This window comes from Dromiciops gliroides, chromosome 2, assembly GCF_019393635.1.
Source record: "Dromiciops gliroides isolate mDroGli1 chromosome 2, mDroGli1.pri, whole genome shotgun sequence".
Taxonomy (NCBI): domain Eukaryota; kingdom Metazoa; phylum Chordata; class Mammalia; order Microbiotheria; family Microbiotheriidae; genus Dromiciops; species Dromiciops gliroides.
The window spans coordinates 405,501,511-405,789,868 of NC_057862.1; the positions used below are offsets into that span (position 1 = coordinate 405,501,511).

The 288,358-nt window shown below is 42.6% G+C and overlaps 1 protein-coding gene across 2 annotated transcripts; it reads right to left on the minus strand.

The window, feature by feature from the left end:
• Positions 1-19,439: 19,439 nt before the first annotated feature.
• NKD1 (NKD inhibitor of WNT signaling pathway 1) lies at positions 19,440-138,602 on the minus strand. 2 transcript variants are annotated; one of them, XM_043981412.1, is made up of 10 exons: positions 138,460-138,602; positions 138,180-138,212; positions 137,304-137,437; positions 61,430-61,487; positions 40,235-40,341; positions 35,270-35,365; positions 26,454-26,601; positions 25,454-25,538; positions 23,829-23,956; positions 19,440-22,815 (listed from the first exon to the last, which is right to left on the minus strand). In XM_043981412.1, exons 1-10 carry the CDS (start codon positions 138,482-138,484, stop codon positions 22,247-22,249), a joined length of 1,383 nt encoding a protein of 460 aa, XP_043837347.1. In that variant the 5' UTR covers positions 138,485-138,602; the 3' UTR covers positions 19,440-22,246. The 2 variants fall into 2 exon arrangements, with proteins under 2 accessions (XP_043837347.1, XP_043837348.1); XM_043981413.1 differs by lacking the exon at positions 138,180-138,212 and having other exon boundaries at positions 138,460-138,559.
• Between the last annotated feature and the right edge of the window lie 149,756 nt (positions 138,603-288,358).

Below are 288,358 nucleotides of genomic sequence, written 5' to 3' on the forward strand. Positions count from 1 at the left end.
TGTGTCCCTTTAGGGAAACAGCTCTGGATACACACAACATGATATATTAAATCTGAAGTCAGATAACCTGGACTTGAAGCTGATGTGGAAAGTTTTGGTGCGTCCCACCTGTGTGACCTTGACCGAGTATTTTCATCTCTTTGGACCTTGGCTCTCAGCTTTGCTACTGACTGGGTGGACCTTCCTTCTCCAGACCTCAGTTTGCTCTTTGGTAAAATGAGGAGATGGGTTTGATGTTTCTAAGGTCCCCTCTAGCTCCAATAACCCATCCCTTACTCTGCTCCTTCCCTGGTCCCATTGTTCACAAAAAGGATTATCCTATCTTCTTATAGGAAAATCACAAGGACATTAAAGAAAGGGGAGGGGGAGGTCTACTTGCTTTCCTCTTTTCCCCCTCAACTTTTGCCTAATCTCCTAAAGTTGGGCTGAGCGGAGCAGAGAGGTTTGCAGAGAGAGCAGGCTCCAGCTGAGCGCGTCCCTTAGCAATGCACACCTCCTTGTTGGACATTCATTATCAGGCCTCATGTTTGCCTTTTATCTACAAGTCCTCTTCAGTGTTCAGCCTAAACTACACGGACACCTTGGGGACCGACATTTCCTCATTCATGCCTTACCTTAAACAGCATATGCTCACACATCAAAGGCGAGGAGCTGCCTTTGATGTTACAAAATGAAAAACGCCTCCTGATTTGCCAAGACCCGGGGAACTTCCAGTTTTCTCTATTTCCCTTAAAGGGAAAACACACAGGCACATGCCAGAGCTTGGCCCACAGAGGTGGGAACGTCTCTGCCATGTTTACCAAAGAGAGGGGAGTGTTTTCTTGCAATGGAAAGCTTAAACAGAAAGCCTGTGATGTCCTCGTCCCACCCTCAGGACCACCAACAGTGAAGATGGTTTATCTTTTTTGGCAGAAGCTGGATAGGAGGCCAGACCATGCTCTTCCCATCCTCCAAGGTCCAACTCAAGTGGGTACTCGAATCATGGAATTTAGCACTTGGAAGAATGGCTGAGTCCAACCCTCCTCCATCCCCATCTTACAAAAGAAATAGCTATAGGGAAATGAAATGAGTTGTCCAAGGACTTATAGGTAGCAACTAGCAGTCAAAAAAGCATTTATTAAGCACCTACTCTATGCCAGCCTTATGCTAAGCACTGGGGACACAAAGAAAGGCCAATCTAATTCCTGCTTTCAATAAACTCATGGTCTCCTTGGGAAAATAGCATGCAAACAACTATGTACAAACAAGATATGCACAGAATAACTTGAAGATAACCATCGGAGGGAAGGTTCTAGAATTAAGAAGGACTGAGAAAGGTTTCCTTGAAAAAAATGGAATTTTAACTGAGACCTGGTGGAGGCCAGGGAAGCCAGAAGGTGGGGACGAGGAGGGAGGGTAATCAAGAAATGGGGGACGACCAACAAAATGCCCCAAGTTGAGAAATGGAGTATCTTGTGTGAAGAACGGCAAGGCCGGCATCACTGGGCCTCAGAGAATGTGATGGAGAGTAAAGTATAAGAACACTACACAGGGGGAAGCTAGGTGGCGCAGTGTATAAAGCACCAGCCCTGGATTCAGGACTCCCTGAGTTCAAATCCGGCCTCAGACACTTGACACTTAACTAGCTGTGTGACCCTGGGAAAGTTACTTAACCTTCATTGCCCTGCAAAAAAAAAAAAAAAAAGAAAGAAAGAAAGAAAAAGAAAAAAAGAACACTACACAGGCAGCAGGGGAAGGAGGTGGATGGTTGTGAATGGCAGAGTAGCAGCCTTGATTAGAGCCTCAGTCCACTCCTTTATGAAACTATCACCATTGATTTCCCTGGTCTCTGAGCTCCTACCACTCTCACAGCCCGTGTCCTGAAGTGCTTGCTTAGAATGCAAGTCTTGTTCATTCATGTCATTGTTCCTTATGGTTACATATGCATGTACCAGGTGCCCAACAAAGGTGGGTCAATGATAAGAATAGCTCACACTTCCATAGTCTTTAGTTTATAATAAAGAGCTTTTCACTCAACGACTCTGCAAAGTAAAACATAATGGGGGGCAGGTAGGTGCACAGTGGATAAAGAACCGGCCTTGTATTCAAGAGGACCCGAGTTCAAATCCAGCCTCGGACTCTTAACACTAGCTGTGTGACCCTGGACAAGTCACTTAACCCTCATTGCCCCACAAAAAACCCCCAACCCATAATGGGCCAAATAGTATTACACCTACTTTATAGATCAAGCAATTGAGACCCAGGGGAGCTAACGTGGATTGCCTATATTATACAGTTAGGAAGTGATCAGACCAGAGCTTGAGCTCAGGTCTTCTGGTTCCAAGACCAAAGCTCAAAAGAGCATAACCAGTGTATCATATTGCCCCTTAAATTGCTGACTCTATCTTGTCTCCCTAATAGTTCATAAGCTCATTAGGGACAAAGCCTGAACCACACTTTTTTCCTCCACATCCAGCTATCACTGTGTTATTCATCCAGCAGGGCCCAGGACTGATCGACATCTGCTGTCTCCCTTTCCACCACACACACACACACACACACACACACACACACACACACACACACACACACACACACACACACACACATACACACCCCTTAGGGAGGTCCAATGCCCCTACTCCACACTCTAACCTGTATAGGATGAGCCAAACATACATGGAACCAGAAGAGAACAACATGTGAAAGAGTAAAGGTTGAAACTAAATGTTATCAAGCATTAAGGCTATGCAATACAGGTTATTGTAACAGCCTACTGACAGGTCTGCCTCAAGTCTCTCCCAACTCTACTCCATCCTCCATTTAGCCATTAAAGTGATTTTCCTAAAGCACAGGTCCTATCATGTCACCCCTCTACCAGTGGCTCCCTATCACCTCCAGGAGCAAATACAAAATACTTTGTTTGACACTCGAAGCCCTTCATAAGCTGACCCCTCCTACCTTTCCAGACTTCTTATACCTTACTCCCCAGCATGTAATCTTCCATCCAGTGACAGCAGCCTCCCAGCTGTTCCATGAATGAGAAAACACTCCATCTCTTGGCTCCAGGAATTTTCTCTGGCTGTCCTCTGTGCTTGGAATGTTCCCCTCCTCCACTCTGCTTGCTGTCCTTCCTGGCTTCCTTTAAGTCACAACTAAAATCAAATCTTTTACTAGAAGTCTTTCCCAACCCCCCTATTTCTAGTGCCTTCCCTCTCTTATTTCCCATTTATCCTGTACATAGCTTGCTTTGTCTATATTTGTTTGCATATTGCCCCCCACATTGGATTTTAAGCTCCTTGAGGTCAGGGATTGTTTTTGTGTCTTTTTGTTTCCCCAGTGATTAGTGCAATCCTTAGCCCATAGTATGAACTTAATAAATGTTTTTTGATGTGCTGTAAGAAATGATGAGCTGGTTGATTTTAGAAAACCATGGAAAGACTTGCATGAAATAAGAGTGAAATGAGCAGAACCAAGAGAACGTTGTATACAGTAACAAAACAACTGTGAACAACTAAGTTTTTCTGAATATTATAAATATTCAAATCAATTATACAGTACCTATGAAGGAAGATGCTCTCTGTATCCAGAGAAAGAACTAGTAAATAAAAATATGTATAGTATGGTTTTACACACACACACACACACGTATATGTACACACATATACATATATGTGTGCATGAGAAACAGTGGCCTTCTCTAGTGCAGGGTCAGGAAAGAGGGAAGGAGACAGTTCAGAACTTAAAATGTAACAAAAAATAAATTAAAAATAAATTAATATTGATTGATTGATTGATTAAGCCATTTGGGTGGTCAGGAAGGTGAGAATTCATAAACATAGTCTCTGCTCTCTGGGGACAGAACCAGGCACTGGGAAATAGAAGACTTGGATCATAGTTTATAGGATTTAGAGTTGGAACGAGTCATCGAAATCATCTAGTCTAACCCCTGTCATTTTGCAGACAGGAAAATGAGGTCCAGAGACAAAGAATGATAGGCCAAGGTCACATAATAATAATAATAGAGCCAGCACTCAAATGTAGGTGTCCTGTCTCTAAATCCTGAGGGATTCAAAACTGTAAAAAAAAGTTTATATGCATAAGGGCCCAATTTTTATTTCTTTCTCTTTCTTTTTTTCTCTTTTTCTTCTTCCTCTATCTTTCTTCTCTTCCTTTCTCTTTGTCTCCTGTCTTTCTGTCACTGCGTGTGTCTCTCTGTTTTTGTGTGTTCCTTTATCTGTCTCTCTTCCCCCCCTCCTCCCCCCTCCTTCCCACTTCCTCCCCTCCTCCCTCCCCTGCCCATCTTGCCTCTGCCTCTAACTCATGGGCTGACCTTGGGCTTGCCTTTTCCTTTCTGAACCTCAGTTTCTTTATCTGTCACATAAGGATAATCATATCTGGCCTGCCAACTTCACAGGGCTGTTGTGAGGATCAAATGAGAAAATGCTTAGGGAAGTAAAAAGCTCTTATGCAAATGTCAGGGATTATGATTATTATTATGAGATGGCACCAGCTGGCTCTGGTGTACTGCTGGCAGCCTGGGGCCAACTCCCTTCCCCCCTCAACCTCTTCTTCCTCCACCCCCTGAGGAGAGTTCCAGGGCACCACCTGACTGTCACCGCCACCCAGGGGCCAGCAAACTAGCCTTGGCCCTTGATAATTCCAGTCAGAGGAATAACAGGCCCCCCCTGGGCTGAGGCCTTTGATCTGCCCAGCCTCAGACTGGACTGATTTACCAACAGAGAATGGATGAGAAATTACAGTGCTGTGCCCTCCCTCCACCTCCAGCCAGGACCAGAACATCCACCTAGTAAGGAGCAGCTTCCTGCCTAGCCTTAAAGGGACACTGTGGAGGCCAACCCACAGGAGTGAGGGGAAGACTTTTCAGATGCTTAAGTGCTCCTGGGGCTGCCTGAGCCAACCCAGGGGCTCATGGATAGATACCCTCCTCCCTGCTCTAGAGTGCAGAAATCATGGACATTTTTTAGTTAGAAAAAGAACTTGGAAATCATCTAATCCAATGGTTCTGAAACCATTTTTGTTCATGAGATAGCATTGTTTGCCATGAAAAATCCTACTGGGACTGAATGCTTAAACTGGTAACTCTCAGAGAATTGAGAGACTTGTCTCTACAGCTTCCTTTCAACAGGCGTTGCAGCCATTTTTGTTGAGTTCAAGGTGTGACAGCTTTGGAAGTTAGTGTTCGAGTGTAAAAGGCAAATGTTGTTTGTTTTGCAAATTCCATACTTGTCACATTATGTATACTGGGTAAGCAAGTTTATATTGAGCAAAATTATTTAGGAAATTTCTTTTATCTGCAATAACGTGATACCTAAACTGTCATGACACACCTAGCAAAACTTGTGTAGTATCACACATTTATTGAGTTCCACTGATCTGGTACAATTCCCTCATTTTACAGATAAGTAAACTGTGTCCCAGAAGGGAGGTGACTTGCTCAAGGTCCTACAGTTGGTTAGTGATAGAACCAGGATGAAAATTCAGGTCTCCTGACTCCCAAGCCAGGATTGTTTTCTGTTTCACTAAGGAATTTTCATTGTTCTCTGTCAGCCTGTGGCCCTGCTAAAGGCAGAGGAATGAGCAAGGTGAAGCCTTCTCATTCCCCCAGAGCCTCAGGATTGGAGTTATGGACAGCAGATGTAGTTTTTTCCTGCCATGTGCTGTTTTCTCCACAGAAGAAAGGTACTCTGATATGCTGGAAAGGCTGTTGGGCTGCAAGTAAAGAGACTTGAACGCAAATCCCAGCTCTTCCATGGACTGACTTTGTGACCATGGCCAAGTCATATTCTCCATGAACCTCCTTTCCTTCATCTATAAAATGATCCTGATAATACTCGCACTAATCCCTGGGTAATTGTGAATAAGGAATATTAAACACTGTAAAGGCCTGGACAAGTGTGCCTGTTGAGAAGAGCCCTACAGTGGGGGTCAGAGTCTCTGAGATCTGGTCCCAGCTCCACCACTAAATAACAATGTGACTTTTGTAAGTCACCTCAACTCTGGACCTTGATTTCCTTGGAGGAGGGTTAAAGGAGATAGTATGTGTCAGCATGTTTGGGAAACTGTAAATGGGCTTTACAAAGCAAGAAAGTTTCCTTTACATCCCCTAATGTAAAATAGAAGAAACTCCATGGAGTTTCTGCCTGTCTACACTCCCTTCCTGGTGCAGAGAGGAGAATGAATTAGAGATACCCACATGCAGAAGTATGCTGGTAAGGGGAAGTACATATGATACACTTTTAAGTTTAAACTGAATTATTACCATTTTCTCCATCAGTTTCTTGTCTGGACAATCCACAAAGCAATAAATCAAGGCCTGATTTATTTCTGAATTCTTTTGAGGTGTAAATGCTCACACTGAAAATTTAACAACTGGCTGGTATGAGTTGGCTCTAGCATACATACACCCTACATTCTTTTTACCACCACAGTAACTGGTAAAAAAAAAAATGGGGCATGGGGCAGCTAGGTGGCGCAGTGGATAGAGCACCAGCCCTGGAGTCAGGAGTACCTGAGTTCAAATCCGGCCTCAGACACTTAATAAGTACTAGCTGTGTGACCCTGGGCAAGTCACTTAACCCCAATTGCCTCACTTAAAAAAAAATGGGGCATCTAGGTGGCACTGTGGATAGAGTGCCAGGCCTAGAGTCAGGAAGACTCATCTTCCTGAGTTCCAATCTGGCCTCAGACACTTCCTAACTGTGTGACCCTGGGCAAGTCACTTAACCCTGTTTTCCTCAGTTTCTTCACTTGTAAAAAAAACTGGAGAGGGAAATGGCAAACCACTCCAGTATCTTTGCCAAGAAAACCCCAAATGGTGTCATGAATAGTTGGACACAACTGAAAAAATGACTGAACAACAACAAATACTGATAAAGGCTAAGGGTCCCTGGAAGAGAGGAAAATTTGCTCTGGGTGTCTTATGGGTCAGCTGTCAAGTGACCAAGACCCATTGGAAAGTCAAATGAAGTATCATGATTCATTGTAAAGGGTGATAGATTTGGAGTTAAAGACTTTGGGTTCTAATGTCTGGCTATGCTGTTTCTAACATAGTAAAGTTGGGCAAGTCACTTAATTTTTAGTAAGCCTCAGTTTTCTCATCTGTAAAGTTGAGGGCATTTGACTAGATGGCCTCTAATATCTATGATAATAATATGATAGTAATCTAGGATACATTCTAGAGTTTTCCCACATTTACATCCTTTGCCATAATTATTTTTATTTTTGTGGGTTTGTTGTAATTGACTTTTTTTTAGTGAGGCAATTGGGGTTAAATGACTTGCCCAGGGTCACACAGCTAGTAAATGTTAAATGTCTGAGGCCAGATTTGAACTCAGGTCCTCCTGAATCCAGGGCCGGTGCTTTATCCACTGTGCCACCTAGCTGCCCCTGTAATTGACTTTTTGTTTTGTTTTGTTTTTGCTTTTTAGTGAGGCAATTGGTGTTAAGTGACTTGCCCAGGGTCACACAGCTAGTGAATGTTAAGTGTCTGAGGCTGGATTTGAACTCAGGTACTCCTGACTCCAGGGCTGATGCTCTATCCACTGCGCCATCTAGCTGCCCCCCTGTAATTGACTTTTAATGGTAACAGTGGACATTTTCACAGGATAGATGGCAAGACAGACCCAGACAAATGAGTGTGAAAAAGAGAATAGTCTTCACTTTCGTCCCACTCAGCACAATATGTTCCAGCTCCCTCAAAACCTTCTCTAGGACAACTGTGTTCTCACATGGCTCAGAGAACTCTCCTTCCTTTATCCCCTCATCTACACATTAGTCAACAAAGGCATATCAGGTTACATGTGTGGCCCAGGTGAGGGGATACAGCCTGCCCTCAGTGACTTTGATATTATTGGTCAGCATACATATAGCTGGCTGCATCTTGGCCAGGTCCCCACCAGAAGCCATGGTGAGAGACTGGTAAATGATAGCTTCCTTGAAACCAGCAGACCATCACTACACACACACACACACACACACACACACACACACACACACACACACACACACACACGATCCTATGCTTGGCCTTGTTGTTGACAAAGGCAGGAGAGTGGAAGAGGAAGAGTGTGAAAAGAACCATGTTCATACACCATCATATAATCACCAGATCTTCTCCTTTTCTAAAGGGCATGGGGCAAAAGGACAGCAATTTGAAGTATAAAAGATGCAATAAATCAAGAGATGCAGTTAAAGGGACAGCTAGGGGGCGCAGTGGATAGAGCACCGGCCCTGGATTCAGGAGTACCTGAGTTCAAATCAGACCTCAGACACTTGACACTTACTAGCTGTGTGACCGTAGGCAAGTCACTTAACCCTCATTGCCCTAAAAAAAAAAAAAAAAAAAAAGAGAGATGCAGTTAAACCAAAGGAAGAATGGCCTGCCAGTTGGTGGGGGAGTGGGGTAAATGGCTTGAAGAGTACTCTAAGATACTTGGATATGAGGTAGCAGGCTAATGAGTCAAGACATTGACCCCTCTTTCCTAAGTAATGCATCTTATCTCCCTCTTCACCCCTCCCCTGAGGAGAGGGAACTAAGGGAGGGGATTTTAGAAGGGTTTTCCCCTGATGACAATAGAACTTTTGGTCTGGGCCTTCTTTAATACCCCAGCCTTTTCCCAGAGAGGGGAAGGAACAACATAAGCCAGAGTTCCACTAGACCTTCTGACCAGCAGCCTGGGTTCTAGTCTGGGGGAATACTGGCTAGCATAGGGAACACAAAACAATCTACCTTCCCTGATCTTTTCAGTTCTCTGCTCATGACTTCCTATTACCTGCCACATAAAGTCCACACTCCTCAACTGAAAATACAAAGCCCCTCCCAAAATCTGATTCCATCCTATCTATTCAGCCTTATCACCCTGCATGTACCATTCACTAGAGCCAAACTCATTACTCATTACCCCTTAGTAAAATGACCAGATTTCACAACTAGAAGGTAGTTCAGTGGGCATCTAGTCTAACCTAGTCCTAAAAAAAAGAATTCCCTCTAGAATAGTCACAATTAATGGTCATCCAGCTTTTATCTGGAGAGGGAGTCAATCCATTTCACTTCTGAATAGTTCTAGTTAGATTGTGGACTCCTTGAGGGCAGGGAATGTCTTTTGCCTTTTTTTGGATCCCCAGTCTTTAGAATAGTGCCTGGCATATAGTAGGTACTTAATAAACATTTATCGACTGATTGATATTGATTGATGATTGTTATCTGGAAGCTGGGTAATATAGTAGATTGATTACTAGAGTTAGAGATGGGAAAGCTTGTGTTTAAATCCTGCCTCAGATATCGAACTAGCTATGTGACCCTGGGCAAGTCACCGAACCCCTGTTTGCCTCAGTTTCTTCATCTGAGAAATGGAGATAATAATTGTACCTGCTTCCCAGGGTTGATGTAAGCATTAAATGAGATGACAGATGTAAATAGCTTTGCAAGTTCTCACTTCATAAGTGTATAAATGCTAGCTATTATTATGAAATTGAATATTCTTTGCCTTTCCTCCCCCTGCCCTAAAATGTCATTTCCCATTCCTCTTCTCCCATCTGAATCCTCTCCGTAGTTCAAAAGTTCCACCTCTTCCAGGAAGTCTTCCTTGACCAGTCCATCTTGACCGCTGGCCCATAGTGATGTTTTCCATCTCTAAACTTTTATCATGTTCACTATCTGTATCATTAACCTTAGCATTACTTAGCATAAATAATATTGAGTCGCTCAGGCTCTCATAGGTACACATCCTGACTTAACATTGAAATAGCAAGTTCCTTTGGGGAAAGGAATCATGTATCCCCCACAGTGCCTAGCACAGGCCTAGACCTGGGCACAATAAATGCTGCCTAAGTGTTTGGTGGTCCTCTTCCCTTTCACCTTCTGTTGCCCTAAAGAACCACATCTAAACCAAGGTCCATCTATTTCCAGCCAGGGGACAGGTTTATTCCAGATGCCTGGCATACTCTTCATCAATTTCTTATTTCATAAAAATCAATTTCTGTTGCATTTTTGCACTGTACATAAAAGACTGTGGCATCAATTAGCCTTCATTCTCTCTCTCTCTCCCCCTTTTTTTCCTTCGTTGTCGTCTTTTTTGGAAACCTCTTTGTAGGGAAAAATCTCATATTTCAGCAATTTGCATTATCCACACAATCTGCTTTGAAGTTCTAAGTTATGGTAAGAAAAGGATCCACTTATCTGCCCATAAAAAATGTTCAAAGCTTATAAATTCCCTGAAACAGATGTACATTATCATTGGATTTGCCTTTCTTTTTGCTGGTGCATGGCTAATAGAGTTTCGGCTGCTCCTTCACACCCCCCTGGTTAGCATCTTTTCTCCCCAGAAGCCTGCGCCCCACCGGGCATGTGCACACTTCAAAGATCCCAGCCTGTCTATTAGAAACAAAGCACAAACTGGGAACATAGGGGCCCTTTTAAATTCCCCACATTTAAGTCAATATCGTTTCTCTCTCTTTTTTCTCCTCCTTTGGCTAGGGGACATAAGAAGTTTATTCCCTCCCTGCTTTGAGCTGCCAGCTTCCTTCACTAGCTTGTGCCAATTCAGCAGTGGCCCACTCCACCAGGCAGAGGAAAATAAAATGACCACCCCAAGCCCCCCCCATTTGGTTTGTGTTTCTTTCATATTTTCTTTTTAATTCACCAGCTCAGGAAGACCCAATTTGGGGGTAGCAGAGGGGCAAAGCAACCCTGAATACAGGCAGATAACTGGATTTCCAGGGCCCTGAGGGGAAGGAATAAAGCTCAAATAAATGCTAAAGAAGCTATCCATGTAAATAATAGCACACCTTTTTAGCAGGACTTACGAAAGATTTACAAAGTGCTTTTCTCTCATTAGCTCTTTGAAATAGGAAGTGCAAATGTTATTATGCCCATTTATAGAATAGAAAACTGAGGCTGAGTGGTAAAGTGATTTGTCCACGTTACTAAGTGTTCACAGCTTAGATCAGAACTTGGGGTTCTGAGGGAAAAGGAGACCTAACGGTATATTTATAAATATATTACATGCAATATATTTATAAACATATTTAATACTAATAGTAATACTATTAGTATCTCAAGTACAGTAGAATAGGTTGGGACCTAGAGTTCTGGGCAGTCATCTGAGGTGGGGCTGGGGGTGGGGGATGAGAAGGGACAGGGAACACTGAAGGCAAACTAGGAATATAGGCATAGCTTGGGTAAGTAGGGAGCTCAGCCTTAGACCTTTCACCAGAATCACAGAATATCAGGGTAGGGAGGCAGGATTCCAAAGGATATCTAGATCAATTCTTCTTAAACTGTGGGTTGAGACCCCATATGTGGTTGTGCAATTGAATGTGGGGGTGGCAAAAAATTTGGCTACAGTAAAAAGCTATGTATACCTGTTTTATATACCTATATACCTGGGGTTACATGAAAATTTCTTGGGCAAAAAAAGGGGGTCTTGAGTGGGAAAAGTTTAAGAAGCCCTGATCTAAACTAAGCCCTTCCATAGAGCACGAATCCCATCTGCAGTATTCCTGACAAAGAGACAGCAGCAGCTTGGTACCATGGAAGGAAGAAAAGATTTGGAATTAGGGAGCCCCCAGTTCAAATCCTTCGCTATTTATTTACCCAGTTTCTGTCCTTACTACCTGTGTGACTTTGGGCAAGTTACAACCTCTGTGGGTCCCAAGGGGTTCCCTCACCTGTAAAATGAGGGCATTAGAGCCCTGGAGATCCCTTCCAAGTCTAAATCTGTGAGCTGAATGCTTCCTACCACCCCCATCCTCACCACAGGGCAGTCTATTCCATTTTGGTTCAGCTCCTTTAGGAAACTGGCATATACTATTGTTTCTTTCCTTTGGGGGCACCATATTTTAAGTTGTCAAATGTGAAGGGACCAGATTGAGAAGGAAGCAACCACCTCAAGTGAGATAACAAACTTTCCTTAATGGCCATTGGGTCTCTAATTGGTATACTTCTATGTAGCTTTCTATACAGAAAACCAGTCTGGTGTTGTAGAGAAAGTGCTGACTTTGTGGATAAAGCACAGGCCCTGGATTCAGGAGGACCTGAGTTCAAATATGGCCTCAGACACTTGACACTAGCTGTGTGACCCTGGGCAAGTCACTTAATCCCCTCATTGCCCCACAAAAATAAAATATAAAAAAAAGGAAGTGCTGGCCTTGGATCCAGGAAGACCAGAGTTCAAATCCTACACTAACTAGTTGAAACCCTGGCTAAATGATTTAATTTCAGAGTGTTCTCTGAGACTTATCTATTGGGGGTGAGGGTGGGGAAGGGGTTAGTCTGAGTTGATGAAAAGAGGGACCATGCTGGGAGTAGCCCATGATTACAAAATCACAGATCATTTCTGAATTCACTTTCTACTACTTCACGTCAGAAAGTTCCAAACCAGAGCCCTGTGTCACACAAGCTACAAATTCCACTTGTACCTGAGGGGCATGAACGCGCCTGGGTCTCTAAACCTACCTGCTCCTGCATGGATTTTATGTATGGGGATATAAAAACATCATAATGACCCAGCTATTCTGAGGTGTACCTAGCCCATAGGAAATGCCTAATAATTGGGGCAGCTAAGTGGCACAGTAGATAAAGCACCGGCCCTGGATTCAGGAGGAAATGCCTAATAAATGCTTATTGAATGGAATTGACCAATATATGGCATTTTGCAGTAGAATATAAGATCTTCCAGCTCAGGGACCCTTTTAATTTTTGTCATTGTACCCCTAAACCTGGCATTTTTTTGATTCAGATCTGTGGTTCCATCAAAGCAGTGAGCTCCTTGGTGGGGAAGCTCCTTCACCGGTATATATGAGCAACTGCTCTGACACATATAGTCTTGGAAAGTTGTCTGGTGCACTGAGAGGTCAAGTGATTTACCCAGGGTCACAAAACCAACATGTCAGAGAAGGTGACCCAGGTCATCCCTACTCTGAAGCCATGATGCCATGATGCTTCTCCCAAGTGCCTGGCATAGAGAAGACACAGCAAATGTTTTTGAAAGTCAATCACATTCATGACAGGGCTGTTGGGAGGGCAATCTGCATTTTAGGTATTGCCTCCTGTGGTTGGCCCATGTGCCAGGTGAGAATGAATAGTTTCTCTGAAGACCTACGCCAGTGAGGCATATAAGGAGTTGGTGCCTGCTTTCTGTCATCTTCAGCTAGTTCTCAAGGGCTGAGTCTACATAGCTGGGATATTAGCAGGCTGAAGTCGCTCTGGATTTGTCAATCAGAACATGGCCCTTCCAACAAGGGAACAGTGTTCACTGAACATCATGAGGCACTTGGCTGGCGACCAACACCCTCATGTCCCTTGTCTGGTCCCAGAGACTGGGAAAAAGCCTCTCATAGAGGTCACAGAAATTAGACCTAAGTCACTTCCCCCCATGAAAAGTGGTATTTTATGATGAAAAGCACGCTAGACTCTCTGGAAAGTATGCCAGACTGGGAATCAGGAGATGTGGGTTACAATCCTGGCTCTGCCAGTAATTCACTGAGCAATTCTCGGCAAAGCATCTCCTTAGTGGCCCCCTCAGTAAAATGAGGTGACTGAAGGCGTTGGTGTCTAAGGCCCCTTCCAGCTCCAAATTCCATGATCTTATGGGAATAGAATGTCAGTCCTTAAATGGACTTTTGAGCATCATATGTCAAAACCAGAAGGGCCTTTTTATAGGAAAGATCACAGGGTCTGGGGTCAGAGGGCAGGCTTCAAGGGCCAACTGTGCATCTTTGTGACTGTGGGTAAGTTGTTTCCCTTTTTGGGCCTCAGTTTCCTTATCTATAAAAATGAGAGGGCTCCATTCAATAATTTTCAAGGTCCTTTCTAGCTCTCATGTTCTCTAAGTCTGTGGTTCACCCTGGTTTGGGGTTCACTGTTAGGTTGAGTTTAAGGCCCTGGCTTAAGTTGCTTGAGGCCAGACTAGGGAGAGGGGTTCAGAACTGGGAAGGCTGCTCTTGCTCCTTCCCTGACCGGTAAAGAGCCAGTAGCACTGCGTTTTGTACAAGACATCCTCCCCCGCCCCCCACCTGCAACCCCAGTACTATCAAGGCCTCAGCTACTATGGCCATTACTTGAATGTTGGAACTCTTGTCTTCTAGTGTTCCTCACCTACCCCCTGCCCCAGCATAAGGACTGGTGCATGAGGCATTCATTCGTTGATGGACTGACTGTTTTCTTTTTTTTTTTCTTTTCTTTTTTTTTTAGTAAGGCAATGGGGGTTAAGTGACTTGCCCAGGGTCACACAGCTAGTAAGTGTTAAGTGTCTGAGGCCGGATTTGAACTCAGGTACTCCTGAATCCAAGGCCGGTGCTCTATCCACTGCGCCATCTAGCTGCCCCGGACTGACTGTTTTCTAAGAGGCTTCTCAACTTTTCTTGTGCAGTGGCACCCTTAAATTATTCAGATTCCCATGGCATCCTCAGAAACTGGATGAGAGGAGGCAGAGCTGTCCAGGTGGATAGGAATGGGAAAGGTGGTCTTTGAAAAGAGTGTGATTAGGTGGATGAGGAAAATAAGTGAGCAGTGTGTTTCCACAAATGCCATCCAGAAAGGCTCAGACTAGGAAGCAATGTGATGGTGGCTATATGTTTGTCACAAGATTCACTTCCCCCTCATCTTGTAAAATGACAATATGATTCCTAAGGTTTTCTCATTTCTAAAATAGTCTGTCACTCTGCTTTTCTGGGCCTCAGTTTCCTCTTCTGTAAAATGAAAATAATAATCACCCTACCCACCTCTAAGGACTGTTGAAATTAAAGCATTTGATAAACTGGTAATAATTATAGAAATGGGAGTCATTATTATATATATTTTATTATTATCATATCGGGGTCACAAACTTGAGGCAAGCCCTAACTCTTTCCATTTGACCTGAGAGGACAGAAATTAATAGTACTAGTAATAACAGCATCTATATAGCTCTTTAAGATTTACAAAGTACTTTATATTATCTCATCTTATCAGATCAACCCTGGGAAGTAGGTATTACTATTTTACCCATTTCACAGATGAGGAAATTGAGGCAAGCAGCAGTTAAATGACTCATCCACGGTTCATATAGATAGCAAGTGTTTAAGGGTGGATGTTAGCTCAGGTCTTCCTGATTTCAATTCACTGTGCCACCTCTGCCTCAAAACTAGGAGCAAAAGGTGGAATGTGGCAGAGAGAGAGGAGAGAGAGAGAGAGAGAGAGAGAGAGAGAGAGAGAGAGAGAGAGAGAGAGAGAGAGAGGAAAGAGAGACAGATGGACAGACAGAAAAAGAGACAGAGAGAGGAGAAAGACAGAGAGGAGAAACAAAGACAGAGAGAAAAGACTTAGAGGGAAACAGAGGGAGAGAGACACACAGAGAGAGAAAGACAAAGACAGAGACAGAGACACAGAGACAGAGAGAGACACACAGAGACAGAGAGAAATGGAAAGGGAGAGAGAGAGGAAAGAGAAAGAGATTGGGTCTACAAAAGGAAGAAAGCTCTAGCCATTAGAGCTGTGTCAAAAGTGAAATGTGCTGCCTCAGAAGACTCCCAGTCACTGAGGATCAAGCAGACAGATTGGATGACCCACTCACTGTCAAGGTTGCTCTCAAAGGAACTCTTGTTCAGCTATGGCTTAGACTAGATAGCCTCCGAGTACCCTTCCAAACCCGAGGTTCTGTGACCCCAGTAGGATCCTATCCAGAGCAAATGCCTCTGTGATGCCCCATGGAGCTTTGGATGTGGAGTTCAAATCCCAGCTAGGCTACTCTTAGCACCTATGTAACCTTAGACAAATTACATCTTCAGGCTTCAGCTGCTTCGTCTGTATAATAAGGGGGTTGGACTAAATTATCTATAAGGTCCCTTCCAAGATTAAATTCTTTGATCCCATGAAAATGGCTATAAGTGAAAGTACATTCCCTCCCTTTTCCCCCTTCCCAAATGACTTTCTCTTTTCATGTAGAACTATTATAATGCAAATATGTCTGTACTATCTGGATTGTAGAACCTCTCTGGGGCTACCTACATTGGGCATTTGCAGCTTTTATTCATTTGCAGGGAGATTGGCAAATTGTGAACACACCAAACATGTTCTCCTCCTTTTCATTTACAATTTTCCCTGATAAGGAAGCCTGATGATCAAAGGACCTGGATTTGAATTCTAATTCTGCTCCTGGTATGACTTCAGGCAAACCATTTAACCTTTCTAGGCCTTATTTTCCTCTTCTGTAAAATAAAGAGGTTAAACTAAATATTCTATAGGGCCCCTTCTAGTCCCAAACTGTATGCTATCCAAATATTTCCTTAATTCCATTTTTTTTGTTTTTGTTTTTATTGTTGTTGTTGTTGTTGTTTTGTGAGGCAACTGGGGTTAAGTGACTTGCCCAGGGTCACACAGCTAGTAAGTGTTAAGTGACTGAGCTGGATTTGAACTCAGGTCCTCCTGACTCCAGGGCTGGTACTTTATCCACTGTGCCACCTAGCTGCCCCCTTAATTCTGTTTTTTTTTTTTTTCCGTTATAATTCTGTTTTAAAGCTAGAAGAGACCTCACTAGTGCAGTCTAGATGAGTGTCCGGATAAGAGCAGGTAAGAGATTAAATGGTATCACACAGATAATAAGTAGCAGTGATGGGATTTAAACATGGATCCTGTGACCAGGTACCATGATTTCTCACATGTTATAGCTAAGGAGGAAGAGAATTGCAGACCAATTCTTGTAAGCCTCCTTAAGTCTTCATTCTTTTAGGAAACTTTCCTTTCCAGAGCTGAAGGAGGAGACAGTTGTCTTCCTTCCCCACTACCCAGTTCCTCTTGCCCTTGATCCAGAAGGCCTGTGGCTCTTGTTCCCTGACATGCTCCCTGACATTTCTTGCATCATTTATCAATAGGTGGTGTAAAATAGTCTTTGGGTTTCCATGGTTTTCCCTCCTCTGTCTCTTAACAGCATCCTGTGGTGCACTTCTTCCCAGGGAGGAGGCAAGGAACTAGAGTCAATCCATGCTACAGGCAGTGAGGCCTTTTCGACTATTTTCAGCTCATGATGATCATAGGCAGAGAGATAGCTGCCATCTAGTCCAATCTCAACATTGAGGCCACTGAAGCCCAAAGATGGTCAATGACTTGTCCACAGTCACACAGCTGATATCTAAATTCAGCATCCTTCCATTATATTATGATGTAAATTCCATTTGAATTGACTTAGAGGAAATTGAGATCAAGTTAATCAACACCAAGGACCTTCTAGTCAAGATCCAGCCTCTCCATGTGCAACCCCAAGAGGCTAGGCCTATGGACATTCCTGTTATTTTCCTCCTGGGCAGTTTCTCAATCTCAGTTGCCTGGAAAGAGAAGGAAATGGACCCCCATATCCTTGTTCAAGAAACTTCATTGGCTCTGAATTGCTTCTAGGATAGGCAACAAATTTCTCTGTCATTTAAAGTCCCTTACAATCTGGTTCTAATCTATCATTCCCTTGTATGTACTCTGCATTAGCCTTGTTTGCATGCTGTTCCCACCATTAGATTGTAAGCTTCTTGTGGCCAGGTATTGTCTTTTGCTTCATTTTGTTTCCCTAGCACTTAGCACAGTGCCTGGCACATATGAGGCCATTAATAGATGTTAATTGAATATTTCATTCAAACAGGCCTGCTGGCCTTCCATCCCCCTTCTTCCCTGCCTTCTGGGAAGGGAAGAGGAATGGTCTCAGGGATACAAATGGGCGATCTGAATTCTGACCATACACACACCAGAAAAGACCACTAGGCCACAAGTCAGAAGTCCAGAGTTCTTTTTCCAAAAATGTCATTGTTACAAATCAGGGTTAGGACTTTCCCATTTGGCAGCTGCACCTACAGTAGGGCACATGGGCACTGTGAACCCAGTCTTAGAAGTCAAAGATCAATTTATTATTTAGTCATTCAGTTGTATCTGACTCTTTGTCGTGATCCCTTGGTTGTTGTTGTTTAGTCCTCCAGGTTCTCGAAGAGGACCATGACATCAGGAGGTGAGGTCATGACTTGCAGTGAATTGGATTTAAGTGAGGGAGAGGGCTATGCAAGGTCACCAACCTTACTCTCTCCTCCAGAGCCATCTGGGTCCAGTGACAAAATACATATCAGGACAAATGGAGATGGCCCCAGATGTTTAAGGCAATTGGAATTAAATGACTTGCCCAGGGTCACACAGCTTGTCTTTGGGGTGAGATTTGAACTCAGATCCTTCCAACTTCAGGGTCAGTGCTCTATCCACTGTGCCACCTAGCTGCCCTGACTCCTTGGGAAAGATACTGGGGCCGTTTGCTATTTCCTTCTCCAGTGGATTAAGGCAAACAGAAGTTAATTGACTTGCACAGGATCACATACCTAATTCAGATTTGAACTCAGATCTTTCCTGACTAGATGTCCAGCTCTCTATCCACCAAGTCACCTAGCTGTCTTCTAGGCAAACAGGAGTTAAGTGACTTGCCCAGGGTCACACACCTAGTAAGTGTTTGAGGCTACATTTGAACTCAGGTCTTTCCTGACTCCGGGCCCAGTGCTCTATCCACTGAGTCTTCTAGCTGTTCTCAAGGGGCAGTAGGTGAACCCTTTGTCTTCCCAGGAGGGACTTCTTTATGCTGGAACATTGCCACTAAATAGGAGTGAAGAGGTAAAACTCAACAGTCAGGATTTTTTCATTTTGTTTGTTTCCCCCAGCTGACAGCATCCAGCATATTAGTATGTGATTCATAAATGCTTCTTGATTTAACTGATGAAGCATCCCAAAATTCAAAGAAAAAAGCAGGAAACCAAAGCATTCAGAGGGTCGATTTAACTGGGTGTTTTTAGAAAAGTTTGTGGAGGAGGAATCCCAAAACCCCACCACAACCAAGGAAGGAGCAAGACTTTCTGAACTAGTAAAACTTTAATTAAGGAGAATTCTTCTCAGCACATTTTTTTTTTGCTATTAAATAAATAAAGCATTTAGTCAAAACCATCTCTAGTTACTATACAAAATACTGAAAAGCAAACATCAGGAAACATGGAGAGGGGGCGAACCGGGAGAGGGGATAGAAAGTTCCAAACTAAAGCCCCCTGCCACAGGAGCTAAACCCTGCCGGTGTCTGCGAGCGGGGCTGTGACAGTATTAATATTCATGGGACCTTTCACATGATTGCCCCATGACAGAACTTGTCTTTTGGATCTGGGGGTGGGAGTGGGGGCTGGTGGGAGGTGGGCGGGGGGACGGGGGAGAAGGAGGCGAGGCGAGGCGAGGCAGGAAAATGAATTTCAAAGATTCGATCAAGCGAGAGAGCATATTCCAGGAGTCCACTTTCATTAGCGGGAACGCTGACAAGGGAGTTGGGAGTCAGCGAGGAGATGCAAGCGCGGGTGTGATTGCCACTGTTAGCGTCTCTGACAAGCTGCTCTTTGGGGGGGGGACTTCAAGCGGCGCCGCTGCCGCACCCCCCCGCCCCGCCCCGACTCCCCTCCCCGAAACACATTCAAGGGATGTTCTTGGCATTTTTTAAATTCCCCAATCCCTTTGGCCCTGTAATGATTTGTGATTTAAAAAGGATATTTGAAAAGAAAGAAACAAGGAAGAAAGTAACAGCGGCAGCTCCTGTCTGCTCCCCTTTGCCAAAAACCCTAATTGGCAATCCTCTGTAGCGGGGGGGGGGGGGGGGGGGGGGAGCTTCCCTCCGCCTCTCTGAGAACAATGGCGTGACGCCGCTGACAGCTGGAATGTAGAGTCTGGTGTTTGCATGCTTCACAACACGAGTCACTTGAACACACCAGACTTCATTAACACGAGAATATAAATAAGCTTATTCCTTCTGTTCGACACGGAAATGCCTTTTCTCTTTCCAGTCCGTAATTATATATGTGTGCGTACATATATAATAGGCATATTATGCGTGCATGTGTGTGTATACACACACATCCACACGCGCGGTAAAAAGACACAATATGAGGAGGGGTCTCAGGCTCTTCCTAGAACAATTCTGGGGGCAACAAACGGAACAACCATGTATAGATAATTCTACCTTCTGTATAATTATATGACTGGGGGGGGGTGTTTGTGGTGGGTTGTGAGGGGGCATAGCTGTTAGGAGACTGGAAAATCTAAGCATCTGGAGACGGAGATGAGAAATCCCTAAATAAAATAGAATCTAGAAGTGACAAGTTTGTGGATTCTCTCTCTCTCTCTCTCTCTCTCTCTCTCTCTCTCTCTCTCTCTCTCTCTCTCTCAAGAAACTCCAATTACAGAGGGACAGTGAAGATCTTGACAGACATGCAGATTCAGGACTAGGGACAAGAAAGGAAGGAAGGCTGTATGGTGGTTCGGTTTTGGAGTTCTCCCTGGTTAGTATCCAAAGCTACTATTCTGATCCAGATGAGCATATGGGGCAAAGGCTCAGGTGCCTCCTCTGAGATAGATGGGGGAGAAAGGAAGGGATGCAAGAAGAAGGAAATCCTCTCTAACTGACAAGTCTCTGAAAATGTTCCTTTGGAAAACCATGCCTGTTCTCTGGGGGTCCAGAAGAGCCTCACATCCATATTCCATTCTCATAGATGTAGGATGCTGGGAACCCACTACAAAAAAGAAGAAGGAAAAAAGAAAGAAGGAAGAAGAAGAAGAAGAAGAAGAAGAAGAAGAAGAGCATGCTGAAACTGACCCCAGCATCCTCTGAAATATTCCACAGACCCTCCTCCCCCACTCCAGGACAACCTGAAGCCAAAAGCACTCTCACTGGAGAGAGGAGGAAAAGGTAGCAGGTGAAATTCACACATACACACACACACATGAAAGGTTCAGTGTGTCCCTTTTCTCTTTCTGCCCAGGACCAGTCCTTACAACGCAGCCAGACTGCAATCCTTCCTCTGGATTGGCCACCCAGGCCCAACATACAACTCTGCCCAGTGCTACCAGTGCTCTCAGACCCTATTTCCCCAGCATATCTCTCCTTCAGGTCTGGCCTGATCCTATGCCTCTTAAAAGAGAAACCAGGAGAGGAGAAAAGCTTGGTACTTAGGGAAGGAGGAGGAAGGAGCTTTAAAGAACAAAAACAGAGGCAGACCCCACCAGGGGGTAAAATTAAACCACATACCCCCAGCCACAGCCACTTACATATGAAAACCCATCTCCTGGGACAATAATTATATTTCAGAGAATCAAATCACAGATTTCTACAACACAAGAAAATGTACCTGAGTGTGTATATTTATATAAATATATATAGAGACAAACTAGCATCTGTCTCTATAAATAGCTATATTTATATAATTATGTAGGTATGTACAATATATTTGCCAGCACTATAAGGGGAAAGGGTTTTTAACATTCTCAGTCACAACAATTTCAGAAGGAAAAGCCAACACACAACAGCTGGGAACAGCCCCAATTTTGTTGAAGGCAGGACTAAAAAAAACCAAAACAACAACAACAACCACCACCACCACCCTGCGCTGGTGTTCCCGTGGTCACTCCCTTTTCCAGTGGTTTTCCAAAACAAGTGTGGTTTCAGAGACAGACTTTAGCTACATGTATGTACATGTACTTCCCATAAGAGGGAAGGGAAGAGGAGAGAAAGGTGTTTCCTGATTTTTCCATCATAGAACAGTCAGGACTGCCTTCAGAAAAGAATCTGGCATTCAGATGAGTAGGTCGGTGTTAAGGGTAACTCCACTGACAAACACAGTTAACGTTCCCAAGGATAGGAAAACATGACACCAAATAGGCCACGTAACCAGAGTCCATCAAAATCCCCCCATAGCACATTACAACCAATTAAAGGGACAAATAAAATCTAAGTAATACTAAGAGGTAGCAACAGTTTGTTGTCTCAGCAATTCTAAAGGTCTCTGGAAGCAGGAGAGGGCAGCAATGTTTCCCAGGGAAAGGCTTGAATACAGGAGGGGAGGTAGAAGGCATGGTGATGGCCTTCCACCTGCTCCAGCCCTGTGCTGGTCCCAGAAGCATATTGATGACCATCCGCAGGGAGAGCCCAGTTCTGAAAGCCAGGGACTGCTTCTGCAATCCTCACAAGCCGCTACGAAAATTCACAAGTTGTTAATTAAGTAAGCTATGCAGTTTCCACAATATATAAATTAAGGTAAGTTTCTGTGTTTCCATATAATTTCTAAAATGGAGACTAGTTGAATATTAGTGAAGTAACAACAACAAGAATAATTATGAATAAGAATAATAATGCCGTGGGAGTCAGACATCTTGGGAGAGGGGTTCCTTCATATTGTGATGGGGTTGGGGGGTTCTTTAGTGTGAGGGCTGGGGCGGGATGCTCTATGTCTGATAGAAGTGGTGGTAATGGTGGTGATGTTCATGGTGATGGTGGTGTTCATGTCTCTGGACCATCTGCCCCACCTGGCCCTCATATAATACAACCGAGGGCAGGTCTCGCACATGTTCCTTCTCCACCACTGTGCTCCCAGGGGGCTGGAGGCTCTTGCACATTTGCTGACTCTCCTTGGCTCTCTGCTTGTGTTTCTTGTGCATTGGTGGGGCTGGGCCAAGGAGGTAGGGTGGGATAGGGCGGGTTGTTGGGGAAGCCAAGGGGATGGCAGGTCCCAGGATCGATTTGCTTCTTGCTCCCCTCCCCAGGTGGGTCGACCCCACATTTTTGCTCTGGGCTTTGGGGGACTTTACAAAGTGCTTGCTCAGATCCTGACCACCCCGAAGGCGTTGCTGGACTTCAGCAATCTTGGCATATGGAATGTCCATGAAGTGAAAGGGGCCGGGTTCTGCCCCTTGGGACTTCCTGTGGTGCACATGGATGGTTTCAGGTTCGTGGGAGCGAGATCTAGTCTGGATGGGGACTCTCGTGGGCAGCTCAGGCTTCTGTGAAGGGGAGCCTAGGAAGCAACAAGCAAAGTTAGTTCCTCTGATATCTCTGAGCACAAACTCACAGCCCTGGGTAGGAATAGACTTTATACAAAGAGAATCTTCTCATTTCTTCAATACTCTCAACACCCTGTAACAATACTAGAGCTAGAAGACGTTGACATATAATTGCCTGGAATGCCTTTTCTTTTCCCCCACTTCCCCAGCCCACTTCTTTACCTACTGGATTCCTATCCATCCTTTCAAGTTCAACTCAAATGCCACTTTCTCCTAGAAGCCTTCTTTGATTCCCCTACTCAGTCTTCCCCGGGGACCTCTCTTGGTCCTTTGCTTTATAACTTTTCCAATGTGCTTCTCACGTAATGTTGAATATTATTGTTCTCTATTTCAGTGTTTCATCACTGTACTAAACTCTGTACTCCATGAAGGCAAGGACCTCATCCTATCTAAACTTTGCATTTCTCCTCTTACCTAGTACAATACTCTATACACAGCAGGTACTCAATAACTGCTTGTTGAATCCATTAAGAACTGGCTGGTTTCAGGCAGCTAGGTGGCACAGTGGATAAAGTACCAGCCCTGGATTCAGGGGGACCTGAGTTCAAATCCAGCCTTAGACACTAAACACTTACTAGCTATATGACCCTGGGCAAGTCATTTAACCCCAATTGCCTCACCAAAAAAACAAAACAAGGGGCAGCTAGATGGCGCAGTGGATAGAGCACCGGCCCTGGCGTCAGGAGTACCTGAGTTCAAATCCGGCCTCGGACACTTAACACACACTTACTAGCTGTGTGACTCTGTGCAAGTCACTTAACCCCAATTGCCTCACTAAAAAACAAAACAAAACAAAAACCAAAATCAAAACAAACAAACAAAAAAACCTGGCTGGTTTAAAATGATACCAGAAGCCAACACAAGAGACTCAGAAGACTTGGTTCCCTCAGCTAGCACAGGGATGTTTATTTTGATGAATTCATTAAGCAGCAATCACACTTGCCCTACCCTCAGGTGATTCTTTTACCTGGTCCAAACTTGGATGTGTAGTTTTCTATTCCTGCAAGATCTAAATAGTGGTTTCTTCTTTCGATGTTCTCATCAACACAATGGCGATAGCGCCCAGATTGCTCCAAGTGGGCATCTCCGTGGTACCTGAAAGGGATTAGAGTCCTTTGGGCAACTGTGCAAATAGGTAGAGAGAGAGGGTGGGGGTATAGAGGAAATAGCAGTGTGGGGTGCAATGGAAAGAACCCAGGGCTAAGAGTCAGGATACCCACATTGTAGACCTGGTGTGGTCACTCTTAAGCTGTGTAACATCAGTTTCCTTATCTGTGAAATGGGCTCAATGGCACCTCTTCTGCCTACCTCAAAGGTTATTGTGAGGATCAAATAGTGGCCAGACATGTACCAAATAGGGATTATCATTAAATTCCTTGAAATGCAGCAGCAGCTGGACCAACCTGAGGGCAGGCATCAAGATTATCAAGGCAGTGAGATAGAGGAGTTTTATGTACAGTGTATGCAGCTTCCTCTGTCTGACATTGGAGGTCCTTCACAGTCTGGATCCACTCTGGCCAACCTCATTTTAGAGGAATTAGAATTGTAAGGAGCCCAGAGATTATCTGGGGAATGGCTTTTTACAGATGAGGAAACTGAACCCAAAAGAGATAAAACAATTCATCCAAGATACACAAGTTACTAAGTAACAGAGCCAGAATTTGATCCCAAGCTCTCTGACTCCAAATCATGTACCTTTCCTACTACACTATGCTGTCTCAATTCTCTTCCTCAAACAACCCTCCAATTTAGTCAAGCCAAGCTTCTTGTTATCCCCCCAAAATTCTTTTGTTCATGCTATCTAACTCTCTAATTCCCAGAATTCCCCCTCCCCATTCAAATCTCACTCCATCCATCAAGGTTCTACTTCCTCCCTCATCATGCCAGCCCATGTCTAATCTCTTCCTCCTCCTATAACATGTATAGTCATGACTACCCAACCTGGTATCTGCATATGCAGTCTTCTATTATTCTCAACTCTTTTTCTGATGCATAACAAGAGACCAATAAACAATTGCACAATTGCTGACTTTACTCTCCTGGGCCTCGGCTTCCTTATCCAATAAAGAAATAAAGAAGTGATTGAATAAATGGGTGAATAAATAACCAAATAAATAAATTAATAAACAAATAAATAAATAGACAAATAGATAAATAAATAAGTGAATAAATAAGGAAATGAATGGATGGATGAGTAAGATAAATAAACGAATGGATGGATGAATAAATAAATGAATGAATGAACAAATAAACAAATGGATAGATAAATAAATAAATGCATGAATGGATGAATAAATAGGTAAATAAATGAGTAAAGGAATAAAGGAACTATACTAAATGACCTCAATTTCTAGCTCCAGATGCTATGATCCCATAATTATTTGACATGTTTTGTTTTGTTTCTGTAACTATTCTGTAGGCTCCTCAAGGGCAGAGACCAATTTTCTTCCTTTTCAAGCCTCCTCCCAGAAGTTGGCATTCCCCACATTCTTGCTGATCAGCTGAAGCCTTTGGGGAGGGGCCTCCCCAACGAGGTCCTCTCAAAAGAGCAGCCTCTGTCTTTGCCAGTCCCCAGTGAGGATTTTTTCCTACCTGAGGGGAGCACGTTGCTTCTTCTCCAAGCTCCTCAGCTCTTCATTGGCCTTGCTCTCTGTTCTGCGCCTCAAGCTTGGTAATTCTGTCCCCCATACCCAGGGAAACACAGAAAACATTCTCCAATTAGTGTCTGATTTTCATCCAACTTCATTTGATTTCATAGTATTTTGCCCGTCATTTGTGTCCTCATTGTACTTTATTTTGTGTTGTATTTATTTGTTTGTATATGTCTGATCATTCTCTCCTAGACCTAAGTTCCCAAAGGGCAGGGCGATGTGTCATGCTTAGCTTTGTATTTGTGCTTTGAAGATATTTCTTAAGTGTTTCTGGAATCCAAAGTCAGCCATCTATGCTTTGGGTCAGGCTTTTGCCCCAAGAGGCATTTTTAAAAAATGTATTCATGAATCACAACTGCCCAGAAATAAGGCTATGAAAAACTAATATCATAGTAGCTTTAGGCCCGGGGTAAAGTTGGAGTGGTAAAAAGGATTCTGGGAACCTCTCATCCAACATGATCTAAACACAAAACACTTACGGATACTCTTACTCCCCTCTTATTGAGTCATCTTCCTACTCCTTGAATCTCCAGCCCAATATTCTATAATCTGGTCTCAGAATATATACCCTTCATGAGATAGATCATCTATTTCTTCCAGGACCAAAGTGTCATATCCCTTCCTGCCTTTGCTTTTGTCATTCTGGAAAAAAAAGTCTTCCCTTTTCCTATTCTATCAATCCAAAATCTTCATAGCCCAGCTCAAGCCTCACCTTCCAGGAAGCCTTTGCCGCTGAAACCCGAGAGTCAAGAATTTCTTTCCCTTCTTCATTTGGCAATTGATTTCTGCAGTTCCTCTATGAAGAGATTCACCTGACATCCCCCCATCCAAACCCTCTCTGCAGGGGTGAATCTCTCCCCGCCAAAAAGGTTTCAATTATTGGTGCTCTTTTTCTCTCCCCTGCCACAGCCTGCCATTGATTTGCCCTGAACAATTCTTACCAGCATGATTGAGCAAAATATTTTTCCTCTTCTGACTCCCATCTGGGGCCACTGTGAGTTTCACCCTCAGAGTCTTGCTGGATGTGGGGGAATGGTTGACTGAGGAATCAACTACCTCATAGATGGTGTGGAGCAAGCTAGTGATATCCTGGATGGGAGATTCAAGAAAAATTCCACACTGGCTTTTAACCAAGAAGTCTCATATATACTAAGAAAGACAAAGGTTAAAAAGAGCTAGAGGGAAAATTAATAGCCTGATACTTATTAAGGTAGGTGGTGCAGTGGACAGAGTGCTGGACTTGGAGTCAGGAACTCATCTTCCTGAGTTCAAATCTGGCCTCGGGCACTTTCTAGCTGTGTGACTTTGGGCAAGTCACTTAACCCTGTTTGCCTCAGTTTCCTCATCTGTAGAGTGAGCTGGAGATGGAAATGGCAAACTACTCCAGTATTTTTGTCAAGAAAATCCCAATGGGTCACAAAGAGTCAGGCATGACTGAAAAATGACTAAACAACAACAACTGATTCATAGAAAGATTGCCAGAAGATCTAGGTTCAAATCCTGCCTTTGATGCTTCCTCACTATGTGCTTTGGGCAAGTCATATCTTTTCCCTGGCTTCTTCATATGGAAAATACAGAAGTTGGGATTGAAGGCCTGTGAAGTTCCTTTTCCAGTTACAGATCTATGACTCTGTGACTGATGGTCAGGTTCTTAAAACTATCCCCAAAGTTCCTGCCAAGCACTGTGGGGACATCGAATTAACAAACTATCAAGCTTCTTCTCTTGCCTCTTCTCCCACTCCCATCCTCCCTTCACCTCAGAGTCAGGGTTAGTTCTTTGTTCATTTCTATCACACCTGTTCCTGGGTCACTGAGGCTGGACCAGTGACCCAGCTGCCCTAGAACACTCACATTCTCAGGGATGTTTGTGAAAGAAAGCCTGCACTGGGATGGGCTGTTTCTCTCCCCTAAAATTAGCCCTGTTGGTTAGCTTGTCAAGATGAGATTTGGGAGCCTGACTAGACAACAAATGTTCCCCTTGCAGAAATGAATAGATCTCAGTTCAAGTGAAAAGAAAGAGAACAGGTGATTTAATAATGAACAACATCAACCAATTTCTATAGGCAACTTGCCATTATACCTCACGCCTGGAATAGACTCTCCCTACCCCTATCTTTATACCTCTTCACAGAATCTCAAAGTTGATAAGTACCTTGGGGGCCATTTAGTTCAATCTGCATCTTCTAAAAGGTTGTTCTTGAGTTGTTTTTTCAGTCATGTTCAAGTCTTTGTGACCCCATTTGGGATTTTCTTGGCAAAGATACTGGAGTAGTTTGCCATGTCCTTCTTCAGCTCATTTTACAGATAAAGAAACTGAGGCAGACAGGGTTAAGTGACTTGCCCAGGGTCAGAAAGCTAATAAGTGAAAAGGGTCAAAAAGGACATCCCCTACAATATACGTGACCCCAGCTCATTTTACAGGAAAGGAAACTGAGACAAACAAGGTAAAGTGACTTGCTCTAGGACACACAGCTATTGAGTAAGAAAGGATCCAAAAGGATATTCCCTACAATATACACCACAATTGGTCATCTAGCCTTTGCTTAAAGCCCTCAAGTGAAGGGAAACCCACCACTTCTCAAGGCTGTCTAGTTCACTTTAAGATAGCACTAATGCTTGGGAAGTTTTCCCTTACATGAAGCCTACTTTGTCTCTAACTTTTACCCATTGTGTCTAGTTCTGTCTTCCAGGGCCAGGCAAAATAAACTTACTTCCCCTTCTAAAAGACAGCCCTTCAAATACCTTTAGACAAGTATCATGTCCTACACTTAAATCTTCTCTTCTTCATGACAAACAAGCCCAGTTCCTTTAACCACTCCTCACTTGCATGAATTTATCATCCTTTACCATCCTGGCTACCCTCTTCTGCACACACTCCTGATTATCAAGGTCTTTTGTAAACAGGATGTCCTAAAATGTTGGCTCCCTCTTCCTCTTCCTTCAAAGCCCTGGTGTTACCACTGTTATGAAGCTTTCCTGGCTCCATCTAGATCAAAGGGATTTCTTTCACCTAAAACTTCTCCTTAGTGCTATAGTTGTTTAAATAAATATACTTCTTTCCCTTTAGACTCTAAACAACTTTCTTATGTCAATTATCCCATATTTATTATATTTACAAGTTTCTTGAGATTACAAAATATGTTAATCTAGTACATGCAATTCTTTTCTTACCACCAAATGAAAAAAAGTTGTCCACTTCTTAAATTCAGACCAATTCCTTAATTAAACATAACAATTCAAACAATACTGTATACTTACCCTCACTTTCTCCTTTCCTTTCTCATTCCATTTCCTTAATGTGACTTTACCCTTTTCCTGTCTGTCCTTTTTATATATTTCAACATTTCTCTCTTTCCTTCTTAACCTTTCCTTTTAACAAGTTCCCATAAACTATCCTTTGAAATAAAAGCTTGCTTACTCTCTTTCCCACAATCTTGGGGAAAAACTCAAATACTCCGGTAAAGTAGGTATTATTTGATTTTACAGATGAGGAAAATTAAGTACAATTAAGTAACTTTCCCAAGGTCACACAGCATAGAATGGGAGGGATAAAATAAGAACCTAGATCCCAGACAACTTGTCTTGGACCCTTTTCATGAGAGGAGGCTATTGCTCATGAAAAGATCAGTAAATCTGAAGCCCAAGGCTGGGCTCAAATGTAGGAGCTACCCACTTATTACCTGTGTGATCTTAAGCAAATAACTTTCCCCTTTTCTAAAACCCATTTTCATCATCTATAAAATGAGGTGGTTGGCTCTAGAGTCAGAAGCCCTGGTTTCAAATTCTCCTTCCAATACTACTTGGGTAACCCTGGACAAGTAAATTAATTCCCTGGGCCTTAGTTTCCTCATCTGGACAATTAAGGGACTGGACTAGAAGGCCTCAAAAGTCTCTCTCTCTTTTTTTGGGTTGGGCAATGAGGGTTAAGTGACTTGCCCAAGGTCACACAGCTAGTAGGTGTCAAGTGTCTGAGGCTGGATTTGAACTCAGGTCCTCCTGACTCCAGGACCGGTATTCTATCCACTGTACCACCTAGCTGCTCCCTCAAAAGTCTCTTAAAGATCTAGATTCTGTGTTTGCTACTTTATTGGTGGGGAGAACCATTAAAGTCACATTTTGTACTATTGAACCAAATACTTTATATATTTAACAAATAATAAGCCCATATAAAACTGGGCATGCCCTTTGATCTAGCAGTACCACTACTAGTCTATATCTAAAAGAGATTAAAAAAAAGGGGGGGGGGGGGAAGGACCTATTTGTAAAAAATTTACTTATAGTAGCTCTTTTTATGGTGACAAAGAATTGGAAATTAAGGGGATGCCCATTATTGGGGAATGGCTAAACAGGTTGTGGTATATGATTTTAACGGAATGATGAGCAGGATGATTTCTGAAAAACCTGGAAAGTCTAATATGAACTGATGCAAAGTGAAGTAAGCAGAACCAGGAAAGCACTGTACACAGTAACAGTGGCATTATACAATAATTAACTGTGAATGACTTAGTTATTCTTAGCAACAAAATGATCTAAGACAATTACTAAGGACTCATGATGAACAATATTATCCACCTTCAGAGAAAGAATTGTTGGAGTCTGAATGCAGATAGAAGCATACTACTTTTTCACTTTTTTTGTTTTTTAGTTTGTTTGGGGTGGTTTTTTTGGTCTGTCTTCTTTTACAACATTATTAATATGGAAATATGTTTTGCATGATTGTACCCATATCAAATTGCTTACTATTTCAGGAAGGGAGAATGGAAGGGAGGGAAAGAGAGAATTTGGAACTCAAAAATTTGAAATGAATGTTATAAATTGTTTTATATGTAATTGGGGGAAATAAAATATTATTATAAGAAAAAATAATAAACCCAGTAAAAAATTGGTATTATTTATACCAGGGGTGGGTAAACTATAACCAACAGCTAATGCCTATTTTAGCACAGTCCACAAGCTACCATTACTGGGTTGTCAGATTTGGCCCATAGGCAATATAGTTTGCTGCCACCTAATCTATACTTTTCTATCAGTTGAATGCTTAGAAAGATGTGATCTACTGTGGAATATCATTTGCAAAAGCCTACCCATTCCCTTATGAAATTCATTCAAGATGTTCTTAATGTATGTGTACAGATTAGAAATGTCAAACACAGCCTAATGCCACCTACAGTATGCCCAAACCAAATTAAAATGCAATTGGGGGGACAGCTAGGTGGCGCAGTGGATAGAGCACCGGTCCTGGATTCAGGAGGACCTGAGTTCAAATCCGACCTCAGATGCTTAACACTTACTAGCTGTGTGACCCTGGACAAGTCACTTAACCCCAATTGCCTCACCAAAACCCCCTAAAAAACCAAAAAATGCAATTGGGAAATATTTAACAAAATGAATAAAAATACAATAGGAGAAAGAGAATGTTAATTTGTGGTTTTCTAAGTCAGTATGTGCTCCACAGGTATCTTTATGTGTAGTTTAGTGGCCCCTGTTTCCATTTGAGTTTGAAATCAAGGGTATAAATTATTCTCATTTTTAAAAAATTAAATAGAATTAAAAATTGATTCTTTACTCAAGCATTATTTTATGTTCATTCAGGCATTATTTATCAGAAGGTGAGTGAGAGGTACAAATTCAGTAATCCCAATTAAATAATGAAGTCCACATGACAGACCTAGAAGAACTTGTCTAACCCAAAGAGTCAGCCTTGACCAAAAGAAGCCTTGATCTAAAATCTGACTGAAGCAGAAAAGTGTGAGCCCTTCTCTTCCCGCACAGAGGAATGTATGTGGGGACAGCCAAAAAGGATAGAGGGAAACTGTATATTTATAACCAGATTTGAGGAGTGGATTTAGGGCTAAAAATAGATGAAGGGAAACGCAAGCCCCAATTCTCCCTTGACACTGATCCCCCACCCTCCTCTTCAGTAGGAAAAGGAAACAATCTTTCTCCAAGTCCACTCTGAAGGATGCTCTTTTTTAACCCTTTCTTTTTTCTTATTTTCTAAAATAACTTAGGATATTTTTTAAAGAACTTATAGTTAGAACAGGAAAGCAACATCATTTGGTAGGTTTCCCTAGGGTCTGCTCAGAAAAAGAATAAAAAGAAAAATCTTCCAGTTGCTGAAATTTTAAAAAGTGGGACTCTTCATGCTCTAAACCAGCAACGGGGGGAAAGATGGAGAAGGAAAGAATAGTCTCTGAGACAAAATGGACAGTGAGAAGGACGGAATGCTCTCTAAGAAACAGGGTCACTTTCTAAACCTTTGGCACAAACACTCAAGACGCATGAGCTCAGTTATTTAGAATTTAAAGTCCAATGACAAACCTCCCTGTGAAGATAATTATGGCACAGCTGTCAGTTCTCAAAACAGGCTGTCAGAGAAAGTGGGTCCCTCTTTTCTGTGAAATAATAATCCTTTATATTAGTAGCATTTTATATTTTCAAAGTGTATTTACATCTATCATCCCATTTGATTCTCATGACAACCCTGAAGGTAGGCAGGCAGACCAAGGACTATCATTCCTATTTTAAAGAAGAAGGAAAAAAGTCACTGAGAGGTTAAGTGACTTGTCAAGGTCATTTATAGTAAGACTTACAGGATCTATGACTTCAGTTCCTGACTCAATAGATAGCCTTCATGAGTTACTATGGCTGGAAGGGAAAACCCTGGACTCTTCTTCCTATCTTAGTAGACAGACTTCATGAGTTGCCGTGGGTGAATAAATTCATCATGGTATGGTCAACCCAGTGATGACCTTCTCTGAACCTAGCTATGTGTGTACTTAGATGAATATTCTAATAATCCAATGGATCTAGGATTTCAGCAAGTGCCACTTCCAACAACAAAGATTGCAATTTCATCTGTGTCAGCTCATGGGGACTCACATCACTGGTAAATGGTGGAACTGAGACTAGAAACCAACTCTTCTTGCTTCGTAACTTATTCCCTCTTTCTTTTTTTTTAAATAAAAAGTATTTTATTATTTTCCAGTTACATAGTTTTCAACATTTGTTTTTATAGGATTTCCAATTTCAAATTTTTCTCCCTCCCTCCCCTAGACAGCAGGCAATCTGATATAGGTCATATATATACAATAACATTAAACATATTTCTGCATTAGTCATGTTATAAGAGAAGAATCAGAGCAAAAAGGAAAAACCTCAAAAAAGAAAAACAACAGCACCAAAACCAAAAGAAATAGTATGGTGTTCAATCAGCATCCATATTCCACAGTTCTTTTTCCCCCTGTATTTGGAGAGCCTTTTCCATCATGAGTCCTTTGGAACTGTCTTGTACCATTGTATTGCTGAGAAGAATCAAGTCTATCACAGTTGATCAACACATAATGTTGATGATACTGTGTACAATGTTCTTCTGGTTCTGCTCATCTCACTCATCATCAGTTCATGAAAGTCCTTCCAGGTCTCTCTGAACTCCTCCTGCTCATCATTTCTTACAGCACAATAGTATTCCATTACATTCATATACCACAACTTGTTCAGCCATTCGCCAATTGATGGGCATCCCCTCAATTTCCAATTCCTTGCCACCACAAAAAGAGCAGCTATAAATATTTTTTGTACATGTGGGTCCTTTTCCCTTTTTTATGATCTCTTTGGGAAAAGGACCCAAAAGTGGCATTGCTGGGTCAAAGGGTATGCACAACTTTATAGCCCTTTGGGCGTAATTCCAAATTGCTCTCCAGAATGGTTGGATCAGTTTTATTCCCTCTTTCTAATGAACTACCCTCTCTCCCCCATTAGACTATAAACTCCTTAAGATCAGAGAATTGGCTTTTGTACTTCTCTGTATCCCTAGTGCCTAGCATAGAGACTAGCACATAGTAGGCACTTAAAAATGCTAGTTGATTGGTTGATCTAAGTGAGAACTATTTATTCAAGTGGGTAAGGCTAAGGAAAAGAATGAGAATGTAAAGGTTTCTAGTGGTGATGAGTACTTTGTTTCAGGACAAATTAGCCCCCATCCTCCAAAGTTCCATGGCAAAAGGGTAGCTGTTGAGTGGTGAATGGCCAATCAATAACTCAAAATGGACTCAAAGGGGAACCAAAATTAAAGTTGGATGGCATTCAGCCTGACTTTAAAGATCTCAATTATTCAATCAATGTGAGTTCCCAAGGTTACAAAACAAATTACTGTCTGAGTCTGCACTCAAACCCAAGTCTACTGACTTCTAACCCTGGACTTGCTCATCTCACTAAACTATGGAGTTTTCCTAAGAGGATGTGGCTATTATGCATCTATAAATATAGTCAAATTAAACACTTGGTAACCCACAAAGCCTCAAGTTGTACACATATATCCCTGTCCATTTATAGCTCTGTGAGTGTGTTTGTGCATATATAAATGGATACAGAGACCATATGGTCTTTGTAGTGCTTCAGGGGAAGCTCACAGGATTGAGAAGAAACTGGTTTTGGCCTGTACTCAGAACAGCTCACCAGTCCCTCCTGGAGAAGGGCCTAGGGCTTCCCCTTCAAGGCACTCATTGCCATGAATTGAGTGCTTGGACTTTGACTATCACTCAAACATTGATAAAGCTCAAAGCTGAGAGCATACGTGGAAAAAGCACTGGATTTGGAATCAGAAGGCTAGAGTTCAGATACCAGCTCTGTGATTCACTTTATTACCTATGTTACTTAGGGTAGATCACTTAAGCTCCTTGGACCTCAATTTCCCCCTATGAAAATTGAGAGGATTGGACTAGATGAACTCTAAGGTCCCATCCAACTCCAAACCTTATGATCTCTTAACGAATAGGTTTGAAGCCATGGTATTTCCTCTCTAGCCAAGTACTTTAGGGATGAAAACAGAAAGCCACCCAGAAATTCAGACGTGATTGTCACTACTTGACTCTCACCTATACCATCTATAATAGGGGTATAATGGAAAAGGCTCTGGACTTCAATCAGAAAATTACTATTCTATTGCATGCATTTGTCCTTTATTAAGTATGCAGATGAGTCATAGAACTTCTCTTGCCTTTAGTTTTCCTCAATTTGACAAACAATTATTAAGCACTCACTATGAACAGTACTCATCCAAACATGGTGGGAACTCTTGAGCTCTCCAGAGCAGTGGTGCTGAAGTCAAAAAGAAACGGGGGTAGCATTAATCTGTACATAAGAATTTTTGTGGACTGCATGGTGACCTCACTTTAAAATGAATTTTCTATGCTTTGTTGTATTTTTATTTGTTTTTGAAAATACTTCCCAATTGCATTTTAGTCTATTTCAGACTACAAATAAGTTGTAGACGACATGTAGACTGCAGGCTTTGTTTTTGCTACCTATGCTCAAGAACATCAAGGTTGGGTGCTAACTGTGGTTAAATTTGAGGAGGCTTATCACGAGAAGGCTGGCTGCCAGGTGACATGTTTTTGGCCACAACTGATAAAAACTGTCTACTAAGGTATAGAAAGGGTTGCCATATGCATTAATGCAATATGCACCTGCAGTTTATGTAGATCCCTAAAATATTATATAAGAAGGGCCACTGCTTCCAGGCCTTCCTAAAGTTCCAAGAAAGCCCCTTTCTCTCATACACCCAGCCCTCTTCCCTATCAAGAGAATTGAAAATTCAGAGATTCAGTGGAAGTCTTAGCAGCAGACAGGCTGTGGGAAGTACTAGCTCCGTAGAAAGCATTGCTTTGATTCACAGAGCAGGAGGCAATGCCTGCCTTGCAAGGCAGAGGTGACAGGGAAGATCATGGGGAGGACAGAGCATGACGTCCCCTCTTACCTCTCGAGTGACTTTGCCGTTATTATCAAAGTCATATAGCGTGAAGGTCCATTCTTGCCGGTTGTCTTCCTCTACTGAAACATCACACTGTAACTCCTGAGAGAAAGACAGAAAGTGGTTACACAGCCCTGTACTTTGTGAGGCTCCAAGGATATAAGCTGGGATGCTGGGGACATCATCAATTACCCCTAACTCAGAACTCTGACCATCATTTCTGCTATGCCCAAACCATTGGTTTCAACTTGCAGAAACAATTTTTAAGAGAGGAAAAACAGGAAACTGGGGATATTTAACCAGAAGCTGGGGGCAGTCTGTGTGATGCTCATAATAACAATAATAGTTTACATTGATGCATACTGCTTTAAGGTTTAAAAAGCACTTTACATATCTCAAGGAGAGGGAGCAGGACACAATGAGTACAGGCAACTAGCCTGAGAACCAAGAAAACCTGGGTTTACTCATTACATTTCTGATGCATATTAGCTGGGTCAACCTGGGCACAGTAATCACTCTCTCGGGGCTCTAGGTAATTCATCGAGACAATAAATTACTGGGGCAGCTAGGTGGTGCAGTGGATAAAGCACCGGCCCTGGATTCAGGAGGACCTGAGTTCAAATTTAGCTTCAGACACTTGACACGTACTAGCTGTGTGACTCTGGGCAAGTCACTTAACCCTCACTGCCCCACCAAAAGTAAGAAAAGACTATAAATTACAGAGAATATGCTGACCTGCCTGCATTGGTAAGGAAATATTTCCTCCCTCAGAACTTCTCTCTGGCAATGAAATTATAAGCCCAATCCCTATTCCTACCGTTTAAAATGCCTTATCTCACTTGATCCCCACAACACTATGAGGTAGATGCTGTTATTAGCCCTATTTTACAGAGAGGAAACTGGAGTCAGAGAGGTCCAGTGAGTTGCCAAGGTCACCCAGCTATTATATGTCTAAGGTGGGATTTGAACCCAGATCTCCTCAAAAGCAAGGCCCATGAGATAATAAGAGACTTGGGAGGCGGGGGGAGTTGTAGGGGGTGGGAGGCAGAAGATGATATAGATGGTATTCCAAAGGACTTAGGGCAGTGCAAGACTTTTGAAACACCCCATATTTAGATATCACCCAGTCCAACATCATTTTATAAATGAGGAAACTGTAATCTGTCTTCAAATACTTGAGAAGCAAGCTACCATGTGTAACAGGGATCCAACTTACTCTGTGGCACCAGAGCAGAGATAAGACCAGTGGGATGAAGTTACAGAGAGGAAGTTTTGGGCTCGGTATATAGAATGAAGAGATGTCTAGCAACTGAGGCAGTCTAACAATGGAATGGGCTAGCTTGTCCTACAGTGAGTTCCCCATTACTAGATGTTTTCATGTAGTTGAATCCTGCTAGGGATTTGTAGAAGATCCCTGTGCGAGGTGGGATGGTAGACTAGATGACCACAGTTGTCCTTTCCAATTCATATAATATAAAAATGGGAAAAAACAATCCAGAATAGCCCTTAAGTTTATTGCTATCTTAAAAGCTCTGTGAGGACAAGGACCATGCCTCATTCATGTTTATTTCTTCATAATGCCTAATGCACAGGTTTGTTGAATGAATGAGTGAAAACATGAATGAATGGCCACAGTCTGTGAATGGAAACCACTCTACGTCTATCTCCTTCCCATTGGCTTCCCTCCTCCACCCCAAATGAAACCCCAAACCTTTGTCACCCCAGCTCCCTCCAAGCACAGCAGAGTCAACAGGCAAAACTACCCAACAGAGGGTAAAATAAACAGCTTCAAACAGCTTCTGAGAGAATGCGCAAGAGAAAGCAGACTCTCGAATACCTGGCTTCTCCCGCTGACTTGAAACCAATTCCCTACAGCAGTTAGCGGTCCCCCCCATCCCATGCTGTGTTCAAAGGCAGCTTTCCCTCAGTTGTAACAAGCCCATCTGATAACTGCCAAGTGTCCCAGCTCTGCTCCCAGATGCATCGTTTCATGTTACACAACACGCTATGTGCATACACACAACTCTGAGAGAACCCCGCCCATTCCTCTCCCCCGCCTCCACCGACCCAAACACACACACTTGCCATTTGCTTCTTCTTTTATACCTCATCGTAAAGTGAATCCGTTTACCTGTTTTCCCAGCCCCTCTGAGCCTGTGTGTGGAGGATGCTTTGATGTGAGGGAGCAGAAATAAGGGATATGGGAACAGAATAGCTACTTATCTGTGCTTGATTTCTCACCACATGTTAAGAGCCCCCATGCCCCAGCCAGCTGAACAAGCGTTCCCTCTCCCAGTGACCTCGTGCTGTGCCTGGTGAATAATGTGGTAGTCTGCAGAGGCAGGATGGCTAACTTTGGTGTCGGTTACTGGCTGCTCCTTGACAATAGGCACAGTTCAATAAGCTCCAAGTAGACCGAGCCAAACAGGGCAGAGGGAAAGGAAGATGCTAAGCATTTATATAGCACCTACTATGTGCCAGGCACTGTGCTATGCACTCTACAAATAGCATCTCATTTGATTAACCAGATGAAGCCCCTCCTCCCTATGTCCCAGTTAGCCCCTAAAAGCTTTGTTCAATGGACAAGACTTGACAATTGGATATGGGGGTTGGGGGGGAGATAGTGAGGGAAACAAGGAACCGAGAATGTAGGGGGTATAGGAAGGTTTAAAAGACACCTCTAGCTCCATTACTCTTAGCCCCATAATCTCCTCACACACACACACACACACACACCCCACCCAAACCAGAACTCAGGGTTCAAGGAGCACCATGACACACTATGCTAAATTTAGAGTCAGAGAGCTCAAATCTTGACTCTGTCCCTTACTGCCTGTGAAAGCTTGGGCAAGTCACTTAATTGCTTAGTTTCCTCAGCTGTAAAATGTGAAGGTTGGACCAAATGACCTTGAAGTCTCCTTATACCTCTAAAGCTATGAAGCTGTCACCTGCACAGCCATTAAAAAAACTAAAGTGGGGTCATTTACTTTGGCATCCAGGGGAGATAAAACACCAAGAATCCTACTTCCAGTTGTCTTCCATTAAGTCTCATATCATCCACAAGCTCAAAGGAAATAAGGTAGTGCTTAAATCAGAGGGTCTGTAAGAAGGGGAATTTGAATTAGTATCGAATTAACTGATGGTAGTGGAAAGCAAAAAGTGTTCATTTTACAGGGTGATGATCCATTTTCTTTTTCTTGTTGGAGTCAATCTGCCAAGATGATGAAAACTCATCTCCACTTAAAATTGAATCAATGTAATAATAAATAATTGATTTATGTGAAAAGTCATGGTTTTTCCCAAGAATTGTTTATTTTTATCTTTCATTATCTCATTTCAAAGAATCAAAGAATTTCTGAATGGAGGGAGAATTCAAAAATCACGAAATTCCATCCCCTCCTTTCCCAGACGAGAACAAATTGAGACTTGGAGAGGGGCAGTGATTTGCCCAATGTAACAAAGCAGGACCACCATGATTGGACCTAAGCCCTTGGACTCCAAATTCAGCACTCTTATTAAGTCTGTGATTTGCTATGGGCAAAAAACATGATCACCCTGTGACCACCCGGATGAAGGGTCTATCCCAACTCAGCCAGGCTGCTCCTTAGATAATATAGAGTCTTCCATTAGGCCCAAACAAGAAACCTTCCCAATGAAACAAAGCTTGTCAGAGCTTACTTGGCTGTCAAAGCCCTTGAGAAGCTATGGTTGCTTCTATACCTTGCATATACTATATATGATGAGGCATTGGAAAGTAGCTACAGACACCCCATTTTTGCAGAAGTGGAAACTGAGAACAAGAGATTACTTGCCTATGGTCACACAGTGTGCCAGTAGAACAATCAAGGTTAGAACCCAGACCTCTTGACCACTTACCCTATCTTTTGTTCACTGCATCACACAAATAAGTACCTTTATATTGAGTTGATCCATGAGGAGTTTATATTTTTTCCTAGAGGCATTGGGAAGCTACTGAAGGGGTTGAAAAGGGAAGTGACATCACTAGACCTGTGCTTTAGGAAGATGAATGTTGCAGGAGTGCAGAAGTTGAACTAAAAAGAGGGAGTCTGGGAGCAGGGAGACCAATTAGGAGACTAAAGAAAAAGATGTGCTAAGGGCCTGAATGGAAGTGGTCTTATAAGTGGAAAGAAAGGGACAGTTTAGAGAAATATGGTGGTGAAATGGACAAGACTTGGCAACTGGATATGAGGAATGGGGATAAAGGGAAGGGAGGAGTTAAAGATGGTTTCAAGGTCCAAATCCTGGGTGACTAGAAGAATAGTGGCACCCTCAATAGAAATACAATTTATAGGAGTTAGAAAATAGAATTCTGTCTTCAAAAGGTTGAGTTTGAGATGCCTAAGAGATACTGAGGTGGAGCTGTCCAGCAGGCAGCTGATTATTTAGGACTGGAGTTCAGGAAAGGGATTTGGATTGTACACAGAAACTTAGGACAATAATAGTTAACAGGTCCCCCATCTTAAGCAAAGGATGGGTAACCATTTGTAGATGGGTTGCAGAAAGGGATTCTTATTGGTCCAGATGGATTCTAAGGTCCTTTCCAATGCCTAATAGGGCCCCCTCTAGTATTTCTCTAATCAAGAAACACCTTAGGCAAAAATCAGTGTCTAATGGTGGCTAGAGCCAAGAGTAGGTAGTATAGGAAGTTGGATTTTATTTGGGGGCGGGGGGGGGGGGTGGTTCAACCATGTCAGAAAATAGTCACAAACTAATGAAAGGTCTCTAGAACTTGGCAGAAGAAAGAGCTTTGAAGAACCAATTTAAAAGGGTAACAGCAGAGGTAACAGTCCTGGTTTGTCTAATGGTTTGGATTGGCAAGAGTTCCCCTCTTTCACAAGCACGTCAAAATATGAATAAGGAGGTGGGGGTTTTTTCTGTTGTGTGTGTTTTTTTTTTTCCTGGAGCCAGAGCCTAAGCCTCAGCCCAATCCCCAGGGAAGAGGAAACTTACTTCAAATTTCAGCTGTTTCTTGGAGCTGGGGCAAGATTCACTGTCTTTCTCAGCCTTCTTTTCATCTCCACTCCCTGGCCCATCTGTCTTCTCAGGAGGCAAAGACACTGCAAAGGTATTGGTAAGAGAGAAAAGTTGACAAGGAGACTCTCAGAAGATTTGTGCACACTGCAAAAACCATACAGTGACTGGTGACTAAGAGGAAAGCTGGATTCTGCAAGTTCACAATCTGGACCTAGTTAATGGTGCTAAACATACTGTGCACTGATTCCTTCCCAAGTGCTGGGATCCTCTGAGCTCTAACTGTCATTTTACTGCAAATTCATAAGCTCACAGGATTTTTATGTGCAAAGGGCCAAAAAGAACAACTAGTCTACCACTCTTATTTTACAAAGGAAAAAGCCCAGTCCCAGAAAAATGAAGTAATTCGTCTAAGGCAACATATACTCAGATGCAGTGACGCCAGCCTCCTTGCAATTCTTCAGACAAGACATTCCATATTCCAACTCCGGGCATTTTCTTGGGTTGTCCTTCCTACCTGGAATACTGTCCTTCCTCATCTTTGTCTTCTGACTTCCCGGGCTTCCTTCAAATCCCAGCAAAAATCATACCTTCCACAGGAACCTCTCCCTGTCCCTTAATTTCAATGCTTTCTCTCTATTAAGTATTTCCAGTTTTATCCTATAAATAGCTTGTACACAATTATTTGCATATTCTCTCCCCCATTTGAGTGTAACCTCCTCAAACGTAGATACTGTCTTTTACCTTTCTTTATATCCCAGGGCTTAGCACAGTCTCTTAATAAATGCTTATATACTTACTGACAGCTAGTTAGTTGCAGAGCCAGGTCGAGAGTTTTTTATACTATACCTTGCAGTGATTTCTCTGAGCTCTGAGGAACACCCCTGTACCTTAGTGAAGGTGAACTTGTAAAAATGTCTCTGTCGTTCCCATTTTGCTTAGAAAACTGAGATCTCCCAGCATCCCATCCAAACGAATTGCGCTTTCAATAGCCCTTTTCCCCATGTTGTCCCTAACCACCCTCTGGAGTTTCCTGACAGACTTGATTTGGAGTCACAAGAAAACCTAGAAGAGGAATGGACCTCTTTAGTAAAGTAAGACAGGGGAATCAAGGGAGGGAGTTACAGTAGCCTCAATAGCCCAGAGGCAACAGGAAATAGCCCACTTACAACTGCCTAAGGCCTACAAAAAAGGAAGGGCTTTACAAAATACACAGCTTCTTCATGCATCTATGTATAATTCATGTCCGTGGGAGAGGGCAGGGACTCACAGAGTTCAACAGTGTTAGGAGAAAGTGTGGGCGCATATGAACACAGACACACACAACACACAATGCACATCTTGAGTGAGCTGGAGGACTCCATGCCAGAAAAGCCTTGTCAATGATTCGCCCTTCACCCAGGGCATTTGCTGTCCTTTCTGCTAAAGATTATCCTTTTCCTCTGTGCATAGATAGTTCCTTTTAAGACAGAATGGGAGGAGGGGGTGGGAGGCCAGATGACCTCATATTGATGTCACTGTACATATGACCAGTCCAAATGAGGTCACAGGAGGGCACCAAAGCTTTCTCCCACAATCGCGTGTCTCAGACACCGCAACATTCTTTTATCTTCTCTACTCCAAAATCACAACGGCCGCATCAGGTTTTAGTTTCCCATGTATCTAAAATTGTAGCCATTGTACTACAATGTGCCAAATATTTTGATTGTGCCAAATATCCAGTGGTACAATGTGCCAAATATTTTGATTCCTGCTCTCTGGTGTCCCTTAATCTTTGTGCTTTCCCTCTCAAACTAGTCTCAGAATATTTGTTTTCACATTGCCTCTCCCACTAGACTGAGCTCCTTAAGAGCACAGGCTGTCTTTTGTCTTTCTCTGTATCTTGAGCACTTAGCACAGTGCCTGGAACATAGTAGATAAACCTTTAATAAATGCTTTTTATGATAATATAACATTACATATAATATATAGTAATATGCAATAGTATAATATAATAATATAACTGAGCATCTATCTGTCTCATCGATGAGTGATAATGATACATTGTATTTGAAAAGTGCTTAAAAGTTGTTGTTTTCAGAATGCCACCACATTTTCTCCTCACAATCTCAACAAGACAGGCATCATTATCCCCATTTTACAGATAAGGAAACTGAGTGCAGACAAATAGCAAGTGAATTGTCACATTAAAAGTTAGTAGTGACACCAATATTAAAACCTGTCTTCTTATCCCCAACCCCAGATCCCACTACACCCTTCTGCCTTTCTTGATCAAGCTGACTCCACCCATTGTTCTGGAAAGAGTAACCTGGGTAATGGTGGTAGATAACAACAGCTTTGGGAGTCAACTAACACATGTGAAGATATCTAAGACCTTCAAGAAATGAGACAGCTGGACAAAAGGAAAACAGGCAGCATTACTTTTGCTTTAGTTCCACCTAAGCCCTGCAAACAAAGTTAGAAGCAAAAAGCTTCCAAGCATTGAGCAAACAATGAATCTATCCAAACTTCCCCCAAGTTGGGAGACCAGGGTTTACCATACCCAGGAATGGGCACTGCTCCTGAGCTTACAGATGGAATGACACAAGTGGACATGGCTAAAATCTACAGAATCATGCCCAGAACGGAGAGAGTGGAGGCAGGCTTGCTTACCAAGCCCAGAATCATTAGGAATAGGGAACAGTTTCTTGAGTTAGTTTTAGGGCAAGTCAAATTAATCAGAAAGATGGCAAAGATGTCAAGAGACAAAGAAATTTAAGAAGGGTTTTGGTGAATTTGTGGATCATGAAAACATGAGGTTTAGAGCTGGAAGGGACATTAGAGAGAAACTAATCCAATCCCTTCATGTTTCAGATAATGAAATAAAGGCTTCAAGAGGCTCAGTGTCTAAGTCCCCTTAGTAAGTTGCATGGGATTGATCGTCCCTGTGTGACTTGCCAAGGGTCACATAGGCATGACCAATCTCACATAGGTTACTAAAAGGAAGCTCAGTATGTCCGAGGAACTAGAAAATGGCAGACTGCCTAGGTTAGCCACACATGCACAATTTTGTCATCATGATGATGATGATGATGATGGGTGGTAGTGGTGATGATGACGAGGATCATGATGATACCTATCCAGATAAAGCTTTTAGGTTAAAAACTGCTTTCCTTACAACACTTTGAGAAAGAAAAAAAGACACAGGCTCAGAAAGTAAAGTACTTGTTAAGGTCACAAAGAGAGGAAGAGAAAACAGGATTGTAGGCTTTGAAGGGATTTTCTATATCACCTGATCCTCCTCCCTCATTTTACAGGCTAGGAAATTAAAGCCTATGGAAGAGAAAAGACCTGCCCAAGATCACAACAGGAGTCAAGCTTTCTGACCCTTGTCAGTGCCCTCTTGGAACTGAACTGGTATTCCTTCTATCCTAGTTTCCTGTCTCCAAGTCTAGTACTCTTCATTATATACCTAGAGTGTCCATGAAGACCATGGCCAAACTGGTACCCCACAGGACTGCCTGCAATGACTGGCATGTCCACCTGCTTTTCCATGACAAAATTGAAAAAGTGATGCTATCAACAAGCATTCATAAAAAGTACTGCATACAATTTAGTGTGATGTAACAGGCATTGTGCTAAGGACTTAGGATACAAAGAAAGGCCAGCATGGTCCCTGTCCTCAAGTTGCCCCCATTCTAATGAGAGAGACTATATGCAAATGACTATAGTCATGCAGAACATATAGACAGAGTAAACTGGACCATCTCAGAGGACAGGTGCTGCTGTGCAATGGAAAGAATGATGTAAAGCCCTTTCATGGATTCCCATGCCAAATAGTAACCACCTTCTGCAGTAGGTCTAGAGGTGTCAGAGGCCCTAGATCATGCAGACATTGAGCAAGTTATATCATGTAGATGGTAGAAAAGGCATAGACTACCCCCATTAGAAGACTGGATCCCACAGAGATACCAAAAACTTGGTTAGGGTAGCCAGTCTAGGATGGAAATAGATCCAGATAAACTGATGTTAGAGTTCCATGGATATGAGCCCAGATCTTAATAAGTGATGACGTGCAAATGTAAAATGTGAATGAATATGGAATGTCTGGGGGGGTCTTTAATTTTAGAGGTTGTGGGGATGACAATATTTGCCTTCAGAGCACTGGACCTGCAATCAAATTCTCCCTCAGACACTTACTAGCTGTATGATCCCTTAGGGAAAGTCACTTAACCTCTGCCTGCCTCAGTTTCCTCATCTGTAAAATAAGGATAGTAATAGCATCTACTTCTCAGGGTGTTATGAGGATAAAATGAGATAATATTTGTAAAATGATAGTAGACACTTAATAAATCCTACCTTCCTTTTTGATGGAAAAAATACAATTTTATTATCAGATTTTACTTTAATCATCAGAAATCATTTAGGAAGTTTCTGAACATGGTTGGGGTGGGGATAGTACTATATAGAGAAACTGGCACAGATGCTCTTCCTTCCCTCTTGGAGTTTATAATCGATGACAGACACTAACACAGACAAATAAGTAAAGGGGCAATAAATTAGAAAAATAAGAGCCATAGACCAATATAAGTGCACTAAAAGTATACTAGTATAAGTTACACAAGAGTCACATTTCTAAAAAGTTACATGGAAATCAAATTTTGTAAAAACAAATTACATTTCTAATGTAGCTCACTACTTAGAGCTTTGGTGAAGATTCTACAGCCCTTAACATAATTTAATCTGCTCCAGAAGAGAAGTATGAAGAGATGTCTTCCCTCTGGGCTCCAGCATAGCTTCATATTTTCATAGCAGTAGCTTAAAAGGTCACAAAAAGGGAATGTCCTCCATGGAAGTTTGTTCTTTTTGTCTGTTTCTGTCTATTCATAAGGATGCTATTCCATCTTCTTTCTCCCTTATATATCTGTGAGGAAAGGGTTTATGTGTCCTGTGTTTTCCTTCCAAATACCTATCTGTATGACTTTCTATATCTCTCCCTATCTGTCTCTCAGTGTCTGATTCTATCTCTCCTCTTTTAACATTCAGCATACTCTCTCCATCTCGCTTAACTTACCAAAATTCAAAGTTGAGATATATGTTTTCTGTGTAATAACATGTATTATTTATTGGAAATTTTAAAAGCAGGTGAAAGGAAGTTTGATAAGTTTTCTTCAAAACAAAATTAAATAAAATTACTTAGATGACCTTCAAATTATTTTTTCTGGTTTTCATAGAAAAAAGGAGATTGCTTCTTGTGTTTATAGAATTCCTTAGTAAATCCACATTATTACCTTTTAATTAGTATGAATCTAGAGTCTGAGATAAGATTCATTTAAAGCTGAGTATACCCACAGTAAGGAAAAGGGTGGACAACTGAAAGGGGTCAGAGACGGTAGGCAGACATTAGCCTTTGTCCAAGTTCGAATTGTTTGGGGACAGAATCTGGTCCTCTGGTTCTTGCCTGATTTGGGCAGGTTGCAGGTACACGTGTGAGAATATTTATAGCAGGAATAATGTTGAATTGAATTGAAATGTTCCTGCGCATCCAACAGTAGTCTCATTTATGATGGGTTGGGAGGGTAGGGGAAAGGCAGGGGGAAGGCAGGTGTGACATAAAGCATCCTTCTCTTCTCTTTACCCTGGGGGAAGAGGCAGCAGGGAGTCTTAATTCCTTAGTGTTCAAAAGCAATAAATCCCTAAGACAGACCAAAGCAAGGGCCCAGCTGGAGATCCTAATCCCAACTGCAAACCCCAACTCTTCTTAAAAACTTAATAGAAATTTATTGATTGGATGATGCAAATGACAAGTCTAAAAATGACTGGGGAAAAAACCTGTCACACTCTACCCACTAAATTTGTTCCAGCAGGGCTTCATCATACTGAAGACTTAAGATACTTTGGGATGCAGTGGGCAGGTTACTGAGCTTATATCTCAGTGTTCAACATTCAACCAACACTAATTACCTATCAGTACTTAGGGAGACAGAATAAATGAGATCCAGTCCTGACCTTCAGCAAGATTACATTCTAATAGATGAATATGGTTAACAAATATATATTTATATATTATATATATATATATGTGTGTGTGTGTGTATGTATGTATGTGTATATGTATGTATGTATGTATGCATGTGCTAAAAGCATAGGGAGAGGTAACATGGTATAGTGGACAGAGAGCTGGCTGAGGAGTTAGGAAGACATGGGTTCAAATCCTGACTGGCCCCAAATGATGAGATGACCCTGGGCAAGTCATATGAATTTTTATGGCTCCCCAGCCACTTCCTAAGGAAAAAAGTTGCAGAACAGGTTAAAATACGTTGGTAGAGGGAATTTCTTCATTTGAGATTTCCTTTATCAAAAATAAATTGGGTTGAGAGAAATTCTTTATTGTGAGCTTCCTATTCTGATGAAATCACAAGTCCAGACACCCAAAAGTGCCTAAGAGAAGTGGCAAGCAAAGTCCTATGTGTATTTTAAGGAAGGAAGGGGAGTGAGGAAGAAACTATCACCACTCACTAGGCTGGGAGGGGGGAGGGACAGGATCAGGAATAACTTCATGGAGAAAATGGTGTAAAATGTTAACAATTTCACGAATTGCCCTGTCATCTGAACCCTTCATCCCTGTAAGATGGTTTGTTTCTAGAGGACCTGTCGTCAATTTCTCTGAGCTGCCAAATTATACCTTTCCCAGCCCCTACCCAGTTAGCTTTATCTGCTTCTCTAGTCAACATCCTACTGAAATCCAAATTTGTTCAGCAGTGCGGGACACCTGGGGAGGAGTGGGTGTCACTGGGCAAAGTTTCTAAAGTCCCAGGTTAGAGGAGGACTGAGTAATTCTGTCACGATCTCAAGCCAATCAACACAATCTGCCTGAATAAGGTTGCCTACTCTACATCAGATTTCTTAAACTTTTTCCGTTCACAACCCCTTTTTGCCAAAGAAATTTTTATGTGACCCAAGGTATATAGGTATATAAAATAGATACACATAACCTTTTACTGCTGCCAAATTTTTTGTGATCCCACGTGATCCACAGTTTAAGAAGCTAGGCTCTACACCATCAGGACTCCACCTTCCATGTTGCTAGAACTACATAGACTCAGCCACCAAGAGCTTCTTAGGGATATAAGCTCAGCCCTGACTGACTAATGTCATAGCTACTTCCCTAGGCTTCATTTTCAGTCATGAGCTGAAGCTACCTGATGGCTTCCCAGGCTTCTCCATCTAGCTTTTCTAAACTTGGGGTGAGTCCTGACAAACCTGACCATCTACTAGCTACCCCCTCAAATGTTCAAAAATGCTTCCGTGTGCCCATTCCAGAAGCTGATCTCATAATAAACTATGAGTTTGCTTTCTGAATGAGGTGGAGGGAGGTCCCACATTAAAGAAGAAACACACACACACACACACACACACACACACACACACACACACATACAAAATACCGTTAACTGAATATCACACCAGGATACTGGCTCCATCTTGACAAGCAGCAAGTTTAAATGCAAACAATTTTTTTAAGCTTCAAAGTCCCCTCCCTCAACAATCACCATCCTTTAAAAAAAATGAGGGCTCAATCTTCAAAGCACCCCGCTTAGCTTAACTCAGAAGAGGTCCTGGCTAGAGATGCAAGCCTCCCATGCTTATCTAAACCAAACCCAAAGTTCAAAAGAAAGTTATCAGCAAACTACCTTCAGGTTCAATATCTCCTTTCAACTTGTCTTTGATAAAGCCCAAAGAAAGAAACCCCTATCATTGCTCTTTCCTTACTCCTACTCTCCTCCTACTCCCTAAAAGAGAGTGAGAGAGAGAGAGAGAGAGAGAGAGAGAGAAAGAGAAGAGACAAGATAATCCTGATTCTCTTGGTTTCTTCCTTTTCACTTGGAGATATGAAAAGTCCCTTCTAACTGCTCTGTTTCCATGCTTTAATTGATGACTAACCTGACCTGAACTGAATCCACTGAAGCAGACAGTCTGCCTCCCCTAGGGTACCGCTGCAGTCCTTAGTGGGGTGAGCAGCTTTGAGTTGTTACTAACCAACAGGACATTCTTCATGACCTGGCCACCTTTTATCTCTCTAGTCTTCTTATGGTTTATTCCCCTCCACACACTGATTTACCTACACTGACCTACTTAATTTTCCTTATACACACTGACTGTGCCCAATTCCTGGAATCTTCTTCCTCCTCACCCCCACCTCTCTGAATCCCTGGCTTCTTGTTGTCAAGACAGGTGAAACACTACCTTCTAAAGGAGATCCTTGCTTGATCCTCCCAGTTGCTAGAACCTCCCTCCCTAAGGCTACTTTCCATCTACTCTACATTTAGCTTGCCACATATGTTTGTCTCCCCCACCGGGTGCTAAACTCCTTTTTTGTCTTTCTTTGTATTCCCAACCTTCATTTCAGTGCCCTGAACATGGTAAGTGTTTGATAAATGCATGTTGATTGACTGACAATGAAGGAACTGGTCCAATCCCTCCCAATGACTATAGGCACAAAAGTGGAAATCAAGGTGCTCCCCATCACCCAGGGACCCCAATCCTGTCAGGGTCCAGAAGATACTTCATCCTCTTACCCTGTCCTTTGGCAAGTTACATTGCTTAATTACACCTGACAGAAATGGCACAGAAAACATCCTGAAACCATCCCAGACATTTATTTTGGTCCCTCTCAGGAATTGCTTATTAATTAAGATAACAGTTTGATCTGGTTCAAAGGGTGCAGAGGTTTCAAAAAATATAGGAAGGATATTTTCATGCTGACTCCAGTGCCCCCTTTCCTTCCCCCAACAAACCCCTCCTAAAAAAAGAAATCCTCCACCACCACCACCACCTTCCCCCCCCAAAAAAGTACCTCAACACTCCTGAAACAGAATTAATCTTGCTCCATCAGTCATAAGACAGCAATGCCGAGTGACAAGTCATCCATTAGACTGTTGGAAATTGCTAATTGGAGCTCACTGTGGTGCCAACAAGGTCAAATTATTTCCAAGGAACAATAACATTCAGATCCACAGTTTGGTGCCAGGGGAAGATCCAATTATCTGCCTATTCCTTTCGTCCCCTGCCACATGTTCCCCTTCCCATGTCCCAGCCCCAGGAGGTCACATCTTGATGCAGCCATTTGGGATTTACTATAAACAGTGGATGCCATGGCAGTGTTTATTTATTTAATTCTTTAAAAACCCACATACACCCAGAAAGAAGGGCAGAATAATCAAGTTGGTTTGTTTGTTTAACCAAATTATGGGCATAAAAGGTGTTACAGGAGAAGGTGGCAATTCTTGCTATCTGTAAAGTACACCCCGCCCCCACCCATGCTCCCCTCTCTGAGCCTGCCCTTTGTCATTTTTCACACTCAAGCCATGAAGAAAGCAGTACCATGCGCACTGACCAGATTACGGGCTCTATTTCCCATTAGCTCCCAATCTGGCTCCATTCCACCCACAGCAACTGCCAGATTAAACGCATTACTTGACCATCTTCACCCAGATCACTTTGATGTTCAGTTCTCATGCTTCAAAATACCTTTTGGATGAAGATCAGACGGCATTAAACAGAATTACTAATTAATTAAGCAAAGTTAAATTTTAAACACTGTTTGTTGTGTTAGCCAAAAGCCTGAACAGAACAGACTTTTTTTTTCCTTCAGCAAGATCAAAGACAGTCTCTTCCCTCTCCCCTCCCCCAGTTCTTTCTTTAAAGGAAGAAGGAAGGAAGGAAAGAAAGGGGGGAAGAAAGAAAAGAAGAAGAAAAAGTATAATCTCCAGCTATGGAGAGTTAAAAGCAAATACCTGTAGTGATGGGCTGTGACTCTGATCATCAGACATAACAGAAGGTGCATTATAGGGATGCAATATGCTATCCAAGACATTATCACTTAATTCTGAAGAGAGCACAATTTGAGTGTAAATTGTCACCTTCCCATGGACCATTCACCCTTTCTAATAGCATTATCTGCCCTGGGAGTTTGAGACTGGGATGGCACAAAGCCCACCCAGGCCTCAAGCTGTTGACAGCTGGCGCCACCCAAACAGCACCAGAAGAAAAAGAGGTGAGTTGAAATAAAACAGACTCCTACACCCCCACCTCCTCCCCCCCTGCTCCAGATGGCTACCACCATCAACAGGGAACACTGCTACTCAAACGATCCCAGTGGCCTTCCCTCCAAGAAAGTAAATCCCATGAGGAAAATTATCTCCATGAACACCCCCTATACACATTCTTTGGGCTTCAGGTCTAGCTTGAGCCCTGACTCATTTGTGAAACCTTCCCTGGTGATCCTGAGTGGCACAGATCTCTCCATTCCTTGATGTCCAATGGCAGTTAAAATCTATACCACATATTCTGATTTTATTATAAACTCTCATATAATTCTTGTATGTCATCCCCAGTCAGACTGTATGCTCCTGAAGAAAAGGGCTACATGTTCTGCTTTTCTTGAGTATCTCCCATAGCATGGTGTTGGGTACATCATCGATGTACAATCGATTTATGATTCTCTGAGGTTGAAGAATCTGGTCTTTTTAAAAAATCAACACAAAACACTTCTTCAGTGTAAAGTCCCCAAACTGGCTAACATCAACATTAGCAAGCTAATCTCATTCTTATCCAATGAGGATTGGCTAATTATTATCATCTTAGAAAGAATAGGCTACATTTTGGAAATGGTTATTGCTAAATCAACACCATTTATAAACAACAAGAACCATATTTCAACTGCATCAATCAATAAACATTTATTAAGCACCTACTATATGTCAGGTAAACACTGGGTAAGCAAAAAGAGTTGGAATACAATTCTTGCCCACATGGAACTTAGAATCTATCGGGGGAGACATCATGCAAACAAATATATACAAAACAAATTATATACAGTATCAATAGGATAGAACTGATAAAGGGAAGGCACTGGAATTAAGAGGGGGTGGGTAAGGATTCCTGGAGGATTTTAGTGGGGACTTAAAACAAATCAGGGAGGTCAGTGCACGGGCAACACCTCTTCTCAGCCCAGTTAATTAGCTAGCAAGCCCTTTATAAGACTTAATATGATTTAGGTTTTTCAGTCCAGTGTTTGGATGCTAGCCATCACATGTACAAGGCACGTGGCTTATTAATAGTTAAAAAATTTTCATCCTAGGCTGACATGCTCCTTATATTCAGAACACTTCTGGATAACCACCTCCCATTATCAGCTGGCATAGCAAATAAAGACTAATTTTAACATTTGCCTGAGCCAAACATAATTAGGAAGGTAAGCCTGTTGCCAACAATGACTAAAAGCTTACGACACATGCCAAGCAGAAACAGAATGGACCCCTGGATAATGCATGGCTTTGGACTGTTTCACCCTTGCTTTAACCCACTTTTCTAGATAATAAAGAGTTCACTATACACAGAGTGAATCATAAAAGGTCAGAGCTGGGAGGAACTTTAAGGGTCATATAATCCAGTCCTATTCACTTCTGTTTTGTGTTGTTTTTTCTTTTTCTTTTTTGCAGGGCAATGAGAGTTAAGTGACTTGCCCAGGGTCACACAGCTAGTAAGTGTCGTGTCTGAGGCCGGATTTGAACTCAGTTCCTCCTGAATCCAGGGCCTATGCTGTATCCATTGTGCCACCTAGCTGCCCCTCTATTCATTTTTAAGATAAGGAAACTGAGTCCTAGAGAAAGTTAAATACCAGGCTGGAACCAATGGAATAGAATACCGAACTCCCAAAGTAAGAGATTCTGTTTGGAAGCAGTCAACATTAGCATCCAAAGCTGGGATGGCAAAGATCATAAGGGGCGGCATGATATAGTGTGTATAGCCGTGTTGTGTGATCTGGTGCTAGCCTATTAACAAATGTAACCAAGTTACCTTCAGGATACTCAGAATGGGCAGGGCAGAGAATGGCATCACGCCATACTCACTCAGCTTCAGTTTAGAACACAGTCTCATGTCAGAGTAATTTCCAATGGGCCAACATACTGAGGGGTCAGTTTTCTATTTATTAACAAGGCAGGGCCCCTTTGTTTCAAAAATGTGGTACCCAATAAGCTACATTTTCTGAATGGTAGAACCAGCTTTCTGTTTTTTAATGGGGCATGGCCCTTCCTTCCAAAATTCTTTAAAAACAAAAAAGACGCCCCCTTGATTGACCTTCAGAGATGACAAAGGTTGGCAGGGAGGAGATAAGACACTGCCTCCTGCCTGGAGGCAAAGCTAAGAAGGCCTGGCTCCTAGGAAGAAAAGCCATGACTGTATCACGTGTTTTACTTTAACCCCTCACAAATAAGACTTCAAGACAGAAGATTTCTTGGATCCCTCCCTTGACATGCTCCTTTACCCCCATGGACTTGATTCTCAGTCTCTCTCCTTTTCTCCCTCTCCCTCTTCTCTTCCAAGGGATGCTGGAGAGGTTGCTACTCTACCCTTAAGTGTGAACTTTCAGGCATCAGACATAAACATCACTTTTTGTCTAGGTGACCTTGCCAGCACTAATACCATCCTCCAGATAAAGCCCCACACAAAACCTGAATCCAGAAAACCTCCCAAATCCTAATTGAAAATTAAGGCACTCAGCAGATATGGCGGCACATACCTGTAATCCTTGATCCTGGGGAGGCTAAGGCTGGCGAATGGCTTGAGCTTAATTCTGAGCTGCAGTGGAATTAATTAGATTGCCTTCCACACTAATTCTAGCACTAATATGGTGAGCCTCTACACTTGGTGGGCCACCAAGCTGCTTAAGGATGGGTCAATTGACCCAGGTCAGAAATGGAGCAGGTCAAAGCTTCCCTGCTTTGCAGACCACAAATGATCACTGTTCTCCTAACCTGGGCAAGAGAGAAAAGGGAAGAAAAAGAGGAAAGGAAGGAGGGAGAGGGAGTAGGAGAGAAAGGAAGGAACACTGACAGAGACAGAGACAGAGAGGCAATGGAGGCACTCCTAGGCATCATTCCTCCTATAGAAAAACCAAGCTTTCCTGTCCCTTCTAAAACCAAAATAACCCAAAGTTCTTCCTCTGTTTGGGAGCAAGGTGCCCACTTCTCTAGAAACAGCTTAAATCCAGTGGCTCCCTCTAAATAAAACTGCTTCTCTACTTCTATTTCTCCCATACCCGACTGCAATTTTCTGTCAGCAGCTTTTACACACAGACCAGGTGTATGGAGGCAAAGGAAGGGGGAAAAAATACCCTTCAGACAAATGAATTTCAATCTTTTTTTTTCTTCCTTGAAAGTACAGGGTTGTTGGCCATTCTCTGCTTTGAGGCTTGGATAGGATTGAGATGAAACATCTGTTTGGGGAAGGTGGGGGGAGGAAGCAAAAGAAAAAAAATTGGAAAAAGGACCACAAAAAAGTTTTTTTTTTTTGGCTAAAAATATCGTGTCTCTTTTTCCCCCCAAACTTAAAACATGTGATGAAATTCAACTTTTAAAATATAACCCCCGAGCTACTTGAAACTATAAAAGTCTCCTTAGTATCTGAGACAAGTCAGAATTTCCACTGTTCAAGCTGCGCTTTTATGAACAGCCGACTTTAGAGAAAGGGCACTTGTTCTCTCTCCATTGCGGTAAAACTTTGGGTTTCTGTAGCTACTGTAGCCACGGTGGAGTCAGAGCGGACAAAAGCTCTCTGAATGGAGGACAGCAAGCTGGCCAGAACAATGCCAACATGGCTTGGCCTGCCCACCCCTCTGTGGCACTCATGGGCTCCTTAGATGGCTGGCACAACTCCATCTCCCCTTCCTCTAAGTGCTCTAATGACTCATCTTCCCGCTTTCTGAGGAACCTTATGATACTGACCGGCCTTGTAAATCTAGTCAATGAATAAATACTCAAAAAGTACCTACCAAGTGCTTGATTGAATTACCGAATGCTGGACTGGAAATCAAGAGACTCCAAATCTAGTGCCAGCTCTGAACCGCGTGCCCTTGGGTTTTCTCTTTGGCAAATTATGGGAGACAGACTACATCTTTTTCAGGTCTCCTTCTAGCAGTGTCTACGATCTTAGAGAAATTCAGAGTTGCCAGGAATCATTTCCTTTATGACTAGGAGAGCCTTGAAAATAACCAAGTACCTACTCAGGGAAAGCTAACATCAGCCAGGGAAGAGGGAAGGGGGAGGGGAGGGGAGAAGAAGAAGTGGGTTGACTTTTTTTTTTTTCCAGGTAGGTTCTACTTTAAGAAAGTTGATACATGAAAATCAGAACTTAAAAAAAACCACCTTCTTTTGCAGGGGAAAAATGATATTCACATCATAAAAGGGCTTTGCCTTATTGAAAGCTATACCCCACTGTCCCTTTAAATAGGAAACTCTCTTATCTGCAAATAGGCCACTTGACTGATTAAGGAGAGAGGAAAAGGAATTTAAAGGAAAAGGAAGAAGAGAAGGGGAAACCTACAACTTAAGTATTTGGAGTCCTGGGCCACTGAAGATCAATCTCAATAGAAGATTAAGTATTTCTGAAGTGACCAAGTAACATGGGATTGAATTGACACAGAACTTCTCAGGATCACTTCTCCTGATCTAAGTATGGTCATGCTTTTACTTAGATCCCTAGAGACCGCCACAAGGTAAAGGGGGGAAAGAGAGAAGTGGGAAGTCCATTACATCAGTTGAAGACAAAGACAGACAACAAAAAGCTTGTAAAAATCACCTGGATAATCCTTCTTAGGAATCTACATACCAAATCTAGCTCTTCCTGACCTCTGGGGGCAGAAAGTGTAGAAGACAATAATGAAATAATGATATAAGCCAGGAAGAGTCCATATGGGGCACAGAGTCCCTTGTACAGGAAGCCTTCCTGAAGCCTTCTTTAATTCCAATGTCTCCCCTCTAGGGATGATTTCCTATTTGTCCTGTATATAGCTTGTTTTATTATCTCCTCCATTAGATTGTAAACTCATTGAGGCCAAGGACTGTGTTTTGCCTCTTTTGGTATCCCCAGTGCTTAGCACAGTGCCTAGCACATAGTACAGGTTTAATAAATGCTTATTGATTGATTGATAAATTGAGAAGAAACACTAGGGAAGGACTTGAATTACCTAGGAAATAACCCCTAGCAGTATAAGAGTAGTGTCTGTGCATCTCAGGGAAAGAACCCTGGACTTGAGTTCTAGGATCTGGGTTTGAATCTAGCCTCTGTTACTGCATGAATATTTCAAATGGTGTTGCTTTCTTTCTCTGTGCCTCAGTGTCTTCTTCTGTTAAAAAAAAAAAGAGAGTTGTAGAAGTTCTAAGATCCCTTCTAATACTAAAAACCTGTGATGCTAAGATAGGGATAAAGATGGGATATATGATTTCACTGATGCAGGGAATACCAAGAAGGGCACTACAGAACAGGCTGGCACCTCCCTGGTGACTTTAATCTTAAGAGAGATACCTAGAACACTGAGAAGTGGGTCAGAGAGCCATTAGGTATAGGAGGCAAGACTGGAACCCAGGTCTTCCTGACTCCAAGGCTACTTCTCTATCCAACATGAAAGAAAATTCAATATTATAGAACCATAGATCATGAGCTGGAATGAACCTCCAAGACCACCTAGTCTACATCCCCCTCAGTTTACAGATGAAGAAACTGAGGCTTATGGAGATAAAGTGACTTGCTCCAAGTCACACAGGCAGGCAGCAGCCAGGTCCCCTTACCCTCCAACCAGTGTTTTTTTCCTCTGTACTATGCTGCCTCCCTAACATCTTATGATATCCTTGGCATGAGACACTTTGCTGTTGATACCGATCAAGGTTTCTGATCACTCTAAGTTTTGAAAACTGCCACAAAACAATGGGCAATGTGAACTGTCCTCTGGCCAGCTCCAGCTTCAGGGCCCGAAGCCACTATCCTTATCCTATACTCTTCCCAGCTCCTTTCCAATGGCTCAATTGCATTCATTCATAGTTTAGTGAAAGAAAAGCCCATTGAGTGGGAGAACACCAATGACAGGGACTGGGGGTTCTCTCTCCTTGCAGCTCTCCCAACCACACACATCACAATAGCTTGACAAAGCCAACTCTTCCAACAGCTGTTTTAAGCACAAGGCCAGGACCTTCTACAAACCTGGAGGTGATGCCTAGGGTGGGAGAGAAAGGGAGAGAGAGAACCCAGATGGTCCTTTCGGAGCAGGAGGGTGGAATTAGTCATTTGATCAAAGAGAAATTTGCTTTTAAACTTGACTTCAGTGGACTGATGTGACTGTTAAACTTGAAAAAGGGAGTGTCAGAGACAGTGCTATGTTAGAGACTCCCATACAGAGCTGACTCTGCAACTTTCACCTCCCAAAGTCTCAGATACAGATAGACAGGGAAAGCCGGAAACAGACAGTCAGGGAGAGAAGAGCACATGGGCCCTTGAGACAAGGAAGCAGCCCGAAACAGAGAGAAAGCCTTGTACAGTGTATAGAGTGCTGGCCCAGAGAGTCAGGAAGACCTGAACTTGGCTCCTGCTCCATAAACGTAATAGCTGTGTGGCCCTGGAAAAGTCACTTCATTTCTCTTGGGCCCAATTTCTCCATCTGTAAAATGGGGGGGGGGGAGATTTAATGACCTCTATGGTCCCTTCCAATTCTAAATCTATGACCCTAAGATTTGCAAAGTACAGGGGTTTTTATAAAGCAGTCATGCACCTTTATTCTATCATTTACAAACAGGACATGTACAAGGTTTCTGATCCCTTTCCTTATGGTTCAGGGGAGAAAGGTGGGGAGACTCAAGTGAACTCTTGGCCAGAAGTGGACCACACAGAACACTGGATCTCCTGCCCATGTTGGGGAAGGTGTAATCATGGTAACCAGCCCCTAAGGTTGCTGGGATGAAAAAGCTCTCTAAAAAACAGAAATCGCTATAGAAATACAAGTTATTATTGTTTTGATTGCCATGGCTGGGGCGTATATGCCAATAAAAGCATCTACCTGCCTGTCACAGCTAGCCCCTGACTAGAGGATAAAGAGCTGAAGGGAAGCCAATATCTCTGAGCAGGGGTTCCATACCTCTTCTTCACCCCCTTTTTTTCCATGAACCCCAGGAGACCATCTGAAGAAGCCCGACAGTTGTGGGAGATGCAGGACATTGGTGGCACCTCAAGCAGGTGATGGAGACGGAGAAAAGCTGAGGAAAGGTTCTCTCCTCTCTTCCCTCGTCATCTCCTCTCCTATGGTCAGGCCAGGCCAGGCCAAGATGCTGAGTAAATAAGAGTGGCCACTCTCCAAGCCTAACCTCTAGTGAAGCAGGAACACTAAGTCAACAATCCGGCTCTCACTACTCTAAAGCTTTTGATGTTTACTTTGTTCTTTCTATAGTTCAAAAGGAAGCACTAATGCTCTAGCCCTCTTACCAAATACAATCTTAATCTTAGGATTTTGAGCTTTTGCAGTGGGCTAGTTAAGTCTGTTAAGAGGAGGGGATTTGATCCAGCTTTCCATGACAACACAGGAGTTAAATCCCACTTCTTTATGGATGGCTAGGAGCCTTCTTTTTATCTTCACGCCTCAGATGGCCTTTTTCCCCCCTTTAAACACCCCTCAAGCCGTCTGAAAGGCAATGAACTTGGCCACGAGAAAAACCCCAAATGAAGAGTTAATTATTTCTTCCCCTACCCCTTTTTGGCCAGTTCTGCTGTGGGGCCAGTTCTTGTTTGGTCCTTCCAAGAGAAGCAGCAGCAGCAGCTTCCAAAATGGTCATTACCCACTGCTGTTTGCTGGCCACTCCTAATCTAACTCAGGGCCCTTGTAGGCACTAAAGTTTCATATTCTTGGAAAGGCTAACTACATGGTGGACAATAGCATTCTCAACATTAGCAGCACTGTGACTGTATGTGCAACTTCCTGTACTAGGACCTTAGCAGTCATGGAGATGAATGAATGTCCCCTAAAATGAATGGAATTTATCTTCCCCTCGAATTCAGCCTAGAGTGTGGTCTCCCAATGGCCAAACTTTTGTATAAATGGCCGGTTTCTATTGCAAGTTCAATCAAAATGAAGCCATTATATTTATGACCTGAGGCTCTGTCATATTTCACCTCTTTGTATCTCCAGCTTAGCACTGGTGCTATGGGGTTGGGAATTTGGGACTAAACTGGCCAGCTAAACTAAAGGACATGGGTCTGGCGTAACTCTCCTTGAGAAGCTAAACTGAAGGACAAACATACCTTGAGAAGAAAGAGAGATGAGCCCATTAGGCATGACTACTGCCTGAGTAGTGCCAAGGGGACAGAGATAACTCCAGAAATCAGAAAAAAAAACCCTCACCCGACTTCTCCCAACCCACCCCCAATAAGGGACATTCCACCCTCAGGTGATCACCCCATCTATGATCTATAAAAGCTTTTGCCTTTCTCCTGTTTGAGGAGATAAGTATCTCAGAGAACCATGTCTCTGAAACTATCTCCCCTCGAGAGAAATTGGACTTCTTTCTTGGTCTCCTTTCTCTAGCACCTAAATAGAAGATTATTTTATTCTAATTGGATTTATGTGTAAGAGGGTATAATTCCTTAAAAAGGAATACCTAAGGACCCCCTATTTCCCCTATGACACTGGCATATGGTAGCTGCATAATGTTTGTTGATTGATTGATATAGGTGCTTCATAAATACTTGTTGACTGACTGGCTGACCTTCCTTTTTAATAAGGATGGAATCATGGAAAGTATTAGCTCAGTTATAGATTGTAGCTATACTCTCAGAGGACCAGCAGAGTTAAGTTCAGAGTTCTTCACCAAGTTGGCTTCAGGGTGATGAATTTTTCCACCCTGGTCCCTTCTGTAACATCACCACCAATCTAGTAAATTGTAGAGGGACAATCTATTTAGGGACAATTCTATTGTCATATAAGGTATGCCAACATCAACAAAATCAAAGATTTATGAAGCATAGATTAGGAAAAGCACTAGATTTGGAGACTGAAATACTTGGTATTGAGTCCTGGCACTGACACTTATTATCTGTGACCTTGGGCAAGTCGCCTCCCCATTGTGAGCCTCAGATCCTTCATCTGCAAAATATTCATGACCTGTTCCAATACCTAACTCATAGAATTATTCAAAGGAAACCACTTGAGACATCTTAAAGTGTTCTATAAAAGTGAGTTATTATCATTGTTAATTATTATTATCATCGAGATTTATGAAAAGTTTCCTATGTGAACTTGGATTCTTCACCCATGCCTGGTTTCCCTCTGGTTTTCTGTCTGCAAGACTTCAAAAGCAAAAAATGAAGTGAGAAAGGGGAATTTTGCTGGTTGTGCCCAAAGCACCGCAGACAAAGTGATTCCATTTGGTTTCGGTCCCTGCCCACTCTCCAAAGGCAGGCTCTCCTAATGGAAAAGCCCACTTCATATCCAGAAATGCTGCGGCTAATTGACACTGACAGAAGACGACCTGACAGCCCCAACAGAGTGATTCACAGTATTGGCATTTCTCGGACCAGGCAGTCGGACTCAGCTCATCAGGCTTTCTCTGGGTACACGCTACATTGCCCCCATTCAGAGAGGAAACGGCAGAGAACCAAAAGGGGAAAGGGAGGGGGTCCCAGGAAATAACATGGCCATCGGAGCCCCTGCTCATCCAGGCGCAGCTTCCAATTCTTTGTCTAAATACAGGCTGTAGAGAAGAGGTAAAACCAACTCTCGTCCCTGATGTTCAGTTTTCTATTCTCCAGTTGCCCCAGCTAGTTCAAGATTTGCTCTGGCTAAGTGTCTAAACCATGCCAGTGGCATTGCAGAGGAAGCAGTCCAAAGAGAACACAGCCTCATCCTCCAACTTTGCTACAGGCTCACTGCGTGCCTGAGTGAGTCAATTCACCACTCTGCCTCAGTTTCCTCATTTCACAGATAGTTTTGGGGATTTCCCGAGTGATGGGGTAGAGTGGCCTGCTCATGGTCAAGCTGGGAAGAGAGAATATCTCGGGACTCGGGCCTCTGCTGCTCAAGGGCTTCCTCCCCTCTCACCAACCAGTATAGATCATCATCCTATTCACCTCCCTCTGTCCTCCAGCTCTATCCCCACCTCCTCGTTCTATACCCAGTCCCCATCCTCCCTACTTCCAACAGTTACTTTTTTTTTTCCTGGTAAAATAGAACACTACTGCCCATTCAACAGATTCTAATTTCTAGATTCCAGGCCCCATCTATCCCCAGAACATAAGCTCTGTTCATGTGCCAGAAAACTGTACCTCCTCTCCCAAGTGAAGTCCTGTTCCACACCCCCCCCCCCCAACCTGGCTCCTTTAATCCTGGAGGACTCAGTCTTAACATGACCCTTCAGACCTCTCAACATAAAAGATAATCTAGTACAGTAGAAGGACTCTGAGGCCCTGGGAGGGATCCTAGCTCTGCTACTTAAGGGACGTTGGTCAATTTGCTTTACTTCCCTGGGCCTAAAGTTTCTTCATCTATAAAAGCAAAGGGAGAAGGGGAGGAGGATAGATTGATTAGATGACACCTGGGGTCCCTTCCAGTTCTAAATCCTATGTAGCCTTGGGGGAATCAAAACCAGCTTCAGTCTCCTAAAGGTCTGTCAGAGTCACATCTGAGCTAGAATTTCTGAATGGACTTCAATCTCTTTCCCCTTTCTCCCTAAAATCACCATTCACTCCATGGCCAAGGTTTGCAAAGCACTATATATATATATATATATATATATATATATATATATATATATATATATATATATATATATATGTATATATATATATATATATATATGTATATAAAATCTTACTTGATTCTCACACAAACTCTGGGAGGCAGGTACTATTATTAGCCCCATTTTACAGATGAAGAAACTAGGCAGACAGAGGTTAGTGACTTGTTAAAGGTCACACAACTAGTAGGTCTCTGGGACAGGAATCAAACTGAGGTCTTCCTTACTCCATCCAAGTCTAGTGTTCTATGCCAAGATCCAGTAGAACCCAGTCTACTGAATCTTGATTTCCCCAATCCCTTCCTTAGATAGAACCCTGCCACTTCCCCTTTTTCTCCCTCCCCTCTTCCCTCCCCACCCCCAATCCCCATGCCATCTCAGTGTGAACAGACAAATTCCCAGGTGTGTCACAGACTGAGAAGCCAGTCAGCAAACACCTTTCTAAATCACTACTTGTTAAGACCCTTCTGGGAATCCTGCAGTGTGGGCAGAGCAGAGCTTTCCCTTCCCAGTCTTGGATTAAGGAAGCATTCTTGTCCCCTCCCAGCCTCTGATTAAGGAAGCATTCTTGTACCAGTACCTTCCAGACGAAAATGTTCCTCGCTGATTGTTTCTCGGTAAACTTCACCAGCCGGATCCTGCAGAGAGACAAAGCAAAAACACGTCCACCTTAACCACTGGCCTTGCAGTGATTACAGAACATTGAAATGTTAATGAGACACACATTGAGCTGCCAAAGTTAATTATGAAAAGAGCTTTGGAAGGTTAAAGGTGTCCCAGAAAGTACTTAATCACTTTTGTTCCTAGATCCTCAGTCTGGTTAGTCACTTGAAGAGTAGGAGAGGGAAGGGAAAGCGATCCCAACTCTTTCTGCCTTTAATTCCATGGAGACACGGGCACTTGTAAAGTTAACATGCAAATTCCTTTTGGGGAGGAGGGGGGTGATTAAGATCAGTCCGGACCAAGAGGCCAGTCCACCAAGAAAACCAAGGTCAGAGCAGGCTCATTCCTAAAGAAAGTCAGCTCCCTCCACATCATCTCACTCCTTAGTGCTGGAATTGTAACAATATTGAAAAATTCCTTTCAATGCTACCTTTCCAGCCTTATTTTCTACTACTCCCCTTTACAGAGTAGGACTGTTCTCTGCTCCCTCCTCCTCCTCTTCACCTATTGAGCTCCCCACCCCACCCCACCCCCCCAAAAAATCTTCAAAGCTTAAGAGGAAGTCTGTGTAAAGATGAAGAACAGATCTGGAACCAGGAAGAGTTGGGTTGAAATCCTGCCTCTCATATCCTGACTGTATGACCCTGGGCATGTCACTTACCCTCAAGATGCAGAGAAGGCACCCACCTGCAGTGATTGGTGCCACCTCCACTAAACCTTCCCTGACGCGTCCTAACAAAGATCACTTCCCTCTTGGCTTTCACCTAGCACTGATTGTATCTCTCCAATGTACTTACACATATTATAACATATTTGTGTGTCTCAACTCCCTGCTTCGTGTCATTGGAGTAATGTATCTTAGATTTAGAGATGGAATGTACCACAGAGTAGAGGTTCGATCATGCAGCCCAGGACATTCCCTGATGCTTCCCAAACCAGATTAAAATGGAACTAGGAAATATTTAACAAAATAAATTTTAAATACAATAAAACACAAATAGTTATATTTTAAAACTGAGTCAGGGGGCAGCTAGGTGGCACAGTGGATAAAGCACCGGTCCTGGATTCAGGAGGACCTGAGTTCAAATCCAGCCTCAGTCACTTCACACTTACTAGCTGTGTGACCTTGAGCAAGTCACTTAACCCTCATTGCCCTGCAAAAACAAACAAACAAACAAAAAAAAACTGAGTCAATATGCAGCCTACAGAGCTTATGTTATCTAGGGGACCCCATTTCTATTTCATGTTCTCATTTCATAAATAAAATGAGCCCCAGGGATGCTAAGTGACTTATCCAAGATCACATGGATAGTAAGTATCAGAGAGAGAATTTTAATTCAGGTCGTCTCATTCAAGAAAATATATTCATTCTACTGAATAAATGCCTAGATTTTCCTCAGTGGTCAAAACCAGCCATTTCTTTGGATTTTATCAGGATAACCTCGAACAGTAGAAACTTCAATGCTAATGCCTTATCTAAAGGCATTCTTGGACATGAATACCCTGAACTGGCAATTAACATACAAACATACCACCCCTAACTCCCTCCATTCCCCCACCCCTTTTGCAGTTAGATGGTAAATGGATAGATCTCTGGGCCTGGGGTCAGAGAGATGAGTTTGAATCTATTCTCAGACATTTATTAGCTGTGTGACCATGGACAAGTCACATCACCTCTGTCTGCCTCAGTCTTCTCATTTGTAAAATGGAGATCATAACAGCACCTACCTCGCAGGGTTTTGTTGTAAGGATCAAATGAGATTTGTAAAGAACTGATCATGTTCCTGGCACATAGTAGGTGCTTCACAAATGCTTGCTCCCTTCTTTGCCCTTTCCCTCCAGACCTTTTAAGTTTCTCCTGTGCCTTTGTTCACCCCATTCCCTTTGACTGAGCAGAGAATTATGAACCTAGAGCCAAAGAGGACCTTGGAAATCATCTAGTCCAACCCTCCCAATTTACACAATAAGAAACTGAGGCCCAGAAAAAGAAAGGAACCTTAGAAACCATCCAGTCGAAACCCCCTCGTTTTTACAGATAAGGAATATGAGGCCAGGGGCAGCTAGGTGACACAGTGGATAAAGCACCTGCCCTGGATTCAGAAGAACCCGAGTTCAAATTCGGCCTCAGACACTCGACACTTACTAGCTGTGTGACCCTGGGCAAGTCACTTAACCCTCATTGCCTGGCAAAAAGACAAAAAAAAAAAGAGGATTATGAGGCTCAGAATGAGGAAGTGACTTGCCCTAACTTGGGATCCCTTACAACAAGTTCAGCTTCCTTCCCATTACATCACCTGTCCCTCTTCCCTCCACCTTTTTTTACTTCCATTCAGTCTTCAGGGAGGCCCAGCTTAAGCCCCACCTCCTCCCTAGAGAATCTCCCACCCTCTTTGGAGCTCCTCTACCACAGACTAGCTACCCTATTTCCTTATCTCCTTGTTGACTTATCAGTTTATATATTGCCTGTTTACAACCCTAGAAGATTGGGAGCCCTGTCTCACACATCAGCTCTGCATCCTCCCTGTGGCTTAACAGAGGACCTCTGGTTTATAGAGTAGGCATTCCGCACATGCCTATTGATTATTTCCTGATTAGCATGGATACAAGAGTCCTTTGAGATGTAATCTTGTTAGTGTCTCATCCAAAACTGCCCTTCTCTCTCATCTTAGTGGGATGGATGTAAGTTCATTTGTTTGGTTGAAGCAACAGACATGGATGCTCTTAAGAAATATAAATTTATATAATATAATCCATATAATGTTATCTTCGAAACAGCCACACCAGCCCACCAGAATCCAGTGTACCTGACCTCAGCTCTAGGTGTGGGGATGCTAGGCATGATTTGGGTCAAGGCCTTTCTGGGAAAGTGACCATAGGGTTATAACTACTCACTCTAACCCCAGAACAGATCTACTCTCTGAGTTTCTTAAAGAACAAAATTACCAGGAATGCTGTATTTCAGGTTCAATTCATTAACAGGCAGACTGCCTCAAGTTGAACTCTTTCTCTTGAGGTTTTTCCCTTTTGTTCAGATTCTTCTTTCACAACATGACTAATACATAAATATGTTTAATGTGATTGTACATATATAGCCTATATCAGATTTTTTGTCTGTCTTGGGGAGGGGGGAGGGAAGGAGAAAAATTTGAAACGAAAAATATTATGAAAACAAATGTTGTAAACTATCTTTACATGTAAATGGAAATAATAAAATACTTCTATGATTACAAAAAAAAGAAATCTTTCTCTTGAAAAGAAACAAAAATCACCTCTCCCAACACCCACAACCAAAGACAATCCAGGGCTCACACTGATTTTAAAAAAGAAAAAATTAAACTGCTGCTTTGTACTGTTGATGTTACCAATAGGATGGAAGTGGGAAAGACTTTTTTTTCTTTTTATAGACAAATAGTTAACATTTTATGAATTAATTTCTCATTTTGCCTTGTGATTTTCTTCCTTTCTCTGAATCCCTAAAGCAGTCATTATAAGTGTTTTTTAAAGGTCTTTGCAGAGTTTGATGTTTTCCCCTTTTGTTCCCAATGACTTCAATATGACGGCATCGATTTCTTTTTTGATTTCTTGTCAATAATGATTTCCATTGCTATCAATTATTATAATCCCCAATCACTTTCCAGCAGTATTTGTTGCTGGCTCGAGGGCTGGTTATTTGTATTATTAAGTGATGAATCAGCACCAGATCTGGGAAGCGATGACAGTGAAGTTTCCATGTTCTGGTAACACTGTGAGACAGCTCGAATTCATTAGCTGCCAATTAAGGTCATTCTTTCATGCAGAGTTATTATGACACCTATCTCTGAAAGGCAGACAATTCTGTCTTATAGATATGGGCAACCTGCCTAAATGAGAATAAATGTGCAGTGAAAAGAAAATTAAAATTGGAACCATAGGCCTTAGTTTCAAATCCCAGCTCTCCTACTTTTATGCCACCTTTTGTGACTTTGGTTAAGGTATTTCCCACTCTTTGCCTCAGTTATCTAAGATGTAAAATGGGAGGATCAGACTATGAAAGCTCTATGAAATTATGCCAGAAAAACTACTAAATTGTTCACACCTCGATTCAGACAGCCCATTACTGGCACTCTATCCCAAGGTTAGTGACAGTAAGGAAAGACTCAAGTGTTCAAAGATGTCGTGTTATTTGCAACAGCAGAAAGCTAGAAACAAAATGTGTACCCAACAAATCATAAGAGTGAAACAAAATTATGGCATGAGAATGGAGTGGAATATTGTCATGCTGAAAGAATAACAAATAGGAAGAGTTCAGAGAAGCATGGGAAGACTTGTATGAAATGATGCAGAGTGATGAAAGGAGATCACAAGAACAGAATATGCCATGACAACAACTATGCAAATAAGAGAGCAAGAAGAAGAGGGGAAACCCAACTCTATGGTCAATTGCAAGGCAGTGTTAGTATCCTATTACCAGTTTTCTCCTTTCTATTAACAGTCAATTGATAATTCATTACTTTTGGGGAATGTACTTTAAGATGTGTGTTGGAAGTATCTGAAAAGTATCTGTCATTTCAAAACAAAACGTATCCATTCACTTTTTTTTTTAAGTGAGGCAATTGGGGTTAAGTGACTTGCCCAGGGTCACACAGCTAGTAAGTGTTAATTAAGTGTCTGAGGCCGGATTTGAACTCAGATACTTCTGACTCCAGGGTTGGTGCTCTATCCACTGCGCCACCTAGCTGCCCCTATAATCTATAACATTCCAAAATCTTCCTGGAGAGGTAAAATCAGGGCTGTCCTACTGACTGGCCTCATTGACTTACACATCACTCATATCTGTCCCAGATAGGCTTAAAGTCAGTATTCTTTTTAGTGTACCACGCTGTACTGCCCTTAAAATATCTTCTCCCCTTTAAGACACATGTTCACTATAACTTGGTTTAAATGGGATGAAGATATTGGGGATGAGGGAGCATAGAGAGGGATTCAATGCCCTCCTCTCACCAGAAGGAGAAAGTGACTCGCTCAGTGTCACACAGGTAGGAAGTGTCAGTCTAGATCTGTTGATGAATAAGCTAAATAATTTTTTAAATCCTAAATTTAATCTAAATTGGCTAAAGTGTGATGTACTGGGATCCATCTAGGTGGTGCAGTAGATAGAGCACTGAGCCTAGACCTAGAAATATCTACATTCAAATCTAGTCTCACTTACTAGCTATGTGATCCCAGGTAAGTCATTTAATCGCCATGTGCCTCAGTTTCCTCATTTGTAAAATTGATTTTGGCCCAGCCACTTCATTAGTACTGAAGCTACTTGTAGTTGTCCTCCACTCTTCTCCTACTAGCAATTTGGACACCTTCTGATCTGAGAGGACTCATCTTTGGATGTTATCACATTTTAGTACTCTCCATGAGATTTTCTTGGCAAAGATACTGGAGTGGTTTGCCATTTCCTTCTCCAGTGGATCCCCTTTTGTCAGAACTCTTCACTATGACCTGTCTATCTTGAGTAACCCTGCATGGCATAGGTCATAGTTTCATTGAGTTACACAAGTTCTCCTACCACAAAAAGGCAGTGATGCAGGGGGACATCTGTAAAACAGGGAAAATAATAGCACCAACTTCCTAGGGTTGTTGTGAGGATTAAATGAGATAGTGATTATAAAGCATTTACCATAGTGTCTGATAGATAGATCGATAGATATGTGCTATATAAATGTTATTTAGTAGTATTATTTAGTAGTAGTAGTAATAGTAGTGGTAGTGATAGTAGTAGTGGCATTAGCAGCAGTAGTGGTGGTAGTAGTGGTAGTGGTGGTGGTTGTGGTAGTAGTAGTGGTGGCAGAGGTAGTAGGAGGAGGAGGAGGAGGAGAACGAGGAGGAGGAGAAGGTCACACCACCTTTGGCTGTAGTCAGAGTTCTGTCATTAACTTGCTGTGAGATCCAAGTCTTAACTTATCTGGGTCTGTTTCTTCATCTGCAAAATGAGGGTACTAGAATAGATGACCTCTGAGGTCCACCCACATATCTAAAGTTATGGTCTTATGATCTGAGGTCCTGCCCAGCCCTCAACCCTGTGATCTCAGTCTCACTTTAGGGATAAGGACAACAGAGCCATGAGAAGGTAAAGAGACTGCTGAGATCATGCAGGTATAAGCAGGAGACCTGGAGCTCAAACTCAGGTTCTTTGACTACAAATCCTGTGATTCTAACACTCTACCAGAGCTCCCTGGGGAAGGGAGATTTTAAGATGTTTAAGAGGGAAAGACATAGTAGAGAAGGAAGGAGCAGGGTCGCTTTCCTGGGGAAATCTCCAATCCTAAAAGAAAGCATGGCCCCTGACTGCTCCAGCAGCAAGCAGGGCCAAGGCAAGCTTGGTACCGGCGGGAAAGAGAAGAAAGCTCAAGGATGCTCTGTCTGTGGTCAGTTAGTAAAGCATAAAACAGCGGAAGGAAAACATCTACCCAAGCAAACCACCTTATAAGGTCTTCCAGGCCCACATCAAAGGACAGGAATTTGGTAGAGGGTTTGGAGAAAGGATGGTTGGTTTGGATTTTTTTTTGTTGTTCTGTCTTTGAGGCTTCATCCTCCTAAATTTAATCTCTTTCCCCAGCCCTCCCCACTGGCTCTTTCTTTGTCAGTCGTTCTGTTCTCTAAAAGCTAACAGATGTCAGTGCCACAGGGTTTCAGAGAAAACTTGTGGTGCCCACATAACTCATTATAGTTAATGGATTCTAAGAATGCTCATGGCTTGGGACAGGCCAGGGTGAAAAAACAGAGGGGGGATAGAGAGGAGGGAGCCAGTGGCTGTGCTGTGCGTAACCTTTAGACAGAAACCAAATCCTTCTTTGCAGAGCCGCCTGGGGAAAATTCCTCAGTGAGCTCTTTCTTCCCAGAATACCGGGCAAAGTCAGCTAGGCCAAGCGTTCCCAGAGGAAACAAGACAATTGTTGACAAGATGTGCAGCAGGAGCCCCGTCTCGCTCCAGCCCACGATGTATAGAAAAGAGCTCAGGATGTGGAGTCTGGAGGCCTAGCCTGGGTTCTGCTACTGAGTGTTTTGTTTTGTTTTGTTTTGTTTTAAGGGCAATGAGGGTTAAGTGACTTGCCCAGGGTCACACAGCTAGTTAAGTGTCAAGTGTCTGAAGCTGGATTTGAACTCAGGTCCTCCTGAATCCAAGGCCAGTGCTTTATCCACTGTGCTACCTAGCTGCCCCCTCTGCTACTGAGTGCTGTTAGAGAAACACTCCATGTGGCCTTAGCAAATTTCCTTCCTTTCTCTGGGCTTCAGATTCACCATTTGCAGAATGATGAGATTTGGCTAGACCCCTCTTTCTCAGCCAACATCCCAGGATTCATCACACAATGGATCTCAAGTTTGAAGGACTCCAGAGTCTGAACCCCTGCTATTTAATGCTTGGGTAATCCTGGACAAATCACAGGACTGCTCTGGGTTTCGGTTTCCTCCTCTGTCAAATGAAGATGTTGGAACTGATGGCCTCCTGAGATCTTCTGAGTTCAGAGCTCACACTCTAGAACTAAACTAGAGAAGAAAGAGCCCTGCCTGGATTTGGAATCAGAGGGTCCATCAAAGGCCTTTAAATTTCTTTCAGGGGCAGCTGGTAGATAGCACCTTGAATCTGTAGTTAGGAAGACCTGAGTTCAAATCTGACCTCAGATACTTACTAGCTGGGCGACCTTGGGTAAGTCACTTAGCCTTCTTTACCTCAGTTTCCACTACTATAAAATAGGGATAATAATGGTATCTACTTTGTAAGATTGTTGTATCAAATGAGATAATGGTAAAAAGTGCTTAGCATTAAGCCTGGCACATAGAAGGACTTATATAAATGTTTGTTCCCTTTCCCTCTTCTCTGAGAAAATGAACATCATGAGACTCTCCCCACCTAGCATGACAGGCCTGTACACATCTCCTAGCCTTCCCTTTTAGACAACAATGCCATTCCTCTAGGACCAGGGTCACAGGAAAATGGGGACACTAAGAGCACTATTGTTAGAGTTGCAAACTGATCCTACCATTCTGGAGAGCAATTAAGAACTATGCCTAAAGGGCAACCAACTGGTAGGTTACCTGTATAGACTTAGCATCTAATAGTGGGTGCTTTTTTTCAGTAACTCAAAAGTTCTGGTCTGTGAGCTTGCTTTTCTCTTCAGAAAACTTTGCCCCCCAAATAGCTTATATTTACCATTCCCTGCTCTTTTCTACCCAACTCTTAATGTTCAGCCATCAGACTTCCCATGTGAAACATTTTCCAGATTCAAGACAAGTCGACAAGTTACCTTCTATGTGCTCAGTGCCATGCTGTGGGGGTTATGAGAGAAGACATCATGGCCTCTCCCTGCAAGGCACTTACAAGATGAGCACACATGTGTGCACACACACTCACACTCTCTCCTTTCTCCTCTCTCCCTCTCTCCCACTCTTACTCTCACTCTCCTGTAAAATGAGGAGGGGCTAGACCAGATGGCATTTGAGATCCCTTCCAGGTGCAGAGGTATGACACTATAAAACCTTTCCCTTACAAATAAACAAAAACATTTTGCACTCCTTATAGATTTAGGCAACCAGACCTGAGAGTCTGCCTTCATTTCCAGGGATGAAAGATACAGGTTAGATCATCCATGAGCTTTTTCCCCATCTAAGTCATTAAAGCTATACATTCAAAGATCCCAGATTCCAGGACAAGAACTCATTATTTGACAAAAAATGCTGGGAAAACTTGAAAACAGTATGACAGAAACTAGGTATAAATCAAATCTTACATTGTATACCAGGACATGGTCAAAATAATTTAGACATAATTTAGACATAAAGGGTGATATCAGATCTATGGAGAAGGGAAGAATTTATGATCAAACAAGAGATAGCATTATGGGATATAAAATGGATAATTTTTATTATAGTAAATCAAAAAGGGGTTGCACAAATCAAATCCAATGCAACCAAGATTAGAAGGAAAGCAGAAAGCTGGGAAACAATTTTTACTGCAAGTGTCTCTGATAAAGGCCTCATTTCTCAAATATATAGAGAACTGAGTCAAATATATAAAAATGCAAGTCATTCCCCAATTGATAAATAGTGAAAAAATATAAACAGGCAGTTTTCAGATGAAGAAATCAAAGCTACCTATAGTCATGAAAAAAATACTCTAAGTCACTATTAATTAGAGAAACACAAATTAAAGCAGCTATGAGGAACCACCTCACACCTATCAGATTGGCTAATATGATGGAAAAGGAAAATAATAAATGTTGTAGGGGATGTAGGAAAATTGGGACACTATGAGCACCGATGTTGGAGTTGTGAACTGATCCTACCATTCTGGAGAGCAATTAGGAACTATGCCCAAAGGACAACCAAACTGTACACACCCTTTGATCCAGCAATACAACTACTAGGTTCTGTATTCCAAAGAGATTTAAAAAAAAAAAAAAAGGAAAAGGTATATTTGTACAAAATATTTATTGCAGCTCTTTTTGTGGTGGCAAAGAATTGAAAATTAAGGGGATGGCCATCAGTTGGGAAATGGCTGAACAAGTTGTGGTATGTGAATGTAATGAAGTATTATTGTGCTGTAAGAAATGATGAGCAGGATGATTTCTGAAAAACCTGGAAAATCTTGTATGAACTGATGCAAAGTAAAGTGAGAAGAATCATGAGAACATTGTAAACAGAACAGCAATATTGTACATCAACTATGAATGACTTAGGTCTTCTCAGCCATACAATGATCCAAAACAATTCCAAAGGACTCATGATGGAAAATGTTCTCCACCCCCAGAGAAAGAACTGCTAGAATCTGAATGCAGATTGAAACATACTATTTTTGACTTTCTTTATTTTTTCTTATGGTCCTTTCCTTCTGATCTGCTTCTCCTTTCACAACATGACTAATATAGTAATGTGTTTTGTATGTTTGCACATATATAACCTATATCAAATTGCTTACTATCTTAGAAAGGGGGGAAGGAAGGAAGAAAATTTGGAACTCAAAAAAAATTTTTTAATGAATATTAAAGTTGTCTTTACATGTAATTGGGAAAAATACTCTATAACACATTATCTATCTATATGTGTATATATAGATATAGATAATTTTTTAAAAGTTATGCATTTCATGTCACCCGCTTGACTTCTTACAGCCAGATTCCAAACACCAGGAATGGCAGTCTTGTTTTTCTGGGAAGGAGAACTACTATCTTTTTATAAATTAATTTATAAGAATACAAAAATGGAGGGGGTGTATAGGTAAGGGAGGTTGGGGAGCTAGTCCTTGAGGGAGGGGAACATGAATTTGTACAGTAGCTCAGAAAATAATTTTTTTTAAAGTTATGTATTTCAATTACACAGTTTATAGGTGTTTTAATGTTTTAACAATGGGCATGTTGGTGTTATTGAATAAGCTCTAAGCTTTGTCATACATTATAAAATGTATTGTTAGGAATAATTATAATAGTCAATATTTCTATGATACTTTAAGATTTGCACAGCACTTTACATATCTTCAGAGGCAGTATATTCTGATCAAGACAATGATCTGTGACAATTCCAAAGGACCCATGATGAAAAATGCTATCCACTTTCAGAGAGAAAATTGAATCCTTACTTTGATACTACAGCTGGGTGACTGGGTTAGTTCCTTGGCCTCTCTATGCTGTGGCCAGTTCTCACCAAAGGCACAGCAGGGAGTCTGAAGTTAGGCACATATGGAAAGATAGATTCTTTGCTACCTGGAAATGCACATAGAACATAGTCTAAAAGGTATTACTGAAGAGTTTCTTACAAACACTTCTTCCTACCAAACAAAAGAGCTTAAAGAATAAAGGGGGTGTGGGGCAGCTAGGTGGCGCAGTGGATAAAGCACCGGCCCTGGATTCAGGAGTACCTGAGTTCAAATCTGGCCTCAGACACTTGACACTTACTAGCTGTGTGACCCTGGGCAAGTCACTTAACCCCCATTGCCCCGCAAAAAAAAAAAAAAAAAGGAATAAAGGGGGTGATATAGAATTGTGATGTTACACTATTGTGCTACAATAAATAATGAACACACACACACACACACAAAACCCAAAAACAAAAACAGGGGCAGTGAGGTGGCACAGTGGAAAAAGCACCAGCTCTGGATTCAGGAGGACATGAGTTCAAATCTGGCCTCAGACACTTGACACTTACTAGCTGTGTGACCCTGGGCAAGTCACTTAACCCTCATTGTCCTGCTCCCCCCCCAAAACGAACAAACAAACAAAAAAGAAATAATGAACAGGATGGTTTCAGAAAATCCTGGGAAGACTTATATGAATTGATGCAGTGTTAAGTGAGCAGAGCCAGGAAATCATTGTGCACAGTTACAGCAATATTGTAAGGATAATTTCACTTTGAAAGACTTAGCTTCTCTGATCAATAGAATGATCCAAGACAATTTCTAAGTACTCATGATAAAAAATGCTATCCACATCCAGAGAGAAAACTGATGAACTCTGAGTAAAAATTGAAGTATAATTTTTTTTTCATTTATTTTTCTTGCTTTTATGGCAAAATGGCTAATATGGACATCTGTCTTATATGATTTCACATGTATAACTGATTTTATATTTCTTATCTTCTCAATGGGTGGGAGAGGGGCAGGAATGAAAGAGAGAATTTGGAACTCAAAATTTTCAAAAAAGGATATTAAAAATAAATTAATAAAATTGGGGGAGATTAAATATAAAAAAATTTTAAGAGAATAAAGAGGCACAGAAAAGAGTCCCTCAGCATCTCCTCAAGGTAAGGGGAGAGAGCATTAAATTCTACCCACAGTTAAATTTCACTCCTAACCATAAACTAAACAAACTCTCTAAATCTGAGATTATATTTGATCTACAGGGCCTGAAAAGAAGATTATGTCCAGTGCTTTGTAAGAGGCCGTCTCCACCAGGTCTGATGCTTCACAAGTCTCCTCCCAGCCCAGAGTCCAGTTAGTTACCACTGAGATTTGTATAGAATAAAAGGGGAAGGAAAAACAAGACACAAAGCCATTCAGTCTTGGCTATTCCTCCTTCATGCTCTGCCCACAAGGGCCTCCTCACTGCAGGCCTTCAGTGCCCAGCCCCTTTCAAGCTTCCAAAGACATTTTAGCAGCAATTAAAATTCCTCAGATTTCTCCTCGACTATTTTTATCTGCCAGAGATATAATCAACATGTTCCTAACTGTACATCCCCGGCTGTCTCTGTTTCCAATGTCTCTGAGACTTCAGCCGTAGCTAACCTTCTGGTGCTCAAGTATTTGTTAATGAGGTAGGCGGATGGGGATATGGGGGAGGGGAAAGGGAGAAAGAACTCTGATGGTGGAAACTTCTCTCAAAGGCTTCAAAGTCAGGCCCCAGGAACAGAAGACACCCCCCACCATCAAACTCCTCCCCACCCATCAAAGAAACAAAACAATCCACCCCTATCAGGCCCAGGGTCTCAGGCCTCAGACCCCACAGGGTCTAAACCCCAAAGCTGGGTTCTCTCAGTCAGCCACAGCTAATAGTCCTCTAATATAAGTTCCTCTCTAAATTCCTCTTCTCTCTTTCACGTTTCCTGGAAAGGCATCCAGTCTCCTGTAGACCAAAGTCTACAAGAGAAAAGTAGAGCCTGTTTTCAAAAGAAAGATGTCCTAGATGGGCTAGCCTGCTTTCTGGGCTAGTCCTTGAGAAAGCCAATCAAAGTAACTGGGTACAAACAAGGTGGGAAGAGCAAGAAATGAAAGCATCACCTGCCCAGTCATCAATAGCCTGGCCTGTCTACACAAAGGAATCATGGAAACAAATTTAAAGAGAGAAGGAGAGACACAGAGTGACTGAGACAGATATGGAAATAAAACAGATGATAAATAGGATGCAGCCAGGAAGAAAAATCCTTCAAGTATCCCAATGGCAAGAGTCCATCAGCCAATCAACATTTAAGTGCCTCCTATAAAGGTGCTGTGCTAAGCACTGGAATGCAAAGAAAGGAAAACACAGTCTCTGCCTTCAAGGAGTTCTCTGTCTAAAGGGGGAGACAATATGTAAGCAACTATGTACAAGCAAGCTATAGACACAATAGACTGGAGATTATCAGCAATAGGCACCAGAGGCACTAGAATTAAGAGGGATGGAGGAAAAGATTCCTGTAGAAAGAAAGATGAGCTGGCACTCGAAGGAAGTCAGGAGGCAGAGGTGAGGAGGCAGAGCATCCCAGGCATGGGGATAGCCAGGGAAAGGCACAGAAATGAGAGGAAGGTCATTAATGAAGAACAAAGAGAAGACCAATTTAGAGCTGCAATGCAGAAAGGGGAGGAATATGCAGTGAAGCTGAGAAGAAAAAGTTGGGGCCGATTGGTAAAGTTATGAAGAACTTTATCAGCCAAGAAGCAGTTTACACTATTCTAGAAATACAAGGGAACCATTTGGGTTTACTGAGTAAGGAAATGACATGATCTGAAGTTGTTGTTGAGTCATTTTTCAGTCATGTCTGACTCTCTGTGACCCCATTTGAGGTTTTCTTGGCAAAGATACTGGAGTGGTTTGCCATTTCCTTCTCCAGCTTATTTGACAGATGAGGAAACTGAGACAAAAAGGGTGAAGTGACTTGCCCAGGGTCATATAGCTAGTAAGTGTCTGAGGCCAGATTTGCACTCATGAAGAGGAGTCTTTCTGACTTCAGGCCCAGTACTCAATCCACTGAACCACCTAGCTGGCCCTAATGATCTGAAGAACACTTAAGAAAAATCACTCTGGCACCTGTGAAGAAGACACATTAGATCATCATCAAAAAGTTTTTATTGGAAGCTGGGATAATACTGAAAGAAATGTCCACTGTTGTGAATGAGCCTATCTCCAAAAGCCACATATGATGTGGCACAGGTTTCCTTGTTAATGCATTAAAAAAAAAAGCAAGGCACCCAAAGGTCTTTTCCTCTTCCACAAGGACATCAACATCAAAATGTACATTATTGAAGGAGAGAATACATAATGGAACTGTACAAGTACTGAACAAACACCAGTAAAGCTTCAATTGAACCCACTTGGGTTCAAATCATGGCTTCAATGCTTCCTAACTGTGTGACCTCAGACAAATCCTTTCCCGTCTGAGTCTCACTTTCTTCATGCTATTTATCATGGTGTTGTAGAAAGACCATTGGCCCCAGAGTCAAAGGAAGTGGGATCTACTTCTGCCATTTACTACCCATGTGACCTTCTACAAATCCTTTCCCCCTCTTTGAGTCTCATTTCCCTCACTGGTAAAACATTAGGGTTGGACTAGATTGCCTTTAGCTCCTGTGACCTTATCCCATCAGGGAGTCTCCAATCCAGAAGGGAAGATGAGATTTGTATGTAATATACAACCATAATACAAGATGGTGGATGATTGGTACTGTATGAGATCCAGTTCCTAGCTAAACATCAGCCCTGTGCCCTTTCCCATAACATGAGAGCTCTTAAGCTACAGCTGAGACCCACTGTCTTCTCTCAGCCTCCATTTAGAGAACTGTGTGCAGTTCTGAGTGCCACCTCCAGGCTGGACATTGAGAAGCTTCAACATTTCCAGAGAAGGCCAAGCAAGAGAGTCAAAGCACCAGAGATCATTTGACATGAGGGTTGGTTGAATGAAGACTGAATGTTTATCCTAGAGAAGACTTGGAATAGACATGAGATCTGACTTCCAAGCATTGGAAAGTCTGTTCTGTGGAAGGGCTATTAGATCTGTTCTGTTTCTCCCTATCACAGCACAAGCAATAGGGGGAGGGGGTAAAGAGGAAGATTTAGGCTTAATATAAGACAAAGCTCCTTAAATGGTGAGCTGTGACCCCATATTGGGTCACATAACTGAATATGGGGAGGTTGCAAAAAATTTGGCAATAAATGTTGGATTTGAATACCTAGTTTATATATCTGGGGTTGTGTAAAAATTTCTCTAGCAAAAAGGGGTCATGAGTGGATAAAGTTTAAGAAGCCCTGATATAAGAAAAGTCTCCTTACAATTCCCCAAACATTATGGGATGCCACCTCAGGGAGCAGCAGGCTAAATACCATTATAGGTTTTTAAAGCAAAGGCTGACTGGCCATTCATCCCCCATATTAGAGAAGGGATGCTTATTGAAGGTGTGGGCTAGATGAGATGGCCCCTGAGGTCTCCTCTGATTCTAAGATCATATAGTTCTACCCAATAAATCCCAGTGTTCCCATATGTCCTCGGTGATCAAATATAAACTCTTCTCTGAGGATTTAAAGCTCTTCACAAGCTGAATCCTTTCCCCCTTTCTGGTCTTCACACACTCCGCCCCCCTCCTCTCACTTTATGTCCAGATATACTGACTTCCTTACTGTCCCTCACACATCATGCTCCGTCTCCTCTGTCCACATCTTTATAGTGGCTGTCCCCTAGGCTCGGAATGAAGGCTCCCTTCTCCCATCCTCGATCTCTTAGAATACCTGTTCTCCCTCAAGATCCATTTTATACATGAGGCTTCTTCCCCCACCCATACTGTTCCCACAAGGCTACCTTGTATCTGTCTTATAGGTTCCATATTTACATATATACATACATGTTATCTCTCCCAGTAAAATAGGAGGAAATGTTATGCTTTTATCTTTGTATCCCCAATACCTTGTACGGGACCAGGCACTTAAGAGAGCCTTAATAAAATGTTAACTGGTGCTTTTTGATTGGTTTTCATTCTCTGAATGCTCTCTTCCTCCCCCCATTGTATTTCTCTGATTCTTTGCATCCTTTGTTTCTCCCTCTTTTCCTGCATTTTCTCTTTCCCCTTCTTTACTCTCTCAAAGTCTCTCCTTTCTCTCTCCTCCTCTCACATTCTCTCCTTCCTCTTTCTCCTTTCTTACATTCATTCTCTTTCCTGTCTCACCTTGTTCACATTCTCTCCTTCCTTTCTCCCTCTCCTCTCACATACTCTCCTCTTTTCCTGAAGCCATTCTTTTCTTCCTCTTTCTCCTTTTCCAGTCTCTTCTTCCTTCCTTTTCCTCTTACATTCTCTATCTCTCTTTTCCTACACTCATTCTCTCCTCTTACTCTCTCCTCCCTTGCATTCTCTCCATTCTTCTTCCTATTCTCTCTCAAGTTTTCTTTCCTCCCCACACACCACTCCGACCCCTCATGTGAGATGAGCATCTGTGTTTCTCATCAGCCCAGCAGTCACAGCAAACACCCGCTACTGATGAAAGGGAGCAGAAGATGACTCCTCTCCAAAGACAAAGCTCCGGCCAGGACCACTTCACTGATCAAAGGCCAGGGGCACTGCTGTTTGCACTATATTAACCTAACCAACCCGATTAAGTGTTCAAGTGAGCCGATCAACAACCAGCTGCCTGATCTGAGTACCCCCTGGAGTTTCGCTCCCCTCACCAAAAAAAATATGGTATTCTCTGGGGGGAGGGGGGAGTTTCCCCTTGTGCCAGAAACAAGACCCTAGAAAGGGAATTCCTGATAACACAAGGAGACAGAAGTGCTTTTTATGTGACTTTGATCACCGAGGCAAGGAAGGCTTCTATCAGCTGTCCCTGTCACTGAGGAGGCTGCCTGAGAACAGGTCCCAAACCTGTCATTAGAATAACAGGATATGCATTCTGCCCTGCATCTGGTGATATTAAATCTCTGTATACTGTTATATTGTCTCTGCATTTCAAAAGGGGCTTCTGTGGACATGGGGAGGGTAGAGGAAAGCCTGAATTCCCAAAAGGATGTAACACACAAAGCATCAGATCCTAGAGCTGGATGAAAATCATATGGTTATGGGATCCCCAAATTTAGATTTGGAAAGAAGCTTAGAAATCAGAGTGATAGACTTGTAGCTGGAAGAAACCTTAGAATTCACCTAGGCAATGGGGTGTTGCAATAGCTTGAACACTGGGCATGAAGTCAGGAAGACCTGAGTACCAATGTGGCCTGAGACAATAATAACTAGCTGTGAGACCCTGGTCAAGTCACTTAGCCTCTCTCTGTCTTAGTTTTCCCAACTGGAAAACGGGGATCATAGTAGGACCTATAATAATAGCATCTACCTCCCAGGGTGGTTGTGAGGATGACATCTGTAAAGCACTCAGTTCAGTGCCTGGAACACAGTAGGCACTAAATAAATGCTTGTTTCATTCCCTTTTCCCCTTCCCCATACCTAGTCCAATTCCATCATTTTAACAATAATAATAAATAAATACATTGCATTCATATAGCACTTAGAAATTTGCAAAATGATTCACAAATATTTAATCTCTTTTTATCCTCACAAAAACTCTGGGAGGTGGATGCTATTACTATCCCCCCCAGATGAGGAAACTGAGATAGGCAGGGGTTAAATGACTTGTCCAGAATCATATAGCTAAGTAAAAGTTTGAGGCTGGATTTGAACTCAGGTCTCCCTGAATCCAGGTCAGGCACCCTATCCACTGTATCACCTAGCTGCTCATTTTATAGATGAGAGAAGAGAAACCTACAGAAGTGAGGTGATTTGCTTAAGGTTATGAGAAGTTGGAGGAAAAAGTAGACTAGATGGTCAATGAGGTCACTTCTGGCCCTAGCTCTGTGAATCAAACCCAGGCCCTCTTCATTTGTGTTCTTCCCACCAAGATACCCTCTCTAACCCCCTCATTTTACAAAGGAGAAAACCAAGGCCCAGAGGGAAGTGATGTGCCCCTGAAGAATCTCAGATGGAGAACACAATTCAAGGAATAACTCATCTAGAGAAATGGAAAGCATTTCCTCTCCTCCAACCTGAATCCCCTGGCTCAACCCAAGAGCCTCTACAATCCAAATATGATCCTGAGCTGAGGGAAGAGTGCATTTAGTCCCGCATGGATGCAGAGGGGTGGCTTAACTGGCCGCCTCCCACAAGCCTGATATACTTGACTTCAGCTCTGTTTTTCCATCCATTTATAAAACTCAAACTTCAAAAGTTTGGGGTTTGGGCTCCTTTCTCTAACTTAAATAAATTGATGTAATAGGAAACTCTAATCCTCTATTTTGGAATTCTCACTTTCTGAGGGAAATACTGGGATGGAAGACAATGTTAACAAAGACAATATGTACCAGACTGCAAAGTTCTGGCCCTGCCTCACCAAGGGTTGCTCCCTCGGGCTCCCAGCCTTCGCCACCTTTCACAGAGAGCTAGGCTCTCCTCAGAATGGTGGGTGCTCACCAGCTTGCCATAAGGAATAGTAGAACAGACCTCTATTTAACTCCCCATGCTCCTTCCCACAGCCTCCTCCCACCTTCAGAGATGTTTCTCCCCATCCATCATCCCCCTACCATTCTGTGAGTTAGGGACGAACTTAGAGGATAGCATAGTGATCTGGAAAGGACACGTGACTTCGAGTTAGAAGTCCTGTCAGACTCCACCTCTGCCATTTATGATTGGTGTGACCTTGAGCAAATCCTTTAACCTCTTTGGGTCTCAGTTTCCTCATCTGCAAAATGAGAAAGTGGGACTAGATCAATGATGTCAAACTCAAATAGAAATGGATCCCTGCCAATAGGCTTGGAAAAACACAAATTGGGCAGCTAGGTGGCTCACTGGCCCTGGATTCAGGAGGACCTGAGTTCAAATCTGGCCTCAGACACTTGACACTTACTAGCTGTGTGACCCTGGGCAAGTCACTTAACCCTCATTGCCCTGCAAAAAAAAAGAAAATAGAAAAACATAAATTAACATCATCTATGTTGTATTATATTTTTGTTTGTTTTGGGGTTTTTTTGGATGGGGGGGCAGGGCAATGAGGGTTAAGTGACTTGCCCAGGGTCACACAGCTAGTAAACGTCAAGTGTATGAGGCCAGATTTGAACTCAGGTCCTCCTGAATCCAGGGCTGGTGCTTTATCCACTGCAGCACCTAGCTGCCCCCTTATTTTTATTTATTTCATTCAACATTTCCCAAGTATATTTTAAACCTGATTCAGGCTGCCCTCCTGGTACTTGTGGCTAGAATCTGACATGCCTAGACTAGATAACCTCTAAAGTCTCTTATGGCTTTAAATCTATGATCATATGATCATATAAAGGGTAATTTTTAAAAATTGGAACAAGACAGAGAGCTGGGGCAATGGGTCAAGCAGAAGGAGCCCTAGACCAGGAATGAAGAGTGCCCATTCTCATATTTTACAGAAGATGAACCTGAGGCCCTTCGAGATGAAGTGACTTGCCTAAGGTTACACGGTGGAAGAGGTGGCATTTGAACTTAGGTCCTCTGATGCCAAATCCAACAATTTTTCCACTGTTCCAGGTTGCCTCCCTTACTAGCTGTGTGATTCAGGGCATTTGCCTCTGAAAATAGAGTTCCTCATCTATAAAATGGATATAATAATATTTAGACTACTTCGCAGGGATGTTGTGAGGAAATCCGCCCTTACAATGTCCTCCAAATAGTTCCTCTGTTCTAGCCCCTGAAATTCTACCATTCCACCATATTTCTCTGGAGTGAGCACTGCTTTTCAAACAAATCCTCAGGGTAAAATATTATATTACTAACACCTCAGTGGAAATGAGTTGACCAGGACTGTTTTCTAGGAAAGCAGAAGAACATTGAGGAAATGGGGGCAGAAGAGACCCTGAAAGGGGAGTTACAAGAGCCACTCCTTGAAGATGTAGTAGATACAAGACATTCCTTGAAAACTTTACAGTGACCCAAATGCACTCTGACTAACCAAAATGAAATTTTATTTGGATTAAGAAAATAAACAGTTTACATGTATAAGGAGCTTTCACGTTTACGAAGCTCTTTAAAAAAAATTAAGAAAAATTGAGGGCTAGGACAGAGGCAGTATGATGCAGTTTCTTTCCTTAAAAAAAAAACCTGAGGGGGGCAGCTAGGTGGCACAGTGAATAAAGCACTGGCCTTGGATTCAGGAGGATCCGAGTTCAAATCTGACCTCAGGCACTTGACACTTACTAGCTGTGTGATCCTGAGCAAGTCACTTAACCCTCATTGCCCAGCAAAATGATGATGATGATGATTTTTTTAATTGAGTTATGAGTCAGAAGACTTAAGATTTAGTGTTCAAATTATAGCTTTAAAACTAACTGTGTTCTAACTCTTAGCCTTGGGGAAGTAACTTCCCTTTACTGGGACTCAGTTTCATCATCTGTAAAATGGAAACAATAGTATTTGTCCCTGCATATCCCAAAGGGATATCCGGAAGAACAAAAACATTGGTTTTTCTATGTTATTTACCTTTGTAAAAGTATCTTGGGAAGTTAAAAAGATGCCATCTACAGCAGGAGTTAATAACCCTTTGAGAGTGAGGCACCATGCTGGTGAACCAATCTCTGTCTGGCATGATAGAAAGAGAGGGGCTGATGACCAGAGAATAGCTCAAGTTGAGGCCAGGGGCCTGTCTCTGGCACGTGGAATCCCTTCGATCTTCTCCTGAATCACACAAACATCAAGAAATGTTTTCATTGTTCTCTGCCCAGGACCAAGCAGTCAAAAGTCCCCGAAAGTCATTGCACCCTCAACCTGCTTCCTTTACCAAACCCACAGCAATCTCCAGGAAAGGAGGCAGAAACAATCCCAGTCTTGCTTCTGTCTTCTGCCAAAAGTCAGGTCTGCTTCTCATTTCTTTTAGTTGTAAACACACAGGAAGCCTGAGAGTTGGCGGGACCCTTTTTTGTGGTCATGTAACTCAGACATGGCTTTGATTCCAGAAATCGCATCTGGCAAGCATGGGGCTTCAAACTAAGGAAGTCACTTAGGGCACCCTAGGGGAGGCATGCATCTCCAAAATGTACCCCCCCCCAAAAAAGTCAACTTCAGGGAAATGGACCTCCAGTGGGGGCATGGGGAGGAAGAGAGCCCTAAGGATGTGCTAGTCACACAATCAGACCACACCCCCTCTTCTCTTTCCAAATAGTCGAAGCACTGGCTGGGAATTTGTACCCGAGATTAAAAAAAGGCTCCAAAGAGGCTGTCAGGGGCCTTAGGAGCCAGCTGTCTACTCCCCACCGAGCCTGTCTCAGTCCTGGTCCTTGGTTCATAGTCCTCATGCGCCAACCAGTCTTTAGAGAAATCTAATACACTGCACGTGTGAAACTCACACTGACCAGCTGAAGGAAGCTGGCACTACCATTACTCCCATCTACCCCCTGCCTGGGCTTCAGTGGGCATAAAGGGAAGATCAATGACCGTTCTCAGGTCAGTAGGGTAACTTACTAACTCAAACCAGCTGGAGTGTGAAGAAAGAGGACCAATAGGAACACAGAGGGAAGCTGATGGATCGGGAATGGTCCAAAAACCTGCCTCAAAGCTTTTGCCCACAGACAAGGAGCAAATGACTCAATGCCTTCCCCATTCCAAAGAAAACATACTTTGGTGGATTGGTGATCTCATCCATGTGGGCACTCTCTCCATCAATACAAATAACAAACCTGTCCACATGTTCTTATCATGATTCTTAGTCATGTTCTTTCACAAGTCCTTGTGGGGCACTGGGAAAAACACTGGCTTGGAGTTAAAGGACCTATAAGTTCAATCACTCATAAGCTACATGATCTTGGACAAGTTAATTGGCTTCTTTGGACTTCAGTTTCCTCACCTATAAAATGAGGGAGTTTGACTAGCACAGGAGTTCTTCATCGTTTGGGGTTTGTGGACCTCTTTGTCAGTCTGGTGAAGCCTATGGATCCTTTGCTCAGAATGTTTTCAAATGCATAAAATATTATACATAGAATTACTAAGGAAATCAATTATATTGAAATAAAGGTTTGAAAATAGTAAGAAACCAAGTTAAGAACCCTTGGACTATATGATCTCTAAGGACTGTGGCAACTCTAGATCTAAGACATTTGAGGGGCTACCCAGAGTCCTCTGAGTCTTTTACTATTTCAATACAATATTCATACTCTTCATTTACTACCCCTTGGTCTTGCTAAATGACTGGCCACAGATCTCCTATGTTGATACCTCATAGGGGAATGGAAGTGAGACCCCAGATTCTTAAAGCCTGTGCCTTAGAACACAACCTCTGGCAGATTCAACCAAGTGGAAGAGCATCATGTATGGTCTCAATAAGAGACTGAGAACCATCTTTACTAAGTATGCAGGGACTCAGCAACAGTAGCAACCTACTACCCACTAAGTGATGGATTCCTTGTCCATGGTGACTCAATGAAAATGAACAAAACCAAAAGGCAATGCCACTACTGTGCTATATAAGTATTATCTCATTTGATTCTCACAACAACCTTGGAAGGTAGATGCTATAATTATCCCCATTTTACAGATAGTGAAACTGGGGCAAACAGAGGTTAAATGGCATGCCCAGGGACATATATCTAGATTATTTGAACTCAGATCTTTCTGACTCCAAGCCCAGCACTCTTTCCATTGTGCCATCTCCCATAGCTAGTATGCATGCATACACACACATATATGTATTTGTACCTATGTGTATGTATATTATGTGCGTATACACACACACATATATTGCCTATTACTAGGCACTGTGCAAAGCACTTTACAAACATTATCTCATATGATCCTCACAATACCCCTTATGGGTAGGTGCTATTATTAATCCCCATTTTACAGTTGAGGAAACTGAGGCAAACAGAAGTTAAGTGACTTGGCCAGGGTCACACAGCTAGAAAGTGTCTAAGGCCAGATTTAAACTCAGGTCTTCCTAACTCTGGGCCCAGTAGTCCATCCATTGTGTCACTTAGCTGCTTTGGTGTCAAGAAACAGAGTAATAGCTTGACAACAGAATGAAAATGCTCATGTTGGAGCCAATCCCTGAAGATATATAAAAAGATAACAAAAGATCATCCTCTCTCCTTCCTTACCATCTCCACATCATTGCTGGTCCCACTCTAGTGATCATCCTCTACCTCTTCCCTCATGAAACCTTGGTCTCTCTGTCCTTCCAACTAAATTGTCCTGGTGTCTCACAGGTGAGTCCACTTTTGTCTAGAACCAGACTTACATGCTGCTTCTTGCTCATCCCCAAAGTACACCAAGCTGTCTCCCTCACCGCCACCTCCAGCTCCCTTTTATATCTTGTTTACCTCCCATTCAAACAAGGGCTCGGGGCAGCTAGGTGGCGCAGTGGATAGAGCACCCGCCCTAGAGTCAGGAGTACCTGAGTTCAAATCCGGCCTCAGACACTTAACACTTACTAGCTGTGTGACCCTGGGCAAGTCACTTAACCCCAATTGCCTCACTAAAAAAAAAAAAAAAAGAACAAGGGCTGTATTGATTATTTGTATTTCTACCCATTAGTACTTTGCATAGTGTCTGATACATAGTAAATGCCTAATAAATGCAGCATCTCTTTATCTTTCTATCCAGATGCCAGATGAGTCATATTTGGCAGGAAGCAGGGACCAAGATGTATCCCTTTAATCATTTTCAACAGCTCAGTCAGCTCCTTCCCAACCTGAGCTGCTATCCTTCTTACTTCCAACCTACCCAAACCCTGCACCTTTCAGGGACCCAGTGAAATCTCATCTCTCAAAGAAGCCTTCTCCAATAATCCTAATCCATGTTAATCTTTTCTCCTCTGCTCTCTTAAAATAGTTATATTTAGTATAGATTCATCTTAAGAACCACATAAATCACAGACCCTTGGACTTAGAAGACCCTTTGGAAGTCATCTAACCTAACCTACCACTGAAGAGGAATTCCCTATTTACGACACCCCTGATAAACAATCATCTGGCTAGGGCCAAGGCACCCTCACCTCCAGAGGCAGCAACTTCTACTGTTGGACAGCTCCACAGAGCTTTCAGACATGGAAGGACCCTTCAGAGGCCACCTAGTCCAACTTGTTCCTAGGCAAGATTCTCTTCTACAGCACCTCTAAGATGTGATCATTCAAACTTTCCTTGATGACCTTCCAGTACTGGGAAATGTGTTACTTCCTGAATCACTCACTCTGCTTTTGGACAGCTCTAATTGTTAGCAAGTCATTCTTGACAACAAAGCTAAATCTGCCTTCTCAGTAGCTTCCATCTAATCTCTGGAGGGAGACAAGCAGTCCAAGGCTAATGCTTCCATCTGGAAGCCTTTTCAAATACTCAGAGATTGTCTTCATGCTTCCTTTCCTTAAGTCTTCTCTTCTCCAGGTTAAACCACCCCAATTCCTTCCACAGATCCTTGTATGGCAAGGCCTCCACTTGTCTCATCATGCTGCTTGCCCTCCTACATGCACTCCCATTTGACCACATCCTCAAAACATGGTACCCAAAATTGAACATGATATTCCAGATGTGGCCGTTAAGGCAAGTAATAGAACTACCTATTGTCCTCATGCTGGACATGAGTATCTCTCTTAAGGCAGCTAACAATAGCATTATTTTCTTTTAATGACTACCACATAAGTTGACTTATACTGAGCCTGCAGTCCATGGAAACCTCCCCCCTCCCCCGGCCAATCTCTTTCACACGAAATGCATTCATTTATGTCAGTACAGTCTGTTGTAAAAGGCATGGACTATCTATAACTTGCTTTGGACAAAGCTGTAAAGGCAATATTCTTCAACCAATGCTAATGGGCCAGAGTATTCAATCCAATTCCATTCTTTTCACACATTTTCCCATTTGTCAATGTCCTTCCTAAAATGTGAAGGTCTGTCAGTCAAACAAGCATTTAAGCACTTACCAAGTACCAAGAGTTGTCTGAGTTAAATATAATAATGCTTGTTACTGTTATTTACCCATGACATAACTATTTGTTTTCTTTCCATTCCTTTCTCTGTCTTCTTCACAGTGACTAGCACAGGGCTGGACACAGAAAGAAAGCTGAATAATGAGATGTTTTGAATTAAATAACATAGCAAAAAACAAAACCAAAAAACCCACAAAACTTCGCTCTGTTCTGTTTCACAAATCTGATCTGAGGGGAACTTAAGAGGATGGCTAAGAATTCAGGAGGAGGAGTGAGGAGGAAGGAGGAGAGAGAAGGGAGAAAGTCATTTCAAAGTCTGCTCCCAGCAGACTTGATGACATGTTGATAATGTTCTCCTCCCTGAGTCACAGTGACACCAGGACAATATACAGAACTAAGCCCACATACCACTGATTTACTGGACGAAGGACAGTTTTCATTGATCTGGGGCCAACAATGACTGGATGGGAGCCTACTGTCTATTTCAGTATTGAGCTCTGGCTTGACCTCAAAACACTGGCCCCTGCCAACTCTGCCCATGGAGCTTTTGCCAAGCCACTGCCCAATATGCAAATGCAGCAGGTGGAAGGAGTCACACCAGTGGCTAACACACACACACACACACACACACACACACAGAGATTTATGCTAGGCCAGAGCCATATTCCAGGCCTAAGACCCATCCCTCTAAGTGTCAGTTGTCAAAACTGTCTCCAGTTTCTTCCTGTTTTAATACACGCTATATAAACTGCATGAATAATCTTCTCCCTGAACCATTTTTTCTACTCTCTTGCTCAAGAACCCACAATGACTCCCTTTTCCCAATCAAATAAAACACACACTTCTCAGATAAGCATTCATGACTATAAAATCCCTAATGACAAGCCCTCCTGTTCCTAAAGAACATAAAAATTTAAGACACCCATACTTCACAATAACTATATGAGAAAAGTAATGAAAGTATTATTCTCTCCATTTTGTAGATGAGGAAATGGGGGCTCAGGAAGGTTGTCATTTGTCTACAGTCACACAGCTAGTTATACCATATCACAGCCAGCGGTCCTTTGTAATTTCTGCATTTGCTGCACCTCACCATGAGATTTCATTCGCTCCTTCATTTATCATTTATTAGGTATCTATTATGTGCAGAGCAAGATTGGATGGCAAATAGCGAACCAGCCTGGACATCAAGATGCCCCGGTTCAATTCCAATCTCAGACCCAGACTGGTTGTATGACCCTGAGCAAGTCACTTATCCTCCTCAGCTCCTTAGGCAGTTCTCTAAGGTTAAACTGCACAGTAGTTGCTGATCAGCTTTAGCAGAGGGAATTTCCTAACCAGAATGATTTCTTTTGATAAAAATCACAAGTCTGGACCCTCCTCCCACAAACATATATACATAAACACACACACATACACACATATACATATATACACATTTATACACACATAAACATATGCACAATACACATATAGAAAGAGAGAGAGACCCACATATATACATATATGCGCATGTGCAGGGCACTATGATCATCACAAGGGAGATGTGTATTAAGTAAATGGTGACCTCTGCTCTTCCAGCTCTTATAATAGATAGTCTTCCACTCCTCTCCACTCTCCAACATTCTGTTCTATCTGGAATGCCTTCCCTCCCACTCACCAGTGATTCAAAACGAACATTTTCTCCAAAGACTCAGTCAAGATCCACTCATATGAGTATCACTCTGGGATTATAGGACCACAAATCTAAAGCAGGAATGGACCTCCCAGGTACCTAGTCCCACCGCAGCATTTTGTCAGTGAGGAAGCTGGGGTCTGGTAGATCATGTGCCTTGCTCTTCTTCAAGCCCTGCTGTGACAGTCAGAAGGGTCTCCTCACCTCCGGCCTCCCCACCCCAAATTCCTCAGCATCCTCCACATAGCTGCCAAATTGCTATTCCTAAGGCATAGGGCCAGGGCTGACTCAAGGAGTTATGTCACTTCCTACTGTTGCTAAGATAAAATACAAATTCCCCTTCAAGGTTTGGCTCTAAACTAGCTTTCTAGGTTGACTTCCTGTTACTCTCCCATGCCCTCTGCATTCCAGCCAAACTGACCTGCTTCCTGCTTCTGTACACCACATTTCAGCTCCTGCCTCAAGCCAATATACAGGTCCCTGGAATGGTCTCTCACCTCCCCTCTACCTTCTGATATCTCTAGCTTCCATCAGAGCTTAGGCCAAATGCCACTTCCTTTAATATGCCTTCCTGATTTTTCCAGTTGGTAGCAGTTCCTCCCCTCCCTACTTTTGTATTCACAAATTTTAAAGTGCTAAATAAATATTAGTTATCATCATCATCATTATCTCCCACCAGGTGCTTTGGAGGAGATTAAATAGGAAGCACTCAGTAAATAGTTGTTAATCCAATCAGAAGAAAAATGGAAGTGAATGTATAGCATCAAAAGTTTTAAAGAAGTTAAATGAGTTACAGGAAGATATAGACAACAGAACTATACTAGTGTGGCGGGGGGCTAGGTGGTGCAGTGGATAAAGCACTGGCCTTGGATTCAGGAGGATTTGAGTTCAAATCCAGCCTCAGACACCTGACACTTACTAGCTGTGTGACCCTGGGCAAGTCACTTAACCCTCATTGCCCCTAAAAAAAAAAAAAACCAACAACAACAACAAAAAAAAACCTATACTAGTGGGGGAACCTCAACTTTCCCCTCTCAGAACTAGATAAATCTAACAACAACAACAACAACAAACAAGAAAGAAGAAAGAAGTTAAGGAGGTGAACAGAACTTCAGAAAATTTAGATATGATAAACCTCTGGAGAAAAATTGAATGGGGATAGAAAGGAATATGCCTTTCTTTCAGTGGTACATGGCAACTACCCAAAAATTGACCATGTATTAGGGGATAAAAACCTTACAGTCAAATGCAGAAAGGCAGAAATACGAAATTCATCCTTTTCAGATCATAATGCAATAAAAATTACATTCAATAAAGGTTCATGGGAAAATGGATTAAAAATTAAATGAAGGGGGGCAGCTAGGTGGTGCAGTGGATAAAGCACTGGCCAGGGATTCAGGAGTATCTGAGTTCAAAACCAGCCTCAGACACTTGACACTTATTAGCTGTATGACCCTGGGCAAGTCACTTAACCCTCACTGTCCCACTAAAAAAAAAAGAAAGAAAAAGAAAAAAAAATTAAATTAAATTAAGAGTAAATAATCTAATCCTAAAGAATAAGCAGTTCAAGGAACAAACCATAAAAACAGTCAATAATTTCATTAAAGATAATGACAACAATGAGACAACATACCAAAATTTATGGGGTATAGCCAAAGCAGTAGTTAGGGAAAATTTATATCTCTAAATGCTTACATCAGTAAAATAGAGAAAGAGAAAGTCAATGAAATTGGGCATGCAGGAGGCGGCTAGATAGCACAGTGGATAAAGTACCAGCCCTGGAGTCAGGAGGACCTGAGTTCAAATCCGACCTCAGACACTTGACACTTACTAGCTGTGTGATCCTGGGCAAGTCACTTAACACCCATTGCCCCGCAAAAAAAAACAAAACAACAAAAAAAAAAAGAAATTGGGCATGCAACTAAAAAGCTAGAAAAACACCAAATTATAAATCCTGAAAATCAAAGGAGAGATTAATAAAACTGAAAGTAAACAAAACAACAACAACAACAACCATTGAGCTAATAAATAAAACTAGGAACCAGTTTTATGGAGGAAAAAACTATTTGGAGAATCTAAGATTCAGCGCAGGAATCACCTCCTCTATGAATCTTCTATAATTCCTTTCCACTACTGGCCAAAAGTGTTTTTCCTTCTCAAATTTTCTAAGAGCATTTTATCTCAATCATTCCTTTATGTCCATTACTTCCTAGATTCACTGTGTTATTTCACCACAGAATGTAAGCTTTTTGAGAGGAAGAAGTGTTCCCTTTTTAAAAAAAAAATCTGTATATTTTCAGCATCTAGTACATAGTGCCTTACATATAACAGGCACTTTTAGTAACTGGTTGTTTTTGTTTTTGTTTTTAATTAAACTTCTCAACTAGACTAGGATCTACTCTTGGTAAAAAATTATGCTTATTCCTATGTACCAAGGCATTCCTTGGTGATGAAGAGGATAGAGCACTATACTTGGAGTCAGAATGAATCCCCACCTCAGATATTTACTAGCTGTGTGACTCTGGGCTTACCCTTACCCTTTCTGGACCTTATTTTCCTCATTTGTAGGATGGGGATAATAACAACATCTACCTGCTAGGGTGGTTGTGAGAATCAAATGAGATAACATTTGTAAAGTACTTCACAAATTTTAAAGTGCTAAATGCATATTAGCTATCATTATTATCTCCCACTCAGTGCCTTAGGGTAGAATAGATGGAAAAGACTCAGTAAATAGTTGTTAATTTGATTAACTGGAAGAAAAAGGAATAGAATTTCTTAAGATGCCAGAAGTAAACTGCATCAGATTCTGTTGAGGGCAGTTTGGGGAACAAGGATTAGGACAGCCCCACTTTTAGTCAACCAATCAAATTGGCAGCTATTTATTGAGCATCCCTTCTAGGCAAAATGCAGCATAAGGCACCATGTTCCCAACAGGTCCCACAGTGACCGTCCCCTGTGAAGCTGCCAGCAAGTATCTAAGAAGTTGGACCATTTTAGCTGCCTTCCGACTTTCCTTTTGGACTGTCTTCTCTCCAGGCAGCTGGCATCCACCTTCAGAGCCTGCCAGAGAGACCTGGGGGACTTTCCATGGTCTCCATATTTCCAAAGATAAGAATAGTTCAGAGAAAGGGAATGGATTTATGGGGCATTTGAACGCCTCCTCCCTGACCAGAACATCTGTGGCCAACATTCCCTTCCAAGGCTTCATTCCTGCTCTGAAGAGGTGGCTAAAAGCCTACAGGCTGGGGGCAGTGTCAGTACAGAGCCCCAGGCAGAGAGCAAATCTGGACAATGGAACCCACCAGACAGACTCCCACAACATTTACATCTGGCTCTGGAGACAGGGCTCCAAATCTAGACAAATTAGAGCTGCTGCTCAATCTGCACGGTTTGAAACTCATCAAGGGGTATTTCTGGCCATCAGCCTTTAACATCCTCCTGATTTTCCCAAGAGACTTCCCAGAACACCAGTATCCCTCCCCCCAGGGACTCAACTACCATGCAATTGATCCACTAACATCTGCTGAGCACCTACCTACGTGCACCACCATGATGCTTCACCATGGTGTGGAGGAAATGCTGGGACTCTTGAAGTTTTTGCCAGTGTCATAAGCTCTGACAGTTCTCAGCAATCTGGAAAGTAGAGACTGGACAATAAACTGTCTGCCCATTACTCACCTACCTCAGTTTAGAAAGACTTGTCAGAAGGCTGGCCATCAGGTGGTGAATAGATTGCTCATAGCATTTCATAAAGACTGGCTAATAAGCACATGAGCTCCTGTGTTTAGAGCTGGAAGGGATCTCAGAAGTCATCTAATCCAGTGAAATCACGGAGAAACAAAGCTACTTGTCCAATGTCAATAGCAGAGCTGGGATTCAAACCCATTCAAACCTTTAAGCAGAAGCTGCCTGCTCAAAGGTTGGATTAAATAATGCCTACAGTCCCTTCCCATTCTAAGAGTCCAGGAAATCTTCACTCTCCTTTCCCTTCTCAGCTCTCCTAACTTTCAGGATATTGTCACAATGCCTCACCCAAGCACTTCCCTAAGTGGCTGGGCCCTCCCCAACCCTGGCTCATCCATCTTCCACTACAGCCTCCTCACCCCGGAACATCACTCTGGTTCCAGCCCCTTTCTGCCATTGGTGAATTCTTCTCAAGGTCTTCATTTGAGAGAAGGGAGCAGGCCAGCCAACCTTCATTCCCCTCCCACCTCTGCTTCCAATTTTCTGGTCTTTAACACCATGCCCTGACATAGGTACCTCCTTCTTCCCTCTCCCCCAACTGTGTTTTTCAACTCCCTTTTGTATGTCTTTCCCCATTAAATATAATCTCCTTGAGGGCAGGAACTGTCTTTCTTTTTTGCTTATGTTTGTAACTTCACTTAACACAAACACCTGGTACATAATAAGTGCTTAACAAAATAGTGCCTTAATTACATTTTCATTTTGGTAGTACCAGCCTGGGGAGGTAAGGGTGGACCCTTTACTTCTCTCCCACCTTCCTTCTCATTCCTTTCATATGCTTCTGGAAGGGGAAGAGGGCACATTAACTTTTCCCTTTTTTCTAGCCCCATCCTCCTCTCTTGCTACTACTTCCTCCATCCCTATACTAAGTACAGTCTGGCTAGCAGGGGACCCTGGGCTACTGTCCCACTCCTCTAACCCACACTAACTGGAGGAAAGGAAGGAGCACTGTGGGAAGACAACTAGCTCTGGCTATGTATAGATAACATGAGGCCCAAAAGTTTCACGCTGTCTTCAAAGGGGCAGATCAGATGGTGGGGGCCTATTTTTAACAGCCTCCTCTAAGCTTCCCCCAGTCTGATGGCCCAAGCACATGGCATTTTGTGGTTATCCGCCATTCTCATTAACAGCAGGGCTGGGGTGGGGGTGGGGGTGAGGGGAGGTGTACCCATTAAAAGGGAGGGGAAAAGGCAGCTGTGGGACCCAACAGCAGGAGATCACAGTAGAGAGGCTGAGGTGGACGGTCAAGCTCTCTGTGGAAGTCCCTACTTACAAATTATTATTCCTATGTGACAGCAAGGGGAAGGGAGGAGGAAATAAGCATTTATATAGTGCCTACACTATGCCGGGCACTGTGCTAATCACTTTACTATTATTATCTCCTATGATCTTCACAATAGCCCTTGGAGGTTAGGTGCTATTATTTTACATTTTACATTTGAGGAAACCGAGGCAAACAAAGGTTAAGTGACTTGGCTAGGGTCACACTACTAGTAAGTAGCTGAGGCCAGATTTGCATTTAGGTCTTCCTGACTCCAGGTTCAGCATTTTATCTATCATGCCACCAGCTGCCTTAAGGAGGCACCAAGGACTCACCGAGAGTCCTAGACTACCACAGAAGAAAGGGGCCTTAGAGATCTGCTAGTCCAAACCCCAGCATGAGGCTACTGAGTTCCAGAGAAGTCACATGACTTAACCAGAGTCATACGTGATAACAGAGACTAGAACCTGAGGTCTCCAATGACCACAGTTTGCATCAGTATCATTGCTCATTTGTAAGATGAGAAGGTTGGACCTCAAAAAGCCCTTCCAGTTTGAATTCTAGGATTCTAAAGGGTTTCCCTGGAGGGTTGAAGGCATAGGATTACATGATTCTGAATCCTAGAGCTAATTTAATCCAACCTTCTCAATTAAAAAGCACATGTGGGGGACAGCTAGGTGGCGCAGTGGATAAAGTGTAGGCCCTGGATTCAGGAGGACCAGAGTTCAAATTTGGCCTCAGACACTTGACACTTACTAGCTGTGTGACCCTGGGCAAGTCACTTAACCCTCATTGCCCCACCCCCCCGCCCCCGCCAAATTAAAAAGCACAAGTGAAGGTCAGAGGTCCCTTGGCAGAGGGGACAGTCAGGCTGCAAGGTGGTACAATCTGGATTCAAGGCCCATCTCTGACACATACTGGTTATGTGTCCCTGGACAGGTCACTTCACCTTTCCGTGCTCTGGACAACTCTCTAAGACTAGACATTGCAGAGAAGATACCAACCTGCACAAGGAGAGGGTATTTCTTCATCAGGGATTTCACTGATGCCATTGAAACTGCAACTCCAGTCCCTATCCTTAACAAAGTCCTGGGAAGCTAAGAGACGAAGCCAAGATCATAGGCAACAGTAAAAAGCAAGAGAAGATTCAAACTCAAGTCCCCTCACTCTAAATTCAGTATTTAAACACTGTGATCTCATCGATGTAGGCATTGCCCCTCAAGGATGCAAGCTGCAGCCCATCTATGCCCATCTGCCAGTCCTGAGCAACTTACATCCTCCCCTAACCTTGTCAGTGGGGCTCCTCCTCCTGTTACTTCCCCTGCATCACAAGGACCCTCAGAAACAAAAATAATCTTTTCAGTAAGTATGCTGCACTCAAAATGCCACAATCAACATGGCAAGGCCTATGTGAACTCATGCAAAGTGAAGGGAGAACAGGGAGATCACTGTGCACAGTAACAGCAATATGGTCATGATGATCAGCTGTGGAAGACCTGGCTGCTCTGATCAAGACAATGATCCAAGACAGTTCCAAGGAACTTGTGATGAAAAAAAATGCTAGCCACCTCCAGAGAGAGAACTGATGACTTCTAAGGACAAATTGAATTATAATTTTCTCACTTTGTTTTTCTTGCTTTTAAAAAAAATGTGGTTAGTATGGAAATCCATTTTGCATAATTTCACATGTATAATTGATATCATAGTGCTTCCCTTGTCAGTGCTGGGGGAGGGCTGGAAAGGAGGGAGAGAATTTGGAACTCAAAATTTCAAAAGGAAAGAATGCAAAAGAAATAAATATTTTAAACGACATCACAATTCCTTGGCCTGCTCATTAATACATTCCTAACCATTGGTTATGTGGTTTCCCCTAAAACCTAACCTGTGGTAAACAGAGTTTCATGGAATACTCCTAACTTTGGGGTACCCCGGATCTCTTTCACCATGAGTTTTAGATGAGGGTGGAGAGTCAAAAGAATTCCAGTTTGATTTCCCACTTCCCTGGATCATTACCCCTCCCGATCAGGGGTCCTATCAGCCAGAATACCAGGGTTATAGAAGGAAGCCTCTATCTGGATTTACCTACTAGATACAAAGCCCTGTACAAGAACCTGTGAGAGATATAAGTAAAGACAAGCAAGACTGTTGGTCTTGAAGATTTCAGTCTAGTTGGAGAGACAAAAGAGAAATAAAAACAAAGCAAAATAGCATCAAATGTCAAAATGAATAGTACAGACAGTTAAGTGGCATGGGAGTTTAAGATGCTAGGATCACAGGGTTTATAGTTAGGTGAGACCTTCGAAGATGTCTAGTCTAACTCTTCATTTTACAGATGTGAAAGCTGCAGCACTGAGATAGGAACTATTTTGTCTGAGATCACAAAGGTGGTTAAGTGGCAAGCCCAGATTCAAACCCAGGACCATGTTCCTTGCTCCTATAACTGAAACCAGGCCCTTGGACTCCAAATCCAACATTTTTTTCCCACTACGGTACACTGCAGGAATCCAGACCTTCTGACTCTGAGCAGGTCATCCTCAGACAGGAAGCCTTTCCTTAACCACCTTGGTCTTTGCCAGCCCTCTACCCCAAAGAGGAAAGTGGCACAGGGGTATGCCTAGAGTGGTTCACTTCCTATGACTCAATCCAGTCTCACAGAATCTCCTAAAATGGTTCTAAAATTTCCTTCTCTCTTCCCATGCACCTTGGACCAATTCGGCTAACCTTAAGAAGTCCAGCCCCTCTCTTCATGCTCATAATAAATCTAGTGGTCTCCAGCTGGACCAAAATATATAAGCAGCCCCCTTCATTTTCTCCCTTGCATCCTCTAACCCTACTATACAATATCAGATGAAGTTTGGGCAGATCTGGACAGAGTAAATTAAACGTCAAAAAACAAAGAGCAGTTCTTATTTATGTGAGGAGCAGCTGGCACTGGAGCTGAAATAGCATGTTTATAAATGGTTCCTTGGGTACCACCTCCTATTTTCATTAACCCTTGAAAAGATAAAAGGCCATACGTTCCCCAGGAGAACTTAAAATGCTCAGAATCCATATCTTGATCCTTTTCCAACAGTGTTTCCCAACACCAATCTCCTAGACAGACCAACATTGGTTCACTGACCCCCCACCAAGCCACTAAACTTTTCCTACCCAGAATCCTAAAGAGTAAAGGATCTGGAGTCAGAAGATCGAGGTTCAAATCATGGCTCTGCCCATTTATTAGCTGTGTGACCCTAAACAAGTCACGTTCCTTCTCTCTTGCCTTCTCTATAAAATGAAGGTGTTGAACTCAAGACTCCTTTCTAGCTCTAAATTTCAATGATTTACTACTCTACTTACTTCTTAAAAGTCTAGAAACTCCAAACATTGCCTTCTGCTTCCTAGGTCCTACTGCTTCTACCCTGAGCACCCTCTTCTCTGAGTCCTATTCCCTGTCCCTTGACTCTCTCCCCACCAGACACACACACACACACTCTCTCTCTCTCTCTCTCCCTGAACATTTTACCAAACAAAATTAACCAATAATTATAATAATCATTCCCATTTATATAACGAATTAAAGCTTACAAAGCACTTTCCTTACAACTTTGAACTTTAAACTATGATAAGAAAATACCTAAGACTGAGTCCTGGATCTGCCATTGACTAGCTGTATCATCTTAGGCAAGTCACTCAACCTCTCTGAGGTTCTCCTCTGTAAAATGAAAGGCTTTGACTAACTGATCTCTAAAGTACCTTCCAGGTCTGGTGTTCTGTGTCCTTTCTACATGATAAGGTCCCTTTCAGCTCTCACATTCTACACACTGAGGGACAGGGCAGAATCCTTTGTCTCAGAGCCCCTACTCCTGCAGATTAAGATAGGCCATCCTTGGGAAGGCAGAGAACAGTGAAGCTCAGAGTCAGGAGAACTCCTTTTGCTGGCTCACTGCCAGTCCCATAGCAATGTCCAAGACTTTTTTTTTTTTTTTGGTCTTTTTGCCGGGCAGTGAAGGTTAAGTGACTTGCCCAGGGTCACACAGCTAGTAAGTGTCAAGTGTCTGAGACCACATTTGAACTCAGGTCCTCCTGACTCCAGGGCCAGTGCCCTAATCCACTGTGCCACCTAGCTGCCACCAATGTCCAAGACTTTTAAAAAGCAACCCCAAGTTCTCTAAGAGCCTGAAGCACTCCACCCACACCTCAAACAGATGAATAAGTGACACATAGTATCAAGGCCTACTTCTGACTCTTTCCTGATGCCCTCCCTCCCCTAGAACCATCTTCCTTGCTACCCCAATTCTGCTTAGGTCACCTACTGCAAACACAAAACTAGGGGACCAGTACGTGTTTAAAGAAAAAATTAACAGCAGGCAAACTTTACCTGGCAAGGAGAGGAAGCAGGAATAAAATTTACAATCCAGCAAGACCATTGTCAAAACACTGATTTTTTTAATATCACTTATTACAACCCTCTTCTTGAAGTGTTGACATGTAAGTGTGCTCTTTGAGGCAGCTAGACGTCAGAGCACCAGACCTAGAGTCAGGAAGACCTGAGTTCAAATCTGGCTCCAGACACTTACTAGAGAGCAAATTAATCTTTGCCTGCCTCAGTTTCTTCCACTGTAAAATGGGGGATAATAACAGCACCTATCTACCTGGGTCGTTGTGAGGATCAAATAAGATAATATTAGTAAAGGAACTTAGCCAAGTGTCCGGCACATAGTAGGTGCTTAAGAAATGCTTATTTCCTTTGATCTGCTTTGTGTGGGCACATCTAGAGGGGTGGTAGCCATGAACAGTTGAATGTGTAATTTTGTGACAAAGCAAAATTGTACTTTAGAAGTCATTGATTTTTTAAATCCTGTTAGGATTTTTATAAAATATTCTATTTTTTATAAAATTTGGGAACCATGGGGAAGGCGGGGAAAATAGTCCCTGTCTTCAAATAGCTGAAGACCCGTCATATAAAAGAAGGAGCAGGCTTATTCTGTGTGACTCCCCAGGAGACAGAACAAGGACCAGTGAGGAAGTAATAATAATAGCATTTATATGGCGCTTAGAATGTGCCAGGCACTGTGCTAAGGACTTTACAAATATCATTCATTTGATCCTTACAACAACCCTGAGAGGTGGGTACTAATATGATCCCCATTTTACAGTTGAGGAAACTGAGGCAGACAGAGTTTAATTGACTTACCCAGGGTCACATAGTTGATAAATGTCTGAGGCTGGATATGAACTCAGATCTTCCTGAACCCAAGCCCAAAGCTCTAAAACCTCACTCTAAAGAGGGGGCAAGTGGATTAAGTGACCTCCAATGTCCCTTCTAGCTCCAAAACTATCATTCTAGGTTCAGCCTCTCTCACCATAACCTAAGTCAGAGAACCTGAGTGAAGGGAGAGAACATGGCAGATTCCTGAGATTGGATTTGGAAAAAACAATATCGCAAAGAAAGGAGGGGTAGATAGGTTGGGGGCAAAGTTACTAACCAAGGATGTACAGAAGAAAGTAGAGTTGAGAGATAGCACAAGACTCCCATTCTTATCACCCTTTGAATTTGGGGTCAAGATCCATCTATTCACCCACTGTAACTGAGCAAAAGTTGGGAACACTTCCCCATGTCCGCGGTAGCTCTCAGGATGTGGGGGAAATGCCCGTGTCTCATATTGGCAAACCCTCCACTGTGGATAGCCACTGGGATGCGATGTGGGTAACCACTCTGAGCATATCCCATCTACCACTTCTAAACCTCTCATTCCATGTGGACTTGGCTGATTTGTAGGGGAACAACACAGTTAACAAGAGCTTTATTTCCCAATTACTTTCAGTGGGCATGAAACATAGAATAAGAAACCATAAAAAATTTACTTCTAGAACAACAAGGACTTAGAGCTCTTCTCTGAAAGGCCTAGTAAGAGGCCTTACCTGAGATAATAGATAGCCCATTCTGCCTGCCATCTTCTGCTCCTAAGGATGGAAAGTTATTAGGTCTATACCAATGTCTACTGCTTCTCCTCCATAGAAAAGTACAAGCCAGCACTCCAACTTTCTGATTTTCCAGAGCCCTGTCCACAAGTAACCTGGACATTCTGGAAAACCCATCCCATATAAATATGTAGGATAGCTATTAACCTGTTTTGTATCATGGACCCCTCTAGTTGTCTGATGATGCCTACAGACCCCTTCTTAGGGTAATATTTTTTTTAAATGAAACCAATAATATTGAAATACAGTTATCAAAATATTAAGAAAACAAGTTTACAGCTCCCAGTTATAAAAATGTTAAGAAAACAAGTTTACAGCTCCCAGGTTAAGAACTCCCGACAGGGCAATGACAGAGTGTAAAGTACAGGCATACCTCATTTCATTGTGGGTCACTTGACTGCACTTCGAAGATACTGCATTTTTTACAAATGGAATGTTTGTGGCAAATGGAATGTTTGTGTCTATTGGTGACACTTGCAACAACAGCATGTACTCAAATTGTGTCTCTGTGTCACATTTTGGTAATTCTGCCAATATTTCAAATTTTTTCATTATTATTATACCTATTATGATGATCTGTGATCGGTGATCTTTGATATTACTCTTGTAATTGTTTCAGGGCCCCACAAACCACATGCGTACAAGACAGCAAATTTAATAGATAAATATCATGTATGGTCTGACTGTTCCACCAACCGGTCACTCCCCATCTCCCTCCCCTCAGTCCTCCCTATTCCCAGAGACACAACAATATTAAAATTAGGCCAATTAATAACCCTATAATGGCCTCTAAGTGTTCAAGAAAAAGGATTCGTCAATTGATGGAGCAAATAGCATTGTTATCTTATTTTAAGAAATTTCCACAGCTGCCCCAATCTTCAGCAATCACCACCCTGAACAGTCAGCAGCCATCAACACTAAGGCAAGACCCTCCACCAGCAAACAGATTACAACTTGCTGAAGGCTCAGGTAACGATTAGCATTTTTAGCAATAAAGTTTTTTTTAATTAAAGTATGCACATTTTTAGACATTAATGCTATTATACACTTGACTACAGTGTAATGTAAACATAACTTTTTTATGCACTGGGAAACCAAAAAATTGGTATGATTCGCTTTATTGCAATATTTACTGTATTGCAGTGATCTGGATCCAAACCATATCTCCAAGATACTCCTGTACTACAAAAAGCATTGCTTAGCCAGGAGGTGTAGGTTCTAATCCTGAACAAAGTTCTAATCTACTTCCCTGCACTCTCAACATGACTATTTGGGAGAACAGTATTGCTATGATGTTAAACTCCAGACTCCTTGAGGGCAGAGATGTCATGCCATATTTATGTTCTCCACAGCATCCAGCCTAGTGCATTCCACATAAGTAAACACTTGGACATTTGCTAGATTAATTTTTCTGATGAATTCTCTTTAGGAGAAGGCTCCAGAGGACTCTGTTCAGATATAAGGCCAAGGTTTCCTCTCTCCCAACAAACCCAACCTTTATTAATCAGTAGTTGTCTATATACATTTTCTGCCCAGGAACCACTTGGATAAGACAAATGATCCCACAGTCACTCTTACTTAACACAGAAAAACAAAAAAACAAAAACATTCACCAGAAAAAAAAGGGATAAATGGTGCCACTTCTAATGAGACACCAATGAGGTAATGTCTTTTTCATTAAGCAGCTGAATTATCCCACAATGACACCACCACCACCAACAAAGTATAAACACTGCATGATATAAACCCAAATATATGGGAGGCCAGCCTTTGGGTAACCTGAAAGACACTTGCAGACCACCAGGAAACCTGGACTATACTACAAGAGCCACTGATGTAAAATGTCATGATGACTGCACACATGCTAAGGATATGGCCCTATTGAGCCTCCAGAGCCCCAAACTACAGTTTCCAAGGTTCTGCCTTACCTGTTGTCCACAGTTCCCTATTCTGATCCCACCCTGGTGCCAGAAATCCAGCAATCCCCCAGGCCTGAGACCAATTTTTTTCTTGGCTGAAATTGCCCACAAGGGCCTGGGGGATCTGTGTAACAAGGACAGCCCTGGGACAAAGCCTTAATAGTTTAACTAAAATCACATTCAAGACTTAATTAGCAGATGGCTCTGAATTCACAATCTGCAGCCCATAAGCTCTAATAGACTAATTAGCTAAGACATCCTTCAACACAGAGGCAGCTTAGGTCTTCTCTGAGGGATCCAATAGAACTCCTCAGATCAAAGCCATCATCCGGTCAATGTGCAGTATTATGTCACAGTAATGAGGCTGGGCATAAAAGTTACTCAATGTCTAATTATGTTGTGCAATAAATAAACTTTACTGTAAACACAGCTTATAGTTATCAACAAAGCCAGCTCAAAGTGAGCTTCTAACAACTTATTCAAATGTGTGTCCACACATTAAGGTAATTAGAACACAGTAATAACCCTCTGAGGACCTCAGCATTCACTTAGCTTCTCGGATCCCCATGTACTTTGCACATTAAGGATAATATTTATAAAGCCCACATTGACACACATAATACCAGGCTGCCCACACTTGGTTCCCAAAGGCCCATACGCAGATTATTGACCACATCTGTTCTACTATATCAGGATCACCATCCTGGTCAGTAAAATAAATTCTCAGTTCTGTGGATACCCACAAAGTACATATGGTCACAGCCCCAGCTGATAGCAACTGATTACACTGGTTAACCGACTGCTTCATTCCAAGCATCTTTATAATGGTCCACAGGAGCCCCATGGCATCAAGGGAAATGTTAACTGGAAGCTTGCAGAAGCCTGAACTCCCATGGGTTTAAAGGTTCCTCTCTTGTTCATCCTAGTGCTCCCCACAGCAGCCAGCACAGGGTCATACAATAAATACTTGAAAAGAGACAGGGACCAGGAAGGAGAGGGAGACAGGCACAGAGAGAGACAGAGGTGGAGAGAGAAAGAAGTCAATGGAAGACAGCATTCGAACTACCCCCGCAAGAAGAAAGGAATTTACTGATGCAATGTAAACAATGGAGTCCTGGATTCTAGTCCAGATAGTTAACAATTCAGTGTCTTTCCCCTCACTGGGTTTCAGTTTCCACATCTGTGAGATCAGAAGATTGGATGAGAAAAATCTCCAGACTCTGAACCCTAAACTAACAAAAAGGAATATAATTCAATGCGTGGAAATGGGAAATTGAAAAGAGAGGGAGGTTGGACAAACAATAACTCCTGATTTTTCAAAAGGATTCCTGCTTTCCAAAGTGATTTGGACAAGTATTAACCTCAATTTACAGACGAGGAAACTGAGGCACAGAGAAGAAACAAAGCTAGTTAATGGCTCATGTCCTGACAACACACCCATATATATACATACATATACACAGAGATCACTCTTTCCATTGTCCCATCTGTGTCCCCCTCTTAGGTCATATATCCTTTATTTTGCTTATCTCTTCCTGAGACCTACCACAAAGCTATCCTATTTTAAATGGATAATGCATACAAAGAACATTGTACAGGGAAGGGCCCTTGAACCAAGGTCTGTTTTCATCCTGTCAGCCTGGAAATACACATTTATCTACCATCCCCAAAGCTCACTTGGCTCGAAAGCTATCCTAGAAGACTAGAGGCCTGCAGGAGGCTTTACAGGCATTTTCAAACTCATGAAAGGGATCAATACATCCATTTGATGCAAGGCTTCTAGAATCCAAAGGGCAGAGTTATTATTCCATAGAACACATGCCCAGTTATGCCCTGGGACAGAGAGAGCTCTCAACAAAGTAGAAAACAACCACATGAATTTTTCCCCTCTCTCCAGAGGGCCCTGCCCATTCCTCAAAATGGAAAAATAGAACCTGCTCTTTTATAGACACTTTAGGGAAGATGGAGATGGCAAAAGTAAGGGGAAGCTATAATTCATTGTTGTTCATTTGTGGCTGACTCTTCGTGACCCCATTTGGGGTTTTTTTGGGCAAAGATACTGTAATGGTTTGCCATTTCCTTCCCCAGCTCATTTGACAGATGAGGATACTAAGGCAAACAGGGTTAAGTGACTTGCCCTGGGTCATATAGCTAGTAAGTGTCTGAGGCCAGATTTGAACTCACAGAGATGAATCTTCCTGACTTCAGACCCAGCACTCTATCCACTGCACCACCTAGTGGCCCAAAGCTATAATAATAGCTCACATTTCTATGGTGTTTTAAGGTTGGCAAACAGTTTTCCTCCTGCCCACCTATGAAGTAGGTAGAGCAAGTATTAAAGTCCCCATTTTAGGAATGAGGAAACTGAGGCCCCAGAAAGGTTGTGGATTGCAAGAGGTCATATGGCTAATAAGCAGACCAGCCCCTTCCCCTCTCCCCATGTAGAAGCAGAATAAACTCCCTTATGCTAGGGGAGGAACACAGGAGCCCAGATTTGGAACTTGAAGGGACCTTAGAAGCCAGATAGATGCAATTGCCTCATTTGACAGATGAGGAAACTGAGGCAAAGTTAAGTGACTTGTCCAGGGTCCCATAGCTAGTAAGTGTCTGAGGCAGGATTTGGAAAACTTCTAACAAATAATCATAGGAAATAAAAGATCCTTCAAAGGGCAGGAAGAATCTATTCCCTACTCCCACTTCACCCCGCCCCCTCCCCCCCCAAAAAAAGCAATTAGAGACAGGGATGCAGTGCAGTAAAAATGGACCTTCAAGAAACCAATCAGTTTCATCAGGGGATCACCCACGATGCAGTTCCCAGACAGAAGGTCCCTTGTAAACCAAGCCCCATTGTGAGTGACACATAAATGGACATCTCTTTTATGGGTCCAGCCCCAAATCTAGCGCTCTTTACACTGACTCCCCCTACTTAAATCAAGCTACTTTCTCATGACTAAAAGCAGTGTTTTTGCCTCTGAACTACCTACTTGGGAAGACACCCAGGGAGAAACCCAGTTTTGTTTCTGACCTTTTTCATAGTCGTAAATCGCCAGTGTTAAAACCAGATATTGTTATTCCTTAAGTATTTTAGGCCTTTCTTGGTGGGTTGGGTGAAGCAGAATGGGGGTTTCTTGTCTCAGTATAAACTGTCTACAAGGTTGTTCATTGTTGCTCTTATCGATGGGTGCTCTTTCATAGAGGTTGTTAAGAAATTAAAACAATACTGCTAGTCATGAAGTTTTAGCCTTGCAAGGAACAGTCCCCTGAAAAGGGCTGAGCCACATTCTGGACATATGTCTGGTCCCAAGTTTTGGTAAAAAGTGGCTGGGGAATCTATGTGTCATTCTGGAGTGAACCAGAATACATGATAAACTCTCCCGTCAAACAGTTACATGCACTCCACCTGTTCTAAGGTTCTAAATGCTCCTGAGCCCAGTTCCATTCCCATGGTGCTCATAGGGGGCCTTCAATGTGACTGACACCATGGGATTTCAAATCTAGAGAGAGAAAGGACTTTAGCAGCCATGTAGCAGAGTGCCTGGAACATAGCAGGCACTTATTAAATGCTTCTTGACTGACTAGACCAACTCTTGCATTTTACAGATGAGGAAATTGAGTCCCAAAGAGGATAAATGACTTCTTAAGGTCGCACAGCTAGGTGGTGGATGCACACCTGGGAAGTGGATAGAGCACTGGACCTGGAGACAGAAAAATTCATCTTCCTGAGTTCAAATCTGGCCTCAGATACTTACTGGCTGTGTGATCCTGGGTAAGTCACTTAACCCTGTTTGCCTCAGTTCCTCATCTGTAAAATGAGCTGGGGAAGGAAATGGGAAATCATTCCAGTGTCTTTGCCAAGAAACCCCCAAATGATCATGAAAAGTCAGACGTGACTGAAATGACTGAACAACAACAAGGTCACACGGGTAGTAAATTTCAGCAGTGGGATTTGAACCCAGGTCTTCTGATTTCTGAACCAGTACTCTTTCCACTATGCCACGTAGTGGCAACAAAGCAATGAAGTATCTACACTACTCCTACACAGAGAATATTGCTGTCGCACCTTCAGCCAAATGGCTTTTCAAAATTAACACTTCTGTGTAAGTAGTGCAGAGATGCCAAATGGAGAGAAATCGCCAGCAATAGCAACAAACAAGCATTTAACTAATACTGCATACGTGAAAGGTGTTGTGGGAGGCACTAGGAAGAAAAAAGTAAAAATGACAAACAATTCCCTGGCCCAGGAAGCTCACATTCTCCTAGAGGGAATACGACACGGAAACTGAAGGAAACACAAGATATTTTGGAGAGGGTGAACAACAAGGGGGATTAGGAAAGGCTCGCTGGAGGAAGTAGAACCTGGATGGGGCCTAGAATGAAGCCAAGAGGAAAAGGGGGGAGAGGAAGAACATTCCTTGGGGGGGGGGGGGGCCCGCGAAACAGATTGTGCACATGCACAAAGGCAGGAGAAGGAAAGCTGCGTTTGGCCAGTTTGGCTGGAATTTAAAGGGGAGTAGGGAAAATGTTCCTCTTGCAGGAAAGCTAAGTTTATTTCCTACTCCCCTGAACCCCCTGAAAAAATACAATTAACTTACCACATGGTTAATTTTAAATTCTCCAGAATCTCAAGCCTGAAAGCATGCTCCAAATTTATGAAACAAATACTTAAGAAAATACCTGCTGAAAAAAAAAAGTAGGTTTCCCCTAAGGCTTGTGAATCTCCTCGTTCCAATATTCCCTTAGCAGAATTTTTTTTTCTTTGTATCTGCCTGACCCCTAGTTAAAGAGCATTTTCTGAGCAAGCTTCCTTTTACCTCCAGCTAAAATCTGGGTTACTGGGGGGAGGGCAGTGGAGAATGTAATAAATCTTACAATATACTTCTTGGCAAAAAAAAAAAAATCAACTTACTGGTGTCGTGAAGAAACAACTTTACTGCTCTCTGAAGAAATATTGGTTTCAGAAGTTACTATTGTATTCAAGACACATGGAAGCTGCATTAAATCAAGCTGTGAAAAGCACTAGGGTTATGCTTTTAAAGAATGCCCTGAACACATTCTTATATATAAAGGAAAAGGAAAAAAAAAGTTTCCGAAGCACCCATAAATTGTGAGGAGAGGAAGTTTAAAACTTGGGTGTTCTTAAATTGCACTTCATGTTCTCTCCACGTGGAAACAGCTAGGTTTTATGTATATGCTCTTACTGTTCAAACTTCAGTTCTTTTTTAACTCTTTTTTTTCTTTTTTCTTTTTTTCTTATTTTCACAGGGCAGAGAAGAAAAGGCGGCAAAAAAAGCCATTTGCTTAGTAAGTGCCAAAAAAAATCCAGCAGTCTTTCCAAAGTGGAGGGCTGTGCACTGAGGAGGACAGGCTGGGAGGGAGGAGGCCCTCATTGCTGGCCCAGGCCACCACAGGCCGTTCCAGTCTGCTCTCTTCCAAAGTAGGCCTGCAAACACATCAGTTAATTAACCCAGACAAGATCAATTAAGGCCAGGGCTGCAGAGCGGCCTCTAAACTGGACTGTCAGTTGACTATGTGTCTGGGCCTCCTGCCATCAGCAATGGGGAAGAGAAGAAACCAAGGCCTTTTTTTTCCTCTCCTCCCTTCCCTCCAGCCTGCCCTCTGTGCTCCCCCCCCCATCCCCCAAGGGTACAACCCCACAACCAAAGAGCCGAGGAAAAATAAATTCCGTTCCTGGGGAAAGATGAACAAGCTTTGCTTAGCCACTGAATCAAGCACAGCCAAGTTTTCACCTCCCCAGGCTTTTGCTAGATGCTGTGTTGGGAAATTCAATAAAAATTCAACGAGTCTTTACAAAGCATGTGCCTATGCTAAATATGCTGTGGAGAATGCAAAGTCCCCGCCCATTCTTTACTTGCAATCTGGTCCAGGCATGGATGTGTCAGAAGATCGATGATTTCATCAATGTGGGGTGATCTATCCAGAGATGGAAATTCTAACCCATATATGCCTTGGTAAATGGTTTCAAGAGTTGACCCGATACCCAGCATTTTGTGAGCAGCCTTTCCAACCTCAGTTGGTCTTGGGTCAAAAGAAAAGTCTATCACTAGGTTCTTAATACTTCTTGCAGAGAATGTACTCAACTGATAGCCTTCAAGAGCCCAGGGGGCCCCTCCAATCCATTTTGACACATCAGAATAACGTCCTGCAGTGAAAGGCTCAGACCAATTAATTACCAGCACCTTCCTCTTGTTCAGCACGCTTTCACTTTTAAAAGCTCATTTTCACCCATGATCTCATTTGATTTTCACAACAAACCAATGAAGTCAGTATAGAGCAGGTATTTATTACTGCCACTACTTTATCCAAGAGGAAACTGAACCCAGAGTTTAAGGAGCTTGCCTAGGGTCATGCAAACCCAGTGAAGGGCAGAGTTAGCCCATTCCTACCTTTCCAGTCTTCCCCTACTTTAGTGTCCTACATGGATTGATATCCATCAACACCGGCCTTCTCACTGTTCCTCCAACATCTCCTGCCTCGGTGCCTTTTCCCTGGCAGCCCCCCATCCCTGGAATGCTCTCACTCAACACCTCTGCCTCCTGGCTTACTCCAAATCTCAACCCAAATTCCACCTTCCGTAAAAAGCCTTTCCTGCCTTCCTTCTTTGACTGCCTCCAATTTACCCTGTCTATATCTTTTATGTCAACAGCCATTTGCATGTTGTCCACCCCATTAGAATGTGAGCTACTTGAGAACAGGAACAGTTTTTGCACAGGGCCCAGTATACAGTAAGTGGTTAATAAATGCTTGTTGACTTGGCTCTTTGATCAGAACAAAGGGTCAATATTAAGGCAGCAAAGGTCTAATGGAAAGAGTGTTATCTGGAGTCAAGAAGATCCAAGGAAGACTAAGGTTTGAATCCTGCCCCTGTGGAATCATAGGTAAGTCTCAGGTTTCCTCACTTACAAATCAGGGGTTGAATTGGATGACCTCTAAGGTTCCTTCCAGCTCTAAATCAACTATCCTTTGATCCTAAGAACAATGACTAAGGGTAAAACACTGACTATAGATGGAGATGCAAGAAGAGAAAACTCAGCAGAGCTTAGTGGTCAGGGAAGACTTCAAGACAAAAGGAGGACTTTTAAAATGACAGCTGGTGTGGGCACAAAGGGATCTTACAGAACATCTAACCCGAACCCATCACTTTTTTTTGGTTTTTGTTTTTTGGTGGGGCAATGAGGGTTAAGTGACTTGCCCAAGGTCACACAGCTAGTAAGTAAGTGTCAAGTATCTGAGGCGGAATTTGAACTCAGATCCTCCTGAATCCAGGGCCAGTGCTTTATCCACTGCGCCACCTAGCTGCCCCTCGAACCCATCACTTTATAAAGTAGGAAACTGAGAACCAGGGAAATTAAGAGATCCTCCCAATGTCTCAGCTAAGGCCAGAGCTATAGATTCTGAAGAATGAACAGGATTTGAATATCAAGGAAGGGAGAATAAATAGAAAAGGGAAAAGTCTAAAACTGCAATATGCATGACAAAGGAAAGCAAGAAGAGCAGTCTGGCTGGATCAGAAGGTGACCCTCTGGCTGTAGGGGAGGAAAAATCAGATTTTTTTCAGAAAGGTAGGAAGCTTTTAAAGCCAAAAAGAGGAAGGAGTCTAGCAGCCATCCTGTGGTGATATGGAACCACTAAAAATTTTTGAGAAAGTGAGCTACACAAGAAATGAGTGCCTATGTCCTGTCACATTCACATATTAGTCCTTATTATGACTGTCAAAGTTCAATATCTGAATCTTAAGTTCATTTTTTTCTTAATCCTTTTTTTTTTTCAGGGCAATGAGGGTTAAGTGACTTGCCCAGGGTCACACAGCTAGTTAAGTGTCAAGTGTCTGAGGCCAGATTTGAACTCAGGTCCTCCTGAATCCAGGGCCCTTGCTTTATCCACTGCACCACCTAGCTGCCCCCTTAAATTCATTTTTAATCTCCACTTCCCAATGCTGTAAGAAGACACAAATCATACTTCCCAGCACTCCCTGGGACATGCATATGAAGCTGAAAAAGAGGTGAAAAAAAACACTGATCTCATTAAATGGGAAACTGAATTAGGGCTGCAAACCTGGAGTCAGAGAGAGTAAAGGTCGGGGCTGGGATGGAGGAGAGAGAACTCAATCTGAAGAGCATTCTGAGCTGGTAGCCCCTCACTGATCTCAGATATGTAAGTGTAGGTATTCACTAGAGACAGAGGACATTCATTTAATCCTTTTGGGGGTCAAGCACCCACACCGTTCTGAAATTACAGACATTAGGTGGAAGAGAAAGCGTTAACCAACCACTTCTGCTCTTTACCACCTGTCAGATGTAAGCAAGTCGCTTTTCTCCTGGTCTCAATTTCCCTATCTGTAGATGGAAAGGATTGGACTATAGACTATTTCTAAGATTATACACACACACACACACACACACACACACACACACACACACACACACACACATATATATGTATATATACATACATATACAATATTTTATTATATATAAATTTTATGTACATATATATGTACATGTGTGTATCTATCTATCTATCTATCTATCTATCTATCTATCTATCTATCTATGTCGGGTGAGGCTGGGGAAGGCAGGCCTTTAAATAGGAGTTTAGACTTAATCTGCTAATAATCGTATCGTTAGGGAGGTATTACAGTTAAGGAGATCCATAGTCAGAACACTTGGGCTTGAATCTTGAATCTTGGCTGGATTACTTACTTACTGTCTTCGGACTACAATCAAGTAACTTGTTACTCTATGCCTTAGTTTCTTCATCTGTAGAGCAAGGGAGTCAGAGTGATGCTCTTTAAGGTTCCTCCCCATTCTAAACTCCAGGTCCCTATGAAATAGAGGTTTCTAAAGAAGGGGTAGTATATTGAAAGGCTTTTGAAGGAAAGCTAGCGCTTTTCTACATTTTGAGGACGATACCCCCCAAGGGGAGTAAAATAGGAGCCAGTGACCACTTAGCAACCCCTGGATATTTTGACCTTAAAAAAACCTCGGACCTAGAGAATTGACAAGACAATCAGAGTTCAGGGAGAAGGAAGAGGCCTGGGGAGTGGCCAGTTGTGGGCCTCGGAGCTATCTATCTCTCCAGAAACAAAGCCAAGGCACATCAAATTCAAGAATAATAGTCTGGGCATCCGGTATTTATGCCTTTTGCAAGAACAAGAGATAAGTATTCGAAGGAAGCCTACAGCAGATCAAAGGGACCAGGAAGAAGACAATAACAACAAACCACAAACTACCCTCCTTCAGCGTTTTAAAGCCTCAGTTCATCTGAATTTTAATGATAAAGAGAGTCTAGGTCAAATCAGCCCAAATTAGGCCTTTACAATGCCTTAGACAGATCCAGCCCCACCCAGAAACACACAAGCACAGTCCCTCAGAAGAATTAATTAGTGTAAGCAGGTATCCCCGGTAACCTACTCAGTTTGGGGTAAGCCAAAAGAGCTACCTGGAAGTGCTGGGAGACTAGAACAGAAAGAGGTCATAATGGCAATAGGTATTACGGGGTAGGGGATGAAATCCATCCCTTTCTTAGAGTAATGGGTATTCAGAAAAGATAGGCACTTAGGACTAGGCATTTCTCTTGTGCCCAAAAGAGAAACACAAGAGGAAATGGTCAAGATTTCTCCAGGGGCACCGTCAGATCCAGGGTCCTGTGGCAAGAAAGTTGGGGGTGGGGGGCCAGTTTTTTGTTTTTGTTTTAGGCATTCCTAGGTAACCAGGAATTTACAAACATTCCATTAATGAGGCCTTCTATATCTACCATAGCTTTGCAATGTTTTTTCCTCATAACTCCCAGGGAAAGATGGAAAGACAATTTCCATCCTTTATGATTGGTAGATCCAAGTTTACACATGGGGAAACTGAGTTACAGTTTCTTTTCCATTTCATACAACTTGCTGGAAAAGCAGGGAGCTAGAGGCCCAGCCCAGACCTCTTCCCATCCAGCCACACACGGCCTCCTGCTTACGATAGATGAGCTCTTGGAATTGGAGGGTGTTAGAATGAACCAAGACCAGGGGCAGCTAGGTGGCGCAGTGGATAGAGCACCGGCCCTGGAGTCAGGAGTACCTGAATTCAAATCTGGCCTCAGACACTTAACACTTACTAGCTGTGTGATCCTGGGCAAGTCACTTAACCCCAGTGGCCTCACTAAAAAAAAAAAAAAAAGAATGAACCAAGACCCTAAAAAATCATTTACTCTAGTCACAGGCAGTGCATGATGCTAAAGGGTAAAGTTTGAAATTCTAAAGACCCAAAGTGAAGGGGACTCTGCATAAAACAACAACAACAATTATTATAATGACATAGGATCATTCTGAGAAGGGCTTTAAAATAAGTCTTAACGAATAACAGAAAAATGAACTATCATCACCATCATCATCATGTTCATCTTCATATCCGTGCTCCTTCCCAACTCTTAACACTTTGATTCCATGCTCTTGGTTAACCCCAGTACACTTCTGCCTGCCCCCTACCCTCCCTGTCTTTTCCTTTCTTCCCAATGAAAAAGTAATTTCTTAGTCTTCCTGGCCAAGGTTTCCAAACAGGAAATATCCTTATTCTTATTATTAGAAGGCTGTGGTCAAGAGTCCCTAGGCAGAGTTGATGACTTTGAAAACTTCAAAGGGGCTGAAAGATAACATGAATACAATTGTCTCAATCTGGCCAAGACACATTAAATAGGAAGCTCCCAGAGTTTACCCCCAACACAAAACTGGGTTTCCTTTGATGGTAGCAAAGAGAAGAGGAGGATCAGTGTACTACCAGGAGATTTGGGGCTAAACTCAAGCCTTAAAAATCAGATTGCCCCTGGGAACAGAAGTTATCCTTAATACCCAGCAGAGCTTACTGGGAGTAGAGCAAGAACTATTTGTTCAAAAAAGAGGCTGATAGGCAAACCCAGATTCTTGGGACATCAACAATTACATGGTGCAGGGCACACAGTAGTTGTTTAATAAATGCCACTGATAAAATCATAAGAAGTTGCATGTAAGTCAAGTCATACATTCAGAGCACAAAAAATAATTCTCTATTGGAGAGTGAAGAAACCTTCTGGAATATGAGTGACTATTCCCTAAATTGTTTGTGACAGTCAATTCTATCCAGTTTTTGTATACTAGGTCGGCTTAAAATAAGGCCCATCTGCACTAGTCTTCTTGGAAGAGTCCAATCTATCTTCATTATTAAAAGCATTCCATGCCAAACCCACCAACCATAACACCAAAGGAATCCAGCTTTGTGAAATGTTTACCAGAATGGTCTGGGCTCTAGACTGTTCTGTAAACTTGGATGACAGTCCAAAGCTAATGCTATGGATCTCAAAGGAACAAGATAAACTCTTACTCACATTCTAAATAATGGAGGGGGAAAAAAAAGAACCAAATAAATCAACTGTCTCCAACTGCCCAACTTGAAAGGGTTTATGGTCAAAAGCAAAAGACAGCAATAATGACTTACCCTTATCAGGCGGATTTCTGCTAACAGACACAAACAAAACTTTTGGCAAGCATTCTCCATCCCAGGCAGTAGAGAAGGGAACAGAGAAGAGTCTTAATCAGAAAGGGGTCAAAGCAATCTTCCTTGCATACGAACAAGACCTTCCTCCAACACACACCCACAAAGTTCCCTGCCTTCAGTCCATCCTTTCTAGATACTGTCTCTAGTTTCTATCTCTGTGGAAATTGAGGCTCAAAGAACAATTTAAAAGGAAGACGGAATATCTTGAGAAGCAAAGGAGTTGCCAGAGGAAAAAGAGACAGACAGACAGAGAGAACGATCCTACCCTTCTTTTTTGCCTCCAAAGTAATCTAAGGACTTGGCAGAAACTCTATGACATGCTAACTAATCACATGACCATGTACCCTCTCCTACACTTTACACACTTTCTGTTTCAGCCAAACTGGCCTACGAGCCATTTTCTGAAAATAGCACGAAATTTCCTACCTTTTTGCCTTTGAACATTCCATTCTGGCCTGGTGCCCCCTCCAACCAGAGCTCCATCACTTAGAACCCTTAACCCCCTGCAAGGTTCAGCAGTGATGGCATCTCCTCCAAGAAGCTTTTTCTGATTGCAGCTCCACAGGTGTTAACACTGCTTCCCTTCTCAAATTATCTTTTTACTTGTCTGTGTGCAGCCATAACCTCCTGACAGAATGTGGCAGTGTTGGGCCGGAGCCAGCTCATACCAGCTGAGCCAACGTGGAATTTTCAGTGTGAGCATTTTCACCTTGGAAATCAGTAAAGACTACCTGCAAATCAGAGCTTGATTTATTGTTTTGTTGACTGTCTAGACTTAAGAAAGTGATGGAGAAATGTTCATAAAATGAAGGTTAAATTTAAAAATGTGTCCTATCAAATGTTCTGGGTCTTTTGGGAGGGTTTTTTAGGAGTGCTGGTTGTTAAACATTTACTAGCACACTTCTGAATGTGAGCCAGTGTAAGTCCAGGGATTTGCTAGACTGGAAACAAACTAAAGTCAACTGGTAGGAACTGACTCATGCAAGGAAGGTGAGGGTGGGGAGAAAAGGGCCCAGCTGCTTAGATACCATATGAAACAATGATGGTACCTTAAAGTTTACATTTGTCTAGCACTTTCCATTTGTAAAAGTACATTCATTCAGTACTACACACTCCTCATTTTTTTCCTTCTGGAACACATTACCCAATGCCTTAAATGCATATGCACTCAATGTTTGTTGAATTTGAATTGCAAATTGCAATACTTCACCTAGGGTTGAGTCCAAATTACCCCCAGGAGTAGACGTAGAAAGGAACCTTTCCTCTGACACCATACCTACTGCTCCATTACCCTTCTAACACTGAGGAACATGGAGAGAGACACAGGTAATTTCATGGGCTAACAAAGATCTTGGATTCTAATCCTGGCTCTGTCACTTACTAGCATTGTGACCTTGGGTAAAGTCACTTTATCTGGGCCTCAGTTTTTCCATCTATAAAATGGGGACAATAATCCCTGATTTGCCTCTTTTCTAGTATTGAGGTTTAAAAATGGCATAACGGATGTAAGAGCACTTTGTAAACTCTAAAGCATCACAGAAATGTAAGAGGTAATTATTATTGCAGTTTCTAATTTTCTTTTCTTTCTTTCTTTCTTTTTTTTTGGTGGGGCAATGGGGGTTAAGTGACTTGCCCAGGGTCACACAGCTAGTAAATGTCAAGTGTCTGAGGTCGGATTTGAACTCAAGTCCTCCTGAATCCAGAGCCGGTGCTCCATTCACTGTACCACTTAGCTGTTGCCTGTTTCTAATTTTCTTAAGAAGGTAGCATGGAGCTAGAGGGCAGCCTGCCGCCCATCTCAGAGCGGACCCAAAGTGGGGCAAATCATACCTCCAGCTCCAGAAAAATGGACACACTTCTAAAACCACTCAATAAGAAGCGGGTACCATAAAATAATTTTTATCCCACAAAATATGAGACTGAAGAGTCCTTTGCTCTTCTCTGGAAGTTACTGGCTCTCCTAGCCTTACCATAAAGCTACCTTCTGCCCAGTAAAAATATTTCTGTAAACTTAATAACTCTATCTGCGGTCCCCTTCCTCAAAGTCGAAAACCTTAGAGAGTGAAATATGGCAGGCTCAGACTTTATGACAAGCTCATGAAGTCATGTCTACCCCAGACATTCCCCTCTTAATGCCATGATTAATTTACTGTTACCCACTGGGGGCTAACGTTGTAATAAGCTTAAAATAAGCCACAGCTTCTCACTTACACTAAAACAATACTTACCACCACAGACTTGGTATCTGGCCACTGCAGCATTCAAGCAGCTTCTAGCTTGGGCGCCCAAGTGTCATGGCCATAAAGAATTAAACAAAGCCAACTTCGTTCTGTGAATGTCAGGCTCAAGTTCTGGCCACTGCCTTGATCACCACCTTTTGTCCAGAGCAAAGAAAGTCCACCAAATGAGAACATGATATCAAGGGCTGGGACTGATAGGATTCCTGAGGGACCTGACCCCACAGTTAAGAAACTGTACCACATTGGACTTAAGTCCATTCAACAAACATCTATTAAGCATCTACTATTTCTCAGGGGCAGCCTTGGCATAGCAAACAAAGAGCTAGCCTCAGAAGTAATGACCTGGGCATGTCTTGCCTCTGCCTTGGACACATAACTAGCTCTGAAAATGTGTACAAAATCACCTCAGTGTTCTAAGCAGCTCCCCTAAATTGTAGCCAATATACTTTGGTAGAGGGAGTTTCTTCCTGTCCATGAAACCACAGGTTGAGTCCCTACCTAAGTGCCTTCATTGCATTGAACCCTGGGGTTAAGAAGGAAAAATCAGAACAATCCCTACCCTCAAGGAGCTCATGGTCTATTAAATGTCCCCAGGTCTCAGTTTCTATAAAATGGGGAGAATTGGCCCCACCTTATTTTATGAAACCTAAAGAGATGCTTTATTTATTCAATCTACTCAACCAATCTCCTAAGAAGTGACTAAGCCCTAGAGGATATGAAGGATAGGAAGTATACCTCAATGACCAGGACCTACTTGAGAGCAAGGGATGTCTTCTGTTTTGTCTCTATATGATCAGCCTTTCATAATAGCTGGTGCTCAACTAAATGCTTGTTGGATTATTGCGCTGAATGACCCATCATTCATATAGTGGGAAGATGAGATACACACACATAAAAAAAAAAATAACACAAGCTAAATGTCAATACAAGATCAATCAGACACACCCTAGGTAACAAACTGCATGGTATAGGCAGTGGGAGCTATGAGTTCAAGGAAGGAAGAGCACACGAATGCTTGGTAAGAATAATGCCATGAGATATTATTTTAGGGAATGAAGCTTAAGACCAGCCCAATAACTAAGAACAGTGTTTCTTTCAATCTAACGTACCTGCAAGGCTACTCTTATTTCACCTACCCTATTCTCCCCCCACCCCCGCCCCCCCCACACACACGCACACACACTTCAGTGTATAGAATTGGGGATCTCGGATAAAGAAGAAATAGGAGCTTTGATTCACCTATTAATTCATCCTAGTGTTCCCTCTGAAGGGGTTTCCTTCAAGGAATAACTGGGTATGGAAAGTAGAAGGGACACATCATTTCCCAGAGCTGGCCAAACAGATCCTGGCCTGGACGTCATCCTCAATCTATGGGTTACTCAGGGAAGATATTTAGCAAAAACTGAAGTCAAAAAAAATAGATAAAAGGGGAAAGTGTCCTGGAACCCTGCTCTAAAGGAGAAAAAAATTATCTACCACAAACACATGGGGGGGGGGGCAGCTGTTTTGTTGTGAAGAACTCTGTGATGAGGCCGAGTGGACCAAGGGGAATGTTTGTCCATAGTGTAGCTCAGGACAAAGTTCTTCCATTTCAAAATCCACACCTGCCTTTATACCTGGTGTTGTTGTTGTTGTTTGTACTTTGTTTTTGAAGAGGACCAATGACCTTTACCAGGTAAACCTGCCTTAAGAACAGATGTTTACAAGAAACACTTGCTGGGCCTGGGATTTCAAGGACAAAGTAGTAAATGAAAAAGCTGAAAGCTCCCAGGCTGTTTTGGAACCCTGCTCATGAAAGAGACCCTCTGATCTGACCCCACCTAAGAGAAATCCCATCCAATCCTCAGGTCAGACAGCTACTGGTGTAGCCAGCCAGGTTATTTCACATAGTGCTTGGGAACGAAACCACGCCTAAAATCCAATTTTACTCCAAGAAACGTTTCAGTAATGGCAGCTAAAATCTTACAGGAAACCTTTCCTGATCCCCTTAATTCTAGTGCCTTCTGTTGATTATTTCACATTTATCATATATACAGCTTGCTTGGAAAGCGTTTGCATGCTATCTCCTCTGTGGGACTATGAGCTCTGTGAGAGCAGGGACTGTCTTTTACCTTTCTCTGTAACCCCAGTGCAGGGCCTGACGCATAATAATAAATGTTCATTGACTGACTTACAATACAGAAATGGTGCTTAATCATTGAGTATACTGGAGTCTCACTTTTCCCTGATACTAACTCTCCTAACCAACAACTTCTTATATGTGTGTGTAATATTACGAGGATCAAACAGCTCATAATTGCAGAAAGAACCTGATGAACATTAAAGTCTAATTATATCAGTCCAAATTCTCTTCTGATCTTCATCAATGATTATGGAAAAATACACATATGTACAATACTAGTTTCTGAAACTACCAATTTCTGTGCCCTAAAAGCCCAGACTTCAAGGTACTAATGAGGGAAAAGTAGCTAAGTATCTCTAATGCTTAGCATAGTATCTTGTAAGAAATAAGCACTTAAGAAGTTTTAATTGGATTTAGATTAGATTAAGTAGTCTACAAGGCAAGTCAATTCAACAAACATTTATGAAGGACTCACTATGTGCATAGCACTGTGTTAAACAGTAGGGATACGAAAAGAAAACAACCTCAACAGCCCCTGCCCTCAAGAAGCTTACATTCTATAGTGGGGGTACACAATATATGCAAATAAGTCCATACAAAGTAGAGAATGACAGCAACAAGAGAAATCAAAGTGTTGAAAAATTTGAGGAGTTTAAGAACAGAAACAGCTGGGGGTAGGGGGTAGGGGGTTGGAGGGGACAAAAGGGGAAGTTGAATAAAGAAAGCCGCCCCTGAACAGTGCCTTGAACAAGAACAAGTGTTCCAAACAGCATGAGGGAGTGCATAGCAGATATGGAAGGATGGGGGTGGGGGTTCTGCAAATCTCTGGTGGACCCGGATGGAATGCCAAGTCTAGGGAAGAGCTACTAGTCTTGTCTAGTTGGTGTACTGAGTACAATAACATAAGTAATATGAAAATCAGACAGGAAAGGCAGGTGGTAGCTAGCTTGTGGAAGGCCTTAAATACAAGGCTGAGGAATATATAAGTTTATCCTAGAGGTAACAGGAAGCCACTAAAGGTTTATGAGGAGGGCTGGAGAGGATGTGATAAGATCTGCACTTTAAGGAGCTTCTTTTGACAGCTATAGGAGGAATGGATTGTAAAGGAGAGAGTGGAAGCAGGGAGATCAGTTACAGGATTATTAGAGAAGTTCAGGACCTAGACAACAAGGGTATGGCTCTATAGACAGAGAGAAGGGCACAGATAGGGTGAAATACATGGGAGGCAAGATTAACATGACTAGACAAACTGATTCAATATGGAGGATGAGTGATTTGCACTTGGTGTAACTGGTCATCTTGATCACTTTCTTTGACTCCTCCACTGTGAAAAAGTTTAAGTTTTTAAGTGTCCATGGCTCCTAAATGTCTTTCTCTCAAGATAATAATAGCTCACATCATATAAGTTTAAGATTTACCAAATGCTTTCTTCACAACTCTGGAAGGAAGATAGTGCAAGTGTTATCTCCATTTTACAGATTAGGAGAGGGGGGCTCAAGAGGTTAATTGACTTCACCCGAGGTCTCACCATGTTTAAAGTGACTGCCAAGCTTTGAACCCAAGTGCTTCCTAGGTCCAGTGCTCTTTCCACAGCACCATCCTCAAGATGCAGCTGCTCCTGTGCTCTGGCAGAGATGTTGCCTCTTGAGGGATGTAAACCAAAAACAAGTTTCACGTAGTCTTTCTCTGTCTCCTTCTCCCTCTACTCCCACCTTCTCCCTCTCCTTCTCTCTCATGGTCTACTAGGAATCATGGTAGGCAGGAACATCCACCTCACCAAGAGCTTCCAATACAACCATGCAATAAATCCTGTATCTGCATGGATGAGTAAGAACAACCAGCAACCAAGAGATTATTCTCTACAACCAGGAAAATGTAAATTGATTCTCTGCAAATGTAAACTGATATTCTTCAGGAGAAAAAAGTCCAAAGAAAAAGCCTTGGGATCCCAAGTTACAAGCAGTTTCTGACAACAGAATTTACCAGATTAGGGAAAAAGTATCTTTGACTCTTTCCAAAAACAAGAGAATTCTGCCCCCAAATCTTTAAATTCTCTTCCAGTTCTGGTATTCTATGGGTCTAGGATGGATGACTTCAACAAATGATCCATTTAACACGCAACTGTTGAGCATGTGCTTTGTGCCCAGTCCTGGGCTAAGCACTTTGTGGGAGATAAGATTATGGTTGAGACCCATCTCCAATCTCAAGAAGCCTAACTAGGCAGACAAGATATACATACATGAAATATCAATGTAGGGGCATCTAGGTGGCAGAGTGGATAAAGCACCAGCCCTGGATTCAGGAGGACCTGAGTTCAAATCCAGCCTCACACATCTGACACTTACTAGCTGTGTGACCCTGGACAAGTCATTCCCCTGCCAAGAAAAAGAGAAAGAGAGAGAGAGAGAGAGAGAGAGAGAGAGAGAGAGAGCAACATAGAAAAATAAACAATACATGTTAAAAAAGTAGCACAAGTCATTACTAAGAAGGGTAAGATCATAGTGAGAGTCACAGCAAAGGAAAGACTTGAGCTGAGCCTCAAAGGATGGATAGAATTTGGATAAGTAGAAAGGAAGGGAAGAGTCTTTTGAGGCAGAGAAGAAAAGCACAGACAATGCACAGAGGCAGAAAAATAATGTCAGTCTTGGTGTGAAAGATGAAGAAGAAAGCAGCAAGAGACGATTGGCTAGTAGGCCAGGGAATGGGGCAAAACTGCAAAGGGGCCTTGACTATCAGGCTAAGGAGTTTGGCCTTTATCCTGTAGTCAAAGCAAAGTCACTGAAGGTCTCTGAGCAGATGTGACACGATAATTGCAATGTTTTAGGAAGATTAAGCTGACAGAAAGTCTAAGCAAAAGAATGAAGGCAAGGAGAATTGTTGGAAAGTCTACATTGATGCAGAAATAAATCAATGAAGGTCTAGACTAGGACAGCTATGGCAGAAATAGAAAGACAAGAGGAAAGAGAAAACAATAGGTCTTGGTGACCAACTGGACATGGGTGAGGGATAAGGGAATAGGAAGATGAGGAAATCAAAGATGACCCCCAAGATATTGAGCTCAAGATACCATGCAAATAGGGGCAGCTAGGTGGCACAGTGGATAAAGCACCAGCTCTCGATTCAGAAGGACCTGAGTTCAAATCCGACCTCAGACACTTGATACTTACTAGCCATGTGACCCTGGGCAAGTCACTTAACCCTCATTGTCCTCCTAAAAAAAAAGTACTTGGTGCATAATAAGTGCTTAATAAATGATTGTTGAATCAATTCAACAATTGGAGTCATATAGCTCAGGACCAGCATAACAAATGAGCATAGAGAACATTCAAGTAACAGCAGTTCACCTTCTCTAGCCTTTTAAATGTGAGCTAGGCATTTTACAGATAAGGAAACTGAGGTTTCAAGAAAGTGAACCTGTAACTAGTCAGAGCCAGTATTCAAACTCAGATCTCCTGACTCCAAGTCTTGGTCTGTCTCTACTACACATCACAGCCTTCCCAACATGAGTGGGAAATACCAAGAAAAGAGTAAAAGGAATGGAACCAATTATCCAGAAGAAGGTTCAGGAGACATAGGAATTATGATACCATTAGCAGATACAGGGATGCTAGAACTGGTTGCTTGCAAGGAGAATTCAGGTTGAGACAGGAAGATATACAATATTCAGCAAACTACAAGACAACTTGTATTTGTAATTTGTAATTGTAATTTCAGGAAAGGGTAGAGGATGGATGCCAGACGGAACCAGGTTAAAAAGTTAATCTGGGGGGGGGGGTGGCTGGTTGGTGCAGTGGATAAAGCACCGCCCTGTATTCAGGAGGACCTGAGTTCAAATCCGACCTCAGACATTTGACACTTACTAGCTATGTGACCCTGGGCAAGTCACTTAACCCCAATTGCCTCACCAAAAAAAAAAGAAAGAAAGAAAGAAAGAAAGAAAGAAAGAAAGAAAGAAAGAAAGAAAGAAAGAAAGAAAGAAAGAAAGAAAGAAAGAAAGAAAAAGAAAAGAAAAGTGAATCTGGGGATGGCAATAAGTATAGTCCAGACCAGAAATGAGGGCCACTAATCTATACATAAGGATTTCTGTGTATATTGACTTACTTTAAAAATGGAATATTATCTATGTTTTATTCAGGGGGTGGTTATTTATTTTGTTAAGTATTTCCCCATTACTTTTTTTTTTTTTTAGTGAGGCAATTGGGGTTAAGTGACTTGCCCAGGGTCACACAGCTAGTAAGTGTTAAGTGTCTGAGGCCGGATTTGAACTCAAGTACTCCTGACTCCAGGGCTGGTGCTTTACCAACCCATTACTTTTTGTTTGGTTTTTGGTTTTTGGTTTTTGAAGGGCAATGGGGGTTAAGTGACTTGCCCAGGGTCACACAGCTAGTAAGTGTTAAGTGTCTGAGGCCGGATTTGAACTCAAGTACTCCTGACTCCAGGGCTGGTGCTTTACCAACCCATTACTTTTTGTTTGGTTTTTGGTTTTTGCAGGGCAATGGGGGTTAAGTGACTTGCCCAGGGTCACACAGCTAGTAAGTGTCAAGTGTCTGAGGCTGGATTTGAACTCAGGTACTACAGAATCCAGGGCCCGTGCTTTATCTACTGCGCCACCTAGCTGCCCCTCCCCATTACATTTTAATCTGGTTCTGGTCACACTCAGGCGTGTTGCTAGGTGTGGTCATACAGGCGGCCGTCTGTTTGACACCGCTGGTGTAGACCACTTCAAGAAGTTTGACAATTTATACAAAAAAGGAGAAAAGGGACAGTAGCTTGAGACAACAGCAGGATTAAACAAAGGTCCTCACAGGATAAGGAACCTGTGCACTGTTTGAAGTTAAAGACAAAGGAGCCTGCAGAGAGGGACAATTGAAGATGCTAAATGAGAGAAAAGGAATGATTAAGAAGGCAAATTCCCAGAGGAGGCAGGAGGGGAATGGGATCAGGAGTGCAGGTGCAGGGGTTAGCAAATACCTTAGTTGAAAATGAAGTCAATCTTTTCCAAGAAGACAAAGATGAATGCTTTCAACAACTCTTCTAAAGCAATTGATCTTACTGGCTGTGTCCACATGGACCAAATATGCCATGCTATTTGACTAGCAGCTACATGGCAACACAGCTGTTTCGCATCTGTTGCTGGTTTCAATACAGCAGATTCATCCACTTCCTTTAACATGGTAAGAAAAAAAAAAGATATTTCATAGACATACCCTCCATTCCAGCAACTCAGGCCAAAAACTCAGATAATCAGACCAAGAAAGAAATTCTGCTATTTCTTTTTCATCATTCCTTTGAGAAGGAAAAAAATTCCTAATTTCTAAGAATTAACTATAGCTAACTTAGTGAGCCCCACAAAGGAGCACCACACCAGTATTATTTAACCGAAGAGACCTCTCCTACCCCATCCACCCTTCCAAAAAAGTAAAAACATTTCTTCTATTTGACTGACCTCCCAGAAAGGAGTGAATAATGTCTCATCTTTCCTTGAGATCACCGCCCCCCCCCCCATGGTGATCTCTGTACACGTCACTTCAGCACTTAGTCAATGATATTGACCACCTGACTTACTTACTCTTTCATTCAACATGGAGGAGATAAAAAGTTCAGATAAACACTGTCCCTCACCTAACTTATGTTAGTCCAATAGGTTCAGAGAATATAGCTCCTCTAGGTTATAGCTGGATCTCTCTCCTCTTAGAGGTAAATGTTGTTTATCTGAGAAGAGAGACTTGAAATTCCAAAGTGAAGCATCTTAAAGACTTCTGGAGCCAGCAAAGGCCCAAGACTGGAGAAGCTGTCCTCAGGCTCCATGCCCTCAACCAAGTCATTTCCCTCCCACTCCCTTACATCTGAGGTGAATGTCCCACTACTATCTATGAATCAAGTGCCTATTGGGTCTTAAGCTGATAGAGCCTCCAAAGGAGTGCCCATCTCCCAAAAGGAAGGGGGATCTACAGTATCAGTTGCCTATTCTATAAAATGAGCCAAATCTCTAATAGATTTTTTAACACCTTTACTTTTTAACAAGGTATATTCTATTTAAATATTCATTAATAATGCCTCCCATGATTGAAACAGTATTTCAGGGAGGAAAAGTACCTCAGTGGCTATACAGTTCAACCTATACCTCAGTAGGAATCCTTTTTATAAGGAAACACAGGCAAACTAGTACCTTGTTGGTGGAATTGTAAAAATTGGTTCGACCATTCTGGGAAGCAATTTAAAATTATGCTTAAAAAGTGACTAAGATGTCTATACCACAAGCATATATACCAAGGAAGTAAAAAACAAAATGAAAAGTTCCACATACACCAAAATATTAATAGCAGTACTTTTCATTTTTTTTCTTTTTTTCTCAGTGAGGCAATTGCGGTTAAATGACTTGCCCAGGGTCACACAGCTAGTAAGTGTTAAGTGTCTAAGGCCGAATTTGAACTCAGGTACTCCTGACTCCAGGGCCAGTGCTCTATCCACTGCGCCACCTAGCTGCCCCCAATAACAGTGCTTTTTACAGAAGTAAAGAACTAGGGTGAATAAAGTAGATGATCACCAAATGGGAAATATCAAAAACAATTGTGAATATAATGGAATGTTACTGAACTATAAGACAAGATAAATACAAAGAAGCACAGGAGGAATTATATGAACTGATACAAATTGAAGTAAGGAAAACCAGGAAAAGAATATACACAATGAATATAACAATATAAGTGAAAACGACAATAGAAGAATAGAATTACTTTGAAATTATAAAGTTTCTGGACCCTCAAAACTGAGGATAGATATTTTCAGGTCCTTCCATCCAATTTTCATAACATAAACTCAAAGGACTTCATCATCCTAACTGCCCAACTCTGGATTATCCATGTCTTTCCTATAGTTTTTCAATGTCTTTCCTAAAATGTAGTGCCCAGAATGTGTCTATAAAATGTAATGCATACAAAGCATTTTTCTCACAACAACCCTCTGTTATATGGTGCATAAGTGGTTATTACTTATATCGTACAGATGAGGAAACTAAATTTCAAAGAAGTATAATAATTTGCCCACAATCACACAGCTAGTTAAGTGTTGGAGTCAGGATTTGAACCCAATTTCCTTGGCTAGTCTCAGGGCAAATTCAACACCCACTCTTTCCACTACAAAACAGCATGGTTCAAAATGTTCAATATGTTATATTGCTGAATACAATTAACTCCTTGATATCTACCTAGATTCAGAGCCGAAGGCTCTGTTTGTTAGACCTGATCCATATTCCCCTACTATCATATATGTATACATGAATATATGTATATATGTTTTATATATATAATATATAATTATTCATTTTATTAATAAATGGCTCCTAAATACCCACTGGGATCCAAACTAAGAAAGGAAGAGAATTAATGGCTTCCTATGCAGTACAATCTTGGTGGCCATGCATTGGACTAGCCAACACTACAACAGGAAGGTAAGACTGAAGATGTTCACTGGGAAACTCAAAATTCTCCCAAACTTACCCCTGCCTGACTTTTATGAAAATACAGCAAATGTTAAATATATGGTTGTTTAAGACTTATAGACATATTAAAAACATACAAAACAGTTGGGGATAGTAGAGAGAGGGTTGGCACTAGAGCCAGTAATATCTAAGTTCAAGTCACTTAACTTCTCAGTGTATCAAACAGCTCTCTAAAATAATCAATTACAGATAAATTGCTGATATGCAATAAACATTCACACTGGGAGTTCCTCATATCAATTAAATCACTTGTCAGGGCTCCTCGAAATTACATTCCACATCCTGTCCAAATCCCTGCAACCAGAGTTGGTTGGACTCAGACAAGATCTGACATTTATTAGCTATGCAAATCACGTTACCTTTTTAACCCTCAGTTTCCTCATAAAATGAGAGTACTCACACAACCCTACAATCCTTGACTGATTCTCCCAGGTGTTAATGTTGTTCCCCATAAAAATTACTTTGCATTTGCTTATCTATACACAGATTGTCATTCCCATCCTCAAGCATTCATCCCCTTAACATAATGCTTAGCACACAGTAGGCCCTTAATAAATGCTTGTCAAATTGCTTTGTAAACTTAAAAGCCCAATATAAATGTGATTTATTTGCACATAAAGTTAATTAACAAAGGAAAATGTATTTCTCTTCCCTCCCCCCCCTTTTTTTTTTCATTTATCTAGCCATGATACTCCTGAGAGAAAAACAGAATGGTCAGGAATTAACATGGGCTGGTAGATAAGCTTATTCACAAGGCTATAGAACTACCTGAGAAAAGTAATGTAGTCCACATTTGGGCATATTTCCCTGTATGTAACCTTGGAGCTTTTCCATTTGCTTAATTCAGGTAATTCTCAATATCATAAACTACCTAACTACTATGAGTACCCAAGGCATTCAACGAGTAAGTCAAATCACAGTCTGTTCAAGCAAGGAACACTAATGATGATTTTGTCCAACTTTTCATTTTGAAGATGAGGAAAACTAAGACCTAGAGAGGTCAGGTGATTAGCGTGAATGAAGTTACCCTATCAGTAATGGGAAACTGGGCAGAGCCAACTTTCACATGGGTAAAAGTAGTGGCCCATACTTGTGATCTCACATTCCAGGAAGGCTAGCACTGCCAGATGTCTCGAGTTTGAAAGTTCTCAGCTTCAGTGGGCTGTCCTGATCAGGTGTAGGAACTATTCAGCATTAATATGGTAAATCCCCTGGGAACTGGGGCCCACCAAGTTGTCTAAGGGAAGGTGAACCAGCCCAGGTCAGAAACAGAAAAGTCAAAGCTCATTAATAGCCATTAATAATAGCCCAGGCATACTGGGGAGATCCAGTCTTTAAAATATGTAAAAATAGAATAATTTAATATAAAAGAACAATGACATGTGAAAATAGAAGAGAATAATATAATACAAAAAGAAAAATGACAATCCAAGTGAAATCATCAGCATAAATTTCTCTTTCAGCCTAAGCTTCAGCAGGAAGGGCCAAGGGTGGGAGAAAGCATCAGAGAATGTGGATCTAAAAGGCTGTTTGTTGTGTGTTAGCCACAAATTTGTTGTTGTTTCCTTAAATCATCCTTTGCTTTTCATGTCATTTCTAGATCATTTTGAGAAATAGAGAGAACCGGACCTCTTCAGGGTCAAATGAAAACTGATTGCCCATCTAACAAGATGTGGTGCTTGCTTAGTGGCCAAAGCTCCAGTTCCTATGTGAAACCAGGCCTGCGTTGTTTTAAGAAAATGCCACATAGCCCCAAATCACACATGGTTTGAACACACCATAAGCTGAGAGGCATCAGGACTCCTGAGCTTAGCCTTCAAGGCACCTAGCCAGCCCTCAGAGCCCTTTGAAGTTACAAAAACATCCTCTGGTCTGAGCACATTTGTGAGGCTGTGGGATGAGATGCTTTCTGCACCACTCCCTCTGCACTCACCTGTGGTGTGCTGGTGGATGGGGGCCCACTAGAACAGCTAACAAGGTGAGCCTTTATATTTTCTCTTTCCATCCCAGCAATGGTGCTCAGTGAAAGAGTAACAGAGGGGGTTCCCCCATGCCCAGCTCCTGGCCAAATGGAGCCAGGGGAACTGCTTACTTAACACTTTTCTCATGTTTGGGGTAGTTTCTTTGCCACAAAAGTACAGAAGCAGGAGTCATCCCTACTTCAATGAAACGTCCGAGAAAGAATCGCCCTGTGTGAATGAGGTTTCAATGTTCCATGAATCCGTGCGGACAAGCTGTCTCTGTGATACTTTCTTCTCCCCTAAATGCTCAGAAACTAGAACCTCAGAAGTTAAAACTGACAAGGCCACATGGAGTGTAGAAAGAACACTGGATTTGGACCTGGGAGACCCGGCTTTAAATCCCTGGTCTGCTATTTACTGTGTGACCATCAGCAAGTCACTTCCTCTCTCTGGGCCTCAGTATCCTCATCTATAAAATGAGGAGATTGAACTCGATGACTTTCAAGATGCTTTTTAGCTGTAAATTCTCTGATCTTTCAGGTGGGTGCAGTTTCCTTTTTTTCTTTTTAATTTTTAATTTTTTATAGACTCTGAAGGGTTTGGCTAACTCCAGCCTAAATAACATTCAATTTCTGTGTGTGTGTGTGTGTGTGTGTGTGTGTGTGTGTGTGTCCTTTTCTTTCCTATATAGGGCAGGAATCATTATGGCTCTAGAACTTAATTAGTAACTTGGGGACCAGGCAACTTAGGAGGCTCACATATGTCACTCTGGTAGATCATAGCATCACACAGCTAAAGCCAAAAAGGACCTTAAAAACCATCCAAGGGACAGCTAGGTGGCACAGTGGATAAAGCACCGGACCTGGATTCAGGAGGACCTGAATTCAAATCTGGCTGTAGACACTTAACACTAGCTCTGTGACCCTGGACAAATCACTTAACCCTCATTGCCCCACCCTCCCCCCAAAATCCAGGCTAACCCTTTCCCTTTACACATAAGGAAACTGAGGCATAAGGAAACTAAATTACTTACCCAAGGGCACACAGTAGTAAGTGACTTGAACATAGGACCTCTTAGTCCACTTAGTACTCTTTCCACCATAATGTGCTGCTTCCCCATACACAAAAAAATAACACACAGCAACAAGTGCATGGCCAACCCAGGTAGTTAAGACCCGATTAAATTCTAAGCTGCTCTCTTATGTGGTCTTTCATGAACAAACACTGAAGTGGATCAAAATGACCCTCAAGAAGCCTCATTTCAGTGCAAGACAGCAGTAGTACAGTGGAAAGAATGTTTCACGTGAAGTCTAAGGCTGTTCATTCAAATCTTGGCTTTGGCAATCAAAGCATCCTATGCTCACACACATCCTGTCTAAGTATACCAAGTCACAACCTCTGTGGGCCTCAGATTCCCCACCTATAAAATGAAGGGTTTGCACTACATGGATTCCAAGGTCTCCTCCAGCTCTGACTCTAAGATCCTATGAATGGATCCCCAACAGGTCTCTTGATCCTCTCCAGAACTGAGATTGATGATTCAGTACTGCCGAGGAACCAGCAGGGGGAGCCGACCCCATCTGTGAGACTTGCCTTGGTAGGGTTGAAACCGTTCCTAGAATCATAGAACTTTAAGCACTGGAATGCATCTCAGAGATTATCCAGTATAACCCCATCGTGTTACAGACCAAGGAATTGAGGCCCAGAGAGGGGAAATGACTTGCCCTAAGGCACGCAGACAGTGGCATTCTCTGTTGATAAGTTCACTGGAGTCAAATGGACAAGCAGACATTGTAGTCTCCGTTCATTATTTATCCAGCATCTTTTTTTTTTCTTCCAAAGTATTTTTGTGTCCATTATTCTATCCATTAAATTTATATGAAGAATTTACAGGGAAATATGGACAAGAATAACAGAAGGAAATAAGATGTGAAAAAGCCTTTAAAGGCATGAAGTTTCTCGTCCCAATACTAACTGAAGCTAAGGTATTATTATCCCCATTTTACAGATAGAAAAACTGAGGTCCAGGAAAAGGAAAGGCTTGGCTTCAAAATGCTTTATCCATTTCCCAGTGAACAGGGTTTTGGGTCTCATAAGGTAGGTTCTTAGGGAGGCACCACCCTTGCAGTGCCCCTCACACACTTCCCAGCCCACATGGCTAAGCATGTAGGAAAAGACTGTGAGTTTTGAGTCTTTTCCAATTACGCAAATGAAACCCAGGCCAATCCCCTAAAGTTCTCTTAATAACAAACAAGGACCAAAGCAGCTCAGCCAAAGCACCACCGGGGCCCGGCTTCACCCCCACACAGCCCATTCAGGGTTGAGGAGTTTTGTAAGCTGTCTTTCTGAGAATAAAGATGGCTTAAGTAGAGACAACCTTAGGAGTTTACTAGCAAAGCAAAATTAAAGGAGCTGTGAATAAACAGCCCCCTCCACTTTTCCCAGGAAGTTATCAAAGAATTATTTATGTTTCTAGAAGGGCTTGTTTTGAAAAGGCTCTCCACCCCACCTAAGCTTGGATGAGAAGCCACAGCCCCCAGGCACGCACTTTGGGGAGTGATCAGACTTTTTTCCTCAAACCTCTGAAATGACTTGATCCACTTTTCATACAGAGAGGCAGAAGCTAACCATAAAGAAACAGGCCAGGTCCCAGCATAAACTTAACAGGATGACATCAAAGACTTTGCTCTAGATTAAACGACTGAATTCTTCAGTGCTTTTTAGAATTTCTTCCAGGATATTTTGGGTTATTGCCTCAGTTCTTCTTTGGCTGAAGTGATAGATACTCTGTCTGCAAGGTTCTGAATTTTTTCCTTCTTAAGAGAGAGATGGATGAAGAGAGGAGGGAGGGAGGGGGAAAGAGAGAGAAGATGGAGGAAGAGGGAGAAGGAGAGGAAGCCTTTTTGGAAAACAAGCAAAATGCGAGTAAATTCGAAGCAACTTGGAAAGTTCAGAAACAAAAGCACTTTCTAAAACAACAAGTAAATTCTGAGTGGGAATAGTGAAGACCATGTTCTGATCCTGATGATTTTCTTTTGAAATCACAGACTTCCCATATAATCAGTATCTTTGATACTGCTACATTGATACTGTTGAATGAGATATTTCTTTTTTTTCCCCTCCCACAGATGGGCAAAGAAAATGCATCTAAGGGCAAGACAGACCACAGTGAGTTTTGGCATCGAGCACAGAACTGCCCTTGGAAGTAATCAGCCAAAGCATTGTGGCCCATTCTGTCCCCTGGGCCTTTAGCTTCCTAAGGGACAAACTTGTCACTGCCACACTTCTGAACATGCAGGAGATCAGAAGCTGCTTCCCAGAAAGCAATTGTTCCTTGTTTCTTCATTCAGCAGCCCTTCCACTCCTATCACACTGACCAGTAGAGGCAAGGGGCACCCCAACACTGACTGTCGTTGCTCATACCAGGGACAGTAAAATGACATCAATCAGAACTATATCATGGTGGATCCTTGGAAACCAACTGGTTTTAAATCCTAGAAAGCAATTTGCCCCCAAAATTACTGAACTATTCATATTCTTTAGTCCAGTGATACCACTACCAGGACTGTGATGCAAAAAGATCAAGGAAAGAGGAAAAGGACCTATGTGGACAAAAATATTTATAGCAGTGCTTTTTATAGTAGTCCAAAATTAGACTCTAAAGGGCTGCCCTCCTGTTGGGGAATGGCAAAACAAATGGTGGTATCCAAAATCATGATATGGTTCAGAGGAAACTGGGAATCTATTAACTGATGCAAAATAAAGTGAACAGAACCAGAAGACCTATTTATACAACGACTGCAATGTTTCAGAGAAAAACAACTTTTAAAGACTTTGGAACTCTGGTCAGTACAATGATCAACCGCAACTCCAGAAGACTACAGATGGAACATGCCACCCACCTCGAGTCACAGAAGTGACAAACTTAAAATACAGAGAGAACGTACATTCTGGGAGAATGACTGATGTGGGAATTTGATTTGTTGGACCAAGCATGTTTATGATGAGGGTTTTATTTTTCAATTTTTTTTCCATTCAATTGGAGGGGGCAGTGAGAAGGCCAGATTATAAATACATATAAAAATAAATGTATTTTTTAAAAAAGAAATTGTCTGGTAAATACTCACAAATGCAGGTCATTGCATCATAATAAGCCACCAGAGAGGCGTACCTTTGGGAGCCTGATAGTACCTTAATGCCATCACCACAAAAGCTTTTTTTTTTTTTTTCAAAAAGCTCAAAGTTTTGAGGCATACACTTGGCAGAAGAGAAGCCCAGAGTATTTTTCAGAAAAGCATTTTTAATAATACATTGTTCTTGTCGTTCCCCTTACCTCCTACAAAGTCACCCAAGTCCCCTCCATATTCTCATCACTAATTTCTCTTCCCCTCCTGAAAAAACAGCAACCCCCTGTGTTATTCATTATTCCCCAGGAATAGGAAATATTACCCATGCCTTGTACCATCCTGGGTGAATAAATGTCTAATGAATGAATAAATGGATTGTAAGAGATACATGTAAACTTACAGAGAAGGATTGTAAGGGAAACATAGCAGTTAAGCAAGAGGTTGCATGGCGGGGGGGGGGGGGAGTGTCAAGAAGGTAAGGTACAGTAGAGAAGAGCTCTGGGTTTGAGTGGAAGGACCTGGGTTCAAGTTCTAACTCTTAGATTTACTACCTGCGAGATCTTATTCAAGTCATTTAACTTTTCTGACCTTTGGGAGTAGGACTAGATGGCTTCTAACATAGGTCTATGAATTTGGGAGAGGGTTTAAGTGTTCCATACTGATCTCTTCTTACAGCCAAGTTCCAAGAACTGACTTTTTGATGGGAAGAGAAGGTTTCACTGGCCATCTTTCTAACTACCTGCTGGCTCAGTCAGAGTTTCTAAACTCTTCTGTGTACAAAATGATCTCTCTGAAAGAAAAGATAATTTTACTTCTGTTATAAATAACTTTTTTTTAATTTTTTTTTATTTAGTGAGGCAATGGGGGTTAAGTGACTTGCCCAGGGTCACACAGCTAGTAAGTATTAAGTGTCTGAGGCCAGATTTGAACTCAGGTACTCCTGACTCCAGGGCCGGTGCTCTATCCACTGTGCCACCTAGCTGCCCCTATAAATAACTTTTAAAAAGAAGATCAGAAAAAGACATCAGAGCCCCTATCAGATCTGGTATTTACTATTTAGTTTCCTTCCCTAGTCATGTCTTTTACTGCCTCTAGCCTCAGATAGACATTGTCCCAAAGTACAGAGCCAAGAGAATAGATTTCATGTTCCATCTTTTTTTAAAACTCCCAATATGAGAATGCTCCTCTTCTTCCCCTGAATATTTCTTCTGAAAAGTGAAACTTGAGAAATTATATATTTTCACAATGTCCCAGATTATTAATTCTCCCTGCTGACCCACTTTACCAACCTCAATTGGGCAAACCTAAAATCACCCAAGTCATTTCCAGGGTAGTAAGAGCCTGGTGTCTGAAGTTTCTTTCTGAAAAATACGTACTACTCACTTAGTTCCTCTTGGGTCTTATTATAGGTCTCACTTTTTAGAAAATTACAGAGAAAAGTCCTGTTATTGAACTCTGGTGTAAAGAACGTTCCATATGTCCAAATCCACCAGCAACCAGCCTCCTATCTTGGAAAATGAAAAGTTTCAAAGGCTGGAAGAGATACTTCCTCTCAGGCTGAATCAGAAACCACTAGATAGCATGTAGCCAGAACATCTCAAAAGGGAAACAGAAAATCATTTGGTATCTGTCTTCCCCTTCCTCCACTCCTCCCCCTACTGTAAGAGTAAATCACCTTATACAGAGCAATTTTACCTTCTTAAGAAAACAAGTAGGGGCAGCTAGGTGGTGCAGTGGATAGAGCACCAGCCCTGGAGTCAGGAGGACCTGAGTTCAAATCCAACCTCAGACACTTAACACTTATTAACTGTGTGACCCTTGGCAAGTCACTTAACCCCAATTGCCTCACCAAAAAAAACAACAAGTAGCTGTATAACATACCAGTCACCTATCCCCAACCCTCACTCCCTGTTCAGTCTCCTATCTTAGAATTTCATCTCTGCAGCTCCCCTTTATTCTGGCCAAGAGAATATTAAACCTTAAAGGGATGCAACAGCTCATCTACTCCAACACCTTCATTTTACAGGGGAAACATATTAACAACAATCAGCATCAATATTTGAACCTCCATCCTCTAACTCTAAATTCAGTTTGTTCTCCACTACTCCAAACTGCCCTTTCAGACTGTTTCCAGAGATGGAATGAGTTCCTGGTCTTGGTCAGAAGACCAACTTTAGGTCCCGTGGGAGTAGCAGGAAACACATCTAGCTGGCTAAGTAAAAGATGCCATGTATCTGGGCCCTGGGCCATTCAGCCCCTGAATCTTCCACCAACACCAAACAAATCAACTTTCTGTTTCATGACACCAAATAGTCAATTTATGCTTTTCTTCAAATGTCGAGTCCACCTCCAGCACACTGCTTTGAAACCACATAAGGACACCTAACACTTTCCATATGGCAACTACATTGTAGCTTTTAATTGTACCAACTGGTATCATTCAAGCGTAATTCCCCAGGAATCCAGCTCTCAGCAGTAGCCCCAGCCAACACTCTAATCTCATCACTATGGCACTAATACTTCCATAGACACTCTGATTGGGAATGAGCACACTGTAATCTCCCCAAACCAGAACTGTCAAAATGTGCTAGGTACACCACTAATTAAATTACCCTGCCTTCCTGGCATCAAAGTTAGAATTCCCTGCTTAGACTTTTCTTCATCTACACTTTCAGCCAGTGTACATGCTCCCTTGTCAGCCACCCAAATGACAGCAGAAAGTAACACCTTTGAAATGGTGCAATTTAAGAAGCATAAAGATGCATAACCACAAAGTCCTCTCCAACTTTACTAAGATTTCATGAGGAAAAAACCCCACCTTTTTCTTCATGCTTAGCAAATATTTATTAATTTTACTCATAATAAAAAATTATCATGCATTATAACAAAGCACCTTACATTTTTATATCTGTCATCTTTTAACCTTTCAAAGATCAGAGTAGGGGCAGTGAATAAAAACACTAGTCTGGGGAGGCGGGGTTAAAAAACAACACCACTTGATTTCTAGCCTTGGCTCTGCCACTTATTAATCATGTGACCTTGAGTAACTTCTCTGAATCTCAGTTTCTACATCTGTAAAATGGAGTTAATAATCCCTGTCCTAGCTAGTCCGCGGGATTGTTGCAGGAACTAAATGAGATAATGGACATGAAAGTCCTTTGTAAATGACTATGTATTATATAAACAAAAGGATTTTTTAAAAAGTATCCTCATGGCCCTATCAAATTGGCAAAACAGGTCATTCCCATTCTGCACTTGAAAAAAACTCAGATACATTCTTTCAAGCATTTACTGAGTGTCTATTAAGTATAAGGTACTGGGAAGAATACAATGATGGGTTTTATGTAGTTTTTGCTTCAAGGAGCATACAGGTTTTTTATAAGACAAGTCATTTCATAGAGAGTAAGTGACTCATCCAAGGTCATTAACTTAGACAAGTGAATGACAGGACCAAGACCTCAGATCTCCTGATTCCTGTCCAGGCTTTTTCTTTCACAATATCCTACCTTTTACTAACCTTTTCCTTTAGTTTCAAGCTAGTAGAAGGCAGGGAAATACTTTTTGGGATCCAACATGTTTACTGCATGCTCAGTGGCATGACCAGGAGGCTATGTTTGAGGAATTTGAGGAACCCACCACACTTTTATTAATCCTTCTTAACTGTATTCCCTTCTGTTGATTATTCCTAATTTGTCCAGTACAGAGCTTGTTTATTTATAGTTATTCACATACAGACTCATCTGTTAGATTGTAAGGAGTAGAAAGTAGGGAGTGTCATTTACCTTTCTTTCCTCAGCACTTTGCACAGCTCCTAACACATACGTGCTGCTTAATTAAATGTTTATTGACCGACTAGCTGACATATGTACTGCTGGGTCACACTGTGGATTACTGAATCAAGGTAATGTCCCTACCCAAGAATGGACAGTCCCTCCAGTCCATCCAAAGAAAGGTGACAATGGGGAAAAGACCCAGAGATTGAGCTCACCACATCTTCCCCGGTCTGTATCTCTCACCACAAAGATAATTTGAATCCCTCTGGCCCATGACCACAGATAAAGGAATCAGCTAAACCATCATTCTTTGAACCACACCTCTACTTGTATCCCAATAATTAAACGAAAGACATCCTAAAATGCAGTCTTTCCAGGATCATAGGAAATTCAAAGTAAATTCTGGTTTAGAACAATACCAAAAAAAAAAATCTATTATCACCAGAGGATGTTTACATTCTCTATTCTCTCACTTGATCCTTCAGGCAACTCTATAAGTGGGGTAAACATTATTAAGCCCATTTTGCAGATGAGGAAACTGAGGCTCCAAGAGTGGATTCACTCAAACTCACTCAGGAAATGAGAAACAAAACCTGGATTAGAATTCAATCCTGGCACTCTCCACTAAGTGGTATCCTTAGAACAGGCAAAACACCCCTTAGGAAAGACTCTTGCTCCCTTCCCATCATCTCTCTTTGATGGTAGGAGCCCTCATCCTGGAATCAAGGGCAGCCTGCTTCATAACATTTGCTACTGGTATCTTAGTGCTTTTCATCTTCAAAAGTGCTTTGAACAAACATTAATTACTCCTCACAATGCTCCCAAGAGAGGGAGGTAAGTACCATCCTTCCCCATTCTTCATCTGGGAGGGATAAAAAGGCAAAAAGGTTAAGTGAACTTGCCAAAAGCCACAGGCAGAGTTGGAGTTAAGCAGGGGCCTCTAACAGACTCCTCCACTTCTCCAAATGGCATTTTTTTTAAAAAAGGCTCACAATCCCTTTGTGGAGAATTCAATTATTTAATTCATAATTACAGATATTTTATCCTTTGTCTCACTCTCTATCTATCCCATCAGCCTCAATTTGGAAACCAAGGAGATCCAGACATTTTAAAGGAGGGGCAATATTTGTTATGGCTTTGAAGATAAATGTCAAATGAATTAAGCTATTACTACATTTAAAATTTCCATTCCAGGAGAGTGTTGCTTGCTGTAATTTTTTTTAAAGTTCCAAATACATGACATTAAGGTAGGAATACTTTGTTTTTTAAAAAAGGAATCAATAGATTAAAATTTTAAAACTCAATGAGACTATACCTAGTTAGATGATATTAGATATTTCTTTGTCTTGAGCTCCAAAATGAATCCAATCATAAAGACACATCAAATAATTTTAATTTGGGGTGTTTTTTTAAGTGGCTTAAAAACTACTATGGGGAGGGTTTGGGGAAGGTACATATGCCTTTGTTAATATCTATAATCCCAGCCCAGCTGACAGATTAATGAAACATCTAAGAAGATCAGGATGGTTCCCTAGTGGGCAGATGGGTGTCAGTAGTTTAATGAAAAGGCAGCAGCTCCTCTTGGAGACCTGAAGGTCAGTGCACAAATCTCTTCCCATGTTAAGCCTCCTCCCCATGAAGTTCTACTTGTCCATTATGGCCACATCTGACCAACCATCCCTTCCTCACCACCATCACCACCCCCCAAAAAAATCCACCACTTCCAAAGAATAACTCTTTTCCCTTCCCCTCCCCAAACCACCTGGACAAGCCTCCCTACCAGCTGGTAAGGATGGCAAATCCAACCTGCCAGTTTGATTGTTCCCCCTTTAAGAAAGAGGGAAAAAAATTAAATGTCACATCAAAAACTTCATTCATCTTTTGATCCTCTGGGCTGCCTGAGTTGCACGCAGATCATTTGAAACCCACATGTGGAGTCATATAACTTGCAGGACATCCATGAACTCCAGTCACTGCCAGACCCCGAACTACACTATCTCTCCCCAGCAGACAACTCCACAGAACCACTTCCCCTGATGAGAATGATCCTCTACCAAGAAATTTCAGAACTTCACCCACAAGGTAAAAGACTGACTTAACCAGCAAGACTCATAGAAGGTGTCCTAACAAGAACAAGACTATCCTCAAAGATAGCCATTTTTCCTAGTAATCAGATGTGTGACTTGGCCCATGTCCTATTAACCTATTAACCGAGGGGGGGGGAGTTAACTCCCTGAGAAGCTTTGTCCACTAGAAATCTCCCTGAAAAAAAGGGGGACTCTGTGAAATGCTGCCCCAAATGGCCAGTAACTCACTGCTCTAGTCACTAAGCAGTTCCCAATAGCATTTTTAACCAAGACCAAAAAGAAAAGGAAAAACCAGAGAACACAAATTTGACTTCATTCTGTTTCATAAAACAGAAAAGTCTGGGAGAGTCAGCTCCCTCAGAGCTCAGATGCAGCTTTCTTCTTCTTTAACCTCCTCCCACTACAGTAAGCAGCCCCACAGTCCTTTCTTCACCAGGAGCCCCAGAGTCCACCAGCCCAGCCTTGACCTCTGCACCAACAGCTGTTGCCACTGGGAAACTGCCCCAACTCCTCTCCAATCCTATTTCTGAACTCTTCCCCCTCCTTGCATGCATACATATTATAGCAGGTGAAACAGACAGCCACCACCCCCCAACCCTCTCCATGCATACCATGCACAAAAGCAGAGGCCAAAGTGGCCCCTGACTCTTGACCTAGACTCCTTCAGGAATAGCCCCTTGACTCTACTCTGTTTCTTCTGTCTAGCCCGTGACCCAGGCTGAGACTCCTCCTCTTCGATAAGGAGGGGAGGATGGCTCTGAGATACCTCCAGAAGAGAAGTAGGAAGTCATTCCTGTCCCCAGTTAACTTTAATCTTGAGAAATATGACTTATCCTCCCTGCCTTTCCTGGGCCCCCTCCCTATGCCACCGCAAGACAGGAGACAACTCAACTCTCCCGGGGACCAAGGGGGTTGGAGCTAGTTACCATATCCACTTTCCAATAGCCCCACTACCGTCAGCATCAGTCCCCAAAGTAAAGGGGGGGGGGAGGAGAGAGAGAGAGAGAGAGAGAGAGAGAGAGAGAGAGAATATATATCCTGTTGGGGGGGGGGGGCAGAGGTGGGAAGGAGGAGATGGACACCCAGAGCACATTCGTGAAGCCAGAGTCCCCTTATGAAGAAGGGAAGGGCCAGAGAAAGGGAGTGGGCTAGGAACGGGCATCGCACTCCCTTCACTAGGCAGAAGGAAGGAGCGGAAGAAAGAAAGAAAAGATGCAGCAGCAGAGCAGCAGGGATTCTAGGACATCGAGGGGAGTTGGGGGAAGGGGTCCGTACCCGGGTGCCGCTGGAGAAGCCGCCCACCACCCGGGGCTGCCGAGATCCTGGGCCGCTGCTGGGGTAGCGTTGCTTCCCGATCCAGTCCTCGATCCCCTTCCTAGCCCAGGAGGCGTTCACTGCGAAGCTGTCACCTAGGACACAGCACAGCCCGTTTGAGACCCTAACCCCAACATCGACCTCCTCCCTCTCCCGACCCCAGTGCAGTACATCACCCCTAAAGTTATCCAGGGAGGCAGGGAGCAAGAGTAGGGGAGAGAAGAAAGGTAAAGGGAACTAAGAGGAAGAGAGGAACAAGGAAGGAGGACGGGGAGAAAAGAGAAGAAAGTGAGAAAAGAAAACCAGGAGAAGGAGAAAAAACAGAAGAAAGGGAAAACAGGAGAGAAGAGAGAGTAAGAAGAGCAAGGAGAAAAGGAAGAAAGGGAAAGATAAAAGGATACAGAAAGAAACTGACAAGAAGACGACAGAAGAGAGTGGGTCAGCAAGGAGAGGAGTGCAGAGGAGAGAGTAACATAGGGATGACCAGTAGGAAAGAGAAGAGGATGCGGCGAGAGACGAGAGTTGACAAGCAGAAACAAGGAGGGAATGGGAGTCAGGGAGAGACAGAGGAATAAACAGCTAGATAGCAGGGTCCGGGGACGAGAGCTGGGACAGGTTCGAGTACAGTGCGGAGAGGGGCAGAGGCCAGAGCCGGCCCCGGGAACCGAGAGCTGAAGGCGGCGGAGGCGGCGGTGGCGGAGCAGCAGCAAGAGGAGGAGGAGGAGGGGAGGAGGGTGGGCTGAGAGAAGAGCAGGGAAGAGGGGCGGGAGGGGAAAGACCCAGAGAAAGGAGGAGGGTCAGAAAGTTTGCCCCGGGGCGGGGAGCCATCATCCCTACCTTCGGGGCTCTCCCTGCGCTTACACACGGCAGCTGGGCAGATCCGAGGCGGCGGGCGGGAGCAGGAAAGAAAGGGAGAGGGAGAGAGTTAGCGATCGCGGCTCGGCCGGCTGGGCTGGGCAGGGCTGGGCAGGGCAGGGCAGGGAGAAGAGGAAGAGGAGGAAGAAGAGGAGGAGGAGGAAGAGGAGGAGAAGGAGGAGAAGGAGGAGGAGAGGGAGCCCGAGCCCGAGCCCGAGCCCAGTTCCCGGGGCCAGGGCCGGGGGTTGCGAGAGACACTGACCGTGTTTGGAGTGAAGTTTGCCCATGGTGCGGCTGGGCGGACACCGGCCCGAGAGGGCGCCTGGTTAATCCATGTGTCCCGGCCCCTGGCCCAGTCACCCCGCCCGGCTTCTCCTCTCCTGTCCTCTCCTCTTCTGCCCTCTCCTCTCCCTCTCTCTCCCTCTTTCTCCCAAAGACAGAGGCGGTACCAGGACGAGCTCCCTCCAGCCCCGCGGCTGCCTGATTGACGCCTCCTTGCGCGGAGCCCCCAGCCCGACGCCTCCTCCGCGCGCCCATTGGGCCGCGGCGGTGCATCAAAGAGTAGCCCGGAATGGGGAGGGGGCGGAGACTGGCGGGGGCCGGACTCCCCGCCAGGCGGAGGGAGCCGAGCTGCGGCCGGCCTGGGGGTGGGTGGGGGGGATCGAGATGCTGCGCTCATCACCAGCCCTCCACCCCACCCCAGTCCTTCCCTGTCCGGACAGCTGGCCCCTGCTAACGCTTCACCAACCGACCCCCTACTCGGGGAGACTGAAGCCGGGTCCCACCTAGCCTCTCCTGCTGGGGCGCCGTCCTATAAAGAGGAGTCACGATTTGCCCCCCTCCTCCACTCATTCAGGGACCCTACCGCTGCCTCCCCCCCACACCCCCCACGTACCTTACCGGTTGGGATGGGGGGACGTGGCCTCACCGGTCAGACACATACCTTCCCTTGGGTCAAGAAGAGGAGAAAGGAGGAAAGTATGTGTGTTGATCTTATAAATCATTACCATACATTTGTATAGTACTTTTTTTTAAGTTTCCAAAACATTTTCACAAAGAAAATCTCACCTGATCCTCACCACCTCCAAAGTAGGCAGGGACGGGATTATTTTTCCCATTTTAAAGATAAGGAAACCAGGGCTGAGAGATGATTATCTTGACCAAGGGGACTGGATAAACTGGTGAGAAAAATCAGAGCAGACCCCAGATTTAAGTCCTAATCCAGTGTTCTTTCCACTACAAGACGCTGCTTCCCTGATGAAGCAGGGCATTTCATCAGTGTTTCTAAAAATTACTGTTCCTAGGACATTATTAGTATATTTATTTGCTATCACCCATCTTCATTGGTGGAGGGAGTTTCCATACTATGAATTCCCTAACAGTAATGAAATCGCAAGTTCAGGGGGGAAAAAAAACACCCGGCAAAATTGATGTAATCTTTCCGATGATACGATAGGAGCTTAGGCTGAGTATACTGCAATAGTCCATGTCTTGGCTAGAAGTCCCTGGGACTTCTAGACATGGATGTCTAGAAGCCTTGCCTTCCCCCTGCTATTAAAAGAGATTCTTTTGTCCATCAGAAGTCTGCTAATGTACAGTTAGCATCCTAGTCACAAAGGCAAAGTCTGTTTTTACTTTGATCTTCCTCAGTTTCCAGAGCCACACAACTGTTTATTTTGTCTGAATGAAATTTTGTGATGTTTCCTTTGAGTTAGGCAGCTCCAGCAATAACCACTGCATTTGTTTTATCAAAGGAGAAAAAAAAAGTGTCTGTTCTGCTGGACAGGCTAGAATCTGAGAGTTGGAAGGGATCTCAGAGGTCATTTAGTACCACCCCTATCTGAAGCATAAATCCCTAAGAAGTGGGCATCTAGCCTCTGCTTGTGGGAGCAAGGAACTCACGACCTCAAAAGGGAGCCTCTTCCATTTTTAGACAGCTCTAATTATTAGAAACTGCTTCCTTTGAACTTCTACCCATTGGCCCATTCCTACGCGCTGGGGCCAAACAAAATGTCTACTGGATGGTCCATTGATGGGACTCTACCCCAATACATCTTATAGCACTTGTTTTCTAATGCATTCTTAAATTCATGCTTCTTGTACCAAGTTAATTTAATCTTCCCCCAGTTGTGGGCTGATTTGGATTAATTCAATAAATATTTATTGAGCACCTCGGTGCTTGTGATACATCAAAATGAGATCCATTCCCTGTCCTAGGAGAACTTTTGGCCTGGTAGAAGAGAAAAAATAATTACATATCTAAGTTAGAATATGATAAGGGGAAGCTATGATATCCTGGAAAGACCACTGGACTCCAAGACAGGATAATGGGAGATCAAGTCTTGGTCCCGATACTTCCCCCATTCTGAACCTGTTTCCTCATCTGTAAAATGGGCATAATGGTGCTTTTATTACCTGCCTCTCAGGGTTGTTATGAGGAAAGAGTTTTTATAAACTCAAAATTCCTATAGAAATGTGTTATGGTAAAAGACATTGAGAGGTTCAAGCCAAAGTTCTCTCTTTAACCCTTCTGAAACTTTTGACACTGCTGACACTCTTTTGACACTCTTTTTTCTTTGATTCTCTCTCCTCCTTTGGCTTCCATGGACATTGCTCTATCTTGATTCTCCTCCTACCTGTCTGATTGTTTCTTCTCAATTTCCATTACTAGATTATTCCTCCCAGTAAGTGTGCACTCCCCAAGTCTCTGTCATTGGTTCCTCTCTCCACACTCTCTTCCTTGGTGATTTCATCAATTCCCATGGATTCAATTATCTCTAGGCATATGTCTCCCAAACCCATGTAACCGATTCTAATCTTTGTCATGAATTCCAATCCTTTAGTATTTACTGCATTGTCTCCATCTGGATGAGGTCCTAGCAGTGTCTCAAATTCAGTATATCCCAAAACAGAACTAATATTTCCCCTATCAATCATCTGTCCTCCAAACTCCTTTATTTCTGTTATACGCATTACCATCCTTTTAGTCCTCAGGTTAGAAACATCAGCATCACCTCCAAAACATTGCTCTGCCCTTGGAAGGTCTTGGGACTCATTCCCCATATGCAATCAGTCATCAAGTCTTATTGATTTCACAATATCCCTCACGTCAGTCCCCTTCTCTCCACTTAAAAAGTTAAATTTTACTATACTTTCATGTCTGTTATCTATTTTGGATTCCATGCTTCTAGTCTTCATTTTCTCCAATCCATCCAAATGGGCATACCTAAACACAAATCTGTCCATCTCACTCAACTACTCAAAATCTTCAGTGGCTCCAGAGAGCGTCTAGGATAAAATGTAAAATCCTTAGCCTGGTATTTAAAGCCCTTCATAATCTGGTTTCCCAACTGTCTTTCCAATAATATTTAATGGTACCCCCCTTTGGACACTCTTTGTCTCAGTTAAATTAACTTACTAGCTATTTCCTGGACATGATGTTACAACTACCTCTTGTATACCTTTGTTTAGGCTATCAGTTGTGGAATGCTCTTCCTTGTCACCTTCAACTCGTTAGGTCTTCCTTTAAACCATAGCTCGGGTGTCACCTCCTGCATGAGATCTTTATCCCTTCAGTCATCAGTGGTCTTTCTCTCTTGAAATTACTTCATATAGAGGCAGCTAGATGGCACAGTGGATAGAGCACCGGCCCTGGAGTCAGGAGTACCTGAGTTAAAATCTGGCCTCAGACACTTAACACTTACTAGCTGTGTGACCCTGGGCAAGTCGCTTAACTCCAATTGCCTCACTAAAAAAAAAAAAAAAAAGAAAGAAATTACTTCATATATAGTTTATTTTTAATTTTGTTAGTTATCTTTGTTGTATATATTGTATCTTCTTTTTCCCCCTCCCCAAGAGAATATAAGCTCCTAAAAGGCAGTGACTATTTGTTTTAGATCACCCAGAAGAGTACTTTGCACATTATAGGCTCTGGAAATGGTTTTTGCATCGAATTAAACTGGGAATTCAGAGTAGGAAGAGACCATATTATATTTTAGGGATCAGGGAAAACATCACGGAAATGGTACCATTTCAGCTGGGCCCTCAAGGATGGATAGGATTTTGACTGATCAACATGCAGAGGTAGGTATTGCAGGAAACATCACGAGTAGAGATGTGTAGAGGAGTGTGTTTCCTCCTGGAAACATAATTGTGCCTGTAGAAATAATTCACAGCTTCTAAAGCAGTATATCAAGTGATGACATGCAATGGTTATGTTAGTCACCATCTATCTTCCACATCCATCAATCAAGGTTTCCTTGATTACATGCTTGAGATCATTGTAAGAGGCAATAACCCTTCACCCTGCCCCGAATCACCTGAATTTATTCATTCATTCATTTGACATACTTTTATTAAGCACCTACTACTATATGCAATGTGGGGAGGGGGTGTACACCAAGGAGAAAGGTCTTGGTGTTAATAGAAGTAGCAAAAACTTCTATGTGTATATGTGTGTGTGTGTGTGTGTGTGTGTGTGTGTGTGTATTTGGTGAGGCAACTGGGTTAAGCGATTTGCCCAGGGTCACACAGCTAGTAAGTGTAAAGTGTCTGAGTCCAGATTTGAACTCAGGTCTTCCTGAATCCAGGTCCAGTGCTTTATCCACTGTGCCACCTAGCTGCCCTGCTTCTATGTATGTATGGTTGTATCTGTCACTATTGATTTTGGGAGGAAGAAACCTTTTGAATAGAGACAGCAGCTACCTCCACCACTGAGTGTATGGACCAGAGTGACATGCAATAGAAAGGTACTGTGCTAGGGGCTAAGAGAAACTGTGAATTTGGTGATAAACTTCTTAAAAAAGGCTACTGGGAATATAACCCAGTTTGGCTATGCATGTAGCAAAGTAGGTCTGCTGAGTTTTAGTCTGAGTGCTTAGGAACTCAAATAGCTTTGTCCCCTCCTTATAAACACCATAATTTCTAGGGAGGGGGAAGGAGAGGGAGAAGGGATGTGCTTAATAAGTATTTTCTGAGGGGGCAGGTAGGTGAAGCAGTAGATAAAGGGAGACAAATAGGATGCCTTGATGCCTTCTATGATCTCCCCACATTGGTAATAACTTTTCCCCTCAGACATTACTTAACACTTTATTTTTTGTCTTTCTGATTGTGGAATTATAGCTCTGTGTTTATGTCATCTTGCTATTAGACTGTAAGTTGCTTGAGGCACAGATTCTGTCTTATCAAAACTCTGTATCTCCCCCAGGTCCTAACACAATGTTCTGCACACAATAAATACAAAGAAATGTTTATTGTAATTTTTTTTATATATCTAGTAGGGATCATCTAGTCTAAATGTTTCATTTTACTGATGAGGGAAAAAGAACTACAGATTGTATTTAAAATGCATTGAACAGAACAAAAGGAAGGCTGGAACAAATCGCAGGCAAGCAGGACAGCTTTGAATGTCACATGTTGAGTTTATTTTCTATTTTAAAAGAATGGGAAAGTGAACATAATAGATAGCTTCAGTTTCATGTCATTTCTGCTGTACTTTATATATGGAAATGTTCATTTTATTTGGTGTTTAAGTTCAGAATTTTTTTATATGAAAAAAGAAGCAGATCCAGAAGTGACTTCCCCAAGGTCACACAGAGAATTAGTGACAGAAACAGGGCCAGTTAGAATCCAGGTTTCTTAGTAATTTCTATTTTGTGTGTGTGTGTGTGTGTGTGTGTGTGTGTGTGTGTGTGTGGCAATTGGAGTTAAGTGACTTGCCCAGGGTCACACAGCTAGTAAGTGTTAAGTGTCTGAGGCCAAATTTGAACTCAGGTCCTCCTGACTCCAGGGCAGGTGCTCTATCCACTGCGCCACCTAGCTGCCCCTTAGAATCCAGGTTTCTTAAGACAGCCTAGCATTCTTTCCATGTTGCACACTCTGATTTATCAAAATATTGTATCTGCCAAAGCCCTATGGGGATGAGAGAGAGGACAAATACAGTTGGGGGTGAGGAGGGGGCAATTGGGGTAAGTAACTAATCCAGGGTCAAACAGATAGTGTCTGAGGCTGAATTTGAACTCAGGTCCTCCTGATTCCAGAGCCAGTGTTCCATCCACTGTACCACCTAGCTGCCCCAGGACACATTTTTTTAATGTATTTTTGGGGGGGGGGGCTGAAGCAATTGGGGTTAAGTGACTTGCCCAGAGTCACACAGCTAGTAAGCATCAAGTGTCTAAAGCCTTATTTGAACTCAGGTACTCCTGACTCCAGGGCCCATGCTCTATCCACTGTGCCACCTAGCTGCCCCAGGATACATATATTTTGATGTGGACTTGGGAGAAGAAAAAGATACCATACTTGGAGTACCGTTCAAGGAAAAAAGATCCAATAGAATGCCCTCACCAACTAGAGAATGGCATGAAGGCAACAGTCACCAGCAAAAGGGAATAGGGAGAGGGCCCTCAAGGAAAATGATTGTGCCAAGATTCAGTCTTGCATTTGGGCTTTGAAGTTGATACCATTTTTTCCCACTAAATCCTGGACCATCCAATCCATATTCCTGTCCCTAGGTCATTTCTGAATCTGTATCACAGCATCATAGAATTTGGAACTGGGTGAGACCCAAGAAGCCTCTAGTCTAACACCTTCATTTTATGGAAAAAGAAATTGAGGTCCAGAAAAAGTAAAGTGATATGCCTAAGGCCCTGTAGGCATTAAGCATTAGAACTAGGATTTGAACCCAGGTCCTCTGAGTTCAAACGTAGTAGACTTCCCACCACTTTTTTTTTTCTTTTCATGTTTGTTCATTTTAAAACTTTGATAAAGGAAGATTCCTTTCCCCAAAACACATAAGCAAGGAGGGTTAACTTCCCATGCAAGGAGGACCTGAAATTCCACCATTTTTTGTTTATCCCTATGAACCCCACTCTGAAAAAGCAAAAATCCTTAGGAAGTAAAACATAGAAAGTAGCTAAAGCCTTAGTGTTAATGACCTTGTCAGACACCATTTTCTCTAAAGGAGGATGCAGGCAAGTGAATGGAAGTTAGGCAGGGAGGAGTTGAAGCTAACAGAAAATCATGTAATTGGGGAAAGGCCTAGAGTTGAGTCAAGTCACCTGACCTGCTCCTTCTTTGCTGTGTAACCTTGGACAAGTCACAACCTTTCTGGGACTGCTTCCTCAACTGAAATCTGAGGTAACTGGACTGGGTGATCTTGAAGATCTCTTCTTGCTGTAAATCTGATCTGTGATTCTAAGAATCGTCATCTGCCACACAGCCTCTTTATTTTGATAAGTTATATTTTCAACATTATCCCCAGGCAAGTTCAGCCCTTGGGGCAGATACATGTTGCAGTGGATAGAGAGCTGAGTTCAAATGTGGCCTCAGACACTTACTAGCTGTATGACCCAGGGAAAATCATTTATTGTTTGCCTCAGTTTTTTCATCTGTCAAATGAGCTGGAGAAAGACATGGCGAACCATTCCAGTGTCTTTGCCAAGAAAACCCCAAATGGGGTCACAAAGAATCATACATGACTGAAAACAACTGAAGAACTGCAAAGACCAGCCCTTGGCCAAGTTGTGAAGTAGATTTTTGTCTTTCTTCTATGTGTCCCTTACCCTCATTGACCCATGGTCTCTGGTGCTCCTTTGGCTTATGATACCCCTTCCTCTTTCTGTGGATCAGGGTTAGGGGTGAGGGTAGAAGGGAGACTTTGGTTCTTAAACTCCCTACCTCATCCTAGGAAGAGAGCGAGACATTGTCCATTACTGTTGGGCCTTACACCTCTCTATTCTTGCCCTGTGAATCCTCAGCCTCTCTGGGGAGGGTCCCAAGTTGTTTGGGGTCAAAGTGCCATATCTGACTCAGGAAGAGTGATGAAAGAGTTCTCCCTGCCTCCCTACCCTCTTCCCCCTCCACCCCTGACTCCAGCCCCCATGTAATGGTTGCTTCAAACAAAAATAAAATGCACTTACAGGGAATTTTTTTCCCTTTCCCTTATTAGTAGCTTTGTTTTTATCCTGGGAGTAAGCTATTTTTCTTTCATAAGTGAGGTACCTCAAAATAGAACTGGAAATTCCAAGGATTCTCATCGTCCTTAGAAAGTTGTTTACTCCCTTGGACTGGTCATTACTGTCTTCTTTTACCAAAATCCCTTTTTCCCTTGGGAATTTTTTTGCAGTTCAGATAGAGATAAAAGAGAGAAATAAAGCTTAATACTCACTAGTCCGAGTCCTGAAAAACACAACACAACCAAAGCCTACCTCCCCTCCCCCCACCACACACACACCCAGCAGGGACTGGAGGATTGTCTCTAAATATTTTTTTTTAATTGGGTTTGAACATTATTAGCCATGAAGAGCTTTTTTGCTCAGTTCCGTTAGTGGGACTGGGCCACTTTTGAAAACATGGCAGCCACCCACCATGGAGGTAATTAGCCAGAGCAGCATTGACTCTTAATAAAGTGTCAGCTGTTCCCAAAGTGCCTCTCCAGTGAGTCCAGCAGCCCAGAGCCAGCCTCAGTGGCTGCCCGGCTCACCAGCGAACCCGCCTCTCTCCCCATGAATTTCTTCTTTTATGTATTTTAATAATTTATCTGGCCCATTTTGTGTGTGTGTGTTGTGTATTTAAAGTGACATATTTTTTCCTTTGAAGATTTCCTCTTGTTTCAGGGAGGGGAAAGGGAGAAGAAAGGGAGAAAGAAAAAAGAGAGAGATTTATCAGAGAGGCTACGTTTCCTAGGCCTGGAGACTTAGCTGGACTGGTATGGGGGAAATTTGACAGGTGGAGTTAGGACACTTTAATATTATTATTTCAGGGGGCGACTAGGTGGCGCAGTGTATAAAGCACTGGCCCTGGATTCAGGAGTTCCTGAGTTCAAATCCGGCCTCAGACACTTGATACTTACTAGCTGTGTGACCTTGGGCAAGTTATTTAACCCCCATTGCCCTGCAAAAAAAAAAAAATTATTATTTCAGGTAGTTTCCATCCCTACCTGCTTCATTCACTTAACACTTACTAGCTGTGTGACCCTGGGCAAGTCACTTAACCCCAATTGCCTCACTAAAAAAAGGGGGGGGGGAAGCATGTGTGTGTGTGTGTGTGTGTGTGTGTGTGTGTGTGTATGCTCAAGGCATTCTTTTTGACATTGCATTTACACCCCCACACTGTCTGCTGAGCTGAGCTTTCCCCTCCTTCCCCACCTACCTGGATAAGGACTTTCTTTAAGCTAGCGTCAGCATTAAGATTCAGAGAACTTCCAATAACAACAACCGTTTTGCAAAGGAGTAGAAGGGTATTGACATGCCCAAGGTAACACAACTGGATATAAGACCATGGGTCTGGAACAGGAAGGGAGCTCAGAGGCCCTCTTCTCCAACTCCCTTATTTTACAGATGAGGAAACTAAAGTCCAGAGTAGTTAAATGACTTACCCAAGGTCACACAGCTATTAAGTGTTATTAAATCTAGGATCTGAAGCTAGGTGTTCTGCCTCTAAATCCAGTCCCTTTTCCCATTCACCATGTTTGGAAATCCATAATCTCATTATTATTCTCATTCTTATGGTCTCAATTCTTATAATCTCATGAATCTCATAATTTGATTTTGCATTGCATTAAGAAAGTCAAAACTTCTAGGAACAAGGTGGTGATAACGCCCCTGATCAGACCATATTTGGAATACCGTACTCAGTTCTGAGTGCCACAGTTTAAGAAGGATATTGAAAAGCTGGAGGGAATTGAAAGGAGGATAACAAAGGAGACAAAGAGCATTCTGCTCATTCTAGATGAGATCAGCCGAAGGACCTGGTGATGTTTCACCTGGAGAAGAGGAGACTCAGGGAACGTGGTGGCTGTGTTCAAGAATTTAAAAGGCTCTCATGTCAAAGAGGCATTCGATTTGCTCTGTTTGGCCCCAGAGGGGGCAGAACCAGGAGTTTCAAAGAAGAGAATTTAGACTTGACATCAAGGGAAAAAAATACTTTATAATAATTAGAAATATCCAAAGGCATAATGAGCTACCCTGTGCCCCACTACACCCGCCATCTAAGCTTGTTAAACAGGAAGGGTGACAATTGTAGATATATTCTAGCAGGGATACATTCTAGGTGAGAATGGAACTAAATGATCACTGGGATCCCCTCCTGCGGACAATTCTCTCACAGTAAGAGTCAGAGTTAGGATTCAGACTCCACATGCAGTGCCCCTTTTCCCAAAGCATTCTAGCGAGAGACTGATGGATGTTTTTGAGTTGTAAGTGTCCTTAAAGATCATTTAGCCCAGAACCCAAACGCTCTCTCTCTCTCTCTCTCTCTCTCTCTCTCTCTCTCTCTCTCTCTCTCTCTCTCTCTCTCTCTCGCAAGGTAATGAGGGTTAAGTGACTTGCCCAGGGTCACACAGCTAGTAAGTGTCAAGTATCTGAGGCCAGACTTGAACTCAGGTTCTCCTGAATCCAGGGCTGGTGCTTTATCCACTGCGCCACCTAGCTGCCCCTCCTAAGCTTTCTTAAAATAGGAGGTTGGATTTAGGAACATTCAGTATAATTCAATTCAGCAAACGTTTGTCAGACAAGTGTGGCTGGGCTGGCTCCTAGCACAGGACACAAGGCTGAGGACTGGGATCCATTAGGGGTGGAAATGACAGCCCCTCATATACTTGCTATTCAACTGAGGCTTAGCTCCCAGTGTTCCAGCCTTCTCCCAGACCACAGCCTTCTCAACTGGTTCCACCCTCTCACCTAGGCCTGCTTCAGCAAAGAAGAAGCCTGTTTAGCCACCAGGCTCCCTTTCTTATGGATACACATAGATCAACAATGATCTCTCAACACCACCTCTACTTTTGAAGGCTTTGTTTTTAATGAGCTTTTCCAATGTGGCTACCATATTGCCAGTGACTCTCATCTTCCATGAAGCCTCCCAGGCTGAGCCCAATTATCTCTGATCACCCCAGCATTCCCAGACACTTTATCTGGCTGTGTCTCTGTCTCTCTGCCTTTGTGTGGGTCTGTCTCTCTCTCACACAAACATATCACCACATGACTGTTCTATATGTCCAGGCACAGGTTAAACACCATGTAGGATACAGGAGATTATACATTTCCTGTTCTGGGGGCACCCACAGTCCAGCTGGAGAAACAAGATCAACCATATATAAAATATGTCCCAAGGGAAGATATTATATTTTTTTTCTTTAAGAAACAGTCAGTAACATTCTTTTCAGTGCCTCTTCCCTTCTCAGGTATACAGCCTTGGACTAGGTATGGAGAATATGAAAGTATAAGACAGTGGCTCCCTACTCTAGGACAGTTCTGAGAGCCACGCAGTATAGTAGACAGGATTCTAGACCTAGAGTCAGAAACCTGGAATCATATTCTGCTTTATCATTTACTTCCTGTGCAACCCAGGGGAAGCTGCTTAACTTTCCTGGTCCTCAGTTTTCCCATCTATCTGTAAAACTCGTTCACTACCCACCTATTTTACAGAGTAGTTTTGTAGATCAAAGGAGATGATATCTACAATGCATTTTCTGACCATAAAATACCATATAAATGTAAGGTATTTGTTATTAGCATGGTCTCTTCCATGTAGGCATTTTTTGTGTGTTTTTTGGGTTTTTTTGGTGGGGCAATGAGGGTTAAGTGACTTGCCCAGGGTCACACAGCTAGTAAGTGTCAAATGTCTGAGGCTGGATTTGAACTCAGGTCCTCCTGAACCCAAAGCCGGTGCTTTCTCCACTGTGCCACCTAGCTGCCCCCATGTAGGCATTTTATGAAGGGTTGTTGATAGTACTTCAATGGATCTGTGCTCTCATTAATGTTAGTACTCCTTCCTAAAATACAGATGGCAGCCCATTAATACACGCTCATCCCATATATCTTTAGTCCATATCCTCCTTATAGGGAAGCATATATATGGGGGCAGCTAGGTGGCACAGTGGATAGAGTACCGGCCCTAGAGTCAGGAGTACCTGAGTTCAAATCTGGCCTCAGACACTTAACACTTACTAGCTGTGTGACCCTGGGCAAGTAACTTAACCCCAATTGCCTCACTAAAAAAGGGGGAAAAAAAGCATGTGTGTGTGTGTGTGTGTGTGTGTGTGTGTGTGTGTGTGTGTGTGTGTGTGTGTGTGTGTGTGTATGCTCAAGGCATTCTTTTTGACATTGCATGGATACCAGTAAATTATATGGCCCCTAGGTTGTCCATGTTCCTTGCTCTTGCCACATTACCAGATCATTTTTTCCAGTCATCTCTCCAATGATATCCTTTATGCTGTTTCTCCTGCATAGAATTCCTCACTTAAATGTGTTGCATCTTACTTGTCTGTCCCCACCATGCATTTCTTTGGGGTGATGCTGAACCTCAAATTCTTTGAATACTGTGGTATTCCATGACTCATAGTCATACAAGGACTTGGTTGAGTAATATATTGAAAGTGAGGGACAAGCCAAGTGTCATGTGTGAAACATTTTCTAAATTAAATTTTTTTCAATTAAAACAAATTTTGTTTCTCTCCTTCCCACCACCTCTCCCACTGAAAAAGAAAAACAAAATCCACATAACAAATATGCATAATGAAACAAAACAAATCTCCTTATTGGCAATGGCCAAAAAATATGTCACAATCTGAACCCTGAGTCTATCTATCACCTCTCTGTTGGGAGAGGAATAATATACTTCTTCATCAATCCTTGGAATTGGTACACACAAAATAGAAAATAATCTACCCTGGAAGGCCTCTTCTGATGGATTTATAGGACATGGGTAGGGAGGACACAGAATGAGAAGGCGTGGATGGACTGCAACCACTCCAGGAAGAGTGATTGCATCAATGAGATCACAAATTCGTTGATGATATCATCATCTATGGATGATAACAATGAGTCCCATTCACAGAGAGCTGGCAAGCTAAGGAGGTGGGGGAATGGGGAGCACTGTGGAGACTCAGAAATCACAAACATGAAAGTATATTAGAATCCATAGGATTAGAATCCTGCTAATACAAGCATATTCATATTTATGGAAAGGGGCATGAGAGAGTACAAAATAAAAGAGAAAAAGCAGGGAAGAGTATGAGGCAGCCTGAGGAAGCATTCAGAGAAAAGATAACAAGATTATGAGGATTAAGAAGTAGATAGCTGTGAGAAAGAAAGAAGGAGGAAGAAAGAATGGAAGGAAGGAAGGAAGGAAGGAAGGAAGGAAGGAAGGAAGGAAGGAAGGAAGGAAGGAAGGAAGGAAGGAAGGAAGGAAGGAAGGAAGAAGGGAAGGAGGGAAGGAGGGAGGAGAGAAGGAAGGAAGGATGGATGGAAGTAAAGAAGGAAGGGAAGGAGGGAGGGAGAGGAGGAAACAAAGAACAAATTCAGGAAGGCAAGGAGACCCAGAAGTCCTAGAACAGGGGAAAGTTTCTACATTTTTCCTGGTGGCCCTTTTCCCTTGCTTTTGAGACAGTTCACTTTGACATTGTCCCCAGTGTGACGACCTCCCTGAGTTTGGTGATCCACCCCATCTATTCAATCTTGTCTCTGTCCTCACCCCCTACACACCCTATATTCCAATCAGGCTGAGCTTATCATTGGCCCCTACATTTACTCTACTCATTCTTTTTTTTGTTTGTTTGTTTTTGTTTTGTTTTGTTTTGTTTTCGGTAAGGCAATTGGGGTTGTGACTTGCCCAGGGTCACACAGCTAGTAACCTACTCATTCTAATCCATAATTTTCCTCATATTGTTCTCAGAATGCCCTCCACACCACCACCACCCTGACTCCTCTTTGCTGATCTAAATTGTATCCTTTCACCAAGGCTCAAGTCCCACCACCTCTAGCCTACCCTTCCTGACTCTTCCCTCACTGATATTGCTAGTGTAGTCCAGAACACAAAGTTTAGTATTGAATTATGTGTCTTCTTGGGGCTCTTTTCTACTTGCTCAGTATTTGAGTCTGGACTCCATAGCTAGCTTGTGAGTACCTCTAAGGCAGAGATAGTAACTTCTCCTGTGTCCCCAATAGTACCTAGTACAGGAATGAACACCTATCAGGTTCTTAATGAATATTTTTAAAATTGATTTATCACTTCATCATATCCTTGTCTCTTACTTACCATCTAGCCTCAAAAGAGCAGTAAACATATAGAAATTGAATGGGATGTAAAAGGAAGGAGGAGGGAGGAGGAAGAAAAGGATGGAAGCATGACTTGGAGTAGCAGCCAGAAGTCTGGGGTTCAAATCTAGCTTTTCTATTTATATACCACCTGTGTGACCTCAAGGAAGTCCATTCCCCTGTGTGGGACTCACATTTCTTGCCTTTAAAATGTAATCAGAAAAAAAATTTAATTTAATTTAAATTTTAAAAAAGGGGCAGCTAGGTGGCGCAGTGTATAGAGCACCGGCCCTGGAGACAGGAGTACCTGAGTTCAAATCTGGCCTCAGACACTTAACACTTACTAGCTGTGTGACCCTGGGCAAGTCACTTAACCCCAATTGCCTCACTAAAAAATTAAATTTAATTAAATTTAAATTTAAATTAAATGTAATCAGATTATATGGGGTTCTCAACCTGGGGTCCATGTACTTGTTTCTTTTTTAAAAAAATATTTTGATAATTGAATCTCAAGATAATTGGTCTCTTTTGTAACCTTGTATATTTTTTGCATTTGAAAACATTCTCCTGAGAAGGGATCCCTGGTCTTCACCTGCTGCCAGAGGGGTTCAGGACACAAAAAGCTAAAACCTTCTGGCCTAGGTGATCTCCAGGGTCCCTCCCAACTTGAAAATCCTTTGGTCCTGATGATGTTCTATGCAGGTAAGATAGGTTGGTCTGAGCCGACTCAGAGAAGACAAAGAACGAGAAAAGAGGTGGATAGAGGGAAGAGAGAAAGAAAGAAACTTCAACAAAGCCCTGGGTCAACATTGGGCCCCCTCCACCCTCTGCCTAATCCTTACCAAGTTGCCCCTCTGTCAACAGCCTGACTATTTCATGTAGCTTCCAGTCTTTGTTAGCAAAATTGGACTCTCCCAGAGGACAACAGGGCAGGTGGTGGATGCTGGGAGGTAGTAGAGGAAGAATCTGCCCTGGCTGCCTTGTCCTAGGGGAATGCAATGCAATAGTGCCTTAAGTCCAGGCTTCCCTTTCCTGTGGGCCTGCCTCCTGGGGAGAGAGGCCCACCTGCTGCAAGGAAAGAACAAACCTGACCCTGGACCAGGAGGTTGCAGCTGCTCTGAAAGGAAAAAGGGGGGAAAAAAACAAGGATTTTTTTTTTCCTCTGAGCCCATCACTGAAAAGAGATTGACTCACCCACCCTCCAACACGCCAATCTGCTGAAAGGGTAGAAACCAAACTTTCACTAACATCACACACTACCTGTGCAGGGAAACCAGGAGAAAGAAGAAAGCTCTTTCCCGGCTACAGTCATCACCACTGCTTCCCTTTTGCTTTCAGAAATGACAAGTTAGGAAAGTTTCAATACAGCGGAGAATTTTTTATTTGCATTTCTTAACAATAAGGTGGCTTCTATCCTCCACCTGGTGTCTCTCCTCACATCATCTTTTACGGACTTCTCTCCATGACAAGGATCTTTGTACAAAGGGTCCCCCCCACCCCCCCACCCCCTCCACTGCCTCCTCCCTCTTCCTCTTTCCTCCAGTTCTAACTCTCTAGCAGGCTTCAGCACACACACAATGTGAGCATTGAAAGGGAGACAGTGGGACACCTCCTTTGATCTCAGGTTCTAATAACTTGTGTATATTTGTGTCCAAAAACAGTGCTCCCAGGCTCCTCCCTGGCACGCTGGGGGAGGAGGCTGAGATGACAAAGACAGAATGAGTTATCCGGGATCCAGACCCCGAGGACCATCTCGGAGAGCTCCATAGGGAGAGTTTGCACTGGACTAAATGCCTTTGAGAGCTGAAAAGGGAATACCACCAATGGACACTTAGCGCAGTTCTGTCTCCAAACAGAGCCAGGAGGAATCAGACTGAAGCCAGCCAGTTTCCCTGCTGCTCAAATCCAGGCCAGAGAATCCCTACCCGGCACTTGCCTGATAATAAACGGCTTGCTGATAGAGGGGGCTTCCTCATCTTCTCTCCCCACCCCAGCCCCAACAATTCCTGCTGCTAATGGAGAAGCAAACTCCAGAATCCTGCTGGGTTCTCCAGCCCGCTAAGAGGATCAGAGAGAGTCATAGACCCTGAGAAACAGAAGAGCCCCATCATTCTCGGCATATTCATAAATGTTCAGAGAACTTGGAGCTTGAAAGAATCTTGGAGATCAACTAGCCCAAGGGTTCTTAACCTTTTTTTATTTCCCAGACACCTTTGGCAGTCTGGTGAAGCCTATGGACCACCTTCCAGAATAATGTTTTTTAATGTATAAATAAAATCTAAAAACAAAGAATACAAAGGAATTCTGATATTAAAATATAAAGTGGTTCGGATATTAAAAAAGAAAAAGAAACAAGCATATGTTCATAGACCCCAGTTTAAGAATGCCTGGATTTGAGTCCCATCTCTGCCTTTTACAGATAAGAAAAATTAGGTGTCAGCAAGGTGGTTTGCCTGAGGTCACACAGGTAGAAAAGAGAAATACAGGCAGGTCCATTCAAGGAACTGTCAGGCTGACAGCTTTCCAAATTCCCTATCAAGGCAGAACAAGGACACAGTAGGGTCACTCCCTACATTAGACCAGACAAAGAAGCCAGAAAGCCTAGCATTGGATGGGCTAGATTTATGAGGCAAAACTTGGGAACCACCAAGCTGACCTAAGAGAAGAACCAGATCCCAGATAGCCTCTGACCACTGATCCCTGTGGGATCTATCTCCTTCCCTCCCTTCACTGGCCAATCCTCCCCTCCCCCCCCCCCCCATCCTGTGAATCCCTCCAGGATACAATGTAAAAATCCTCTGTTTGGCTTTTAAAGCTCCTTATAAACTGGCCCCTTCCTAGCTTATCTTCCTTCTTCTCCAGGCTTAAGTCACCCAGACTTTCCCTACAATGCCCCAGGAACCTCTTGACCCTGGAAGCTCACTTTCTCCTGGACTTCACACATTGGAAGTACCCTCTACCCAAGTGCTCTCTCTCTGATTGACTGGTTCCTCCCAGAATTTCCATTTTAAGGACGGAGCCAGGGTGGCCAGGTGTTCATTCTCCTCCAGGCTTCTTCACTCAGAACTCTCCTGGACTTTCTCTATAATGCCCCTATGCCAAGTTATTATTATTAGTAGTAATAGTAATAATAACAATAATAACTAACTTTTATGGAGTTTACTATGTTCCAGGCATTGTGCTAAATGCTTTACAATAATTATCTCATTTGATCTTCTCAACAACCTTTGGAGGTTGGATGCTATTATTATCCTTTTTGTACCAAGGAGAAAACTGAAGCAAACTGAGGTAAAGTGACTTGCCCAAGGTCACACAGCTAGTAAGCATCTGAGGCTAAATTTGAACTCATCTTCCTGAATCCTGGCTGGAGGCTTTATCCACTCTACCCCCACTTTTTCAGCTCCCTTTAAAAATTTGTCTCCATTCACTAGAATGTAAGCTTCTGGAATGCAGGGACTGCTTTTCTTTCTGCTTATATTTGTATTCCCAGGGCTTAGTACAGTGTTTGCCTGGCACATTGTAAGTGCTTAATAAATGCTTTTGGACTTGACATGCCTTTTCAGTCTTCTTCCACCTTACTCTCTTCCACATACTCTGCAGTACAGTGACATTGGCTTCCCTGCTGTTGCCAGCCCAGGACACTCCACTTCAGACTCTGGGTATTGGCTGACCTCGTGCCTAGAATATTCTGCTTCCTCATCACTGTCTCCTGGCTTCCTTGGCTTCTTTCAAGTTCAAGCTAAAATCCCACTTTCTGCAAGAAGCCTCTCCTGATAACCCCCTTTATCCTACATCTGAGACTACACTGGACTTCGATGACTCAGGAAGAGGAAGTGAGGCTGATGACTTTGTGCAACTCTGTCTCACTTAAATCCAATCCATGCACAAGTCAAGATATCACCCCATGATGCCACCAGTGCTCTTCAAAAATGAAGGATGAGGGGGGTAGCTAAATGGTGCAGTGGATAGAGCACTGGCCCTGGAGTCAGGAGTACCTGAGTTCAAATCCGGCCTCAGACACTTAACACACACTTACTAGCTGTGTGACCCTGAGCAAGTCACTTAACCCCAATTGCCTATCTTAAAAAAAAAAAAAAAGGACGAACAACAACAACAACCTCCAATTTATCCTTTATGCTTCTTGTTTTTACATAGTTGTTTGCAATGTTGTCTCCCCCATTAGACTATGAGCACCTTAAGAGCAAGGGGCTGGTTTTGCCTTTTTTTATCCCCAGCACTTAATACAATGCTTTACAAGGATCTGAAAGAAGTCAGGGAAGAGGGGGCAGAGATGAAAGAGAGAATTCTGGGCATGAGGGATAGTAAGTCAAAATGCCCAGAGTCTGGAGATGGGGTGCCTTATTCAAGGAACAGTAAGAAGACCAGTGTCATTGGATTATTGTAGTTTTGAAAACTACAAAAAACTCCTGGAATTCAAGCCTATGAATAATGAGACAGAAATTTTAAATGTATACAAATGAAAGGGGGTAGGCCAATAAAAACTTTGTGAATTCTCATTTACACACAGCCTCAACCCTTAATGAAGGATTGGGAGGGAGAGACTTAAACATTTCACCCTGGGTTCATTCACAAGAACATAAGTGGACTATAGTAACCTGTTTCTAGCTTCAGCAGTCACCTAATCATCAAAATGAGGAGAATGATAATAGCAAAGTTTCTATGGTGTTTTAAGGCTTTGCTCACAACAATCCCCAGAGGGAAGGAGGGAGGAAGGAGGAAACAAAGTCCAGCAGAAATTAGATGACTCACCCAAGATCACATGGATTCAAACCCACCTCCACTCTTTCCTCTGTAGCCACTTCTAAAATGTCTATTAGCCTTATGGTTCTGTGATGTTGCCATGTCTAATTCCCACTACAAAGTGTAGGAGGTTGGGGGTGGGGGTGGAGACCGTGAGACTCCAGCCTCCCCAGCTCTGCCTATACAGGCTGGGTGCCAAAGAGCTGTCATTTTTCCAGGCCCAGCCCCAGCTGAGAGCAGAAATGCTTAGACACAGCTATGTTCTCAAACAGGTGTTAGGTTTGGGACGGAGCCCCTTTTCTCAGTCACAGTCATTACAGCCTCCTTTTCCTGTCCCACAGGCACAGGGAATCATTTTTACTTTCTTCTATAAGCTACGTTACTCCAGGCCTGAGTTTTGGCTTCAGTCCTTGCTTAGAGGATTTGCCAATAGGAAACAGGAGACCTTGAGGTTTAGGGAAAGCAAGGAGAAGGTTCATGGGACCAAAACTGAGAGACCACCTCCATCTGCTCCAAGAACCACACACCAGAATTGGTCTAAGGTCACCTGAGGGTGCAGATGATCAGGTGCAGGATGGACTAGATGGGCCATGAGGCCCTGTCCAACTCTTGGACTCAGTAACTCTGATATCAAAGCCACCAGCAGGTTTGATAATAATCTCTTTGCACATGCACCATGTTTTTCACTTCGCAAAGGGACTTGATATGCTTATCATTTGAAAACAATAACAGCTGTGATAGCTTGTAGCTCTTTCATCCAAAGACCAGACTAGCTAAATGCAGAAAGTTCATCATTAGATGGGCTGCAAGGTGATGGATTGTTCAGACATAGTGATTCTGGAAGACACTATACGTGTGTGTATGCACACACTGTACTATACTACAATATACTATGCCTTACTCTACTAAACTACACCTTAGCATAATATAGCATACTATATTATGCCATACTCTGCTTTTACCTTACTTACCATACCATACCACATTATACTATACCATACCTTATTCTACCTTTCCATACTATACCATACCATTCTATACTATACCATATAACATACTATCCCATGCCATACCACACTATAAAATACCATATTACCGGGGGCAGCTAGGTGGCACAGTGGATAAAGCACCGGTCCTGTACTCAGAAGGATCTGAGTTCAAATCCAACCTCAGACACTTGGCACTTACTAACTGTGTGACACTGGGCAAGTCACTCAACCCTCATTGCCCCACCAAAAAAAAATACCATACTATTCTTACTATACCGTACCATATCATACAAACTATACTATATAATATATTATTTTTACCACATTCCCCCCTTTGTTTCTTCAAGGAACACGGAGTGTTTCCTTGATGAAACATTATGTTACATCATACTATACCTTACCATACTATACTCAACTATACTATTGCATACTATTCTATATTAGACTGGATTATGCCATGCCATAGAACACCATACTATACTATATACTATCCTATATTATACTATAGAATACGATGCCTTACCATACCATATTCTATACTATACCATATCATATTATATAATACTATTTATACTCTATGCAGGGTTGTGATCCACATGTATAGCATAATTCTATAACCTTTTACATTTTCCAAAGTGCTAAAACTTTATAAAGTAGGTAATATTTTTTCCTCATTTTAAGATGAGGACACTTGGTTCAAATCAACAAATCAACAAGTACTTGTTAGGTGCTTACTAGGTCACAAGTCAGCTCTATAACAGTGTTGTGGTGGATTGGTTGATGACCTCCAAGTCAGGAAGACATGGGTTCAAGTCTCATCTGACTGACACCCCAGTTACTTGACCTCTCTTTGCCCCCAGGAAACACTTTAGATTACAGAGCAGGTGCCAAGGAAGTTATAGATCCTGCCTAAATAAAAATGTGTCAAGGGGGTAGCTAGGTGGTGCAGTGGATAGAGCACTGGTCCTGGAGTCAGGAGTATCTGAGTTCAAATCCGGCCTAAGACACTTAACACTTACTAGCTGTGTGACCCTGGGCAAGTCACTTAACCCCAATTGCCTCACTAAAAAAAAAAAGAAAAATGTGTCAAGCACTGGGAATATATGAGGCAATTATTAGTTGACACCATGGATAGACTGGATGGACTTGGAGTTAGTTTAAAGTGAATTAATCAAGTTTAAATCTTGCCTCAGCCACTTAGTGTCTGTGTGACCTTGGGAAACCTCAGTTTTCTCAGCTGTTAAATGGGAGTAATAACACCTATCACAGAGGGTTATAGTGAGGACTATACAAACTTTAAAGTGCTTTAGAAATGCTCGTTGTTGTGGTGGTAATGACGATCATGATTATGATGATGATTCGACAAAGAGAAAAGTAAAAACCAGTCCCTGACCTGAAAGAACTTAACAGTTTATTAGTTGGGGGAGGGACATGGGGAAGAGAGGGCAGAATACTGCAGAAAGATTAAGGAGCTCATCAGATTTAGAAATTAAGAGAAATTTAATAGAGATGGGGATGGGGAGAAGATTGCAAGTGTAGCACCCTTTCTAGAATTCCTCCCCAACTTGCACTAGCACTTCCAGGCTAGGGTTACCCAAGAATACTGTTGACTTCTGTCCTCAGGATTCTAGCAGTAACCTAGAGGCTGCTTTCTAATATTCCTGGGCCCTCATCAGTGTGTCTACCATTATCAATTAGTCAACCAGACTAAATTAGCTTTTTTTCAAAAGATATTTGCTGTTAAGGTATACTAAGAATAGTTGGGATGAAAAATTTCCCCAAGGCCTCGAGTGCACACTCCCACAAATCCACATTGTATGAGATGGATGGGAAGAGTAGACTTAAACATAAAATGTAATGGTGGTGAGGTACATGTGTAGAGAGAACACAAGACAAAGGGGTCTCTCCTAACTCCTAGCTCTGGGAGTCTTTTTCTCTTTTTGTGACGTCCTCAGACAGTTCCTCAGCTTCTGCTGTGTAAGGCCTAAAATTCTAGCTGTGATGTCACAGCTGGTCTCAGAAAGTACCTGTCTAGGACCATAGTCATCTTATCTTCTCCAGCACAGGGGGATCACCCTCAGTTATACTGACTTTCTTTAGGTGACTATGGCTCCACATCCATGTGTCTTCTTTGTGTCTGTTCCTGACATCTTCATCCTCATCCTGTGTCCTCAGGACACTGTGTTTCCACTGCCGTCAACCACTACCACTCTAATGGGCAATGTGACTATTGCTGCCATTTGGCTCTGACCTCTGATAAGACTTCTGGATTTCCATGAACTCAGAAGATCACCTGAGCACTTTTATCTTGGAACATTCCTTCACATAAGATCAGGAAAGAACAAATACAAAGAGACAGAGATGGGCATGTGCTCACTGCCACCATGCCTGGTTGGGAAATAAGGCAGTCACCCTTGCTAAAGAGGAAGAGATTAGCGGAGGGGCAGGCTGCCCCTTTTGTATGTCCACTGAGTTCTGGCTCAGCAAAACCTAAGTCATCTAGTTTCAGGAGCCATTTAGAGCATCATATGGTACAAATCTCTGAGTCCTCCTGACTGGAAGTAGGTTCTCCCTAAACTACCACATGATTGCTTGGACTAGAATCAGTCAGGGAACATCCACACATTGTCCAAGGACTAGTCCCAATAGGCCAATTCACTCTAATTATGCAGGTAGTTGAGTAGTGGTTATTGAGTGAAGTGACTTGTCCAAGGCTGTATTCAAACCCTCATGTAACAAAATGTAAGCTCAGTCAATTGTTTTCATTTTTGTCTATATCCCCATTGTCTTATATAGGGCAGTCTCTTAATAAATGTTTGCTGAATTAAATATCTTGGAGTTCAACTCCAGGTTTGTTTGTTTATTTTATCATGTTGTGCTATTTATTTTATTTTTATGTGGTGCATCTGGGTGGAGCAGTGGATAGGACCCTAGGCCTGGAGTCAAAAAGACCCGAGTTCAAATTCGACCTTTTCACTTACTAGCAATGAGAACCTGAGGAAGTTACTTAATCTCTGTTGGCCTCATTTTCCTCATCTGTATGTGTCATTTGAAATATTGGGAGGAAGCCTGTCTCCGTTCTAAATTATCGGGAAACTTAGTTGGGTTTCTAATATATTACTACTTATAAATGAATAGCTATTGCGCCAGTTTGGGGCAGTAAGCATTTATTAAATCATATTAAATGTTAGGAAAGAGTTGATCACATTTAACATAAGTCAAAAACCCCCAGCACCAGGGAGAAGAGAAAGTCCCAGGAAGGGGACCAGAGAGAGAGAAAGAGAGAGAGAGAGAAAGAGAGAGAGAGAGCAAGTGTTGAGTCCACTGGGGTCCCAGAAGCAAGAGCTCAAGAGAGATCGCAAGCCTCCTGCAGTCCACTCCAGTTCCTGCTTCTATAGGGGCAGCTCTTACACACTACTCAAAGCTAATTGGCTTGACATGACCTGAGGGTGGTCCCTATTAAAATAAACTTTATCTATGACCTAATGATGTAATGACTTAATGGGGGAGTGTTCACAGTGACCATCTCTGAAGTGGAAGGCAGATGAAGTCCAGGTGGGGCTAATCTCATCTAGTCAATTTCCATTTCTATGGAGATCCACCCTTGGGCTCCTGGGCAGGTCCTAAAAGGGATTAGCTAAAGTTTTTAAGCTAAACTATTGAGTGGAGGGGTCCCTGTGTCTTCAAAAAGTCCATTATTAATAATTATTTTCTCACATGTAATATAAGAATAATAATTGCACCTACATTCCAGAATTGTTGTGAGGATCAAATTAGATAATAGTTGCAAAGTGTTTAGCACAGTGCCTGGCACAGAGTAAGCACCATATAAATAGTAGCTATTTTTGTTGACTTTAAGGTATATTTAATAATAGTATCATTCAGTGGTATGCTGGTAAATGTTTAACAACCAGCTCTCAAAAACCACATGACATCTTTTCAAATTTATCAACATATTTCCCATCACTTGCTTAAGTCTAGACAATCAGCAAAAAAAAAAAAAAGAAATCAACATCTAACTTGTAGCACTTGCCAATTTTAACAATGGGCTCTCAAGAGCTGGCTCCAGCACCCCCCAAAGCTCGCGTCTGGGTTTACAAAATAGTTTCCTCACAATAATCCAGTGAGGAATAGAGTGTAGATATGATTGCTGGTGACTCTTAATAGGAGCTTGGCTCCACTGAAACAAATCAAGGGATTCTCAATACCTATAGTTGATAAATATCTTTCTTCTTCCCTGGCTAATAGAAGGGTTATAAGAATTCACCTGTGGAACCACCTGGGTCTGATGCTTTTTAAAACATAGTAATTTGTTGAAACAAAGAGAGATTCCCCATGGGTGGTGAGGTTCTCCACAAGATGTTCCTGTTTATGGATGACAATATGCAGATTGCATCTAGATCTGGAACTTCCTTAATGGCATCCATAATCAGTCGTGCTAACTATTCATATATGAAAAAACAAGTGGATGCAGAATTCCTTTTGTTCAGACCATCCTTTCCTGGCTGTGCTTCTGCCTTTCTAGATTTCAACACTAAGCCTCAACTGCAGACTCACCATGGAACCTCTCTCAGCAACTTGGGCCTCCATATCCTAGAATATTCTTTCCTGCAGCCTTCTCACCCTAATACATCCATCTTCCCCTGCAGCCTTCTCACTCTGGCACATCCTTCTGCTGGGTCAGCCTCCTTGTCCCATTGGAGAAGCCTTCCCAATGCATCCATTCTGGGGAGGGGCCCAGGACATCCAAACTTCATACCCCTGGAAGCTGTGCCCCCAACAACTTGGGCTGCAATACCATGCCCCCTATCTATGTGGGTACTTTCATTCCTGCCCCACTCCCACTTAAGATCCCTTTTGTTTTGTGTTTTTACATTAGAATGTAAGTTCCTCAAGGACAGGGACTCTCTTTTTACTTGTATTTATATCCCCACCTCTTAGAAGAGTGCCTGGCACACAGTAAGTGCCTGATGAATGTTTGTTGCCTGCCTGATTTTATAGATGATGAAATTGAGTCTCAGGTGGTTAGTAAGCCTGCAGGACTCAAAGCCAAGTTCTCTGGTTCCACATCCAACTCTTTTTTTCTACACCCATCAACAAAGGGATTATTGTCTTCATTTGCCAGATGAGGAATTCAAAGCACAGAAACATTTACTGTAACTTGCCTTAGGCCAGAAAACTAGTTATTATCAATCAACCCATCAATCAATAAGCATTTGGGAATCCAAAGGTAAAAATGAAAGAGTTCCTGGGGTCAAAGAGTTTATTAGGTGAGAGAATATGCTCACTTTAAGTAGATACTGAATCAAGATGAGGTCATTTGAGGGAGGGAGACACTTGCAGCTGGAAGATCAGATAAGGTTGCTCTTGGAAAGTGGTACTTAAACTGACCTCTGATGGAAGCTAGAGATTCTAAGAGCATGTGGGCCCTAGTGAAAAGAGGCAAGTCTAGTTAGAGCCATAGGGAGCATCCAAGACCCAGGCTTCTGGGATGTTAGGTCCAGTTTCTTTGCTAGTGTCCAGCAGCTCTTCTCCCTTTCCTGCTCCCACAGGCCCCAGTAAGAAGAAAAACAGATTCTACCTGTCTGGATGGCTGTTGAACACAGGCCTTTCATAGGGAGACCCAAAGTGTGGCATGATGTGCTTTTTAAGCTGCTTCTGACCTCAAAGTTATAACTCTATGAGAAAGAGACTGACTCAGACCTTTCCAGGTGCCTCCAGGACTCCTTCCCTGGGTGGGGCTGACACTAACTATATCTGTCTTTTCTGACTCTCACCTGCAAAGCTAAGCTACACCTTGGTTGAAAGGAAAATTCTTCCTCTGGGATTTTACCCTGAAAAGGAAGAATTTTCCTGTCACCATCTTCCTCTTTCCTATTTGGCACCAAAGCACCAGAGCCCAGAGAAAAGGAGAGAGTCGATCTGTCTCTCTGTTTCTGTCTCTGTGTCTCTCTCTGTGTCCCTGTGTCTCTGTCTCTGTGTTTCTCTCTGTCTCTCTGTCTCTCTCTGTCTCTCTCTCCAGATGGAGCTCATTGTAACCAGACGTGACTGAGAGCAGGTGGTATGAGTTTCCTGCCTCTTCCTTTGAGGACACTAGGGCCCACATGCTCATGGATTAAAGTATTCGTAGTGTTTCTGATTCTGCATAGTCAAACATCAGTAACTCAGAATGGCATGGTAGGATAGGAAGAGAGAAGTAGATAGAGAACCAGGCCTGAAGTATGGAAGACTCATCTTCCTGAGTTCAAATCTAGCCTCAGACACTTACTAGCCATGTGACCTTGGGCAAGTCACTTAACCTTGTTTACCTCAGTTTCCTCATATGTCAAATGATCTGGAGAAGGAAATAGCAAACCACTCTAGTATCTTTGCCAAGAAAACCCCAAATGGGGTCATTAAGAGTCAGCCAAGGGGCAGCTGAGTTCAAATCCAGCCTCAGACACTTGATACTTACTAGCTGTGTGACCCTGGGCAAGTCACTTAACCCTCATTGCCCCACAAAAAAAAGAGTCAGCCAAGACTGAACAACAAAAAAGGATGGGAAGAAAATTGGCTTTAGAATCCTAGTAGCCCTGGTTCAAATTCCTACTCCAACATTTACCAACTGTGTGACTTTGGCCAAATCACCAGACTCAGTTTCTCCATCCATAAAATAAGTGAGCTGGACAAAATGGGCTGATGTTTCTTCCAGCTCTGGCTGGTTCTTCCTGCCCCAAACATCCTGAACCTTCAGACTTACTCCCTATTTAATGGCCCCCACTAAGCAACTCCTAGTATGATGGGCTCCTGCCTACTGGTTCCATCAAATCTTATGCTTTCTCAGGTCCCAATCCCTCAAAACCCCACTAATATCATAGGTGATGCTGGCTTAATGTGTCATCCTCCCATTTGTATTCTAACAGGGGGTTTTAATGCTTTAATCAAAGGAGACACTCTGTTGCTGAGAATTTCAGACCCAGTTGTTAAATGGGAGAGAGATTTGGTGTACTGGGCTTAGAACCAGGAGACCTGGATTCTAAGTCTAGTTTGGGCAAGTCAATTAACCTCCTTGAGCCTCAGTTTCTCCATCTATAAAATGGGACAGCTGGTGGACAAAATGTAAATTGCATTACATTGTCATTTCCATTCATTTCAAGCTACATCATGAAGAAAGTTGTTAAACACTTCAAGATAGGAACTCTGGAGGCAACTGGGAAATTCCCTGAGTTGCTATCTTTTTCCAAGAGTTATAAGAGCTATGAGTTTAGAAGCTGTTTAAAGAACACCTATCTTAACACCACACTATGGGTCTCTCTATGAAATGCTAGAAATGTGCTTAGAAGCCATCCAGATGGGAATCACTCGTTCTCCCAACTAGGGGGTTGAAACTCCAGACTCCAGAAAGGACCATACAAAGCTTCAGTTTCTAGGATCTTTGGAAGTGTCTAGTAAATGAACAGCAGAGAAAGGTACTAGGGAGAAAGCAGGGAAAGAGAAGGAGCAGAGAAGCCCAGACGTAGAAAACAGTATTGTAGAAACCACACTATCTTATAGTCCTACAATGATAGAGAGATTCTTAAATTTTTTTTTAAATACTGTTTAATGTCCTTGTGTGAGGAAGACAAGAAAACAGAGAGCCACGTAATGGAGAGAATGCTATATGAAGACATAGAGAGAGAGCCACTAAAAGCCTGGAGACATACAAAAAGACAGAGACACACAAAGCAGAGAAAGAGAGACATTCAAACAGATTCAAAGACCAAAAACTGGTAGAGAACAGGTCTTATTTCCAAACAATTGTAGATTTTCGTGATTATTATGGAGATATAATCTATCATGCCTGTAAATTTGCCCAAAGGTTAATAACAGATGGCTGTATAAAGCAAATATAATTAATCAATTAAACAAGCATGAATAATTAAACTAACCACAAAGGAGGGGGGAGAGCTTAGTGCCTGGCAATGGTGGTGGGATGGGGAAGAATGTCTGTCATAGAATGCCTTCCTTAAGCAATTTTTAGTTCTTCCTTTAAAAAAAAAATAAGAAAGAAAAAAAATGTCCTTGCTTGGCTTCTTTCTGGCTTAAAGTATTTTAGTGTTTTTGGAAGATAAGACAGTTTGGGGTCAGGTGGTCCAACAGTTCTAATCCCCAGAAGGCCTGAGGATTCGCCAAGTTAGGGGAGGGGAGGGGCTGTTGTGTCATTTTCAGCTCATGGGCAGTGACAGAAATAAGGTTCTGATAGTCGTCAGGGTTCATTTATGCAGTCCTTGATGACTCTGAGACCAGGACACAGAAGCAGCAACAGCCAGGCTTCCCACCCTATAGGCCTGATCAAATGTGGGTAAGCAGGCCACAAGGAGAAACAGAGAAAGATTTTACTGGAGGGGATGAGAGGGGACAGGAAGTGGGGATGTGGAGAAACAAAGACAAGGAAGCAAAGCTAGGGAGAGACAGGGACAGGTAGACAGAAACAGGGCAGAAAGATAAGGAGCCGAGTCAGGGAGAAACAGGGCTAAAGGAAGAGACAGGATGCACAGAGATGGCAAGGCAGAGAAAACACCCAGAAGAGAGGCAGGACAATATGATTAAGATGTAATTCAATGCCAGGCCATGCAACACAACACAACATGCCACAAAGCACATATTATTTTTAGGTATCTACTATAAGGTAAGCAGTGTGGCAGCTATTAACAGTGCCTGGCATAGAGTAAGCATTTAAGAAACGTTTGTTGGGGGCCGCTAGGTGGCGCAGTGGATAAAGCACCGGCTCTGGATTCAGGAGGGCCTGAGTTCAAATTTGACATCAGACACTTGACACCTATTAACTGTGTGACTCTGGGCAAGTCTCTTAACCCTCATTGCCCTGCAAAAAAACAACAAACAAGAAGAAGAAGAAGAAGAAACGCTTGTTAATCACTGGTAGGTTCCTTGAAAAGATACAAAGTTTAGATAAAACAGTCTCTGTCCTAATGGAGCTTACAGTCTATGGAGAAATAAAATATAGATAACTATGATCCATGGGACACAGAAGAGAGAGACAAAGGACGCTGACCCGTTCTTCTACTCTAGGCTCTGTGTGTGGCATGCTTCTCTGAGACCATCCCTGTTGCCATCCTGCAGATCCCAGAATTCAACTTCCTTTATTCTTTTCCCACCCCCCACCATCCTAGCCCCAGATTTCAGAAACATAACTAGCCATGGATGAACAGACAACCTTCAGGAAAAAAAGAAAATTCAAGCTCAAAATTACAAGTTTATTATATGAGGTACTTAACCAGTATGGCTTGTGCTCAGGGGAGATTCAATGGAGTCAAAGGAGGAAAAAAACAAAACCACATCCTGTGTGAGAGGGTTCTTTGCAGTAGTCTGAGGCTGCATTTGAATTCAGGTACTCCTGATGATAGGACCAGTACTCTATCCACTGTGCCACCTAGCTGCCCTTTGTAGGCATTGTTGTTGTTTGTTGTTAAAAGAAGGGAAAGGGGGGCAGCTAGGTGGCACAATGGATAGAGCACCGGCTCTGGAGTCAGGAGTACCTGAGTTCAAATCTGACCTCAGACACTTGACACTTACTAGCTGTGTGACCCTGGGCAAGTCACTTAATCCCAATAGCCTCACCAAAAAAAAAAAAAAAGAAGAAGGGAAAGAGATGGAGATAGGCTGAGACAGAGACAGAGAGATCAAACAGAAAAGCTGTGACTTTCACTGTTTCAATGGAAGTAATAACAAGACATAAATATAAAAAGTCTTAAAAAGCTGTAAGAGTATGGATGAAAAGCATAGAATCAAAAGTCATTGAGTCCACCACCCTGCTCTTGGGACAGGCCAATGGCTACCATGAGGAAGACAAGTGCTATCTAGCCTCTTCATTTTCCACTGGCTCTAAGGCAGGAGAGCATATGAATCCTCTTAGCTCCCCCACTCTCTATTCTTTGAGTTAGAAGGCATTTCCTAATATTTCACTTCAAACCCCACGGCTGAATTTTATAAAAGCCCTTTGGTTTTCGCTGCAGTCAAAATGGAGAAGGCTTCCTCACCACCACCAAGAAAGGGTAGTGTGTCTTAATAGAAAGAACACCAAATTTGGGGCTGAAAGACCTCAGTTGAAGTCTCAGTTCTGCTTACTATCTAGGGGACCCTAAGCTGGTCTTTTCCCCTTTTCTGGTCCTGTTTGCTTATCTATAAAATGAGAAATAAATTGGAAAAGACGGTCTCTTGCTCTAAATCCTACAAAGACTACTATGGATTGTAATCTGCTTAAATACTATTATTAAAATATTCCTAACTTTCTCTTTTCCAGGTTAAATAAGCCTTGATTAGGTTGCAGAATGAGGAGCTGTATTAACCGCTCTCCACAGGGAGATGTTTTCTCTCTGCTGCATCAGCCTCCATGAAACATGTCTGAGGGATCAAATGCATATATTCCACCTCACTTATCCCAGGGCCCTCAATTGCAGGGTCTCTTTCTACTGTGTAAATTCCATAAGTTGTAGGAGAGATGGAGGGAGTGGCTTTTCCCCAAAAGTCCAGGTGAGGCCCAAGTTTGCCATCCACTACTCTAATTCCATAAGACCCCTGAGAATCATTTTTACCTGATTTGGTATGAGTAAACAAATTACCCTGGAATTTAAAGGAGGGATTTCAGAAAGTCATGGAAACCAAAGAATCATAGGATAAACTTGGAAGGAATCCTAATCATGAGCTGGTTCAGTCTCCTCAGTAGAAGAAGTGGGTGGAAACCCAGGATGGGATAACCTGCCCCAAGCCAGGAGTGGAGAACCCATGCTGGTGGTGTGCTGGTAAATGTTTAACAACCAGCTCTCTGGAAAATTGTGTCCATGACACACTTTTTTTTTTTTTTTTTTTTAGTGAGGCAATTGGGGGTTAAGTGACTTGCCCAGGGTCACACAGCTAGTAAGTGTTAAGTGTCTGAGGCCGGATTTGAACTCAGGCACTCCAGACTCCAGGACCGGTGCTCTATCCACTGCGCCACCTAGCCGCCCCCATGACACACTTTTAAGTTTAATCAGCATTATTAACATTTTCTCACGTCTAGACAATCAACGAAATAATAAACTTAATGCTCACACTGAAATTTTAACTGTCTTACTACAGTAGGCTTCTGGACACCTCTGCATGTGACCTTGGGCAATCCTTCCCCCCACACACACCCCTTTAGTTTTCTCACTAGCAAAATGGGAGGGGGGGGGACTAGATGAACTTTAAGGTCCCCTTCAGCTCTAAGACTTGTGATGTCCCCATGCTCTATCCAGAAGACTAGGCTCAAGCCAGTAAAACGGAGAGAGGGGAATTAGATGTACCCTATCAGCTCTAAGTCCTGTGATGTCCCCATGCTAAGTCACTGAGCTATCTAGGTTCAGGGGACTCGCGAGGCTCAAGCCATCGCTGCTTCCCCAGCCCCCAGCTCTCATCACGCATGCACGCACATGTGCACGCACACACACACACACACACACACACACACACACACACACACACACACGCGCGCCATGGGAAAGAGCCAGTGACCTGTCCCTGTAGCCTCTGGCCAGGGCACAGGGTCTGGGCTCCGGCTCCCCTCCCTCCTCCCCTTCCTCCTGTGCTTCCGCCTGGGCCCGTTTCCAATGCGTCTCTGCACTAGCTCTGCGGAGCGCAAACACAATTAGAGCATTCAGGCTAAGACAGTTGGAGATCCCCTTTGATGTTGGGATGAAATGAAAATGTGCAAGGTTTTGTCCAAAATGACAACCGTCCTCGGTTTACTAATGGGGATCTAATAGAAAAAGAGAATTTTATGATGCTCATTAATTACCAAACTGTCATGTGCTCCTGGCAGAAAGAAAGTAATCCTCTCCTCCAGATTAGACAAGTACCACAAAGGACTTCAAAGGGTTTCCCGGCCCCTCCCCTGAGCACCGCCTGCCCTAAACCTCCCAGCACTAACCGTGCAAATTAAAGGGAGGGAGCAGTTGACAAACCCTTCCTGCTCTTCCAGCAGTGCCTTTCTCCTAGTCATCTTTCTTCAGTAGGCACACACACACACACACACACACACACACACACACACACACACACACGCGCGCACACGCACACGCACACGCAGGCACGCACACACCCTCCACTCTAATACATCCATGCTATCTATCACACATCACATATCCATACATAATGGTCTCACCCACCCTTACTGCACTAAACTAAAGCCCTCCTCCACCTCGGAAACACACCAGAAACTCTGCAGCCAACCGAATTCTTTCTCCACAGTTATTTCAAAGAAGAATTCATCCTAGATGCCGGCACTTGAAAGATTCAAGAAACGGGAAGGTCAAAAGCAAAAACCCAAAAAACCAAAAAACCCAATCCCCTGGATCTGCTACTAACGCTTTGTGACCTTGGGCATCTCGTTTCCCCCTTTCTGTGGTCTCAGTATCCTTCTTTGTAAAATGAAAGGATGAGCCTTAAGGTCCCCTTTCCGGTTTGACATTATTTGAGTCTGTGATTCTCAGCAGAGACCTGGGGGTGGGACTGGGGGTGGGGAGTAGGAGTAGGGATGGAAATGGAGCCAGGAAATTGAGGGGTTGGGGGGGGTGGCGAATGGTCTCCTGAAATTCTCTCAAGGTCACCTGGAGATCTAGGAGCCCCCTGAACATCTGCCTCTATTTGACATGCATAGCAGAACAAAACAGTGTCACACAGACTAAATACAGGTCTTTCTTCCCAACTTCATAATTAAGAAGCTATTCCTGTTCCCCAAGTGTTCATTTCTGTATGTTCTTTTCTCTTGGGGGAGGTGGGTGGGTATAGATTGGGAAAACACTTCTGCAGCATAGAGCATTTAGAAATGTGCCCAGAGGGAAGAATATTGGATTTGGAATCTCAATTTGTTTTTGTTCAGTCGTTTCAGTGATATCTGACTTTTCGTGACCCCATTTGAAATTTCAAGATCGGAGTTCAAATCCCTCTTCTCCCTGTGTGATATTGGGCAAATTTTGCACATATTACACATGTAATATGAGGTAGGATGGATTTGGGGGGTGTCTAAGCTGCCCTCATAGGGGAGAATTCTATGGTCTGGTCTGGAGAATTGGAAGGAGAAAGACTACCAGCTGCAAGATCACAGTATATCAGGGTTGGCAGGGACCTAAGAGCTCAAGCAGTCCAACTGCCTCACTTTGGCAGCTAGGTGGCACAGTGGATAAAGTGCCAGTCCTGAAGTAAGGAAGACTCATCTTTCTGACTTCAAATCTGGCCTTAGACACTTATTAGCCTGGTCACGGCACCTGACCCTGTTTGCCTTAGTTTCTTCATCTATAAAATGATCTGGGGAAGGAAATGGCAAACTACTCTAGTTTCCCAAAGAAAACCCAAAAGGGGTCAAGAAGAGTTAGACATGACAGAACAATAACAGCAACAGCTACCTCATTTAACACAATACACTAAAACCAGAAAGATAACAATACTTATCTAGGGTCACACAGCCAATGGCGGACTGCATACTCTGAAACCCAGATCTTCCGACCCCAAGTCCAGAACTTTTGGCATTATACCATGCCTACAACTTTCTAAAAGGTGAAGGGGGATGGAGAGGAGTGAGGAAAGGAGAGAATAGCAGCAGTCTGTTTGTCTTGCCTCTTGGGGAGGGACCTGACCAGCATGGAGGAGACCGAACCTAAAGGAGTGAGAAAGGCCACCACCATCTTGACTATCTGGACTACACTGAGCTCAACTCCCAGTCACTTTCCCTTACATTATTGGATTCCCACCTCCTCCAGGAAACTTTCCTTGATTTTGCTTGTCCCTAGTGACTTCACACATACACACACACACACACACACACACACACACACACACACACACACACACACACACCCCTAACAGAGCATTTAGCTTTCACTTATCTAAATAATAGTGTGCATGTTATAATTATTTTTTGCAGCTTCATTCTCCACTGGACTATAAACACCTTGAGGGCAGGTGGTGTGTCTTATCTAAACCTTTTGGGTCTCCCCCTCCCCCACCCACCCCAGCACCTAGTAGATGACATGAGAAAATGCTTTCATAAATACATGTGGGATGAAGGGGATCAAATCTAATCAATGGTCAACTGGATAGTCCAAAGCTCAGATACAAATGGACCGGGAGGGTTAACAGTGATCAGGAGTTGGGGCTTTGATGATATACAAATATTCCAAAACACCCCCTGACAAACACATAGAGGCAGACATCAAAGAACAAGAAAAGCGCTAATCGTTTGGAGTCCAAGGACCTGGGTTTGACTCTGGCTCCGCCACTTGGTATAATATCTCCATGACCTTGAGGGAGTCACTTGACATTTCCTTTTCTGTAAAATGAGGGAGTCAGACTAGACATCCTCTAAGGTCCCTTCCAGCTCTAAATCTGTGACCCAATGACCCAGTCTCACTGGTCACCCTAGTGACCTGGTCCTAATTCCAGGTGAGGTTCTTAGAACAATGAATCAACCAATCACCTACTTCTGGGTGCCAGGCACCAGTCTAAACATTGGGGATACAGAGATATAAATAAAATAGTCCCTGACCTCAAAAAACCTTAGATTCTATAGAGGGATATAATAGCACCTACTTCCTAGGGTTGTTATAAAGATCAAATGAGATAATATTTGTAAATACAACAGTATATACACAGTATATACACAGTATATACACAGTTGAATATACACAGTAGGGGCTTAATAAGTGCTTGTTTCCTTCCTTCCATGAAGGATGGTGACACCCTCGAAAGGAATAGAAAACATAGGAAAGGAGGGTGGGTTTGAGGGAAAAGATAATGACTTCTGTTTTGGACATGTTAGGTTTGAGAAGCCTTTGTGAATATCTAGTTTGAAATGTGTAATAGGCAGTTTGTGAGCCCAGGGTGAAATGCTGGGAGTGGAGCTCAGGTGGGAAACTAGATTGGCCATATGTATCTGGAAGTCATCTCTTGATGCATGCCTTATAACAGCCTGCACAAGAGGGAAATCCTATGACCCTAAGGTCCAGGCTCCCAGTCACCTGGTCACCTTCATTTCACCCTTGAACTCTGCATGACCTCTTTTCAGATCTTTTCTTTCCACCAGTTCATTATATTTCAAAGGGAGCGGGTTCTACTGAGCCCTTCTGACTTTCCCCCAGTCCTGTCCTCTCCTCAGAGAAAGGAAGCTAAAGTCTCAGAAGCGTCAAAGTATTCACTCTTAACTTCTATCATTCATTCATTCCCCCATCTATTTATGCATTAATTTACTCCACATTAATTTACTCATTCATTCACTTCATGTGTATTTATTAAGAACCATTGTTAGCACAGGGTCGGCTCTGTGGAGGCTAGAAAGGGAGAAGCCCCCTCTTCTTGTCTATCAGAAGCTTACAATCCAGTTGGGGAGATATGACAGTTATAGAATAACACCAAGTCGGCACCATTCATTCAGTCACTCATTCACCCACCTTCTATTAAGAGTCTGTTGGGGGGGTGGGGCAGCTAGGTAAGCGCAGTGGATAGAGCACCAGCCCTGGAGTCAGGAGTACCTAGGTTCAAATCTGGCCTCAGACACTTAACACTTACTAGCTGTGTGACCTTGGGCAAGTCACTTAACCCCCATTGCCCTAAAAAAAAGAGAGAGTCTATTATGTACAAAGGGTTACAGAAGGGCACAAGGCCAAAGGCAATGGAGAGGTACATTGGGGGCATGAGCAAGCTGCAACACATTACAAATGGAAATTAAGAGGAAGGAGTACTAAGGGTGACTTCAGAGATCATGTATGATTGAAGAAGAAGATGGGCTAGTCACCTTTGAAGTTGAGGCCTAAATGATAGATGCCTCTTGTGTTTGTTCCACTGACATATAAATCACAAAATTTGAGAGTTGTGAGTTGTGATTTGGTGATTTATGATCTCGTGGATATGGGTATTCCTTCCTACACTGCCCACCTGGCCTTCCTTCCTGTGTGACTTAGTTCCACTGTCCTCCCACAAGTTTGCCATAGGGAGTCCACTCAGAGAGTTGAGGGACTTCCTCTTTACTATATGTGATCCTATGAAAAGCTGGGTGTCGGAATGAGGAGATTGTTTGGGTTGGAATGACAAGCTGAGCTGGTAAATATTAGGACACTGTGGTGTAGGAGAAAGAGAGCTAGATGTGGATTAAGCAGACCTGCAAATAGTAAGCATCTCAGACACTTCCTAGATACCAGTTTGACCTTGGATAAGCCAACTTACTTTCCTTTACCTCAGTTTCCCCATCTATAAATGAAAAATGCTACCTAGTTTTGAGGATTGTTGTGAAGAAAATGAAATGGGAGTAAAGGCAATTCTCACTTTACATAAGTGGACCATTCTGCAGACCTCTATGAAAAGTGATTTTTATATAATGTGAATTTATCTGAGAATGGGGGGAAGTAGGAAGGGGAGCATGGGCTGGCAAAGGGAGGGGGCCAGCACACCAGGGGGCTGAGGACAGAGAAGCAAGATCAGGAGAAAGAACAAGCTGACCTGAGGTCAGACTCACAGGGACCTGGCCAGAACTGAGAGGAAGAAGGGGTTAGGGGAGACACATGGGGACTGAACATATACATAGTGAGGAACAGAATACACAGGGACAGGGACAGGCAAGAGGTACCTGAACTTGCATGGAGGGAAGACCCAAGCCAAGTCCCTGATCTGGCCATGTGGCTGCTGCAGTGGAGGTCTCTCCCAGCCAACCCTCCATTCTTCTGCTTTCATTTGAGTTTAGCATTTTTTGGTGGGGGGAGGGGTGAGGGGGGGAGGTCATGAGGCATAAAGCAGAGGGGCAGGTGTGGAGAGAGAGAAAGAGAGAGAGCATAGTACTACACAGTAAAGTTAACATAGGTGTCTTTTGGGGAGTAGGGATTTCTTTCACAATTCTTTACATAAAGTCGAATTTGTGGGATGTGAATTTAAGTATTGCCCCGAGAACTATCTGAGTACAAAAGATGAATTTGGCTAGATAAAGGAGAACTGGTTGATGAAGAGCTTTGAAAGTCTGGCTGAGAATTTGGGATTTGGTTAGAGGGAGCAGCTATACGTTCCTGAAATGGAAAAGGAGATGTATCATTAACTAGTTGTGGGAATATGGGCTAAGGATTTACCTTCTCTGGGCTTCAATTTCCTTGTCTGAAAATGGGCTGAGGGTGATTATATCATTAATTTTCAAACTGCATTCCATGGACCCCTAGAGTTCTGCACAATGTGAATAGATGTGCCAGAAAATTTGGATGCTAACCGCATTTTTCCCTCTGAACATATTAAATAGAAACGATGCATGCATCAAACCCTAAATGACAATTTGGAGGGATGAAAATAGACTTAGTTAATTCTTCTATTTTACTCCAATATTTCCCTAACCTCTGTTTATCTTGTATGCATTCCTTATCACCTCCCCTCCAGGCCCGAAAATATGTATTGCTGGATTATGTCAATATGCTTTGACCGAGGGGTTCTGTGGTCACAGGGAGAAAGTGTGCTAACTGTGGAAAGGATACTGGAGTGGGAGTCGGAGGTGCTGCTTGGTTCAGATCTCTGCCCTAACACTGTGTGGCCTTGGACAAATAATTTACCATCTCTGGGCCTCAGTTTCCTTCTCTGTAAGATGAGGGAATTGGACTATGGCCTAAGGTCCCTTCCAGCCATAAATCAATAATCCTGTGAGTAGAGAGCCAGTGTGGAAAGAGATCTAGTTTGGGAGTCAAAGGACCTGGGTTTAAATGTCACCAGCACTACCTTATACATGGATGAGCTTGGACAAATCGCTTAGTTTCTCAGGGCTTCAATATCCTTATTTGTAAATGTGGGAGCTAGACCAAATTCTCTCTAAGTTTACTCCCAATTCAGAGATTCTACAATTTGAATCTATGAGGGCCTGGGAGTTAGGGGGAAGGGATCAGGGACACACAGACCTGCAAAGGTGAGGATGTTTCAGAAAACAAAACAAGCACCCCCATCTCCCACATCCTCATGAGAAAAATAAACCCACACATTTCATCCCTGACCCAGAAGAAGCCAATGCAGTTTCTGGTGCCCGTTAGTGTCTGGGATGAGATACTGAGGTACTAAAGGCTCATACCTTTGATGTGTTCAGAAAAGCACCTTCTTCTCTCACTAGAGAACCCATTGCTGACCCAGCCCTTGAATCTCCTTGTGCTTCCTCCTCCTGGGAAGGGATGCCTTCTCCAGACGGTTAATCCACTTCAAATGAAACAGCAATCTAAAAGCATGCCCAATGACACAATTTTTCTATTACCCTTCATTACAGCCCCTTAGATCTTTTATTTTATTACAAACATTCTTTCAGCTCAGTTCCAGGGTAATCTCCTAATTGAAGCTGCTGTCTTTGCTTCCTTGCAGATCAAAGCCATCTTGTTTGTTTGTTTGTTTATGACTGAGGATGAGCTCTCGATGTGGCTTTTGAACAGAAGTCCTGTTTGTTAAGGGCTGAAGTCATCCTTGGCACAGGATGGGGAAGAGGGCTTCCGTCTGGCCGTTTTTGTTCACAGAAGCCCAAGCCGAATCTCTGGGTACCAGGAGTCCCCAAAGAGAAGATGTTTCAGTCTTTCAGATAGAAGATGGCCTCCGAGAGCACACAGAGATAAACCCCCTAAATTTTTCCCACCCTCAAGGAGTTTAACATTCTACCTTGAGGTGGAGGATGGGGTGGGAGGAAAGGGGGAACAGGGAGGGAGGTGGAGGTGGGCAAAGCACCATGCGTCTTTACGCATGACTCTGGGCAATTTTCCTGGCTGTCCCTTATGCCTAGAATTCTCTCCCTCCTCATCAGTACCTCCTAACTGCCCTGGATTCCTTCAAGAACCAGGTAAAATCCCTCCTTTCTCTACCCCCCTCAGTCTCCCTTAATGCCTTCCTCTGTTGATTATCTCCAGTCTATCTTCTTTACACCTAATTACTTGAATGTGGTCTCTCCCATTAGAACTTTGATATCAATTGTGAGACAAGGGAGACACCACCCAGCATGGCGTGCCAGCCTCAAAGAAGGCGCTGTCCTCTATGAGCGAAATGGAATTACAGTAGCTTACAAGAAACACGAGATCCACAAATTCAGAGACAGCTCCACCCCAAATGTTCATATAGACTATTTGTGCCCGACCTGTGGTGGAGCCTTCTGAGCTCGTGTTGGTCTGATCAGCCACAGTCAGACACACTGTCCATTGGCCCCAACGTCATGATGTCATTTTATGTCATTTTGGTCCTCTTCAAGTAAGAAGGACAACAAGGAAGGAATTATTTGAATGTTGTCTCCCCCCTTAGACAACGAGTCCTTTCAGAGCCAGGACTGCCTTTTGCTTTTTCTTATATTCCCATCCCTTAGCAGTGCCTGGCACATAGTAGATGCTTAATAAACATTTATTGACTGACTAACTGAATACTAATGAAATCACAGGTCTAGTCCCTGTCTTTACTATGTGCTGGGTGGTGGGGACACAAAATTTAAAAAACAAAAACAAAAAAAACCTCCTGCTCCTCAAGGAGTTTATGCTCTAGCTAGGGGTAAGATAGCATGTACTTAAGTATAAACTTAATACAAGGTGAATTTTTTTTTTTGGTGAGGCAATTGGGGTTAAGTGACTTGCCCAGGGTCACACAGCTAGGAAGTGTGTAAAGTGTCTGAGGTCGGATTTGAACTCAGGTCCTCCTGAATCCAGGGCTGGTGCTCTATCCACTGCACCACATAGCTGTCCCTTAAGGTGAATTTTTTGATGGGAGGATAGTAGCACCAGTGGTGGGGGTAGGATAAGGATATTAAGAACATCACAAACATCAATTTCAAAGAAAAAAAGGAAAGCAGCAGCAACAACCTCAGTTTCCTCATTTATAAAATGAGGATAATATAATACCTATCTCCCAGGGCTGTTGTTAGGATAGAAAAAGAATATTTGTAAAGTGCTTCACAAAACTTTAAAGTGCTATATGAATGTTAGCCATTATTAACACTATTATAATTTTGATTGAACGCCACAAAAACCAGCTGTGAGCTGGCTATGGTGGTACTTACCTGTGGTCCCATTCACTGAGGCGGGATCCCTTGAGGTCTGGAATTCTGAGCCTCACAACAGCTTAAGCCAATCAGGTGACTGCAGCGCATTCAGCAGCCATAGCATAAGCCTCTGGGAGTGTAGGGCCACCAGACTACCTAAGGGGGGACAGATCAGCCCAAGCTGGAAATGAAACACATCAAAGCTTCCCCATTCTCAATAGGATGTTGGCTCCTTGAGGTCAAAGACTGGGTTATTTTCTCTCTGTGTCCCTAAGATAAGCTTCTTAAGGCCAGGAATTATTTGGCATTTTGTCTTTGTCTCCCCAGCCTGCCACAGTGACCTATACATAGTAAATAGTTCAATAAATGACTGTTGGATTTGAATATACGAATCATCCTCCAGCAATTTTTATGACCAGTAAAAAACCATAGGATGTATTCTCAGTCACATATAAATATTTGAGTTATCTGTCTAAAGCTGAACTTGTCTCCTCCCCTTCAAAAAACATCTATTTCCCTGACTTCCTTATTTAGAGAAGCAGAGGGGTTCAATGGAATCACAATAACAATAGTTAGCATTTATATGGTGCTTACTATGTGCCAGTGTGTTGAGCACTTCACAATTACAATCTCAGTTGATCCTTACAACACCCTAGGAGGTAGGTACTATTATTATCTCCATTTCATAGATGAGGAAACTGAGGCAACCAAAGGTTAAGTAACTTGCCCAAGGTCACAGCTAGTAAGTGTCTGCAGGTATTTGAACTCCAGGCTTCCTGACTCCAGGTTCAGCATATTAGCCACCTAGCTACCTCAAGACAATCAATCAATAAACATTTTATTAAGTGCCTGTCATGTGTACCAGGACACCTAGGTGGCACACTAGGAATTAGGAAGACTCTTCTTCCTGAGTTCAAATCTGGCCTCAGACACTTCTTAGCTGTATGACCCTGGGCAAGTCACTTAAGCCTGTTTATCTCAGTTTCCTCATCTGTCAAATGAGCTGGAGAAGGAAATGGCAAATCACCCCAGTATATTTGTCAAGAAAACCCCAAATGAGGTCGCAAAGAGTTGGACACAACTGAAAAATGACTGAACAACAACCTTATTTGCTTTTTCTTCATATATATATTCTATATATACCTACATTTGACTTGTCTCCTCCTGTTAGAATATGAACTCTTTAAGGATTGCTTCATTCTTTGTATTTGTTCCTCCAGTATGCTTAATAAAAACTTTGATTGATGGAGGTAGGTTCTAGGGATACAAAGATATATGTGACATAGACTCTATTTTCAAGAAGCTTTCAATCTAATGGAAACACAAGAGATACCCAAATAACCCTGATACAAGGAAGAGAAAGTATGAGACAATGGAAAGAACATCTGTTCTGGAGGCAAAGTAAGGGGTTCAAATCCAGCCTCTCATCCTTAAAGCCTTGGGCAGTTACTTAACTTTCCTGGGCCCCAGTTTTTATATGTAAAATGGGGGAGTTTGACTAGATGGTCTCTGAGGTCCCTTCTAGCTCTAGGTTTGTGATCCTACAAGATAAATGCAAAAGCAAAATGATATGAGAAAATTGAGGCAGGACAGATAGCTCTCTTCTGTCAGTTGAAGTTCAGAGGAGGGTTCATGAAGAAAGTAGTATCTGTATTGGGCCTCAAAGGAAGGGAGTGACATCAATAAGAAGTAGAAGCTTGGGATGTGGAAATCCATCCCCAGCAAGGGTCAAAGGGATTGGAGAGGGCAGGATGAGAAAAGAGACTTAGGATAGTCCAATCTAGCTAGAATACAGACTATGTGAAGAGAGAGAGAGCATGAAAAATGTCTGGATAGGCAGCTTAGAGACAAAATATGGCAGGCTGTGAATGCCAGGGACAGGAATTTATGCTTTTTATTTTTAAATGGGAAGCCATATTTTGAAATAAAGGAGTTACACAATAAGAACACTATAATAGAAAAATTATTAGCATGAGGGTGTAAAGACTAGATTGGAGAACAGGGAGACCAGAAGCAGGAAGAATAGGAGAGAAAGGGTATATGGGGACTTGAACCAGAGTGGTTTGATGATGAGGAAGGCAACTCATGTGAAAGATAGCTGAGAGGCAGAAACAATAGGACTTGGCATCTGATTGGGCAGAGATAGGGTTAGGGAGAGAGATAAGTCAAGAAGGATCCCAAGATTTCCAGGTGAACGACACATGGTACTATCAATCACAGCTGACAGTTACATAATGCTTTAAGGCCTGAAAAGTGAGTTGTAGACATCCTCTTATTTTAATCTCATAGGAACCTTACTATTGTTGTTTGTTCTTCGTTCTCAAAGAGGACCATGACATCCATGAATGGTGGTTTCTTCAACAAAAATAAGGAAGTTTGGAAGAAGGGTAAGGTTTTGGGGGAAAGATAATGAGTTCTGTTTTATGCATGTTGAGTTTGAAATGCCCTATGGGCAGCTGGTGATGCAGAACTGAAGCTTGGTGGAAGAGATGCATCTGGAAGTTAACTGAAGAGTGATGATAATTCAACCCAGGGGAGGTAATGAAGTCATCAAGAATGATAGTGTAGAAAGATCATCAAAGAGAGTACAGGAGAGAGAACACCCACCATTAGGGGTTTCATATGGGTAATGGGCCCACCAAGAAGACTTAGAAGGAGCAATCAAAGAGGTAAGCAGAGAGCCTGGAAAGCCTGGGGTCATAAACACTGAGAGGAGAGAATATATACAGGAGAGAGTGGTCAATAGTGTGAAATGCAGCAGAGAGGTTAAAAAGGATGAAGACTGGGAAAAGACCACTCCTTGTATACCCATGGCACTTAATAAGTGTTTTGGGTTTTTTTGTGGGGCAATGAGGGTTAAGTGACTTGCCCAAGGTCACACAGCTAGTAAGTGTCAAGTGAGGCTGGATTTGAACTCAGGTCCTCCTGAATCCAAGGCCAGTGCTTTATCCACTGCGCCACCTAGCTGCCCCAATAAGTGTTTATTGAATTTTTTTGTTGTTGTCAATTTATGGGCCCTTCTTTTAGTCCAGATAGAGATGGATTTTTATGGTGCTTTTCTCTAGAAATGCCCATAATGAAAACCTTCACCCACACATGTTCCCTAGGCTAAGAGAAAAATATCAGCTCATTATCCAGTCTCTTCTTTTCTTCTCAGCTAACTCCAAGAAATCATCATTGACCAAGCATAAGACTTGAGGCAATGGTCCTAATATAGCAAACTGGGGAAGCAAGCCATCGAAGTTGGGGGATACCCTTTGTGATTGTGTGAATAAATACTTTTCATTGTCTACATATCTTAGGATAGCTGATAGAAAGGATTCATTTTAACCTTGGGTGGGTGGAGAATGGTTGGGTTTTGTTGGGGTTTTTTAAGTGGGGACCATTATGGGATCATAGGGCCTCCTTTAAAGATCATCTAGTCCAACCCTTTCATTTTACAGAGGAAGAAACCCTCTACCAACCCTTTGTGATATGGAGAACAGAGATCATCATATTCATTTTCCGGGTAAGGAAACAGCTTCAAATAAGTGACTTGCCCAAGGTCACATAGCAAGTCCATAGCGGAGTCAGTACCAGAACCCATCTTTTGATTCAGTTCAATCAATCAATAAATGCCTATTAAGAACATACTATGGAGGGGGCAGCCAGGTGGCGCAGTGGATAAAGCACTGGCCCTGGATTCAGGAGTACCTGAGTTCAAATCTGGCCTCAGACACTTGACACTTACTAGCTGTGTAACCCTGGGCAAGTCACTTAACCCCCATTGCCCCGCAAAAAAACAAACAAACAAAAAACAACAACAACAACAACAAAAAGAACATACTATGTGCCAGTCACTGTGCTAAGCACTGGGGATTCAAAAAGAGGCAAAAGAGTCCCTGCCCTCAAGCAGCTTACAATCTATTGGTGGAGACAACATGCAAACATATAGACAAAGCAAGCTATATTCAGGATAAATAAGAAATAATTAAGAGATAGAGGGCATTAGAATTAAGAGAGATTTGGAAAGGTTTCCAGGGAAACAAATGGGATTTTAGTTGGGACTTAAAGTCAGGGAAATCAGTAGATGAAGATGAGGAAGAAAAGCATTCTAATCATAGTGGACAGTCAGAGAAAATGCAGGGACCCAAGAGATGGAATGTTTTGTTAATGGAACAGCCAGGAGGCCATTGTCACCAGATCAAAGAGTATGTGTTGGAGAGTAAGGTACAAGAACACTGGAAAGGTAAGAGGAGGATAGGTTATGAAGGACTTTGAATACTAAACAGAATATTTTGTCCTGGAGGTGATAGGGAACCACTAGAAATTATTGAGTAGGGGAGTGACACGATCAGACCTGCACTTTAGGAAAATCACTTTGGTGACTGAATGGAGGGTGTACTGGAGTGGGGAGAGACTTGAGGCAGGCAGACCCACCAGATGGCTATTGCAATAGTCCAGGCATGAAGTGATAGGGGCCTTTACCAGAGTGGTGACAGTGCCAGAGGAGAGAAGCGTATTTGAGAGACATTACAAAGCTGAAATCAACAGGCCTTGGCAACAGTTTGGATATGGGGGGTGAGGGATAGTGGGGAATCCAGGATGACTCCTAGGTTGTGAGCCTGGGGGACTGGGAAGATGGTGTTGTCCTCTAAGTAATAGGGAAGGGGGCAGGGAGTTAAGGGGAAAAGATAATGAATTTCTTTTTAGACATCTTGAGTTTGAGATGTCTCTTGGACATCCAGTTCAAGATGTCTGAAAGGCAATTGGAGATGCAAGATTGGAGGTCAGCAGAGTTTGGGGAAGGAAAGGTAGATTTGAGGAGCATTGGCCTAGAGATGGTAATTAAAGCAATGCTGTGTGGCTCTTGCTCCTTTTTGTTTCTGCTCCTGCCTTTCCCTTCATTTTCTTGGTGGGATGAGAAGGGAATTTCATGTCTGGCAGAAAGGGCCGGGGAGGAGCCGATTCCCCTGGCTTTCTTGCTGCTCGGCCATCTTGACCAAGAAACCTTCCAGGCTTCTTTCCACTACATCCCCACAGCCTTTGCTTCCTTTTGCATAATAGTCCAAATAGGCTCCAAGAAGTGCTCTGGCCAGGCGGCTGGAAATACAAACCCCTTCTCATCTCCCTGGGCTTTGCAGGATTACAAAGGTGACAGCTCAGAATGGAAACCAGAGGAGGTGCCTTTCCCCTCCCAGTCCTCTCCAGAGCCCACATTGAGCAACTCTTAATACAGTCAGCAAATACTACTGAATCCAACTTTAACTTCCCCTTCCAAGAGTTCTTGAGAACCTCGAGCTGAATGTCGTGGAGAAGCGATTTGCTAAGGCAAGGAAGGCATTTCAAACAAGAAGCCAGCCTCTGGCCTTGACTGTCACCCTAGCAAATTCAATTCAATGTCAGCTTTCTCAAACATGTCTTTACTAAGAGCCTCTGAGGTGCCCAGCCTCAAGGTGCATGCTGATGGGGACACAGGGAGTTCAGATGGGATGGAAGAGGAGGGACAATCCCAGAAGAGCTTTGGGCTCTGGCTAGGGAGACAGGACATAGCTAAGTAACATTACACATGCATAAATTCATATGCACATGTGTATTCAGGGACACCTAACACCAGCCCCCTCTCCTCCTCCCTTATTTCTCATTGACAATTTCCTTAGGTCCAGCCCATCTCACCCATCAAAACTCCAGAGAAATGATTAAAGCAGAAGAAACAAACAATGTGGTGTTGTGGATACTGGATCCAGAATCAGAAGACCTGAAAGACTGAAGTTTGAAGGCCAGTTCCCTTCCTTACCAGCTGTGTGACCTTGGAAAAGTCACTTCATCCCCCTGTGCCTCAGCTTCCTCATTTATTAAGTAGGGATAATAATGCTCCCTCTTGGGGCCTCGAAGTCATCCCTGCCTGCTGGCTTCCTTCAAGTCCCAGCTAAAATCCCATCTTCTATGAGAAGCTTTTTTTGATCCCCTTTAATTCCTGTGCCTTCCCTCTGCTTATTCCCTCCAGGTTATCCTTTATATCGCTTGTTTGTTTATAGATGTCTGTTGTCCTTCCCATTAGTCAGTGAGCTCCTTGAGAGCAGGATCCATCCTTTGCTTTTCTTGATTTCCTCAGTACTTAGCACAGAGCCTGGCTAGCGCCATAGTAGGTGCCTAACAAATGTTTATTGATTAACAGACAGGCATGTGGGGAGAAAACCATGATAGCAAGTGTTCTGGTGGGACCTAGAAACCCCTTCTCAGAAAACTATATTTAAATGCAGAAAATCAAATGTGCATGATTGTGAAGGAAGCCCACTACACTGAAATATATTTATCTCTATCTCTCTCTGTATTTTAAAACTTGGTACAGAAACAAGTGGATGCTCTGCTCCCACTGCTGAACCTGGGGATTGCAGTGCAGAAAGACTTTGTCAAGGCATGGGTGACATCAGCAAGAAGGGCCCAGGACGGATCCCCGCCAAGAGAGTAGCCGTCCAAAGTAAACATTGTGGAAAGGGAGGAGTGAAAGCGTTACACCATCTGGACAGGAGAAACAGTAGGATTGATTCTCTGGGGAGCCTATTTCTTTGGGCTCCTTGGCCCAGTCTGAGGGTCTGTCAGAAAGCAAACCTAAATATGTGTTTGAATAACTTGTTAGGAAATTTGAGTCTCTCCCATATGCATGAAGAGGATGCAGACACCATGGCTTGGTTTGGGGGTGGGGAGTGGGTAAAGCCACCTTTATGGTATACTAGGATGCCAAACTCAGAAAGGAGACAGAGAGAGAGGTACAGAGTCAGGCAGCCAGACAGATGCAGGGAGGAGGGAGAGAGGAAGTGAGCAATGCAAAAACCCAGAAAGGCAGAGTGGGACCTATGGAAGAAGAGACAGAGAGGGAAGCTCACAGAGACAGATGAACAAAGAGAGCCAGAAGAGAGGAGGGAGAGAGAAGCAGAGAGACAGACAGGGAGACAAGCAGGTAGACAGCAATAAGTTAAAAGAGGGAAGGACACAAAAATAGGAAAAGGAAAAGTCAGAAGAGGAAAAAGGGAGAAGCACACATAGACAGACAGAGGTGGACAGAGAGAGGCAGAGAAAGACTGGAAAGGGGGCATGTAGATAGAGAAAAACAGAGTTTTCCAGAAGAATGGAGAGAGAGAGAGAGGTGTATAGAGATAAAGAGTCAAGGAAAGGCAGAAGATGAAATGAAAGATGGAGGGAGGAAGAGAAACAGACACAGAGACAAAGGGATAGGGACAAAAACAGAGACAGAAAGACAGAGAGGCAGAGACAGAAACAAAGGGAAGTATTTGAGGAAGAGAGAGGAAAAGATTAGGGCAATGAAAAGAGAAGGGATTGAGAGAAACAAGGAGAGAGAAATAGCAATAGTCAAACAGGAAGAAAAGGAGATGATTCAGAGGGAAAGAAGAGAAACATCCACCAGAATGCTAACAGAATCTACAGAATTTTAAACCGGAAGATATAGCTCTCTCTGCCAAAGAGAGCTAAAGGGTAGAGAGTCTATCACCCCTTGGGCTGTGCAGACCTCCTGCCAACTTTCCAAAGCCATCAGCCAGCAGGAATCCCTAGATCATTGAGAGAAGAGGTGAAGCACAGGGGCTTCGGAGCTATGAAGAAATAAGAGCTCAGGTGATCTCAATGAGACTATCAATCATTTCCCTATTACCCCAGGCAGTTCCAAAGATCAGAGGCAAGCCAACCCCACAAGATGTACCCTAGCCCAGCACAGAGCCCCCAGGAAGTCAGCTGGAAGAGCCCTAGAAAGTAACCTGGCTCTCCCTCCACTAACTCCTCCCCAAGAAGTTGGGGGTGAGAGGGGGTGGCGAACAATATTATTCAGTCTTTTCTCGGTTCAAGAGGAAAGTTGCTGACCACTAATCAAAGAAGATATATGGGCAGAACCATTAAGGGAAATGTTTCTTAACAATTATAAAACATATCTTTAGTGCCCTGGGGTTTACAGAACACTTTCCTCTCAACAATCCCATTAAGTGACTTAAGTATTTTTATCCTGATTTGGAAAATTGCACTATTTCAAGAATCCTAAACTATTCCTTAACACAAAAGGTCATCTTTTAATCCTGAGAGTCTTCTGTTGATGTGCTGGGACTGTGAATCTTGGGACACTACAATCTGCAAAGAATCCAAATGGTGGATGGTAACCCAAGGAAAGTGGAGAAGTATTTGGTAGGCATAAGAAGACTATAGCATATTATCAACAATCATTTGTGCACAAAAAGGGGTGTGTATGACCAGAAATGGAGGTCAGTGAGTCATTTAATAGGAGGAAAGGATAGCAGAGCAAGAGACAGTGTAGTGTGATGTATAGAATGCTGGCAGAGTTGGGAAGACCTCAGTTTCAATCCCACCTCAGGTGCCTACTAGCTGAGTAACCTCAGTTTTCCCATCTGTAAAATGGTGACAACAATAGCACTTCCCAAAGCTGGGTGGATCAAATGAGATCATGTACATAGATAATTTTATAAATGTAATATCCATGTCATTATTGTTGCTGTTTGTCTTTTCGTTCTTGAAGAGGACCATGACGTTGGGAGGTGATGTCATGACTTGCACTGAATTGGATTTAAGTGAGGCAGGGCTGTGTAAAGTCACCAGCCTCACTCTCTCCTTAGGAGCCATCTGGGTCCAGTGGCAAGATATGTATCAGGACAACTGGAGATGGCCCCAGATGTTCGAGGCAATATAGCTAGTGTCAGTGTCTGAAACTGGATTTGAACTCATATCCTCCTGACTCCAGGGCCAGTGCTCTATCTACTGTGCCACCTAGCTGCCCAATATCAGTGTCAGTATTATAACAGATGTACTCCTGAGTGCTATGGTTTTACCCATGAAATATTGTAAGGGAAAGACTTAGAATAGGAATTCGAAACCTGGAGTCTGTGAACTTTTATTAAATATTTTAATAACTATTTCAATGTAATCATTTTCCTTTGTAATCCTACATATTTTATTTTATGCATCTAGAGGCATTTTTTTTTTCTAAAAAGGATCCATAGGCTTCACCAGACTGTCAAAGAATGTATAAATGTTAAGAACCCTTGACATAGAACAGAGGCGTCAGATGTGTATTCTCAGGGCCAAATGGGGTCCACAGTGCTCAGACCAGGTTAAAATATAATTGGAAAATAAAGTCATGGATAATATTATGTTTTTAAACTATGTCACTACACACCTCAAAAGGATCCTTACAAATGGTTTAATGGCCCCCATTTCTAGTTGAGTTTGTCCTACTGACTTAGAAGATTAAGCTTCTAGAGTGTTGGATAGAGTTTCTATGGAGGATTTATGGAAGGATAGGGATGAGAACTGAACAGACAGGATGGGCTGTGATCTATACCATCAGAAGGAGGATTTAGTGAAGCCCTGAAAGATCCTCAATCTGCAGATCAGATTCCTTAGCTACTTGACTTGCCCAGGTTCTTACTAGTAAATGTTCCCAGGATTCAAAGCCAGGCCTTCTCAATGCTTAGTTCAGCACTCTTCCCACTAAACCACATTGCCTGAGGTTGGACTAGAGGACCCCTAAATTCCTTTCCAATGATAAAATAGTATGATTCTACTTTTAAACCTAGCTTTCCTCTCTTTATTTCATTCATTTACTAAGTCCTTAACAAAACCATAAAGTAGGCCAAGTTTGCATTTGGTGCCATGTTATAATGTGATAGAGAGGATGGAGTATTGGACTTTAACATCATGAGAACTGGGTTCAAATCCTGGATTTAATACTTACTCATTTTTCACTTTTGCAGAGAAGATGCCAAAGGCATGGGCGGGGGAAACTTCATACTTTATTATTACAAAAGAAAGGGGTGGAGGTCAACTTAGAGTATATCAATAACTATTGGCACATATGTCTGCTTTTTGAGAATAACCTGCATATACATCAAGGGTATTGTAAAGTTGCTAAAATCCTAGCTAGTCTGTCTAAAATATCTAATGAGTGGTCACCAATAAATTAGAAGCTTTAACAAGAGTATTTAAGTGTTTAAGTATTTATTAAAGAGCATTAAGATCTAATGATCAGAGAGAAAGGTAAAAATCTAACTATTTCTAAGAGACCCCATCATCCAACCTGCCATGGCGAGGTCAGGAACAAAAAGGACCCAATGCTTCCTTCTTCCTCCCAGAAGCCTCCTGTGAAACTGGGGACATCCCATGTTCCTGTTTAAATACCAGTTCCAGATACCAGTGCTGCACACAGAGCTCCAAGCTAATTGGTTTGTAGCTTTGATCAACAGTACCCATGAGCAAATGTTACTTCCTGACAGTAAGGAACTGACCTTCCAAGCCACATGGCTTGCCCTCAGACACCTTCTCCTCATGGCGGAGCTTTCCTACAGTATCTCTCCAGCAGGGGCGTCACTCCAATCGTTACAGTATCCTTGATGGAGTATCCAGTGGGAACAGGAAGGCTTTGATACACAATATTCTATAGTACCATATCCTTGCTATCACACAACTGATGGAAAAAAATAGAAAATAAAAAATCCTGCCAAACTAGTTGCTTATTGACCATGGGGGGAGGGGCAGGGGAATGAGGGTTAAGTGATTTGCCCAGGGTCACACAGCTAGTTAAGTGTCAAGTGTCTGAGACCAGATTTGAACTCAGGTCTCCCTGAATCCAGGGCCAGTGCTTTATCCACTGCACCACCTAGCTGCCCCCTGCTTATAGACTATTTTAAAAAGCATTTGATTTAATAGAGTAAAATGTTGCCTTGCAAGCTCTACTCCAACAAGATATTTCTCACTCAGCTGTCAAAATTATACAAAATTCTTTGAAAAATATATCAGGAAAAAATGCCCTTGTTGAATGGTCCTCTGATTGTTAATATCCAGTGAAGCATAAATCAACATGTGTGTTAGTATTAAGGAGGAGATCTAGGAAAGAGTCCATGTTGATGAGGGTTGATAGAGAGTGAAGTCCTCCAGATTATCCTGTATGCAGATGTCTAAGCCCTGAAGCATTGCAGAGCTTCCCAAAGGAGATCCATAATCACACAAAACTGGTCCCATTATACACACAGGAAAAACTAAGTGGTTGCCCAATGCCTATTGTTCAGACTATATATGTAATTGCATGGACAATTTAGAGATTTATCCATATATAATATTATTTATATATATACATACGGATAATTCAAACATCTGTATATATAAATTGGACCAATATTGCAAAGGGACAATGAGCTGGGTCCAAAACTAAATAAGAGGAAGAGAGTGGATGAGATGACCTTTAGGGAGCTACAAAATGCTCTTAATGACCTCAAGGTTCTCCCTGAATTGAAGGCTCATTCTTTTTTTAAACAAAAATATTCTTCTGTTGATTTTGTGTAGCTTCCAGTCATGAAAGACCACAGTCTCCAAAGGATTGAAGTTGAGGATTAAATAAAGGGCAATGGAGAGGTCACGGTGGTCTTAAGCAGACCATAACACATTACAAACATGGAATTATATGGGGAAAGTGGTGTAAAGGATGTCATCAAGGAAATGTATGATCAAAAAAGATGTGCTGGTGAGAGAGGGAGCTGACCAGTGAGGAACCTGTGTGCAGCACTGGTATCTGTAATGTTAAGAGAAAGCAAAAAAAGACACCCAGAATATCATGGAGAATTCCTGTGACAAGCTGTGGGAGAATAAAGATGAGAGTGAAACAGGATAAGGAAGCATGGATGGATTGCAAACTGCATTGCTGGAAGGAATATACAAATTGATGAGATCAAAGACTCATTGGAATATTGGAATAGCTTTGCTCTTGGAGCTTCAGTTTCCTTACCTGTCAAATGGGGATAATAATCCCCATCTATACTACTCACCTCACATGAATATTATGAGGAAAGCACTAAACCTCAAGGTGCTTTCCTGCTTCCTCCTAGTTACCCACCTCCTATCCCCATGTTTTCTACAATTTTCTCCCTTTCAGCACTGAATTTATCCAGGACCAATTTCCCCAGGGTGCCCAGTGTTCCATATCCTGATGTTATTATCTTCCTCTCTCCAAAGTTAACAATGATCTCTTAATTGCCAAATCAAATGGTTTCTCCTCAGTACTCATCTCTCTTGACCTCTCTGTAGCCTTTAACACTATTGATCATCCTCTTCTACTTCATACTCTCTTCTCTGTGTTTTTATGACACTGATCTCTCCTGATTCTCCTCCCACCTGAGGACCACGAGGTCCCCTTTCTTTGGATTTTCATCCAAGGCACACTCACTAACTGTACTGTCACCCAAGGTTCTGTCCTGGGTCCCCTCCCCTGCTCTCCACTCCCTTCCTCTTCCCTTCCCTTCTCTTCCCTTCCCTTCCCTTCCCTCCCTATACTATTTCTCTTGATGATCTCATCAGGTCCTGTGGATTCAATTATCTCTATTCTCAGATCTATTTATCCTTTCTCCTGACCTCCAGTCTGCCATTTACAACTGTCTGCCAAACATCTCAAACTAGATTTCACCATGACATCTTAAATACATTATGTCCAAAACAGAAAGCATTATCTTTTCTCTCAAAACCTTATCCCCTAACTATGATATTACTCTTGAGAGCCCTAGATCCTCCTAGCCACTGTGGCTTGCAACCTAGGTATCATCCTTGGCTTCTCACTCTCTCACTCTCCATATTCAATCAGTTGCCAACTCCTGTTGATTCTACCTCCATAATATCTTTCCTATATGTCCCCTTCTTTCTTTTCTTTTTCTTTTTATTTTTTTTTAGTGAGGCAATTGGGGTTAAGTGACTTGCCCAGGGTCACACAGCTAGGAAGTGATAAGTGTCTGAGGCCGGATTTGAACTCAGGTACTCCTGACTCCAGGGCTGGTGCTCTATCCACTGCACCATCTAGCTGTCCCTGTGTCCCCTTCTTTCACTAGTTGTCCTCTGTGCTTGGAATTTCCTCCTTCCTCACATCTATCTCTTGGCTTTCCTGACTTCTTTCAGATCCCAGCTAAAATTCTACCTTCTAGAAGAAGTTTTGTGCCATCCTCCTTAATATTTGAATCTTCCCTTTGTTGATTATGTATATATAATTATATTATTATCTATTATTGTGTGTATATATGTGTTTATATGTATATATGCATACATGTATTTATTATATATTATATAGGTATATGATTATATATACACATACGTACATATGATATATTTCATTTGAAAAATCAAAGGGTAATTTTCTAGATGATATTGTAAACAAAACTGTATCTGTGTGTGTATATATACGTATACATATATATATATATGTTACATAGATGTTTATATGTTTTCTCCCCATTAGACTATGAGTTGCATTTCTTGCCTTTCTTTTTATCTCTAGCACTTAGTATGATGCCTGTTACATAGTAGAAGCTTAATTGAATTTGTTGACTTGGCATATATTAAAACTTACTCTAGGACCCTGCTATAAGACTAGTTATGTAAGCTAAGGTATTACTAGCTAATAATAGGTGTATGTGTTTCCCTTCCCAAATGACATTTCCATTTTAAGTGTGGCCTTGACCTCCTTCACCCTGAACAATGTGAGAATTTCAGGATCATATCAGGTTAAAAGGAGAGAGATTTGGTGGCAGTAGCAGAATCCCTCAAATAATTCCCCATAGGCCACTGCTTACTCTGGCTACAGGAACATTCATCCCTGAGAATTCACATCAGCAAGGATGGAGTGACAAGATCTCTAACCTCAGCAAGATGATGCTTAAACAGATTCTTAAGGACAAGAGTTTCTGAATTATCCCAGGTGATTTGTTTGAAACCTGCTCTGACACTTATGAGTTCTATGACTTTAGGTCAGTCACTTAACCCTCAGTTTCTTCATGTGTAAAATGCAACACTTGTACCACCTTTTCCACAGGATTCTGGTCAGGAAAAGACAATAAAACGAAGGCTTTTAGGCTTAGTGAACCTCAGTTTCTTCATGTGTAAAATGCAACACTTGTACCACCTTTTCCACAGGATTCTGGTCAGGAAAAGACAATAAAACGAAGGCTTTTAGGCTTAGTGAACCTCAGTTTCTTCATGTGTAAAATGCAACACTTGTACCACCTTTTCCACAGGATTCTGGTCAGGAAAAGACAATAAAATGAAGGCTTTTAGGCTTAGTGACTAAGGCTAAGGTTTTCTGTCAGTGAAAGAATTTTTTCTCCCTGAGAACATGTTCATATTAGCAAAGGCTTCCAACATCTTAACCCAAATGAGTAAATGATGTGGGAAATTCAGACCTACCTCAGATCAGTGAAGAAGACTGAGTGCCCGGGTATGGGTGAGGTGTGGAGTTAGCCTCCTTAGAGCAGGTTTTAACCTAATCATCTGAGAAAAGCAGAGCCTTATCCTACTCTACTTGAGAAACAGGGAGGAAGCTTGGAAGAAGAGACAACAGGTGTGACTTATCTTGGCCTTGGGATAAAGAAAAGATTTTTAGGATAGGTTACTTCTGAATCCAACTCTATCACAAACTATTGGTGATATCAGACAAATCATTTCCCCTCTGTAGGTAGTCTCAATCTCTTCATCTGTAAAAGGAGGGGTAGACTAGATCATCATAAATTCTTGTAGTTCTGACTATAAAATCACCCCACTTAGCCCTCTACTCAGCCCCCAGAATTTGAAAATCTCAGTCTAGACAAGTGGAATGGAGGTCATCATGACTAACCTCTTTCTTTAATATAGGGGGAAACCAGGGCAGCCAGATGGCACAGTGGATAGAGCACCAGCCCTGGAGTCAGGAGTACCTGAGTTCAAATCCGGCCTCAGACACTTATCACTTCCTAGCTGTGTGACCCTGGACAAGTCACTTAACCCCAACTGCCTCACTAAAAAACAAAAAAATATAGGGGGGAACGAAGGCATAGGTTAGGTAGAATTACTTGCTCACAGGTAGTAAAGAATTGCTGGAATTTGAAACTTACTAACTCTTATTGCTCTTTCCACTAAATCACACTTGCTTACATAATGGAGCTTAAAAGGCCTTGCCATTTTTAAATTGTTTTCAAAGCTAACGATTTTTTTTTCTTTCTGAATCCTGCCATGCTTTCCTTGATCTACTCCTTCCTCAACCAGTGGATATGGACATCAGGGTGGGAGAGCTGATCATTTAAAGGAATTCGTTTAGTCTGAAAGATATCACCCATCCTGTTCTTAGCTCCAGACCATAGCAAGATAGGTGAATCGCAGCCAGTGGGCCATCTGGTGTCTGAAAACACCAGTCTTCCATGGCCCAGGGCTGGAGACACACCTAGGGAAAATATCACTTGAACACCAGATTACTGCACTACTAGGAAGCACACATTAGCTATTAATTTCCAGATTCCTCTGATGACAACTAAACTGTCTATACCATGAGCAGTTTTTCCAAATCAAGCCATGGAAACTGCCCTCCCTTTTCTACGTCCTCCCCTTCATCTCCCTCTGTCCCCTTTGCTGTGGTCTGGAAATATATTCCCTTTGCAATAGCTGGACTAGAGCAGCAAGGATACCAAACCCAGGTTGCCCCAAAGGACTCCTGAGACATGAAAATATTCTGCCATGTAGATCACAGTAATCACCACCAAAACCTGGGGAGGTAGTTTGGCAGAATGGTTAGAATGCTCTATTGGAGCCAAAGGCCCTGGGTTCAAATCCTAACACTGCCATTAGCTGTGTGACTTTAGGAAAATCACTTAATCTCTCTGGGCTTTGGTTTCTTCAGGAATAACATGAGTGGGCTGGAATAGAGGAGCCCTAAGGTCTTTTCCAGCTCTTGTTGTTTAGTCATTTTCATTCATGTCTGGTTCTTTGTTACCCCTTCTGGATTTTTGGAGGGTCTTTTTTGGCAAAGATATTGGAGTGGTTTTCGATTTCTTTCTCCAGTTCCTTTTACAGATAAAGAAACTGAGACAAACACAGTTAAGTGATTTGCCCAGGGTCACACAGCTAATAAGTGTCTGAGGCTAGATTTGAACTCAGAAAGATGAGTCTTCCTGACTCCAGGCTTGATACTTTATCCATTGTACCATTTAGCATCCCCAATAATGATGTTAATTTTTATCAATTATTAATAAAACATTAATAATAAAATGACATTTTAATAACTTATTTCATCACTCAAGGAACACAACTCCCATCAACAATGACCATGGCCCCTCAACAACTTAGTAGACAGTTTCATGCATTACTCTATAACTAAATCACTTTGAGGTAAACCTGGTAAATGAGCTCCTGCAAACTCAGCTGTTTCTCAGAGGAGAAACAACCTTTCCAGCTTGATAAGACTTATCAGCATTTATGCTTGACTGGCATAGCCTGTAAGAAACCAGGCTACCACCACATTTTATAAAGTAAGCCAGGAGGACTTGAGTGGAGGACTGAGAACAATGGTTACCTGTAGAGGCATTTTGTAGAGGAAGGCTTGCTCAGGTACAAATTGGGGAAGATAAACTTTTTAAGGTCCCTCCAAGATCTGAAATCCTGAGTTACCATTGGGCAAGTATTATTAACTCTACAGCTGAGGAAATTGAGGTTCTGATGATTTGCCCTAGGTCCTAAGTCTGCAAAAGCAGAGCCAGGGACAAGGAACCCACTGGGCCTCCCATCTCTTTGACCTCCTACCATCTCTTTGGAGGCTGGGATGGTTTTGCCTCTTCTTCTATAGCCTCTTAAGTTTAACTGTAAGGAATTAATTGTGATTTGGTGTTTTCATAACCCTATCTTTGCTTTATTATGGTCAGACTGAAAAAAATGTAAGCTTAAAAGCCTAAGAGAGGATGCGTGTGTATTTTGGGAGATAATTGAACAAACAAGAGGAACTCTGACCACAGGGAACATTTATTGAAACTAAGTAACTAATAGCTCCTCTAATAGCTCCCCCATGCCCATGTGGGTCTGGCTAGATTATAATGAAGACAGCCCATGTGGGTTTGCTGAGCCAATTGGAGACTCAGCATGGCTAAGAACCACCCCTCCCCTTCCTGTGAGGGAGTCAGTTAGATTCAGTTGGAGACAGTTAAAGAGGTGGTTAGAGAGGGTTCCGAGGGAAACAGGGAAGGAAGGCAGACAATTAGAGGAGCTGCTGGTGTTTAACCTTCAGACCAAAACAGAAGAGACTACAGCTAATAGCTACAGATTTCAGGTATTTGGTGAGTTTGTGGGATTTTTTAGGCAGGGCTGGAGGCAGGTTCGGGTACCTGGGGCATTTTTACCCCAGAGATTTATACATTGTTTATACATTGTTTCTAGTTCTATTAATCTCACTTGTGTGATTCAGATATTATTTTAAATTTGTTTCCATTAATAAACCTGTTTTGTTTTTGAAAGAGGCTGTTTCTTTTCTTACCTCAGTATTAAGGTGAACCACCCAATCAACTCTTCCCATACTAAATTTGGTCCTTACATAACAGAGGTCAGAAGGGTTTTTATAAATTTGTGCTTGAATTATATAATTGAGTAACATTTTCTCAGAATCTGGGAGAACAAAAATAGTGGATGAACAACACTGAATCAATGAACCACAAAAAGTTAGAACTGGAAGGGACTTCAGATATTATCAAGTTTAAGCCTCTCATTATATGTATGAGGAAACATACCCCCAGAAGGAAAATGACTTCCTTAAGATCACACTTATGGGATGGCAGAAATAGTTAACACTAAAGGCCTAACCCCCTATTCCAGAGCAGGCCTTGCTGCTAATGGTCTCTCCAAGAGTGGAGTCTTGCCAAAGTGATGTGTAATATGTGACTAAGGACAAATTTCATATTTGCCCCCTCTCTTCCCAGGCATCCACTCTAGATCTCTATCCTTCCCCCAAGATACCCCCACCTATAAAACTTCTCCTCTTATACACCTTTAGACTAAAACTTTGGCTGTCCTCTGACCAATCCCCTTTGGGTCTAAGGTGTCCTCCTAGCCAGCCCTTTCACTTATCATTCCCCTAATTCCATTCAATTCAATCCAATAAATATTTCAACTAGTGTGAGCAAGGTACCCTACTGAGTACCCAGAATATAGTGACCTCCCTCTTTCTTTTGGAGAGCCCTCCAAACACCCCCCCAATAACCCCTCTACTCAAGGGGCTTATGTTTTAGTGAGGGAGAGAGAATATGTGTACATATAGATAAATACCAAGCACATACAAAATGACAGAGAGTGATTTCAAGAAGGGGAGGGCCACTGAAAAGTAGAGAGATCAGGAAAGGCCTCCTTCAGGACTCGGCACCTGAGCTGTTCTTTGAGGCATTCTAGAGAAGAAGCTAGGGATTCTAATCGGTGAGAAGTGAGGAAGATATACATTACAGACGTGGGGCAAAAGCAAGCAAATGTTGCCTACAGCTTGACTGGAATAGGAAATATGATCAATTAATTCTACTACTATCATCCTCTCCCCCCCACCCCTGCCCCCTGCCCACTTGATTAAATCATAGATGCTAAAGGGCAGGTAACAGAGATAGGGGTTAAGGTTTTAAATGCAGTACAAAGACAGTCTATATTCTATACCCTTTTATAAGATGGGGAGAAGTCCACTAGTAAATGGAATTAGTAGGCAGCTGGCCATTGGTCAGATGAAGGACCAGCCAAACCTTCAGAAAGAGATATACTCTCTAAATAGTTGGTCAAGGCAGGGGAAGGCTCTGAGGAGGCCCAGCACCAGAGAAGAGCTATTGAAGAAGAACCCAGCTATTGGAAGGGAAAAGTTCCTCACATCTGTGGGGAATGGAGGTGATTTTTCTCTCTTCCTCTCCCTCTATGGGGTCTTGCAGTGGGGCTATTCACTCAGCAAGAAACACTCTACTCAGCAGGGAGCAGGCTAAGTCAGTCATAGGCACTGAGGCAAGATACACCTCTGTGAGTCAAGAGGAGAGCCAATATCAATGACCTGAGCTGAAGAGAAGAACAAACACAGGTAGCCCATCTGAGAATCTTCATAGCAGAAACCTGTGTGTAAGAGGAGAAGCATGAAGAAGAGAAAGGACATCAGGGCCCCGACATGTAAGAGTTGTGAGTTGCCTTGGCCTTATATATTCCCCACCATGATGACTTCATGGGCACTTGAAGTATTGAAATAAGCATAGTCAGACGCAAATATGTCATATCCCCTTATTGTTGTTCAGTCATGTCCAACTCTTCATGACCCCATTTGGGGTTTTCTTGGCAAAGATACTGGAGTGGTTTGCCACTTCTTTCTCCAGCTTATTTGCCCCATGAGGAACTAAGACAAACAGGGTTAAGTGACTTGCCCAGGGTCACACAGCTGATAAATGTCTGAGGTGAGATTTGAACTCAGGAAGTTGAGTCTTCCTGATTCCAAGACCCACTCTTCCACCTGGCCATATTCCCTACTAAATTATAAATTCCATGAGAACAGGGAGCAGGTCATATTTAAACTTTTCTTCCTCCAGTGCCTAGCACAATACTCTCTATACAGTATATGCTTAATAAATAGTGCTTATAAGGACTACCACAAGAAAGGTCTTATGTAGGAGACTTTGCCAAATAATTTCGAAGTCCAGGCTTCCAGCTTCTATACAAATATGTTCCCAGCTAAAAGTATCTGTCTCTGTTTAGCTGAACCAAACAACCCCAAGGGGGAAAAAAGAGCTCCAGGGCTGTGAGATTTTTCAGATCCTTTGGAATTCCCAAAGAATGGGGGTTTACTGGCACAGCCATGTTTATACTTGCTTCAAATTCGCTCCCCAAATCCTTGAGGAACCCATTTCCTTATTTGGAATGGAAAAGGGAAAAAAGGTCCTGGCTGGAATTTGAAAACATCAGAGGAATTCTGCAAGGGCAGGACAGCCCCTTCCCAGGCCAATTTTCCACGTTGGGGTGGGGGGGGCGGTTCTTGGTATTTCAATGTCCCCAGACAGTTAGCACCTCTATGCCTAAAAGGCTTGGTGAAGGCAGAGTCTAACATAAAAAGCAGGAGAAGCCTGGTTTTCCCCACCAGTGACCGGCAGACCCACCGTTTATTAGATAGGCAGACAGAGACAGAGAGAGACAAACAAGAGGAGAGAGGAAGAAAGAGGTTAAAGTGGCCCTAATTGTTACCCAATGTAATGTTGTAATGAACAAACTGCAAGGGGTGGGGAGTCATCACTTTTTCTAGCTTCACTCGAAGGCAGATTTGTAGTTCTTACTTTGAGAAGTGAAGAGTTCTGTGTCTGCTATGAGAACTGTGTAATGAAAGCTTGGTCTGATAGAAGCCGGAAAAACTTCACCCACCTTTCTCCAACTGTGGCCACCATGGCAAGATTTCCTCCGTAGGATTTCCATCTGACAGAAATCAGACTGAGAAATTCCAGGGGATTTCTTTCTGCCCCTCCCTGTCTAACTCTTAAATGTCCACCTAGAGTCCCACAAGGGTAACTAATGAGGTTCAGGTGGGTGCTTGTTACAAACCCAAGATCAATGAGTGCGCCAAGAAGGATTTATTGAGCAATGCCAGCCTGGGATGGGCTTCATTCAGTCACCAGGCTGCATCCTAGAACCTGGCCAAAAGGGCAGAGGACAAACATGAGCAGGCCAGCTAATGTTAATAATGGGTATGTAGAAGGGCCAGTCAATGGTAAGGCCTGGGATGCAGGTGTTGGGGCTAACTAGTTAAGCTGAGGCTTGGGCAAGGAGATCTGAGCCAAGGGTTGCTCCAGAAGTATCAGCAATGGGCATCGGTTCAAGGCTCTGATACTCACTGTATATCTAGCATATTGCCCAGCAAAATAAGACATATTCTTTGCCCTCATGGAGATCATAATCTATTTGGGGAAATCAAACTAATGAATGTGAAAAATTAGGGAACAATACAAAACACTTTAAAAAATAGGAGCTAGGGGGCGGCTAGGTGGCGCAGTGGATAAAGCACCAGCCCTGGATTCAGGAGTACCTGAGTTCAAATCCGGCCTTAGACACTTGACTTACTAGCCGTGTGACCCTGGGCAAGTCACTTAACCCCCATTGCCCAGAAAAACAAAAAACAAAAAACAAAAAAAATAGGAGCTAGAGCATATGCTACAGTTTGCAATATGTTCAGAGAAGGAAAAGGGCAGCCAGATGATGGAGGAGGTAGTGTTTAACTTGAGCTTTGATACAATTTAGATAGGCAAAGAGTTGTGAGTAGGAAAGGCATTCTTTCTACACCTTCTTTCTGAGGTTTATATATTTCACAAAGAAGTTATCCTCTGATAGGTGGCGAAGTGAATGAAGCATGGGGCTTGGAGTCAGGAAGACCTGAGTTCAAATCTTACCTCAAACATGTAGTAGCTGTATGGCACTGGATGAGTAATTTAATTTCTATCTACCTCAATTTCTTCAACTGTAAAATGGGGATAACAATAGTACTTAACCCCCAGAGTTCTTGTGAGGATCGGTGGAGATAATATTTGCAAAGTGCTTAGCATAGTGTCTTAGTATTTAATAGGTACTTGATAAATGTTTTTTTTTTTTTTTTTAGTGAGGCAATTGGGGTTAAGTGACTTGCCCAGGGTCACACAGCTAGTAAGTATTAAGTGTCTGAGGCCAGATTTGAACTCAAGTACTCCTGACTCCAAGGCCAGTGCTCTATCCATGATAAATGCTTTTTAAAAAATTTCTCATGCTGGCATAGAGATGGTCTTGCGCTTTTGAAGGTTTTATGGCCAAAAAAAAATTATGAACCATAGCATGATGCCATAGAAACAATATTGAATTTGTGGTGCTAAAATTGGAGTCATGGGATCTGAGTTTGAACAGTGGCTCCACCTCTTACTCTATGTGACCTTGGGCAAGTCACTTCTCTGGACCTCGGTTTCCTTATCTTTAAAATGAGGCTGGACTAGATGATCTCTAAGGTCCTTCCTAGCTCTAGCTGTGATCCTATTATCATGGAATCTAAGAATTTACCAAGCTGGAGAGGTTTTGAGGCCACATCATGGATGGATGCTTGTATGAAGACCAGGAATTTATCCTACCTAAATTCAAAGAAGATTCATCACCAGATTGTTGATAGTGTTGTGAATTTTTGGTCACCACAAAACTCAAAGGCAGTTCCCTAAATTATAGAGGAGATAGTAGAATCATAGGTCTAGAGCTAGAAGGGACTTCAGAGGTCATCTGGTTAGAGAGGAGGAAACTGAGGGCCAAATAGATTAAATGACTTGCTCAGGGCCACACAGCTAGGGTAGGATGTAGGATACAAGCTGAGATAGTGGAAGGGGAATCCACAATGACAAATTCAAGAATCCATTGAGGGACTGAACAAATTGTGGTATGTACATATAATGGAATGCAATTGTGCTGTAAGAAATGAGGAAATAGATGATTTCAAAGAGAGAGACTGATATGAAGTAATGTATAAAGAATTGACCAGAAACAGAATAATTTATGCTATAGAATCAAAATTATAAAAATGAACAATTGTGAAGATTCATATAAGCTGATTAAGAATGAAATGATCAGAATCAGAGGAGCAATTCTTATAACAACAACACTGTAAAAACAGCTAACTTTGAAATCTATAAGAACTCTGATCGATACAATGACCATCCATGCTTCCAGAGGGCTGATGGCAAAGCATCATATCAATCTCCTGACAGAGAAATGATGGATTTCAGGCACAGAATGAAACATTTACTTTCTGAATATGGTCAATGAGGGATTTTTTCCCTTGACCATGTATATTTGTAACAAGAAATTTGAGGGGTTTGGAGGGGGTTGTTCCCTAGTCACCCTGCCATAAGGTAGGGGAAAGAACATAGATTTTTGTTCATTAAAATTTATTTATTTAATTTTTTTGCACAGGCAATGAGGGTTAAGTGACTTGTCCAGGGTCACACGGCTAGAAAGTATCAAGTGTCTGAGGTCAGATTTGAACTCAGGTCCTTCTGAATCCATAGCTGGTGTTTTATCCACTGCGCCACCTAGCTGCCCCCCAATTTAATTTTTAAAAAAAGAAATAGAAACATATTTCCTGGGTAGAAGATCATAGCTCATGTCATCATGTCCATTCTTCAAGCACTACCTGCTTCTATCCACCTAGAAAATCCAAGACTAATGAGCAAGATCTCCTTAACTTGATTTTTATATTCCAGAATTCTAGGAGGATAGGAAATACAGAATACATTAGGTATGACCAAGGACACCCTAATGTCTCCAAAAATTAGTATTTTGTTTCTCATTTTTAAAAGTTTAATTGTTAATTTTTTTTTTTTGGTGAGGCAATTGGGGTTAAGTGACTTGCCCCGGGTCACACAGCTAGTAAGTGTTAAGTGTCTGAGGCCAGATTTGAACTCAGGTCCTCCTGACTCCAGGGCTGGTGCTCAATCCACTGTGCCACCTAGCTGCCCCTAATTGTTAATTTTTAAAAATTGAGCTTAGTTAAATTCTAGTTTCTTGAGTTTGATGAATAAAAATAAGATCCTTTATAACTAAGTATTGTGAGGGCCAAAATTTGATATACAGAGCATTATTTGGATGACTTGCCTTAATATTGTGGTCCTGGAAATATGAGGGACCTTTTAGGTCCACCCTCCCCTCTGAACTGCCCTTTTTAGATATCTCTCCCAGGCCAATAAGAAAGTAACCTCTAAGCTTTAGTTCACAAAAGGATCAGATTTTATTACTTGGGAATTAATTAAACAACAAAGGTGAAACTAATAAAAATCAAAGATAAGGAAATAGGAAAAATAGAAATACAGATAAATACTCCACTCTAAACTTAACCTATTCAATCCTCAGACCATTTCTAATTAAGCTAGTTCAAAGGAATTTAGGGTTTTCTGTAATTAACTCACCCACACCTGGACAGTCTACAGTTGCTCACGCCACCAAGAAAAACCACCGCCGGAGACCAAGAATGAACACACACCACCACCACAAGGGCAGAAGACTGCAGAGAGAACATTCCGGAAGAAGCCTAGCCTTCCAGAAGAACCTTCCACCTCTCTTCAGGGTGCGTTCAATCTTTCCTACCCCAAAAGGGGAGATCCTTCAAAAGCTGCCTATGGAGAGTTCTCCTTCTGACCTCAGTAGCATACATAACCTCAGGGTGGGCCAGGTGTGGCCCCTCCCAAATGAGTCAGCCAAAAATGACAATATTAATCTTCACCACAAATAATTTTTACCACGGTATTCAATAGATATTTGCCACAAAAATAAATAAATAATATTCCCCAGGTGGGTGTACAACATAATGAAATGTGCTACACAGGCCTCTGCCCAGGATAATAGGATCTAGAGCTAGAAAGGACCTTTTGAGAACCTTTCCTCCACCCCTCTTATTTGACTGATGAGGAAACTGAGGTCAAGATAGGTGCAGGGACTTGTTGAAGTCACACAACTAATCATTCACATAGCATAGCCTTGATCTGAACTACAAACCCAGCACACTCTCTACTCTACTATATTGCCCCATATAGCCCTTCCCCATGTTTCCATGCAGAACTATGCATATACCAACCCAGTCCAACTGATATCAGAGATTGAAATTTCCATAGTTATTTTCAGTCACCTCATTCAGCTGCTAACAACTCAGACAGTCAGGAAATACTTCAAGTCAAATCTAAATCCCTCTTGCTGCAAATCTTCCTGTTCTGTCCTTTTCCCCCAACAATACACTCCCCAAATTACCAGTATCCTGGCCCATTTTTCTCAGAAACACTTTTTGGAACCACTCCTGAGTTCCTTTCTTGACACTGTTGGCTATCACTACCTTGGAAAGATGTTGCTCAGCCCAGCTGTTCTCCAAGGCAGACAGCCAGTCTCAGCCTGTCTTTGCAGCATAGTGATTCAACATTGGGGGGCTGAATTGGTCATTCCTAGTCATAGCAGTTGACCCTGGAACCACAAATCTAATGAGTAAACAGTTGACTAGAGTCTGTGGCTAAGGCAACCAAAAATAATCGTGGTGGTATCTGGGGACTGACCCTAATCCCAGAACCAAAGAATCTCTTGGTTAGAAGGTACCTCAGAAGCCATCTGGTCCAGGCCACACCTGAAAAATAATTCCTTCTACCTCATCCCAACAAATGGCTGTCCACCCTTTAGTTGAAGACCTCAAACCAGGAGGAGCCCACTGCCTTCAGAGGCAGCTTATTTTACTTTAGAATAAGTTAAATTCTTGAGCTTTTCCTCATAATGAATTAAAATCTGCCTCTGCAATTTCCACCCATTGTTCCTACCTAGTTTTTCCTTTGGGGCTAAGCAGAATAAATTGAATCCTTCTTCCATGTGACTTCTCTGTAGGTATTTACAAAGAGGTATCATGGTCCCGCTGAGCCTTCTTTTCTGTAGAAAAGACATTCTCAGTTCCTTCAACTAATCCTACTGTATAATAACCTCAAGGCCCCGTATCATCCTGGCTTCACTCCTTTGGATACTCTACAACACTTACTGGTGTCCTTTCAGAAATGTGGCATGACCAAAGCAGAGTACAATGGGACTATCCCTCCTTCTGGACTCTCTGCCTTTCTTAATGCAGTCAGAGATCTCCTTGGGTCTTTTTGGCTGCCACATCACCCTGTTGATTCATACTGAGTTGTAGCTCATTAAAATATTTCAACCTGGGGCAGTTAGGTGGCGCAGTGGATAGAGCACCAGCCCTGGAGTCAGGAGTACCTGAGCTCAAATTCGGCCTCAGACACTTAACACTTACTAGCTGTGTGACCCTGGGCAAGTCAATTAACCCCAATTGCCTCACTTAAAAAAATAATTTTAAAAAATAAAATAAAATATTTCAACCTTTCTTTTCAGACAAACTGGTCAGTTGCTCAGCAAGTGAATCTTCTTGGACCACAATTCATTAAGTCCACACAAGGTACAGCTATACCAGCTGCCTTCAGTATTTGACAAAGTCATATGGAAAAGGAATTAGCCTTGCTCTGTTTGTTCCCAGGTGACAGAACTAGAATCAATGAATGGAAGGAGAAAAGGTTAAATTTGGCCTTAATATTAGGGGAAAACTTCCTTAAAATTAAGGAACTGGGAACTGATGAGATAACTAAGAGAAAGAGTAGAGAGGAAAGAGAAGAAAGTCTAAGACAGAACCTTGGGGAATGTGCCTTGAGTATGGGACATGGATGATGATTCAGCAAAAGAGACTGAAAGGCAGGGATCAGATAGGTACTAGGAAAACTAAAAAAAAAGAAAATGATGCCATGAAAACCCAACAAGATGGGAGTATTCAGGATGAAGGCTAGTCATTAATATCAAGCCCTTCATAGAAGTTACAAAGAATGAGGACTAAGAAAATATCATGTGATTTAGCAATGAAGAGAGAGGTAGTAACCTTAGAGATAACAGTTTCAATTAAAGAGATAGGAAGAAAATGGTTAGCAATTAAGAAGCAGGGGAAAATAGGACTGATAACCAACAAGTGTCTTTTTAAAGTAATAAACATTTTTATTTATACTTTTAGGTTCCAATTTTTATCCCTCTGTCCCTTTCTCCCCTCCCCATTCCCTGAGGTGGTAAGCAATCAGATATAGGTTATACATGTACAATTATGTAAAACATTACCATATTAGTAATTTTGTATAAAAAACTTGAATAAAAGAAAAAAATTAAAGAAAGTGGAAAATAGCATGCTTCAGTCTGTGTTCCATCAATATCAGTTTTTTCTTTGGAGGTGGATAGTATGTTTCATCAATTGTCCTTTGGGATTGTCTTGGATCATTGTATTGTTAAGAATCATTAAGTCTTTCATCAAACAATGTTGCTGTCTCTGTGCACAATGTTCTCTTGGTTCTGCTCACTTCACTATACACCAGTTCATACAAGTCTTTCCAGGCCTTTCTGAATTATCCTGCTTGTCATTGCTTATAGCACAATAATATTCCATCAGCATTATATACCACAGTTTGTTTAGCCATTCCCCAAATGATGGGCATTCCTTTGATTTCCACTTCTTAGCCACCACAAAAAGAGCTGCTATAAATATTTTTGTACAAATAGGTTTTTTTTCACTTTGGGGGGATGTCTTTGGGATATAAACCTAGCAGTGGTATTGCTGGATCCAAGGGTATGCACAGTTCTATAGCCCTTTGGACATAGTTCCAAATTGTTCTCCAGAATGACTGGACCTGTTCACAACTCCACCAACAGTGGATTAGTATCCCAGCTCTCCCACATCCCCTCCAACATCCAATATTTTCTGGTTTTGTTCTATTTTGCCACTCTGATAGGTGTGAGGTGGTACCTCAGAGTCAACAAGCATTTTTAAGTACTTACTATGTGCCAGGCACTAGCCAATAACTGGACTAAAATGAAATGGTCTCTTCCTGAAAGGAGCCTATATTCTAGTGGGTAAGACAATATGTACACATATGAGTATATACAAAAGATATGCAAGATGAATGCAACATAGCTTTGAGAGGAAGGTTCTTAGAGGGTGGTGGTCAGGAAAGATTGCAGGTACAGGGTCGCACTTGATTTGAGTCTTGATGGAAATTACAGATTTTAAGACACAGAGGAGAGGAGGGAGTGAATTTCAGGCACGAGGTACAGCCAGTATAAAGTCACAGAGGCAAGAATTGTATCATCACATTCAGAGTAGCCATTAGGCCAATAAGGCTAAATGGCTGGACCTTACCATACAGTATGTGCAGGAGAGGAATGTATAAGACTGGTAACATAGTAAAGGACCAGATTGTGAAGAGCCATACATGCCAAACAGAAGAGTTTATGTTTGATTCTAGAGGCAATAGAGGGTCATTGAAATATATTCATTGAGAGGTTGGGTAGGGGAGAAGACATGTTCAGGCCTGTGTTTTAGGAAAATCACTTTGACCTCCATATAGAAGATGGATTGGAGTGGAGAGAGGATTGAGATAAGAAGACCAAATAGGAGATAATTGCTATAATTTAGGCAAGAGGTAACAAGCACCTAAACATAAATGGTAGCTGGATGAGTGGAGAAAAGTGAACAGATGCAAGAGATGGCATGGAGACAGAGGCAGCAAGATTTAATAATTAAATGGCTATGTGGAATGAGTGAAAGAGAGGAGTTAAGGACAACATTGAGTTTGCAAATTGGGGTATTCTGGGGAAGAGCATGGTCAACAATGGCAAATGCTGCAGAGAGGATGAGAAGGAAAAGGACTCTGAGATTTGTTAATGAAGAGATTATTGGTTATTTGGGGGAGAAAGTCCTTTCAGCAGTAACAGCAACATTGGACAGTGATCAACTGTGATAGACTTAGCTCTTCGCAGCAATACAATGATCCAAGACAATTCCAAAAGACTCATGATGGAAAATGTTCTCTACATCCAGAGAAAGAACTATGGAGTCTGAATGCAGACAGAAGCATACTATTTTCACTTTCTTTTTTGTTTGTATGTGTTTTCCTTTTTGTTCCCTTTCTTCTTTCACAACATGCCTAAGGTGGAGATGTGTTTTACATGATTGCACATGTATAACCTATATCATATTGCTCACCATCTCAGGGAGGGAGGAGAGAAAGCAGAGTGATAGAAAAATTTAGAACTCAAAATCTTTCAAAAATTGAATGTTGAAAATTGTCTTTATATGTAATTGGAAAAAATAAAATACTATTAAATTTTTTTAAAAAAAGAAAAAAGTTTTCAGTTAGATGATGAGATAATAATCAAGATTTTAGAGGGTGTAGAAGAGAATGAGATGAGAGGACATGGAGGCTCTCATGTAAGTGAATTTTTTCAAGAAGTTTAGCTGAGAAAGGGAGGGGATATAGAAACTGATAGCTAGCAGGAATGGTGGAATCTAGTGAAGGTTTTTTAAGGATGAGGAAGACAGGTACATTTGTAGTTAGGGAAGGAACTTGTCAATAAGGGAAAGCTGAAGATTGTAGAGAGAAAAGGAATGATAGTAGGGACAATCTGCTAGAGAAGAAAGGAGGAGATTGCATCAGCAGTACATGTAGAGGAGCTGGCCATGCCAATTAGAAGGGCCACCATTTCATCAAAGACAAAAATAAAGGAGGAAATTGTAGGGGATGCTGTCAAGGGACTGTGAGTTGAGTAAAAAGGGGACTTTGATTTTCTCAGTAAAGAATGAGGCAAGAACCTCAGCTGAGAGCACCTGGGGAAGGCATGATTTGGGAAATTTGAGGAGAAGAGAGATTGTTGAAACTGCCATTGTGGAGAATGTGATCTAGAATCAATTGGGGGGAGAGTAAAAATGAGGATCAATTTGAAATACGATAACATAAGTTTGTGGTGGACCCATCACCACCATTGAATGATTTTGTCCAGCTTCAATCAGCAGCAGATGAGTAGAAGCAGAGGAGGTGGATGGCAGGAGTCAATCCCAATTGTGGTTTGGCAAGATATGAGTAGCAATAGGACAAGGGAGTGAGTGATTGGAGAATCCGGAATGGTATTCAGTAAAAATGATTTACTAGGAGGTTGAGATTGGGATAGGAGGAAAGGACCACCAGAGCAAGGGTAATAGCCTGGTCAAGAACTGAGGAGCAGAAAGAAGGATGGGAGGTCACAATGAAAACAAAGTATGAGTTTAGGAAGAGTGAGGCATAGGGAGAGATGAAATGAAAGGAGGCTAGGATCAGATAAAGTCATTTCAGAACTTGTTCTAGGAGTTGGCCTGTGAAATGATGCTGGTGCCTGCCCTGTCCTTTGAGTGGATGGGACTGAGTTCCTCATGCTGACCTATTTTTAGCCCTGTCTCTATAATAAATCCACCCAGTTCCCCCATCAGCCTCATTGTCTACTTCCCTTCCCTGTCATCCTCATTCTTTGATCTCATGCTCCCTTGTCCCCAAGACCCTCCAGACCAGAGGGTCCCAAGTTTCCTTTCTGAACTGCAGTGCACGTAGGCCCAGTTCTCGTTTCCTCCCACCTTTCATAGGCAACAACCTTTTTTTTTTTTAAACCATAAATTTCTCCAGGGCAAGTTAAAGAAACAGAAAGACAACATGGTCTCCCCACAAACATCTCCTGAATTTAGCTCTTCTATGCTGCCAGTAAATGAGCCAGGATAATAACCTCACTTGGGGTGGGAGCTGAAATAGAAGCCAATAAACCCCCTCCTATGACTCGCAAGGAAAGGAAAATAAAACCAGCTGAAAGGAAAGTAAATTACTTACCACCACCCCACCCAGCACGACTCACACTCATCCTGTCTCCTTTGACCTTCCCAATATGTCTCCTTCATTGTGTCTTCAGAACTACTGAGGTTATTGTATGGGGTCAAGAGCAGTGTCAGGTAGCATTGTGCTCCACATTAGCAGGTTACCCCAAGGCCTGAAAAGCAATCATCTGGCTGTTATTTTTTAATCTGAACCCCATTTGGGGTTTTCTTGTCCTATACTGTAGTGGTTTGCCATTTCTTTCTCCAGCTCATTTGACAGATAAGGAAACTGAGGCAAAAAGGGTTAAATGACTCACCAAGGATCACACAGCTACTAAGTTTCTGAGGCCAGACTTGGACTCAGGAAGAGTCTTTCTGATCCCAGGCCCAGCCTTCTATCCACTGTACTATCTACCTGCTCTGTTTAGCTGTACTTTGTTACTTTTGGGGCTAGGAGAATAAGGATGTCATTGGAAAGAGATCCCCTTCGCCCAAAAACGCACATCAATAAAACATGAAAGAAAGAAAGAGGCCACCAAAGAAAGAAAGAGGCCACCAAAGAAAGAGGCCTCACCAAAAATTCCGACATTTTTCCCTTCAGCCTGCATACTGTTCTAGACACATGCTGTGCCCCTCAATAAGCACAGATGATAGAATATTAGGTCTCAATGGATCATAGGATTTATATCTGGAAGGGACTTTAGAGATCATTTTGTCCAAACCCCACAATTTACCAAGGAAGAAATTTGGCCTACATTAGGAAAAGAACTTCCCCAGGGTCCCCCAGAGAATTAGTAGAAAAACTGGGACTAGTACCTAGAACCTCTTAACCCATCAGTTCTATGCTATTTCCATTCTACCCCCTGACTTCATCAGATGACAGGTCATATATGTTCCTTATGTGCTTCCCTACTCCACTGAGCAATGTTGGCTAACGGGGTGACAGACCTCACTCCACATAGGGCCCAGTCAGAAGACCACAGAATCAAAGATTTAGAGCTGGAAGGGATCTTGGGTCATCTAGCCAAACTCTCCTCTCCCCAACTCCCCTTTTATTTTATTTTATTTTTTTGGTGAGGTAATTGGGGTTAAGTGACTTGCCCAGGGTCACACAGCTAGTAAGTGTTAAGTGTCTGAGGCCGGATTTGAGCTCAGGTCCTCCTGAATCCAGGACAGGTGCTCTGTCCACTGCACCACCTAGCTGCCCCCCCAACTCCCCTCTTATAAAGGAGGAAACTAAAGCACAAGGTAGGAAAATGAGCTGTCCGATATCACACAGCCAGCAAGTAGCAGAACTGGAATTCTGCTCCAGATTGTACATTCTGACCACTGTGCCACACTGACTCTTGGTTGTTTCTCTAGATTCATACTTCTAGCCTCATGGTGAAAGAAAAATTCACTCTCCCTCCTTCCATCACCGTAGACCCAAGGATTCCATAATACTCCCAAGAGAGGACCAGGCCTGTGAGGCCTATACCTCTTTGAAGTTATAGCAATGGGGGAAGGTTGGGAGTGAAGCAGGCCCAGTGGCAGTTCTGAGCTTTATAACAAACTTCCTCTAAATGAAAACCTCGGAAATTCCCATTTTCCAATCTCAACCATAAATCTGGCCTGGAAACTTGGCTGTGGGTTCCTTCAGGAGCTTCTTAGATCTCTGAGCCTCATTTAGCAAAACCAGGTGGAGTTTTAGCTTCTCAACCTGATGCCAAGCCTTCCAGACTGATGTAATGGAAAGAGAACTAGATTGAGTCACAGGAGAGGCATGACCAATTTGTTTTATAGCAGCAGATCAAGAGACCAAAATAAAAATCTCCAGCTATCAAAGAAACAAAAAGTTACCAAAAATGACTTACGTGCAAGAAGTTGAATAAATGACATGATAAGGGAAGTAAACATATAATAATAGCTAACATTTATATAGCACTTATGTGCCAGACACTGCTATGTGTTTCACAATTATTATCTTATTTGATCCTCACAACAACCCTGGGAGGGAGTTGGTATTATTTATCCCATTTTACAGATGAGTAAACTGAGGCAAACAGAGGTTAAGTGGCTTAACCAAGGTCACACAGCTGGTAAGTATCTGAGTCTTGATTTTAATTCAGGTCTTCCTGACTCCAGATCTGGCATTCTATCTAGCTGCCTCATATGATCAGAAATGGAAGTATATTGGTCATGTAGCAAGAGCAAAGAATATCAGATGGGTACCCCAAGGATTGCACCAATACTCATGGAGTGGTTTAAAAAATTTTTTTTTTAGTTCTAAATTTAAGCAGAAAATATCACAAACATTTCCATACACAAAGCAGAACCAAAAAAAGAGGATTGCACATGAAACTGCAAATCAAAGCTTATTTTTCCTTTTAAGAATTAATAAATTTTATATCCATTTTTAGTATTGATGTAATAGATTGGTAAAACTGTATTGTAATGTGATTTCTAAATGTGCAAAGAAATTATTGGATAAAAATCTATGTAAAAAAGAATTAATACATTTAACTTGTAACTTTCAAAACTTTTCTACTTATCTGTGTTTTTTTCTGGCCTTTCTGTTCTCTTCTGTAATTAAAAAAAATTTATTCTGAACTTAACAAATACCAAATAAAATGGGCGTTTCCATATGGATAAATGAAAAAAAGAAATGAAGCCTGTGCATGAAATTGTATGTCTCTTTTATGTATAGCTTACTTTTCTTTTCAAATAAATAACAAATTAAGCCTGTAGCTTTCAATGCTATCTCACTTGTTTATGACTCTTTCTGGCCTTCCTTCCATTCTCTTCTACGCATTTTTAAAAAATGCTTCAATGACTCTCTTTTTTCCTTCTTTCCTTCTTTTTTTCCTTCCTTCCTTGCTCCCTTTCTTTCTTCTTTCCTTTGTCTCTTTTTTTCTTTCTTTCCTTCTCTTTCTTTTTTTTCAATTCCATCACACACCCTTTTTCTTCCACTATGGAAAAAAAAGAAAAGAAAATCCTTATAGCAAATATGCAATCAAACAAAACCAATTCCCACAATGACTGAGTCTGAGAATCAGTGTCTCCTGCCCCTTGAGTCTATCACCTCTTTGTTAGGAGGTGGGCAACGTGCTTCTTCATCACTATGCTGGTCCTTGTATTTATTAGAGTCCTTAGTCTTTCAATGTCATTTTTCTTTACAATTCTGTTCTATAAATTGTTCCCATAGTTCTTCTTATTTTACTTTGGATCAACTCATGCAAATCTTCACAGGTATCTCTGAAACCAGTCTTTTGGCAATTTTTTTATAGTCCAATTATATTCCATTACATTCATATGCCATAATGGATTCAGTCTATGCCCAATCTATGGGTATCCCTTTGATTTTCAGTTCATCGGTATAATAACAACAACAAAACCAAAGATGCTACAAACATATATTGTATATATAGGACCTTTTCTTTCCTTGTTCTCTTGGAGGAATGGGCATAGTCAGTCAAAAGCATGTGCACAGTTTGGAGATTTGGGGGGAGGGTTACCCACATAATCTTTTTTTTTTGACCTCTCTATAGTGGCATTTATTTTTTTTTATGAGATATTTTATTTTTTCTGTTACATGTAAAGATAGTTCTCAACTTTTGTTTATACATGCTTTACAATTTCAGATTTTTCTCCCTCCCTCCCCTCCCTCCCCCTCCCCTAGACAGCAGGTAATCTGATATAGGTTATATCTATATATCTCTATACATATACATATAGATATATATATACACATAATAACATTAATCCTATTTCTGCATTAATCCTGTTACAAGAGAAAGAATCAGAGCAGTGATGCAAAGCCTCAAAATAGAAAAAAAAACACAACAGCACCCAAAACAAAAGAAATAATATGGTTCAATCAGCATCTATACTCCACAGTTCTTTCTTTCTTTTTTTCCCTTGGATTTGGAGATCCTCTTCTATCATGAGTTCCCTGGAACTCTTCTGTACCATTGCATTGGTGAGAAGAATATAGTCCATCACAGTAGGTCAACACTCAATGTTGATGATATTGTGTACAATGTTCTTCTGGTTCTGCTCATCTCACTCATCATCAGCTCACGTAAGATCCTCCAGGTTTCTCTGAACTCTTCCTGCTCATCATTTCTTACAGCACAATAGTATTCCATTGTATTCATATACCACAACTTGTCCAGCCATTCCCCACTTGATGGGCACCCCCTCAACTTCCAATTCCTTGCTACCACGTAAAGAGCAGCTATAAATATTTTTGTACATGTGGGTCCCTTTCCCCCTTCCATGATTTCTTTGGGCAAAAGACCTAAAAGTGGGATTGCTGGGTCAAAGGGTATGTACAGCTTTATCGCCCTTTGGGCATAATTCCAAATTGCTCTCCAGAATGGTTGGATCAGCTCACAGCTCCACCAACAATGCATTAGTGTTCCAATTTTCCCACAGCCTCTCCAACATTTATTATCTTCCTTTTTTGTCATTTTAGCCAATCTGATAGGTGTCAGGTGGTACCTCAGAGTTGTTTTAATTTGCATCTCTCTAATCATTAGAGATTTAGAGCATTTTTTCATATGGGAATAGATAGCTTTGGTTTACCCACATAATCTTAAAAGACCTAGAAGAGGGGCAGCTAGGTGGCACAGTGGATAAAGCAGTGGCCTGAATTCAGGAGGACCCGAATTCAAATCTGGCCTTAGACACTTGACCCTGGGCAAGTTACTTAACCCTCACTGCCCTGAAAAAAAAAAAAGACCTAGAAGAGGCTTCCAGTAATATGGGTATATCTGGAGGCAATGAGGTACAGCATAAAGAATATTGCATCAGAGGGTCTGGGTTTGACCTCAATTCTGTTACTGTCTGTGTGACCTTGGGCAAATTGCTTAATTTCTCTGGACTTTCATTTCCTCACTGTTAAAATGAGGGGACTAGACTAGCTGACCTCCAAGTTCCCTTCCAGCTCTGTGTCTGTGATTCCTCTCTAGAGGCATTATGGGAGGACATTGACAAAGATTGCCCAAGAGAGTGTCAGCTCCTTGTGGGCAGGGACCATTTTCATTTTTGTCTCTATATCCCCAGTGTCCAACATACCGTAAACACTTACATATTTATTGAATTTAATTATTTCAACAGGATGAGAAGGTGGAGATAGATGAGTTGTCACTTGAACCAATGGCATTCTGCAATTATCAAAAAGACCAGAGATCCATCAAAGCAACAATTTGCCTTTCTAATATTATTTTGCTCAGGTGATTAAAACGAATTTGAATTCCATAAGACAAGTAGGGGAGAGAGCCAGGAATATAGTGGGCAGTAAGGAATGCTGGGTCAGAAAACTCCATAGAAAAGTAGATAATCCAGCATTTTCTGTATTGTAAAAGGTACCATCTTTCTGACACCACTGCCTCTAGCATTTTATCCAATTTCCTGGAAAGCCCTGGAGCCAAAGTTTTTCTGCCATTTCTCCACATGCAGTTTTCTGGATCAGGCCCTGACACAGCCAGCCAACAACCTCCCAGTAGGTGGGGTCCCAGCTGCCAAAGTCCCTGCTGCTGCCTCTGCCCTTCCCTGTCCACCTTCCCTCCTCCCCATTCCTCTCCCTCCTCTCCATATCTGCACATCTACCCCTAATAGTAGGTGTCACCACCTTGATCATCACCCAGCCCAACAGATAACTTCTCTACCTGCCTGGCACCTAGACAGGGAGACGTGAAGAATACATAATAAAGGAAGTCGAGAATAACAGAGAACAAATTTGACATCCAGTGGTCTAAAAGAGTTGAGCTTTAAATCTTGGCATTGGATAGGGAGCTGCCTAATTAGGGTGGCGCCATGTGTAACGCTATAATTAACTGTGTGTCTGCGTTTCCATTATAAACTCCCATTTTCGGAGCTTTATGATCCAGCCTTTTAAGAGTTGCTCTGGCCAGAAAATTGGAGGCCTTGGCATGGAAAGAACACTGATTAGTTCTCCTTTTTCCCTACCCTTTCTTCCAGGCCCACGGGGGGTATTGGGAATGGGGTTACAGAGGCTTGTACTTTGTTAAAGCACTAGTTTCAAGGTGCATACTCAAGAGGACCAACTCAGTGTGGCCTCTAGGTACTGTCTGGCCATTGGCAGTGGGCCATGACATCCAAAGGGCATAGAAAAGTTGGTCACCCTTGCAGACCACAATCAGCTACCAGGAATTTTAAGGGCCATGATTCCAGGTTTGTCCATTTGAATTTTAGAGATGTAACCAATATCTACTGTGTTCCTAACACTGCGCTAGGCCTGTGACCTCAGGGAACCTAGGATCTGGTTGGGGAAATAAGATGTACATACAGGAAAATTTAAATAATAAAAGCATATTTTAAAAATAGTTCAGAGGCAACTGTTAACACTTGAGAGGCAGCATGTGGTAATGGATAGTAAGCCAGTTTCAGGGTCAGGAAGATCTGGAGTCAAGGTCTGCCTCTGACACATATGGTCTGTGTGACCTTGACCAAATAATGTAACCTTTCAGTGCCCCCAAGAAATTCTAAACTGCATAGCAGTGGCTGAGTAGCATTGGTAGGTCTGGAATGTATGTGCATGTGTGTGTGTGTGCATACACATATATTCAATATATATCTATATCAACATATTATATTTATATATCCAACATATATGTATGTGTGTATGTATATATATATATATATATATATACATGTGTGTATGTTGTGTGTGTGTGTGTGTGTTCAATGCAATTAGTGGCAGAATCCTGGACTCAGAGGGTATTAGGTAATGAGCTTAGCATTTAGTCTGTATTCCAGTGGAGACATGGGCTCTCTCCTAAAACGGCCCTAAGATAAGGGCTAAGGACTGAGAGCTGAATATCACTGAGGGTTTCCTTCAATGGAAACTTGATGCTTGCACACCCTCTTCCCACACACAATCAGTTATAAGAATGGAGAGAAAGAACTTAGTGCTAGGGAAGCAGAGAATTCAGTTCCGTTCATCCCAATTTTGAGGTTCCTATCTTCTGTCTGAGGCAGTGCCCTGAGAACCGGGGATTCAAAGACAAAAATGAAGATGCTCAATTTCAATGACCCTTTAAAGGGAGAATAACTACTGAAAGAGGTCCAACATACATCTTACCAGGCAGGTTACCAGAAAATATTGGAAGAGGGAGTGAAGACAAGATGCTGGAAGTCATTTTTGGCAAGAAAAATCAAATTGGTGCCTAAAATCTGAAGGGGGAAAAACTTTCTTCCTGAAGAGAAATTGTGTCTTTATATGTAATTGGGGAAAAAAGACTATGTTTTTAAAAAGAGAGAGAGAGAGAAACTGTCAAGGGAGTTATTCCTTCTCACTCCATCACCAAGACATGGCAGAAACTTTTTGGCTGGAGAATTTAAACCAGAAAGGGACAAACCCCTCATAAACTTTCTAAAATGAGAGGGTTGGACCTGGTGATTTCTAAGAAGTCTACGATCCTTTGATTTGCCTGGGATTTGACCTAGCTATAGGTCTAGAGATGGTACTTACTTGGGAGGTGGCCGGGTGGGGAGGAGGGAGGTTCTCTTGTTGAGAACAAATTTCCAGAATTTTAAGAAACTGGAGGTGGGTGATGGGAGAAATAGACCATAACCAATTCAAAGAAATTTTGAAAGAATAAGAATAAGGGGAATCTGACCAAAGTGATGAGTATGATTTTGCAGCATCATAAAGCAATCATAAAACACTGAATCAGAAATGAACCTTAAAGATCACTGCTAGTCTAGCCCCTCGTGTTTAGATAAGGAAAGTGAGGCCCAAAGAAATTAAATAACTTACTGCAGGTCAAGCATTCTAGCCTAGAAGTCAGATCTCTTGATTCTTAGTTTATGTCACGTATTTAGATAAATTGATAGATTGATGGATGGATGGATGGATGGATGGATGGATGGATGGATGGATGGATGGATGGATGGAGAAAAAGAGGGGGTAGATGGATGGATGGATAATGGATAGATAAATGGATGGATGAATGGATAGATTAATGGCTGGATAGATAGACAGACATGTATGGAGGAAATAAAGATATGGATATAGCTATAATTTTCCACTACCACCACCCTTACTTTTAACTGACTATGCTTTGGTGTATTATGTGCTCAAAACACCTACAACACTAACCAGTATATGAGGTATTCCCTAAGAAATCCACACCAGCAGGAGAATAGACACTCAGGGAAAGCTAATCAAGTCAGCAGATCCCTCCCTAACCCCAGGAATCAGAAGGTCTCCTTCAAATCTCTTCCTTTGCCTCTTTCCAACACTATTAGCCTTACTATCACAATATAAGAATCAGTTTATGGAACACCTGTACAAAGACCAAAGAGGGGTAACGTGTTCTGGGAATACAGAGAAGAAAAATAGCATTTCTTGTTGGAGCATCAGGAATTCTCTGTGCCATCTCCAGGAAGCACTTGCATCCTAAGGCCTTGAAAGATGGATGGATTCAGCAGATGGAGATGAGAGAGAAGACACTCCAGGCAGGAGAAAAAGCACAGACTGCTGCCTTCAAACATGCCAGAGAGTCCCCTGTTCTTTAAAACACACACACACACACACACACACACACCCTTCACTATACCCCTCAAATTATCATTCTATACTGTCTTATGCTCAAAGTGTCAATTTCCTCTCCTTCTCCCTTGCTCCTCACCCCTTTGCAATCTGGCTTCTGAGCTCATCACTCCACTGAAACCTCTCCCTTCAAAGTTACCCATGATCTCTTAATTGTCAGATCTAATAATCTTTTCATAGCCCTCTGCCCTCTGGACATATCTGCTGCATTTTATCCTGATGATGACCCCCTCCTCTGGGAGACTGTCTCTTTTCCAGGTTTTCACAGAGCTTCTCTCTCATGGTCTTTCTCCTAACTGTATGAACACTCTTCAGTATCCTTTGCTGGCTCATCATCTATATCATGCCCCCACACTCTGGGTATTCCCCAAGGTTATGGCCAAGGACCTCTTCTTTTCTTTTTTTATGGTTGCCCACTCCTTTATCTTCTGCTTTCTTTCTTTTTTTTAATCTTAAAAGTATTTTATTTTTTCCAGTTACATGTAAAGATAATTTTCAACATTTTAAAAATAAGATTTCTAGTTCCAAATTTTTCTCCCTCCCTCTCCCTCCCCAAAACAGAAAGCGATCTAAGTTATATATGTACAATAACATTAAACATATTTCTGCGTTGGTCATGTTGTGAAAGAAGAAGCAGAAAAAGGGGGAAATCTCAAGAAACAAAAAATAACCTCCCAAAAAGTAGAAACAGTATGGTTCAATCTGCATTCAGATTCCACAGTTCTTTTTTTTTTCCATATGTGGAGAGCTTTTTCCATCATGGGTCCTTTCTTGGATCATTGTATTGCTGAGAAGAGTCAAGTCTATCACAGTCAATCATCATACAATGTTGCTGTTACTGTATACAATGTTCTCTTGGTTCTGCTCACTTCACTCAGCATCAGTCTACTTGAGTCTTTCCAGGTTTTTCTGAAATCTGCCTGCTCATCATTTCTTATAGCACAATAGTATTTCATTATATTCATAAACCATACCTTATTCAACCAATCCCCAGTTGACAGGCATCCATTTGATTTCCAATTCTTTGCCACCACAAAGAGAGCTGCTATAAATATTTGTGTACATGTGGGTCCTTTTCCCTTTTCTATGATCTCTTTGGGACACAGACCTAGTAGTGGTATTGCTGGGTCAAAAGATAGGCCCTCTTATTTTCTCTCTACATACTCCCTTGTTAATCTTATCAGCTCCCATAGGTTAAATCTCTGTATATATGACTCACACACGTGTGTGTATCTGTGTCTACATGAGAATTGTGATATTCAGTCCCATACCACCAACTGCCTATTGGGATTTCAGATTACATATCCTGGAGACATTTTAAACTCAGCATGTCCAAAACTGCTCTCATTATCTTTTCCTTCAAACCCTTTCCCCGTCCAAATCTCCCTGTGTTGAAGGCATCACCATTCTTCCAGTCCCCTGGGTTGATAACTTTAGCATTATCTTCGATTCTTCATTATCCCTTACCCCAAAGAGCCGATCTGTTTCCATATCCTGCCATGTCTGGCTTTACAACACCCTTCACATCTGATCCTTTCTCTCTATTCACACAGCTACCACCTTAGTTCAGGCCCTTATCACCTCTTGCCTAGATCATTGCAAAAGCCTCCTAAATGGTCTCCCTGCCGACATAAGTCTCCCATCATGCCCATCCAGCCTAAACACTGCTGTCAAAGTAATTTTCTTTAAGTACAGCTCTGACCGTGTGACTGTTCTTCTCAGTCAAAGCTGGTTGCTTCCTATTGTCTCTGGGCTAAAATATTAACTCCTCCATGTAGTTTTTAAAGTCCTACCCAACCTGGCCCCAGCGTTTCTTTCCAATCTCATTGTACATTATTCCCCCTCCACACTTTTTGGTCCAGCCAGACTATCCTTCTCTCTGATTTTCACACACAACTCTCCTACCTCCCATTCCCGTGCCTTTGGGCAGGCCATCCCACATGCCTGGAATGCACCCCCACCCCACCCCCCATGCCTCCACTTCATAGACTCCCCTGCATCTTTACGATGAGACTCAGGTACTGTCTTCTGCATAAAGCCTTTCCTGAACCGTTCAATGCTAGCACTCCCGCTCCCAAATCACCCTTGTATTTAACTACTGTGTACATGTTTGTAATTATTTGCCTTGCATCTATGCTGTAGCTATTACATATGTACTTGTCTCTCCCATAAGAATATAAGCTCCTTTTCCTTAGGGTCTGTTTTGGTCTTTGTACTTGAGTCCCCAACACATAGTGCAATGTCTGACACTTAATAAGCATGTAATAAATGGGGGAGGGAAAAGGTTCCCCACTACCACCACCATCGCCAAACACCGGCTTTAAAAGGGAGAACAAAGTGAGTCTGGGATCTGAGAGAATGAGGTGATGATCAGTTATGACATGGAGATAAGCAAAAGCTTAGAGACTGGAACGTGGATGTGATGTATGGAGGACAATAAGGAGACTGACAGCTTGAGTGAAGTCTGTGTTTAGGTTTCAATGGGAGGTAAGATTGGAGAGGGGCAAGATGGGGTGGGCCAGATGCTGGAAGCCTTGAATGTTGGGATGAGGAGCTTAAAGGGCTCAAGAATATAGCTGCATTTTCAGAATCTCCAAGTTCTACCACCCAATTAACCATCCCTACTGCCTTCATAATCTACACTTACAGCTTGCCTTGAAGAATCATGGTATAATAGAAAGAGCTTTGGACTTAGAATCTGAAGACCTGAATTCAAGTTTTGGCTCTGGTACCAATTAGCTGGTGACGTTAAGCAAATCATTCCTCTCTCTGCCTCAGTTTCCTCATCTCTAAAATAAGAGAAGTTGTATTGGATGATTCTGAAGGTCCCTTCTGTGATACTGTGATTCAGATATCAGCTCTGAATGAAGAGGAGACTTCAGATTCCAGTGTCGACGCCACCACCACCCCCACCCCCACCCTGTTTGCTAGCTATAGGCACTGACCCCAAGCATGGCCCAAGGCCAAGGCTATCTGTGTCACACCACACAGAGGGGCTTTTCTAAAACACACACACACACACACACACACACACACACACACACACACACACACACACACACACACACACACACACCACCACCAGCACCAGCACCACTACCACCAGTGAACAGTGAATCTCAGACCAAACTCCCAGGACCAGACAACTGAGTGCGGAGATTACTTTCAAGCGGTATCAGAGTGCAGGTCCGCACAGAATCCAGGAGACAGGGGCCCCAGTTTGAAAGAGGGGGGAAGAAGAAAAAAAGGTTCCCCCCTCAAACACTGGCTTTAAAAGGGAGAACAAAGTGAGTCCGGGATCAGAGGAAACAAGGTGATCGGTTATGACACAGAGACAATTAATCACTGCCAGATGTGAAGGGGCAGGCAGTGGTGCATGCTGGGAAGAGCAGCAGGGGGTCCTTGGATGAGGGATAGAGGGGAAAAATAACCTGTCATGTCAGTGAGTGAGGAGGGGGCGCAGGGGCTCCTACCACTTAACTGCCAGGACCTTCTTAATAATAAAATGACAATGCACTTTTTTTTTTCTGGGGCAGAAGGTGCGGCAGGGTTGGGGGGACAGGGGGAATGACAGCTTAATAATCACCGTCAGTCAAACGTACTAAAAATAACATCCCCATTCGCTATCCTCACTTTTGTGATGAGCACACCAGGGTTTCTGCTGGCTGAATAGCTGGCTTGTTGACTGACAAGGACAAATGTTTGCCTGGTGTTGGACAGACATACATAATTCAGATAAGAGCATCTGGGGGCCGGCCTTCTTGCAAAACCCACCCCCACCCTTTCTGCCCCAGCCACCCAAGACCTTCCCAAAATCCTCCCCTCGCTCTAGCCTTGGCAGGCAGGGGTCCTTGCATGCCATGTCTAGGCTAGGCCAGGCGTAGGCTGGAAGAATGATATCAATTGTGGTCCTCTTGTTGCCATGTTCCCAAACCCCTCATTGCTATTAACTCCCCCACAAACTGTCAGGAAAGAGGTCTTACTTGCTGTCCAGGGTTTTTCCTATCTTGATGGAGAGCAGCACTGGGGACCCACTTCTTTTTTTTTTTTCTTTTTTTTTTTTGGTGAGGCAATTGGGATTAAGTGACTCACCCAGGGTCACACAACTAGTAAGTGTCAAGTGTCTGAGGCCGGATTTGAACCCCGGCCCTCCTGAATCCAGGGCTGGTGTTTTATCTACTGTGCCACCTCACTGCCCCTCCCACTTCTCCTTCACTTTGCCTCCTTAGCCTGTCTCTAATGCCTGAAACGATTCCCCCCCACACACACACACCCCCTACCCTCAGCCCTGCTTTTGGAATCCCCATCTCTCTTCAAGGCTCTGGTCGAATTCCACCATCTAAAGGAGACATTCCTGATGTCCCAGGTAGAAATGCTCTCTTCACCAAAAAATACTTTGTATTTACTTCACATGTATACTGGCTGTGTTTTGGAGGAGTGTGGCATAGTGAACACGGAGCCAGCATCAGAGTCAAGAGGGCACAGATGGGGGGAGCAGCTAGGTGGCGCAGTGGATAGATCACCAGCCCGGGAGTCAGGAGGACCTGAGTTCAAATCTGACCTCAGACACTTGACACTTACTAGCTGTGTGACCTGGGCAAGTCACTTAACCCCAATTGCCTCACCAAAAAAAAAAAAAGGGCATGGATGAGCTCAAGTCCTGACGCATACTTCCTCTGTCATCCTGCTCATTAAGCAAGCTGCTTCAACAGCTCTCCAAGACTCTAAGGGGCAAAACAGTTGCCAATCTGCCCGGCAGAAGGAGGTTTTCTCTCTAAAATTTCCCTAGAATCAATGAAATCAAATAGAGATTTTCTTGAACTGGCACCTTCACTGCAACTTGTAGTCCTGTCAACTAAATATATAGTCCCACCAGCTGACTCCATGCCTGGACAATACTGTGGTTAAAAAGTGAAAGTTTTTTAACAGTCGGTTAGCAATAACTGAAAGATGCCAGTTTTTTGAAGGACCACGCTTTTGGGGAGGAGACCGTGACGAACCACCAGTGCATCTGCTAAGCACTCCACTTCCAGGGTGTGAGCTTAAAGGCAAGGAGAGAATGGAAGTGATGCCTCTTTTTCCACTCTCCTTGCCTGCTGGCTTGGTCTGCACACACAGACGCTGACTGAGGTTCTACTCGGCCCGGTTCTCCGTAACAGCACATGCTTGACACGGTTCTCAACCTCAGAGGTGGCCTTGGGTTTTTGGTGAGTTCTATACGGAATATAGACTAAGCTTAGATCTAAGACTATTTGTTTGTATTTCTACTTTCCTATCTCTCTAATCAACATCACCCAAACAATAAAAGCTCTTACTAAAGCTCAGAGGCTTCTTTAACTTACTGGTCTGGGGGATATATAAGGGAAATGTTAAAAGGGAGTTTAATGCTCTTGTATCCAATTTTAAATCTCACAATACACACATACATATATACATACATACACACACGTGTTTGTAAGTGCATGTGTAATATATACCTCACATATACACATACCCACCTATATCTATACATGCACACACATATACACATACATGTGTTTATACCTACATGTACATGCATACATGCACACACATGCATACACATATGGGTGTGTATATACAGAGGGTGAGCCAAATATCACAAAGGAATCTGATGTTTTAATAACTTTTCAAAAATTATTTTCAAATAATTTACACCATTTATGAGATTTCACCCCTTCATGACTTTTGGCCCACACTGTGTATATATGTGTGTGAATATAAATATATACAGACACACACACACATATATATATATATAAACAAACATGAATATATATGTGTGTATATGTGCATGCATGCATGCATACACACACATCCATACATATACATTTCACAAGCTGAGTCTCTGGCTTCTAGGTTTGAGCCCCAAAGTCTAGATGTTATAACAATGTAGTTAGGGATGACAGGAGATAATTGTCTAGCCACAGAGCTAGAAGTCTGGGAGGTCCCAGTTGTGGGAAGATAACTTTGAGAAGAGAGACAGTAAAAAGAGAAAACAACAAAGAGCTTTCAGTCTCAGAATGAATTGGTTAAACCAGATGATCTCAAAGGTCCCTTTCCAATTTTAACAATCCTAAATTCTACAAATGAAGAGATACCTTGGAGGAGTTCCCAGTGTGAAGGAGGAGAGACAGAGTTCCCTATCTCCAGGGAATTACAACTCTGAAAGGTCAAATATAGTCCCTTGGCTGGAAGAAGCTCTAGACCGATGGGGGAAGACATGGTTCCTCAAACAAGACAGAGAGGAATAGAACCTGGAAGTACATATTCATAAGCTGGGCCAGGCAAGTTAGGCTATGACAAAACTGTAATTACCATGGAATACACCTTGCATTCTGGCTTCTGACCCCATTGTTGGACTGAGCCACTCTCTCCAAGATTACCAATGACTTTTAAACAGCTAAAGTGAATGGCCTTTTCGGTCTTCATCCTCCTTGGTCCTTGTTGCAGCTTTTGATACTGGCAACCATCCTCTCTCTGTCTCTGTCTCTGTCTTTCTGTCTTTCTCTCTCTCTCTTTCTTTCTTTCTTTCCTTCTTTCTTTCTTTCTTTCTTTCTTTCTTTCTTTCTTTCTTTCTTTCTTTCTTTCTTTCTTTCTTTCTCTCTCTCTCTCTCTCTCTCTCTCTCTCTCTCTCTCTCTCTCTCTCTCTCTCTCTCCCTCTCTGTCTCTCTCTGTCTCTCTCTCTTTCTCTCCCTCCCTCCCACCCAAATCTATATATTCAGCCCTAATCTCCCCAGTCCCACATGTCCATCTGCCTATTGGAAATGGATATCCCATCATTGTCTCAAATTCAAAATACACAAGAAAAAACTGATTATCCCTGCTCCCCATCTCAGGTCTGGCCCATTCCAAACTTCCCTATTTCTGCTGAAGACACCACCATCCTTCCAGTTACTCAGCTTTCAACCTCAATATTAGTTTTTACTTTTACTTCTCCCTTACCCCCTAGATCAAATATGGTGCGAAGTCTATCTCCCCTAATCCTTCTCTCTACTCACACTGCCACTAAGCCCACCACCTCTCACCTGGATTATTCTGATAGCCTGGTATTCAAAACCACTGACGATGTAGCCTCCAACCTGCCTTTCCCAACTTATTTCCTATTTAACACAGTCCACATTCATGCCCAACTGCTCTTCCAGTTGTTTGGGGATCTTAGCACTCCATCTCCTCCTTCCACACCTTCCCACCAGCTGACCGCATGCCTGGAATGCCCTCTCTCCTCACCTCTGCATCCTACAATCCTCAGCTTCATTCAAGGCTCAGAGCAAACGTTCCCTTCTATGCAACACCCTTCCCCGATTCCCCAGTCACTAATGTTCTCTGCTCTTCAAATGGCCTCATATTTGCCTATTGGTTTACATAGGGAGTATAGGAGCATAGAATTTGAAGGTCGTATAGTCCAACCTCATTTTACTAATAAGGACATTTAAACCCACAGCAGTGAAGTGACTTGCCCAGGTCACATGGGTGATGAGAGGCAGGGCTGGGATTCCAACCGAGGCTTCTGACTTCAATTCCATCCCTCCTCCCCCTGAACCAGATGCTGCATCACCCACTAGAATATAAACTGCCTGAGGACAGGGACTCTTTTTGCTTTGTCTTTATATAGCACCTAACACAGTATGGAGTTGATAATAGTCCCTTAAATGTTTGTTGAATATAATTGAATTATTTTAAGTGGATTCTGAAAACGCTTAATTTTTATGTTTTTAGACTTTTGCTTTCTCTCCCTCCTGCTTTAGTTTCCTAGCATATGTTCTTGTGGGAGAACTCTATCTTTGTCTCCGTTAAACTAAGAGGGAAAAGGATTCAGCCCCGGCTAGGCAGAGAGGTAGGAGTGTTAGAGCACCCCCTAGAGGCCAGGTGTGGTATTGTAATTGTGGCTGCAGCCAATTTAATTACTTGGGAGACCTGGGTAAAACTAGAGCTGGAAGAAAAGTGAAAGTTTCTAATGGAGAGAAACCAGGGGAAAGTTTGTTATTGTTTTTTTAGTGGCTTAATTTTTTTGACAGTAGCTTTATTTTTATTTTATTTTATTTTTTGCGGGGCAGTGAGGATTAAGTGACTTGCCCAGGGTCACACAGCTAGTAAGTGTCAAATGTTTGAGGCTGGATTTGAACTCCAGTTCTCCTGAATCCAGAGCTGGTGCTTTATCCACTGTGCCACCTAGCTGCCCCAGGAAAGAGTTCTCATTGCTGATTCCTCTGCACCTCAGATTTTATTTTAGGGTTACCCTCAAGCAATTCCTGGTCTAATGGTAGCAACACATGTTCAGTGAAAAGTACACTGGCTCTGGAAGGAAGGAAACAAGCATTTCTTAAGTGCCTACTATGTGCCAAGCACTGTGCTAAGTGTTTGATTAATATCTCATGACCACCCTGGGAGATAGGTACTATTTTTATCCCCATTTTATAGATGAGAAAACTGAGGCAGACAGAGATTAAGTGACTTGCCCAGGGATACACAGCCAGTAAGTGTTTGAGGTCAGATTTGAACTCAGGCCTTCCTGACTCCAGGTTCAGAACTCTATTCATGAGACCACATAGCTACCATGGAGTCAAAGGACCTGGGTTGAGTCCTGTCTCTAACATTTAGTACCTTTGTGACCTTAAGCAAGTACTTTAATCTTCCTGGCCCTAGGTTTCTTTATCTCTAAATGAAAGGGTTGCTTGGACTCAGTGGCCTCTGAGGCCTTTTCAACTCTAGATCTAGGATTCGTGCTCTTGCTCAGATGGGGGAGACAATGTCTCTACCCACTGGGAGCCCCCAGCTGAATGAAGGAGATGATGGGTTTTACCCCTTTGCTTACTCCCAGTCTAATAGGGAAGTATGAGGATTCAGGAATGTAATGGACCTTAGAAGTCCTCTAGTCCAATCCAAAAGGCAGCTAGGTGGTACAGTGAATGGAGTGCCAGGCCTGGAGTCAAGAAGATCTGAGTTCAAATCTGGATTCAGATACCTATTAGCTGTATGACCCTGGGCAAGTCACTGAACCCTGTTTGCCTCAGTTTCCTCATCTGTAAAATGAGCTGGAGAAGGAAATGGCAAACCACTACAGTATCTTTGCCCAAGAAAACCCCAATCCGGGTCACAAAGAATCAGACACACACGCACAAAAAAAAAGAATCAGACACAACTGAAAAATGACTGAACAACAACAATCCAATCCAGTCATTTTGGAGAACAGAAACTAAGGCCCAGAGAGAAGAAATCACTTGTCTAATATAATCATCACACATACAGTAAACATCTGGTCCAGAAATCAAACAAGAATTAGAGGTTCTCTTATGTCCCTCCCAGCCTTAAATCCTGTGATCTTATGGAATGGTGTTTTCTTCCCTTTCTATATTTTCTAACAATAGGTGTGCTGGGTATGAGGAAGAAGTAAAAAACCCAGGACCTTACCTCAGCAATCTTACAGTCTATTCAGGAAGACAGGCAATACACAAGGAAAGGCCACTAACTCTGGAAAGCCTCCATCAAAATGGGCACCCACTTTTTCCCAAAGAAATCATGGAAAGGGGAAAGGGACCCACATGTACAAAAATATTTATAGCTGCTCTTTATGTGGTGGCAAGGAATTGGAAGTTGAGGGGATGCCCATCAATTGGGGAATGGCTGGACAAGTTGTGGTATATGAATACAATGGAATACTATTGTGCTGTAAGAAACGATGAGCAGGAGGAGTTCAGAGAAACTTGGAGGGTCTCGCGGCAACTGATGATGAGTGAGATGAGCAGAACCAGAAGAACATTGTACACAGTATCATCAACATTGAGTGTTGATCTACTGTGATGGACTATATTCTTCTCACCAATGCAATGGTACAGAAAAGTTCCAGGGAACTCATGATAGAAGAAGATCTCCAAATCCAAGGGGAAAAAAAAAAAAGAACTGTGGAGTATAGATGCTGAATGAACCATACTATTTCTTTTGGTTTTGGTGCTGTTATTTTTTCTATTTTGAGGTTTTTCATCATTGCTCTGATTTTTCTCTTATAACACAACTAATGCAAAAATAGGATAAATGTTATTATATATATATATATATATATATATATATATATATATATATATATATATATATCCTATATCAGATTACCTCCTGTCTAGGAGAAGAGGGAAGGAGGGGAGGGAGGGAGAAAAATCTGAAATTGGAAAGCTTGTATAAACAAAAGTTGAGAACTATCTTTACATGTAACGGGAAAATAAACAAACAAACAAACAAATAAATACCGGAAAAAAATAAATAACAATTTAAAATTTGAACCCACTGGAAAAAAAAAAAGGGCACCCAGTATCTGGGTGTAGTTCTGTAGCCTTCTCCCATTATCATGGCAGCATGAACCATTCAGGACCACGGGGGAATGAAATCAAGAATGAGTTAGTTTTAATGGGGAACTGTGTGATCCTGATCAAGTCACCTAACCTCATCCAACAAGGTAGATGGTTCATCTAAGTGATCTCAATGGTAATTGTCAGTTCTAAATCTACAGCACCTATCTCCCAGGGTTTTTGTGAGGATCAACAGAGATAATACCTGTAAAGGACTTAGCACAGTGCCTGATACACAGAGAGTACTAGAGGAATGTTAGCTATTATTGTTATTATTAAATCCTGTGATCCACATCATCCCATCAGACTGACAGCCAGCAAAGAGGGGAAGGCTTGCGATGTGTTTCATTAACATAGGAAACCCCAGGGGGCAGAAAGTCTGTCTCCTATATCAGAAGAAGGGATGAGGAATGGGATGTCCCCATCAGACCAGGGCTTGCTTGAGGGTAAATGCGAGATAATCACCTCCTGACTGGTTCTTCTGCCTCTATTCTCTCCCACCAGTCCACATCTGGAACTCAGTTTTCACATCTACATAATGAAAACAGGACTCATCCCAGTCCCTCCTGAGTGTTCTAGGGCTCTCTCAAGACGGAGACATCCAACTTGAACCCATGACATTAATTAATCAGTCATTCCTTCATTCTATCCCTATTAAGTGCTGTACCATATGATGAGTGCCCAATGTATGTAAGGTGCAATAATAATAGTTCATAGTGACAAAGAATCCAGAGGCATAGGAAAATATAGAAACTCAGAGCTGAAAGGAACCTCAGAAGCCATTTAGTGAAGCACATACATGGGGGCAGCTAGGTGGCACAGTTGAATAAAGCACTGGCCCTGGATTCAGGAGGACCTGAGTTCAAATCTGGCCTCAGACACTTGACACTTACTAGCTGTGTGACCCTGGGCAAGTCACTTAACACTCATTTTCCCGCCAAAAAACAAACAAACAGACAAACAAAAAAACCACACAGATGAAGCACATACCTGAACAAGAATACCCTGTATAAACATACCTGACAAGTGGCCATCTAGATTCTGCTTCAAGACTTCTAGGGAGAGGGGACTCACTACCTCCCAAGGTATCCCATTCCATTTCTGAATAGTTCTAATTGGTAGGAAACTTTTCCTTTCATAAATCCAAAATCTGCCTACTTGCAAGTAACTCCCACTTATTTCTCCTAGTTCTGTCCTCCCAAGACCAAAGAGAAAAAAAAAAATCAAATCTTTCTTTCATAGAATAGCTTCTCAAATACTTGACAGCTCTACTGGTATATTTTATTTTTATTTCTCTACATAGTTATTAGATATTTAAAGCATATATTTATTTTATTTTATACATAATTATTTCCTGATAAGTTCTTCAACATACACAAAGAACTCTGCCTTGTAACAAAGAAAAAGATTAGAAAAAACAAACAATGCAGTTATCATGGCTGAAAGGGTATACAACTTTCTATTCTTGTAGTTTCCCAGATCTCTACCAAGACATGTTTCATCTGTCTTCCAGGACCAAGACTGGCCATTGCATTGAATCCTGTCTCTCATAATAATGAATGTTCTGCTTTCTTCATTCTCCATCAGTTTACATCAGCATTTCCACATTTCTCTGAATTCCCCATTTTCAAAATTTCTTAGAACACAATAGCATTCCATTCCATTCATATACCACAGTTTGTCCAGCCAATCCCCTGTCAATGGGCACCCATTTTGTTTCCAAATTTTTTTTTTTTGCTGCCAAAGAAATTGCTACTGTGACTATTTGGGCACAAATGGGACATTGCTTTCTGTCATTGACCTCTCAGTGGCACATGACCAGGGGTGAGATCACTGGGTCAGAGGTTATGAACAGTTTCATTGCTTTACAATGTGGAAAGCCCTTTGATTTAAGGTCTATTAGGATTTAGGTCATAAGTGCCACAAGGCAGGGACCTGTGTCACCATTTACCTCTGTGTTCCAGCTTTGTACAGAGTAGGTGCTTAGCAAATGTCTGTAGAATCGAATTACATTAAATGCTTGACTTGTGCTATGTTTTTGGAGAGATACAGCCTCCCTGAGAGCTTATAATTTAATTGGGGAGAGAAAACCTGGGTATAACAATACCAGGCAGTGGCAAGTTCAGAATAAGGACCAAAGACCACACACTATAGGAATTCAGAGGATGGATTGCTTCTAACTGGGCAGATCAGGGTTTCATGGAATAAAAACTGTTATCTCACATCTATATAGCTCTTTAAAGTTTGCAAAGTACTTTGTACATATCATCTCTTTTAAATTTACAACATCTCTGTAAGATAGACACCATTCTTATCCCCATTTCACAGGTGGGGAAACTGAGGCTGAGTCAGTGACTTGCCAAAGATGGCAAAACTAATAAGTGACTGAGACAGGATTCAAACTCAGATCTTCTGAATCCAAGCTGTGGTTCTATGGACAATTCCAAACTGCCTCTGGAAAAAGTATTTGAGCAGAGGCTTGAAAGACAGGGAGGATTTGCTTAGGCTGAACAAAGGCTCTGAAACAGGCATGATGATGTGGAGTTTGGGAAGTCGGTGAAGAGTCCAGTCTAGCTGGGGCAGAGAGAGATGAGGTTAGAAAGAGAAGCTGATGCTGGAGCATAAAGGACTCTGGGTACCAGGCAGAGAAGGTTAGGCTTTTTTTCAGTGGGTGACAGGGAGGCTTTAGCCTGGCACTTTAATACTATCAACTGGCCTGTCTCCCCCCTGTCCCCCACCCACCCACTGGGGTAGACTCATGGACTTGGCAACACCAGCTTAAGCAAGAGCTCAGCTCCCTTCCCCCTCCTCCCCTCTCCAAACGTTGACCCTTTAGTGTCAGCTTCAAGTCTCAAATCCTCTTTGAAGTCCCAGATGGGACATAATGGAAACAGGATCTGCCTCCCTTCCCTCTTCCCCCCCCCCACCTGGATAAACAGGATTCCCTCCCCGGATGGACTCACTCTCCGGAGGACACAGATAACTGAATTACCTTCATCGGACTCACTTCAAAGCTCCCTTTCAGAGGAGACCTGGAGACCTTAATCAGACTGGGATGCTTTATCTGGGGACTCTCTCCCCCTCACCCACCCCTACCCCTGTTGGCCACAGCTTCCCCAGTCCCTCTTCCCAGAGCCATAATCAGTGGCAGAGCTGCCATCTGCTCCCTGTTAAGGGTATTGATAACTTTCTAGAGGGAACCGGAACGGGCACACAAAAGGAACCCACAGGGAAGACCAGGGTGTCTGGGGAAGGGCTAGACTAGGGTTGGGGTGGGGGCGGGGCACAGAACAGCATCTGGACAGGGACTGGGACTAAGAAACCAGACGGTTCCCATCCTTGGGCTGTTGGACAGCAGCTGGCCCAGCAGGGAAGGTGAAGCAATCCTTAGGATATTGGGGGGTGGGGACAGCTGCTTCTTAAAGCTTGTACATTGAAGGATAAGTTGGATGCTCCCAGAAGCTGGATGTCAGGCGCAAACCCCACCCACTGTCTTCTCAGGGGCCATGAAGCTAAAAGGGGCTTAGAGATCACCTAGTCAAGGGGTTCATGACCTTTTTGTGGGTCTTGGAGTCCTCTGGCAGTCTGGGGAAGCCTATGGACCTGCTGTCAGAATCATGTTTATAAATACATAGAATCCCAAAGGAAACCGAGTATATTGAAATAAAGATCTCTCCCCCCCATGGATCCCTGAAATCTATTCACAAACCTCCTAGGATTAAGAACCCCAGTGCCTGTGAGCACCCCCCCCCATCTTACAAGTAGGAAAAACAAATACAAGTGCAACAAAAAGCTGGGTCCCATGGAACTCTAGGATGTTAGAACTGGAAGAAGGCATAACATAATCAACTCATCTTCTTCCCTTCTCTAAACTCCCTTATTTCTGTTCATAATAATAATAGCTCGTATTTACATAGCATTTTAAGGCTTACAAATCAATATATCATATCATTTGATCTTTACAACAAACCTGAGAGGTAGGTGCTATGATTAGCCCCATTTGACAGATGAAGAAACTGAGGCAGACAGAAGTTAAGTGCCTTCCCCAGGGTTACACAACTGGTAAATGCCTGAGACTAGACTATGCCTGACTGCAGGTCTAGCACCCCCTCCACTGTGCCACTGAGCTGCTAATGGCATCATAATCCTCTTAGTCACTCAGATTGGTCACTTCTCAGTCATTTTTGATGCTCCCCCCCCAACTCAGTACCAGATACATCCTGCAAATTCTACCTTCAAATCTCTAGAATCCAATCCTCTTCTCTCCACCCACAGGCTACCACCCTAGTTTAGGCCCTCCTCATAAATACTCTTCTGGAGTAATTGAAATAGCTTCATAATTAGCCCCCTTACCTTCAGCTCCCTGCCCCCTTTCAGGTCCTGCTTCTCAGAACTGTCAAAATAATCTTCCTAGGGCAAACGTCATTCCTCTACTGTAACAAAGCCAGAAAACCCTCAGTGGCTCCCTATTGTCTCTAGGATAAAATTCAAACAGCCTGGAATGGAAAGGTTTCCTCAGTCTGGCCCCCGCTTCCCCTTGGAGCATGATTTTACCATGATCATCCTGAACAAACCCTATCCCAGCCATGAAGGACTGACTCTACTAGCTGGTCTCCTGTCATCCCTGTCCTGAAGCCTGTGATGGTTCCCCCCCCCCCATTCTGAACTCCAGGAGGGAAGTCAGGATCCCACCACCCAGCTCTTGATTTTATCCTATCTCATATCATTCCCGATTATTTCATGTCTGTGAAGTCTCATTTGCTGTGCTCTATGCCTCCCATCTCACGCTCTGTTTCTCTCATTTGCCCTCGGGTACTAGGCATCATCTACTGCTCAATAAGCATTTGCTCCTGAGTTCTATCAGGCCCCCTTCCCTACTCTGCTCCTACCCCCACCCCAGGAGAAAGGTGGGCCCTCTACCCAGAGAGAGAAGGAAGCAGGGCTCATATTTAAAAGAACAGGGCTTGGCCTATGGAATTAAAAGGCAGTTCAGGAAAACCAGTCCTCAGGAGGAACCAGGAGTCTCGATTGGTGGGAAGCTGGATATGCAGATTTTATGACCTTCATCCCTCTTTCAAAAGTCCCACCCCACCCCCACCCCTGTGCACTGCAATGAAAAATAATAAATAATCATTTTGTTTTGATGCAATATAATGCAACAGACCTTTATTAAGCACTGGGGGTAATGTAAAGTTTGGATATGATATGATTCTGGATTTCATGGGTTATACAATATATGCATACATAGCCATCTGGCACAATATTATAAGATGCGTGTATTCAAGAATTACAATAATAATAGCTCACTTGTCTATAGGACTTTAAGATTTACAGACCATTTTTCTCACAAACCCTGGGAGATAGGGAGTACACAGGTCATTATACCCATTCTATAGATGATGAAACTGAGGCTGAGAGAGAGAAGTTGATTTGTTCATCCATGATCACACAGATATTAATTGTCAGAACTAGAATCTGCATCCAGGTTCTCCTACTCTGGATCCAGAACTCTTTTCCCTCTCTTATGAAAACAAAGCGCTTTGAAAATTCTGAGGAGGAAAGTTGCTACCAATGGTAGGGAACGAGAGAAGATTCCTGAAGGAAGGGAAATCAGATTTGGTATTTGGAGAAATGGTAGCAATTCAAAGAGAGAAAGGTATATATTTCCAGGCATAATCTCAGGAGGAAAAGCAGAGATGGATTTAGGGCATATATCTGAAGACAGCTAGGTGGCACAGTAGATAGATCACTGAACTTGGAATCGGAAATTTTTTGCTGTTCAGTCATTTTTCAGTTGTGTCTGACTCTTCATGACCCCAGCTGGGGTTTTCTTGGCAAAGATACCAGAGTATTTTGCCATTTCCTTCTCTAATTCATTTGACAGATGAGGAAACTCAGGCAAACAGGATTAAGTGACTTGCCCAGGGTCATACAGCTACTAAGAGTCTGAGGCCGAAGCACCAGCCCTCGATTCAGGAGAACCTGAGTTCAAATCCAGCCTCAGACACTTGACACTTACCAGCTGTGTGACCCTGGGCAAGTCACTTAACCCTCATTGCTCCACAAAAAAAAAAAAAAAGAGTCTGAGGCCAGATTTGAAGTCAGTTCTTCCTGACTGCAGGCCCAGCACTCTATCTACTGTACCTCCTAACTACCTCAATGAGCCCTGAATACATAAATTCAAATTCAATCTCAGATCCTTTATAGTTGTGGGATCCTGGGCAAGTCACTTAACCTTTGTCTGCCTCAGTTGCATGATCCATAAAATGGAAGTAATAACAGCACCTACCTCCCTGGGATGTTGTGAGAATGAAACAAGATATAATGTTTGGAAAGTGCTTTGAAAACCTTAAAGATTGTTTCTTCTTCATCATCTTCATCACCACCACCGTCATTATTATTACCACCCAGGATAGAGAGTAGTTCCAGTTTGGTTGAAGTACAGATTGCCTGGGTAGAAGTAACATGAGATAGGTTGATCAAGGTAAGCTGATAAGGGATCATAGAGAACTTGGAACTGCATTCATTAGGCACTAGGGAGCCACTGTGATTTTTCGAGCAGAGGAGTGATGGAACCATAGAGATTTATAAGAAAGATTCTTTCAGCTGTAGTTTGAAGGATAAATTAGAAGAGAGAGAGAGAGTGAGGGCAGGAAGAGCTGTGAGAAAGCTATTATTACAAAAGTCAAGTAGATTGTCATGAACCAACAGGGTGGCAATGGGAATAGAGAGCAGGGGGCAGATTCCAGAGACTTTGTAGAGATAGAATCAATCAATATAAACTAATATCTGATTTGAGATGAGAGCTGAAAAAGCAGAAAAGGTAAAAAATAATCCCAAATTATGAGGATTTTTTTATGACAGTGACAACTAAGTGGCAAAGTAGATGGAGTGCTGGGCCTGGAAGCAGGAAGACCTGAGTTCAAATTTGACCTCAGGGGCAGCTAGGTGGCACAGTGGATAAAGCACCAGCTCTGGATTCAGGAGGACCTGAGTTCAAATCTGGGCTCAGTCACTTGACATTCACTAGCTGTGTGACCCTGGGCAAGTCACTTAACCCTCATTGTTCCACTAAAACAAAACAAATCTGACCTCAGATACTTGCTAGCTGTGTGACTCTGGGCAAGTCTGAGGTTAACAGCTATTTGCCTCGGTTTCCTCAAATGTAAAATGGGGATAATAATAGTACCTATATTTCAGAATTGTATTATAGTAGATTATATTTGTAAAAAGTACTTAGTGGGGGCGGCTAGGTGGCGCAGTGGATAAAGCACTGGCCCTGGATTCAGGAGTACCTGAGTTCAAATCCGGCCTCAGACACTTGACACTTACTAGCTGTGTGACCCTGGGCAAGTCACTTAACCCCCATTGCCCTGTAAAAAAAAAAAAAAAGTACTTAGCCCAAGTGGACATAGTAGGCACATAGTAGGTACTATATGAATGTTATGATGATGATTATTATAACAGACACCCCTTGATATGATCATAGCAGAACTAGGACTGGGACTCAGTATCAAGAGCTGGGTGGGTGCAAGTGAGGGTGTGGAATTTTGGTTAGAGATCTAAGAGATGACAATATATCAATAATGGAAAATAATAATTCATGTATTTTCTTTACGAGAACCTTGGGAGGTAGGAATTGCAGGTATCATTATTCCTGTTTTACATAGGAAGAAATTGAGGTTCAGAGAGATGAGCAGCTGAGCTAGAACTCAAACCCAGGACCTCAGAGGACCTTAGAGGCTCAGGTCCCTTGGATGGGTGGAAAGAGACCTTGCAAGTTCAACCAGTTACTAGTCACATGCTATTTTTTTAATAAGTCACTTTGAATATTGTTGTTTGCCAAAGAGGACCATGACATCAGGGTGATGTCATGACTTGCAGGGAATTGGATTTAAGTGAGGGAGGGCTGTGCAGGGTCACCAACCTCACTCTCTCCTCCAGAGCCATCTAGATCCTGTGGCAAGATATCTATCAGCACAGGGGGCAGCTAGGTGGCACAGTGGATAGAGCACCGGCCCTGGATTCAGGAGTACCTGAGTTCAAATCCGACCTCAGACACTTGACACTTACTAGCTGTGTGACCCTGAGCAAGTCACTTAACCCCCATTGTCCTAAAATAAACCAAAAAAAAAAAAGAAAAAAAAAAGATATCTATCAGCACACCTGGAGATGGCCCTGATGTTTAAGGTAACTGGGGTTAAGTGACTTGTCCGGGTTACACAGCTAGTAAGTGTCTGAGGTGAGATTTGAACTCAAGTCCTCCCAACGTCAGGGCCAGTGCTCTTCCTACTGCATTACACAGTTGCCCCTACTTTGAATAAGTCACTTGAGGATCATCGGAGACTCTTTCCTCATCTGTAAAATGGAAATAATAATCCATATCCTGCTTCCTTCTTAAGGTGGTTGTAGGGACTGAGAAAGGCCACGCATGGAAGAAGGCTTTGATAAAACTAGAGAGCACCATGTAGCTACAAAGTTTAAAGACTTTTTTAGTCTCAAGGTCTCCATTCACCTCTCCAGGAGCTGGTATCTGCCTCAGATTCCTTTCCAGGGTGCTCTGAGCAGTGAGAGCCTTCCCAGACACTGGTATCCTTCTCCTAGGCAGGACTGCACATTTTGGCCTCTCTGCCTCCCTGTTCTGCTCTGCCTGGGCCTTCACTATATCTCTCAGTCCACTTGAGAGCCAACCACCACCCAAGGGAAAAATCCTCATGGTTTATGTCCCATTTCCTCTCCAGTGCCAATATAGGCCGGAGTTCAAAGTAATTGCCGCTCATTGAATGGATGGTGTGATTTGTTTTTTTTATCTGTTTAATTTTTTTTTTAACAGATAGATCCCTGCAGTTTACTTTTTAGCAGCTTCTTATGGCATCTTTGGATCGGGCAACAAAGACAGCCTTTTTTGCCCCGGCAGGGGGTCCAATGAAGAGCCTGTTCAAAGTGCCGCAGAATTGGAATCAGGACTATTGGCCACCTCACCGCCATTGTCTTTCTCTGTGTCTCTGTTCCCCATTGTCGGGAGTCGCCATAACTGAATAGCAGTGCTCACAAAGCAGACCGACGTGTTCAAAGTAGGCAACAGATGCTTTATTAGAAGGCAAACCTTTCTTTCTGCTCTATTCATTTCATCCCTTCACACACAGGTTTCCAAGGGGAGGGGGAAATGGCCTTGAAGTGTTTTTTTTTTTTCTGTTGTTTTTTTTTTTTTAAATTAAGCCTATGACGGTATTTTTAAAACAGACCTTAATCTCCAACCTTTCCAGCTTCACTTCAGCTTTGGAGCTGATAGGAGGCAAGGGGAATTCACACCCATGCAGTCCTCATATGTCTCTCCTTGGGGGTGGGTTTTTTTTTTCCCTCTCTCTCTCTCTTTCTCTCCCATGGATATTTGGATCATTTTTACAGACTAGCATGATCAGAGAAATCCTGCCCTAGAAAAATACCATTCTTGATGGATCCCTACTTCCTAAAGAGATCTCTGAGCTGGGGGGAGGGGGGGGCTGTTCTTTGAAGGAAGTGTCCATCACTTTCCAAACAATGTAGTCAAAAGAACAATGGACCAGGAGACAGAGGGTCTGCCACTGACTAGCTGAACGACCTTGGATAAGTCCCTTCATCCTCCTTAGACTCAGTTTCCTCATCTATAAAATGGTGGGGTGGGAGAGTACAATATATAATCTCTAAAATCTCTTCCAGCTCTACCGTTCTATGATGGTAGCCTGCCGCTGGTCTTCAAGGAAAGAATACCCCATCTGATCAGGGAACAGCCTGGTTTAGGACTTGTGCCTTTATTGTCCTCTTACTGGCAAATTTTGACTAGCCTTCCTTCATTAGTCCCCCAGTCCTGCCTATACTCTAAGTAAAGAAAGCCATCTCTGTTTCTCAAAGGGGAAAAACTGAAGACCAGAGGGAAGACCCAGGTCAAATAATGGAAAAAGAAGAAGTGGATTGCAGGTCTCTTGTTTTCTCTGGCTGGGGCAGGGGGTTATAGTACAAGAGAAAGGACAGGAGCTAAAATTGCAAAAAATGAGTCAAGTCATTTGAAATGGGTCATTGAAAGAAACAAGGGGTGTCTTGGTAGTGCAGTGGATAGAGAGACGGCCTCAAAAGCTGGGAAAGACCTGAGTTTGAATCCTGCTTCAGACATTTAATCACTAGCTGTGTGATCATGGTCAGGTCTCAGCCACAGTTTCCATCCTCTGTAAAATGATAAGAGTTGGACTCTAAGGTCCCTTTCAGTTCTAAAGTTATGATCCTACAGGTGCATTAATGGACTGAGGAAAAAGTGGGGGACTCTCCAAAAGAAGGAAGTGGACTCTCCATTGTGAGTTCATATTTACACAGAGAAGCGGACCCTGGGCAAAGTTCCCCACTTTGGGCTTTGGTTTTCCCATATGCAAAATCAGGGTGTTGGAGCAGATGATCCCCAAAAGTCCTTCCAGATTGAATGATCTGTAAGCCTATGACTGGCCACTCACTATGGATGACATAGGCATGGGGAAAGCAAGGAGGATAGGGGAGGCAGGAGGAAGTCATTTAATAGGAAATTGAATGACATGCCAGGTCAAGGTTGTGAGTGCTTGACACAAGCATTTCCTTCAACTTCAACAATCCTGAAGGACCAAACCCAAGCTGCTACCTCAGTAAAATTAAATCAAGCCAACAATTCTTCATTAAGCATCTACAGTGTGCACAGCTTTTTGCTAGGTCCTGTGGTTGACATGAGAGAAAGAGACACAGCCTCTGACCTTTTAGAGCAAATCATCTAATTGGGCAGAGGGTACAAATGCATATAACAACATCATAAGAAACAGGATTTGTAACTAGCTATTCAAGATGTACTTGGGACAAAAAGTGTTATGAGAAATCAGAGAAAGAAGAAGCCACTATGGGCTGGAGTGATCAGGAAAACCTTTTAGAAGAGGTGAGACTTCTGCTAGGCATAGGATACATGAGTTGTAAAGCCAGAGGTGAGGAGTATAGCCCTGGAATGGTGAGAGCAAAAACACATCACAGAGCCCAAAGAGAAATTGTGGAAGTTAGAAAACATGGGCCCCTGCCCTCTAGTAGCTTACTGTTTAAAACAGACCCTCCCAGGAGAAGCCTATAGAATCCCAGGATTTTACACCTTAGAGAGATCATCCAGTTCAACTCCCTCTTTTTTTTTTTTTTTTTTTGGTGAGGCAATTGGGGTTAAGTGACTCGCCCAGGGTCACACAGCTAATAAGTGTTAAGGGTCTGAGGCCGGATTTGAACTCAGGTACTCCTGACTCCAGGGCCGGTGCTCTATCCACTGTGCCACCTAGCTGCCCCCCAACTCCCTGATTTTTAAAATGAGGAAATTTAAGCCCAATTTAAGCAGATTAACCAAGGTCAAATAGCTAGATTCAAACACAGGGATTTCAATGCCCTAATCCAGACCAGAGACCTCCAAATAGAAAAACACTTTGAAATGCTAATCTGTATTTTTTATAGCTAGGTATATCCATTTTTGGTCAGGGCCTTGAGATGCAGAAAGATGAGTGCTTTGATGTTTACAATAGGACATATTTAATCCAAGGCCTATGGATGCTTTGTGTTCATTCACTGGATAAAGGGCAGACTCCTGGCCATCACTGGGATAGACAAAAGAGACCAGGACTCCCCTTACCAGAGACCTGCAGGGACATACTCAACAGGTGCCAAGAGTCTAATGGATATGCCCAAATTTATTTCCTGAAAGGTGAAAGGGAAGAAACCAGGACTTGGGGCAGGGCAGCCTTGTTTGACAGTCTCAACACCATTTTACAGGGAATGATTTGTTCACTCCCCATTCCTAAAGGGAATTCCATTTCAGTGTTAAGACTAATGAGACTAGTTTAATCTCATCCCCACAAACAAATCAGCTTACGCCTAATGAAATCTCATTTTTCTGTAAATTAATGCACAGAGGAAACAGTTGAATGTAAACAAACTTGTAGCATCTACTGTTTAGAGACCATTGACTTTCAAATCAGCCTGCTTCTCAAACATAGCACGTCAGAAATATAGTCAAAATGCAAATGTAGCATAAACGACTCTATAATAAATGCTCATTCAACATTTATTCTTTCTCAAATCATCTTTTAAAGCTCTTTCATGCTAATGTCTAGAAGATGTGACATTAGAAAAATTGCTTTGACATGCTAAGGGGTTCCAAGATTAACAAAAAGAGAGAGAACAAGATAAAGGGTTCAGAAGACCTATTTCAGAGGAATTATTACTCCCTTTGAAAGTCTTCCAAGGTTGCACTGCATTTCAGCTTGTTGGCATACATGTAAATGAAGCACTACAAAAGTATTCGGCTCAATTCGACTTGAATGAAAGCTCTGGGCCTACCGTATAAAGCATGAGGAGAAAGGCCAAACTTCAGGAAACTTCAATAATGGCAGCAGGCTCTCAAGGGCTGCCTTTTCTCGAGGACATAAGGAGAGAAAAAAGCTCTACCTACAAAAAAAACAGAGAGGAAATGTCAACTGTGGGAATTATCCAGGTAATTCCTCTTAGCTGGGCAAAGAAACAGTAAGATTTTTCTATGGAGAGGAGAGTCACTGTTGGGAAAGCTGACCCCCTACACCAGGGCACTCAATTAGTTCCTCTGGAATCCTCTGTTTGCTTTTTACATCTCAAAAGCTCTCCAAGGGTTAGACAGCTCTTTCCTCGAAGTAGCCAGGGGAGGTGGCTGGTACCGGGTTATTATGCCCATTTTCTGTATGAGGAAATAGAGGGTGTGAGAAATTAAGTGACTTGTTCCTGTTAGGAAATTAACAGTGCCAGGACTGGAATGCAGGTCCTTTGACTCAAAATCCAAGACTTTTTACACTATACCATACCACCTAGACCTCAGGGACCACTTAGTCCAGCTCTTACTTTTATGGCTAGACAAAGCCCACCAAGATGAAGTGACCTGTTCAAGACTAAAGAAACTAGTTAACCAGAGAGGTAAGACTTAGCACCAAGCTGTACTTTTGATTCAACATACTTTGAAATGTATATGATGGGGCAGCTAGGTGGCACAGTGGGTAGAGCACCGGCCCTGGAGTCAGGAGTACCTGAGTTCAAATCCGGCCTCAGACACTTAACACTTACTAGCTGTGTGACCTTGGGCAAGTCACCTAACCCCAATTGCCTCACTAAATAATAATAATAATAAATGTATATGATGCTCTATAAATGGTAGGTAATATTGTTGTTGATGAGATAATGGCAGATGGAGCAGGTTAGGCATATTATCAGAGGTCAGACCACAGCTAGGCAGGCAACATGCATTTTTTTGTTTTGTTTTGTTTTGGCAGGGCAATGAGGGTTAAGTGACTTGCACAGGGTCACACAGCTAGTAAGTGTCAAGTGTCTGAGGTCAGATTTGAACTCAGGTCCTCCTGAATCCAGGTCTGGTTCTTTATCCACTGTGCCACCTAGCTGCCCCACAACATGCATTTTTTAAGGCTCACTATCCAGGGACTGAAAACCCTATTGTTCTTCCCTCCCCTCACTCCAATAAATGTATAATAGAAGGGCTCAAATATTGAATTTGCCACCCAATATCTAGCTGTATGAAATTGGACACATCACTCACTCTGAGCCTCAGTTTCTTCATCTGTAAAATGAGTCAGATAAACTAAATAATTTCTAATATCCTTCCTGCTCTAAATTGATGATTCCCCTATGGTCTGAGTTACACAGTGGGCCTCTAGTAAAGTGTTCTCCTTTCCTCTCCCACCCCCTACACCCCACCACATCTAGACAGAGAGAAACCTAGGTTAGTAACTATATTATCTACTACATTGGGTCAAAGTTAACTAGAAATGGGGCCAAAGATACTAGAGTGGGTTCCCATTTCCTTCTCAAGGCTCATTTTACAGACAAGCAAACTGAGGCAAATAGTCAAGTGACTTGCTCAGGGTCACACAGCCAAAAAGTGTCTAAGGTCAGATTTGAACTCATGAAGATGAGTCTACCTGACTCCAGGCCCAGAACTCTATCCACTGCACCACCAAGCTGCCCATCTCTATTATTGCTACCCAAGTTGCTGTTACCTTTCATCTAGGGTTCACAGGCCCCTGCCTCAATAACAACTAGACTGCCTCTTGTCTGGAGTTGTGGGCACAGAGACTTTTTTTCTTCCTGATTTAGTTAATATATAGTCTATTATAGAATTTTAAAGCAAAAAGAGACCTTAGAAATCACCTCATCTAACCTTAAGGAAAATTTCATTGTTTTTTTTTCCCTCAGATCCCCCCCCCAGTCCACCCCCAGTGACAAATGCAAAAGCTTCCCACTCAGCCCAGACTTTTATTTCCTGGATAACTCTCTTAATCGCTCCAATTCCATTTGTAAAGCTGGTCTCATTTACATTTAGCAAGGCTTACAGTATCTTTTATGCTATTACATCAAAGGTTTTGAATTTGATCACAAGTGCTTGTAATATTCATTGAGCTGCATTTTACAGCAAATTAAATGAGCTAATGGATGACATTCCCTATCACCTAAGTGTCTTAGAACTTACTAGGCTCCATTCTTCAAGCTTAGACTTTTAAAGTCATTCCCAAGACTGAAGACCTTCTCTAATCTCATCTGCCCACTATATTACATTATCCGCCTCTGATCCCCCTCTCATTTTGGCTTCTTTGATTTTTTTTTTTTTTTGGTTTCCCTTCCTACCTTTCCCTAAGCATCCTGGCACAGCAGAAAAGGCCTCAGAGCCAGGAAAACCAGAGTCCAAGTCTCACTTCTGATACATACTTGTGTGCCTGTATGAGTGACCCTGGACAAGATAATTGACCTCTCAAGTGTTCTAGGGAATTCTCTAAGCCCACCCCTATTTCTCCACCTTTCTGATACCTTTTCCCTGAATGTCCTCTCTCCTCTGGGCACTCATGATAATAATGCCCTCCTTTTGTACAGTATTTTTCCAAGTGATTTCATTTCTATCATCTCATTTTGCTCTCACAATAGCCCTGTGAGATCACTATTATTATTTGACAGATGAGGAAATTGAGGTCAAAGAGAGGTTAAGTGACTTGCCCACAGTCACAGAGCAATGGACAGAGGCAGGGCTGGGGCTTGGGCCTCCTGAGTGCCAACCACCATCACTTTGAACAACAACAATTACAAAGATTTACTCAGTGCCCATGAGTTGGCAAGCCCAGGAAAAGGGTTTGGGGACAAAGAAGACTTTCAGTGGAGAATGGGAGGTAAGGCCTGGCAAATTGAAAAGGTGATTATACAAGACAGCCAAGGACATGATTTTGCATGAGGACTCCATGGTTTTAGGAAGGTCATTAGATTGGGAGCTCCTTAAGGGTGTTTGTGTTTCTTTGCATCCCCAGCCTTTAGCACAGTACCTGACACATATTAGGCCCTTAAATGCTTATTAACTGATATCACCTCTATGGATTTGTTTCCTCTTCTGTTAGACTTGTTATTGTCATGGGGTGCAGAGCACCCCAGAAGTTCTCTGGGGCACATCAAGGAAACTTCTCCTTGAGAAACTAAACCAGAGGACAGATAATGCCTAGAGAGATAAGCGGAACCAAATCTGACTGAGTTAGCTTCGGATTCCCACCCTTCATTCTGGTCTCCCTTACCCTGGGGAGATAAATTTGGGTGTGGCCGCAGCCTTTGTGTTCTGAAGGGGGATCTGTAGCCACCCCTCACCCAATTCCTCTAGTCACTACCAGTGGGGGATGGTCCTCCACTCCTCACCCAATTCCCCCAGCTACCACCAGTGGGGTATGGTCCACCCTCACTAAAGGAACTTTCCACAGGCAGATGGTCGACCCCCATCAGGCCTCTATAAAAGTACCTACCAGCCTCCTCTTCGAGGAGATTGGTACCTCTGAGCCACATGCTTTGTACCTATCTCCCCATGAGAAGTCCAAGGATTTCTTTCATGGTTTCCCTCCCCCCACCCTTCCCTTCCCTTGCTCCTAAATAAACTACCACCTTATTCTAACTACTTTTGTGTGCAAGAGGGTGTAATCCTTTAAAGAGGAATTCCTAAGAACCCCAACCCCTACCCCATTTCCTCCATTACATTATTCTATGGTTTCAGACTCTTCATGACCCCATTTGGGGTTTTCTTGGCAGAAATACTGGAGTGGTTGGCCATTTCCTTCTCCAGATCATTTGAGAGATGAGGAAACTGAGGTAAATAGGAGTAAGTGACTTGCCCAGGGTCATGGAGCTAGTAAGCATTTGAGGAAAAGGAGTCTTCCTGACTCTAGGCCCAGCATTCTATCCACTGTACCACCTACAATCTCTAAGGCCCCTTTCAGCTTTAAATCTGTGAGCCTGTACTCAGTGTCAAATGGGTGGCATAGGCAAAGCATTAAAAGGAATTGAAAGTGAGTTGAGCTTTCAATGGGCTGAGGAATGAGGGGTGGTTCAGAGATGGCAATTTCATTTGGTGTTTATAGGCAGTCTAGGTAAGAAGAATAACATGAGGAACATCTATGAGGTGGGGAATTGCAAAAGATGGGACTAATAAGGATTGCTGGCATTGGTGGAAGGATTGAAGGTTTTCAGAATACACATAGATATGGAGATAGTCACACACATATCTATATATACATATAGATCTATCTATCAGTGTATATAGATAGATAGATATATGGAGAGAGAGAGGCAGGGAGAGATGGAGGGATAAAGGGAAGAGACACACACACACACACACACACACACACACAGATAGAGACCCAGAGAGACAGAGAGAAAAGGGGAGAGGGGAGAAATTATCTCATTTGATCTTCACAAGAGCCACAGCCCTGTGAGGTATCTAGGATCCTACTGAGTTGGAAGGGGTTTTAGAGGCCAGCTAATCCAATCTCCTCATTTTTCAGAATACTAAACTGAGTCTCAGAAAGGAGATTAAGTGGCTTGCCAGTGGTCACTTAGTATCAGAGGCAGAATTCAAACTCAGATCTCTTTTCATTCTAAACCTGGTATAGTACAGAGAGTCCGGGTTTAGCAGGGAGGGTCAGCAAGAACTAAGTTTGAATTCTGTGTGACAAATCTCTTTTCCTCTCTCAGCCTTAGTTTCTTCATCTGTAAAATGGCGCCTACTTCCCAGGGTTGTTGTGAAGATCAAAAGCATTTTGCCAGTCTTGGCGGGGCAGGGGCAAATTGAACCAAATCTGTGATTTCTTCAGTGCTGGGAGCTTCTGGTAAGTCCACTTAAAGTGTTGGAGAGTCCCCTGAAGCTACTGCAAAATCACACAACCAGTATGTATTATAGGCAGGATTTGAACCCAGATCTTCCTGCTTCAAAGACCAGCTTCTCTTCATCACACCACAAATACCTCTTTTTGTTCATATAAATGTGAGCCCAAAAGATGGACTAGCACCACCTGCTACCACTGATAGGAGCCAAGTACCTTTCCCTTCCCCTTACCTGATTGTCCCATTACCCACTTCTAGGGAATTCTCTAAGCCCACCCCTATTTCTCCACCTTTCTGATACCTTTTCCCTGAATGTCCTCTCTCCTCTGGGCACTCATGATAATAATGCCCTCCTTTTGTACAGTATTTTTCCAAGTGATTTCATTTCTATCATCTCATTTTGCTCTCACAATAGCCCTGTGAGATCACTATTATTATTTGACAGATGAGTAAAGTGCAGGATGCCCACTGCTAGCTGGTTACTGACTTCTTTCTCTCTCCATCTCTGCCGAGGTATCCCTGAACCCTGACCCTTGGACCCACTGTTGTCTTGCTCAGGGGCCATCTGCCTGCCATTGTTCCCCAAGGTCTTCAGGATCTTGTTATCTACCTGGTTACTTTCCCTGACAGTGTCTAAATACTCCCTGACCTTTCCATCTGCCACAAACTGTGGTTGTTTGTGTGTGACTCTGTGATCCCCTTTGGGGTTTTCCTGGCAGAGATACTAGAAAGGTTTGCCATTTCCTTCTCCAGCTCATTTTACAGATGAGGAACTGAAGCAAACAGGGTGAAGTGACTTGCCCAGGGTCACACAGCTAGTAATTGTCTGAGGTCAGATTTGAATTCAGGAAGACACATCTTCCTGACTCTGGCCCAACGCTGTATCCACTGTACCTCCTAGCTGCCCAACATGAATGTGAGCCTTCTTTTACGTGTTGTCTCCCTCAATTAGAATGCTAACTTCTTGGGGGCAGCTAGGTGGCAGAATGGATAAAGCACAGGCCCTGGATTTGGGAGGACCTGAGTTCAAATCCAGCTTCAGACACTTGACACTTACTAGCTGTGTAACCCTGGGCAAGTCACTTAACCCTCATTGCCCTGAAAAAACAAACAAACAAACAAACAAACAAAAAAAGAATGCTAACTTCTTGAGAGCAGGGACTGGCTCAATTTTCTATTTATAACCCCAATGTTAACCCATCCCTTGAACACTGTAAGAGCTTAAAAATACTCTTCCATTGCTACAGCATGCTGCTGACTGAGCTAAATCTCCAGGTGCCAAAGATGGGGTTGACTTGAGAGCTGAACCCCTCAATTGTGGGAGGTAAGGCTAGAACTGCCCCACTACAGAAGGTCTTCAATGAGGGACCTAAGAGACACGGATTTTCTCCTGTGCATAATATGTGGGATCCCTTAATGCTTAAAGGGTCTGAGAACAAAGGAACAGCTCCCTGAAGACGGTATTTTAGAAAGAAGAACCTGGCAGTAGCAGGAAGGGGTCCAGTGATCTTCCCACCCTGCCATGCTATCACAGCTTGCTGTCCTCCGGAGGTTTAGGTTCTAATCTCGCCTCTGATACTCTGATACCTACGTAACCTTAGGTAAGTCCCTTAAGTTCTTCGGGTCTCAGTTCCTTATATACAAAATGAAGGGGTCAGACTCTGGTTTCCAGCTCCAAACCCATGATGCTGTGATACTCTATCTCTCTTACAGAAAATTAGATGAGTCCTTCATCTCATGTAACTTTAACATTTATCTGAACCTTCATGCTTCTTTCTCTTGGGCAGCTTCCAGTCTCAACTAGGTGAAGCCTGAAGACCCGTTAATTCTTCTCTAACCTTTACTTCTTCCCACCATGATCCTGCTTCCCATACAACAGCCCCCTCCTTATCCTACCCCTATTCCAAGTGAAAGGCAAAGGTTATCACTGGCTTTTCTCTCTCTCCACAACACCCACTTCAACAGTACAAGTTGAGGGATTTGGTAGTATTGTTTTATTTTCCTGCTTTTTGTTGAGTAAATTAATCCCCAATTCTTTTCCTTCCTTCCAAATGCCCCCAAATTCTATGTTGATATTTGTTGATCAAGCCTTGAGAAACTCCCAGTTAGAAGGATTCAGCCTTCAATTCAACCCCATTTTTGGGATCTGGAGGAGATTTTCAAACCTGAAATCATGGAGGTCACTCATAACACCTGAATCTGGAGATAGAAAAAAAAAAAACCACCCAATAGACTTTTACTTTTTTTTTTTTAAGTGAAGCAATTGGGGTTAAGTGACTTGCCTAGGGTCACACAGCTAGTAAGTGTTAAGTGTCTGAGGCTGGATTTGAACTCAGGTACTCCTGACTCCAGGGCCGGTGCTCTATCTACTGCACCACCTAGCTGCCCCCTTTCTCATCCTGGAATTTTAACCAAATCTTCCCTGGCATCTACCTTCAAGAGATGTTCAGTGATATAGTCTGAGAATCAAAAGGCACTGCTGCCTCCCAGGGTGTATTTCTACTGCAGCATAGGGGACACCTGCCTAGCAAATGGGGGGAGGTTCATGTGGTACCACGCAGCACAGTGCTCAGAGAGATAGGTGCCTTATCCAGATTTCCTCTCAGCAATGAATTCAACTTTTCTCCATTGGGGCTGACCTTTGGCAAAGAGAAGCCATAGTTACCCATGTAAGTTTTCCAGGCCTTATTGTTGGTGAAGATGCTTTTTAACCCTTGAGTTAATTAAAGAAATGTGGAAGGAGCCATTGAATAGCATTTGAGAATCTTTGTCTTCTAACTCCAGCCAATTTCTGTGTCAGACCAATCAATGCTATGTGTCCCTCCTGTAAGGGTCTATAATTCTAGCTACACTATCTAAAATCTAATGAGTGGTCTCCAATAAATTATAAGCTTTAGCAAGAGTATTTAAGTGTTTAAGTATTTATTAAAGAGCATTAGGATCAGAGAGAAAGCTAAAAATCTAACTATTTCTAAGAGACCCCATCATCCGACCCGCCATGGTGAGGTCAAGAACCAAAAAGGACCCAACGCTTCCTTCTTCCTCCCAGAAGCCTCCTGTGAAACTGGGAACATCTCCCATACACAGCTCCAAGCTAATTGGCTGGAAGTTTTGATAGACAGTTCTCATGAGCAAACGTCACTTCCTGATGCCAAAGAAAACCCCATGGCTTGCCCTCAGATGCCTTCTCCTCATGGCAGAGCTTTCCTACAGTAACTCTCCAGCAGGTGGCATCATTCCAATCGTTACACTCCACATTAAAGCTCTCATAGTCCCTTATCAGTTTCTACCTGGTATTTTAGTTACCTGTTTATATATTGTGCCCCCCCCCACTAGATTGGCCGGGCAAAGACCATGTCTCACTCCTCCTGTATCATTTAGTGATTTTTTGTTGTTGTTCAGTTGTTCAGTTGTGTCCAACTCTTTCAGTGGACCATATTGTCCATGGGGTTTTCTTGGCAAAGATACTGGAGTTATTTGTCATTTCCTTTTCCAGTGGGTTAAAGCAAACAGAGGTTAAGTGACACAGCTACTAAGTGTCTGAAGCTGGATTTGAACTCAGGTATTCCTGACTCCAGGCCCAGAGTTCTATCCACTGAGCTATCTAGCTGCCCGTACTTATTGCCTAGTAATAATGATAATAATAGGGGCAGCTAGGTGGCACAGTGGATAAAGCGCTGGCTCTAGATTCAGGAGGACCTGAGTTCAAATCCAGCTTCAGGCATTTGACACTTACTAGCTGTGTGCCCTTGGGCAAGTCACTTAACCCTCATTGCCCCACCAAAAAAAAATAATGATAATAATTGCTAATGTTATAGAATACGTATTCTGTCAGGTACTTTATAATTATAATTATTATCTCAATTCATCCTCACAACAAGCCTAAGGAGAGGGGTAGGTGATGTTATTATCCCCATTTTACAGTTGAGGAAACTGAGGCAAACAGGTGAAGTGAATTGTCTAGGATTACATAGTTAGAAAGTATCTAAAGCCAGATTTGAACTTGAGTCTTCCTAACTCGTAGCCCAGCACTCTATCCACCGAACCATGTAGCTGCCTAATAAATCCTCAAAGATCACTTGAATGTATAAATAAATAATGAGTGAAAGGTTAATTTTCATTCAAGGAATAGAGAGGTGTGCGGAGTCAACTTATTTCTCTATGAATGAAAACAGAACTCTAGTATGGAATCTAGTCAATAGCCATTAATCTTGTATCAATGTTGCTAATTTCCATACTTTGATGGACCCATGTCTATTTTCTCACCAGTGGTACAGATGGTGATTCTGCCATGCCTTCCCATCCTCTGCAGCTCTTGTCCATGTGTTTCCATAAATTTTCCACAGAGGATCCACCCAACAACACACCGATGGACTTCTGTTTCTTTTAATATGTCATGAATATCAATATAGCACTCAAGCTATCCATTTATAACACCACATTCTTGCTAAGTGATCATCATACTTCCTTTCCTAGTTATATGTGTCATTAATGATGTCTTCTACATCATTACTTTTATATAAGTCACAGGGCATAACGTGTATAACCTGCAATTCATAGTTATGTTTCTTTTCATTGCCCTTAAAGTCACTTGAAATTTTGATTATTTGATTATTCAAAGACTATGCTGTTTCCTGCTTCATCACTGCTCACCGAAAGTGATCTAGAATTGAATTGAATTGAATTCTGGGTACAGATGATTATCCATCTGTGGCACATTCCAAATATGTGTGTGTATGTGTGTATATACATACATATATAGGTATATGTGTATATATTGATTGAATAACTCAATGAGTTGCTGTCCAATTACATGTTGTAATCAGGATAAATTTTTTTTTCATCCACTTTGTAGTGTGAATGACTAGGCCACTCTCTTTGGAGTAACTATAGTTTCACTGTTGAAGTTTTGTAGTGGTCCAAGACTATAGAAAGAACAACCTGGGTAAACACATTTTCAGGTTTTATGCCTTGTTTGATAGTAAAGCTGAGCAGATCACTGAACAAAGCTATCTCTATGGTTATATCGAATCTAATAGGATTTTAACATATGTGGGGGGGGGACCCTTGTTTGAGGAGAGAAGGCTTCATTTTGTTTAAACAAGTTAAATACTTTTTTAAAAAATCAATAGAGGAGAACAGGCTTTTAAATTTTAGCCCCTTAGTTGTATAAATAGAGCAATTCAGTTATAAAAAATCATCTAAAAGAGACTTTCTCTTCCCTTCTTTTATTTTTTTCAGGGTTACTCTGAAAGAATACATAGGTCATTCTCATAAAGACTGTACAGAGATGAGAAAAGAGGCCTATGTCCTGGTAGTTGCTGATGTCTTTTCAGTAATCTTTGGGGGGAGAATTTATATAACTTTTCATCTCTTTGAGATATCTTGATACTTAAATGCCTTAAAATTATATTTCCTCCAACACAGATTTATTCTTTATGAATTTGATTAAATACAGTTGTTATTTCACTTTCATCTTCTTAGAGGGACATTGATACTTCTTCATATAATACAATATATATTCAACAAAATCCAAATGTGGTCTACTGTCATTGGCAATAAGAATATATCACTATAGAAATACCAGCAGGTCTGTATCATTTCATATCTTTTTTGTTATCCTTCTACTTTCACTTACAAATGCTCTCAGGATGATTTGGCTTAACACCAGGGGAGTGCTGGTAAATGTTTAACAAACAGCACTCCCTCTAAAGAAGTATGCACATCACACTTTTAAGTTTAATCTGCATTAGTAACATTTACTTCATTACTTCTTTAAGTCTAGACAATCAGAAAAAAAAAAAAGATAAGCCCTGATTTATAGCATTTGCTGCTTTCCAAGATATAAATGCTGACAGCAATTTTTTGTGTGTGAGGTAATTGGGGTTAAGTGACTTGCCCAGGGTCACACAGCTAGTGAGTGTCAATGTTCTGAGGCCGTATTTGAACTCAGGTACTCCTGACTCCAGGACCAGTGCTCTATCCACTGTACCACCTAGCTGTTCCCGACAGCAAAAATTTAACAATCAGTTCCCAATAACTCATTTGAGCTAACTCCAATGTACCCCTGCATAGATATTCATTTGAGAGGCAAATGAAGAAACTGCAAATGAAGAAACTGCAAGATTTTATGTTGTTGTCACCCCAAAAGTGAAAAGAAATGAAATTGTTTGGAAGATTTGCTTTCCTTCTCCTGCAATATTCTTTTTTTTGGTTTTGTTTTGTTGGGTTTTTTCTTGCAGGCAATGGGGGTTAAGTGACTTGCCCAGGGTCACACAACTAGTAAGTGTCAAGTGTCTGAGGCCGGATTTGAACTCAGGTACTCCTGAATTCAGGGCTGGTGCTTTAACCACTGCGCCATCTAGCTGCCCCGCCTGCAATATTCTTAATAAAGGTGAACTGGTTGAACCAGCTTATAAAAGCCACTTGTTAAATTTTCATTGTTAGCATTTATACCTCAGAAATCAGTAAGTGCTTTAAAAAGCACTTGTTGATTGTCTAGACTTAAGAAAGTAATGAAGAAAATGTTAATTATACATATCATACTTAAAAGTATATCATGTGTACCTTTTTTTTGGTATTATTAAACATTTACTATTAATCACTATTATCTGTGAATCATCCTTCTATTTATGTTTTTTTACTGTTTATCATTTTAATTAATAATAAAAATGTCAATGTGGACATATATGTAAACTTAGTGCTTATTGGACCATGAGTTTCCATTTGATACCCACAGTCATATTAGCATTGGTAGATGGTTTAAGATCTGTATTGACTCAGCATACTTTATCCACTTTTTCACTACCCAGTCACCATCACTACAGAAGTGGAACAGGGTCACACAGGACCAAGGAGGGGTGGGCATTTTTTAATGTTTTTCTGTTCCATGAGTCTCCATAACAAAAAAAATTATGGATAAAAATGGAGATGGATATAGATGGACGGATGGATGGATGGATGGATACATACATACATACATACATACATACATACATACATCACCTAAGTGACCAAACTTCTGGTTTTTAACCTCTTCATATTTAGCTAAAGGGGTCTTCAGATAGGAGACAGTCTATTGCTGAGCCTTTATTTGAAACCTTTTTTTCAACTTTGTAGATACTACCATAGTTCATACTCCACTTTGAGAACTCAGAATCTCCTCTGATGAAACATTGGAGGTGTACTTTTGTGGAATGATTATTTATACTCAAACAGTCAATTTAATAAAGATTTATTGAGGGTCCAGTCACCATGGACCTTTCCAGTTAAGTGAGATCACTTGGAACAACTTTCTAGAAGAGGACCAAGGGAAGGCAACAAGTGGGGGTGGGAGTGGGGGCACAGCAGCAGGGTTGGAACCTTGTAGCAGACACTGGCCCCAGGAAAGGGATAGAACCCTGGTGCCATGTGCTATCTCTCCCCTAGGGATTATGGGGGGAGAACAGAGGCATAAAAGAGGACCTTACAAAATAATAGGGAGAAAATACATACATATAAACCTCCCTGAAGCCTTCTCTGGCTCTCTATACCAATCCTCTACCAAGTGAGATTGATCTATCTCTTCTCAAATTTCCCACGGTACTTTGACGAGGACCTTTCCTTTGTACTTATCTTGCTCAATCAATCAATATGAATTTATGTGCCAAGAAAAAACAAAAATGAAATCAAACCTTGTCTGGGGAAGACAACACATACATAAGAATAGACAAAATAAATGCATTTGTTGCGGTGTGGTGTGGTGTGTGTGTGTAATTTGTAGGGAAGGGACCAGCAACTGGGAGGATGAGGAGGAGCCTCATGTAAGGCTAAACTAACATTTGAAGGAAATTAAGGAATTCCAAGAGGCCACAGTAAGAAAGGAAAGCATTTCAGGTATGAAAGAATAAGAGACAGCCTATACAAAGGAACAAACATGGGAGAAGGGATACTCTGTACTTTTTCCCTCTAAAAACTTTGCAATCTCTTCTTTGTTCCCCACAGTAAGAATAATGCCTTGTAAAGAGCATGTGTTTGCTAAATGTTTGCTAAATGAGTGAATCATCAAAATTGAAGAACCTCAGATTACATAGAGATCTCAGAGGTCATCTGGACTGCCATGTCTCTAAGCCAGAAGCCCCTCTAAGACATGCCCCAACAAATGGTCATCTACCCTCCACTGAAAGGAAACCCACTAGGTCCTGAGTCAGCTCGTTAATTCATTGTCTAGAAAGGGAGATAAGGATCTTTGCAACTCCTTTTTAGACTAATGTCTACACATCAAAGCAGTGTGGTTCATATGGAATTCTGAAAGACACATACCAGAAACAAGGTTTTTCTATACCCCATTTTCCAAACGCCTCCAAGTATGACTATATTACAAATTGGCCAATTTCCTGCCCACTCATACAATTCTCCCAGGTACTTCTTACAAATAGTACAGGTTAGGTGATGTGTTCATCTCGGGCTTGGCAACTCAACACAGGAAACTAGGGAATTATACAAAATACAGGATGAAGCACAAAATGGTATGTTTGAAACCACAAACATGCCAGGGGAGATGGGGAAGGTCACTGTGGATGGAACAGCATAAGGAGGGAAAGCATCTCAGAAGAGGTAATGATAATGTTAGCAGCGAGCTACAGTTGCTGGTACCCTAGCTCAGCCTACCAACCACTTGTAGTTCCGTGATCTGTTCCCTCTGATGAATTCACGATATACTGGAGAGACCTGATCCTTTTTTTTTTTTTAGTAAGGCAATTGGGGTTAAGTGACTTGCCCAGGGTCACACAGCTAGTAAGTGTTAAGTGTCTGAGGCCGGATTTGAACTCAGGTACTCCTGACTCCAGGGCCGGTGCTCTATCCACTGTGCCATCGAGACCTGATCCTTTTAAGGACGATAATTCTGGGCAAAGGAATAAATAGAATCTTTAGCCTGGAGAAAATGAGGAAAGTGATAATCATCTCTCTCACTCTGAGAGAAAAGCAGAATAGCCTGTCAACCAGTCTGACTTCAGAATGAAATAGTTGAAGCTTGGTTAGGGGGTGACTGCTCCCATAGACTATTGGAACATTTTTTGTTGGGCCATTTCATGGCCATATCCAACTCTTTGTGACACCATTTGGGGTTTTCTTGGCAAGATACTAGAGTGGTTAAAAAAAAATTTCCTCATGCAGCTCACTTTACAGATGAGGAAACTAAGGCAAACAGTGTTAAGTGACTTGCCCAGAGTCACACAGCTAGTAAGTGTCTGTGGCCAGATTTGAACTTAGGTCTTCCTGACTCCAGGACTGGTACTTTATGCACTGAGCTATCTAACTGCCCTTTTGAACATTTAGGAAAGTATAAATGAGAAAGAGGAGAGCTTTAGGATATCTGGGGATGAGAAAGGGAAGAACAGACACAGGCAAATACAACAGTTACAGAATCACAGAGTTGAGAGGAACATCAGTGGCTATCCAAGCCAAAATGTACTTGAGGGGGCAGCTAGGTGGCACAGTGGATAAAGCACTGGCCCTGGATTCAGGAGGACCTGAGTTCAAATCCAGCCTCAGACACTTGACACTTACTAGCTGAGTGACCCTGGGCAAGTCACTTAACCCTCATTGACCCACAGAAGAAAATGTACTTGAAATAACCAATCCATAAGCATCTGTTAAGTCCTTTCTATGTGCCAGGCACTGTGCAAGGCCCTGCACAAGACTAGTCTCTACAACATACTCATCAAGTGGCCACCCAGCTTTCTTTTAGAAACCTCAAGTGGAGGGAGCCTGTGTAAGCTGGAGCAGGTTATTCATCCTCTCTCAGGCCTCGGTTTGATCATCTGTAAAATAAGGGATTAGACAAAAATACCTTTAAAGTCCCTTCTCGCTCCAATTCCTCTTGGAGCAGACCATTCCATTTTTGAAAAGTTTTGGAAAAGATCTCACTGTTAGGAAGTCTTCCTGTCATCAAACTTAAATTGTCCCCCTCGTGGCTTCCCTCTTTTGTTCCTCTAACACTTGTGCCTTCTGGGGATCAACAAAACAAGTCTAGGGGGGTAATTCTTTTTTTCTTTTTTCTTTTTTTTTCAGGGCTGTGGGGGTTAAGTGACTTGCCCAGGGTCACACACCTAGTAAGTGGAAAATGTCTGAGGCCAGATTTGAACTCAGGTCTTCCTGAATCCAGGGCTGGTGCTTTATCCACTGTAGCACCTAGCTACCCTCAAGGGGGGTAATTCTTGCTGTACTCTTGCATGACAGCCCTTCAGATATTTGAAGACAGCTGTCACATTCACTCTGTCTTCTTTTCTCCAGGAAAAATTCCTATTTACTTAAAATAATTTCTGAGGGCCTTCCCCATTCTGGTTTCCCTCCTTAGGACAACCTGTATCAGTATTCTTCCTAGAATTTGGTGCCCAGAGCTGAATACAATTATTCAGATATGATCTGGCCAGATCAATGTACTGCAAGCCTCTCGTCTCCCTATTCCTAAACATTATGCCTCTCTTAACATAGTCTGAAATCTCACTGTACTCTTTTCTGTCACAATTTCATACTACTGATGCATGTTGCAATTGGAGCCTACTAAAACCTCCAGATCTTCTACAGAATAGCCATCCAGTCATGCTTCATCTGTCTTAAACTTGTGAAATTTATCTTTTTTTAACCCAAGAATAGGAACTTAAATTTATCTTTATTAAATGTTATCTTATTAGACTTGACCCCAGGTTCCAGTCTGTCAAGATCTTTTTGAATCCTGACTTTGTCACCCAGGATGTTAGCCATGTATTCCAGTTTTGTGTCATCCCCACATTTAAAGAAGATGTCATCTATGTATCCCTTTATCCAAGACATTATAAAATGTTATTCAACACAAGGACAATCATAAACCCCTGGGGGCACTCCATGAAAGACATTCTTCCAAATGGACATTGAGCCATTGATGACTCCTAGTTGGGTTCATCTATTCAACCTGTTCTGAATGCAGCCAGCTTACATCTTTCTATCTTTTACTCAAGAATAGCATGAGACACTTGATCAAATGTCTTGTCAAAATCTTTAACCAAGCAATGAGATATAGCTATCAGTAGCCTAATGAGTCTATCAATCACAGTTCCATGATATACTCCCTCTGACTCAAGAATTGTGCTAATTGAGTAAATCTGCTCTGCAAATTACTTCCCTAGTCCAACCTTTATCCCAGCAAAGGGTCCCTATATAGACATTCCTGCCTCTCCCACCACCACCACCACCACATTCCTCCTCCCATGGCCAATTTCTTTCTGTTTAATGAAACCAAGATCAGGGAAAATTGACAAAAAGGAGATTTCCAAGGAAACGAGAGTTTCCAAGTCCATTTTTCCAGAATAACAGAGCTTCATCTTTTTTTTTTTTTTACTACATCTATTCTCAGATAGCTGCCCCCAATCCCTTGACCTAATCCTCTATGATAAACTTTCTCCAGTTCTGTCATAAAGTAACGGGGACAAAAATACATAAAAATCCCTGATGGGGATGCTTCATAATTTTCCATGAGAAGAGGAGGATGTATTATCGCTCAATCACTCAACCAATAGTATTTCATGAATAGACACCATGTGAAGGGTCTCGAGTGATGAAGGATGCCACTTCCTGCCTCCATGGAACTTGTTGTCTAGTAGAGGAACAAGGCATGCGTGCAAATAACAAAGACAGAACATAAAGAGGTCACTGTCATAAGAAAGGTCAGAAGGGTCTTTGGGAATTTGAGTGTTCAGAGGAGGGAGAGAGCATTTCTAGCTAGAGAACTCGTAGAAGGCTTCATGGAGGCTATGACATCTGAGCTGATTTTAAGGATCAGTAGGAATTCAATAAGCAGAAATGAGGACAGAGAAGATGCCAGGCTTAAGAAACTGCGAACAAAGGAACAGTGGTGAGAAAGCATGGAATATTTCTATAGTGTAGGGGTATATGAGGGAAAATAGTGGGTCAGAAGGCCGGAAAGTGTGTTTTGGTAGAAAGAACACCGGGTTTGGCATCATATAATACTGGGTTCAGATCCTAATTCTGCTAACCTGGGGGACCTTGAACAAGATACTTCTCCTCTCTTGAACTCAGTTTCTTCATCTGTAAAGCAAAATGGTTGGATTAGATGGCCCAACTCAACTCAACTAAATGGTCCTTTCAACTCAAAAATTCCATGGAGTAAGACTGTAGAGGGCCATTAATACCATTCATTCTTTACAATTCCACTATGAGGATGCCCAGCATTTAGGGGGCCTTTTTAGCTACATCAGCACCTTGGTCCATTATCTTTAGGAGATAGCAAGCCAGATATCAGAGGAGTCCAGACTTTACCATGAGACCAGTGCCTTCCTGACTAGAGACATATAGGTTCTCTGGGCATGGACAGAAGCTGGGCTTTGTTTAGATGAAGGAAACAGTTACTGAATCTCAGTGGAAAGGATATGAGGCCAGGATCTCCTGCATGCAGGATGCTGCCCATGTGCTGCTGCCATCCCAGAGTGCGTAGGGATCCCACTTCCTCCATAAACATCCTCAGACGTGGAAAAAAGGCAGAAACAGAAAGGCATACTTTGATGCTGCCAAGAAAGAGGAAACCATGTATGGAGTCAGGAAAGGGAAGGGATGTTGCCTTTGGACCCCCAAGGGTGGCTTCCTATTGAGTCAGTCATGGGCCAGACCAGGCCAGGGCCTTAGATTCTATCCCCAACCAGGAAGCAGAGAGATCACCAAGCCTGTACTTTGAACCAAACTTAAAGCACCTCACGTTGTATGTTTCTGTGGATTTATTATATCCGTAATATATCAACATAATTATAATAATTCTCATATTATTATAAGTATATTATTATACATAATAATTATACATAAATAATTATATCAACAATAACAAGAGCTCACATTTCTGTAAGGCTTTAGAGGTTTTCAAGGGGCTTTTCTTATAACAACCTGTGAGAGAGCACCAATGTGGCTATTCCTCTTCTATAGATGGAAAAACTGAGAGGGACAATGACTCATCCAAAGAGTAAGGGCAGATAGTGGATAGAGCACTGGGCCTAGAGTCAGGAAGGCTTGGGTATAGATCAGGCCTCAGACACTTACTAGCCAACTCTGAACAAATCACCTAACTTCTGCCTGCCTCAGTTTCCTCAACTGTAAAATGGGGACAAGAATAGAACCTCCTTTCCAGGGTTGTTGTAAAGATCAAACAATATCTTTTCTTTTCTTTCTTTTTTTTTTTTTAGTGAGGCAATTGGGGTTAAGTGACTTGCCCAGGGTCACACAGCTAGTAAGTGTTAAGTGTCTGAGGCCGGATTTGAACTCAGGTACTCCTGACTCCAGGGCCGGTGCTCTATCCACTGTGCCACCTAGCTGCCCCAAACAATATCTTTTCAAAGCGTCTGGTATATAGTAGGGCAACTAGGTGGTGGACTGAATAGAGTGCTGAGCCTGAATTAAGGAAGACTCATTCATCTTCCTGAGTTCATATCTGACCTCAGACACTTACCAGCTATGTGACCCTGGGCAACTCACTTAACCCTGTTTGCCTCGGTTTCCTTATTTGTCACATGAGCTGGAGAAGGGAATGGTGAACCTCCCCAGTATCTCTGTCAAGAAAACCCCCAAAATGGGGGCAGCTAGGTGGCGCAGTGGATAGAGCACTGGCCCTGGATTCAGGAGGACCTGAGTTCAAATCCAGCTTCAGACACTTAACACTTACTAGCTGTGTGACCCTGGGAAAGTCACTTGACCCTAATTGCCCCACAAAAAAAGAAGAAGAAGAAGAAAAGAAAACCCCAAATGAGGTCACGAAGAGCTGGACACAACTGAAAAATGACTAAACAAACATTAAATGCTTATTTCCTTTCTTCTTTCCTTCCTTCTGTGGTAAAAAGTTTTAACAGTCGGTTAGATAATGGAGAGACGCCAGTTTTTGGGTTTTTTTTAGGACCACCCTTTTGGGGAGGAGACCAACAGCATTGCCTGCTGAGCACTCGACTTCTGACTTCCGGGGTGCGAGCTTAAAAGGCAAGGAGAGGGGGGCAGCTAGATGGCGCAGTGGATAGAGCACCGGCCCTGGAGTCAGGAGTACCTGAGTTCAAATCCGGCCTCAGACACTTAACACTTAACTAGCTGTGTGACCCTAGGCAAGTCACTTAACCCCAATTGCCTCACTAAAAAAAAAAAAAAAAAAAAAAAAAGGCAAGGAGAGAACGGAAGTGGGAGCTTTTTCCTGCTCTGCTGGTCTCCTGGCTGCGCTGCACAGACAGACGCGGACTGCAGTTTGATTTGGCCCTCTCGGTTAACAGTACGAGCTTGACTCGGTCTCTCTCCCCAAAAGTGGCCTTGGGTTTTGGTGAGTTTTATACAGAATATAGACTAAGCCTAGACTTAAGACGATTTGTATTGTATTTCTACTTTCCTATCCTTCTAATCAACATCACCTTGTGACTACCATACAATAAAGGCTCTATCTAGAAAACCAGAAGCTTCTTCCATTTACTAGTCTGGGAGATAAATTAAGGGAAAGGTTAAGTAGGGGAGATTTATGATCTAATATCCAATTTTAATCTCACACTTCCAAAATCATACGACTTCCAAATGGCAGAACCAGAATTCAGCCCTGGGTCTTCTGATCCTGAGTCTGGTATGTTCTCTATCATGCTGTGTTATTGGTCCTCATAAGGCAATAGTTAATACAAAATGTCATGTTCTCAAAGAGCTCACCATCACATTGGGGGAGGGAATATTAAAATGTAGGACAAATTGGAGAACAATATTAGAGAATATCACAGAACTTCAGAGTTGGAAGAGATGTCAGAAGTTATCCAGTCCAATCTGTACTTAACCAAACATCACTGCTATGACATATCTGCCAAACAGTCATCCAGATTTCCCTTGAAAATCTTCAAAAAAAAAAAGAGGAATCCCCCCCAAAAGCATAAAATTCCATCTTTGTATAACTTTAACTGTTGGGAAATTTTTATGATTTGAAATCTTCCCATTCCACCCATTGCTTCACATTCAGACTTTTGAGACAGAGTGATAACAAAGAATTCTGGCCCTTGGGACAGATACAGTGTGAGGGAGGATTGCACTTTAAAATTTCCCTTTCAAAAGCAACTACTGGGGATGACTCCCAGGAGGAGGCTCCAGGGGAAGACAGCAAGTATGAGGTACAGCAGTTGAGTGGGATTTTTGTGGACAAGGTGAACCCTGGGAAAGGAGGATAACTTTGGGGGCTGCGTGGGGCACAGAGGTAATGAATAACCAAGAGGCATGGGAAGAGGAAGCCAGAAGATCTATATAGAAGTGTATGTTGAAGTATTGTTATTATTGCATTAATGCATCAGCAAAAAATAAGTAGCAACCCTTCTCTCTCTGTCTCTGTCTCTGTCTCTATCTCTCTCTGTCCCCCCCCAACCTCTCTCTCTCTCTCTCTCTCTCTCCTTCCTAAATTTGATTCAATATGTTATTTTAGCAGTACCCCCTGGGTCCTGGTGCCCTAGAGCCCTGTTGCACAACCCTAGTTACAATTCTGTTTCAAGGTCAAGCACAGCAAATTTAAACCCCTCTTCACTCTCTTGATCGTGTTTCCCCTGAGTCTTCTTTTCTTCGTGCTAGACAGCCTTATTTCTTGAAGAGGCAGATCTTCATGTGACATGATCTCCAATGCCCTCCCTGTTCTTGCTAACCTCCACCAGACATGTGTCAATGCCCTTATTAAAGCAGAGTCCAAAGAACATAATAGCCCAGATGTGGGGTCTGGCCAGGGCCCAGTGCAGTGGGGCCATCACTCTGCATACTCTTTGCCTCCTAGAAAAGAGCATTAAGCAGCCGCAGATAGCATTTGCTTTTTGAGTGGCCAGGTCCCATTGTTGATACCTATTGAGCTTGCAATATGATATACAATACAAAATGAAGTGCTCGGTTGTACAGAGAAAGCTGTTAATGTCAGAAGAATCCAGAGAAAAGAGGGGAAGTGGGTAATGGGGAATAGATATAGACCAAGACAAACAACTTAGTTTATGATTTTTCTACCACCAGCCCTACCAAATGAGAACACAATATACCCTGAGTGAACCCAATGATAGAAGCTTTCGATCTCCCCTCTCCCCGACCCCTGGTTTCAGAACCAGGAGACCACAGGGAGAAAGACCAAGGACAGAAACTGAACTCTCTTCTGTTGTGTGCTCTTTTTGGCTAGGCCTTAGGACAAGCCCTTCCACTGGGCTCCCACCCATCCTGCCACCATCCCTCCACGCATATGTAATGAAGCTGCTCTCCCTTCTTCTCAAACAGTGTCATTAATCTGCTCCCTGGCTGTGCAGAATAACATCCCTCAAGAGCAGGCAGCTTTTTGAATATTTTATCATTCCTCATTCTTCCTCCCCAAACTAATATATATTTACACATTCAACCTCCTGCAGCAGACACTATATTGTTTTCTCTCTGTGCCTGAGAACTTAGACACAGACATTGCATATAAGTAGAAAAATCTATCTGCTGTTATTGATGTTGAAAGAGAGAACCAATCACATATCAAGCTGTGAGGGAAGACGAAGAGAAGATTTGCATACTGCTCCCCTCCCCCCCCCCAAAATGAAAACCACTGTCCCCACAGAGGGACTACATTAGAGCAGGGAGACATCTTTTATATTTCACTAATGGGAAACTCAGCGCTTCAGTCCCATCCTGTCTGCATTCACCAAGTCTGAGTCCTGGGGAGCAAAGAGGTGTTTTGTTAGCAAGGTCAACAACTTCCTCCTTGGAAATCCAAACCAAGTGAGCCAACATTCTACCAAAGTTTCTTCTGAGACATTTTGATCGTCATTTAATATGTTTATTGCAGCCCGCAGCCTGCCAAGTACCCCTCAAGCTGAGCAGAGCTGAGCAGAGCCCACAAAGGGAGTCTGCGGAAGAGGCAAGATGGAGAGGGATGGAAGGGCAGCTTCTAATTATTAGGAGCAGGTCTCTTCTGTTTGTGGATTACCCAAGGGCCTTCCATGCCTCTGGGGGAAAGAGTGAGTCTGACTTTGCGGGGCTCTTCCTCACTTAAATACAATTCACCTGCAAGTCGAGATATCAGCCTCTTGATGTCATCGTTATTCATCAAGAAGGAAGGACAAACAACAACAAAACAAGTGCCTTACTTCTCACCCTCCCTCTTGATTAGTTCAATGAGAACTGTTTATGAATCCCTTGACAACAGCAGAGGAAAGAGAAACTATGCTCTTTATCATTTGAAGAATTTGGTGTATTGGAAATAACATATTTGGAATCAGAAGGCATGGGTTCAAATCCAGATGCTGCCACATATTTCCTGTGTGCCTTCTGAGCCTAGGCTTTCTCATCTGTAAAATGAAGGGACTGGACTAAATGATTTTTCCTTCCACGAAATGTTGTGGGGAAAAGTTTTGCTTAGAAAGAAGCCTAGAGTTCTGAGTCAAAACACCAATGGCATTTACCAGAGATACCCATAAACCTTGTAAACCCAAAGAGACTAGACTTGACCGGAGAATATTCAATCTTCTTCATTCATCAGCACCTACTCCCTGAACAATACTTAGCAGTATGGAGAACTCAAACAAGCATAAAAATAGTCCCTGCCCACAAGGGTTTCGAGTCAAATCTAATTCAATCTGACAACCATTTATTAAGGCCCTAATAGGTGCCCAGTGCTGTACCAGGTGCCCAAGATGCAAACAAAAAAATCCCTAGGTGGTGCAGTGGACTAGATGGTGCAGTGGATAGAGCACCGGCCCTGGAGTCAGGAGGACCTGAGTTAAAATCTGACCTCAGACACTTAACACTAGCTGTGTGACCATAGGCAAGTCACCTAACCCCAATTGCCTCACCAAAAAAAATGATAAAATTTTTTAAAATCCAGTAGGCTTCAAAGAGTTCATATTCTACTGGGGAGGTTCATAGATAAATAAATTCAAGATCATTTAAAGAGAGACAACCAGCAACTGGGAGATTCAAGAAGTGCATAAGCAAGAGGGAGCACCTGAACTGAACCTTGAAGCAAGATTGAGAGAGTGTTTGTCCAAGGACCAGGGATCACCTGTGCACCAGGGAGGAAAGTAGAATGCTGGGTTCAGGGAACAGTTTGGCTCTAACACAGAGTATGTGAAAGGGAAATAATGAAGATAAAATATAGCTTGGCACCATATTGTGGAGGCCCTTAAATGCCAGGGTAAAAATTTTATCTATTTTGTTTGTTTTTTAGTGAGGCAATTGGGGTTAAGTGACTTGCCTAGGGTCACACAGCTAGTAAGTGTTAAGTGTCTGAGGCCGGATTTGAACTCAGGTACTCCTGAATCCAGGGCCGGTGCTTTATCCACTGTGCCACCTAGCTGCCCCCAAAATTTTATCTATTATTCTGGAAGCAATAAGGGAGCCACTGAGGCTTTTGAGCAAAGGGAGTAAGATGGTTGGGCTTGTGCATCAGGAAGATTATTTTGGCAATCTTGTGGAGGGTACAGAGGGAAGAGACTAGAATCAGAGAGAAGAACAGAGTAGGGAGATATGTTCATGAAAAACAAGTCAAAAACCCACAAAAACTTAAACAGCAATAAAACATTTAAGTCACAGTTCAAGATAGGCAGAGAAGGCAGTATCTGACTAACTGCCCAATGAAACATCCACATAGATAGTGCTCTAGGAATTCAGAAGAAGGAGACATTCTTTCATGCTGCATAGGGAAGGGAAGTTTCACAGAAGAATTGGGACTTTAGCTTCATGAATGGGTAAGGATTCAGATATAGTGAGGTGATGGAGGGACAGGGAGTAAATCTATTTATGTTATATGGCAGGGAATGGTGACAATAAACCCGGAAATGAGGCTTAAGGAAGATTGCAAATGGCCTTGAATGCCCTAACCACCACCCCATCATCAACATAAACAGCGGCAGAAGGCTGCTTTCTGCACTGAAAAAATACATGTATTCTCTCTCTGTACCTTCTCACTTGGGGAGCTCAGTCCCAAGAATTTAACCTGTATTTCTAGGCAAATGACTTCCAGGGATGATACATACATGCATACATACATACATTAGATGGATGGATCGATGGAAGGATGGATGGATTGATGGAAAGATGGATGGATAGATGGATGGATGGATGGATGGATGGATGGATGGATGGATGGATGGATGGATGGATGGATGGATGGATGGATGGATGGACGGATGGATGGATGGATGGATCAATGGATGGATGGACAGAAGACAGACAGATGTAGCCTGCCTTTGACTTTCTCATGAGTACCAGTCCCACTTACCCAACTGTATATTGCACATTTCAAACTGGATGTCCTGGAGGCATCTCAAACTCAAATTTCTAAAACAGAACTCATTGACTTTGGCCTGAAGCCTACCTCTTTTCCTAACTTCCCTATTTTCTTCCAGTCCCCCAAGTACATGACCTCTGCGTTATCTTTAACTCTTCTCTCTTCTTCATCACACAAATCCAATCAGTCGCTAGATTTTATTGCTTCTTCCTCCACACCATCTCGGGCATCTGTCCCCTTCTCTCCCCTCACACAGTTCCCAATTTGGTTGAGCTCTTCATTGCCTCTTGCCTGGACTATTGCAATAGCCTATTAAATTATTCACACTGCCTTAGGTTTCTCCTCTTTCCAATCCTTTTTCCCACAGAGCTGCCAAAACAGTTTTACTAAATGTAGGTCTGACTGTTTCACTCCCCTATTCAATAAACTTCCATGACTCCCAATTACCTTTGCAGTCAAATATAAAACCTTGTGTTTGGCATTTAAAGTCCTCTATAAGCTGGGTCCAACCTACGTTTCCAACTCTGTTATATGTTACTCCCATTCACATACCATAGTCCAATCTAATCATTACATTGTTTTTCATGCAAAATCATCCATTTCCCTCATGTGTAGAATGTTTTCCTTCCTCATAGAAGCCCTTGTTTCCTTAAATACTCAGTTCAAGTATTACCTTCCTCATGAAGCCTTTTCTGATGGCCCAGCTGCTGGTGCCCTCAATCCCCAAATCATCCTATATCTATTTTGAACATATTTACATGCCTCACCTCAAGAGACTATAAACTCCTCGATGACAAAAAATATTTCACTTTCATCTTTGTAGCCCCAGCACCTAGCACAAAGTCTGGGACACAGATGGCATTTGATAAATATTTGTTGTTTGAGTGATAAAACATTATGCTAGGCACAGTTTGTAGCAACTGAACAAACGTGACCCTTTGGGGAGCCCGATGTGGCGAAGTGGGAAAAGCTCTGGATTTAGATTCAGAAAGCCAAGATTCCAATCTCATTCCCTCTACTTAACTAACTTTATGTGTATGGGAGGCCTTAGTTTCTTCATTTGTAAAATGAGGGTGTTGGGACTAAATTACCTTTAACATCCCTTCCAGTTCCAAGTCCTAGGATTCTAATACGTATTAGGAGCTTACTGTATGACACCTTCAGTAAAGCCATGGGCAGACACAAAGGGCAGGTAGTCACTGGAACGATTGAATAGGGAATGCTCTCCTTCCTTATGCCTGCCTTGGAATCCCTGGCATTCTGCAAGGCCCTCTCACTTTGGACCCCCTTTGGCAGGAGGCCTACCCCAGTCTCCTTAGCTACTAAGGCTTTCCCTTCTGGCATTGCCTTGTTATCTATGTCTGAATGTTGTGATGCAGTTTTGTTGTTGTTTTTTGTTTTTGTTTTTTGGCAGGGCAATGAGGGTTAAGTGACTTGCCCAGGGTCACAGAGCTAGTAAGTGTCAAGTGTCTGAGGCAAGATTTGAACTCAGGTCCTTCTGAATCCAGGCCTGGTGCATTACCACTGTGCCACCTAGCTGCCCCCCAAAGATTAAAAAAAAAAAAAAGAAAATAGTCATAGATCCAGAGCTGGAAGGGATGCTAGCCATTTAATCTAACTTCCTCATTTTTACAGATGAGGGAAACTGAGGCCCAGCAAGGTTCAACGACTCACCCAAGGTCATACAGACAGTATCAGAAGTGAAATTTGAACCCTGGGATCCTCTGATTCCAGAGCCTAGAGCTGACAAGTGAGGCAGGATAGAGCAGAGCCCTCCTCCATATTCACCCAGTGACTTGACTGTAAAGGGGCCCACTCATGCAATTTGCACGCACCACTGAGTGTTCTTTTCCTCTTCAGTCATTAACTTTGCCCCAGAACACATAATGCAGCAGCAGAGACATGAAACATACACTAAATAAGATGAATTCCAAAACGCCATTTATTTAATCAATTGCTTAAGCTCATTTGATCATAAAGGATGAGGAGCCCAAACCATTATAAAAGCTCCATTTTCTATCAGCTGAACCAAATCCTCCTTTGATCTGTTAATCCCAAGTTTATAAGGTTAGAAGATAAGCAAGCAGAACTAAATTCCTTTCTCTTTTTGTCCACCTAATAGTCTATAAAGCAAAGCAAACATAATAAGCTTCTCTGTGGCTCTTCAGCCTCCTCTCGCTGAATAATTCAGAATGTGCATTAGGGTTTTAGGGCTACAACTGTACACAGATAGCAGCAATAAGCTAGCATCTTCTCCTGACATTGAATCAAGCTGCTGCTTCTCTCTCTCTCTCTCTCTCTCTCTCTCTTTCTCTCTCTCTCTCTTTCTCTCTCTCTCTCTCCCACTGTCTTAGATCTGCATACATTAAATTTCCCTTTTGCATTTCTGACACTGAAGCTGCCTGCCTCCTCCTTTTGGGGACTTTTTATTTTGGCTTTGATGCAAGAGCTGGAGGAGAAGGCCCCTTTTGTTTCTGATAACCCTCAGGCAAATCTAGGTTAGTAAGAAAGTCAGAGGTTCCAGGCTCAGGAAATGTCACTGAGATAGCAGGCTCTTTGCTATGGGAACACTGACTTCCTCCTCCATAAGGGTAAAGATAAATGACTTGGGGAGGGCCAGGCCCTGCACTTGTTAAGAGCTAGGCACTCAACAACTAGAGAAAGGCACTGAAGTCTCTCTGTGTGATTCTGTGGCCAGGGTGCTATCTAAGGGTGAGGAAGTTGGACACTATGACTGATCTTGGCTATGGGGAAGAAGTCAAAGGTCTCGACTTTGCCCTAGTCCATGCACCCATGCAACATGCTTGCTTTTTCTTTCTTTTTCTTTTCTTTTCTTTCTTTTCTCCTTTCTTCTTTTCCCTTTCCTTCTCTTCCTTACTCCTTTCCTCCTTCCCTCCATCTCTACCTCCCTTCCTTCCTCCCTCTCTTTTCTCTTTCTTGTCTCTTTCTTTTTCTTTCCTGTCCTCCTTCTCTGCTTCCCTTCCTCCCTTCTTCCCTCCCTCTCTCTTTTCTTTCTTTTATCTTTCTTTTTCTCCCCCTCCCTTCCTCCTTTCCTCCTTCCCTCCATCTCTCCTTCCCTTCCTCCCTCCCTCTTTCTTTTCTTTCTTTTTTCCTCTTCTTTCTCCCCCTTCCTTATTCCTTTTTTCCTTCCTTCCATTCTTCCTTCCCTTTTCCTCCCCCATCCTTCCTATATTTATTAAGCACTTGTTGTGTGCACTGCCCTCCCTTAGGTCCTGGGGCGGGGGCATAAAAAGCTTAGAGAAAATATGGTCCCTATCCATATGAGTTTACAGTCCAATAAGATAAGATACAGTATAGATCTTTTATTCATTTGATGAATATTTATTAAGGTTCTATTCAGGCAGAACATTGAACTAAGCTCTGAGGGAGATAGAGAGTTTAGAGAAGACTCCCTCACCCATTCATCTTCATTCTTCTTGAGAAAGAATCTGGTATTCCCCTTGCAAAGAGCCTCTTTTCAAGGAGCTTGCAGCCTAGTAAGGGAACAGAGCCAAACAATATACACAATATCACATATTGGGTACATCAGAGACATGTAAATTGTTAGGTGAGGTCCAAAGGAATATGGGGGGGGGAAGGAGAGAGATGCTACAGCTGGGGAGTAGTGAAAGGAGATTTCATGGAAGAAGTGACAGCAGGATGTGGTAGAATAAATACCAGATTGGGGGTCAGAGAACCTCTTTGGAATCCCAAGGCTCTGCTACTTGCTGTTGTGTCAACTTGAATAAGTCACTTACTTCTCTCTTGTGAACATCAGATTTCTTCACCTTTAAGAGAAAGGAGTTGAGCTAAAAGATCTTCCTAGCTCCCTTTGTGCTTTATGATCCTATGGCATTTGAATAGGGATTTAAAGAATAAATAGGAATTGAACAGCTAGGTAGCTATTGGGCAGTTGGGTGGCACAATGTAGCAGCAGATTCATCCTCCTGAATTCAAATCTGACCTCAGATACTTACTAGCTGTGTGACCTTGGGCAAGTCACTTAATCCTGTTTGCCTCAGTTTCTTCAACTGTCAAATAAAGGAAATAAAGGAAACACATTCTATAATACAGTAAGATTAGGAGGAATAAGGAATAGTAAATGAGCCTTCATCTTCTGCCTTTGCACTGACTGCCCCACCACCACCATGCCTGGAAAACTCTCACCCCTCACATCCATCTCTTAGTTTCCCTGACTTGATTCATGTCTCAGGTCAAATCTCACACTCCACAGGAGGCCTTTCCCAGACCCCTAGCTCTTGGTGCCTTCCCCCCGCCCCCCGAGATCACCTTCCATCTACTCTGTATGGACCCTGCATGTGTCTAGCTTTTTACATCTATTTTCTCCCCCATTAGAATCTAAGCTCCTGGGGCAGCTGGATGGTGCAGTGGATAGAGCACTGACCCTGGGTTCAGGAGGACCTGAGTTCAAATCCGGCCTCAGACACTTAACACTTATTAGCTGTGTGACCCTGGGCAAGTCACTTAACCCCAACTGCCTCACAAAAAAAAATAAAAAATAATCTAAGATCCTTGGGGGCAGAGACGATTTTTTGCTCTTCTTTGTATGTCCAGTGTTTAGCATAGTTCCCAGCACATAGTAAGTGCTTAGTAAGTGCTTGTTGGTTGATCAACACCCAGGCAATACCACAAGGGATTTTAGAAGTCAGCACAAGGTTAATTACCAAGTGGAGTATCATGGAAAGTAAGTGGTATAGGAATTCAGAGAAGGGGCAATGGGAACCAGTATGATAAGTTAGAAAGATCACTGGGCCTGGAGTCAGAAGGCCAGAGGTTCAAATCCCAGTTTTGCTGATCTCTTCCTTTCTCTAAAACTCTATTTTGTATCAGGCTTCTAGGAACACAGGATAATAGTTTCCTGGAGTCAGGAAGACCTAAGCTCAAATCCAGCCTCAGACATTTATTATCTGTGTGACCATGGGTAAGTCCCTTAACCTCTGTTTGGTTTAGTTTCCTTATCTGTAAAACAAGCACCTTCAATTAGGTAATCTGTGAGAAAGGTCTCTTCCAGCTCTGAAATGATGAACCATAAATTTCTGAGGTATAAGGTAGTCAGGGGCTTAAGCTGAGTCTTATTGCAATACTGAAATAATAATTAAGTTAATTAAGAATTCATGGGGGGGTGGCTAGGTGGGGCAGTAGATAAAGCACCAGCCCTGGATTCAGGAGTACCTGAGTTCAAATCTGGCCTCAGACACTTAACACTTACTAGCTGTATGACCCTGGGCAAGTCACTTAACCCCAACTGCCTCATCCCCCCCCAAAAAAAAAAGTATTCATGGGGGCGGCTAGGTGGCGCAGTGGATAAAGCACCAGCCCTAGATTCAGGAGTACCTGAGTTCGAATCCGGCCTCAGACACTTGACACTTCCTAGCTGTGTGACCCTGGGTAAGTCACTTAACCCCCATTGCCCCGAAAAAAGAAAAAAAGAATTCATTCACTTGGCCATCATCTTGTTCAATCATTTCAGTCATGTCCGACTTTGTGACTCCATTTGAGGCTTTCTTGGCAAAGATTCTGAGTAGTTTGCATTTCCTCCTCCAGTTAATTTTACAGATGAGGAAATTGAGGCAAAAAGGGTTAAATAACTTGCCCAGGGTCACACAGCTAGTAAGTGTCTGAGGCCAGATTTGAACTCAGGAAGAAAAGTCTGCTGACTTCAAGCCTAGCATTCCATCCACTGGGCAACCTAGCTGCCCCCACTTGGCCATAGCTAGAGGGTAGTCAGTAATGATTCAACATCAACTTGGAAGGAAGTCTCTAGTGATATGACAGAGGATTCTTTGCTTGGCTCCATGCTATTTAGTATCTTGATTTGCAGTGGACCCATTTGTTAGGAGATACAACCTATTGAATTACCATAGCAGGATCCAAAAAGAGCTTCACGGGTCAAAAATTGGGTCAAATATAATAAGATTGAATTTCATAGGGAGAAATGTAAAGATTTACACTTGGGTTCAAAAATCAACTTCATGGGTCCAAAATGGGGGAGGCAAGAGGAGAGAGCAGAGAATCTGCAAAAAAGCAGGGTGTTTTAATAGGCAGCAAGATCAATATGAGGGAAGAGTATAATATGATACTTCTCCCAAAGTTAATGTCATCTTGGAATGAATTAGGAGAGGCATAGTGCCCAAACTAGGGAGATGATATCCTGCCCTGGTCAGACTACATTTGAAGTATTATATTCAGTTCTGAGGACCACATTTTGGAAAGAACACTGGCAAGTGGAAGGAAGGCAGTTATCCAAGGAGGGCAACTAGAATGGAGAAAGTTCTCCAGAATCAGTTAATTAAACTAGGGGTGTTTAGTCTAGAGAAAAGAAGACTTAGGGGGGAACATAACTGCCTTAAAATATTAGAAAGGCAGTCACATGTAAGAAGGTAGTAGGTTTGTTTTACATAGGGCTTCTAGAAGCAGAGAGTTAGGACAATGGATTGAATGCCAGATAAAAGTTGACTGGAGTCGGGAAGACCTGAGTTCAAATCCAGTCACTTACTAGCTATGTGACCACAGGCAAGTCACCTAACCTCTGTTTGCCTTAGTTTTCTCATCTGTAAAATGGAGATAATAATAGCACCCACCTCCAAGGATAGTTGTAAGGATCAAATGAGATATTTATAAAGCACCTGGTACATAGTAAACACTATATAAATATTAGGTATTATTATTATTAGCATCAATTTGCTAGGCCCCAGAGGGAGGACTTAGGAAATATAGAAGTGCAAAGAAGTAATTCAGACACAGTGGATTGAGTACAAGATTTGACATTGAGATGAAATTAATTCAAATCTGGCTTCAGATATGTGTTAGCTTGTATGATCCTGGGCAAGTCACAAACCCATTTGACTCAGTTTTCTCATCTATAAATAGGAATAATAATGGAACCTACCTTTTCTATGATTATTGTGAGTATAATGACATACAATATTGGTAAAGAGCTTTGCAGACCTTAAAGTATTATATTTGTTGTTCAGCTGTTTAATTGTAGCACACTGCTCATGACCCCATTTGAGTTTTTTTCTTGGCAAAGATACTGGAACGGTTTGCCATTTCCTTCTCCAACACATTTTACAGATGAGGAAATTGAGGTAAACAGGGTTAAGTGACTTGTCCAGGATCACATAGCTAGTAAGCATCTGAGACTGGATTTGAACTCAAAACTTCCTGACTCTGAGGCTAGATTTGAACTTCCTGACTCCAAGAAATTCTTATCATCCATTGTACCACTTCTCTGCTCCTAGAAGCCCAGGGTTTTATCCACTGCACCACCCAGCTGTCCCTAAGCACCATATAAATACTAACTATTGCTGCTGTGATCACGAGGGAAAACTTTCTAACAATAAGAGGTGTGCAAAAGTGGGATTCTTCTCACTAAAGGTCTTTTCCAAAGATCAGCTGACCAGTAGGATATGTCATTAAAGGGCTTCGTCTTCAGGTATGAACACAGTTCTGAGCTTCTGTTATTCTCTGGGATTTCCCACAAAACTATGGGACAGGAAAGAGGAAGTCTAGTGAGGTGTGGAGGCTCCACTCAGTCAATTGTCAGTTTGGCTGGAGAGCCCCCACAGTCAGATGCTTCATGGTGACAGAGAGGATTAATTACTGCTGATTATGTCAAATAGAGCCCCAGCTCTGGCAGGTCCTAATAGAAAGGCTAGAAGCTAGGAAGGTTTCAAGTATAGACTCAATGATGCTGTCAGAGGAATGGATTAGCTAACGTCAAAGAGGATCATAACCAATTTGGTTGAGAGCTGATTGTGTTTTCTAGCAGACTGACTCTCAGATTAATCAATCAATAATCATTTAATTAAGTGCCTACTAAGTGTCAGGTATTGTGCTGGGTCCTGGGCAAACAAGGTTTACACATACAAGTAAATTAAAATGATACAAACTAAATACAAAATAATTAGGGGTTAGGGAGGCAGTAGAAGCTATAAGGATCAGGAACAGCCTCCTATAGTAAATTACATCTTGAAGGAAACTAGGAATTCTGTAAGGTGGAGAAGAGGACAAAGTGAACAACAGACATGGAGGACAGCCTGTATAGACACGTCTACTATATTGTCAAGAAGCTTCTGTTTGTGTTAGTAACAAGCATCTGGGGAATGAAACCATGGATTGTTGAAGTATCAGCCTAATACTGCAGAGTTGGCAGGGGGATCTATAAGTGACCTTAGTGCTCTGAATGGAGTCCCTGGCCTGGGAGCAGAGAAAGCAGGAAAGTCTTATTAATGTGTGTTGACCCTTTGGAATCTTTCTTCCTCCCTCCCTCTTTTGTTAAAACTAATGATGGGAAAGGCAGACTTCTTCCCAACCTCCTGCCCCATCACTTCCAACTCCCTCAAAAAAACTTAAATTGATACACAGCTGTGTGCCTTTCAGAGTACTTTCACAGCTGTTAATTATTTGATCTTCATAATAACCCCTTGAGGTTGGTTAGGCTAGTGTTATCATCTCCATGTATGTGAAAATAGAGAACCTAAATGATTAAGTACTTAAATTGATGGTGTGCCTGGGATTCAACCCCAGGACTCCTGACTCCTAGGTTACTTACAACTCTACCAAGCTTCCTGCCCCCACTCATTCTACCTTCATTGCCTTTCTTCTCTCCTCAGGACCTTCAATAACTCTCTTTGCTGGGTGGAAACCAAACTACCTTGAACCCTTTTTACAGTTGACTTAACAGTGATAAAGTTGGCTTCTGTCACTCTATGTCCTTACCCTGTTCCTACCCAACTAGACGAACTACTTTCTCCATGGTATTGAAATAATCAATACCGATTCTGTATCATTTTCTTATTGACCCTATGTACATGTAATGTGTTTTTGTCCTGTAACTACTTGTCATGGTTCTTTATCTCTGAACTTAGTTCAGAAATTCATCTGGCCTGTAATGGGTAAAGTTTAAAAATCTGTTAATCACCCATCTATTCTTGCCTAAAGGAATTTAATTGACCTTGGGGAATGTATGAACCCAAGGGAGTCAGGCCTAATATCTTTATACCACCAAGCTATCCCTCAAGGATGTCCACTTTGCTGTCCAAAAGTCTGAGCCACTATCTGACACCCACATTCAAATAATGAGCTTTTCTCATTCTGGGGGTTTGGTGGGGGAGCTCGGGGGATATCATTGCTCGTCCCATTACCTAATTTCCAACCAATCATTTTGTTTCCTGTGCCTTACAATCATGTTGTCCCCAATCCCATGATGACATCTACCCTGTTCTATTCTTTGTTCTGTACTCCCCAAAACCTATAAAAGAGGAGCTGTCCATCTGCTCAGCATCTTTGGCATATATGGAGGTGAGCCATTGATGCACTTATTGACAAGCATCATGCCCCTGCTAATAAAGGTTACCTTGATCAGAGAATTTCCTCGGTTTACCTTTTTGTTAAATTTCACTCACGACAGAATCCATATGTTCCAGGTTGATATATGGTAATATATAAAGAGAATACATATACATTTGTGGACCAGACCAGTGGTTTGGTATAGAGAACTTTATGTGAGAAAATTCCTTTTACCAATGAAGATTGGCAAATGCTCTTTAATTGATATTCTTGGACAGTTCCCTTGGGGGCACTTATTGTTAAGTGACTTGCCTAGGGTCATATGGCCTGTCAATGTCAAATATGAGTCTTCAGCCAACTTCCAGATTCTGAGGCCAACTCTATCCACTCTGCCAGGCATTTTCTCAACTGAAGTTATGTTAAAAGGGAAAAGGCAGAGCCCAGGACAGTTCCAACAATGTATAAAAGTAGAAAGAGCCATTAATGAATCCAAGAAGTTGTAAATAGAGCTTAATGTTCAGTGAGTTTTCTTTTTTTTTTTCCCTGTAAAATTGCTTAAGTGCATAATTTTTTTTAAAAAATGGAGGTGGGGGTTGGGGAAGTACCCTGGAGAGACTGGCAAATAGTAAAAGGTTAGCAGGCCTGAAGGCCAGAAGTCAAGAACGCATTTCACAGCAGCCCCGGATTTTTTTTTTAAGGCGGGGGAAGGGGGGGAAGATTATATCCTAAAACACACACGTTTTCAGGCAGTTTGGCTTCCCCCGCCCCTCCCCAACTCCATTTAGGTTTAGAGTTACCCAGAGCAAATAAACAGGCCAAGCTGGCCTGAGGTCTGCCGCCCAATTCACGCTGGAGATTCTCATCTGCGTTGGTTGGAAGCACAACAAACAGCAAGCCAGCAACATGATCTTCCCTCCCCGTGCCCAGCCTGCCGGGCCAGTGGCAGGGAAGGCTGGCGCTTGGCGGGTGCTGGCGGCTTGGGGCACGGGCACCATACCCGGGCGCCACCGAGGGAAGTGTTCGCACTGGCCCAACGTCATCTCAGGCCAGGTGGGCGAGGCTGCCAAGCTGCCCCGAGAGGCACAGGTGGGTGGGTGACGATGCTGCCCCATAAAGCGCCTCCCCATCCCCAAGGCGGTTCTCAATCTCCAGCTAAAAATAAAACCTCACGATTAGCGGCACATTGCTGGCATGACTGGACCATGCATAAAACATTGGAGGATTGGATTTCATTTTCTGAATGGCTTCATTCAGAGGAGTGCAAGGGTGAAGGGTTTAATCAGAGGGACTATTTGCTTTTCTGGAGCCGCTCCCGGCAAACGGGTCCTCTGTCCCCACAGGGCAGGGGCGCCTCCTCTGTGTCCCCTGGCCCTGGTACAGGCTTGCCCCCTGAATGCTTGGCACAAGGATGGACACTTGTGAGACATGAATGTTCATCCCCACATAGCTTTGCCCTCCCTGTAGGAGCCTCGAGCCTGCCGTGGGCTCGCTCTCTCCTCCCAAGGCACTAGGGAGAATCTGAGCCAATCTAAGGAGAATCCCTGAATCTGAGCAAAGCTCCAGGGTCAGAACTATCACACAGGGCAGTCAACAAGTCCAACACCACCATCGCCACTTCTTACAACATTCCTAACAAGAGATCATTCAGCCTTCACTTGAAGACCTTCAGTGATGGGGATCTCATTACCTGTCCCCACCATCACCAAGGCAATCCACTCTAATTTCTAATCCTAATTGTTAGGAAGTTTTCTTGTTATTTTAATGTTGGGTCTGTCATTTCTACCTATTGATCTTAGTTCTTCCCTCTTCTACACCAACCAATTAACAGGTACTTGTTAAGTCCTTACTCTGTGCTAGGTACAGTGTTATGTGTTGGGGAGATACAAAGACAAAAGTGAAACAGTTCCTTCCTGTCCTCAAGGAGTTCACCAGAACTCAGGTCACCTGATTATATTTGGGCCTAGGCTCTTCCCACTATATGACACTACTTCTACATAGTTCAATAGCCAGTGGGAATGGAGGAATGGCAGGCTGATATAAGGGCCCAGGAGAAGACCACTTGTGCTAATAGAACCATCCCTCCTGGTGGTGATAGGACAAAGGCCTCTCCAGCTCCATTTTCACCCCTAAATGTACAAAGGATAACTAAGTCACTCAGATGGGGGAGCAACAAAGAGAAGCTTGGTCCCAGACAGTGGTTCTTAAACTTTTTAGTCTCAGGACCCCTTTACAATCTTAGAAATTGTTGAGGGAGGCAGCTAGGTGGTGTAGTGGATAAAGCACTGGCCCTGGCTGGATTCAGGAGGACCTAAGTTCAAATTCGGCCTCAGACACTTGACACGTACTAGCTGTGTGACCCTGGGCAAGTCACTTAACCCTCACTGCCCTGCAAAAAAAAAAATTGTTGAAAATCCCAGAGAGTTTTTGTTTAGGTAGATCATCTCTATCAATACTTACTCATAAGCATAAATGTCTTAGGGTTGTTATCAAAATGGTTTTGACTTCATGGACCCCATGAAAGGATCTCAGGGTGCACACTTTGAGAACCACTTGGTCCCAACTTGTAATAAGGAAGTGCCTTCTACCCCAGAGCTCCCCTCCCCACCCTTATAGCCCCTCAAAGGACCTCATTGCCCCCTTGGAGGTCATCAGGTAGAAAGAAGATAATAAAAACACATTTGTAGGGCCCTTTAAAGATCACAAAGTACTTTCTCCACAACAACCCAGGTGAGGTAGAGAGCCCCATCTTACAGATGAGAAAGTAAAATCTGAAAGAAAGTGACCAGTGACAGAACTGGGGTTCTAACAGAGGCCTACTGCCTCCAAGTCCTGAGCTTTTCCCACCAGATCATTTGCTCAGCTTTCCTGAGTAAAGGAGAAGGAGCAGAGATGTTAAGACTCCCTTGATTAACTGAGCCCATAACCTCCCCAGGAAAGCCAAGAGCTCTCCAGGGGAAAGCCCCCCTTTTCTCTTTCTGTTTCTAACACTACTTCAAAACCACTGAGAGATTAGCGAAAACACTTTGGGAAATGATCAGGAAACAAGCCTGCAGCCTCAGGTCTCTGAAAACTTCACTGTGCCTGCTTTTTTCTCCCAATTGACCATAAAATCACTCATTCCATATAGTAGTCACTGATCTAGTGCCCTGGTCACCCAAAGGACATTTGTTAAGGCCACACAGCCATAGCCTTCCTGGTGGGCAGCAGCCCCGTGAGGACTAAAACCTGGAGGAAGAAGTGAATCTTATCATAAATTTGGGGGCTCACTAGCCAGTTTACACGGACTCTCAGGGGTTCCATTGCCAGAAAAAATACTGATGTTACAATTTCCTAGACAAATTTAAGCACGACTTCTGAGGGAACCCTGACAAAAAGTGATCCCTGGGCTCTCTTTTCTAACCACAGAATTAGAGTTCCGTGTAAAGGTTTCAAATGTTAGAATTGATGATGATGATGCTATAAGGTTTTCAAAATGCTTTAGAAATCTTATCTCAGGGAGGAAGCTAGGTGGCGCAGTGGATAAAGCACCAGCCCTGGATCCAGGAGGACCTGAGTTCAAATTTGGCCTCTGACACTTGACACTTACTAGCTGTGTGACCCTTGGCAAGTCACTTAACCCTCATTGTCCCACCCACCCCCCAAATATATATATATATATATATGTATATATATATATATATATATAAAATCTCATTTTATCCTCACAATAACTTGTGAGGTAGAGGCTATTGTTATCCCAATTCCACAGACAAGGTAACCAAGGTTGAGAGATTAAATGGTTTGCGCCAGGTCATACAACTAGCCACTCTTTCAGCTCTATCCTCCATAGTCAATAAGCCAAAAAACATTTATTAAGTGCCTACGATGTACCAGTCACTATATTAAGTGCTAGAAATACAAAGAAAGGTAAGACAGTCCACGCCCTAGAGAAGCTCATAGCCTGAGAGGAGAAATATGCAAACAACTATGTACAAACAAGATACAAGCAAGAGACATTGGAAATCATTAATAGATGGAGGGTAATTGTATTAAGGATGGATAGATATAGATATCGCTATAGATGTACATATAGTTTTACAGGTTGCAATAGTCCAGGTATGAGGTGATGAAAGCCTGCTCTAGGGAGGTGGCAGTATCAAAGGAGAGAAGGAGACATGAAGAAGCTGCTTCTCACTGAAGGAGGAAGAAATCCTAATAAGAAAAATCTCAGGAAAGGAAGAAGGAATGACAACATCAGCATTGAAATACCAAAAATGGGCTTTGTCTGTAAACTCTGCTGGTGAAATCCAGCTTAAGAATACCTCTTGGGGCAGCTAGGTGGCTCAGTGGATAAAGCACTGGCCCTGAATTCAGGAGGACCTGAGTTCAAATTTGACCTCAAACACTTGACACTTACTAGTTGTGTGACCCTGGGCAAGTCACTTAACCCTCATTGCCCTGCCAAAAAACAAAACAAACCTCAGTTACCTGAAATTCAAATGTGGAGAAATAGCTATGTTAAGCAATGACTGCCTGCTTTAGAAGAAGGTTTTTGGCTTTCTAACAGAGATCTTCATAGCTACTCCTTAATGCATGGAAAGATTTGTTTGCAGAATGCTGATTTCTTGATATAGAAGCCAAACCAATTCCAGAGGTATTTACTGAAGGCCTGCAACTGAGGAGGTGGCGTGGTGTTATGGAAAAAGAATTGGCCTCTGCCCTTTTCTGGCTGTATGACCTTAAACAAGTCCCTTAACCTGGGCTTCAGTCTACCCATTTGTAGAAGGGATTTGCAGTAAATGATCTCTAAGATCACTTAGAGGCAGCTAGGTGGTGCACTGGGACACAGTGCTGAACCTGGAGTCAGGAAGACCTGAATTTGAATCTACCACCATACACTTACTAGCTATGTGACCCTGGGCAAGTCACTTAACCTCTGTTTGCCTCAGTTTCCTCATCTGTAAAATGAGGATAATAGTAGTACCTAACTCCCAGAATTGTTATGAAAATCAAATGAGAACACTTTGCCAATTTTAAAGTGTTGTATAAATGTTAGCTATTATGTTTGCTGCTGTTCAGTCATTTCAGTCACATCCAATCCTTCATGACCCCATCTGGGGTTTTCTTGGCAAAGATATGGGATTGGCTTGCCATTTCTTTCTCCAGTAGATCCAATGGATCCAACCTGTCAGGCAATCCAAGGTTGAGTGACTTGTCCAGGGTCACACAGAAAGTACCTGAAGTCAAATTTGAACTCAGGCCTTCCCGACTCCAGGCTCAGTGTTCTATTTACCATGCCACTTAGCTACCTTCTCCCTTTTTTTTTTTTTTTTTTTAGTGAGGCAATTGGGGTTAAGTGACTTGCCCAGGGTCACACAGCTAGTAAGTGTTAAGTGTCTGAGGCCAGATTTGAACTCAGGTACTCCTGACTCCAGGGCTGGTGCTCTATCCACTTCGCCATCTAGCTGCCCCTTACCTTCTCCCTTTTAAGGTTAGGGTGTCTTCCATCTCTTCCCTCATTCCTGATCTCTAATACCAGGCCATCTCTGCTTTTCATGAGATCAACAAGATAGAAAAGGGTTAATGCAGGTTTATCAGGAAAGGAATTAGCAGAAACTTACTCAGCAGGTCCTCCCTCTGCTACTTGGAACAAACTTGGAAGTTCAAAGCCTAGCCAGAGACCACAAATGTCAGGGTCAAGCTCAATGCCAAGCTGGGCCAAAGCTAACAGCAGGGACAGCTGCTAGATTTAGTGAGACTCAACTGTGGCTATATGACAGCCTGCAACAGGAGTCAGGCAATGATAATCATAGCAATAACAACACAACAGCAACTCACACTTATATCGGGCTTCCTAACGTACCAGACACTGTGTTAAGTGCCTTATGATTATCTCATTTGATTCTCACAACAATCCTGGGAGGTAGGTGCTACTATGATTCCCATTTTACAGATGAGAAAAGTGAGGCCGACAGAGGGTAAGTGACTTGCCCAGGGTCACACAGCTAGAAAGAGTCTGAGTCTGAATATGAAGTCAGTTGTTCTTGCTTCTGTTTGCATCGTCACCTAACTGCCCATGACTTTGAAAACTTGACCACAGAGAGAGGGCCACTGCTAACCCACCCTGAAAAACAGCAGCCAAAAGCAGGAGAAATCCTTATTTGCTTTATATCTGTTTCTTGCTCTCTAGGGTTTACCAGGAACTGCCGTACACTGCACTTTTTTATATCCCACAGTTAAAATTCTTAAAAGATTTATTCATTGCTTTGGTTGGCAATGCAACAAAATGTACCTCCAGCACTCAGGTAATGGGATATGGTATTAGTCCAAGCAATTTGCTGAACATGGGGTTTTGCACACCAAAATATATTACAGCATTCAGTGGTGTCACTCAGAAATTCCCTAGCCTTCGTAACTACCTGGCAGATAGAGGGTGTCCACAAGTCTCCAAGTTCCCCCAGGAGGAGCCAGAGGGAAAGCCCCTTTTGAAAGCTTCAGATTGAATGCTCTGTTTTTAGGGCAAAAGGCACCAAGAACCCAGAGACTTCAGATAAAGAGGCTTAATGCAGTAGTTCAGCCACTTAGCCCTAGAAACAGAGCTGTAACTAACCTGTGGGAACAAAGGCTTTGTCTCAGGCACCAATACGGAAAATGGACTTCCTAGAGAAGGGGGGGGTCACACTTCCCCCCTGCAGTACAGCGGGTTCTTCTCTGTGCCAGGTTGAAGAAGAGGGGGACAGATTTCCTCCTCTCCCAGGGTGACTATACTCAGTAGGGTTGTCCACTCCTCACAGAATGTACCCCTTGTTGCCCACAATTGTTTTTGCCCTAAGTGAAAAAACAATCCCAAATAAACCTCTCTCTAGAGGCCTAGAACAATGGCATCCAGGAAAAGCAGGAATCATAGGAACCTAGGGCTGCCCACACCCAAAACGAGTTCCTAAGGGTGGGCCGGAAGGGGAAGCTCACAAGCCACAGGGAAAGAATGCTAGAACATCTGAGCTTCCTGCTGTCCCCTGAAAGCTTACTGTCCATCAGCAAGCTTAGCTAGAACCTTCTACCATGTTAGCTACTGTGGGAAACAGAAAAGCCAGGAGAGTGCCCGCTCTCAAGAAGCTTATGGCCTAGTTGGAGAGTTAAACTTACACATGGAAAAACAATTAGAAAAGAATTGATTAACCATTTCAGTCGTGTCCCAGACTCGGTGACCTCATTTAGGGTTTTCTTAGCAAAGATAGTGGAGTGGTTTGTCATTTCCTTCTCCAGCTCATTTGACAGATGAGAAAATTGAGGCAAACAGGGTGAAGTGACTTGTCCAGGGTCACACAAGTAGTAAGTATCTGAGGCCCAATTTGATCTCAGAGAGAAGAGCCTTCTTCTCCCCAGGCCTGGCGCTCTATCCACTGTGCCACCTAGAAAAGAAGACAAGATGGTTTGTTTGTTTGTTTGTTTTTTTATATTTGGCGGGGCAATGAGGGTTAAGTGACTTGCCTAGGGTCACACAGCTAATAAGTGTCAAGTATCTGAGGCTGGATTTGAACTCAGGTCCTCCTGAATCCAAGACCAGTGATCTATCTACTGCGCCACCTAGCTGCCCGACAAGATGGTTTGTATGAGTGAGTAATCCATTCTGGGGAGTAGACTGTGTGTTGTAGGAAATCAGAAATCTGTGTTGATTATAAAGGCCTGGAAAAGCTTCCAGGTACTTACTTAAGCTAGGCCTCCAGGCCTGGGCAGAATTTGAAGAGGTAAAGAATTGATGGGAGGCTATTTCCAGTGTAAATCCTGTATCTTTTCCCTTTAGCACTGCCAGAGAAATGTTCTGTCCAATATCATCCCTTCACCAACGTTCTTCATGTTAATCCTGGGGAGGAAAGAAAGAAGAGGGAAGAAGGAAAAAAGAAGGAAGGAAGGAAGAAAAGGAAGAAAGGAATGAACAAAGGAATAAAGGAACAAAGGAAGGATGGCAAAGGGTGGGGAAAGAAGGATGGAAGCATTTATTAAGCATCTTCTATGTGTCAGGCAGTGTGCTAAGCACTCTACAATTATTATCTCATTTGATCCTCACAACAACCCTCTGAGGTCAATGTTGTTATTTTCTCCATTTTACAGTTGAGGATACTGAGGCAGAGAGAGGATAAGTGACTTGCCCAGGATCAGACAACTTCAAAAACTAGCTAAGGCTGGATTTGAACTCAGGTCTTCCTGACTCCAGGTCTAGCACTCTATCCACTGAGCTATCTCTTAATCAGCCACTAATCGACAAAGTAGTGATAATGCTTTCTATTTATATGTTTCCCAGTTTATAAAACTCAACCACATTATCTCCTTCTATCCTCATAGTAATATGGCAAGGTAGATAAGGTAAAGTTTATAATCCCCATTTTACAGATTACAAAAATAATAGCTCATATTTAGATAAGGCTTTATGGTGTTCAAAGCACTTCCCTCTTAACAGCCGATTCGGTGTAAGCTGTGTCATTATCTCCATTTTACAGATGAGGAAACTGAGGCATTGAACAATAAAATGGCTTCCCAAGGTTATATTTCTGCTAAGTTGAAGTCCTCTGACTCCAAGTAGGCTGCTCTTTCCCCCTCTCTTACACCACTCCATTGTCAAGACTTGTTGATTTCACCTTTGCAACATCTCTCTAAGATGCCCCCATTTCTCCTCTGATGCTGCCACCACTCTTATGTGGGTCCTCATCACCCCCCACCTGGATTATTTTGTGTGTGTGTCTGTGTGTTTATTTTATTTTATTTTTGGTGAGGCAATTGGGGTTAAGTGACTTGCTCAGGGTCACATAGCTAGTAAGTGTCAAATGCCTGAGGCTGGATTTGAACACAGGTCCTCCTGACTCCAGGGCTCTTGCTCTCTCCACTTCACCACCTAGCTGCCCTTCCTACCTAGATTATTGCAATATCCTGCTGGGGGGTCTGCCTGCCTCAAGTCTCTCCCCACTCCAATCCATCCTCCATTTATCCCCCAAGGAGATTTTCCTAAAACATAGGTCCAATCATGTCACTCTCCTACTCAATAAATTCCAGTGGCTCCCTATTGCCTCCAGGAGTTTGTCATTCAAAGACCTTCATAAACTAGCCCCCTCCTACCTTTCCAGTCTTCTTACACCTTACTCACTGATTACTATGCATCAATCCAGTCCTCCTGGCTGTTCCTTGAACAAGACATTCCATCTCTTGGCTCTGAGCATTTTCTCTGGCTGTCCCCAGCACCTGGAATGCTTCCTCCTCATCTTCATCTACTGATTTCCCTGGCTTCCTCTAAGTCCAATCAATCAATCAATAAACATGTATTAGGGGGGCAACTAAGTGGCACGGTGGATAAAGCACCAGCCCTGGAGTCAGGAAGACCTGAGTTCAAATCTGGCCTCAAACACTTGACATTTACTAGCTGTGTGACCCTGGGCAAGTCACTTAACCCTCATTGCCCCACAAAACAAAACAAACCATATATTAAGTGATTATTATGTGCCAAGCACTAAAATCCTACCTTCTACCAGAAGCCTTTCCCAATCCCTTAATTCTATTGCCTCCCCTCTCCTAATTGCTTCCTATTTATCCTGTATATAATGTTTTTGTACATATTTGTTTGCTTATTGTCTTCCCCTAATAGACTGTGAGTTCCTTGAGGGCAGGGTCTTTTACCCTTCTTTGTGTTCCCAGCACAATACCTGGCTCATAGGAGATGCTTAACAAATGTTTATTGACCTATTGGCTTTCTCCCAGCCAGGCCACCTCTGAACTGAGTCTTCTTTCCCTTTGAATCACAACTTAGAGCTAGAAGGGACTTCAAAATCCATCTAGTCAAACTCCCTCTGTTTACAGAAGAGGAAACTGAGGCCCAGTGAGGTTCAATGATTTGTCAAAGGTCACACAGATAGGGTCAGAGATGGGATTTGAACCCAGGCCTTCTGGCTGCAACCAGTGCTCTTTCAAGAAATGCTTACTTCCAAGTAACCCCATCCTTGCCCTCGTCTTTGAGCATGAGAAATGACAACAGGCCCTCTGCATCTTTTGAACTGTTCTAATGCTTTGGAAAATAAATACATTGTGTTTTGGGAATGGTTGCCATGGTGCAGCCAGGAGTAGGCAATCCTGGGCTTTTATTGATGAGAAAGAATTGCAAACACTGTGGGTGTAATCAGTATGTTTCCAGAAACTGTGGACAAAATGAGAAACTGCATGTGCGTGTGTGTGCACATGTGTGGTGTGTGCGTGCGTGTGCATATGTATGTGAGAGAGAGCTTGAGAAAGACAGAGACAGAAACAAAGAGAGAAACAGACACACAGAAAGAAACAGAGAGAGATTGAAAGACAGAGACAGAGAGAGAGAGAGAGAGAAGCAAGGCAGCCAAACGTATTCTTCTAACTGGCCATCCTTAATTTTCTCAGCTTTTTTGTGGCTTGGTGCATTCCTGAAGGATATGCCCAGCCTTAGGAATAGACTTATCCAAAAAGTTGACCAACTGAAGAGATAGTATGCTATGAGGAAGATGGCATGACATAGAAAAAAGAGTCCTGGAAGGTCCAGGTTCAAATCCCACTCTGTTACTTACTATCTGTGTGTCCTGAGAGAAATCACTTCACTTTTCTGGGCCTCAGTTTCCCTTTCTATATAATAAAGAGATTAGACAAGATGGTCTCTTCCAGCTCTAACCTATGATTCTATGATCTTGAAAGCCCCTTTCATCTTTAAATCCTGTGAGACTGTGGGTTTTAGTTGTGTCTAAAAGGCCCTTGATAGCTAAAATTCCTGCCCTATTCAGTGAGTAATACTTCAAATTCTCTCTTCAGTTTTCCTTTAACTTGAGGGAGTCTAGGGATCACTGAGAACAAACTAAGCCTACTCCAAAATTGTGTCTCGAGCAAGGGTTCTCTAACTTGATTTTTTGTTTTTGTTTTTGTTTTTGTTTTTGTCATGGACTCCTTTGACACACACCTAAAATACACGCCGTAAACACATGCCTAAAACCTATGGACCCCTTCTCAGAATAAAGATTTTAGATAATTGAAGAAAATGCTAAATTTCAATTAGAGGTTTCTACAAGGAAAGATGTATTATTTTTACCATCCAATTTTATAGATCCCCTGAAATTTATGCACAGGCCTCTTTGAGGGTCTGTTGACCCCAGCTGAAGAACTCTGGCTGTAGGATTCATCTCCCCTCCCCATGCCACTGTGATAGAATCTGACCTCCCTGTGAATTTCCTTTCTTACTCAAAGAAAGATAGGATGAGGTCAGAATGTGTAGGTTCTTAAGTTACTTTCCTCCAGATTGCAAGGACCAAGCCAGCAGAAGGAAAACAGATTCACATGCCACCTCCTCCAGAAAGTCTTCTGTGATCTCCCCAGTAACAAGAACAAGCTTTGTTTTCACTCTCCCTCCCCATGCTTTTTATTTAGTTAGGTCCTGTGATTCTCTCAGTGTAGGGAGCTACTGGTGAGAAATCTATGATCTATGGACTTCCCCATCAATGCAAATCACCAGCAGTTCTGAAATGTATAATCTTAATCTCTAATCTTTTAATTATAAGCTTATAGAGAATTGTCTATTAGATTAGATGATTCTCTCAGGGCCACATAACTAGCATGTGACAGCTAGGTGATATAGGGGATAAATTGCTGGCCTTGGTATCTAGAAGACCTTGAGTTTAAATCCTGCCTCAGACACTTATTAAGTATGGGACTCTGGGCAAGGCACTTATCTCAGCCTCAGTTTCCTTGTCTGCAAAATGGGGTATAAGAGCACCTGCCTTATAGGATTGTTGTGAAGATCAGATGAGATAACATAGATAAGGTACTTTACAAACCTTAAATCATCACAAAGATGCTAGTTGTTATTATTATTATTATTATTATTATTACATATGCCAAAGACAGGACTTACACCCAGGTCTTCCTAACTCGGAGACACCTCTCTTTAATTTTCTTATTCACCTCTATACTCTTTTGTACAATATTGATGTGGCAATGTGTCATATCACATGGAGACAGGAATCAGGTATTTCCTAAACTTTGTATTTTCCCCAATGTCTAGCATAGTTCTTTGTATACAGTAAGCATCTAATATTTGTTATTTTGGATAAGTTGGATTGGATTGGATTTAAAGAAGGCTCTGGAATTGTCTCTACTTGCCAATTTAGGAATGCACCAAAGTGTGACAGAAAATATTTCTGTTCAGCAAACTTTTATTGATCACCATACTAAGCATTGGTATGTGTGTGTGTGTGTGGGGGGGGAATAAAAAGATCAGTAAGAATCTGCCTCTACCCTCATGAAGCTTATAATCAGCCTAAGGAGCAGAAACACCTAGACCAGAGCTAGGAAATCAATGATGCCACTAACTGACCCATGAAGTATTGTATAGCCCATGAACAAGGCATTGGGAGACAAATGGACCCATGTCCTCCACAACTTCTTGCAGTTTACCTGTGTGCCTGGAACAAAGAGCAAAGGATAATGGGAGACAGGGCCTTAGCAGTCCACTGAAGCAGAGGGCTAACCAGGGAAAGCAACAGCCCACCAATTCCATCTTTCATGTGCAGGGACCAACATTCTCTTCCCCCACTCCCATTCCCCTCTTTTGATTTAATTGGGTCAGGGAGTTGTTTCCAGTGGTTCTGCCCCAGCCCCTGGGGAGAAGGAAAGGGGGAGGGGGAAGGGTTGGAATCCCAGAATGAAAGAGCAACAACAGTCAGGACTATATTGAGGGAGACTTCCTGCCATTGTGGTGGGCAGGATGCAGGAAGTAGATGGGGGTCGCTTGAAGGATAGAGGGGGCCCATTTTCTTTGGTCCTGAGACTCCCTTCACAGAAGCCAGAGGCACCCTGGAGCAGGCAGGAAAGGCCCATGAACCAATGACAAAACTAAGGAACAAGTTAGTGGGTTCACAGCCCACCAAGCCAGGCATGTTATTCAGATGCTCTTGAGAACCTGGCTTTGGAAAACCAGATGGAATACTCAGATATTGCCCCACTTTGGCAGTTTGGGCTTCCACATTCTCAGGATTCTGGAGAACAAAGGATTCAGCATTATACTCAACCACTCCCACTAATAGATGTCTTCCTGTTTTCTGAGCCAATTTTTCCTAAAAAAGGGCAGTCCTGAAACAAGCCAGGATCCCTACCACAAAGAGAAAACCAAGGGTACAAAGATGGCAGTTGTTAAATAATGTCTCCAGCTGGGAGATGCCAAAAGGTTGTAATCAGAGGGTACAACTAGTTTGCTCTTTCACACTGGCCTTCGTGGGGTATCTGGCTGCTTGGCAGGGTTACCAACAAGCAGGGTCTGGTCCTCAGCTTGTCAGGTTCAGCAACTGAATTGGATCAGTTCATCCCTGGGATATCAAGTTCTAGGAAATTGTTCGTAGACACGATAGATCATAGATCACGTACCACAGATATACAGCTGGAATGGACCTTAGGAGATTTCGAGTCCAATGCCTTCATTTCACACATAAGAGAACTGAGAGCCAGAGATTAGCCCAAAGTCACACAGGGAGTAAGAGACAGAGCCAAATTGGAGCTCAGGTCCTCTGACTTCAGCTAATGACTGGCAAGGTTTTTCTTGGGCTCTCTTTTTAATCTCCCCTATTCCCCTGCTCCTAGTAACCCCACCCCCAAACACACTCCAGTTCTGGACTCCGGATCTGTACCCCATTTTTCTTTTTTGGCTTGGGGCAATGAGGGTTAAGTGACTTTCCCAGGGTCATACAGCTAGTAAGTGTCAAGTGTCTGAGGCCAGATGTGAACTCGGGTTCTCCTGAATCCAGGGCTGGTGCTTTATCCACTGCACCACCTAGCTGTCCCCATGTACCCCATTTTTCAAAAGACTTTGACATCAGCTAGCTGCTAATTAAAGGAAGGAAAGAAGGGAGCATTTATTAAGAGCCAACTAGGCACTAGGCACTTAACTAATATTACCTCATTTGAGCCTCACAACAACCCTGGGAGGTAGAAAACTATTATTACACCCAGTTGAGGAAACTGAGGCAAACAAAGCTTAAGTGAAATGCCCAGGATCACACAGCTGGTAAGTATCTGAGGCTAGATCTGAACACAGATCTTCCTGACTCCAAGTTCTATCCACTACATCACCTTATCACCTGGTTAATCAATAACAAGCTAGAAGTTTTACCCTTCCCACAAAAGACTGGCATAAAGAATATGACCAAAAATCATCAGATCTGGCTTCTATTCCTGTCCTTGGCACCTTTTAGCGGTTTGACCTGGGGATTTTTGGAATAACTTATCACCAATGTTTTCCTGAGACCACTTTCATACACACACACACACACACACACACACACACACACACACACCAGGGAGGCTTTACCTAAAGGAAGGAAAAGCTGCCCCTGGAATCTGATGGGCCTATGTGCTTGGTTTCTGATTCCCCAACAAACCTTCCCCATCCCTACCACCCCACTCCACCCCCACCACCAACATTAGTTAGGCCCAGGACACTGCTGCCTCTGGATGTGATCAGCCCCGTTCTCCCTGATGCACCTTTCTGGTCATCCAAGGGATAAAAAGTCCCAGTCACATGAAGACTGGTACCTGAGGCTTGGCAGATTTCTGAAGCCCACAGGAGTCACCTTATCATGCCCTGCTGGCCAGATGCATTAAACAAGGGAGAGCCATCCACAGAAGCTGAGTACCTCTGAATCCTTGTTGAATATTCTTTCTGGGACAGAGCAAAGTAAACCTCCTTCTGTTGAATGTTCAGTGACTTGTGAGTGCCTCGTTTTACCCCCACATCAAACCAGCACTAAGACAGTGTGGACATCAGAGCTGAGCATAAAGCCTTTCTTGATCCCACCCCCCCCCCAAAAAAAATCATTAATTTGTAAAAACTTGGTATTCACTGACAGGTAAACATGTTGTATCTCCTAAGATAGAATGTAAGCTTCCTGAAGCTAACAGTGAAAAACACAGGCAAAGGGAGAAGATCTTGAGCCTAGTAAGGAAAAGGAGCTCGTGAAGGTGTTTTGGAGGGAAGTGGAATTGTGAAGAAGGCCAGAGCTGGAATTTGCAGAAGAGAGACTGGGGAAATAATCTCCAGGTTCAGAGCCTACTTCTACCTTCTATGAGAGCAGGGGGCAGGAGGAACAAGATTAAAGAGTGTGACCCTGAACAGAACTTTAAAGAAGAAGTTATTTGACAAGACAAGGTAAGAAAAGGTAAATACAATTAATTACTAAGATCAACTGGTAAGCAAAACAAATCTGTGAACATTTAAGAGCTGAATGCTGAATGGGAAGGAAGTATATGTGGCTGTAAAGTCATTGCTAAAACAAAGGAAAGGAAATTGAGTGTGGCTGTCACTTTAAGTGATGAAAGGCTGAACGAGGTGTTTAGCTGGTGGGGTGTAAATATAAGTAGTTTGTTTTTAAAAAAAAACAGGCTGAGAATCTCAGTTAAGTATGAAGAGTAAGGTGAATTTTGTGATGACTGGCACTAAGCATGCTATGTTTATTTTTCTGCTACAGAGCAGGGATTGCTCTGTATATCCCAAGTATATGCCAGTCTCCTTTCTTGAAGAAGATGAAGAGATTCAAGGAACACCTTTCCACATTCCAAATTATCAGGGACAATGAAGTATTCCTTTAAAATAACAGATATTGGGTGTCAATGGGGGGAAGAATCTGAGGTGGCAAGGGACGAATGTGACCCTTAAAGGAATGAAGAGTGAAAGAAGGTTACACAAAGGAGAAAAGGA

What these genes read in the sequence shown, in the direction of transcription:
- NKD1 (XM_043981412.1), bottom strand. Translation starts at nt 138,484, where the DNA reads ATGGGCAAACTTCACTCCAAACACG. An exon ending in CAAACTTCACTCCAAACACG is followed by an intron (nt 138,213 to 138,459) that starts GTCAGTGTCTCT and finishes GGATCTGCCCAG; the next exon opens with CTGCCGTGTGTAAGCGCAGG. An exon ending in CACATCCAAGTTTGGACCAG is followed by an intron (nt 22,816 to 23,828) that starts GTAAAAGAATCA and finishes GTTGCTTCCTAG; the next exon opens with GCTCCCCTTCACAGAAGCCT.